This window comes from Panthera pardus, unplaced genomic scaffold (assembly GCF_024362965.1).
Source record: "Panthera pardus isolate Hobbes unplaced genomic scaffold, ASM2436296v1 HiC_scaffold_3, whole genome shotgun sequence".
In the NCBI taxonomy this organism is placed as follows: Eukaryota; Metazoa; Chordata; class Mammalia; order Carnivora; family Felidae; genus Panthera; species Panthera pardus.
The window spans coordinates 32,299,456-32,545,631 of record NW_026526876.1 but is presented as its reverse complement, the minus strand read 5'-3'; the positions used below and the strand labels follow the sequence as shown (position 1 = coordinate 32,545,631).

Sequence of the window (246,176 nt, the reverse complement as noted above, 5' to 3'; positions counted from 1 at the left end):
TTTCCTTTTCTTCTTCTTCTTTTTTTCTATTGTGCCAAAACATACATAACCTAAAATTTACAAATTGCCCAAATTTAAACATACAGTTCGGTGTCACTAAGTACATTCAGAAGCTTGCTGGGGCCTCCCCAGCTCCTCCTCTGCCCTTGGGCCTTGAATTTGAAGATGAGGCCTCTATGGACCACCTGTTCTTTCAAGTACCAGGGCAGGGTCCCCACTAGGCCCGTGTCCTAGAAGCCAGGAAGGCGCTTTTCCGTCGTCATGTTCCCTTGTTCTTGCACATTCCTTCTCCTCCCTTTGTTCCCCCTCTTCCTCCTTCCCCTCCTCTTGCTACTTCAGCTTCTACTCCCTGCTATTTCCCTCTTCTCACTATCAGAACAAAAATGCTCCTCCTGTCATCTGTCTACACTGCCAAATGTTCTTCTGAGCTCTTGCCATGTACGTAACCATGTGGAATGTGCTTTTGAGAGGGGGCAGGATGGTCAAGTGACAGCAGCAGTTCAGGAGGTTTTGTGGGTGGAATGGTGAAAGGCCATCTGTTCCCAGGGCCTATGAGTGACAGTGGCCTCTATTACTGTGCAGCAGCCAACATGAATGACCAAAATGTCACCAAAGGTAGGAACCAAAAAGCATCAGGAGCTTGGCCCCCAGGCCAGGAGCTGTCTGGTCAGGGGAGGGCATGCCAATGAGCCAGGGGTGCCCCAGTGAGGACTGGCCCGGCCTGGTCTGGCAGTAGCCTCCAGAACCTCCCATCCCCACCGGCCTTCCCGACGTGTGGACTATGGATGGGCATAAATAAGAACTGGAACATTTTCCAGAAAAGAGTATGGGGGCAGGAGTAAGGTGGGGAAGAGGTAGGGCTCAAAGACCAAGCTTTCTCAGGTGCTTCCAGACCAGAGAAACTATGTGTTATGTGGTGTCTACACCTCTGCTTCTACAGCTTGCCTACTTCTCTCAGTCTCTTTTCTAGAAAAGGGGGTTGTCGAGTCAGGAGGAGAGGGGGTTCCTTCCCCAGGAGGAAGCCCAAACCACTGACCCAGCCCTCAGGGAAGGCAGGCTGGGGCAAGAGGGCAACTGAGGGCACAGAAATTTGGGTCCTGCTCAGCTTGTGACCAGAGAGAAATGGCAAACCCAGAGCTCAGACACCACGGAAATCTTGTGGTTCCCTCAACAGCTGCCTACACTCTCAGGCTCAACCAGGTGAGCTGGAAAGGAACTAAGTTCTGGAAAAGGGGCCTCCATACAAAGACTAAAAGCCATGGGAGCCAATGAGGGGAACAACAGCAAGAGAAATGTAACATGAATTAGATCTGTCTCTCAGCCCACTGGTAGACACCTGAAACACGCAGAGCGTGACCTTGCTCAGGGAACTCATGGCTGCCTTACTGCCTTACTGCCTTAATGTTTTGGTTTTATTAAAGACTAAAAGTAACCTTATCTTAGCAGTAGCTAGCCCCTTAAGGTCCTGAAAGCCTTACTTTCAAATTCTTTAGAGACTTACGCTACCCCTAACCCTCACTAACTTAGAAGTATATAATCAGTCACTCCTCACAACCCCCATGCAGCTTTTTCTGCCCAAAGGTCCTGTCTCCATGCTTCAATAAAATCACCTTTTTGCACCAAAGATGTCTCCAGAATTTTCTTAGCCTCTTGCTCAAGAACCCCATTAAGAGCCACACTCTCAGTTCGAGAACAGCAACAGGGTATCGTGAAAAGTGCTCAGATGCGGAAGGGGTTAAGGCAGAGCTGGTTAAGGTAGTTGCCGATGCTTCCTTCCATTTGTTTCTAGGCTCAGTGATTTAGTGTCTCTTTATTCTTTCAGCCCAGATAATATCCTGTTTCGACTTTCTTGTGTTTTCTTATGTGAAGAAATTTGGACCAAGACGGGTATAGATGCTCTCATCTTCCCTTCCCTCATGGCCAAGCAAATGTGGTGGAGGGAGCCAGGGATGCTTCTCTTGGCTGTTCCACCTCTGCTTCTTCACATGCAGGGATGGGGGAGGGGACATGTGTTCCCCAGGCTGAAGTCTGTGTGAGGGGCCCTGCTACTGTGGCTCACCTGCTAACCGGTGAGTGTGTGATGGGGCTCCCCACTGGGGTCAGGGGGGACAATTGGAGCCACTACAAAAGAGTGTGTGCACAGGGAACTCTCAGGAAAAGCCTCGAGGCAGCCCCGTTGCATAGCCCTACTGGGAACACACCCTTCCAGCCACAAGAAAATAAAACAACCAGACACTGAGGAATGTAGCCCAGAGAGATCTAAAGGGCGAGAGTAGCAAAGGTATAGGAGGAACCCAGTGAGGGGAGAGAACTTTGGGAATGTGGGCCCTCTGGTGACCCTCCGGCCTACAGACCCCACTAAAAGGACCTCGACCACTGTCACACACACAAATACACATTATCCATGTGAGCTGACCTCTTAGTGGCACCTGCTTCATGTCCCCACTCCAACACTTGGCCTGTGGCCAATGGCTGGCCATGTGTGCTCCACTCAGGCTCTGCGGGTGGGTATCTGCAGGTTCAGTAGAATTCTTCCTCCCCACATCTAAATCGGTTATGAGGCTTATATTCTAGACACCTGTCCTTGGCATGTTTCTCATACTCTGCAACCTTATGTCTGTGGGCCAGAATATGATGGGGAAACTCCCCCTTTCTTAAGGACCCTCAAGGAAAGTGATATCTCAGTCTTTCCTGCTTCTCCCATTGAAATGAAGCCAGTATGGTGGAGACTACCACGGGTGAGCTTATTTCCATCTGTTGCCTCATAACAACCTTGAGAAGCAGATATTATTATTCCCATTTTACAGATGAGAAAACTAATATTCAAAGAGATTAGGTAACTTGCCCCCAAGTCATCTGGCTAGTAAGCTGTGGGGCTGGGATTGAACCCAGGTCTTCATGGAATTATACCTGGCTGTTTTCTCCTGCATCGCTGCTCTTCACTGGCAGGCAGGTGATGCTTGAGAATCATTGTTGAATTTGGCACCTGATGCATGGTAAATGACCCTCTAAGAGCAAGATCAACACTCAATGGACCAGAGCAGAAATATGCACAGTTGCCTTAAAAAGCAAAGTTTCTTGACCTTAACTGTGTATTAAATCATTGGCGGAACTTGTAAAACTCCACATACCCAGGCTGTACCTCAAACCAATAAAATCAGAATTTCTGAGAATGAGGCTCAGCTATTAGCAGCTTTTAAATCCCCCCTGGTGATTCTAACATATATCCAAAGTTGAGAAAACCCTGAGACAGTAGTTCAGTTCCAAGTCTGCCAGAGGAGCCTTGATATATAAAAATATAGAAAGAATGTATCTAAGATATATAAATAATGTGTTCATTGGAAGGCACAGAAGGCACAGAGTCTGTCCTGGCAGGACAATCCGACCATGTCTAGAACAGAGGACCCAGCCCAAGGCCAGTCCAACCCTGGAGGCACAGTAGCCACTTGGATGGAGGCGCAAGTCCCTGCAAACCCATCTCATGACCAACTGCTGATTCTGATTCACAGCTCCTCGGGCTAGCTTCCCACCACACCTTGGTCATGGGAAGAAAACAGGCAAGTCAATTATACCTCTTGTGTAAATGAACTAATTGGTATTCTGATAAAAATTGCTTTTGCCTTGACAGTTACTATAAATGAAGATTAGCCTGTAGGTGTTACTTTGGTAAAGTTAGATCTTCCCGGAAAGATGAACCGCACCCCTCTTGGTGATCTGGTGAATCCGGTTTCTGATTTAGTTTCCTCCCTTGAATTGTGGTGAATTCACCAAAGAACCAGGGTGTCCTGGAGACATCAGCCAGACTCTCTCAATACAACCCACCCAGCCTTGCCTGGACTTCACTTCTAACTTCCAGAGCAGAAATTCACTGTAAGCAAATCCCCACCTTCCTTCCCTTCTCCTCCTATAGTTTTCCTTCTGCCAACTGATGCTTATAAATCTTTGGAGCTCCTCACTCTCTGCCAGGTATATCAGTTTCAGCACCTCTTGCCATCATGGTGTCCTGCACTCCAGATGGCCCAACTGTGTGTGCTTCCCCACTCCATTCCCATCCATTCACACCTCTGCCCATGCACTCCCTCCTGCCTTCCTCTGGTTCCTCCCTCTTCTGCCTTCCTCCCTTCTTCCTCTGGTGATGCTTATTCATCCTCTAAAACCCAACTCAAATACCACCCCCTGAGCAAACCTAGTTGGTTTGTTGTCCCTGGTGTCTCAGTATGTTGGACAGAACCCTATAGAAGAGGTTCATGCACTGGATTCTAGTTCATTATCTACACATATCTTCCCTTCACTCCCCATCCAAGAGACTGAGCTCTCTGGGGCAAGAACCATGTCTTGTTGGCCCCGTTGGCCTGGTGCTCAGCATGGTGTCATGCCCATTATGGGTGCTTAAATACATCTTTGTTGCAATCTGAGCAAACAATAACTGTTGGTATATTCAAGTAATTCTTGGTCTTGTAAAAAGCCATTTCGTATCCAATTTTTCCTTTGACTAACTCAGAAAGAAAGGTCTAAGGAAGCCCAAAGATTCTGAGTCTTTGGAGAAAATCACCCTGGCTGTACAGGTTAAGCCAGGACATGGGTCCAAAGGGCGATACTGACACGCTGAACCTGAGCATTCCCTCGCCAGATGAGACCTCCACCACAGGAATCAACAACCTAACAAAGGTCGCAGGAACAGAGAAGATGGGACAGAAGGGTTTCTGCGTAGGTGTACATTGGCAGGTCTGGAAATCAATTCCCCACCCTGGGATTTCCCTGAAACACACAGGAGAGGCTCAGAGCCTGGAATAGACCCAAAGGAGCATGGGGTGAGAGGGTTAGAGGCAGACACTGAGCATTGGACCCCAAAATGCCATAGAATTTGGCATGCATGTGGGGAAGGGTGTTTCTGAGGCAGCAACTCCATGAGTTCATGTTTTCCTCATTCTGCAACACGGTATAATGGTTTTATAGGGGGCTTCTGGCGCCAGATTGCTGGGGTTTAGATCTGGTAATTTTTACACCTTGGGCAACTTATTTGACATCTCTGTACCTCAATTTCCTCACCTGTAAGATGGGGACAGTAATAAAATCTACCTCAGAATTCTTATGAGGAGTAAATGAATTAATCCATGTAATTTTCCAAAACTAGTTCTTGACGTATAGTAAATGCTCAATGAATACTAGCTAGTATTTAATAGTTTATTAACGAGCACCTGCTGGGTGTTTCTGTTACTGCATAACAAACCACCCTGAAACTTAATGGCTTAAAACAACAAACCATTTTATTTGTTCAGTTTTCCATAGGTCAGCCATCAGGGCTGGGCTCATTTGGGAAGTTCTTTTGCTGGAGTCACCAGGGATCACTCACAAGGCTGCAGATATCCAGCAGATGGACTGGTGCCAGATGGTCTAAGACGGCCTCACTCACATGTCTGATGGCTGGGGCTGGCTTTCAGGTCACTCACAGCAATGAGTCTCCACAGACCAGCCTTGACTTCTCCCCTCTGCGGTCCAGGGTTCCCACTGCAACCCAAAAAGGACAAATCCTAGTGAACGAATACTTTTCAAGCCTCTGCTTGCATTACATTTGCTAAGGTCCCATTGGCCAAGGCACAAGATCAAGCTCAGATTCAAAGGTTGGAGATAAAAAGTTCACATCTTGATAGGAAGAGAGGCAAAGTCACAACACAAAAAGGCATATGTCAATGATGGGAAAACCCATCACAGCCACCTACACAGGCTACCATACTGATATCAGATCTACAAGTAGAGCTCAGTTCTGAAAGCTGGAAGAGATGTTTTCTTGGTCCTCAGGGCTCAAGATAGCAGGAAAAATGTTGAGACATATGCGAAACAACGGTAATGCAAGGTTTGAACAAGATTAGTGCCCCAAGATAGAACAGTAAAGTGCTAAGGGAGTTCAGTCAGTGTGATCCTTTGTATCTGAGGAAGGGTGCACATCAGTGGGTTGAGAAGGCTTTATTAGCTTGGCCTTGAACATGGTTAGAATCTGGACACCTGGAGATGGGGAAAATTGTACTCCAGGTAGAGGGAAGTGCAAATTTAGGAAACCCAAGGTTCCTCTGGGGAATCCAAACCATTTGATATATAACTGGAACAAGGGATCCATGAAGGAGAGATTGGAGATATAAGGCTAGAAAGATAACCTGGTCTGATTGTGAGTCAGCTTGAATTTGAACTTCACTCTGGAGGCAATGGGGAGCCACTGGAGATTTTTCAGGTGACAGGTGAGAAGAATTGTGTTGTAAGAAGGCTCTTTTACCAGTAGTGTATCAGATGGCTTGGGCTGGGAGTGGGAAAGGGAGTAGATCATTAGGTAAGGGAGGGGCTAACAGGTCTAGGCAGGGAGATTGACAAGGAGCAGCAAGAGTGGAAAATATATGGTCAGAACCCAATGAGGCAGCCTCAAGGATGACCCAAAGGTCGCCAGGCTCAGTGCCTGGAGGATGGCAGGAGAAGAGGAGGTACACAAGCAAAGCAAGAAAGTCTGGAGGAGGAACAGGTCTGGAAGGAACCCGTGGATTTGGGGAATGTATGGGACATCCAGGTGGTGTCCAAGAAGGGCCCAACATCATGCTATGGCAGGAGGAAGAGGAGAAAGGAAAGAAGAGCTTGCTGGAGTCGCACTGAACACAGAGCGGGTGAATGTTTCAAGGTGGCCGTCAGAAGTGTCAGTGAGACGGTCATGGTGACTTCCCAGTAGAGCAGAGGAGACTGACATTGCACGGGGTTGAGGAGTGAGCAACAGGCTTCCTGCTCTCCGGAATTCAAGGTTGGAGAGATCCCCTGGACTTACGTGACCCCAGTGCCACCCTCCTTCAAACCTTCTAAAGTGAAGGAAATCTTTAAAATCCTAAAAATAAAACAAACACTGTCTTTCCCTTTCATCCTAGAGGAGGGAGGCACGCAAGAGTCTTCCTGCCTTTCTCCCTGTCTCCTGCCTGCTGGCCAGAGATCGGGTGCTGTCAGGACTCGTGTCCAAGGAGACAGGCGTTGGCGGGACAGACGGCTGTTTATTTCCTAGCAGAGCCCTGCTGTGTTTTCATAGCTCAGAATAGTTCCTTGTCCCTCTCCAGGCCTGGGGGGCGGGGAAACCTCACTGTTTGTTTTCAGGACAATTCTGGGCCTCACCTCTTCCTCTTTCTCTGCACTGTGGTCCTCATTTGGGAATTCTCAGAGGGGGGTAAGGTGTGGGTTAAGAAGGTCCAAGACTACTGATTTCCTAATTATCTCCCCCCGGCTAGGCTCCGGAAGAGGGAAGGCCTAATAACTGACTTACAACATGGTGTTTCTGTTGGGATAAAAATTCTGCAGCCATTAAGAAAGAGTTGATTAGAGGACTACCGGGTGGAGCTGGGAGAGAAAAAGAAGGGGGGGGGAGGGAACAGGGGGAGGGGATGGCCCCCTCCTCCAACCTACATCTGGGCTGGATGCCAGCATCCGTGCAGGGAGCTTGCTGCCACTGGAGATCCCCTGGGGTTTCTCAGTGCTCATCAGGTCTCGGCTGGGCTCCGGCAGCCCTGGTGTCTGGAAGGTGCCCAGAGGTGGGTGTAAGAACTGCCTTCACTGAATACTCCTTTGAACTCTGAAATTCTAAAAACTATGTGACTACATTACTTTTTTTTTTTTTTAAGTCATCTCTACACCCAGTGTGGGACTTGAACTCACTACCCTGAGATCAAGAGTCACACGCTCCATCGACCAAGCGTGCCAGGCGCCCCGTGACTACATTACTTTTGAAAATATTTTAATTAAAAAGATATGAATACATTTATCTTTTCCTTCTGGCAGTAATCAATCATTTACTTCTGTTAGATTATTAAAAGTCAGGCACCGCCTCACTGGAGTCACTTTCAAAGGAGCACCTAAGACTCAGAATGTTAACGCTGAGTGTTATTACTTAATTGTTGACAAAAGTAAAACCCAGACAACTCTAGCGACTCAGTCAAGGTCACACAGCTCTTTAATCTTCCTTTGTAATCTTTTCTTTTCCTTTTAAATCTTAGTGGTAGCAGGGCGGGGGGTGGGGGGGGGTGGGGGGGTGGGGGGGGTGGGGGGGGGTGGGGGGGGGGGGCAGTCTCCTGGGCTGCCTGCTGGAGGCCTGAGGGTGTTTCTGAAAATCTTCTAAGGAAAACCAAGACCCTCCTTCTGCCCCGCACCCCCTCACCTCACTCCACTTCCCACCAGGCTGAGCCCTGGCTGCGACCTGACTTGGTTTCCCTCCCCTCCTTCTTTCCTTGGTCCCCTGGATTCTTTTAAAGAATCCAGTGAGTGGAAGCAAGGAGGGACAGCTGTTTGAGGCTGGATTCTCAGCTTGAGTCACATTTCCCGTCTCTCCTCAGACAGCCCCTCTTTGCTTCTGAGCTACGGACCAGAACAAAGGGGAAGATGAGCTTTTTGCAAAAAGTTCTGACCAGTGTTTTGGAGGCTTACTTCCCTTGCCTCTGGTGTGCACCATCAAAAAAGTTTAACCCCTGGTGGGGGAGGATTGCATTTGACAGCAGGAACTGTCCTGAACGTTCATGTGATCTGGCAGGGCCAAAGGGTTGAAGAAGAGTGAGAGAAATGTCTACCACCCGGCGGTGAGGGGGCTGGTTGACCATTTGTGGAAACAGGATATTCTCTGGAAGAAGCAACAGCTCCTTTGGGGAGGACGGTTAAGCAAGATGGGGGCAGGCAAAAGATAGGAATCTGTGATTCCTGCAAAAGTTCTGATGATTCATCATATGTTAGTAGAAGACAGACCTTGGGGTGGCAGGAGAAAGGTAGTGAGAGGGGAGTTCTTAACTGTTTACAAAGAAGCAAATGCCCTCCGGTGTTTTTCTGTGGACAAAATGTCCAGCCCATCCTGAGACATGAACCATGCTCCCCCAGCCTGGTCAATCAATGCACAGTTCAAGGTCCTGAAGCTGAACTTTCTCACCAAGCCAGAGATAAGTCAGCCATTTTCACTGGTTGACAATGATTAATCCATATCTCCCTTTACCTGTTTTTCCCAACATGTTTTTGTAAAAAATGAACTGGGTCACTCGCTTAAAAGGTGACAGCAGTCAATCCAGCCAGTGTCTACTGTCTACCCATAAACACCTACCCCCAGTGATCACTTGGTAGGAGGGGGGGGGAACCCACCCAAAAAACAAATAAAGAAATTAGAAAAAAATAATAAAGCTCTATCTTGTACAGTTTGGCCCATTACCCTTCAGAGAAGTCTACCCCGCTCAAAGCTGCAGATCAAAGCTGGGTTTTGCATCCCTGCTACAGTGTGTAGACAAGACCCTCGCTAGTGATACAAGGTAAAGGCATCTCCTTCCTCAACAGAGCCCGGAGCCCCGACCAGAATACAGGACTTGGCTGGAAGTGAAGTCAGAATTTCTTTTTGGTAAGAAATGCAGTTTTTGGATGAGGTGTGTGGTGAATTCTGGCTCCTTTTCCTCTTTACTTTCCTGTCGGCTAATAAACTTGTTTGAGTGAATGAGTCAACCTTGTTCTTGGAGAAGAAGGTGCCAGGACACTGGAAGCAGCTGTGCTTTTTTAGTAGCAAACCAGACTGTACTTTCTGGCCCCTTTCCTTCATGTTCTTCCCAAACCAAGATCTCCAAGCCTCTGAGTTTCTGTTTGTGGAGAAAGTGCCTGAGGAGTGCCCGGCTAGTATACCTGTCAAAAAAGGGCCTCTATAATTTTCCATTTTCATTGCTTCCCAGACTCAGCTGGTCATTTCCCCAGAAGGCTTAGTAAGTCTTGAGTCATCTCCACTGAAGACAAAATAATAAGGACTCTGAATCCACTGAGGACTCAGCTTTGGTTTAAGGATCCCCCAACTGACATAGCTGTTGAATACCTGACCTCTCTGCCCCACTACATTGTCAAGGTCCCCCGAGAACACAGGGGATTTGACTCTGGATCCTCAGAGAGCCAGGCAAGGTGCTTTACTCAGGAAATGTTTGTTTAGTTAAACTGGGAAGCTTCTTGAAGAAGCTGACAGGAGGTAGGGGAAATGATGGAACCCTGCCTCTGGGAGACAGGTCTTCAAATGAGTGGATCCTCACCCAAATCTCTAGCAACTCAAATGCTTTCTCCACAATATTCACCTCAAATATCCACAAGTCCTTTGAGGATCTGAGAACTCTACAATGTCTCTCTTCAGTCAGCTTTCTAGCTGACAGATTTCTAGCTCAGGTCTTTTGGGGCCTCATTTTTTCCTGCACATGATACAAATTTGCCAGAGGCAGCAGGAAGGAGCTGGAGGGTGGAAAGATAAACACTAGCAAATGGTCTTATGATGTACACAATTGCTCTGACCAAGAGGGTCCCCCTCCCTGGCAGGCAGCCTGCCAGAAGGCTGCCCCGTGTGCCCAGAAGGGGGTACCAGCTCCATCTTGACTCTTTATCAGCACGAACATTCTCTCTGTGGTTCCTCCAGAAGGTAAGGCTGTCCACTGGCTCCCCATCTGCTGAACACATGATGGAACTCCACTCGACTCAGAGTCTCTGGCTCTTAGCAACCCTGTGTAGACCCAGACAGTGGCCTTTGAGTGTTTGGTCAGAGGAGCTGCCCTATTCACCCTCGAATCACCTCAGATCATAAAAACTCCAGGGATCATCACAATAGTTACTCAATACTTTTGAGGAAGGCTTATCTGAGTAGAAGGAAGGGGCCATCTCTTCTGATGGGGCCTACTGTCTGTGGCCTCACAGTCCTGACAATGCATAATGCTCTCCTCCACAATACTTCCAAGTACATGCCCAACTGCATTGCCCCCACAGTCACCACGACCACCATCACCAGCTCTCTAGGCTGGAGGTGGCAGGGTAGGGTTGCTTGGACCAGCAAATACAATGTGGTCAAGGGCAGTTGGAGTTGGCTTGAGCTGGGTGGGAGACCAGGGGAGGTGGGGATGAAACTCCAGATCATACCTCCTGGATGATGTTTTAATCATTTCCAGTATGGAATGTTGTCAACCTTTGCTACAGACTCATTGGCTCTGAGTTTCTTTTCCTTGTCCCCGACCCACCCCTTACAAGGCTTGTACTTGCTGAAGGGAAATCCAAGCAAGTTTTGAAAAGCTTTATTCCCAGTAGCTCTAATCCTTGAAAATGTCAGTCTGTCACCTGATTCAGCCCCTGCTCCATTCAGAGTTTTAGGTGACCCAAGTGTGTGAGGTTTTGATCTGTGCATTGCTACACAATGATTTCTGCTCATGCAGGTGAGCAGGTAGCATTGTTTCTCATAACTTGGTACTTGTTACTTTTATTTATTCTTTGTCTATATCCAGGACTATAACAAAATTGTATTGACTTCCTGGTGACTATTTTATGCATATATAATATAAATAAAATAAATATATAATATATATAATATATAGATATTTATAATCTCCAACTACAAATGAAAGAAAGCTCAAAATACAGAATCCCCTAAGGAAGATGCAGATTAAAACCATAATAAAATATCACTTTACAGGGGGGCCTGGCTGGCTCAGTCAGAGGAGCATCTGACTCTTGATATTGGGGTTGTGAGTTCAAGCCCCACACTGGGTGTAGAGATTACTTAATAAGTAAATACTTTAAAAAAGATATCAGTGTGGCCAACTAATCTTTGACAAAGCAGGAAAGAAGATCCAATGGATTAAAGACAGTCTCTTCAGCAAATGGCGTTGGGAAAACTGGACAGCAACAGGCAGAAGAATGAACCTGGACCACTTTCTTACAGGATACATAAAAATAAACTCAAAAGGGATAAGATCTAAATGTAAGCCATCAAAATCCTAGAGGGGAAAGCAGACAAAAACCTCTTTGACCTTGCCCGCAGCAACTTACTACTAAACTTGTCTCCAGAGGCAAGGGAAACAAAAGCAAAAATGAACTCGTCAAGATAAAAACTTCTGCACAGCAAAGGAAACAATCAGCAAAACTAAAAGGCAACCGACAGGATGGGAGAAGATATTTGCAAACGACATATCAGATAAAGGGCTAGTATCCAAAATCTATAAAGAACTTATCAAACTCAACACCCAAAAAACAAATAATCCGGTGAAGAGATGGGCAAAAGACATGAATAGACACTTTCCCAAAGAAGACATCCAGATGGCCAACTGACACATGAGAAAATGCTCAACATCACTCATCATCAGAGAAATACAAATCAAAACCACAATGAGATACCACTTCACATCAGTCAGAATGGCTGAAATTTACAATTCAGGCAATGACAGATGCTGGTGAGGATGTGGAAAAAGAGGAACCCTTTTGCACTGCTGGTGGGAATGCAAACTGGTGCAGCCACTCTGAAAAACAGGATGGAGGTTCCTTAAAAAAATTAAAAGTAGAACTACCCTACGATCCAACAATTGCACTACTAGATATTTATCCAAAGGATACACATGTGCTGTTTCAAAGGGGCAAATATCATGACTTCACTCATATGTGGAATTTAAGATACAAAACAAATGAACAGAAGGGAAAGGAAGCAAAAATAATATAAAAACAGGGAGGCGTACAAAACGTAAGAGACTCTTAAATATAGAGAAAAAACTGAGGGTTGCTGGAGGGGTTGTGGCTGGGGGGTGGGCTAAATGGGCAAGGGGTATTAAGGAGGCTACTTGTTGGGATGAGCACTGGGTGTTATATGTAGGGGATGAATCACTGGATTCTACTCCTGAAATCATTATTGCACTATATGCTAATTTGGGCGTAAATTTTAAAATATAATAATTAATTAATTAATTAAAAAAATCACCTTGCACCTGTCAGAATGGCTAAAACAACAACAACAACAACAACATCAACAAGAAATAACAAGTTTTGGCAAGGATGTGATGAAGAAGGAATTCTCATGCACTGTCGATGAGAATAAATGCAGCCACTGTGGAAAACAGTATGGAGGTTCCTCAAAAAATTAAAAATAGAAATACCATATGACCCAATAATTCCACTACTGAGCATTTACCCAAAGAAAGCAAAAACACTGGTTCAAAAAAGACATACACATCCGTATGCTTTTTGCAGCATTATTTACAATAGCCAAGATATGGAAGCAAACCAACTATCTATCAATAGATAAATGGATAAAGAAGACACACATGCACACATACACACTCACACACACACACACACACACACACACACACACAGAAATATTACTCAGCCATAAAAAAGGATGAGATCTTGTCATTGATGACAATGCAGATGGACCTAGAGGGTGTTAGGCTAAGTGAAATAAGTCAGACTGTGAAAGACAAATCTCATATATTTCACTCATACATGGTGGAATCTAAAACACAAAACAAATGAATAAACGGACACAAAAAGCAGAATCAGGCAGAAAAATACAGACAACAAATTGATGGTTGCCAGAGGGGACGGTAGGGAGGGACATGGGTAAACTGATTGAAGAGGAATAGAAGATACAGACTTCCAGTTATGGAATGAATAAGCTACAGGGATGAAAGGTACAACATAAGGAATATAGTCATTGACATTGTAATAGCATTGCGTGGAGACAGATAACAGCCACACTTGTGAGCACACTGTAACGTCTAGAGATGTTGAATCACCACATCGTACACCTGAAACTAATGTAACATTGCATGTCAACTATATCCAAATACATTTTTTCAAAAAATAAGCCCTTTCCCTAGTCCCCATTGACCAATTTGCTGGTGGTTTTATTTAGAACCATATATTCATGGGGCGCCTGGGTGGCGCAGTCGGTTAAGCGTCCGACTTCAGCCAGGTCACGATCTCGCGGTCCGTGAGTTCGAGCCCCGCGTCAGGCTCTGGGCTGATGGCTCGGAGCCTGGAGCCTGTTTCCGATTCTGTGTCTCCCTCTCTCTCTGCCCCTCCCCCGTTCATGCTCTGTCTCTCTCTGTCCCAAAAATAAATAAAAAACGTTGAAAAAAAAAAAATTTATAGAACCATATATTCATCACATTGTTTTTGCAGGAGCACACATTCATTCTATTGTTTAAATTTATGTGTTAAAACCCCAAAGGTCCTAACTTGAAGGACATTAAATGAATTAATCAGTGCATTCAAAGATGATTCTTTTCCTGCCCTAAGAGATACAGAGCCAATACTGGGAAGAGGGTTTGATCTCCCAAATCAGAGGCACTTCATAGACTCTATGCCATTAAGAAAGGCCCAGCAAGGTGAGGGCTCCCAGTACAATAGAATTTACTGTATTTTAAAAGTGATACTCTTAAAACATGATAGCTAGAGTACCAAGACTTTTCTTTGTCCTCAGATAAGTGCACTTGCAGACAGGGAATCAGGATCTTTGCAAGAACCATGGCAGATTTAGACTCTGTCCTGTGTCTCTGGCTGGGTTTCGGAGCCAGGAAGGCAGCCCCTGAACTATCAAGCAGCATGCCAAAGTTAATCATTGGCCCTGCCGAGTACATGGCAAATCAGGCTGTTTTTGTGTGCCCGTTTTTCTATTTTACGTAAATCACCCTGAACATGTTTGCATCAACCTACTGGTGATGCACCTTTGATCAATAGATTTTAGACAAAAGTGGTTTTTGAGTCCAAAGAGCAGGGCTGGGTTGACCTGCAGACTGGATACAGGGTGTATAAAAACAGGGGCAAGGCACAGGCTGATAGCAGAGCAATCACCACCAAGACTGTAATAACTGCAAAGGCTCAGCTGAAGGGTGCCCGAGGGGCCACGGAGTAAGGATGGAGAAAGGAATGAATGTTCTTCATGACTTTGGGATCCAGTCAACGCACTACCTCCAGGTGAATTACCAGGACTCCCAGGATTGGTTCATCTTGGTGTCCGTGATTGCAGACCTCAGGAATGCCTTCTATGTCCTCTTCCCCATCTGGTTCCATCTTCGCGAAGCTGTGGGCATTAAACTCCTCTGGGTAGCTGTGATTGGAGACTGGCTCAACCTCGTCTTTAAGTGGTGAGTAAGAGCCAGACAGAGAGGAGATCGGCAAGGGAAGAGGCTGGCATTCTCTCTGGAAATGTCTGTCCATTGGAAGTTGCCTTCTCCATGCTATTCGGGGAGCTACAGGTTACTCCCCTCCTGACTTTGGATCATCTACATAAAGAGGGAAGACAGAGAAAACCCTGTCAATGAGTTGAAGATACAGGCAAGGCTATTTCGTATGGATGGAAGGCCAGCTGGACTTAGTGAAAAGTCTGAAATTCTAGCTTATAAGCAAAGAAGTACAGTTTTATTACTTTGAAGCAGAATAGGCAATGTAAAGATAGATGCAGGAAAGAAGAAAGATGATGCATGAAATCAGGAAGCATGTAGATAATTCAAAAACCTATTGCATGGACAAATGAGAAGTAACCCAGAGAACTGGGCTCCAACCCTTGTTCAGCCACCTACCAACTCTATGTCCTGGGCAAGTCAAAGCAACTCTCTGAGTTTCTGTTTTATAATCTGTAAACTTAGGTTATCTCTGGGACCTTAATAATAATTCTAGTTAACATTTATTGAACATTTAGTAGGTACTAGGTCATGTGCCAAGTGCTTTTATATGGGATGGTTACTACTATATTACAGATGAAGAGACAGAGGCACTGAGTTAAGTGACCACAACTAGATCAACATAGACAGTCAATGTCAGAGGCAGCATTTAAGCCCAGACAAGCTGGTTTCAGAGGTCAGGCTCTTAAGAACTACGTTGTGTTCAGTGCTGATGAATTGACTCTCTTGGGGAGCAGGAGGAAGCCCTAATTTTAGCGTTTGTCAATTTCTGCTGTATATATATGTGTGTGTGCGTGTGTGTGTGTGTATACACACACACAATACACACACACACACACACACACACATATATATATATATATATATATATATATATATTCCCATTGGGGCCACTTTCAATCTACTCATCAGTCAAGCTTGCAAAAATCCTAAATATTTCTCAATTGTTAGCCAGTACCATCGGACTCTAGAACATCACTGGTTTGGCTTCTATTTCCTCATCTAGACAATAAAGAGATTGGGCCATCTAAGACCTTTAACATCCTTAAAACTGTCTATGTCTACTGTCAGGTAATTCTGAGACCTTTTTAGCTCTAATATTCTTTAGTCATAAACAATAAAAGTCCTTTAAAAGTAGGGTAAAAAGTTGTCATGGGGCTCAGAGGCCCAAGGCATATTGATGTGGTTTTGAAACTTCTGTTGAAAAATCGACTAAGTTTTGTCTGTAATGTCCCCTTATTCAATAGCATGATCCTAAAAAGTAAACAGCTAAAGAGTTACTTCAAATATCTGATCTCGGTTGAAGAACCATAGATTTTCTCTGAGGTCAGAGTTAGTGACTGTCTTTGATTTCGGTGAAAAATCACTATTCCACCTCTGGAGTGGCTGACCTTTGACACCTGTTTCCACAAAGAAAAACGTGTCTAGTACTTTTAAAGGCAAAGTGGTTTGTGTGAGATGCCCTGTTCCAAAGCAGAGAGGATACAAAGCAAGCACTTGAAGCTATATATGTCTTTACAGACAACAATTCTTATAACAAGGAGGCCAAGTCTCCTGAGGGTGCTTCTCCCTAGAATGCTAAGGCACATTCTCTGATGTCAGAGGAAACCCAAGACTCCCGGAGGCCTGACGAAAGAGAATAGGGACCTAGAAAGATATGCAAGTCCAAGCTGCAAACTGTAATGTATGCATCCTTCCAGACAGATTCTTGCTGGGGTTTTTAAAAAGTCACATAGCTGGGGCACCTGGGTGGCTCAGTCGGTTGGGCGTCTGACTTTGGCTCAGGTCATGATGTCACAAGTCTGTGAGTTCGAGCCCCACGTCGGGCTCTGTGCTGACAGCTCAGAGCCTGGAGCCTGCTTTGGATTCTGTGTCTCCCTCTCTCTCTGCTCCTCCCCTGCTCAGGCTCTGTCTCTCTGTCTCAAAAATAAATAAAAACATTAAAAAAAATTTTTTTTAAGTCACATAGCTTCCATTACTATGGATTTTTAGGATCTTGGGTTTATTTATTTCTGTTTGAATAAATAATACATTCAAATATTCAAAATTCAAAAGTTGTATAAAGAATGTACCAGAAAAAGTCTCCCTCCACTACCGCTCTCCAGCCACTTGGTTCTCCTTCTTGGAGGCAACCAAAGCTAACAGGGTTTTGTTTAGGATCGCATGAATCTTCTCCCCAAGCTACTCTCTCTTCTCAAAGGTGTGGGCTTTGAGAAAAAAAAGGGTTCTTTCAGTCACTCCAGACGCCAGGTCTGCTTTTTTACAGGATTCTCTTTGGACAGCGTCCATACTGGTGGGTCATGGACACCGACTACTACGGCAACACCTCCGTGCCACTGATAAAGCAGTTCCCAGTCACCTGCGAGACTGGACCAGGTGAGAGTCCCAGCCCCTGTAGAGACAGAAGCTGGGTGCATCTTGCTCACTGTGGACACCTATCAGTATTCATTATAGATGAAGCTGTCTTTGAGGGGACATGAGGAGAGCCACTCCTTCAAGCTTTTGTCATGGTCTTCAATTGGGTACAACTCCATTCTAATTCAATTCAAGAAGACCTTCTGAATAACATATTGCTGCTACATTAGAAAACACCTAAGAGGGGTGCCTGGGTGGCTCAGTCAGTTAAGTGGCTGACTTTGGCTCCAGTCATGATCTCACGGTTCATGGGTTCAAGCCCTGTGTCGGGCTCTGTGCTGACAGCTCAGAGCCTGGAGCCTGCTTCAGATTCTCTGTCTTTCTCTCTCTGCCCCTCCCCTGCTCGTGCTCTGTCTCTGTCTCCCAAAAATAAATAAACATTAAAAAAATTAAAAAAAAAAAAAAAGAAATCACCTAATATTTCCAGAACATAAATTGTTAGTCCGGAGAGGCAAGGGGACTCTCCAAGCACTCTCATGAGAGTAACTGCATGATGGTCCTTGGCCCAGGGAAGGGAAAGCAGTAGAAGCCTATGCCCCTGGCTATCCTTCCCCAAGGCCTGGTCAAGTAGATCTATCTTCCTGAGCTGACTGTACAACCCCCCACTGTGCTTGTACTTTACTAGTGACAACCAGACAGTTATTGTAAAATCGAATGATAGATTTCCTTTTTCAGTAGGTGGTGGAATATCCAACCCCTTTGCTCACCCTTAAGTCTTGGCTCTAGCCTCCCTTCCTCAGGGACCCTATCCCTGACTCCCAAACTAGAGCATGGACCTTAGTTATTTGTTCTCATAAGCCCTTTGTTCACTTCAGAGCATATTCATTCATTCAGATGTTATTCATTGAGCACCTCCTCTGTGCCAGACACTGTTCCAGAAAGTTGGAGTACCTCAGTGAATACAGCAGACAAAGATTCCGGCCCTGGTGTAACTAAAATTCGAGTGGTGTGCCATGGGTGTAGGCATGCAAGTACAATATACAAAATCATCATACATAAGTAAAATATATAGGATGTTAGAAGATGATAATGAAGAAGAAGGAGGAGAAGGAGGAGAAGGGTGGGTGGATGAGATAGACGACATCCCCTAGCAGTCTCCCAGATGGAGACTTTTCACCTTTAGTTCATCCATTCATCTCTTCCCTATCCTTTAGGAAGTCCCTCTGGTCATGCCATGGGTACAGCAGGTGTATACTATGTGATGGTCACATCCACCCTCTCTATGTTTCGGGGAAAGAAAAAGCCAACCTACAGATTTCGGTAAGAACCCCCAGCACTGGGGTGTGGGTGGTGGAGGGCAGGAGGTGACTCTGTAACTGACACACCCCTTGCTCTTCCTCACATTCCCCACCCCTAGCCCACCCTGTCTTGGGTTGGTCCTGAGCAGAGTTGTGGTCTTTCTGCGGAGAGCAAACATTAGAGTCACAGAATGTCAGGGTTGGAAGGGACCGATGAGAGCAACCCTGAATTTTACAGATAAGGAAACAAAGCCTAATATGGTAAAGGAGCTTCTCAGGGTCAGGTAGTGCAGTAGTGGCAGGTTTAAAACAAAAAACAAAACAAAAACAAACAAAAAAACCATTTCTGTACCAACCAAAGAGTCACCTTGTTCAGGTTAAAATAGAAAGAGAAACATAAGACACTCCTGTTACAGGGAATTCCGAGAATACAGCCACTGTGCAAACGCTTAATTAGCAAACATAAAATATTTAACATTCACACATGTAAGGGTTCACCACGTGACACCAGTATCTCTGAGCTTTTGAGTACGGGCTTCAATTTACAAAAATTCCACTGACTGTACCTAAGTCTGCCAAGCGTCAGCATTCCTGCCAGAGCTGTTCTTTTTGCTGAAGGATCTGTATCTGGGTTCTGTTATGACTGCCTCTTCCGTTGCAGGTGCTTGAACGTCATTTTGTGGTTGGGATTCTGGGCAGTGCAGCTGAACGTCTGTTTGTCCCGAATCTACCTTGCTGCTCATTTTCCCCATCAGGTTGTCGCTGGAGTCCTATCAGGTATCAGCTGCTCTGGCTGTCTCCCTTCCTCCCCTCCTGTACCGTGTCTCCCAAACCAGGACAAAATCCCAGCATTCCATCCATGTTCTGGGCATAACCAATGCTGTTAGCATTTCAGTGGGTTGAAAGTCAAGGGTGGGCAACTTGAAACTATTCATTTCTATAGGAGTGCCCAGATCTACATAATTAAATATGCTTCAGAAACGTTGCAATACATCAAGTTAACTTACCCACTTGAATTAACATGAAATTTTCTTACTTAAAAAAAAAAAAGGTTTTCATGTGTATTTATTCCTGAGAGAGAGGAACAGGGAGGGGCAGAGAGAGGGGGAGACACATAATCCGAAGCAGGCTCCAGGCTCTGAGCTGTCAGCACAGAGCCCCACATGGGGCTCGAACACACAAACCATGAGATCATGACTTGAGCTGAAGTCGGACGCTTAACCTACTGAGCCACCCAGGTGCCTCTAAATTTCCTTACTTTGTATATTCTTTATTTCTTACTGGTCTTTGAATGGAAATGGCCCCTAGTTTAGTTTTAAGGGAGTCTACCAAATTAGCAGTGTCCTAGAAAAGCTCTTTATTTGGGTAAATTAATTTTCAAACCCACTGTTGGTTTTTCTTATAAGGTTAGAGTTCTTAATACAGTTGATACTTGAATGATGCAGGCATTAGGGGCATTCACTCACACACACACAGACACACACACACACACACACACACACACACATACACACATCGAAAATCCATATATAACTTTGACTCCCCCAAATTTAACTACTAATAGCCTATTGTTGACTGAAAGCCCTACCGATAACATAAATGGTCGACTAACACATATTTTGTATGTTATATGTATTATATCCACATTCTTACAATAAAGTAAGCTAGAGAAAAGAAAATGTTACTAAGAAAATCAGCAGGAAAAGAAAATACATTTATATTACTATACTGTATTTATTTTTAAAAATCTGCATATGGGGGTGCCTGGGTGGCTCAGTCAGTTAAGCATCCGACTTAGCTCAAGTCATGATCTCATGGTTTGTGGGTTCGAGCCCTGTGTCAGGCTATGTGCTGACAGCTCAGAGCCTGCTTCAGATTCTGTGTCTCCCTCTCTCTCTCTTCTCCTCCGCTCACGCTCTGTCTCTCTCTCTCAAAAATAAATAAACATTTTTTTGAATCTGCATATAAGTGGACCCACCTAGATCAAACCCAAGGTCAACTATACTTCTGTTTTCTTAGATCCCATTAATAAGGGGCAGAAAAGACTTAGGTTAAGTGTAAGAAAGAATTTCTTTACTTTGTGGGAGGTACTGGAATATAAGACCTTAGGGAAATTGTAGAATTTCCCTCCTGGAGATGGGTAAGAGCAGAATACAGTAACATTACAAGAAGAGTGTTGAGTACAAGGGAGATAACAATTTCATGACAGCCATAACTGTAATGTAGCATTGAGCACTGGGTGCCATATTTGAGGAAGAGCCCAGAAGCCATGTTATATGAAAGACCTGAGAATGTTTAGGTTAGAGAGGAGAAGAACTGTCTTCACATGTGTTAACAAGGCTCTAGATTTACTTAACTCCTATGGAAAGAACTGAGATCAACAGATGGCATTAGAGGGGGCCACATTTCAGTTTAGCACAAGGAAGAACTTTTAAAATAATCAAATCCATTCAGGGTTACCTGGGTGGCTCAGTTGGTTGAGCTCTGGCTTTTGACTTCGGCTCAGGTCATGATCTCATGGTTCCTGGGATCGAGCCCCAAGTCAGGCTCTGCGTTGTTAGTGCAGAACCTGCTTTGGATTCTCTCCCTCCTCTCTCTCTGCTCCTCCTCCACTCATGCTGTCTCTCTCTCTCTCTCTCTCTCTCTCTCTGTCTCAAGATAAACATTTTTTAAAAATTGAATCCATTCAAAGATGAAATGGGCTGCCCAAATGGGAGTGAGCTCTCCATACCTGTGGACATTCAAGTAGAAATATGAGAACTCCCGACAGGAAAGATGCATGAAGTAGGAGAATGTATGTGACATGACTCTTCCATTTGAAAGAGTCTATGGCTGAGGACAGACTGGAGTTACATACGGGAATAAACCAGGTGACCCTCTGTTCTAGCGTCTGTGATTTAATGCCACAATGGCAGGATGGATGATATGTCACCCATTGCTCCAAACCCACCCATAGCTGAAGGTTCAGAGTCTTCCCCAATTTTTCACTGTCATTCTTTCTTCCACTCAGGCATTGCTGTTGCTGAAACTTTCCGCCACATCCAGAGCATCTACAATGCCAGCCTCAAGAAATATTTTCTCATTACCTTCTTCCTGCTCAGCTTTGCCATTGGATTTTACCTGCTGCTAAAGGGGTTGGGTGTAGACCTCCTGTGGACACTAGAAAAAGCCAGGAGATGGTGTGAGCGGCCAGAATGGGTCCACATTGACACCACGCCCTTTGCCAGCCTCCTCAAGAATGTGGGCACCCTCTTCGGCTTGGGGCTGGCTCTCAACTCCAGCATGTATCGGGAGAGCTGCAAGGGCACACTTAGCAAGTGGTTCCCATTCCGCCTCAGCTGTATTGTGGTCTCTCTCATCCTCCTGCACCTCTTTGACTCTTTGAAACCCCCATCCCAAATTGAGCTGATCTTCTACATCCTGTCCTTCTGCAAGAGTGCAGCGGTGCCCCTGGCATCTGTCAGCCTCATACCCTACTGTCTTGCCCGGGTCCTGGGCCAGCCAGACAAGAAGTCTTTATAAAGGATGTGGAGTCTTCAGTATTCAAAGTCAAATGACTGTGCCAACGATTGAGGATGGCTAGGATCTTCTGCCAGCCTGTTTTGGGCCAGAGGTGCTAGAGTCAGCTGAGAAAGCCTTGTCTGTTAAAAGTTCGGTCATTCTGGATTTTTCCCTGAAGACTTGCTTGTTCTTTTAGACATACAAAAGCAAGACTTCCAGGAAGGGTCAGTTCATCATCCCAGGTGGGAGATCCCCACTGAAAATTTTCTACCTGTCCCCATCCTTACCCAGACAAGGGAAAGGAGCAGTGAATTTGATAGGGAAAGCAGGACCATTAAGGAAGACTTTTTAGGATCTTGTGTATCATGCAATTTATGTTAAACAATACCTAAATGGCTTTGTTCATATTTGAATCTTTAGGTAAGGGACTCTCAATAGTGGGGGACCAACTTAAAGTCTAATTATAAGTAGTTAGTGGGGTAATTCTGCTTCTTGTATTTTTCTATTATATATCTATGGTCATTGTATTTACGAGGCTTTCTGAATGGCCACAGAGACCTAGATTTGTACTAGGTCGGAGCATTCAGGTATAGTCAGCTTCTCTTCTATCACACTAGATCTTCCTCCTTGTTAGCTCAGCTCTGCTTTCCCTAGAATTTTCCACTAGCCCCACATCCTGTCGGATGCTCAGATGCCCAAAGGCAACTCTGGGTAGTGCTTTGTATGGTCTAGTTAAGTTCTGAAATCTTGGGCAAAAAGGCGAGGAGAGGGCAGGGAGAGACAAGGATTCCTCTCTCCAAAAGGTCACTCCAATGTTACTTTTGATTCCTAGAGGGTAAATATGACTCCTTTCTCTATCCCAAGCCAACCAAGAGCACATTCTTGGAGGAAAAGTCAGCTCTTCCTTGTCTGTTCTTCAGTCTCAGTTGATTTGTAGAATATGCCTTAAAAAAATGTTAAAGTCTATTTATTTGAGAGTCCTTGTTTTTGCTACTAATTATACAGTTCGCCATGTATTACCATTCACACCAATCATCCTGGTCATGACATCTTTGAAAAGAAAACTATATATGTGCAGTATTTTATTAAAACAACATTTTATTTAAGAATGAAGTCTTACTGATTACTATATTTTAGATGCCATGTGATCTGAAGGTTCTAATTCTGGCTCAGCTAAATTTCTAGCTCTTTCTCTATTTCCCTAAACAAATAATTTAGTTTCTGTGTACCTATGTTTTCCCTTTGGAGAAAGAAAATCTTGGGCTGGCCAGGAGTCCCAGTAGAGCTGGGGGACATACAAGGTGTCCACGGGGGCACAGATAGGGTTGAGTATATCAACATAGGCACAATATCATAGGCCAAGATTGAGCATTAGTTGCCAGACCACAGGTCAGCATGAGCTGCTCTAAGGGATCAAATTGCAACTTAAAGGCAAACAGACAGGATCATTACCAAGCGAAGCAATCAGGGAATGTAAGTCATAGCAACAGAAAAAGACTAGGTAGACTCTGGAATCCAGTAACCCAGCATCAGCAAGCAGCAAGGTTGGGGGTTATAGTTAAAGAAAGTCTAAACAGAGCAAGTCAAAGCAGCAGAGAATGCTCACGGGAGCTACTTCAGTTTCCCCTCCTATTCCCTACGATCCCCTATGATCAATTTCATCCTAGGTACAGGGTGCCTCTTCCAAAGGCCTGGACTCATCAGCATAACCCTGGATCTACTGAGGATGAAATGCTCACTCACTTCGGAACTTTGGAATGTGTATGTTTAGGAAAGTTTAGTCTTCCTACTGGATTTGGTTTCTTCAAGGGCACGAGGCCCCTCAGAGACTCTGTCTTACCAAGGGAGACTCTGTCTTACCAAATGGTCTTGTTCTCTCTAAATTGAACCCCAGTGCTCAAGCATGACCCCGATCCTTGATGATTTACTCATTCCCAGGGACCAAGTCCAGATCCCTTGCAATAGGATTCTGGCAGAGAGTAAATAATGTCCCTGCCCCTGGAGGTTGGTGAGGTTGATAAGGACACATAACAGGTAAAATTTATTTTATCTGTTTACTTACTATTTGCCAGGCTCTGTTCTATGCATTTTATTTATTTCTACAATTAATTCACTTAATTCTCCCAACATCTCTGTGAGGTGGGTGCTATAATTTACCCCCACATTACGTGTGAATAGCGCAGAGATAGTAGGTATCTTGCCCAGAATAAGGAAGCAAACCAAGTCGTCTCAGGACACCTGGGTGGTTCAGTTGGTTAAGCATCTGACTTCGGCTCAGGTCATGATCTTGTGGTTCACAAGTTTGAGCCCTGCATTGAGCTCTGTGCTGACAACTCAGAGCCTGGAGCCTGCTTCGGATTCTGTGTCTCCCTCTCTCTCTCTCTCTGCCCCTTCCCCACTTGCACCCTGTCTCTCTCTTTCAAAAATAAACAACAAAAACATTAAAAGAAAAAAGACCTTGGACCAAGGACCAAGCCGTCTCACTACAGAGTCCACGCTCCATCCTGTAGCCCCCTCACACTCGTGGATGCCAGTAAGCCTGGCAGCTGTTTCAAGCCATCCTTCGGATGCCAGGTACAACTTTTAATTCAGACCAAGGAGTATTTGTTTTCTTATGGTCAAAGGAATTCTAAAACTTAGAGTGATCCTCCCAGTGAGTTAGAATTAGTTTTCAAGTATGCAGATACCAATGTCAAAGGCAACTTCATAAAATAACTATTGAAATAGGCATAACCATATTAGTTTAACTAGCTCTTTCTTTCAAAAAAAAAAAGACTTGGGGCGCCTGGTGGCTCAGTCGGTTAAGCGGCCGACTTCGGCTCAGGTCATGTTCTCGGAGTTTGTGGACTTAAGCCCCACATCGGGCTCTGTGCTGACAACTCAGAGCCTGGAACCTGCTTCGGATTCTGTGTCTCTCCCTCTCTCTCTGCCCCTCCCCCACTCCTGCTCTGACTCTCTCTTTCAAAAGTAAAACATTTTTAAAAATAACAATAATAAAAGAGTTTAAAAGTCACGCTCAGACTATCTGGGTCAGACAGTAAGTGACTTACTATTTCTACAACTGAGATAGAACAAGAAGACAATTACCACAAAGAACTTTCGGTATAGAGCCCTGTACAAGGGTAGAAAACAAAGAGATGTTGTGAGGACCATTTAGGTCAGAGAATCCCCAGATATGTGATTGCTACCTTTCTTTGGGATGGGCAAAGTCTGAATTTGTGATGGGTGAGCAGAAAGATTGTCCATGATCAATTCATAACAGCCAATAGCCAATGTGTTAGCACATTCTGATCACGGACCGCCTGCCCAAGTTACAGAGGTATGTTTGCTTTAGAAATGACTTTGTGAAGGGATGCCTGGGTGGCTCAGTTAAGCGTCCGACTTCAGCTCAGATCACGATCTCATGGTTCATGAGTTCAAGACCCGCATCGGGCTCTGTGCTGACAGCTCAGAGCCTGGAGCCTGCTTCAGCTTCTGTGTCTCCCTCTTTCTCTGCCCTTCTCCCACTCCCACTCTGTCTCTCTCTCAAAAAATAAACATTAAAAAAATAAGAAAGAAAGAAATGACTTGTGAGTCCTCAGGATGGAAGTCAATGTAAGTGATCAATGACAGATTTGAACCAAGATCTATGTCATGTTATAGCATAATTTGATAGATTGTTCTAGCAGTCTATCAGTTTTGAAGAGGTACATTTAAGGATCACACACACACACACACACACACACACACACAGAGACTATACGATTGTATTATTGGCCTAGGAAAATAGACCCATTAAGAAAGTGCAGCTTCTGCTGCTGTGGTCAGTGCTGCTGCACCACAGAGAGATTACAGGCTGAGGGCTTTGGTTTTTAATAAAATTTATTAAAATAGTAGTTTTTTAAAAATTTATAACATCTTTATTGAGATATAATTCACATATCATACAATCCCTCCCCTTTTTTTAGAGACAGTGCCTGAGAGAGCAAGGGAGGGGCAGAGAGAGAGGGAGAGAAAGAATCCCAAACAATCTTCATGCTGTTATCGCAGAGCTCGATGTGGGGCCCCATCCCATGAACTGTGAGATCATAACCTAAGCTGAAGTCAAGAGTCAGACCCCACCACCCAGCCCCCCTAATTCACCCATTTGAAGCATACAATTCAATGGGTTTTAGCATCTTCAGAGAATCGTACAACCCTCACCACAAATCAATTTTAGAACATTCTTGGTCACTCTGTAGAGAAACCTCGTACCCATTAGGAGTCACTTCCATTTACCCCCACTCAGCCAGCCCTACGCTACCACTGATCCACTTCCTGTTTCACAGATTTGCCTGTTGCAGACGTTCGATATCAAAGGAATCATACAATATGTGACCTTTGTGTCTGACTTCTTCCACTGAACATGATGTTTTCAGGCTTCATCGGTGTTATAACACGTATTAGTACTACATTGTACAGATATACTAAATTTTGTTGGTATGTTCATTACTTGATGATATTTGGGTGGCTTCCACTTTGAGGCTATTACGAATGATACTGCTGTGAGCATTTGGGCACAAATTTCTGTGTGGATGCATGATTTCTTTTCTCTTGGGTACATACCCAGGCGTGGAATTGCTGGACCATACGGTAACTCTGTTTAACCTTTCAAGGAACTGCCAGACTGTTTTCTCAAAAGGCTTAGCAAAGGAAAGTTTTACAGTGTTTTTGTTTCTGCCATCTCTTTGGATTTATGACTCTGAGAAGCATACCTTGTATGATAGCTTTGTCTAATTCTTTGCTCTAGAAGAGTTTCACAGAAGGATTGATGAGGGGCTCAGATTTTACATGATGAAATGTCCGTGGGCTCTTGCTGTTTTTGTTGGCAATGCCTTTATTGTGCCAGCGTGCATTCCAGGATCATTTCATTCGAAGGCATGTCTGGATATTTGAAGTTCCAATCGATTGGTTGGTTGGTTGCAACTGGTTGTTTGTCAAAGTTTGCCGACTTGTTTCCTGAACACCGTGACTTTAGCTGCTGAATTATTAATATCTATTGATTGCATTCTATAGTAATCACTGAACTAGGACAGATGACTTTAAGGCCTCTATGTAAATAAAACAGGACAACATCATGTGTAACCAAGGGTTTTTCAAGAGCCTCTTGAGAATGGAAAGCACTCTGGCCAAATAGCCTTCAGATAATGTTGTTAAGGAAAGAATTGACTAGAAATGGTAAGAAGGAGCAGCCGACAGAAGTCACTTCCATTAGCGAACCAAGAACCTAATTAATCTGGAAGAGAAACTAGCAATTGCCTAGTCTGGTGACGGGCAGCCCAAAACCCAAAATCTAACTTCAGAGTGAAAGATTAAAAAGCTGCCCCTGGAGCAAACAGAAAAAGCAGAAACCCATAAATACAGAGAACAAGCTGGTGGTTGGCAGAGGGGAGGCCGTGGAGGGGTGAGTAAATGGGTGAAGGGGAGGTGGGAGGTACACTCTTCCAGTTATAGACCGAATAAGTCAGGGGATGAAAGGTATAGCATAAGAAATATCGTCAGTGTTATTATAATAGTGTTCCATGGTGGGGCGCCTGGGTGGCTCAGTCAGTTAAGCAGCCGACTGTTGATTTCAGCTCAGGTCATGACCTCACAGTCATGGGATCGAGCCCAGGGTGGGGCTGGGCTCTGTGCTGACAGTGCAGAGCCTGTTTGAGATTCTCCCTCTCCCTCTGCCCTTCTGCCCCCTCAAAATAAATAAATAAACTTAAAAAAAATAGTGTTATATGTTGACAGATGGCAGCTACACTTGTGGTGAGCATAGCATAACATAGAGACTTGTGGACTCACTCTGCTGTGTCAACTATACCTCAATAAAAAATTGAGGTGCCTGAGTGGCTCAGTGGGTTAAACATCCAACTTCCGTTCAGATCATGATCTCGTGGTTGGTGAGTCTGAGCCCCGTGTCAGGCTCTGTGCTGACAGCTCAGAGCCTGGAGCCTGCTTCAGATTCTGTCTCTCTCTCGCTCACTCTCTCTCTCTCTCTCTCTCTCTCTGCCCCTCCCCCAAACTGTCTCTCTCTCTCTAAAAAACATAAATATTAAAATAATAATAATATAGATTAAAAAAATAAAAGAAAGAAAGAAAAAGAAAAGAAAAAGCTGCCTCTGGGCTGCTGCTTCTTCATAAAAAAGAAAAATGTCTAGGGGCACCTGGGTGGCTCAGTCAGTTAAGTGTCCGACTTCAGTTCAGGTCACGATCTCACTGTTCGTAAGTTCAAGTCCCACATCTGGCTGCCCTACTGTCAGCCCAGAGCCTGCTCTGGATCCTCTGTCCCCCCCTCTCTCTGCCCCATCCCCATTCTTTCTTTTTACCTCTCTCTCTCTCTCTCAAAAATAAACATTAAAAATTAAAAACAAAAAAAAAGAAAATAGTCTATAAATATTTTTATTTTTCCTGAATGGGGCCTTTTTTTTTAATTGCTCACTATTAATCCTTTTCAAAATTTTTTTTCATTTCCTAGATCCAGAAATGAAGGCCTAGAGAGGTAAAATAGCTCCTCTAAGTTATATAAGTAACCTGTCCTCAGGTCTCCTGATTCCTAGCAGACAGCAGTCTCCCCTTCGCCTGCCTCCTGCCTTTCCTTGGGCTGCTGTGTCAAATGCAGCTGTTGAAACAGAAGTGAACAGCATAAATAAACAGCAGAGCCAGCTCACTGGAACCTGAACCAGGGTTGTCAAGCAAATGAAAGCCACAGCTACAATAACTGTGCTCAACGTGGCCTGTTCTTAATTACGTTATGCACGCCTCTCTGCCTTTGCTCTCAAACATCTTTCCAGGGCAGAAGTGTAACTATGGCAAGAACTATGAAGATTTACGTTTTTGTTTTGTTTTGTCTCATCTTGTTTTGTTTTGTTTTTTGTAGCAGGAGGGTGGTTTTCCAGCCAGCACATTTTTGATATTTTTCTTTCTTCTCGCCTCCATCTTTTGCTTTCCACATCGCACGGTCATTGCCTTCAGACCAGCTGGTAGGACTCCTCTGGTTTCGGCTCCAACACAGGACTGGGAATTCAAATCCTTTGTTAGCTGCGTTACTTTCTACCCAGAAGCAAAAAGAAGAAAATCTAACTCCTTCCCCTCCATGCTGCACTGCTTGGACTCCTTGACTGGGGCATGCTGTCAGAATTCCATCTTCCCCACTAACCTCCTCCTTAACCTCAGCCTATTGGCAATGCTGTCACTGACCCCTGCCTGATTCCTCTTGTGACAAACGCAAATGAGCCTTTTGAGAGAGGTAATTTGGCCTGATTGATTTACTAGCCCAAGTAGCATAAATCAATTTTCTTTATTTTGGTTATGTCTTTAGATTGCCAGGGCTCCCCTTACCCATCCATATCCCCCTCTCCCCCAATACAATGACTGCAAGGGAACGACAATGGCATCATCACTCCCTAAAAACTGCAGCGAAACCACCATGGACACCAAACCTCCAAAGGGTTTCCTCGTCTTGGGAGCTTTGGGTGAGGCTCCCTCTCTCCTGACAGGTATCAGCGTTGATTCAGAAAAAGCTGACGCGAGCGGCCCATCTTTGATCTCGGTCTCCAAGCTTTGCCAACGGACCCACTCTGTACAGTGGCCGCCAGACTATTATCTCCAGAACTATGCTCTCTCTCCTTTTCTACCTACAGTGCCCTGCACAGGCACAAAATATGCTTCCAAGAACTTCCAAAGGGTAAATGACCCCAAACATTATGATTGTCAGACTGGTGAGTTAATTCCTCAAGTTGGGGGATGGCTGAACTTAACCCATTTTAAGAAAAATGAAAGACCTTGGGGCACCTGGGTGGCTCAGTTGGTTGAGCATCCAACTTCAGCTCAGGGTATGATCTCACAGTTTGTGGGTTCGAGCCCCGCATGGGCTCTGTGCTGACAGCTCGGAGCCTGGAGCCTGCCTTGGATTCTGTGTCTCCTCTCTCTCTGCCCCATCCCCACTCATGCTCTGTCTCTCTCTGTCTTAGAAATAAATAAAACATGTAAAAATTCTTTTAAAAAAAGAAAGAAGGTGCTGGAGAAGAGTTCAACGAGGGGAAGAGCCTCCCTCAAATTTTACTTGGAGCTAAGCCTCCTGGGAAATGACGGGCAGAGAACATGAAGCTGGAATATTCTATTGCTTCACAAATAGTTGATAATCCTGTGCTATTGCCCCAATACCATTATTTCCACACAAAATATCTCATAAACCAAAACCGATGGTTCTCAGCTAGGAGTGATTTTGCCTCCCAGATGATATTTGGCCATATCTGGAGACATTTTTTGGTCGTCATAATTGGAAGAATTGCTAGTGATGTCTAGCAGGCAGAGCCCAGGCAGGATGCTAATCATCCTACAAGACACAGCCCCCCACAACAAAGAATTATTCTCCCCCAAATGTTCACAGTGCCAGCACTGAGAATCCCTATAACAGACCAAAGAGAGGAGGAGAATCAATCACGGTTTACTTGAAAGAATTTTCTCCAGCGAATGGTTTTCAACTCAGCACCAGAGTACTGCTTTGCAAAGGGGCTGTTGTGCCAAGCAGCCCCTCCTCCAGTCCTGTCTCAAGTGGGAGATTTCTCGTGCTCAATTCTTTTTTTTTTTTTAACATTTATTTATTTTTGAAAGAGGGAGAGAGAGAAGACAGAGTGCAAGCAGGGGAGGGTCAGACAGAGAGGGAGAGACAGAATCCGAAGCAGGCTCCAGGCTCGGAGCTGTCAGCACAGAGCCGGATGTGGGGGCCGACGTGGGGCCGATGTGAGTTTACTCACATGACATGAGACCGTGACCTGAGCTGAAGTCGGATGCTTAACCCAGTGAGCCACCCAGGCGCCCCTATCGTACTCAATTCTAACATCTTTTCCTCCAACAAGGTCAACTTGTTAAAGATAAACTGGAGTCGTTGTATCTGGGTGCCTGGAAGTAAAACCATTCTTGACTCCAGGCTTTTTGCAGAGACCCTGAAGCTGAACGTGTTCTATGTATCCACAAATGTGGCCATCATTAAATACAGGATAAAGGTATAGATGGATTGGGAGTTTTAGCCAAAGAGGGTGAGATGAGTGAGGTCTGACAGGGAGCCACCTAATATAAGACTTTAGTAGACAAACCGCACTCACCCAAAAAGGCTCTGGATGTATTTAACATTGTTGTCAAATCACCAGGGAGAGGAGTGAGTAAAACAAAACACATTCTTAGATGGGCAAAGAACGTAGTTAAGACAAACTGCATAACTCTGGTGCTTAATTCCTCAGAGTTTGGGCTTGATTTATTTAAAGAAGGCAGAAGAGATGCTTCTTTGATGTCTCATTGCTACAACACTCAGTGTCTGTTACTATTGCTACAACCTCCTGTTGTGTTTTTTTTTTTAATTTAAAAAAATTGTTTAATGTTTGTTTAGTTTTGAGAGAGAGAGAGAGAGACAGAGCACAAGCAGCGGAGGGGCAGAGAGAGAGGGAGACGCAGAATCCGAAGCAGGCTCCAGGCTCTGAGCTGTCAGCACAGAGCCCGATGCAGGGCTTGAACTCACAAGCTGTGAGATCATGACCTGAGCCGAAGTCGGATGCTTCACCCAGGCTCCCCTTAAGTTTTGTTAATTGCTAATGAAAGCAATCCTAATTGGATTGTGTCTCGCTGCACAAATTCAGACTGAGAAAGGAAAAAATTCAATCCCAGGCCAAATAGCCTTCTGAGGATGATGTTAAGAATCCACTAGAAAAACTGATTTTAAATGATATGTAAACTTTAAGAATAGTCCATTCCAGTGAATATGCTTCCTTGCTTTCTAGTGGTTAAATATTAACTCATACTCAAGATAAATTATTTGAAAAAAAAAAATACACTGAACTTGCCACAAATACTTATTCATCTCCTTCCTGTTTTGTACAGATCCTTGATTTCATGTCCTCTTAGCTTCTTGATGTGATTGTCCAGTTTCCTACTCTGAATTCTCTGCATTCCCAGGTTTTTTTAAAAAGAAGTGTCAGAGACACCAGGTGGCTCAGTCGGTTAAGCGTCTGACTTCAGCTCAGGTCACATGACCTCACTGTTCGCGAGTTTGAACCCCCCATGTGGGCTCTCTGCTGTGTGCGCACAGCCTGCTTCAGATCCTCTGTCTCCCTCTCTCTCCGCCCCTCCCCCTCACACTCTCTCTCTCAAAATGAATAAACATTTAAAAAAAAAAAAAGCGCTAGTCTGCTGTAGACCTGACACTGTAATAGGAACTAAAGAATCGGTGTTATTTTTTTGTAAATGTTCCTTTGGCCTCTCTGATTTATTCTGGCTTCTGAAATCGAATTTCTTCCCCTCTCCCCACGAAAAAATCGGTCCTTGCCACTGGCTGCTTGCTGGTGAGCCCTCGGCATGATCTGAGGACTGATCTACCAGGGGAGAGTGGACAGATTCCAAACAGGTTTTTATACCCAGCATGTCTTTTTCATACGCACAGCTCTCCAGGCCTTCTTAGGTGTCTCTAGATTGTAGAGCAAAGAGCTGTGATGCCAGAGCGTGGCATGCCTTTGCCCATAACGATGCAGACTTTTTGCTACCAGACAAAACCTATTGCCTGATTTATATTATAACCGTCTACTCCACATGCTCACATAACTGTTGTAGGCTCAAAACGGTCAGCCCCCAGCATGTCCCGCAATAGATATTGTGATTCACACGCAACTTTACAGAAGAGGTATCCAACTCACCTCCAAACTACATTCTTCCTTCCTCAAAACTCACGTCCGGATTTTTTTGGCACAACACTCATTTTACACAGTTATAAACTTTCCATTTGGTGTTCTTTGTCACTGAAAATAATTAAATCTACACATTCCCTAGAGCCAGCAGAGACCGCATTCCTGTCATTTAAAATCATTCACTGGCGTCCCCTTATGTCACTATACCATACTTTGCTCAGCCATTTCCTTATTTGGCATTTGGGTTATTTGGATTATAAATAGCAGCACAGGAACATCTTTGCACAAATTGCATTTTTTCCCTTTTGGGTTATTTCCTTGGGGTATATTCCCAAAACTGGTATTACTGGGTCAAAGGTTTGAAAAGTTTCGTAGCTCTTGTTACCCACTGCCAGAATATTCTCTAGACAGACTGTGGTATATTGGAGCACCTCAACTGTTTCACCGGGTTTCCCACGATATACGATAAGAGTAACTCGCATTGAACTTCTCATAATCTTCAGTGAAGGAGGGAGTTCTAAATTCCAAAACTAAACAGCCAAGACAGCAGCACTCTTTCTGTAGCCAGACATGAGCTCTTTTAGGCTAACTTGGTAAAATGCACGCCACGAGGGCTGGGCGACATATCTGTATTCCAGGCAGAATAGAAAAGGAGCCCCAGGTTCTTCTGTGAAGTCCCGTCAGCTCCTATCTGAAACTGAGTAGTTTTCCGGAGAATTTAAAGCCGGCATATGACAGGTGATGAAGAAGATTTGGTGAGGAGGGTGGGGAGAGAGGTAGAAAATAAAAAGAAGGGACGTGCTCTCCTGTCATCATTGCCTTTGTGGTGATGGCACCAGCACTGAGAGAAATAAGCTGGTTCTGAGCCTTGGAAACTCAGATTATTTACCCACTGAAAGTGACTTCTAAGAATTGTGATGCTTTGGGACCGTGGTAGCCTCCGTTTTAGAATCAAAACCAAACAAACAAAAAATAACCCACTGAGTCATTCTTGCCATCTGGTTCCTTGAGCTAATAATAGCGACGATAATGATGGTGACCATGCACCAAGTACTTACTACGTGCCTATCACTTTTCTAAAGGCTTTGCATATATCACCCATTTCATCCCAACTGCCACTACTATTCCCCCTTTACAGATGAGAAAACGGAATCAGAAAGCTAAGAAACTTCCCCGAAGTCACAGAGCTAGTGAATGTCTGAGCCAGACTCAAACCCCGACAATTGACCACCATACCTTGTGCTCTGACCACTGCACCGCACTGCCTCCGGTGTGGCAATAGAAAGATCGCTCAGAGATGATTAAATGATGCACTAGGAGGGGCGCCTGGGTGGCTCAGTCAGTTGGGCATCCAACTCTAGGTTTCGGCTCAGGTCATGATCTGGCGGGTTTGTGAGTTCGAGCCCCGCATCAGGCTCATGCTGGCAGTGCAGCATCTGCTTGGGATTCTCTCTCTCTCCCTCCCCTTCAAAATAAATAAATAAACTTAAAAAAATTTTTAGGGGAGCCTGAGTGGCTCAGTCGATTAAGCATCCGACTTTGGCTCAGGTCATGATCTCTTGGTTTGTGGGTTTGAGCCTCGTGTCAGGCCCCATGCTGAGAGCTCAGAACCTGGAGCCTGCTCCAGATTCTGTCTCTCTCTCTCTCTCTCTCTCTCTTTCTCTCTCTCTCTCAACTCCTCCCCAGCTCATGCTGTCTCTCTCTCAAAAATAAGAAAACATTAATAAAAAAAAATTTTTTTTAATTTAATGATGAACTAGGATATTCAATTTTATGTTCTTTTGAAAACCTCTGAATACGTAGGGGCACCTGGCTAGCTCAGTCAGTAGAACATGTGACTCTTAATTTCAGGGTTGTGAGTTCAAGCCCCACGTTGGGCTTAGAGTCTGCTTTAAAAAAATAAAGTAATAATTAAAAAACTCTTCTGAATATTTAAAATTATTTCTGCTTCCTGTCTACTCATCTAAATTGAAACAATTCAAACATGTCTTCTTTCAATTTAAACTATTTGTGTCTATACTGATCAAATATGATTTTTAAATGCCTAAGAAAGACTGAATGGAAATGTTCCCAAATGTCTACAGTGACTATCTTTAGGTGGTGGAATCCTGGGTATTTTTTTCTTCCTTCCACATTTCTATTTTTTCTTAATTTTTCTATAATAAGCATGTGGTATCTTTTTTCTTATTCTGTATTTTTTTAAAAATTCAAATCAAAATGAAGTGCAATGAACCTCTATATACTTCATCTGAATCATCAACTATTCACATTTTGCCATATTTGCCTTATCACTCTTTCTCACTGCATATATGTACATATTCTTATTTTTTGATCAGTCATTTAAAGATAATTTGCAAACATTGTGACTCCTTTACTGCTACGTGCTTCATGTATATCCCAAGAACAAGGCCATTCTCTTACATAACAGAACACGTGTTGTTTTTTTATTTTTTATTTATTTATTTATTTTTTTTAACGTTTATTTATTTTTGGGACAGAGAGAGACAGAGCATGAACAGGGGAGGGGCAGAGAGAGAGGGAGACACAGAATCGGAAGCAGGCTCCAGGCTCCGAGCCGTCAGCCCAGAGCCCGACGCGGGGCTCGAACTCACGAACCGCGAGATCGTGACCTGAGCTGAAGTCAGACGCTTAACCGACTGAGCCACCCAGGCGCCCCTATTTATTTTTTTTTAAAAGGAAACTCTCTTGGGATGCCTGGGTGGCTCAGCAAAGCCTCGCTACTTTATTTATTTTTAATTTTTTTTTTTTAACACTTATTTATTTTTGAGACAGACAGAGACAGAGCATGAACAGGGGAGGGCCAGAGAGGGAGGGAGACACAGAATCCGAAACAGGCTCCAGGCTCTGAGCTGTCAGCACAGAGCCCGATGCGGGGCTTGAACTCACGGACCGAGAGATCATGACCTGAGCTGAAGTCGGACGCTTAACCGACTGAGCCACCCAGGCGCCCCTACGTGTTGTTTTTTTTAATCAAAAAAAACCCTCAGTTTAAGAAAAACAAATAATTAACAGTAAATTAAGGCAAACTAAATATTTTCTGTTTCATTACCATGCACTGCAGATTAAATGGCCTTTACTTGCTCACTGAAGCTCCCTTGCCCTGTCTAATCCTTGTCCACATGCCCAGCTATACCCAATCTCTGCTAGGGAACTTTCCAGAACACTCTTGACTCCTTGACATTGTTGAGCCTCAGTTTCCTGTCACTGTTATGAGTGTCTTACTATCAATGGATGTACTTCCTTCCTTCTCTGAAAGCCTACAAGTTGTTTATTTATCATAACACTTAGATTAGTTTCAAGTTAATACATTTATTACTATAATGGAAATTTTTTTAAGTTTATTTATTTTGAGATGATGAGGGACAGAGGGAGAGAGAGAGAAAGTCCCAAGCAGTCTCTCTTCTGTCTGCACAGAGCCCGACACAGAGCGCATCCCATGACCATAAGATTATGACCTGAGCCGAAATCAAGAGCCAGGTACTCAACTGACCGAGCCACTCGGACACCCCACTGTAATGGAAATTTTAGAACCCTAAAGGTTTTTAATTATTTTTTTTTTATAAAATCTCTTATAATTACCAGTTAGGTAAGGAGGGTCCCTCTTTCAATTTAATAATTTCTCAACTAAAATAATGTATTCATTTAACTAGTATTTATTGAGGATCTACTATATCCTAGGCATTGATGGAATTAAAGTAGCTAGCACTTTTGAGCAATTAATATGTCCCAAGGACTTCACCTGGATACCTGAGTTAATCCTCACCACTAACTCCATTCCCATTTTCCAGATGGGCAAACTGAGAAGTTAAGTAATTTGCCCAAGGTTGCGCAGCTAGCCAGAATTCCGACCCAAGCAATCTGCCTCTGTCCAGAACCCATGCTCACAGGCGCCAGGTAATACTGTTGGGGGTGTCTTAGGGGAGGCTCATTTGTGGGGTCAGCAAGAACACCGGCACTTGTAAGATAGCAGGGATGCCTTAGATGGGATTGGTTGCATTCGAGGGAGAAACCCAAAAGGCAGTTCCATTTTCCCTGCTTCTGGTCTCGAGCAGTCAAAATAGAGAACAGCAAGGAAAGTATGCCTCTGTGTGGGTTGTTATTTCCATAAAAACTGACAATGGAGACTTGGCCTCTTTTAACTTGGCTTCCAGGATATTCTTGGTGTTTCTACTCCTTCTAGCCACTCCTCCCGTCTCCTTTGCCGGCTTGTTCATCCTCCTTCACCTTGGCTTTCAACAACGTCTCAAGGACTCAGGCTCTGTGTCAAGTCTCTTTTCCCTCACATCCTATCCAAGCTTTAAACTACTGTCTGCTCTGTGTATTTCTGTTTGCCCTTTTGCCTCCTGCTCTGGGCTCTGAAGGCAGCCCTGGATGGACTGCATCAGGCTCCCCTTCCCTAGGCTTCCGTTTGGGTTTCGTATGAGAGATACAAACAAGGGACCAGATGGAGAGTGAGGCCAGGGTGTTGATTCCTGAGGGGTCACTGAGCTATGACGGCGTCCCTTATGGAAGTCCACAGCTACTGTCAGGGCACCATGTAGCTCTCATTCTGGTTTCCAGTAAAACCTCAGGCCTGGGGAGTAGTGGGAATGCCCCCCCACCCTGTCTGCTGGCCCCAGAATGCTGCACCCTTTTTAATCGATCTCCTTCCACCTTACCCACACTTTTATTAACAACACCCTTCTTACACTCTCCTCAAAGTATCCAGCTAGATGGCCTCTGTTTCCTGCACGGCCCTCTGCCTAACCCCCAGTCACTGCCAAACTAATATCCCCGATCCAGACCAATCTCCACTGTTTTCCAGAGCTGTGGATCCAACTACTCATTCGACCCCTCTACTTGGGTTTCTCACAGGTGCCTCAAACTCAAAACATACAAACCTGGTGTGGCATAATAAGAAATACATATGGTCTTTGTCCCCCATTTGTGGCACCAAGCTCCTAAAACCCTTGGAATTTCTAAGTAATAAGAGTGATAAAGGTGTCTCATTCGTAACAAATCCCTTTGAACCACACCTGAGTTCAGGTTAATGAGGTGACTTTTGGAAAGCACCTAAGGATAGGTTGCCCGGGGAACGAACCACGTGATCAGCGGGTTGGAACCTGCCACTACCCCTGTGACCTCCGGGAAGGGAAGAGGAACTGGAGGTTGAATCACCTGCCAGTGGCCAATGATTTAATAAATCGTGCCCGCGTCATGAATTCTCCATAAAACCTCAAAAGGACGGGGTTTGGGAGCTTCTGGGCTGGTGAACCCGTGGAGATGTGGGGAGATGTGGTCACCCAGAGGAGGCAGGAAGCTCCCCACCCTTCCCCCATACCATGCCCCCTGTGTCTCTTCCATCCGGCTGCTCCTGAATTATATCTTTTTTATAATCAACCAGTAATTTAGTAAGTGAAATATTTCTCTGAGCTCTGTGAGCCGCTCTAGCAGATTAGTCCAACCCAAGGAGGGAGTCGTTGGAACCTCTGACCTATAGAACCATAGCCAGTCTCTCAGAAGCACAAGTGACAAGGACACCTGGGTGGCTTAGTCGGCTGAGCGTCCAGCTCTCCATTTTGGCTCAGGCGGTGATCCCAGGGCCGTGGGATGAACTCCATCACAGAGCCTGCTTGGGATTCTCTCTTTCTCCCTCTGCCCCCTGCTTGCACTCTCTTTCTCACACTCTCTCTCTCCCTCTAAAAATTAAAAAAGAAAAAAAAAGAAAGAGAGAAAGAAAGGAACACAGGTTACAACCTGGGCTTGCAAATGGCATCTGAAGGGATGAGGTGGGGGTGGGTCTTGTATGACTGAACCCTCACTCTGTGGCTCTGACACCACCTCCAGGTAGACAGTGTCAGAATTGAATTGAGTTGTAGGACACCCAGCCTGTGTTAGGGAATTGCTTGTAGGATGTGTGGACCCTCTCTCCACACACTGGAACTATGTCCACAACCCAAATAGCGAGGAGTAGGGACAACTATTAAAGGGTGTGCGAATTCTATGAGGGGGTGCGATAAAAATGTTCTAAAATTGATCATAGTGATTATTCAACTCTGTGGATATACTAAAAAATCAACGAATAGTACCCTTTATTTATTTTTGTAATGTTTATTTCTTTATCTTGTGAGAGAGAGTGAGAGCAGGGGAGGAGCAGAGAGGGAGGGAGAGAGAGAATCCCACAAGCAGGCTCCGGTCAGCACAGAGCCCAACGTCGGGCTCAAATTCACAAACCCTGAGATCCTAACCTGAGCCAAAATCAAGAGTCAGATGCTTAACCGACTGAGCCACCCAGGCACTCCCAAATAGTACACATTTTTTAATATAAGTTTTTATTTATTTATTTTGAGAGAGACAGAGAGAGACTGTGAGCTGGGGAGGGGCAGAGAGAGTGGGAGAGAGGGGATCCCAAGCAGGCTCCATGCTGTCAGTGCAGAACCCAATGCGGGGATCGAACTCACAAACCTTGAGATCACGACCTGAGCTGAAGTCAGATGCCCAACTGACTGAGCCACCCAGTCACCCCCAAATAGTATATTTTAAATGGATGAATTTTGGGGCACCTGGGTGGCTCTGTCAGTTAAACATCCAGCTTCGACTCAGTTCATGATCTCGCGGTTCGTGAGTTCTAGCCCCACGTTGGGCTCTGTGCTGACAGCTCGGAGCCTGGGCCCTGCTTCGGATTCTGTGTCTCCCTCACTCTCTGCTCCTGCCCCACTCACGTGTTGTCTGTCTGTCTGTCTCTCTCTCAAAAAATAAACAAACATTAAAAAAATTTAATGGATGAATTTTATGGCATGTGAATTATATCTCAATAAAGCTCTAACAAAAAAAATAAATAAATAACAAAAATCTTTGTATGACCTCCATGAGTCGGCTTGATCTGCCACCTCACCTGGCTCCTTGTACGACAGCCTAGCTTCTCCATGTGCCACCTTGGCCTCCTCTGGACTTCTGCTCAGACCCCTTCTCAGAACTCTCTCCCCACGTCACTTGGTAGATCCCTCGGCACTCCATATCACTTTCTCGAGGAAGCCTCCTTGCCTGCCCACCCCCGGCCCAGATCGAGAGTCCTTGCTGGGTCCAGTGACAGCTCCCCGTTCACCTTGCTCTCCAGCAAGTGTCAGTGATTATCTGAGCCATGTCTGTCTTCCCCACTAGACTCTAAGCCCCACCAAGGCAGCTCCGCACCTGCTTTGATCACCGCTGTGCGTGACCTTAGGGTCTAAGGCAGAAGGAGACCTCAGTAAGTCTTTGCTGAATAACATTGAAAAATATACAGCTATTTGCTGAAGAGTTGGAAAACCAGCTAACAAATTATAGATGCAAGTAGCTTAGTGTTCCACAAATGACTCAATAAAAAGATTCTTAGGCACTCCCAACGCAAAATTAGAAAGAGGTTGAAAACCCAAAGGACAAGGCAGACTTATGCAGAATAGAAACACTGGCCTCTTCCCAGAAGTTGACTCCCGTAGGCAGGGAATAAGCTCTCTCAGCCACTGATTCTAGGAAGACATGACTAAGACTTGGTTCTGTTTTGCAAGATAGAGACTGACCCTCCAAGGTTCTAGGATAAGAGAGATAGTGGGAACTGAATCTTACTTCAACCCCACGGGCTTTCAACGTAAGATATGTGCTTTTAGTCGGTGGTCACAGACCTCGTGGTGGCTCGACCAGCTATTATCACGTTGCCTCAGCCCCCATGACTCCGGTTCCCTGTCACCTCTACAATGCTCTGGACATCATGAAAGCAGAGAAAACACACACAAAACACCGCAGTGATAACAGAACTCATTATCATACAAGTAAATATTAATACCATGATGTCAACTTTCATATGCACCATCGCTAAATATACTTTTACTTTCCTGAATTCCCTTTCCAGGGTTGTTTGACACTCTCCCAGGTAAGAGCGATTTTTTATTCTTATATCTCTGCAGAGTTACAGTAATCTTCAGAACCAAGAGAAAAAATACTAATGTCTCTGAGAAGCCAAGGTTCAGTTTCTGCATTGTAAACCACTTGATTTTGGACCAGTGTATGGACATAGTCATACTTTCCAAACCGAGCTCCTGTTTTCCATTTAAGATTGACTAGATACATCAATAAGATTTTAAAAATTCATTCCTTGGGGGGGCGCCTGGGTGGCTCAATGGGTTGAGTGTCTGTCTGACTCTTGATTTTGGCTCAGGTCATGATCTCATGGTTTGTGAGTTCTAGCCCTGAGTCAGACTCTGCACTGAGAGCACAGAGCCTGCTTGGGATCCTCTCTCTCCCTCTCTTTTTCTCTCTCTCAAAATAAATAAATAAAGTTAAAAAAAAAATTTTAGGGGCGCCTGGGTGGCTCAGTCGGTTAAGCATCCGACTTTGGCTCAGGTCACGATCTCGCGGTATGTGAGTTCGAGCCCCGCATCAAGCTCTGTGCTGACTGCTCAGAGCCTGGAGCCTGTTTCAGATTCTGTGTCTCCCTCTCTCTCTGACCCTCCCCCGTTCATGCTCTGTCTCTCTCTGTCTCAAAAATAAATAAACGTTAAAAAAAAATTTTTTTTAAATTTTTTTTAACTTAAAAATTCATCCCTTGGAAGTTGGTATCGCTCACCAAAATAGTGCTTTCTACTAATCTTGTTTGCTTAGCCAAATCCCACTGTCTTATCATTCAGATATGTAATATTGACTGGGTCTGCAACAATTATTAAAAATAGACCTTATGAGGGGTGCTTGGGTGGCTCAGTCATTTAAGTGTCGGACTTCAGCTCAGGTCATGATCTCATAGTTCGTGAGCTCGAGCCCCGTGTTGGGCTGTGTGCTGACGGCTCAGAGCCTGGAGCCTACTTCGGATTCCGTGTCTCTCTCTTTCTCTGCTCTTCCCCCACTCGCACTCTGTCACTCTCTCTCTCAAAAATAAATAAACATGAAAAAAAATTGTTAATGGACCTTATCATATATCATTATGATAAACAGTGAGCTCCGGGGATTTTGTCATTTCTCTTTAGAATATTTGGGTAATTCTTCATCTTGGAAAAATTTGGGGTTGATCGGCTGTGAGGTGCCTCCCCACATATTTTCTGTCTGTTTATTGTGTGTGACCACCAGTCTTGATCAATCTTTGCAGTTCTTGTACAATTTCTACCTTTTTCTAGAACTGGTTGTCTCACAATTTGTTTTTTTTTTAATTTTTTTTTAACATTTATTTATTTTTGAGACAGAGAGAGAGCATGAACGGGGGAGGGTCAGAGAGAGGGAGACACAGAATCAGAAACAGGCTCCAGGCTCTGAGCGGTCAGCACAGAGCCCGACGTGGGGCTCGAACTCACGGACCTCGAGATCACGACCTGAGCCGAAGTCGGCCGCTTAACCGACTGAGCCACCCAGGCGCCCCTCACAATAATTTGTTTTACACTTTCCTAATTGCACAGCAAAAAACATATAAACTCCTTATATTTTTTAATCCATATTTATTGAGCCTCCTTTATTGATGAAAATTAACATATCTTGGTATATTTACTCTTTTCATAAATCATATATCAACTTTTTTGCTTTGAGGTCTTTCACACACTTATTTTAGTTAATTTAGTAATTTCATAATTACTTTTCTGGTTTTTTAAGTCTGTTTATCTATTTTGAGAGAAAGAGAGTGTAGGGGAGGGGGGAGAGGGACCAAGAGAGAGGGAGAGAGAGAATCCCAAGCAGGCTCCACACTGTCAGCACAGAGCCCAACTCAGGGCTTGAACTCACGAACAGTGAGATCATCATTACCTGAGTGGAAATCAAGAGTCAGATGCTCAATCGACTGAGCCACCCAGGCACTCCAATTCCTTTTCCCTTTTTAGCGTCAAAATTGTGGCAGTTTGGTCAGTGGCTTCCATACACTTCCACCGTGACTGGTCTGCAATCCTTGTTTCACAGTCCCATTCTCAAGTCTCCTTGCTCCAGGAGCAGAATCATCCTCTGATGAGTCAGTTCCTTGTAGTGAGAGTCAGGAGTTAGCACAAGTGTCGCTGTTGATGGGCTACGGTCAGGGTCAGAACCAGAAAAACAAAAACAAAACGAATAAAACAAACCAACAAAAAGAGCCAGAAAAACACAGTTTTGTTAAAGGTCATGAGGTCACAGTGGTGTCTCCCATCAGGTGTACCTTTTTTCCCCCAATATAAAATCTTAACTTATCGTCGCCACAATACTTCTGCTTCACGTTTTAGTCCTTCACCAATAATGCCATCACATTGCCTTCTCCTGTATTACTCACATGCCCTGCCAGCCGCCATGATCGAGCCGCCTTTGTTGACTCTAATATCTGTTGATTTGGTCTCCTTGTTGCTGTGGACCAACCCGTCCTCGCTCCATAAACATCAGAAAACACAAACTTCCAAGTGTGCACGCACACATGCTGACCAGAGCCAGAATTCCTATGTGTATTGTTCCAGGCAGCCTTCTGACTAGGCACCCTTTAAGACAATGACTCTGGAGTCAAATCATAACTGAGAGAGCTTCAGGGAACGTTCAGTTTTTGTTGTTACGGTTTGGCTAAGCTGTCCCTTGGGAAGCTGGCATTTATTCTCACCAGATATTTCAATTTGATTTTTTAACATTCTTGTTTTTTCTTTTCTTTATTTCTTTTTTGTTTGTTTAATGTTTCTTTCTGAGAGAGACACACAGAGTGTGACTGGGGGAGGGGCCGAGAGAGAGGGAGACACAGAATCCGAAGCAGGCCCCAGGCTCCGAGCTGTCAGCACAGAGCCCGACGTGGGGCTCAAACTCACGTACAGTGAGCTCATGACCTGAGCCAAAGTCAGACGCTTCACCAATGAGCCACCCAGAGGCCCCCCAACTTTCTTGCTTTTTCTGATTTGAAAAGGATCACACAAAGGCATGATAAAGAAGACTGTTTCCTTTCAGAAGTGCTGGGAATCGCTGAAATGTATAAAGATGAAAATGACCATCACTCCAATCACTACCCAGAAATAACTCCTGCTAACATGCTGAAATAGGAAGTGTTGACTGTAAGGAAAGGAACCCACATGTACCGGAAAGAGCTGTAGAACCTCAGGCAAATATTTCATCTGAGATTTCTTACGGTTTCTCTAAAAGGTTCAAAAAAGGGAAGAAATATTAAGAGATATAGTTGGGCCACCCAGCTCTTTTTTTTTATCCCCGACCTTAAGAGTAGTAATGAAAAGTCTTCAATGATGGTATAATTCTGACTTAAAAGTATGCATTTATGGGGCGCCTGTCTGGCTCAGCTGGCATAGCAGGAGACTCTTGATCTCTGGGTTGTCAGTTCCAGCAATATGTTGGGTGCAGAGATTACTTAAAAATAAAATCTTCCGGGTGCCTGGTTGGCTCACTTTGTTAAGGGTCCGACTCTTGGTTTTGGCCCGGGTCACAATCTCATGAGTTGTGGGATAGAGCTCCGCGATGGGCCTCACAATGGTCTCCTCGCCTGACAACTGGGAACTTACTTGGGGTTCTCTCTCTCTCTCTCAAAATAAAGAAATAAACATTTAAAAATAATAAATAGACAGATAGATAGATAAATAAATAAATAAAAGAGTTATAATGAAAAGTCATCAATGATGGTGTAATTCTAAATTTTTTTAATTTTATTTATTTTATTTTTTTTTAATATTTATTTATTTTTGAGACAGAGAGAGACAGAGCATGAACAGGGGAGGGTCAGAGAGAGGGAGACACAGAATCTGAAACAGGCTCCAGGCTCTGAGCTGTCAGCACAGAGCCCGACGCGGGGCTAGAACTCACAGCCCTCACGGACCGTGAGATCATGACCTGAGCTGAAGTCGGCCGCTTAACCGACTGAGCCACCCAGGCGCCCCATTAATTTTATTTTTTTAGTTTACACCCAAATTAGCTAGCATATAGTGCAACAATTCTAAATTTTTTTAATGTTTATTCTAGAGAGAGAGAGAGACAGAGTGTGAGTGGAGGAAAGGCAGACAGAGGGAGACACAGAATCCAAAGCAGGCTCCAGGCTCCAAGCTGTCAGCACAGAGGCCAACGTGGGGCTCGAACCCATGAACTGCGAGATCATGACCTGGGCCGAAGTCAGACGCTTAACCGACTGAACCACCCGGGTGTCCCATAGTTTTACATTAGAATTATACCATCATTGCGGCACCTGGGTGGCTCAGTCAGGTAAGCGTCCGACTTCAGTTCAGGTCATGATCTCTCAGTTCATGGGTTCGAGCCCCACGTCGGACTCTGTGCTGACAGCTCAGAACATGGAGCCCGCTTCGCATTCTGTGTCTCCCTCTCTCTGCCCCTAACCCACTTGCATTCTGTCTCTGTCTCTCTCAAAAATAAATAAACATTTTTTTAAAAAGTATGTGTTTATGAGAAAATGTCATCCTTTACAGTCAAATGGTAGGATAAAAACTGTGGGGTCCAAAGGTCTCAGGCTTTCCCTAATTTTTTTCTCTTTTGTTTACCATACTTTGGGTTTTTATGAACACAATTAACTAATGAGAAACATTTCTTTCAAGGTAAACTTAGTCAACTGTCCCATAAAAATCAGAAGAAAGACTTCTCTGATCTCTAACTGGATAATCAAAACCTATTTTTTAATTAAAAAAAAAAGTTTAAGATCCACACCTACTTTTAGGTTCGTTTGCTGAGAGAAAAGACTAGAGGAATGCAGGGCTGTCAGCAGGTAAATAGACAGGGGGCTGTGCAGAGCTCCCCAGGCACCCACTCAACTACCGTTGCCTCCCCCCGCCACCCCCCCACCCCACCCCCAGACCGCCCCCCAGCAGCACCATAGCTGTAGCCGCCAGTGGGCACCACCCTCCAGCCCTGGTCTCTCTCTCCCTCACCCCCACATCCAGTGGGTCAGGAAATCCCTATGGCTCCACCTTCAAGTTTATCCAGAACCCATTTGTATTCTAGCCTTAGCCTCCTTCCAGACTCCCCTGCTTCCCACCAGGCCTCCTACAGTCTTCTTTCAACACAACAGTCCCAGTGTCCCAGTTTCTTTTAAAAAAGAAAGTCAGACCCCCGCCATTGGGCTTTCAACACTACGGGGGCTGGGGTGTCTCTCAGAGTAGGAGCTGCACTCCTCTCAGGAGACACACAGGCCCTTATCTCTCTGAGCCCCTCTCCTTCCACTCCCGCCCCTCCCCCGGCCATCCCAGCTCCTGCTCCCTGGAGCAGGCCACACATGCAGCAGACTCAGGGCTAGGCACCAGGGGCTCCCCCTGCCCACCCCTCGAGCTAGGCCCTCCAATACCTGCTTACCAGACGCCCTCACCTCTGTCAAGTCTTTGCCTGACTCTCATCTTCTCAACGAGGCCCTCATGACCACCCTATTTAAAACATCCTCTCTCCCTATGACCCTCTGCATTCCCAGTCCTCCTTCTCTCCTACCTTCTCTTTTGCTTTCCCGTGTTGATCAGATTTATGGTTTGTTGTGTGTCTGCATCACTAAAATATAAGCTGTACCAGGGCAGGAATTTTTCCGTTCACTGATGTGTTCCAGGCGCCTAGAATTGTGCCTGGCACATGGTAGGAACTTGGTAAAAAATCATTGAAATTGATCAGTTCTCATGCCATAGCAATGGGTAAATGATTTGAATTCGTCAGCTAAAAATACCCTACAGGGGCGCCTGGGTGGCTCAGTCGGTTGAGCATCTGACTCTCCATTTCGGCTCAGGTCATGACCTCGCGGTTTGGGAGTTCAAGCCCCGCATCCTCTGCACTGACAGTACAGAACCTTCTTGCGATTCTCTCTCTCCCTCTCTCTCTCCCCTCCCCTGCTTGTGCTCTTTCTCTCTCAAAATAAATAAATAAACTTAAAAAAATTGTTTTTTCATGTTTATTTTTGAGAGAGACAGAGCGCAAGCGGGGGAGGGGCAGAGAGAGAGAGGGAGACACAGAATCCAAAACAGGCTCCAGGCTCTAAGCTGTCAGCACAGAGCCTACCGCAGGGCTTGAACCCACAAACCGTGAGATTATGACCTGAGCTAAAGTCGGTGGCTTAACCGACTGAGCCACCCAGGCGCCCCAGAAACTTTAAAAAAAACACCCTATAAAACTATCTTTTACAAGGCAGCCAAAAAAAATAACAAAGCACATCATGGGGAATCGATTATGGCTGGCAACTATTATAAATCCAAAATGACTGTATGCATAATTAGAGTACCGGTCATCCCTCTGCCCTGCCACCCACGCCCTGAATTACCTGACCAAAGGCGGCCTGGCCTTGTCCGCATGGAAAACGCTCCTCCTTCCGCTTTGTCAGGTCTCAAGTTCATTTTAGAGTTAACAGCCTGCTTTATTTCAGATAGTGGCTTTCTTGAACAGTGCGTCTTTTTATTTTTTGCCAGTTTCTAATCAGCTCTTGGAGGATTTCAATGTTCGTTGTCTTGTGACCCAGCTGTTACTCGAAATTTCTGTACCTGAAGCTCTTGGTCAGTTTCAGCTTCTCACACCCTCGGTTTTCCTCTCTCTTGAATTCTTCTGCTTTGCTGGAGTTTCTCCAACATGTCAAAGCAACTCAAATGTTATTTGTTTGTTCCAGAAAGGGAGCACAGGCAGTAACCTTTCTGCGTCCTTCTCTGTCTGCCCGTGTCCCTCTTTGGTTCATGTCTAGAGTGTTGTCAAGTTTACATTCCAGGTGACTGCTGATGCCACAGAGGCCAGTCTTGGCCGCCACAACTTCCTTCATCGCTTGCTCAAGCTCCCTGTGCATCCCCCTCTCCCTGGCCCTCCCAGTGGCTGTGAAACTGGATAGAAACAGCTAAAGCCAGCTTTCTGAGATAGATGTTCTTTATGCTTGGAGGAAGTAGTGAGCAAATTCAGTGTGTGTCCATCCGATTATATTATGAACTCATCGGTATGTCTTGCCATCAAAGCCTACTGTGAAGAATTTTATAAAAACAAATCACCTACTGACTTGTCACTGGAGAACATCTAGGTTCTTATAAAGCAAGTTTGCCTAGAGCAAAAGATAAGTGAAATAGCCAGAAATATGGAGCATTGCTGCTTTCTATCAACGATCCAGAGGTAAAGGGGCTGTAGGAAGTCAAGAAGTGGGAAAAACTGATGCAGAGTTTCAGGAAAAGGGAGAAAAATTGAGAGACAACCTGGAGGTACCATTCAAGCCTCAGCTTAAAAGGAAATGAAAAAAGAGGGGCGCATGGGTGGCTCAGTCTGCTAAGCATCCAACTCTGGATTTCAGCTCAGGTCATGATCTCATGGTTCATGGGTTCAAGCCGCCCCCCCACTGCCCCGTCGAACTCCATGCTGATGGTGTGGAGCCTGCTTGGGATTCTCTCTGTTCCCCCTCCCCCTTTCCCTGCCCCTCCCATGTGCTCACTTGCTCTCTCAGTCTCAAAAATAAAATAATCTTTCATTTAAAAAAATGAAATGAAAAAAGAAAAGAAAAAGTCATCTGTTGTCTTGTAGCCGTTGATAGAATCGATACAAGGAATTCCGTGGGAGTCTTGGAAAATGGAAATAATGAATACCGTTTTCTGAATTAAGTTAGGACTCAGCACTATTCAAAATCTCTGGTCTTGGGGACGTACATGCATAAAATACCAAGCATTTATTTAATCATAGAAGGGTTAAAACTCTCAAAAACACAAACAACAAATCATTTCCGGAAGGTCACACCTCATCTCTTGATTCCTTGTTTGCATTTGGGGAAACGTCCGATAACCCCACATTCCATGGACAAGGTCTTCAGAGCAACAGGGGAACAAGATGATTAGAAACCCTCTTTCAGGGGGCACCTGGGTGACTCAGTTAAGCATCGACTTCGGCTCAGGTCATGATATCACGGTTTGTGGGTTTGAGCCCCGTGTCAGGCTCTGTGCTGACAGCTCAGAGCCTGGACCCTGCTTCGGATTCTGTGTCTCCCTCTCTATCTGCTCCTCCCCCACTCATGCTCTGTCTCTCCCTCTCAAAAATAAATAAACATTTAAAAAATTATTAAAAAAGAAAGAAAGAAAGAAAGAAAGAAAGAAAGAAAGAAAGAAAGAAAGAAACCCTCTTTCAGGCTGGCTGAACAAGGAGGAGTTCTTTAACCCTTTTTTTTTTCTTTCCTGGCAGAGTCCTGGGCAGCCACAGGCCCACAGCACCCTCTGCTGTTGAGTTGCAAAGGACGGTGCCTGGGTGTTAGGATGAAGACAGCTAACGGATTCTGGTCCTGGGCAAGAAGCAAATTACGAGAGCAGAAAAAATTCAAAATTAGTTTCCATGCAAAACCTCAGGATGAGTTCATCTTGCTGGTAACAGAGCAAAGGCTAAGCAAAATAAAACCGGGCAGCTGAACTTTTCCAGCGAGGCAGCTTTTCAGCCTTTTCCAAGCGGAGTGGAAAGCCCCAATTCACCCACACCAAGGCTCCAAAACAGGAAAAATACACCTTTTCTAGTGTCGTTTGCGAAGCGCATGTAACACTGTCTCCATAGAGATTGAGCCCAGAGTAACAGGGAGGGGGAGACCAACAGGCTTAGAATTGCATGTAGGGATTTAGGAGCTTATCTTCTGGACCCCAAAAGAATAACGACCTAGTTTTTCAGTTCTGGCACTATAATGTACGTGCAGGCCCTAACAGAGGTAAGATTAGAGGCTACGTGGCAACGTTATAATGAAAGGTTTTCACTTCTATTTGTAGATTGCTTAATTGATCCTTTTTCCTTGCCAAAGGCACCAGACAGCCTTCAGATCCTTAAATGCTCCCATCTTAAAATCATTTATTTAACCATGAGAGAGATACTAGTTTGTAAGCAAAAAGATATTCATCATATACATAAAGCTGTGTCTTTTAAAGTATATTCGTAGACTCAGAGAGGCCAAGCAGCATGGTGGTTAGGCAGGCTGCCGGTTCAAAATGCGCCCTGTCCTTTACTACCTGGGTGACCTCAGGCAAGCTCCTTACCTCTCTGCGTCTCTGTATCCTCACCTGTAAAATGGGGATGACAATAGGATCTATCTCCTGGAGTTGTTATGAGACTTGAGTGAGTTATTTACAAACTGCTTCGCACCGTGTCTGGCAGAACTAGGTAAGTACAGGTTTAATACCAATCAATAAGTAAACAATACCAAACAATAGAAAATAAAAAGTGCGTGGTGGCACTGAAGACTGCTTTTCAATACCTGTAATTGCAATCAACAGAGTTTTTTTTATCAAGCGAGCCTTCCCTGTGCTCATGAGGCCTTCAATGGTGATGTCTTTGTCACCCTCTTTCTGCTTAGGGTGCAACACAGGGTTTAGCTTCCGCTAGTGGGGAGAAAGGTGGCCTCTTGGGGTCAGAAAAAATGGCCCAGCAGTGATGGGGAGAGGTCCATTTGGATGCAGAAGGAAAACGAGCTTCATGTCTGTCTTATTTTTTGCCTCCTTATAACGGTCAGGTGAAAGGCATCCAAAATACAGAGGGCTCAGCAATGAATCCAGCAGCCTCTTCAAGACCCTGGTCACCTTCTGGGGCTAGGGGACAATTTGCAGCTCCAGAATTTCTTTTCAATTTATTTTTATTTTTTAGAAGTTAATTATTTATTTATTTATTTATTTATTTAGAGAGAGAGAGAGAGAGAGAGAGAGAACGCATATGTGAGCAGGGGAGAAGGGCAGAGGGAAAGGGAGAGAGAATCTTAGGCTCCCTGTTCAGTGTGCAGCCAGACATGGGATGGGGCTCAGTCATGACCTGAGCCGAAATCAGGAGTCTGACACTCAACCGACTGAGCCAGCACCAGAATTTCTATCAAGGGGCTCGACGATGGCCATCTGGTGGGAAGGGAAACCAGCAGAGTTGTCAAAACAAACTGGTTTTGTTTGCCTATTCAGCACACCGCTTTATTTGCGGTGCCATGGATGCTGGCGATCATGGGGGCCTACCTTCTCCCCGGGCCTCCCCTGTCACTGCCATGACCCTTCCCTGCTCCCCTCGCCCACATTACCCTGTTTTACTTTGCCCTGTTCTTTTCCTTGGTGACTTAACAGAGTGTATAATTTTACATTTATTTGCTCGTCTCTTTCCTGTCTGTCTCCTCCATGGCAGTAAATGCCGTAAGCACAGTGACCACATCTGTTATTTACCAGTGTGGCCCAGTTCTTACATCCAGTTTCCAGTTTCTGGCACACATTACCTTCTCAGTAAGTATCTGTGGAATACATGGACAAATGAATTCTGTGGTTGTTTATCATATGCACCAGTTAACAACAACAAAAACAAGTTAGATGACATGAAAGGAAAAGGGAGGGAACGTTCACAGAAGAAAATGTTGATTCCTCCCTTATTTCTGAAAACCTTGGCTTTGAGGTTGGTATCTGAGGACTAGCAGGGATATTGACCAGCAAGCCTTGATTGCAGGTTGCTTCTGCAGGGAGTTTATGAAAGGGCAAAAGAGAGAGAAGTCTGTCCTTACGAGAGCCTCTTTGCTCTGGACATGGGCCCCGCTCTTGTTCCCTAAAGTTTAGAGTCTGGCTCTCTGCCGGCGGTAGTCTGCACAGAAGGTGCAGACCTTTCTGGAAAAAGAGGGAAATTTCTCCGTCACTCTTTCCCGAATAGCCTTGGTTGCCCTCCACCTAAGGTGCTTTAGTCATAGTTTGGATCTAATTCAGGAAAGGAACCAGAGATGCAAGCTTTATGCAAAAGAGTTTTTCATTAGGGCCTGTAGAGCCGTCTGTTTTCCCTGTGAGGCCCAGGACTTTAAGTTCTTAAGGAAAAGACCTGGCATTCTAGCATAGCTTAGCTGACTCACTGGTTTCCACTCAGGACATGTAGGCACGCTGCCTTCTTAAATTCAGTCTGCCTCCTGCTCTCTGTCCATCTCTTATCTGACATCTTTTGTTTCCCATACTAACATCAGACCCAATACCTATACATGCACCTGCAGGCACACGGGAGACCCTCGCCTTGGTGCGAGCCACAGTATCAAATGTCTTCAGCAATTCATGGGCACTTAAGTCATAAAACTTAAGAGGAAGGAGCCCCTTCTCACGATTTCTATGCTGTAAAAGTGGGTTACAACAATGTTCCTGAATATATAATCTATGTGTGTGTGTGTACATTAAACTCTATCACATTTTGTGCGGATTAATAAAATACCTGTTGTTCTGCTTGTGCTCATTTAATGTTACTCTAATAAATGATTAAACTCATTCTGCTTCATTTTTGGGTGAACCTCACAAATGACAATCGACCCTGTATTTTTCATATTTCAGGAAGTCCCTTCTTTCTTAGGTGCTGTGTTCACATCCCTATTTTGAAGTCAAGAAACTAAAGCTCAGGGAAGAGTCTCAGCAGGGAGACCATCCTGGTTTGCGACTGTGGTTCTAGTGTCATGTGTGGAGCACCCCCTTCACCCTTTGAGGTATCTGAGTTTGGGTAATAAATGATATGGTTATCCTAGGTCTTTGTGAGCAGAACGCACATGAGCGATGGCAATCAAGGGTGGCCTCCAGTCCACTGCTCTCGTATCACACCCTGATGAAGCAGAAACAGAGGACAAAGGGAGATCTCACACACACATGAGAAAATAAATTCCAGTGGGTCTCTGTTGGGGCACCTGGGTGCTTAGTCAGTTAAGTGTCCGACTTTGGCTCAGGTCATGATCTCGAATTCTGCGGATTCAAGCCCTGTGTAGGTCTCTGTGCTGACAGCTCAGAGCCTGGAGCCTGCTTTGGATTCTGTCTCCCTCTCTGTGTTCTTCCCTCACTTGCACTCTCTCCCTCAAAAATAAAAAATATTAAAAAAAAAAAAATGGGTCTCTGGGGCGCCTGGGTGGCTCAGTCGGTTGAGTGTCTGACTTTGGCTCAGGTCATGATCCTACAGCTCGTGGGTTTGAGCCCCCCATCGTCAGGCTCTGTGCTGACAGCTCGGAGCCTGGAGCCTGCTTCAGATTCTGTGTCTCCCTCTCTCTCTGCCCCTCCCCTGCTCACACTGTGTCCCTCTCCTTCAAAAATAAACAAACATTAAGTTTAAAAATAAATAAAATAATCACTTTCTTTTTTTCTGGTTTTACCACCCATGGGTGCACAAAGCCAGGACTTCTACTCGGGTCTATGAAACTCCAATGTCTTTGTTCTTAACTTCGAGATACTTCCTCTTGTCCTAACAGTTGCTGAAAGATTGGTTTAAATCCTCCACCAAGCATGGATTTGTTTCTTCTTTTAGCTGTCAACTTCTGCTTTACATATTTTGAGGCTGTTATTAGATGCAAATTTAGAATACTTTGTCTTCCTTTTATCATTACGTATGCCTCTTGATCTCTAACAGTGATTCTGAAAGTCTCAATAATATGACACCAGGGGTGCCTGGATGGCTCAGTCAGTTAAGTGTCTGACTCTTGATTTCAGCTCAGGTCCTGATCTCACAGTTAGTGGGATTGAGCCCCACGACGGGCTTTGTGCTGACAGTGAGGAACCTGCTTGGGATCTCTCTCAAAATCCATAAACATTAAAATAATAATGTGACACAAGCTCTCTTTGGGTTAGTCTTCCGGGATACCTTTTTCCATCTCTTTTCTGTCTCAGTAACACACTTAGAGCATCTTTCTACTATATTTGTGTGGCCTCTTGACCTATTTGCAAAGTCATTGATACTTTTTAGTTCTAAAACACTAGAAATAAGGGAACACTTATTTCTAAACACTTATTTCTAAAACACTAGGAAAATAAGGGGAAAAAAAAGAAAACGAGATATGATTGAATCTAAGCCCGAGGTTGAACCTCCAGACTGACTCGCCCTCCCCTAGACAGTCACATTTCCACAGGAAGAAAGGTTGCAGCTGCTCTTTAGAGAAATTAGTACACTTCCTCAACATAATGCTCCCTTGTGGAGGTTATGACTAACAGGGGCCAAATTAGAAAGCTGTTTATTCACAGATACTCATCGTATAAACACACCAGAGAATACTGAATAAATCAGTCATATGCATGTGGTACCATAACCATTTCAAGTCAAGCTATTTTATTGTCCAAGAGACTCTGTGGTCACAGGAGGCCCGTTCTCAACAGCAGGAGCCCCAGGGAAGTGTCCAGATCCTCACTCCTCAGCACTCTGAGTGCTGATGTAGTCCTGGAGAAGCGCCTGCACCTCTGCCCGCCGGCTCATCTTGGTGGCCTTGCCCTGGAAGCGGCCTTTCTTCCCGGCTCCTTTGCCTTCCAGGACCTCAGCCACCCTAGGGAGCAGAGAGACATTCAGGTAGGAAGTCTTCAAGGGAAAGGCCACAGAAAAACCAAGGGCAGCTCAGAGTCCTTCCCCACAGCCAGAGCCGAGGGGAAAGAAAGATGGCTTCTAGAAACCCTTCTTAAAAATACTTGCACATATGCAGAGATATATGGACCATGTTTATTGTAAGAGTGAAGAACTTGGGGAACAAAAAATGAACTAGTATTTGTTGTTCTACATATTTTTTTAAAAAAGCGTGAATAACTGGATACAACAGAAGAGTCTAGAAATGGGAGGCTAGATAAATTATGGCAACACTCCTGGGAGTGTCCACTAGGGGTAAGGAGCTGCGGACACAAAAGCCTGTGGGGAGCAGCAGTGAAGCAAGCTGGGGGGGGGGGGGGGGGGTGAGTGAGAAGGGAGGGGAATGTGGACAGAGGGACAAGCCTGTCCTGTCTGAAGCAGGCAGTCACCACCCAGTTCCTCACAGCTATTGTCATGTGGGCCCAGTGTTGCCAGAGCATGCCTTTCTTTTCCTTTTTTGAGAAATGCTAGAACTCCACATTTTTATGTATAAATCTCCTAGTTTTAAAATGTAACAACTAACTTTGAAATTTTAAAATCAGGGTGCCTGAGTGGCTCAGTCGGTTAAGCGTCTGACTCTTGATCTCAGCTCAGGTCTGGACCTCAGGGTCCCGAGCTCCTGGCCTGTGCTGGGCTCCATGCTGAGCATGGAGCCTACTTAAAAAAAATAAAATAAAAAATTTAAAATAGTAAACAGCCCAAACTAATCTGTAGGCCACATCTGGCTGCCTGTCAGGAACCTCCACTTTAATTTCTTATGTTTTCCTTTGAAAACTCACCAGAGCCAATCAGGACTTTGAAAACCCTAAACACCAGAAAGAACAGGGGACACTACACTCTGTATCTAATTTAAAGTGAGAAAATATAGGGGCACCTGGGTGGCTCAGTTGGTTAAGTGTCCTAGACTCTTGATTTTGGCTAAGGTCATGATCTCACAGTTGGTGAGATCGAGCCCCAAGTCGGGCTCTGCACTCACTGCACAGAGCCTGCTTGGGATTCTCTCTCTCCCTCTCCCTGCCCCTCCCCCGCTCAAGTGCGCATGCTTGCTCTCTCTGAAAATAAGTAATGTGTTTTTTTTAAACATTAAAAAATAAAGTAAGAAAATATAAGCAATGAGGGTAAAGAAATTCAACAAAGTCCTAATTTTCCCATGACAATTACATCAATGCTGATTTTTACTTAGTCTTAAAATCCTAATCTCTTCTCCAGAATAGTTGGTCTGTGTCTCTGCTTTGCTGGTGCCTTAGTCACCTGTTTTATTGGCCTAGTGATAATACAGCACCTGAATTCGTGCGTCATTTATGTTATCTCAATTTCTAAAAGAAAAAACAGAAAAGCATAGGAGATTTGGAGCAAAAAAGACCTAGGTTTGAGTCTCAGTTCTACCAACTGTGAGATCTCAGGCACATGATATGTAGTCCCTCGTCTGTAAAATTAGGAATGACTGCGGTGATAATTGTTCCTGCTCAGCCCACCTCATATGCCTGTGATGTGAATCAAAATGAGATCACAGATGTGGTGGCCCTCTTTGTGGGTCAAGGGCTCTACTAGCAGGTTAGTGCAGATAGTCCACAGATTACCTGGGGCCCAGGGTTTCCACGGCTTCAGCTGGCCCTGCCAGTAAGAAGAGCCCAGCACCTTTCTCATCACCCACAGTTAAGAACAGGAGGGTCTCCTAGGAGGTAAGATAAAGAGAAGTCCTGATACTTGAGAAGTAGGGTCAATCCCCCTAAATGCTGCCCTCTCCTCACTCTCAAGATCAGACTTTTGCCCTTAAACCATGAGTGATGTTCCTGATGAGAGATAATGCAGCCCCTATGCTCTGGCCCACCAGGGCCAAGAAACTTTTTTGAGAATGACTATAGGAACTTAGGTTAAACATTAAGAAGAAGGCAGAAGGCTGCTGACCATGGCCAGGCACTAAATGCCTTTTGTGACCTGACTCCCATCGACTTTTGCAGCCTGCCCACCGCTTTCCCTCACACAGCCTGCGCCTGCCACTGCCTAAAGCTGCCTGTCTCCCTCTGCCTGGCTACCTTTGCTTCCTCATCTGATGACCACTAGCAGTTCTGCAGGCCACTCCCCTGGGGGCTCCCCACTCTTTCAGGTAACATGTTGTTCCACTTCCAGCATTCACCGCCCGAAATTAGAAATGTCACCATACGGTACATTTGCCTCCCACACTGGAGAGTGAGCTCCTTGAGAATCAGTATGCTTTACACAGGACTATAAAAAGAGACATGTACACTGTTTGGCCCGGGGCAGGTACCCCAAAGAGTGTTTTTTGGAGTAAATGCAAAAGAGAGACCTGGAAATCATGAAGTTGCAGACTACCAGGATGGCACCAGAAGCCAGAGGAGAAGGAAAATGGAAAGGATGGCCTTCAAAGGGCCTAGCCAGCCCCATCACTTCTAAAACCAGGCCCTTGGCACATATAAATGTGGGTGGCTTGGAAGAGTTTCGGCTCTGATAAAAGGAACTCAGAAGCTGGTAAATATTGCAGCCCCAGAGAGGTCACTATCACAGATCTCACAGCTACTGCTAAAAAAAAAAAAAACCAGTACTGAATGAATTTCAATTCCCTACTCTTCATGCATTCACGGGAGGGACTTCAGCTAAACTAATGCCCCTCACTTAGGTCTCTACCCAGGAGAGATCAAGAATCTCATGCTCCTCTTACCTCTGACCCAATCTCATTGGCAATGATATTCATGAACTCAGAATCCCCCTCCTTCCTACAACAAAGGACACAGACGTCAGATCCAGCTTGGAGCAGGAGATGGGAAACTGCAGGAAGCCCCTCTCCTCCTCATAAGGCTGGCCTTGTGGCAGGCTGTCTGTGCGAAGCCCCAGACTCTCTCAGCAAAGACAGAGAGTGCTGGCTGAGAGCCAGCAACATGTCCTTCTCGGCAGTTTATAGCATGCTTTGTATTTATTTCTGCCTCCCTTCAACAAGATCGGTCAGGTAAGGAGACATCTGTTAGATGGTGAAGGAGGTGAGGGAAGGTGGTAATGAAAGTTACAGTGTTACTATGAAGATGCTCTTATAGAACCCAGGAAATCTGGAAGGTAACACATCCCCTCAGGTCTGCTCAGCCTTGAGAAAGCAGTGAGTGACCCACCCCCTCCCACTCTCCCCTGGTGCAGTGCCTCCCACTAGGCACTGCACCAGGGGAGAGGCTGAGCCCCAAGCCCAGCAGCCCCGTACCCTGTGTCTCACCTATGTAACGTGACCACACCTCCCCAGTCCGGGCTGTTCCGCAGGCTGTGGGCAATGTGCACGGCCAGGTCTCTGAGTAGATTCAGGTTGTTCTGCAACAGATGCCGGAACTCAACAGACAGAAGGAGTAACAGGGGAGCTCACCATCTTCGCCCCACTTCATTCCCCCTCACTCCGGCTCTGATGAACTGGTTAGGACCTCTCCAACCTCGATGGAATAAATCACCTTCTGCAAGAGCTTGGAAGAGTTCTGTAGCTTCTTCACTGCTTCCACGTGATCCTCTGCTCCACACCTGCAAGAGAAAGGTGTGTGGTCACCTGCCCGGCTTCCCAAACTGCTTTTGGGATGAGGTGTATATCCATGATGCCCTTCTTTCTTAAAAAAAAAAAAAAATTTTTTTAACGTTTATTTATTTTTGAGAGAGAGACAGAGACAGAGAATGTGAGCAGGGGAGGGGCAGACAGAAAGGGAGACACAGAATCTGAAGCAGGCTCCAAGCTCTGAGCTGTCAGCACAGAGCCTGACGCGGGGCTCGAACTCACAGTCCATGAGATCATGACCTGAGCTGACGTCGGACACCTAACCGACTGAGCCACCCAGGTGCCCCACCATGATGCCCTTCTTGATAGTCTCCCTCCAGATGGGGACCTGGGGACCTTCCAAGGAGGCTGCCTAAGCAACTGACGAGGAAGATATAAAGGAATAAACCATTTTACATGGGTCTGACTTGCCATCCAAAGTGCTTCATCACTTATGATTGCATCTTACCCCCCACCCCGTCCGCCCCGAGATAAAGAGAGAACTGTCTACCCCACAGGTAGGAGAGCTGAACTTGGGGTGGCCAGGACCTGAGACATGGGGGCAGCAGGGGGCATACTTAAGCAGCGTGGTCAGTGCTTTTTCAGTTCCGTGGCTTCTCTCCATCCACTTCAGCACCCGGTTCCCAGCCAGAAATGCCAGGTTGGTTTTGTTCTTTTTCCCCTTCTCGGTGCCCAGAATTTTAATGACCTACATGAGGCAAGGGAGTAACACAAGCACAGGTATAAACTGAAGTGGGTGCCAGAGCCGAGGGAGGAGATCCCTAGACCTGTGCCCCAGCTGGGAAGCACTGAAGGAGTGACTTCAGCCGGGCCTCCTCAGCTGTCCCCCTCGATCACGCTCAGCCCTCTCGTGATCCCCACTTCCCTAACACCCTCTCTCCCAACCACTCAAGAGCCCTTCTTTACCCACCTGAAGGTCACTGAGATTGCTCACATGGGTCCCACAGCACATGTTGGAATCAATGCTCTCGATGGTAACAACTCGAACGGGCCCAGCATGATCGTCGGGCAAACCCCGGCCCCTCACCTAGAACACAGCAGAGGGAGAAGGGCTGTCTGAATTTTGATGACGGGCCCTTGGAGGGCCATTCTACAGACGCTGCCGCACTGGCTCTCTCTCACCTGCTCCACCTCAGGGTCATCCAGGCTCAGCTCTCGCACATTCACAGGCAGGCGGTCTCTGATTTTTTCATTGACGCTCTGCTCAATGGCAGCCACCTGCTCTGCAGTCACAGAGGGGCTGTCCAGCTCAATCACACTCCGGAGCCGCCCTAACTCCCTGCCAGAAGAAGTGCAGCAGTCACAGGATGCTGATGATGACAGTAAGAATATAACAAAGTCTACAAAGAATGTTCACATAAATTCTCTTATTTAATCCTCACAAAAACCCTCCAAGGTAGAGACTGCCAGTCATTTCCTTTTTTATGGGTGAGGAGTAGGAAGGAATGTGATCAAGATCATGCAGCCAGAATTCACCCTCTGGCTCTCTGGGCTCCAAACTCCATGTTCTTTCCTTCTCACATCCTCATGCTTCCCCTGAGACACACAAGGTCACCCACCACCCCCACCCTAAGGGGAACAGGAGAACACAGCAGATTTTGAACCCTATCCTTTCTTTTATCCTCCTACCCCGACCCATTACTGGGAGAGGAGCTGGCAGTCTGGGACCTGCGACCTATGGTTAGTCTTAGGTCCCCTGCTCACCAGGATGTGGTCTTCAACCCAAACAGATGGTCAGCAACTGCTGTGATGAGATGCTGCCCTGAGCGGAGAGAGCAAGAGACAGGGTAGAATGAGAAGTGCAGCCAGCCACATGCTCCCTGATATCATCACAGAGATTCTCCCCGTGGAAGACCTGCCGGGTACTGGCTAATAATACTCTTATCAGATATTTTACTGAAAATCCTCACGAGAACCCTACAAAAAGCTTTACGATGCCGTTTCACAAATGACCTCTATCAGGCGTCTGGGGGAAAGACAATGAGAGCTGGGACCAGGATGACTGTGCTAACAGTGGAAGGAAGTGGAGAGATGTTCAGAAGATAAACTGCCAGGACTCAGTGGTTGGCTCTCCCCAAAGAGGTGTCTGCACTGACTTTCAGGATTTGAGCAACCAGGTGGATGTTCACGAACACCTGGTCTGGGGGAGGAAATGCCTATTTAAGTCCATTTTGAACACGTTGAATTTAAAGAGCCTAGGAGATATCCAGGTAAAGCCAAAAAGTGGGAGGTTGGTAAAACTCAAATCCAGAGGTTATTCTAATACTTTTACTTTAATTGTTCACATTGTTATAACATTTATCACCTACTGTCTGAAACGGAGCTGATTCTGATTACGTCTGTCCTTTCCAAAAGGTTAACCCCCAGAGAACCCAAAGACGTCCCAATCATTATGGCATTCCCATCCATGGCAACAGCCCCTCCTGCAGATCCCCCAGGCCGCCCCGCCTACCTGAATGCTGCTGCATGTGGTCAAACCTTCGCTCCCAGTCCACCCGGACCTGGACCTCAGTCCCTGGGGCCAGGGCTGTCTGTGTGAAATGATCAGCCTGAGCCCCGCGGCGGGTCACTCGCAACACAGAGATGTCATTGATCGTACCGTGGTCATCAGGCTGGGGAAAGAAGTAAAACTAATCAGCGGTGGGAGACAGAGCTCACCTTAACTCCTGGATACAAAGACCCTCTAGGGAACGTATGTAAGAAACACACCCAGAATCTGAGATTCCCTAAGGGACAAGAAGCACTGTCCAGTGAGGTGGTCCACTTTGTTCTGTGAGGGGATTCTATTCTCTTCACTCTGAACACCCATATATTTTGTTCTTGAGAACAAAACAGCAGACTTAAAACAGAGATTATAACTACAAAAAACAAAGATTTTAGTAAAACCCAAAGAAACGTAATCGTCACTCTCACTGCCTTTAGATTCTTATCTTCCAAGAGTTTCTAAAATGGTTTGATTTTCCTTCCATCCTCCGCACTACTACTAGAATTAGATACAAAAATATTCACTCATTTTAAGGACGCCTGGCTGGCTCAGTCAGTGGAGCATGCGACTCTTGATCTCCAGGTCATGAGTTCGAGCTCCATGTTGGGTGTAGAGATTACTTTAAAAAAAATAAAGAACAAAAACATTCATTCGCTTAAAAAAATATCTAGTGCCACCTGCTTACAAGATCTGGCCATGACCCCAGAATACAATATAAACAAGACAAAGCCCCTCATGGATCTTAAGCGTCTGGAAAAAAAATACACACACACAGGTCACTGCAATATGATCTACAACACGCTATAATGTAAAAAAGTACACTGTTCTAGAGGAGTTCACAGGAAAAAGACCTAATAGTCTCAAGGAATTAGGGAAGAAACGTATACAATGAGTCTTTCTATAGTTGCCTGAGGTTACAGGTTTTCCATCAGCAGAAAACCCCTGTAATAATGACGCTGATATGAAATTGGAACTTTCTCGCTATCAAGTTTACTGACCATGTTCTCTCGTTTCACTTCTTTGCCTAAGTACTTCATGGTTCACCACAGCTTCTTGAATGAAGTCCACACACCTTAACACATCCTTCAAGTTCCTCTGAACTGACCTTTCCAAGGTCACCTCCAGCCTGTCATCAACACACACCATAGGCTCCAACTATATTAGACTACTTGCCTTTAACTAGACCTGTCGGATTCCTTCAGCCTTCCCTGCCTTTGTCTGTGCTATTATCCCTGCTGGAAAAAGCCTCTCCCATAACGCCCACCTTTTTGCTGTTATTACCCTCCTTTCTCCAGTTCATGTTGGACCTTGTCCCTATCCCATCACAGCACAAATAAGCCTGTCCTCTGTTGTGCTCCCTCAGGGGGAGCGTTTCCAGTCCCTGTCAAACACCCTAAGCTAATTCCTAATTCCTTTGCACTTGTTTTCTCGCTGCCTGGAATACTTGCTCCTTTCCCCCAAACACCATTAGGTAACTGCAATGGTTTACCCACTCCCTTCACTTAGGTCTGTACTGAAATAACTTCCCCCCTACTTAGGAGAACATCCCATGACTGTCTTTCCCTCAAGCTTTAATTTTCTTTAGAGCACTTACCAAACCAAGCACTCTATTTTATCTATTCACCATTTTGTCTGTCTTCTCCGATAAATATTCTCTGTATGTAGAGATACTGTCTTGTTCACCCCTTATCCTCAGAACCTGGAGTAAGTACCCAGGATATGTTATGGCCCAGTAAGTATGCGTTGGTAAGTATCTGTTGAATGAACAAACGAGCCGAATTGAACTAACTTCCATCTGTATTCATCACGGCTGGGGCAGAGGGGCAAGAGGGCATTTCCTGAGCAGAAAGGAATGAGGGGCTTCCTGGGAGCGGGTCGGGGTGAGGCGCGGGCCTGGTACCTGTCCCCCGCCCTCGGGGAAAAGCAGCGTGTCTTCCAGCACCACTTGGAAGCCACTCAGCACTTCCTTCTTGCCGTTGCTTCCTTCGGTCTGTAGCTCCGCGGGACGGCAGGAGACCACGGTGGTGGTGAACTGCACAGAGAGGGACACAGAATAAGGCGGACCCCAGCCCTCAAGACACCGGGACTGAGTCTCTCCCCGCAGCCCCTGCACGCGGCTCCATCTTCCCGCACCGCCCCATCCGCCCGGCAGCTGCAGGTGCCTCGCCCAGCCGGCCGCACCTCGCGGGCATAGCTGTCCCGCTGACACCGGAACGCCATCGCCGCTGTCTCCCGGGACGCGGAGAGACGCGGGAACCCTCGCACACTGGACGGCCCGCGGGCGGACGGAGAGCCGTGCGGGACAATCTTCAGAGAGCGCGTCTCCGCGCAGAAGCACGAGGACAAGGGACGGGGTGTGGCTTGGACAAATTTACCGAAAACGCGATTTGTAGACGTTCCGGGGCGCCTAGCACCTGTTTGAAGACTTTGGCAAGGACCTGAAAACAAAATAAAACTGCGCTCGGCCGGGATTTGTCAAGGCACTTAGGTCAGCCTCCCGCAGTCTCAGCTGGGGAAAGAGGAGGTTGGGGCGGGGGGTTACGGACATGGATCCAGGGCACTGCTGCTCAATAGAAATTAGTGCAAGCCATATACGCTAATGTTTCATTGAAACCAACAGATCCAGAATATTATGTCATTTAATAAGTGTAAAATTAAGTGAGATTTTTTTTTTCTGCACAAAATTTTCAAAAGCTGATGTGTATTTATGCTTATAGCACATCTCAGCTTGCACTAGCCACATCTCGGTACTCAATAATCACATGCACTCAATAACCACATGTGACTAGTGTTACCTAACTGGACAGTGTAGAAAAGAAAGGCTAACAGAAATTAACAAACTGTAATCAGCGCCTTAAAACGTTAAACAGATTAAATGTTAGAATTAACTTCCTGCTTTCTTAAATCAAATAATAAAAAGCTTGAAGACGCCAGGTGTATCAGAATTTAGGATTTTTTCAGATTTTAGGCAGTAATGCAGAGCATACCCACCATGTGTTTTGTATGTGAATGTATGTATGTGTTTATGAACCCCATGTGTTCCATTTGGAATTCTGGAGCAACATCATGTCATCCAAAGCATTACTATTTATGCTGAGAAATAAATGCACTAAATAGAATAAACGAATACTATAAATAGCTTCACATCATTTTAGGGCAGGTTTTGCTGTCAAATGAGTTTTGCTGTCAATTTTTTTAAGTGGGTTTTCAGATTTTTTCTCGGTTTTCAGAATTGTGGATAAGGGAGGGACATATGCTATACAAGTTCAAGTCCCAACTCTGCCACGTATTGTTACCCGTTCAATCACCTATAAAGAAAACCTAATTATAAAGTTGATATGAGGTTCAAAATTTTTATTAAGATAATATATAAAGACTTAGTAAATTGTACAGCATGATACAAGTACAACTTTGTATTACCAGACTTTTTAAAAAGCTTAAGAAGTAATGTCAATAGCAAAATGGGCAAAAGGTATGGACAGAGCACCTTAAAAGAAATACCAATCACTAATAAAAATAAACAACGAACAATCTTATAATTAAAAGTAAATTAAGTCGAGTACAATTTTTTATCTTTGTGAGTATCTAAAAGGTTTTGAAGAATGGGCCACTCTGTTGGTGGGAGCAGGAATGGGTCCAGTTTAGCTAAGAGCAACTTGGGCAACAGCTATCAAAACGTTTAAATGTATCTACTACTCTTTGACCTAGCAATTCCACTTCTAGGAATTTACCCTACAGATATTCTTGCCAAACATATAAAGATCTATTTTTGAATCCTTGTTGCAGCATTGTTTGAAAACTGAAAAAGACTAACAACAACCTAAATGTCCCTCAGTGAGGAATCGGTTACATTGTGGAAAGTATATTTAGCTGAATACCATGTAGCCATGAAAAAGAGATCTATATACACCAACTTGGAAACAGCCCCAATATATATTAAGTTTAAACAAGCAGGGTTTAAATGTACATAGTATGATTTCAAATGTGTACACACACTGCATTTGCTTATAGGTCTATTAAGTTTACAAAAATTTTTTATATTTTATTTATTTTTGAGAGAGAGAGAGAGAGAGAGAGAGAGAGACAGAGCACAAGTGGGGGAGGGGCAGAGAGAGAGGGAGACGCAGAATCCAAAGCAGGCTCCAGGCTCTGAGCTGTCGGCACAGAGCCCGATGTGGGGCTCGAACCCAGGAACCGTGAGATCGTGACCTGAGCGGAAGTCAGTTGCTTAACCAACTGAGCCACCCAGGCGCCCCAAGATTTAATATATATTATCCTATATGTAAGTAACTGTATGTTTGTTTCATATGTATTGTTTTATATATCAGCTAACTATATAATACAATATGATTACATAAGCTACAAGTATTAATGCAAGTTATGTGTACAGTGTATATACATATATAGATATATCAATTTATCAGAGAAACTATTAACAGTAGTTACCTCTCTTAAAGGAGTACAAATTCAACTTTAAATTTTATACCCTTCTATACTATTTTAATTTTTAAACTGTATCTATATATGATTGACATAAACTTTTGAAGTTTAATTTTTTAAACAAATCTCAGTACTTTACCATGAGTTCAAGGGCAAAGAGTGGGTACGGCATTTTGTCTAAGTCACAGTTTAAGTACACATTAGGCACTCAAAAAAATGTTTGTGGATGAATGGGGTAGATAATGGATGGAAGAGCAAACAGATATAGGCATTAACTAATGTAACAATTAGCTATTAAAGTGCAAAGAAATTTCTGGATTATGCAGGAAGCTGAGGTGGGTTTCTGGCTAGTTCTAGGGGTATAGAGAAAGGCTGGTGTCTGGTCTGAGAAATAAGCATTGATCTAGGCATGGGGAAGTCCCATGTAGGTTACAAGCCTACTCCCAAGATCTTTCTGTTTCCAATCTCAACAGTGAGGACCAGGATCTGCAACACCCACCCCACCCCTTGAGAGGAACAATAAAGGTAGAAGAGGTTTGCCTCCAGGAGGAAGAAGTACAAGAGGAAAGGAGACAGAGAATTGTTCTTACAGATTTATTATAATCTATACGCTGCTTCTTTGGCTTTTGCTCTACCACACACACATGCTCAAATACTCAAGAGAGCCCTGATGAGTGGCCCAAGCACAAAGATTACAGCCAATTGGTAGGAAGTCAGGAGCCCCACCAGTCTACTCTCCTATCCTGCCATCTGATGGAGCCATACTCAAGTGCCTAGGAAAAAAGAAATAAAACATAAAAGGACATGTAAAAAGAGTTTCTAGGAAAGTTCAGAGATCCTGGAGACCCCACAGCTAAGAGCTGGCAAAGACCCCGGCCCTAGCTTTTCAGAGCGACTGGAAGATGCCCCAGCTTCCGCCCCAGCTTCCTCCCCAGCTCTGCCGTCACAGAAGTTAATTACTTGTTGCATCAGCACTGTCAGAATCATCCTAGGGAAAGAAAAAAAGACAAAAGCGCCTGTAGAATCTGCAAAGAGTGAACATTTGTGTTCACAAACTCTACTCACTCCCTCCCGCTCACCAAGTTTTCTTTTGTGATTTTCTAAATCATACCACTTCCTGGTAGGCTAACAGAAGGATTTATACTTTCAAAAATAAAATAAACCACTGGCACTCAATTAACAACACTGTGTCAACCATCACATGGTTTCAGAATTTCAATTCAGGCCACTGCTCCTTACAACTGTGAATGCAGTCAACAGGGCCAGGTCTGCTCTAGGATAGAGAAGTAGAGGGGAGATGGGAGGGAGGAGGGTCTTGCTGGGGTTTTCTACAGCCTGGAGAAGAATATTCAACCTCCTGTGTCAAATCCAAATTTGGCTGACATGCACTGAGAAAAGTATGGTGTGCCAAGGACCATAACAAGAGCTTTCTAGTATCTTATTTTTTAGGGCTAAAAGGAAACCAAAGGGTTGAAAGGCAGGCTTTACTCACATCCAGGTCATCCATGCCAGGGGGAGGTCTCTTGATGCTGACCTTCTTCAAAAGCTAGTAGGAAGAGAAAAATGATTACAAAAGAAAAGAAGGGCAAGGGAAGAGCAACCTGTATGTTGATGGACCACAGGAGAATGGTCCCAGCCAGGCAACTGCCTTATCTGTACAGCCCCTAACACATCACTGGAATGAACTGGAGAAAAGTAAATCGATCCCCTTTTTAAAAGGATGTTGAAACACACACACAGCATCCTTCTTACTAATGCAGGTTACAGTCTGTTAGTATTTTGGCAACTTGAATAAATAGTAGCCGAAATTCTAAAACCAAATAATATATGGCAGGGCACAATTTATTTGTTTTATGATGTAAATTTTTATACTGCTTAGTTTGAGCTTCCCATGAAGTTGTCTGGCTCAGGAAACACACACACACACACACACACACACACACACACACACACACACACGCACACACACACACACACAGAAAATAGAAGAGAGAACAAGAATGACAGAAAAGTTGGTAAAGGTTTTGCCAAACTTTTTCAGAATTCTGTGACTAATGCATGAATCCAAGTGTACAGTTTCACTAATATTCATTTCTCCCATCCCTCCTAAAGAAACATCACACAAAATATGTAAACAATATGAGCACGAATGAGACAAGCTCATCTATCTCTGTCTAGCCCTGATGACAGTCCTCCGTATGAGCAGAGACACAGAGAATGATCAAGATGGGCAGAAAATGGCATTACCTCTGCATAGTGTTCCACCTGAGCCAGCTCCACCTCTTCATCCCCCTCCCAGTCTCTCCAGTTATCAAAGTCCACAGACAACCACACCGGCTGCAAGAGGAAAGTATAGAGCATCACAAGTGCACAGAAGAACATGGCCGTGTGCACAGGAGCATGCTTAGGGGCAAAGAAGGCCATTGGGGGTACAGTCTTCCTTCCCCACAGCACCTCTTTGACTAGCCCCTTTCCAGGATGCCATCATCATCATCCGCAAAGATTTGCCAGGAATCTACTAAGTGTGAAGCACAATGCCAGGCATTATAGGAGATGGAAAAGCATAGAAATTTGGCCCTCCAGAAGCTGACTGAATAGAGGTATAATACCTCTAGAAAGATAAGTGTGTCATAAAATACTATAGGAATCAACCAAGCAAGACAGACAAGCTGCATCCCCTGGAGTTGGAGATAACCCTTGGAGGCCTGTGTTCTAAGTTCTTATAAACAAGAAAAGAAGTTACTCACTCATTGATTTTAACAGCTATTTATTGAACACATACTATGGGCCAGACTCTGAGCTTGGCATTGTGATTCTAAAAGGTTTAACAGAGGGGCACCTGGGTGGCTCAGTTGGCTGAGCGTCCGACGTCAGCTCAGGTCATGATCTCACAGTTTGTGGGTTTGAGCCCCATGTTGGACTTTGCGATGACAACGCAGAGCCTGCTTTGGATTCTCTGTCTTCCTCTCTCTCTGCCCCTCCCCTACTCTTTCTCTCTCTTTCTCTCCCTCTCAAAAATAAATAAATGTTAACAAAATTAATTCAAGAAAATGTTTAATATATATAGTCCCAGCCATCACAAACCAAGTGGGGAAGGGAAATTTAAATAAATCATTATAATAATAACAGCGTGGAAAGGGTGGTGGTGGCTTACGCAGGGGATATTATGGAAACACAGAAAGGAACTATAGGAGCCCAGGCTTCTTAGAGTAGCAGAGACTTAAAGGATGTGCAAGGGTTAGGTGGGCACAGGTAGTGATGATGGCTTTCCAGGAAGAAGGCACAGCATGAGCAAAGGTAAAGTAATGACAAATAGCCTGGTGTGTGCAAAAGAGTTGCAAGACATTTGCTATGGCTAGAATGTAAAGTTTAGGGCAGAGACTAATGGGATATGATGCTCCAGAAGGGAGGAATAGCTTATATGTCACGCTGTGGTGCTTGGATTTCAACCCAAAGAGCAGAAGTGACAAGTTCAAATGCCTGAAAGAGGGTGCTAATGAAAAGGAGTAAAGTGCAGTGCACATCCTCCATTTAAAGCTCCATTTGGGAATTTATTTATTTATAAAGTAATTCTCTACATCCAGTATGGGGCTTGAATTCACAGCCCCAAGATCAACAGTCGCATGCTCTGCCAACTGGACCGGTCAGGTGCCCCTGGCATTTGGGAATTTAGGCCAGTGTGATCAGAATCTCCATTTTCTTCTTCTTCTTTTTTTTTTTTTTCCAAAGATTTTACTTTTAAGTAATCTCTATACCCAACATGGGCCTCAAACTCACAACCCTGAGATCAAGAGACGCATGCTGGGCCGACTGAGCCAGCCAGGTACCGTTCAAATGTGTGTTTTAGATAGGCCATGCTGGGAGCAGTGCAAAGGATGGATTGAGGGTAGGACTGAAAATATGCAATAAACCTCACCCACTGATGGATGAGGCCTGAATTAGAAGAGATGAAGTAACAGACTCAAGAATATTTAGGAAGTCAAGTAGGACCTCGTGAGTGACTGAATGTTGGTGGGAAAGGAGCCAAGGGTGATTCCCAGATCTATGTCCCCAGGTACACAAAGAGCAGAGGAGAAAGAGCAGGCCATTCCCCACACACCTACTTTGATATCCTCTTTGGTGAGTCGAGGCCAGGCCACCTTCTCCTTCCATTTCCTCACAAAACAAGTAATGGAACGACCGGAGCGTTTATCCTGGGAGTCCTGCCAGATAGACAGCCTCATTGTTAGGATCTGAGGTGTAGAATGAATCTCCAATTTCCCAAGCAGCCTTTCCATCCAGACCTTACTGTCCTGTCCCACCCTTACCTTGGAGTTCACCTTAGCATAGAACTCAATCTCATTGTACAACTCCACTCCATCCGCATTCTTGCAGCTGAGGAGACAATGCAGCTGAGGAAATGCGGCAGGCTGAGCATGGGCGCATTAGGAGAAAGGAAAGGTTCCTGGAAACCAGGCCCTCCAGAGAGGAGGGCCATTACCTGAACACAATGCGGTGGTCTTCGATGAGCACGTGGACATCGGTGCTATCCTCAACACAAAACTCCATGAACACATATTTGGGCCTGTCATACCACAGCGTCCTGGCATGCTGCCTGAAGAGGAGTTGCGGTGGGGCTTCATAGGAGTGGCAGAGGGAAGACAGGGGGCATTGGGGAAAGGAGGGGGGGGGAATTTTAGGGACGTTTTATGCCATGGCCCTGTCAAAGTGGAGCTAAGTGAGACAGAAGGAAGTGAAAGGGGCGTGATGGGAGTGGGGAGGAAGGGGGAGGGTGAACCTGGGGAGAATCGAGAGTGCAAAAGTTGAGAGGTAGGGAGTTATGGAGAACATTCAGGTCACTTCCCTCACCACCCGAAAGTTATAGAGACCCGGAGTCTGGGGTTTCCATGGGACCTCGCAGGGCCCAGAGCGACCAGAAAATGGTGGGACAAGGAATCTCCAGGGAAAAGGGCGACTGGAAACACTCACCTTGCCATGGCGGCTCCTGCTACCCGGTGGCGTTTGGAGTCCGAAGCAGAGACCGCTATCTTTAGATACTGGGGACGCCCCCAGCAGCTGCCTCTCCTTATATGGTCGGGGAAGGCCTTAGAGGAAGGGGGGATGTGGCCACACAGCCAAGGGATCTGCACTCCAGAGAGACTCTGGGAGAGCATAATCCCGGCAGTCCTTCACATCTCTGGGTCTCCAGAAATGTTCAGGTTAGGAATAGACCACCCACCCACGGGGACCAGGGCAAGAGCCACACTAGATAACGTGCACACCGAATAACTTGCTCCTGGCTTCATTCACTCGTTTCTCCAACTCTCAGGGCACTCAGTGTCTGATTCACGATAGGCGCTCAATAAAAAATTATCAGCCCCAGTTAAATCCCCTGGGAAGGCCCGCCCCAGGTGACCATAAACTGTCTGACGTATGTGCCCCGCCCACCCGCTCCTGCGGGTTTCCCAGACAGCTCGCCGTTGCCATGGCAGTGAGGGGGCGCGGCTGACGTGCGGCGGCGTTTCCGGGAAGATGGCGGCTGTCGAAGCGTCTGCGGAGCCGGTAACGGTGGTAGCTGCCGTTGGTCCAAAGGCGAAGGACGAAGAAGAAGAGGAAGAGGAGTCGCCGCCACCTTGCGAGGCGGTGCGCTGGGCCCCGGTGGGGGCAGTGGCGGAGGCCGGGCCTGGGACAGCTGCGTTCTCGGAAGAGGCGGCAGCCGAGGAGCCAGGCGCGGCCCCGGGCTCCCCTCCCGACTCTCCCGGCCGGACGCTGCGGCGGCTGCGGGCTGAGCGGCGGCGGCTGGACTCGGCGCTGCTTGCGCTGTCCTCGCACTTCGCGCAAGTGCAGTTCCGCCTGCGCCAGGTGGTGCGCGGTGCGCCCGCGGAGCAGCAGCGCCTCCTGCGCGAGCTCGAGGACTTCGCTTTCCGCGGTTGCCCGCACGTCCTGGGTTATGGGGGGTCCGAGGACCCCGCCAGCGACGATGGCGATGGGTTGCCAGGGGACCGGCCACGATTGCGGGGCGAGAACCAGGTGAGCATCTGGGCCAGACCCCTAGGGACAGGGGCATAGGGGGTTGGGTGGGTGGCGATGCTGACGCGGACCAAGGTAGCAGCGGTGAGAAGCCGGCTGGTCTCTGTGAGTACTTCGCGCGTTGGAGACGAGGAGATAAGACAGGTGTGCGAGGTTTGCTGAAGGGCAGGAGGACCCCGAGGCCTGGGAACCTCATTGTGAGGGGTGTCCACCTAGGGTGTGGAAAGAGATGCAGGTGTGGTGACGTGCGGGACAGAAGAGTGGTGAGCAAAGAGTATTCAAAGGGCAACAGGGCAACCAACCAAAGCAGTGCGGCTCCCCCTCACCTTGCCGTGGCCTCATAAAGTACCCAACGCCCGAGCACATTTGTTGATAGAGTACCCCGACCTGGGGCTGAGAACATTGGCTAATGAAGGGTAAGTGAATTGGAATCCATGGAAATTTAGACCTCTTGCCTGTTCCTACTTTCCTGGAATCTAGAAAACGTCTTTAATCTTTAGGCTTTTGTGGGGGCAGAAGCTTTGTTGAACAGCAGGATCACTTAGTAAATGAAAAAAAACACAACTCCTGATTATAGCCTTTCCTACAGCTGGAATTTTAAACCTCCTTGCCCATCCTGCCTAATAACTAGGTATTAGATAGGAAGCCCCTTTGGTAACTGTGACAAGATCTGTTCAGTTAGCCTCCACTGAGTAATGGGAGTCTGTATGCCAATGCCATTTCCTTAACAGTCTTTGAATCTCTGGAAGTGCACAGTTGCAGATAGCTTATTGGAGGTGTTGAAGAGACTTGGCCGTCTTCTCCACATTTTCATTCTTCAAGTTACTACCTATACGTGGCTTTCTTCCCACTTAAATTGGGTTTAACCATGGCTTATCAGTAGCAGATACTGACTTGCTTATTTTAACCTGAAATGTTTCCAGTGCAATCCTGTGTTTGCTGTTCCACCCTCCTCTCCATATACCCGCAGCTCCTGGCACAAGGAGGAGCCACCTCAAATTGCCAGACTTTTAAGGAGTAGAAAGGAGTAGAAAGGATTACTGTAACCAGGCCCTTGTTCAGGAGCAAGAAGCATCAGAGTTTCTGTGTGGATGTGGTGCTCTTTTGGTTGTTCATTTTCTCTTTCAGAAGCAGAGTACAACTTTAAAAAAAAAAAAAAAAAGTGCTCACCGGGCGCCTGTGTGGCTCAGTCGGTTAAGTGTCTGACTCTTGATTTCTGCTCAGGTCATGATGCCATGGTTGGTGAGATCAAACCCCATGTCAGGCTCTGCACTGACAGCACAGAGCATGCTTGGGATTCTCTCTCTCTCTCTCTCTCTCTCTGCCCCTCCCCTGCACATGCCCTCTCTCAAAATAAATAAGTAAAAATTAGGAAAAAAAGCAGTGCTCAAAATACCACTTTGGTACCACCTGTTTATGCGTTAATGAATGCACAGAAGATTACATAAAATATCTAAGTGGGGGGACATGTTTGAACCAGATGATATACTTCTTGTTAGTTCCAGATTTTTTTAAACCAGTATTTCCTCTCACTTCATACTGGAAATCATTTCCACTATTTTCTGCCTTGAACCAGAGCTCGTTTTTCTCTATTACACTTGTTTGCCCACATTCCAATAAATAACACGCTGTAACTGCCATGGTGCCATGGCAGGAAACAGAGTTCAGCAGACATACTCGTGAAAACAGAATCAGGATTCATGGCTGTTTTTTTTCTTCTTCTTCTTCTTCTTCCTTGGCTTAATGAAGTTAGGATACAGTGAAAACAAAAACAGAGCTTCCCTGTACTTTCTCCTTGGGCTGGCTAGACAGCTTCCTCCAGTCAGAGCTCATTATTTGGAGTGTGTCGTTCTGTACCTGTTTTAGTTCAGTAACATACAGCAAATGTGTGTTGAGAGTTTATCCTGTGCCAAACACCATGCTAGGCAACAGGGGTACAAAGTCAAGGCCTTTGCCCTTAAGGAGTTCATAGACTGGGGGAGACAGAATCCTCAACAAAGATTATAATGTGACATGAGCTAGAGAAGTGTGTACAGCATAGAGTGAGAAATGATCAGCTCTGCCCCGGGAGATCCAGGAAACCAGAAGGATAGCTAGGCCCTCACTCAGCAGGGGATGGGAACAAGGTTCTAAGAAATGCCAATACTCAGAAAGGTTTGGAGAGGGAGTGTCCTGAGAAAAGGCTTGCTGTCATGTTGAGTAAAGCAAAAGGATTGCTTTTTAAAGAGCTTGAATAAAAAGTTAATTCATTGTTTTTCATTTGTCCTGTCTCATATCTTTTGGAGGGCTTGGTAAGTTCCATTTGAAGGTTAAATTTAATGTCCTATAGACTGCTGGTTGAAAATGCAGCCTTATACCTGCACCTGACTTGCTAGTTTTGGTTTGTTTTGTTTTTGATAATCAAGAAAGTTAAGGAAGAACTAGTATTTGAGAATACATTGGCAAGACTTCACCACCCTGAAGGATTTTTCATCATTTAAATGCAGAATCTGCCTGGTGGCCAACAATGGAGAAAGGAGTCACTGGTCAGGGAAACTTACCAAACTCTTTTTTTTTTTTTTTCTTTCTTTTTTAACATGGTTACCTTCCCACCCCTGTTGCTTGGCTTTTGGATTTTATTTTTCACTGCCCCAGGCACCTGCTTTAATTCTTTTGATTGTGCGAAGATCTGTAATACATTGGAGGGGCTTTGAATCTTAAGAAAACTGGTTATGAGGGGTACTTGGCTGGTTCAGTCGATAGAGTATGCAACTCTTGATCTCAGGGTTGTGAGTTTGAGCCCCTTTGGATGTAGAGATTATTGAAAAATGAAATCTTTAAAAAATAAGAAGAATAAAGAAAACTGATTATGAATTATAAATCTTTTCTCTTACACCCTTATCTCTAGATTCTCTTGCAAAATGTGGCCACAGAAAGTATTCAGGAGTTGATCTGTGTTAATTGGCTGTGGAGGATGGCATGTTTAATTCCTGGGGGGCTGTCTTGTCTAAGATAAATTGTCTCTATCCTAACTAGGCCTTTGTGGAGGGGCTGGGAATGCTGTCTTAACAAAAGGCCTCATTGTATTCATATTCTGTTTCCAATGAGGGACAAATACCTTTTTAAAGAAAACACACTTAATAAATTACTCTGGATGAAATCGTTATTCTCATTTTTGAACCTATGTATGAATTCTGTATTTCCTTAGGATTATATGGAAACACTTTGTTTCAGTAGTCATGGTTAGCTTGCGAGGATTCTTAATGTGCCCTTGTGCCCTGATTTTTCCTTTTCCTATGAAATAGACCTAAGTATTTTCTTGTCTTAGAGTGAGCAGGAGAAACGGGAACGTCTGGAAACCCAAAGGGAGAAGCAGAAAGAACTTATACTGCAGCTCAAAACCCAGCTGGATGACCTGGAAACATTTGCCTATCAAGAGGGCAGTTACGACTCCCTGCCACAGTCCGTGGTCTTGGAAAGACAGCAGGTGAGCAGACACCAGAGAGGCGCCCACCACTACCTAAGGCTACCTTGTCCCTTCCTGTGTTCACAGGACATTCTTTCCTAGCTCGTTCACCCTTGGTCTTACTGAGAATCCCTTTGCTGGCCCAAATCAAAGGGAAATGGGACAAGTCTTCATTCACACATGGAAACACAAATTCCAAAGCTTTATAATATGTTAACTGAGCTCTTTTTGGTGGTTATACTAATAGTAGTGATATATAATAATAAGAATCGTTTTGGGGCGCCTGGGTGGCTCAGTCGGTTGAGCGTCCGACTTCGGCTCAGATCAGGATCTCACAGTTTGTGAGTTCGAGCCCCGCCTCGGGCTCTGTGCTGACAGCTCAGAGCCTGGACCCTGTTTCAGATTCTGTGTCTCCCTCTCTCTGCCCCTTCCCTGCTCATGCTCTGTCTCTCAAAAATGAATAAACGTTAAAAAAAAAAATTTTTTTTTTTTTAATAATAGTTTTTCATTTGATCATTAAAACAGTTCTACTTGGGCACCTCCTCCAGTGTAAGTTAGCTTTTCCCCACTACCAGTTGATAAGTATTCCAGGAATCCAGACTGGTTTTAATGCCATATTTATTTAAGCAACACCTGGGTAGGCAGGTAAATCTCTGGCAGAAATACAGCTACAGCCTCCCCTACAAACATGTTTGTCTCTCACCGTGATGTGGCTGTTTCTCTGGCTTGGCTGGAGTTACATTAACTGGATTTCAAACTGTTCCAAATATTGTCACTAGGGCATTTTGGCTCTAATGCACTTTGATATTTAGTAGAGATTTTTTTTTTTTCTTTTAGTTGCCTTGAGTAGGGCAAGAAGGGATGAGGAGAACTAGAAACTAAAGGAAATCCATATGTATTCTCTTGGAGGCTTTGGGGAAAGCTAACTATGAGGCTTTTTGGACTATCAACCACTTTGGATTACTCACACTGTTATTCTCCTGCAAGTTGCCTGGCCTGGTAGAGAATGTGCAATGAGAGGAGCCATTTCTGTCTGAGAGGAACCAAGGGTCCTTGTTACTGTAGGAGAAGGAGCTCTGTGCTCTCACCTTGATCAGCAGTCGCATCGTGTCCTCTCCCAGGTTTGGGAGTTCTGTCTGTCGTTGATTTCCATTTAAAGGTAGGAAGCACTCTAGCAAATAACTCCCTTTTCAAGCCCTCTCCTTGAAAATTCTAAAGGGTGTGCCCATTGTTTGTGGTCTTGATAGGTGATCATAGATGAACTAATAAAGAAACTGGACATGAATCTGAATGAGGACATCAGTTCACTGTCCACTGAGGAGCTGCGGCAGCGTGTGGATGCAGCTGTGGCTCAGATTGTCAACCCGGCCCGAGTGAAAGAACAGTTGGTTGAGCAGCTGAAGACTCAGATCCGAGACCTCGAGATGTTCATCAACTTCATCCAAGGTCAGAGGAAGGGATGGGGAAGAGCAGGGAGGACAGATGTCCTAATAATTATATGTAATCCAAGTACTGGTTCCTAAAGGTACCCATTCTTCATGTACTGTGTAGGAGGTTTGATCACTCAGTGAGGGAGCCAGCACGGTAGAATAGAAAGAACGTGGATTTTTTTTTTTTTTTTAAGATTTTATCTTTAAGTAATCTCTACACCCAGTGTAGGGCTCGAACTCACACCCCTAAGATCAAGAGTCACATGCTCCTCCGACTGAGCCAGCCAGATGCCCCAAGAAGATGGATTTTAGAACCAGATAGTTCAGATCCCAGTTCTGCCACTTCCTAGCCTTGGGTCCTTGGGGAGGTTCCTAACCTGTTTAGTCCCACTCTCCTCACCCCTGAAATGATGATTCACGCTTCCTTCATTCAGCAAATATTTATTGAGCCAGTCACTGTGCCACACAAATCAGATGTTATTTGTAAAAGTCTTACATGTGGTAGGCACTAGTAAATATTCATTTTCCTCCTCTTTGTAACTCCTGCTTACAGATGAAGTGGGAAGCCCACTGCAGGCAGACAGTGCACACTGTGAGTGCAAGGCCAGTGGGAAGACAGGAAGTGGCTCCACCAGAACTGACAGCGGCAGACTGCCTCCAGGAAACAGCAAGAGTAAGTACAGCTTCCAGAATAGGCGAATCCAGAAAGGTAGGAAGTAGATTAGCAGTTACCTAGGGCTTAAGGGGCTGGGGAGAAGTGGGAATGGGAAATGCTAACGGTACAGGGATTCTTTTGGGGATGATGGGTGCACAGCTCTGTAAATATACAAAAAATCACTGAATTATACACTTTAAGTGAGCGGGTTATTTGGTGTGGGAATCACAGTAACAGCTATTATTAACCCAAAACAGTTAGGTCCAGCAACATGCTAGGTGGCTCTTGGCTTCCTGTGGGACGTGTACTGTAGCTCAGAAGCAGGACCGGATCCCAGCCCGTGACCTGTTGAATGTACCTCTGTGCCAGCATGGCCCTAACTGATGAGTCGTTGCATTTTCTGAACAGCAAAGGCAGAAGACGTGAAGAAGGTTCAGGAGACGGGGCTGCACCTCATGCGGCGTGCACTCGCAGTGCTCCAGATCTTTGCCGTTAGCCAGTTTGGTTGCGCCACGGGCCAGATCCCACAAACCCTGTGGCAGAGAAGCCAGGCTGACAGGGACTACTCCCCCTTACTGAAGAGGCTGGAGGTATCAGTAGACAGAGTGAAGCAGCTCGCCCTGAGGCACCAGCCGCACGACCACGTCATCACCTCCGCCAACCTCCAGGACCTCTCTCTGGGAGGCAAGGACGAGCTGACCACGGCCGTGCGGAAGGAGCTGACAGTGGCTGTAAGGGACCTGCTGGCCCATGGACTCTACGCCTCCTCACCGGGGATGAGCCTTGTCATGGCCCCCATTGCTTGTTTGCTGCCAGCCTTCTCCTCAGCCCCCGAGGCCATGCACCCGTGGGAGCTCTTTGTAAAGTACTACCATGCTAAGAACGGCCGTGCTTATGTGGAATCCCCTGCACGGAAGCTCTCCCAGTCCTTTGCCCTGCCGGTTATGGGAGGCACTGTGGTGACCCCCAAGCAGAGCTTACTGACCGCCATCCACATGGTGTTGACGGAGCACGACCCTTTTAAGCGCAGCGCAGACTCAGAGCTCAAGGCCTTGGTGTGCATGGCACTCAATGAGCAGCGGCTCGTGTCCTGGGTGAACCTGATCTGCAAGTCGGGGTCACTCATCGAGCCCCACTACCAGCCCTGGAGCTACATGGCGCACACAGGCTTTGAGAGCGCCCTCAACCTGCTCAGTCGCCTCAGCAGCCTCAAGTTCAGCCTCCCTGTAGACCTGGCCGTGCGCCAGCTCAAGAACATCAAAGATGCCTTTTGAGGAGAGTGCCCTGGCCCTACACCAGTACCTTCCTCAGTAGGGTAGGAACAGATGGTTAGTCTTCTAGGATAGAAACAAAGAGCAAGAGGAGGGGTTTAAAGACAGTTTCCCTTGCCAAATGACTGCAAAGTCTGTTTTCCAACTTAGCATATCAGAAAGAAATGCTGGAAACCCTCCCGCTAAAAGGTTCTGCCCCGGCATGTAACGTCTGGGCACATATGTTAGAGCCTATGTAAAAGAAATCAGCTGCGGCACACAGTGAATGTACCACCGCGTCGTGCCACGTCTGAGTGTTACAAAACCCAGGTCCCTCTAACCATTCTCTTTATGGTGGTGAGTGACAACATGAGTGAATTATCGGTCCTGGAAGACATTCCACTTGAGGCTCTTGCCATCCAAGCTGGGAGCCGTATTCCTTCACTTGGAGCAGGTTCGAGAGAGTCCTAAGGCCGGAATTTAAATTCCCTTTATGAATACAAACACCCCTTTTCTTCCTGACCCCAATGTCAGGGAAGGCCTTGTATTCCTTAGTTGCCTCTAAAACTGGGAATGGGGATATCTGATAACAGCATTTCTAAGGGAGTTAGTTAACCACTGTTAGGCTCAGTGTGAGCCCCTTTTTGGGGGTAAGAACTGAAATCTGTTCCCGACAAGGTGGCGGCACAGATGATGCTCTTTTGATTCTGGAGCTGGTTATTTATGAGGAATGACCACCATTGGCTGGTACCATGTCCTCTGGCAAATAACCTTTCCCGTACACAACTCCCAACAAGATGCAGACACAATCTTTTTAGAAGTAAATATGTTAGAGCTGTACTCCTCAAGAGAATCCTTGCCCCTAAGTCAAGTGTGAATGGGAACACACTTCAGTGACCAGCAGCAGCTCCCCGCAGGATTGTGAGCCCACTTGTCCCGGAGGCTGGATGATGGAGGCAGTCTGACCATATGTAGGTACTGCAGCGGAGGTAGGGACTACAGATCCCTGTTGACAGACAAGGGACTGAGCATTTCCTTGTAAAATGGACTCTAGAGTGATCCTATTTGGTCTTCAGTATTTTAGCCTTTTTAGTTCGTATTTATCATTCAGCTTGCATACTGCTTCAGGACTGACCAAAGATGGGCAAGGTCTATTCCTTTCTGGAAAACCAAATGGGATCTCAACCCTACGGAGTCAGCATTGTTTCGTGTATTAAATTGCCAGCTGCACTTTGTGTCTGCACTATTACATAGTGCATTTTAACTTAATTGTTTTTCAACAACATGTTATTTAAGATGTATTATTGATAATTCATTAGAATTAGTCATCCTGTGTGAAGCAGGATAATTGCAAAATGTGGAAAATGATAGATCTGTGGTTGCTAATAAAATCATAGTATTTTATGTAGCTTCTCTGAAAGACCGTAGAGACTCTTGGCTTTGGTTTAGAAGTCTGTGTGTTATTAGCCCATCCGATCCAGATCAGTATTTTCTTGAGCAGCCTCTGGCTCTTGGCCTTTCTGCCTCTTCTTGGCCCTCTATCCTGGACCAGGTCAACTTTGGTGGTGGTTTCTTTCTCCCAAATGTTATCATCCCATCTCGCCCAGGCATGCAGTCTGTTCCCTCGGCAAATCTCACCTTGCCTGCCACTTTTGGAGCTGGCACTTTTAAGTCCATTTATCTAGATATCATCCAGGGTGGATGATAAGTGCCGTGACTATGTGGCACATCCCTGAACCACCCCAGTATTTTTCTAATCCTCACAAAGACTAATTTGTATCAAGGTTTTGATTCTAATCTGTATCAAGCATCATGGGAAGCTGTTTCAGGCCATCCTAACTGAATCCTCACTACTTCTAAGACAAGACCATATTATCTCCATTTTATAGCCGAGTACACTGAGGTTAAACATTTTGTCCAGGTGTATGTGATGGAAGAGCTGAGATTTGTACTCAAGTTGCCCGAATCCAAATCTTATGGTCTTTATATTCTATCATGTGACCTCATTGTATCATGCTGCTTCTAGATCTTTTCTTCCTCTCTCTCCTTTATCCACCCCCTCGCTCCACCGTCACTTTGGGGAAGAGAAGGTATTTCCCACATACCTACCAGAAATTTCAGCTGCCAAGGGACTAGGCCACAAGGAGATGGACAGACAGCCACCGTTCTGTCGAGTTCTTCCTGAAACAAAAAGACAATATGTAGAGACGGAGACAATGCTGCCAGCATCCCAGCAGTCAGATATCTGCTAGTCACTGATATCATCTGCATTATTACTTAGGACAGAACTCTGTCCTTGGCTTGGGGTGAGGCACACAGGACAAGGGAGGAGAGAAGGGAACAGTCAGCCTAGGTCTAAGCATATGCAAGAACAGGATGAAAAAGAATCATGGATATGTATCCATGAAAGTGCAGGCTGCACTGTTATAAAAGTATGATCTGCAAAGCATTTTTTTTTTTAATTTCTTAAGTTTATTTATTTTGAGAGACAGAGCGAGCGGAGAAAGACAATTCCAAGCAGGCCCTGCGCTGTCAGCACAGAGCCTGACGCGGCGCTTGAACTCCTGAACCATGAGATCTCCACCTGAGCCGAAACCAAGAGTTGGATGCTTAACTGACCAAGCTACCCAGGCGCCCTTGCAAAGCATTCTTAAAGGTAGAGGCAACTGCCTGGCTCAGTTGCTAGAGCATGCAATTCTTTATCTCAGGGTAATAGGTTGAAGCCCCATGTGGGCTGTAGAGGTACTTAAAATCTTAGAAAAAAAGATTTCTAAGGTGTTCTGCATTCATTCATCCTTGAATGCCTGCCAACTGCCTGGGCCAGGCTAGATACTGAGGAAAGAGAGAAAACATACTCCCTGCCCTCAACAAAGACACGATCTAAGGACATTGGGGATTTGGGTAGCTTGTTAAAAATTGCTGGGTCCCATCCTACAGATTTTTATTCCGTTGTTCTGGGGTGTGGCCTGAAAATTCACAGTTCTAAGGTTCTAAGCATCCCAGACTGATGCAGCCGCTTTAGGGACAACACTTTGAGAACCATTGATCCAAACCAAATAAGATGTTCTCTAATAAAGATAAGTATGGATTGGATTGCTCAGGGAGCACAGAAGGAAGAGATTGATTCTGCCTGGGAGAACTCTGGAGTGGCCTTGAAGGATGGATTTGGACAGGGTTTTGCCTAGCTACAGTGGAGGAGAATAAAGACACATGGACCCACCTGAGTAAAGACCCTAGGAATCAAAAAGGTTGGATATTTCAGTAGTTGGGGTGGGGAGTGGGGAGGGAGTGGTTATGTGAAGATGTGGAAAAATAAGGAATTTAGGCTGCAAGAAAAGAAAGGTGAGTTTAAACTTCGGTACACAGAGCCAAGGAAGGATTTCAAGCACAAAAATGGGGAATTTAAGAGTTATGTTGAGGGAAGCTCCCCAAAATAAGCTCTATAGATCATATATGGCTCCACTCCGGACTGAAATTGTTATCTCCTAAGTTAGAAATCCATCTTTCATAAGCATAGCAAGCAATTCAGATCCACATAAAAGTTTGAGGAAGAGGGACACTTGGGTGGCTCAGTCAGTTAAAGCATCTGACTTCAGCTCAGGTCATGATCTGGCGGTTTGTGAGTTCGAGCCCCGCGTCTGGCCTGTGCTGACAGCCCAGAGCCTGCTTCGGGTTCTGTGTCTCCCTTTCTCTCTGCCCCTCCCCTGCTCGTGCTCTGTTTCTCTGTCTCAAAAATAAACATTAAAAAAAAAAAAAAAAAAAAAAGGTTTGAGGAGGAGAAGAAAAAAATCTGAGGCTGGATCATTTAGGGACATTTTCCTTTTCTGGAAAAGGACAGAAAAGATTTAAAAGACAAGGAAAAATTCAGAAGATTTAGTACTAATTTGGGAGAGTGTTTGTGAGAAGAGTCCAAGGCAATTATGAGATTTCCGGCTGTGGTTTCTATTTTCCAAAAGATATACAGCAGAAGAGGCAGCAGCAGGCTGGGAGCAGACCATGAAGGTGGAAATGGACAGGGTGATGTAGTGTTATTAATAAGAGCACCAGGTCAGGAATGAGAACTTGCTCTTGCACCACGATCTCTGTGACTTTGCTGCTCTAGAGCTGTCCTCTTAGAGGCCAGAGTAGATGATCTCTGTAGGTCCCTTCCAATTCTAAAATGTCATCTTCCGATTTAAAACAAAAGATCTTTTTTTATTTAAAAAAAATTGTTTATGTTTATTTTTGAGAGAGAGAACAAGTGGGGGGCGGGGGGAGCGCGGAGAGAGAGATACAGAATCCAACGTAGGGTCCAGGCTTTGAGCTGTCTGAGCAGAGCCCGATGGGGAGCTGAACCCACCAACTGCGAGATCATGACCTGAGAGGAAGCCGGATGCTCAACCGACTGAGCCACCCAGGTGCTCCGAAACAAAATACTGTAATTGAATATAGATATGTAAGTACATAATTATTGTGATAAACCACTGGCATGGGGTGTTGGCTGCAGGGAAAACTGGTCCCTGGAGAGGCTAAGAAGAGAATTGATGAAACCCTGATTTTTCTCATATCTTGCCCAAGACCAATTCTAGATTCTTTCATGTTCAGAAAAGGAAAAACTGTAAGATGGTTTCCCTTTCTCTTGAACTCCGAAGACAAGTAAAGAACCATCTAAAAACAGTCTTCCAGGGTCACCTCCTGTATCATTTGGTAAAGCTAGGCTACCTAAAAAGCCTAGCACAGAGTAGGTGCTCAGGAATTATCACCATCATCCTTCACCTTCTTCACTGCTTATTCTAGTCGGGAATGCCTGTGACATCACTAGATTCTAAATATTGGGGGTAAGCACCTTTGCCTAACTGATCTTCGTCTCTCCCCGCTTACGCCAAAAATGCACACTAATACAATTCCTATTTTTGCTCTCTGACTCAAGTCATAAAAATCTATTTCAAACTGTGTCCCCTTCTAGCGCCAGAAAAAGGAACTGCAACCAAGGGGTGCGGCAGAGCAGTGGAGCCAAAGGTCTGCGCGCTTTAGAGCCTTCCTTGCTCTTCCCACCCACGCGGGAGGAAAGACTTTGCTTCTAGTGGAAGCTACTGATAAAGTTTGATTTGAATAAATGAACGCCCAAGTACTGCTCTCCCCGCCAGAGCTTCTTCCGCCCGTAAAGGATTTCAAGAGGTGGGGCGAAACTTGCGGGGCGGGACCGGATGTGAGGTCATACTCCCCGAGGTGAAAGGTTAGCGGAAGTGGGCTTTCTTCCTTTCTGCCGTAGGCTCGAGTAGCTGGTGTCGGTGAGTAGAACCTTGGGCGGGATGTTCCAATCCGCTGCCATCCGCGGCCTGGGGGTCGAGATCCGGGGTGGCGCCGGGCGCTTTCCTTTGCCCGGTCTCCGGAGGCTTCGTAGCGGTCCTATCCTGCGATCGGGGGCCTGCGGGCGGCCTGGGCCAAGACGGCAGTGAGCGCAGCCTTGGCTTCTGGGCCCACATCCCCGGCTTGGCAGGTTTCTGAACGGCCCCTTCTCCTTCCCCTGCAGAGATGGGCAAATTCATGAAACCCGGGAAGGTGGTGCTGGTCCTGGCCGGACGCTACTCTGGACGCAAGGCGGTCATCGTGAAGGTACCCTCCTCGCGAGCCTCTGCGCGCCTACATCCCAGGAACGGGGCTGGTTTCGGAAGGCCTGCAAGCGTGGAAGTCAAGAGCTAGCTTGGGGGCATTGGTCACTGAGCATTGCGGGTGGGAGTGAGTGATCGGGGCTCTTGAGAGAGAAAAATGCAAAATACAAACAGATGTGAGTTGAATTGGGCGCCCAACATATAATGGGTTCTCTACTAAAGAGGCTTTAAAAAATAATAACGCCCGGCGTTTATCGAGCGCTTGCTTGGTATCTGGCACTGCTTTCCAGGTGGTGTCATGCCCAGTCCTTGAGGTAACCGTAGGGGATTCTTTTCTACTGCTGATGTCTGGAGACGTTAAGTAACTCAACTGAAGTAAAACATTAAGTGCTGCAGGTGGGATTCTGTAAAAAGAGGAGAAATTGTTTCTAGACAAAGCGATCACTTAGCATATTCTAGCCCTCCGTTCTTTGCCTTCTGCCTACATTTTGTGGCCTCTTGTGAGATTTTGCTAAGCTCTGGCCAAGCACTTGCTTTTGGTTGTTGTGGGACCACTGGGACACCCTTTGTTTCCCTTCCCTCATCTGTCTGAGACTGGTTTCTGGAGTTAGACCACCAACTAGCCATGTAATTGTAGAAGTTAAGAGATGTTAAGTCCTAAGAACCAGTGCTTGATAGAAAGCAAACACTCCATACATGCTAATTATTGTTAGTTTTAAATCACTTAGCTCCCACAAGCCTTTCCAGATTCTTGGTGGGAATGAATACGACCCAATACTGTTTGGGCATCTAGCCTAGCACTCAGAATGTCTGCTTTGCGCAGTTTTTCCAGTAGCAGGTCTCAGATTGGGAGTGGGGGTATTCTTTTTATACATGGCCTGCATTTAGCACAGTGCCTCAGTAGGCCCTCGGTTACTAACATGTGATTCTTGCTTGTTCAGAACATCGATGATGGCACCTCAGACCGTCCCTACAGCCACGCTCTGGTGGCTGGAATTGACCGCTATCCCCGCAAAGTGACGGCTGCCATGGGCAAGAAGAAAATCGCCAAGAGGTCAAAGATCAAGTCTTTTGTGAAAGTTTATAACTACAATCACCTCATGCCCACAAGGTGAGCATATCAAGAATGGTTATGAAAGTGACTTTCTTTTCTCCCCTCTGGCCTGCTGAATAAAGAGACAACTTTCAACTTTGCAGCCATTCCAGTGTGGGGAAGAGACATTTTCATGTGTGACTTACAAAGTGGTCATGGTTTCAAGTGCTGCCTCTTGTTTTTTTTTTTTTAAATGTTATTTTTGAGAGAGCACAAGTGGGAGAGAGGCAGAGAGAGACAGAATCTGAAGCAGGCTCCAGGCTCTGAGCTGTCAGCACAAAGCCCGACGTGGGGCTCGAACCCACAAACTGTGAGATCCTGACCTGAGCGGATGTCGGACACTCGGCCGACTGAGCCACCCAAGCGCCCCCCTCCCCCCCCCCAGTGTTGCCTCTTTAATTCAATGTGGAGCTGTGTTCTGTCATTTTCTGTGGTGACTTCCCTTACTGGGCCAAGCAGGATTGAAAAATCTTTTCCAAGCTTGCTCTTGATCTGTCTCCTCACCTGAAAATTCTAGAAGTGTTAGGTAAAGATTGCTGCATTTGTTTGCAATCACGATAAATACAGGCACGGGATCTGGCCTGCTGTCTTCCACTATTCCACTTTCAAGGATAGTTTTTATAGGCTTTCAAAAATTGTTGATAAATAAAGGAAAGCAAACCTCTCCCCAACTGATTCCACTTGGCTCTCAAGCCCTTGAGTTCCTGGCCGTTCACAGTATTGTGTGCCATTCACGCTATCTTGGTGTATAGGTTATAAGGAAATAAAAACATTTGAGAGAGTCCTGAACGATAATTGCCAAAACCCAGCAGTGTGTGCCTTACAGTTTGGTACCGGTGGCTGCATGTTTACTCTTAATTGGCTGTCTTAAAAGGGCATTGCTGTTTCTCAGGTGCTGGGAAACAGACCTCGGTAACTAGTCACCCAGCTTTTGCATTCTCATAATGAGGCTAACCCTTCCCCGGGCACAACTTGAACACCACTAAATAAAATGGCTCCAAATAGGAAGCTGGCCAACCACCATGATTAAAGTGACAATCCTTAGCCAGAAAAATAGTCACTGTGGAAAGTTGAGAATGAAACGTGAAGTATTTTCATGGCTTGAGTCTTTTTAAATTGGCAGTTTCCAAAAAATATCATCAGGACTTTGGCACAGCTTTTGCGGATTGCTCCTGTGGAGACAGACCCTGCCATCCCAATGTCCCAGACTGTGTGAAGGCCCTGGCCGCATGTGGGCTGATCTTCCCTCCCCACTGTTGTCCCCAGGTACTCTGTGGATATCCCCTTGGACAAAACTGTTGTCAACAAGGATGTCTTCAGAGACCCTGCTCTTAAACGCAAGGCCCGACGAGAGGCCAAGGTCAAGTTCGAGGAGAGGTAAATAGCTTTGGTAGTGGATGTTGGGAATATGGTATCCATATCCTCCATGAAGGGAATTGAGTTTCACTGTTCTCATTGGTGTCCTTTTCTTTCTGTCTAGGTACAAGACCGGCAAGAACAAATGGTTCTTCCAGAAGCTGCGGTTTTAAGTTTGTTTTGTTTCAGTCATTAAAAATACCAAAAAAAAAAAAAAAAAAATCACTGTCTGCTTGTAGCATGTATTATTAGACTGTTGAAGAACATTCATATGATAAGACGTTGGGTGGTGGGTGAGAGGAGAGGTTGTGGGAAAGTATATAAAATAGCGCTTTTGTGAGATTTGGACTACTTATGTCCTCCTCCTGATAATCCTTTAATCATCTGACCGCCCTCGGTGGGTAAGGCGTGAGCTACTGAATGATTTCCCAAAAAAAAGACTACTACTGATGTGTAGGTGCAGAGTTGTTTAGCATCCCTGGCTTCAACCTGTTACCTACATAGAGAACCTGGGCCACTCTCCTCCCTCCACCCTCCATTGTGAACACCTACAGGCCCCTCTCAGCAGGCACTGATTACTTTGGATTGAGAGCCACTAATCTGAGGTTCTCTGAACAATGACAAGGTGCTGAAGTCCCACTCTTGAGGTTTAGTAGGTCAGAATTTCAAGCAGGTTGTCCAGTGATCCCTGTGCTGCTGTGATGAGGCCCACACTGGAGAACTGCTCTAGATAGCAGTGGGGACTAATGAAGGCCTGACCCCTAGAGCACCCATTGTTAGTGAGATTAGAAGAGGTCCTCAAATGGCCTGGCTAGCAGAACAAGAAAAGGTGTGGTTCAAGGGTCTTGGGCATGGGTATGTCCCCACAGTTGCAGGAAAGATAATTTGGTCCTTTTATTTGGCATTTTACCTTTCATTGGACCCTAAGTGTTGACTCTGTTTTACTGGCAAAATAGGCTCTCCATTTGAATTGGTTCTGTCACTAGATGAAAGGATTCAAACAGGCACATTTGCCAAGCCTTACACTTGGCACACATACCCCTGGGATGTAGGGAAAGAGATTGAGAAGGGCTGAGTATAAATTACTCTGGAAATATCATGGACTAGATAATAGGAAACATTGTGCACTGTGTCCTGTGTAGTTTCATTTGATTCTTCGCCTTTAAGTATCGAACATCTCTCTTGAGACAGACCCCTCTAAGTAGCTTGCCTGCTCAGTCACAAATGGAACTGAATTTAAGCCTTCTGCCTAAAACTTCCAAGTTCCTTCCACTCAACCTCAAGGCTCAAGTTCAAGTATTGTTCTAACCAGGTTTAGATACATGTTTCCTAGCAATAGGACCTCTAAGCAAGTTTCTGCACTTCTTTGCCTCTGAAGTTTACAAGCTCATCTGTGAAATGGCAAAAATGGAACCAACTTTGTGGGGTTGTTTTAAAGATTAAGTTAATTCATGTAAAGCAGATCCAGTATTGGGCACAGAACAGCTCCCAACAAATGCTGGCTATTAGTACAGCTCTTGTGAATTTGGTGGAAAGGCTTTAACCATCCTGGTTGCCTTTCTCATTCAATTAATCTTAATTTGTGTGTGCCTGGCATCTTTCTAGGTTCCAGGGAAATAACAAAGACACTATTCTACCAAAAGGCTTGTGTTAGAATGAGGGGTAGGTTGGAGCCCACATTCTGTTTGCCTATGTTTATGGGTAGACTCCCCTGAGACCTTCTATCTGGGTGAAGTCAACTTCCGAGACCAGAAAGGCTCCTCCCTGGGGTGGGGAAACCAGCTGGGGGCGTGTGAACACCGAAGGGCAGGGATTTTGGTGAAATGAAAGTGGAAGCAAAGAGCCTGCCGGTTCTACATCAGAAGTGTATTTCAGGTCCGGCTTAGAGGAGACTAAAGCCCATCAGAAGGTACAAGCAAGAGTTCTGTCGCTGTGGACACTGCCACTTTGTGCCTGGCTCCGAAGCCACAACTCTTGCCAGCCGGACCCCAGGCCCATGTCAGTGACCCATGATGCCGTAAGTGAGGAGAGTGTTGGGGGGAGGGGCGAGAAGCAGAGGAGCATTTCGCTCGGCTGGAAATCTACAGGTATCTCCGGGTCTGGTGGCCAAGCCCCTCTCTGCTCATCTCTTAGACTTGCTGAAGGACTGGGGAGAAATGTGGCGGGGATTACCTCTCCCCTAACCCACTGCCTCAAAGATAGTTCTATAACCTACACCTCAGGAGCTCAAGCATTTCTTGTGTGAATGTGCATTTTTCTGAAAGAGAATCCGTAGTTCTTGTTAGATACTCAAAGGGTTTTATGACCCAAAAAGTGTAAGACTTGTTCACACCCTTATCTCCTGAGATCTTGCCCAACAAACTTGCTTCCTTATATTTCATCTTAGAGTTGAAATAGTTCCTCACCTTATTGTTGATGTCAGCTGAATCTTAGGCCCTCTTCCAGGTCACAGGGAGACATGTCTCTCCTCTGAGAGCTCACCTTCCCACTGTGTGCTGTGCTCCTCCCTTTCCTGACCTGTGAATGATCCTACTCCTGCTAGACTAAGACTGGTCCCCCGTCCAGCCTGTTCACCATGCCAGCACTGTGCCTGGCATGCACGCAGCCCTCAATAAACAGCTGTTAAATGAATGCATCTCCTCCCCTTTCCAGTTTCTTCCTTTTCCCCCCTCCCTGATACTACCCCATCTGTTATAAATACACAGATGTCTTTCTTGCTTGGGAATTTTTCACTTGCCCCTCAAATGTAGTAAGAAAGATCACAGGCTCAGGGCCGGCTGAGCCGGTGGAGCATGAAACTCTTAATCTCAGGGTTGTAAATTCGAGCCCCACGTTGGGTTTAGAGATTACTTTAAAAAAATCTTTGGGGCGCCTGGGTGGCTCAGTCGGTTAAGCTCCCAACTTTGGCTCAGGTCATGATCTTGCGCTCCGTGAGTTCTAGCCCCGCGTCGGGCTCTGTGATGATGGCTCAGAGCCTGGAGCCTGCTTCGGATTCTGTGTCTCCTTCTCTCTCTGCCCCTCCCCCACTGTGCTCTATCTCCCTCATGGCACAAAAATAAATGTAAAAAAAATTTTTTTTTAATTTAAGCAGATAATCTATAAGTCAATATAGTAAAAACTTAGCACACTGGTTGGCACCTCCTAAACGTACAATACGTGTTTGTTATTCTTAATATTATTGCCAACCTTTCAGAACCCCTATTCCCCAAGATTATCTTGATTCACCTCCATTTCACTCCTACCTCTAAAATGGGTGCAGGAGACTTTTTTATTATGACTTTTTTTTTATTGTTTATTTTTATTTATTTTGAGAGAGAGAGTACGAGTGGGGGAGGAGGGCAAACAGGGAGAGAGAGAATCCCAAGCAGCCTCCACACTTTCAGAGCAGAGCCCAACCTGGGGCTCGATCTCACAACCATGACCGAAGCCAAAAAGAAGAGTCGGACACTTAACCAGCTGAACCACCCAGGCACCCCTATGACTTTTTTTTAATGTCCATTTATTTTTGAGAGAAGGGTGTGAGGGTCAGAGAGACAGGGGGACAGAGGATCTGAAGCAGGCTCCAGGCTCTGAGCTGTCAGCACAGAGCCCATGTGGGGCTCAAACTCACAGACCTGCAAGATCATGACCTGAGCTGAAGTCGGACACTTAGCCAACTGAGCCACCCAGGAGCCCTTCAGGAAACTTTTTTTTTTTTTTAATGTTTATTTATTTATTTTGAGAAAGAGAGAACAGGGAAGGAACAGAGAGAGGGAGAGAGAATCCCAAACAGGCTTTGTACTGTCAGCACAAACCCTGACGTGGGGTTTGAACTAAAAAACCATGAGATCATGACCTGAGGCGAAATCGAGAGTCAGATGCTTAACTGACTGAGCCACCCAGGTGCCTCTGAAATGAAACTTTTTAAATCAACAGAATAGAGATCACACTCTGTACAGTTTTATTTTGTATTTTGCTTTTTTAGCTTAGTGTATTTCTTCATATTGTTAAATGTTCTTTAATGTCTTCTAATTGCTACGTAATATATTTATTAGGCTATTCCTCTATAGTTGGACATGTAGATTTATTTTTGACTTTTTTCGTGTGGGCTTTTTTTTGTTTTTTGGCTTTTTTTTTTTTTTTTTTTTTTTAATGTAAGCTCTACCCAACCTGGGTCTCAAACTCAGACCCTGAGATCAAGAGTTGCATGCTCTACTGACTAAGCCAGCTGGACACCTCTCTTTTGGGCTGTTTTTGTTTTTTTCTTTTTTTTTACCCTTTTTTTTTTTTTTTAATGTGTATTTATTTTTGAGAGATAGAGAGTGTGAATGGGGAGGGGCAGAGAGGATCCAAAGCAGGCTCTGTGCTGACAGCAGAGAGCCCAGGGCTGGGGCTTGAACTCACAGTGAGATCAAGACCTAAGTCAAAGTTGGACGCTCAACCGACTGAGCCACTCAGGTGCCCCAAAGATTACAGTTTTAAAGCTCTGTCCCTCACAGAGCCCTTCCTTCCTTTTGACTTCTTCCAATACACATGCTGCTCCAACCCAGAGTTATTTCCACCAAGTCCTGTCCCTGACCATATGTGTCTTCAATGGCCTCGAGTTTGACTTACTTTGGCTCATTAATTAACCCTGACAAACCTCAGGTTCCTCATATAAAATGAGGATTCATAAAATAGGAAACATTCAACATAGCACTCATCATGTGCCAGGCACCATTGTTCCCAACAAAATTATAGGTGGAAATTGCTATTATGTCCATTTTGCAGATAAGGAAACCAAGGCACAGAGAGTTAAATAACTTGTTCATTGTCTTGCAGTACTAAAAGGAGCTGGATGTAAGCGTTGGAGGTTTGTCTCCAGAGTTTGTGTTCTTAACTGTGATGCCGAACAGCCTCCCAATACCCTATGATGAACATAGACAGCAGGAGATTTTATCTTATGGGGTGATTAGGTTGTAAATTTCGCAAGTAAGGCAGAAGAATGTAGGTAGTCAAAATTAACCTTAAATCATTAACTCACCCCTACAGTATCCAGAATTTACAGTCACTCAGTGAGCTCCATGTAGAATGGATTGCAGTTTTTTTCGGTTAAGCACCAGATGTACATTGGCTTACATTTAGGAGACCATGTTATCATGTCACGCAAATAATAGCATGTATAGTTGAATTCATGTAAGTGACTACAGTCAGCTTGTGTTGTCCTTAAGAGGGTCCTATAAGAGAGAAGTTCCAGTTGGAACTTGGAGACAGGAGGCAGTTCTGTGATACTTAAAATGAGACGGAGTCCAACTGTGCCCAGCACCTGGCAGGCCCCCAATAACCACTTGCCCTCTTCCCTTGCCTGCTGGGTCAGTGGATTCTACCAAATTCTTGACCCCCAAGTCTACAACCTTGGCATTGTCTCTCCAGTTTGTCCTCTCCGTCTCCTTAATATAAACATCCACAGAGTCTGGAGGCCTGCTTCCTGAAATGTGCTCACCCGTGCATGCCCATTGCCAGAGGTCCAGCTCAGCTTCTGTCGTGTCAGGAGGAATTAGAACCTCAGAGTGTCCCTCCCCAGTTCCCGCTGCTCCAGCTCATCGTGCCATGGCTGCCAAGTTGCTCTCTTAAACACCATGTCCACCACCTCACCCCCCTCAGAAATCTTCACTAGTTCTCCATCCCCTACTTATATTAGATCTGAACTCCCCTGCTCCAATGGTTCTTTTAAAAACTCTATATTTAGGGGCGTGTGGATGGCTCAGTCAGTTAAGTGTCTGACTCTTGATTTCAGCTCAAGTCATGGTCTCACAGTTCATGGGATCAAGCCCCAAGTGGGCCTCTGCACGGACAGCATGGAGCCTGCTTGGGATTCTCTCCCTCTCTCTCTCTGCCCCTCCCCTGCTCATGCACCCACACTCTCTCTCGCTCGCTTGCTCAAAATAAACATTAAAAAAAACTCTATAGTGGGGCACCTGGGTGGCTCAGTAAGTTAAGCACCTGACTTCATGGCTCATGGGTTCGAGCCCCACATCACACTCTGTGCTCACAGCTCAGATTCAGATTCTGTGTCACATCAGAGCAAAGCCTGATGTGAGGCTCAAACTTATAAACCGCAAGATCATGACCTGAGCCAAGATCAAGAGTTGGATGCTTAAATGACTGATCCACCCTGGTGCCCTTTTTTAAAGCTATTTTATTTTATTTTATCTTTATTTTTAAATTTTGTTTGTTTATTTTATTTAGAGAGTGAGAGATAGCAGAAGTGGGGGAGGGGCAGAGGGAGAGAGAGAGAGAGGAAGAGAGAGAATCCCAAGCAGGCTCTATATTGTCAGTGCGGAGACCAATGTGGAGCTTCAATCCACAAAACCGTGAGGTCATAACTTGAGCCAAAACCCAGAGTTGAACAACTGAGCCACCCAGGTGCCACTAAAAGTTATTTTATTAAATAGCATTGCTAATTACTAGGTTTTCAAACAATTATGTATATTTAGATCAAGATTTAAAGCAGAAGTAAAAAGAGAATAAACTTAGGACTGAATCTAGTTCAAAACATCTTAAAATGAATTTCATTTTTTTAAATTTACTTTTTCATATATTTTTAAATTGAATTATCTCTTTCAAATAAAAATTCAGATTTTTATTTCCCTTAAAAATGGGAAGATATGGGGAGGGGCACCTTGGTGGTTCAGTCAGTTGAGTGTCCGACTTCGGCTCAGGTCATGATCTGGTGTTCGTAAGTTCCAGTCCCACATTGGGCTCACTGCACAGAGCCTGCTTCAGATTCTCTGTCCCCCTCTCTCTGCCGCTCCTCTGCTTGTACTCTCCCCCCAAATAAATATATATATATTTTTAAACGGGAATATATGGGGCACCTGGCAGCTCAGTTGGTACAGCACATGACTCTTGATCTTGGGGTTATGAGTTCAAGCCCCATGTTGGGCATAGAGCTTACTTTAAAAAAAAAAAAAAGAAAGAAAAGAAAAAGAAGAAATGGGATACAGGAACCACATTCCCATGTGAGAAAATCTTGGTTGGATGAGGTGCCTGGGTGGTTCAGTTGGTTAAGTGTCTGACTCTTGGTTTCAGCTCAGGTCATGATCTCATGGTTTGTGGGTTTGAGCCCCACATTGGGCTCCACACTGCTTTTGCAGAGCCTGCTTCGGATTTTCTCTCTCTCTTTCTCTCTGCCCTTCCCCCTTCCTGCACATGCTCTTGCTCTCAAAATAAATAAATAACTTAGAAAAGAAAAGAAAATCTTGGTTGGAGCTGAGAAGAAGTTGCCACTTTAGCGGGGACATGCTCTCTCCAGTTTGTGAGTCCCTAGCACTCCCTATGGTCTACACTGGCTCCCTAGACTCACCGATGTCATCTAACTGGCCCTTAAAGACACCTTGTTTGTAGGCATATAAAGAACTAGGTACCTTTCTCACTACTCATAAACCAGCATTATTTGGTCAAGCCCTTGTTTTTGTCTGTTTAAAATAGAGTGAACTCACACTGAATAATTCAATGCCCTCTGTAATATACTCCCATTCTGTCATTAATTCACTTCATTCATTCATTCATTCATTCAACACACATTTACTGAATGCCTGTTTTGTGCCAGGAACTCTGCTGAACACTGGGGATACAGAGATGACTAGGACAGAGTCCCGCCTTCCCCAGTGAGCTCACACTTCTCTGAGCTGACCTTATTTATCAGGCTTCCCAACCACAGAGTGAACTCTGCCAGCTAACATCTACTTCATCCCACAAACAAAGGTGCATTTATTCGTATCCCTGGTGTCATTCCCCTGCCCATGTTGTCACTCTCTGTCTCTGGACTTGCTCCAAATCACACCCAGCCTGAAAGGCTGCTTGCTGCAGTGGAAAGAATGGCAGTCAAGGGACAAGCTAGGAGATGTGGGGTAAATTGTTCCCCCACCCTGGGCTTGATTTCTTCACTGTAAAGCACAGATTAGCAGTCTGGAGTCAGACTGCATAGGGCTGAATGACTTCAAGCAAGTCACTTAACCTCTCTGAGCTTCAGTTTCCTCATCTATAAAATAAGGATAAGAGGGAATTTATTTCACAGGGTTGTTTCAAGAATTGAGCCATATAAAAGCCGTAAAACGCTTAGCACAGGGCGCCTGCATGGCTCAATTGGTTGAGCATCTGACTCTTGATTTCGGCTCAGGTCATGATCCCAGGGTCATAGGATCGAGCCCCGCATTGGGCTCTATGCTGAGCATGGAGCCTGCTTGAGATTTCTCTCTCTCTTCCCACTCCTGCGTGCTCTCAAAAAAAATTTTTTTAATTAAAGCTTAGCATAGTGCCTGACATATAGTAAGTGCTCAATAAACATCAGCTGGGGCACCTAGGGTGGCTCAGTCAGTTGAGCATCCAACTCCAGCTCCAGTAATGATCTCACAGTTTGTGGGCTCGAGCCTCATGTCAGACTTTGCACTGACAGTGTGGAGCCTGCTTTGGATTCTCTCTCTCTGTCTCTCTCTCTCTCTCTCTCTCTCTCTCCCCCTCCCCCGTTCATGTGTGCATGCATGTGCATGCAAGCTCTCTCTCTCAAAAACAAATGAACATTAAAAAAAAAAGTTAGTGAATACTATGACATTTTGCCACTCTAAGCCCCCACTCCTCCCAGAGGCCTCCCTAGTTATGTTAAGCCCTATGGGACTGTCCCTCCTCCATACTCCTGATGTCCTCCACAGTCTGTCATGTGAGGGTACACTGTCTTGGGTGGTGTTTTGTACAGACCCGAGGGCTAGCCTCTTCTCCCCCCTTGCCCTGTGTCAGTGCCCAGCACCGCACAGCAGGAGCTCGGTGTCTGTTAAATGCAAGCTGTCCTGTAACAACGCAGCTGTGGCTGCTGCAAGGGCTCTTCCGCTTGTCCCCCTCCCCCACCTGAGATGAGGCCAACCAAATCCTGAGGAGAGTGGGCCAGGGCCAACCCCGGGACAGGGGAAAGGGGTTGGGCTGTTCCGGAGCTGAGCTCTGCTGTGGGAGAGTCCAGGATCGGGTCCCTTTCCCCTGGGCTCATTCTCTGGGAAGGCAGATGGAAGTCTGGTCGTCTCCCCCACCCCAATAGGCTCTCCATGCCCTTCGGGAGGAGCAGGCCAGACTAAAGAGGAGGCTGCAGCAGCTGCAGCAGCGGAGGAGGGAATTTGGGGACTTCCCTCACCACGACCAGGTAAGCTGGGAGAGGGGCGTGGTGTGGTAGAAAGAACCAGTTTCTCTCCTGGCTCTGCCACTTCCTCACTGCATGACCTCCAGTATGGCACTTGAACTCTCTGGATCTGTTTTCTCATCTGTGACGCTGAGCTACCAAACTTGCAGGCTTGTGAGGACAAAGCAACATCTTGTGTGGAAAGTGCTCCTACGGGCTTGACCTACCTTCATCCACCCGTTTATCCAGCTCTCCTTTCAATAAGTGTGCTCATCCCCGGCCTCAGTTCCATGGAACGCTTTCCTTCTAGGGGTGGTGGGGCCTCTCCCACCCTTGAAGGCTGCATCAGCCTCCCCTCCCCCACCTCCAGGTCCCATTCCCGGTGCCCTTGGTCCCGCTGGTGTTCCGAGGACACACTCAGCAGGGCACAGAAGGGTCCAAGCCTTTGGTTTCCAAACTACGGATCTGCTACCCTCTGCCTGGAGGCTCTGCTCTGGTCACCTTCGACGATCCCAAGGGTGAGCTCTCACAGAGGCCCTGGGAGGGAGGCTGGGAGGCTTCCCAGTACTGACCCTGCTCCCCCGACCCAGTGGCCAAGAGGGTGCTGCAACAAAAGGAGCATAAGATCGACATCGATGAGTGCCGGCTGCGGGTGCAAGTCCAGTCCTTGGAGCTGCCCATGGTGACCACCATCCAGGTGACAGGACTGCAGCGTCCTGGGACATGCAGGGGGTGCCATGCACTTGGGCACAGGGGATGAGTGGGGCTGTACCTCTCCCTCCTGTCTGTCCCTAGGTGTCCACACAGATAAGCAGGAGGAGTGTGCTGGTCAGTGGGTTTCCTGCAGGGCTCAGGCTGAGTGAGGAGGAGCTGCTGGACAAGCTGGAGATCTTCTTTGGCAAGTCCAGGAATGGGGGTGGCGATGTGGAGAGTCGGAAGCTGCTGCAAAGTGGTGTCGTGCTGAGTTTCACTAAGGATGCAGGTAAGGGTCTTGCCGACAAGACTGGGGCTGATGCATCCGGCCACAGGGGAGAAAAGCCCTGATGCTAGAGGTCCGTCCCTCTCTGTCCCCACAGTGGCCCAGCACCTGTGCCAGGCTGGCCAGTTTACAGTGCCACTGGGCACGAAAAGCTTCCCTTTGAGAATCTCTCCCTTCCTAAGTGGGGAGATCCAGAAGGCTGAGGTAAGTGGGAAGGTGAAATGGTGGCTGGGCCAGGAACCTGTCTGCCTGGCAGACACTTGCCCAAGAAAGGATCAGAGTCCCCTGACTCCACTGCCCTCCCCATTGCCAGCCAGCCTCTCAGGCCTCCCGGCCCTTCCCAGACCCCCAGGGGCACTGCCTGCCCCCAGTCCCTGACTCTCATGAACCAGGCCCATCTCCTGGCTCCTTTTCCAGATCGTGTTCCGGCCAGTGCCCCAGTCAGTGCTGGTGCTCAACATTCCTGACGTCCTGGATGGCCCGGAGCTTCAGGACATCCTGGAGATCCACTTCCAGAAGCCCTCCCGTGGAGGTGGGGAGGTGGAGGCCCTAACAGTCGTGCCCCCAGGACAGCGGGGCCTGGCGGTCTTCACCACCACGTCAGGCTAAGAGCCTGCCCTTCTCATCCCCTCACCCGCACCCCTGCCAAGCCTCTCAAACCAGGCTGGATTTGGGCGCACAGGTGCAAGAGATCGTGCTGGTCAACAGCGGCAGGGATTATGGCTTATGAAATGCTGCCCAAGAACAATAAAAGTGGCGTGACCCTCTTCTCATTTCATTTCCTGAAAGGAAACTTGATGTGAGCACAGAAGGAGGAAACCTCACCTTCCAGGAGCCCACCTTCCCCTCCACTCTCGGAGGCAACATCCAGGACCCAGGGTTTGGCTTTTTATTGACACAAACACAAAGGCAGCTTCGGTAACAGTAACGGGGTGGGGTACACAAAAGCAGAAATCGCCCTTCACACATTTAGGCCTCATTTAGACACTGAAGAGGCTGAGCCCCTCCCCCCACCTCCCATTGGCAATAGCTGGGCAGTAACCCTCCCTAATTCCGTATCAGAGAGCAGAGGGAGTTGTACCCCTGCGCCAGGAAGTCCCCACTTTGGTTCCGGTGGCCCAGGTCCTTATTCCCCTGTTCCATCTCCCCACCCATGTAAACAAAGTTTGGGGCTGAGTTTGAAAAGCTGCCCTCCTGCTCTGAGAAGGCAGTGGGCCTCCCTCGACTACACAAGAAATGTGCTTCGATTTTAACTTTGGTCCCAGAACAAGAAACAGATGGCATTGCCTCTCAGAGCTCTGGCTGGTAAATGCCACACTTATCTGCAAGGCTGAGAACGCCACCCTGCCTTTTTCCCCTCAACCACCCAGAGAGAAATGACAGCCCCAGAGACGGGACACGGCACAGACCCCAGGAGGCTAGGGGCTGCCCCCCGCCCCCACTGGCACACACACAGATTTTTGGCAGTGTTGTGGGACAGCAAAAGCCCACCTCCACCAGAACGAGGAAGGCACTGGGGAGTTCAGGGGTGGAGGAGGAGGTGTGAGACAGGGACCCCCCCACCCACCCACACACGCAAGCACAGGTTTTCCGTTGCTAAGGCACTGAGAACAAATCCACTAGAACTCAGTGAAGGATGGGGCGGAGGGGGGGGCTCTGTGTCCCTCCCACAGAGTCGTGACCTAGGGAAGCAGGTCAGATTCCCACCCTTGTTGTAAGAGGCAACCTTGGTTAAGAGTGGCAGAAAACCAGCAGGTGGAAGAAACCCAGCTGTGCTCAAGGAGACGGGGACCAGAGGACAAGGCCATGCAACGAGGCAACAGAGTTCAGAGGTGGGCGCCAGTTGGCCTGGGCTGAAGGGACAGGAGGGCGAGACAGGGACATGCTGGATTCACACAAATTGGCCCCATATCCTGAGCTGACATTTCGATTCTTTGGGGAGGGGAGTGTGGGGCAGGGGCAGGAGGGGAGATGAGGCAGAGGTGGAAGCACACAGAACTGGACGGAAAAGGACTGGCTAACCTTGGCACAAAAGCAGCACAGCAGGCCCAGGGAAAGGGTGGGGGCAGGAAGCAGCCGGCCTCCCTCTGACCCTCCCTGTCCCCTTGGCAGGGCCCAGACATCCAAGTGGTCACTTCCCAACCTCTTCGGAGGGCAGGAAGGGGGGAGGGGGCCCTGCCTAAGGAGAAAGAACAGGGCAGGGGAGAGGTCATCACCACGGAGACCTTTGGGGGCAAGTGGGCAGAGCATTATGAGGAGGATGAAATGTAAGAGAGTCTGGTGACCAACACAACGTGGCTCCCTAGCTTCTCTCTTCCCAGGTCCCGAGGGTCTGCCAGCCCCGGCCCTAGTTCTCCTTCTCTGGTCCAGGCACCAGGAGGACTTTGCCCACATTCTTCTTCTCCTGCATCTGCCTCATGGCATCCGCCACCTGGAGAGGAAGACAAGACCCGGTGCCATCCGGCCCCTCTAGAGAGCCAGCCTAAAGGGGTGAGCCCTCCTCTTCCCAGGAATCCTACCCCTGGGAGCCCAGCCTGCGGGGACCCTCCTCCGGCCCTCCCTGCACAGCCATCACACTCACCTTCTCAAAGGGCCACACGGAGTCAATGTGGGGTTTGATGCGGCCCTGGTTGTACAGAGCCAGGAGGCGGGCCACCACACCACTGACTAGCTCCACCTCACCCTCCAGGTAGCCCAAGTGGAAGCCACACACAGCGCGGTTGGTCGGCAGCAGCTGCAGCGCAGTCACACTGAACTGGTTCCACCATGTGCGCGCCAGGGCCATCAGGTTCCGCTTGGGGCCCGTCAGCAGGTTGGCCATTCCTGAGGGATGAGGAGACGCGGCCCGTGAATCCAGGTGCTGGGCACATCCCTGTCCAAATCCATGCTCATCCACCCCCTCTGGGCCTCTTACAATCATCCACAGCAGTGCCAGGGAGTGACAGGATAATCCCCCACCTGCTGGCTGCCAGGCCCAAATGGACTCCAGCTGACTCAAAAATTGCCTGAATCTTTATTCACTTGCTGATTGTGTGCGTGTGAAATAGTTTTTCTTTCTTTCTTTTTTTAATCTATTTTTGAGAAAGACAAAAAGAGTGTGAGCGGGGGAGGGGCAGAAAGAGAGGGAGACACAGAATCCGAAGCAGGCTCCGGGCTCTGAGCTGTCAGCACAGAGCCTAATGGGGGGCTCGAACTCATGAGCTGTGAGATCATGACCTGAGCCGAAGTCAGATGCTTAACCGACTAAGCCACCCAGGTGCCCCATGTGTGAAATCGTTTTGCAAATGAAAATGCAGCCTGACCAAGAAACCCAGGAAGGTAGGACAAAGGAAGGCAGGCTGATTGATTTTGCATCTGGAAAAATCCCCAAACAGGAGCACAGAGAGAACACAGAATGCACTGTGACTCACAGGAACAGTAGTGAAAGAGAATGAGAGTAGCTGCCCCCCACCAGAGGTAGCAATCTGAATGCATCACCCAGGCCAGTCTTAACCCGATGCTCCCTCGAGCACTGGAGTCCCTGGGCCCCTGCATCCTACCCTTCAGACCCACCCTGCTTCCCACCTCCATGCCCAGCCTACTAACTCACCATAGATGACCACTTTGCCCATGGGTTTGAGGAGGTTGTAGCCTTTGGCAGTATCTGACCCACCCAGAGGGTCCATGACGATATCCACTCCTGTCACAGAGTAGGGGGGCCCAGAGGCAGCATTAGGATCCACAGATCTGGAGTGTCCCATCCCTGTCCTGTGCCATCCTGCCCCTGCCCATACCCATACCCCGATCCCACCTTTGGGGGAGACCTTCTTGATCTCATCCACATAGTCAGTCGTATGATAGTCGATGGGGTGTGTGACCCCATTCTCCTTCAGCACCTCGTGCTTGCTGGCCGAAGCCGTTCCGAACACCGTCACATTCTCCACTGTGCGACACAGCTGCACGGCGGCCATACCCACACCCCCTGCAGCAAGACACTTTCATAAGGAGGGGATGTGGAGTCACCCCGCCACCGCTCTCCATTCTTGCCTCTCAAGGACTCCGTTCATCACCTTCATTTTGCCTGGGCCCATTTTGAGGCTTTCTCTCCTCATAACCATGTCCAATTTCCATGATTGAGAATTGGGGGGAAGGGTAGCTGGCAAAGGAGGGGGTGCCGGGTGAGGGCACGTTGCTATGGATAGCACACCAGGCTGGACCTGGTGCCTGAATGTTACCACGGCAACAATACTGCAGAGGCCTCTGGGAGCCATAGGCCGAGGCAGCCTGGTGTTGCCATGACAACCGTCCAGACAGGCTGCAGGGAAGGGGCCCGAAGGAAATCAGGGTGGGGTAAGGAGGGGGGCATAAAGGGAGGGGGCTTGTCACCTGCAGCCATGTGTACCAAGACGCTGTGGCCAGGCCGTAGGTTGCCGAAGTCAAAGAGGACCATGTAGGCTGTGATGTAATTGACCAGCAAGGCAGCGGCTTCCTCAAAGGTCATGGCCTCAGGCATCTGGAAGGTCTGGGCTGAGGGCACAGTCACCTCCTCCTGCCACATGCCTGACCGGATCAACACCATCACCCGGTCCCCCACCTTGAAGAATGGAAGAAGAGCAGCATTAAGTCCCTTGCTCATTCACCCATTGGTGATTTATCACCTGCTATGTACAAGGGCCTCTTCCTGGCAATGAAGTAGAGATAGAAGCAGTCACAGTAGTCATGGTAATAGTAATAATAATAATACCATCAAAAACAATACTAACTTACCTTTACTGAGTGCTTACTAAGGGCCAGGTCCTATTATAAGTGCTGTAGGTCTATTATAATTTTTTTAATGTTTATTTTAGAGAGAGAAATAGAATGTGAGTGGGGGAGGGGCACTGAGAGAGGGAGACATAAAATATGAAGCAGGCTCCAGGCTCTGAGCTGTCAGCACAGAGCCTGATGTGAGGCTCGAACTCGTGAACCGTGAGATCATGACCTGAGCCAAAGTTGGACGCTTAATGGACTGAGCCACCCAGGTGCCCCTAAGTGCTATAAGTCTATTATATATAAACGCTCAATTAATCCTTACCTGCTCTTTGAGGTAGAGACTGTCCTTATCTCTACTTTACAGATCTTATACTTCACTATTGTGTAAGATCCCTGAATGCCACAAGCTTAACAGTTATGGCAGCATGAAGTATTGTTAAAGAGATCAAACTGTTTTGGTTAAAGAAAGATGGGCTCTGCTGTTTACCGAACAGTGTGACCTTGGGCAAATAAGAACTATTTAACCTTTTTGAGCCCCAGTTTTCCTGTCTGTCAAATAGGGTAGTTATGATGAGTAAGTGGCAAAAAAATCATTTGGTAATTTTTAGCCCAAGTGTCTGTGTCTGGAAGCAGTTCGTAGTATTAAATAATAAGAATGATAAAGTGCCACTAAAGATCTCTGAGCAGCTAGGGCTGGGTGCAATCACCTCCTGAGCCAGTACTGGGGGCCCAGAAAACACCTTCACCCAGAGTCAGGGGGAGAGGTGATGGGCAAGGACAGCTACACAACCCTATCCACCAGGAAGAAGCATTTTTCCCCCACTCTCTCAGCCACCTGCACAAGAGCCTCATTACAGGAGGGAAAGGGGGCAAAGAAAGCAGAATCTTTCCCTTCAGCTTAGCATCTGGAGTCAAGAGGAGAGCAGAGGAAAGGTGGCAATCTCAGGAGAAAGGAAGGCCTCTCCTCACTCTCTGAAGCCCATGGAGAGGGAAGTGTGAGTGCTATTCCAGGACAATCCGAGTCTGTCTTTGTCCCTGCCAGGAATGATGGAAATTCTGTATATTAAGGAGACTTGGGATGCATGGGAAGAGGGGATGGGACTCCCACACACACCCCTTTTCATGTCCCCACACTCCATTGACAAAGAGGATGCAGGTTGGGATCTTGCCTTGCAAGCGCTGGCCTGAGATGAGGTCTGGGGAATGGAAACATCCCACCCTAGGACCTCAGGACCAATAGACTCAGAAATGGCCCAGGAGTGCTGGAAAGTGCAGTGTGGTCAGCCTGGGTCGTGACCAGTCTGGACCCGTCATGATCTGGCTCAGGACAAGGCTCACTTATCCAGGCTAATACCCACCCCTCGCCCATCACAGGGCAGAGCCATGAACCTCTCCCCAGTCCAGACATCAGGAGGGAGGGAGGGCTCTCCCCACAGAATCCAGCCTCTTACATCAGGTTCTTGCCCTGGACAGGATATCCTGTATTTACTAAGCGGAAAGTGTGGGGAGGGAGGTTAGGTGGGTGGCCTTCAAACATGAACTACAACTCCCCCCCCCCCCAACACACACACAAAATTCCTTAGTATCTTCTCAAGAATTACTAAGAAGTCAGTGGAAAGGGTGGGGCCAGAGCTGAATTGAGGGAGAAGTCCTTTAAGGAGGAGATGTTTGCATACACAATAAATCCAAGAATTCCAGCTCTGGGATCTGGGACTAGCAGGTCGAAGAGGATGGCTGCATCTGAGGGGCCTGTCTTGCAGGGGGCTGATTTAAAATGAAACCCCCAAACAAACGACGTGCAAAAGCTTCACCCCAAGTCTCTCAAAAAGTTGCTCATTTGGAACTCTCTCTCTGGTGTCCGGGTTTATGGCCAAGATTAATGATAAACAAAAAGAGAAACAGACCGGCAGAGCTGGGCCAACCTGCTCCCGGTACCACAGCCCCCCCCCCCCCCCCCAGTCCAAATGGACACCGCTGGGGTTTCCGAGGTGAGGGTCCTCCTCGAGGAAGGCGGAGGGGTGTTCTCTGTCCTCCCTCCGACGTTCCCAAGGGTAGCCTAGGGTCGTGACCCTCTGGCTGAGTCACTGGAGGAGGAGATATTGAAGTCACGGGATACAGAGAGCCTAAGACAATGATCCAGAGACCGAATCTCGTCCCGCCAACCCCAAGAGCAGAGGGGCAGCGTGAGGCCGGCGGGAGGGCGAGTGGCAAGCTCCCTCTCCTCCATGATGGGCGTGCCTCATCTCTTTGGCCGTGCTCTGGGAGGGGCCTCCTCACACCCCCACAGACCACGGGGCTGCATGTGACTGGGGCTCTGGCAGGGTCATGCGTCCCCGCCCAACCCTGACAACATAGCTCCTTAAGCTCCCTCAGGGAAAGAGGCGCTAATCGGTACTCAGGGTCACAGACCACAATTACCCAGGCAGTGTTTGGTGGGCCAGGGTACAGGTGTGGTTTTAAGCGGGGGGAGGGGGGCGAAGAGGGGGTGGTGGCAAGGTGATTGTGCGCATGCGCGTGGGTGCCTTATTGTGTTCCCCCCCCACCCCAATACACAGCCACGGCCGCCGCTTCTGGGCGGCGGCCGCAATTGAAATGGTTGAGGAGGGGGCGATAACTCCATCTTCACTCCCTACCCCCCAATATCCACCCAGTTCTCCAGGGCCTTCGGAACACAGGCTCCCTTCCTAAGCCTTCCATGCCCTTCTATCTGAATCAGTGCCAGTTTCCCCCGCCCTGCCACACCCCCGGCCCCCGCCCACTCGAGCTCCACTGCCCCAAGGCCTGGGCAGCCTCTCCCTGCCCTGCCGTGGCCCGCTCACCTTGCGGTCGTTGACTCCCTCTCCCACTGCGACCACGACGCCGGCGCCCTCCATGCCCGGAGTGAGGGGCAGCGGCGGCAGCCTGTCGTACAGCCCCTGCCGGGCCATAAGGTCGGCAAAGTTGAGCCCGCAAGCCCGGACGCGCAGCGTCACCTGGCCGGGGCCGGGGGCCGGGGGCACGGCCGGCCGGCTCTGCAGCTTCACCTTGTCGTAGCCGCCGAAACCCGTGAGCACCAGGCAGCGGAGCTGCGGCGGCGACGCGGCGGCGGCCCCCTCGGAAGCCGCGGGTGGCTGGGCGTCGCCAGCTGCCTCAGCTTTTGGGGGCTGAGAAGAGGCGTCTTCTCCGGCCCCTGCTTCGGCCGCCGCCACCACGGTGGCCGCCTCGGCTACCTCTCTCTCCGCGGACATGTCTGGGACTCCCGACGTGCGCGCAGCTGGACCGAGGGTGCACAGCTGGGGAGGGCGGGGCGCGCGTCGGGAGAAGCTGCGGCGGTGGACTCCGAGCGGGAGGGGAGGGGCGCCGGGCCGGGGGCGGGGCCTCGCGCTCCGACTTAAAGGGCCACAGCGCGGGCGTTGCAGGAGCGCGAAAAGTGAAGACCTGGAACATCTGGAGACAGACACTGGAGAGGGCATTCTTAAGGTCATTCAGACTGCTGCTTAATTTGCTTATTTATTCATCATAAACCTTACGCAAGTTAAACAATATGTAAAAGGACAATCTGAAGAACGATCCCCAAACCTCAGCTTACATTAGATTTGGGGAGCCAGCCACCTGTGGACTAGAACCCAACTAAGTTGCTCCTCAGGCTCTGACTCTACCCATATGTAACCCATTCGTGTGGTCTTGCAGTGGCAACTTGGAGCAGGGAGACCGAGTCTTTAAAACTTTCCATCCGACTGTTAAAGCTCTGTGCCTCAACTTTCCCTTCTGTAAAATGGTGATATTGCTCGCTCTAAAAGATAAAATTAAATCGAGTATAACCGATGTAAAACAAAGCGCCTTTAAAAGGTAAAAGATGCCATGCAAATGCAAAAACAGTTGTGTAGTAATCATTAGACTCTGGATCAAGCCTTAAATGACTTTAGGGCTTGTCTCTCGCTCCAGCAGGGCTGTCATTCTGGGCAGTTTTATTTTCCTCTTCCTCCCCATCTCTGTCTCCCCGAAGTATCCACCAGAGGACGCAGCTACCCCAAAACTTTCCACCCTGAGCCAGGCTGGAGAAACTCAGTCCACACTTGCCTGCTAGTCCAAGCCCTCCGTTAAGCCACCCCAGCCCCAGACTAGGCCGGTCGTTGCCATGGGGACTGGAAGCCATGATGTCACCACTGTCCGGGTGGGTGTGTTGGAGTCCAAACCCTCCTATCCCCAAGACTCCCTGCCGGGACGTGAGAGTGGAGGGGTGGGGGGCGAGACCAAACCAAAAAGACTCCCTCCTTCTCCTACCATCTCGCGCCCCCCTCCTGTTCAGGAAGTGGATGGCTGCCCCCGCGCGTGTCCGCACTAGCACACCGGCGTGCACGCGTGGGCACGCAGAAGGCCCGAGCCTCGCGCGTTTGCAGCTTTCACCCTACCCCTCAGAACTTCGCTCAAACTCTGCCCCGCGCCCATCCCCAAAGCAGTCAAAACAGTCAAATAAGCCCGACTCGCCCTGCCCCAAACCCACAGGGGGTCCCTCATATCACACCCGAGCGCTGGAACCCGGCTCCCAGCCCTGGCATTCCCCGGGCCCCGCCCGGCTCCTCTGGGCCCCGCCCCCTCCGGCTGCGCTGGCGGGAGGCGGGGCCGGAGGCGCGGCCGTCGGGCTGGGGGCGGGGCAGAGGGGGGGGCCGCGGCCCCGGGCGGGGGCTCGGCGCGGGCCCGCGAGATGCCGGTGTCGGCGGCCCGAGCGGCTGCAGCTGCAGCGGCGGGGGAGGCGGCAGCGGGGCCCCGGAGGGGGGCTGCGCAGGGGGCCGGCGCGTAGCCGGGACTATGGAGGGGCAGAGCGGCCGCTGCAAGATCGTGGTGGTGGGGGACGCGGAGTGCGGCAAGACGGCGCTGCTGCAGGTGTTCGCCAAGGACGCCTACCCCGGGGTGAGGGACCCGCGTCTAGGGAGGAGGGCGCTGAGGCCGCGGGGGTGGGTGACTAGGGCCCTAGGGACGGACGGAAATGGGTGCCAGGGTAACCAGGGTCGAGAGAGAGGGACTCGGAGGACCGCGGACCAAGGGAGGCGCTGGGGACTCTGGAAGGACTGCAGAGGATTGGGGTGGGAGGAACTGGGGAGCAGGGAGAGATGAATGGGGCTTCGGAGAACCAGAGGATCCAGGAGGGGACGCTAGGGGAATGTCGGGGGTCCTGGGCATTGGAGAGAGGAAGAACTCGGGGCCGAAGGGACCGGGAGAGGGTCTGGGAGCCTAGCACACATTCCGCTGAGGCAGCCGCTCCCGGGATCTCCCCTTTGCCCAACACCAGACCAACTTGTGTCCAGGGGCCGGGCTGGACGGTGTGTGGGAGTGAGGAGGGCATTTGTCTGGGATGAAGACTGGAGGATCTCATCTTGACCCATCCCTGTCTGCAGAGTTATGTCCCCACCGTGTTTGAGAACTACACCGCGAGCTTTGAGATCGACAAGCGCCGCATTGAGCTCAACATGTGGGACACTTCAGGTAGCCAAGTCCCTGGGGTCACCCTGACTTCCAAGGCCCCTACCCTCACCCATCCCTTGGCTAGACCCTTAGGCTCCAGGTATGCCCAGCCCATCCATCCAATTTTAGAAGGAAGGAAAATCAATTTCCTACTTAAAGCAAGAGAAACTGAGGTAGAGTTTGCAGAGACACATAGAAACCTTGTCCTGAGGGAGGGAGAAAGCCCCGTATCTGATCTTCTCAGCTGGATTCTGCCTACCTGGGAAAGTTGTGAGGAATGGATTTATTTTGGAACATGTTCCTTAGGAGGAAGGGCTGGGTTTAGGAAAGGCATTTAGGATTTCTTCGGGGAGTGAGGAGCTGCTTCTATAGACAGAAGTATAGAAATCTGAGCTGTCCCAAGCCTGCGCGAGAGCTCTGCCCCTGCCCCTCCCCCTCCTCCAAAAAAGGAGGAGGTTTTTATTTTTACTCAGCTCCCCCGGGGAGGGCTGTAGAAGACGTCAGTCAAAGCTCAGAAAGCACATGCAAAATTTTGAGAATGTGGAGAGATTTCATGAGCTTCTCAAAGACTCAGAAAAGATTAAGAATGATTACTTTTAAAGAAACCCCTAGGGAAGTGGAGAGCTGTTCTCTGCCATCTAACCTCCCTCTGCCAACGCCCCTCCTTGAAGAAACCCAGACTCCTTGATGGGTACCAATACCTGCTCTCTTCCATCCTCTGCCTCTAGCGTCCCCTGGTCAGGATTGGTAAGGTCTCCCATTCCCTTCCAGGCCTCCCACCCACACAGGACCCTGTCTGTCCCCTCCCTCCCTGTCTTCTCTCAGGTTCTTCTTACTATGATAACGTCCGGCCTCTGGCCTATCCTGATTCAGATGCTGTGCTCATCTGCTTCGACATTAGCCGACCAGAAACATTGGACAGTGTCCTCAAGAAGGTGGGAGCCTGGGGAAACAGGATGGCTACACTGAGGGGGACCAGAAACCAAGGTTCTGACACAACATGGCCTGGAGGAGGGAGTGATGGCTGGGGCATGGTCATCAGCTAGAGAGTGTGTGAAGCTCTCCTCTTTCCCCATCCTCCTCACCCATCCACCGCTCACCCCCCACCCTTTCTTCCTGGAAGTCAGTCCTCAGAGCTGGATCCAGCATCTAGGGGGAGATAGAGGAGAACAAGGAGAAGTACTCAAGGGATTCCTTATCCATCCTTCCCATCTCCTTGGGTGTGGGAGCCCCAGATGGAGGGGATGGGAATGCTGCTCCGGGAGCTCAGAAGAGCCCTGTGGTCTCCTCTCGAGGCCTCTGTTTCCAGGAGAAAAGCCCACGTTGAATGGACAGAAGTCAGTTAAAGCAGCCCTAGTTTCCAGGTGGAGGAAGGGCAGATTGGTCTGTTCCCAGGAACAAATTTGGGACAGGGGGCGGGGATGGGAAGGTTTCAGACTGCTAGACCCTTCATGGCCACTGAGGTAGAAGCAGGGCCCCTGACCCTAGACCCCTCCCCAGCCCTTTCCTCCCTCCCCTTCTCCTACACTGCATCCTACTTTCAGCCAAAGGCCACCATACCTACCTCCTTGCTCATGCGGGGTGTCCAGATGGAGGGGTGCATGGTTTCTGCATGATGTGAGGAAGGGTGTTCTCCTGGCATGGAGTAGGGTTCACTGTGTGCCTCTACCTACCCTTCCATAACTGTTTTCTTCCCCCAAATAGTGGCAAGGGGAGACTCAGGAGTTTTGTCCCAATGCCAAGGTTGTGCTGGTTGGCTGTAAACTGGACATGCGCACGGACCTGGCCACACTGAGGGAGCTGTCCAAGCAGAGGCTTATCCCCGTTACACATGAACAGGTGGGACACTTGACCTCTGACCTAGTCCCCGCCTAGACCTCTCACCTCTGCCCCTATCTCTGATTTGAAAACACCCTGCTTGGCCCATCCCTTGTACTGGCTTCTGACCTATGACCTGATCCCTTGACCTCCCACCCCCCCCTCCCGCCACGCCACCCCGCACTGCCCTCAGCCTCCCTTGTCCCTTGCTGAGCTGCAGGCTAAGCCCCATAACTTCCTCCATGCACTCCATCCTTCCAGGGCACCGTGTTGGCCAAGCAGGTAGGGGCTGTGTCCTATGTGGAGTGCTCCTCCCGGTCCTCTGAGCGCAGCGTCAGGGACGTCTTCCACGTGGCCACAGTGGCCTCCCTTGGCCGTGGCCATAGGCAGCTTCGTCGTACTGACTCACGCCGTGGACTGCAGAGATCCGCTCAGCTGGCAGGCCGGCCGGACCGGGGGACCGGGACCGAGAGCGAGATACACAAGGATAGAGCGAAGAGCTGCAATCTCATGTGAGGGGCTGGGGCGGGGCCGAGTGTAAGGAGCAGTGGCGAAGGGCTCAATTGTTCCCCTCTGCACCTGGTTCCTGACCTCCTGACTCTGGCAGGGACTTCAGGACAGGCCGAGTGAGGGATTCTCCTGGTCAGGAGAGCTGAAGGCAGAAGGGGCCACCATCCCCACATCCTCATCCCCCTCCTCTCCACAGGAAGCTGAGGAAGCTAGCAGGACAGGGAGCTGGGCTGGGAGCTGGGGGGCAGGGGTGGAGGAAGCTGGCATCAAGTAGTGACTTTGGTTTGAGTCTTAGTATATGAAGGGTGCTTTCCCTCCACACCCCCAGTACCCATATCCTGGCCTTGGCTTCCTTCCCTAAGGAAAGTGTCCATTCTGTGACCTTCCCTTTTCCTCTCCTTTCCCTTCCACAGCTGTTCTCACTCATCCTAACCTCCAGGCAACATGCACTAAATTAAAAAGCAAGTTGAGTCCTTCCCCCTTCTACCCACAGTCCTAGCTCCCTCAATCCCTTCCTGCAACTGTCCCCAAATAAAGCCCATGTCCATGGAAAACAGCTGTGGCTTTAGTTTTGTTGCTTTCTAAAAACCCAATCTATCAATCTCTAGCAGCAGGAGGGAAAGTTAGACTTCAGGAAGAACTTTCTTATCTATGCCCATAGTTGGAGCAGAGGAAAAAGCCTTGGGTCAGATTAGCAGTGTCCTTTTAGGAGCCAGAGGTGGGGGAGTGAGAGGTCTTGGGAATATTCATCTCAGTTAATGAGCCAGACAATCCTAAGGCCATTAGGGGTTTTTAAGTGGACTGATGTGCAATTCATTCCTCAGCCCAGCTGGGGCCACCTGCTTGTGTGGGAGCAGTCCTGCTGAAGTGGTCCAGGCCCCTTGCACACCATCTCCATCCCCCAGCTTGGAATCTGCTGGTGTCCTGGGAGTTGTGGGGGTAGGGAGAGTATCAAAAGCCTCCACAGCACAGAAGCTGACCCTTCTGTGCAATGAAATTACTCAAGGAGACAATGGTTTGATTCTGGGGTCCCTTGGAGGTGAGGGCAGGGGCTCTCACCTTCTTTCCATCCTGAGCTCCTTGATGATTTTGGAGGGAACATCAGCCGTGAGTTAGGGTCACTGCCCCCCCCCCCCCCCAGAGGGGGAAAGCCAGTGGAGGGGCTGGCCAGAGCTCTTGTTGTCAGGAAAGACAGTACTGGTCTGTTTTCTTGGGAGTCTGGTTTCACATTGTCCTGTATTCCCTCCCTGGCTCTGGTCCCACTGGCCTCTTTTCGGTGACATTCTCCCCCAGGAACCATCCCTGGCCATCCCCTCCCCCCCAGCCCCAGCCAGTCCTTCCAGACACACTCTGGGAGGGCACACAAACCTTATCCTCCCATCTGCTGGGATCCCCCCTAATTCACAGCCCATCCTTCCCTCGTTCATTCAGTAAGTATGTACTGAATACCAACTGTGTGCCAGACACTGGCTTGGATTCTGAAAGGACCAGTTTCTGTGCTCTGGAGGCCAGCCCAACGAGAGGTATCCCAGGTGTGACAGTACCTTGTCTGCGGGAGCTCCGTACAGCTTCAGGAGCCAGTCCTCTGAGCCAGGTCCTGAGGGTTGAAGAGCAGTTTGCCAGGCAGGGAAGGGGTAGGAAAGGCACTCTGGGCGGAGAGGGTACAGCATGTGCAGACACATGGAGATGAGAAGGAATGTGGCACGGTTGGGGCTGCCATGGCGAGGAGGGCAGAAGACAAGGCTGGGAAGGTAGATCAAGGCCACTTCAGGGCCCACAAAGGAGCCAGAACTTCATTCTGAGGATGTGAGGAGGCACCAGGGATTTCAAGCAGAGAATGAAGTGACCAGATTTGGTTTTGGAATGGATGCGTATCTGGATGAGGTGATGGGGGCTGGGGGATTTGGCTCTGAGATGTGTCATTTAAAACAGATTCTCCTTCCCTATGCCAGGGCCCAGTCTTGAGAGGAAAGGAAATCCCACCTACTGCTGGCTCATCAGACACCCCTTTCCCTCCCTGTCCTACAGGACCCTGTCCCAGTCCATCTCAGCTAATCTCAAGGATTCTGGGACAGCTTCATGGGTACTGGGCACCCAAACTGAGGTTAGGGGCTGACTCCAGGACCCTCCTCCAGCACCCTGAGGCGTGGATTGGGGCTGCTGGAGAGGGCTGGGGCCCAGCTAGGTGGCTCTCAGTCTGGTCCCAGAGGACTGACCCCTCCCCCACAGGGACCTGCCACACCATCAACTTGGGATTTTGGCCATGGCTTCTTTTCTCCTTTTCGGTTTGATACAAAGCAGACTCAAGCCTATAGCCACCAATGCGCAGAGTGTTTGGGCCTCTCTCTTCTCCCAACTGCCCTCTCCTGCCATGCTCAGGGAATGCAAATGCATTTCAATATCCGCCTAAAGCAAACATAATTAGGAAAATAAATCATTGGGGGGAACCCCCAAAGTTTAATACACTTCCAATACCGCCGGGAACAGATTGTGGTCTCTTCTGCAGGTCTGAGTTGCCAGACGTTTTATTTCCTGGGAGGAGGCTATACCACTGGGCTGAGGAGCCCAATGGGTGGGAGAAGGGAATGGGGCTGTTTCTAGATCCTCAAAGGCCCCTGAAAGCTGGAGGGAGGGAACTTTACCCCCACCCCCACCCCAGATGCAGGAGTCAGACCCAGCTTCCTCCTCTGCAGCTGTTTCCCCCACAAATTAGACACCCGTTTGGGAAACAATGTAGCCTCGTTAATCATTTAATGAAATAAACAACTAATCACGCTGAGATGCTGCCAGTGTTTCTTAACCTCGCAATCAGCCTGCTCTGGAGGGAGGAGGGAGGAGGGAGAAGGAAGGGGTGGGGGGTAGGAGCAGGGACTGGGTCTAACCCCTGAAATGCTTCAGCTGACTGAGGGTCCTCCCTCTGGGACTCCAGCCTTCCCAGAAGGGACAGTCCCGGAAAGAGCTTGAGATTTGGAGGCAGAGGGCCTGGGTCTCAGCTCTGCCACTTCTTCCCTGGGGAGCCTTTGGTGAGGTTCTGCACCTGTCTGACCTCAGTTTGCACACCTGGAAAAGAGCCGATCACCGCATCTGTCTCATTGTGTTGAGGAAGATTCGGAGAGGAGAACGGATGCAGAAAAGCTGTTCGACCCTTTATAAGTGAACCTTTATTCCTTACAGCTTAGACATCCAGGCCTGACTGCTTCTGATCCGGGCCCAAGGGAATCAGGAAAGGCCTCTTGAAGGGGGTTTCTTATGCTCTGGATTCAAAGGCTGGAGGAAGGCCAAAAGACAGGAAGGGGGAGGTCTCGGTAGATGCTCCCACATCTACCCTGAGGGCAAGAGAGAGCTTTAATGACTCCAAAGGCTGAAGTCCTTTGGCCCCCATTTTTCTGAACTCCCCCATAAACTGAAGTCTCTGGGTGAGAACCCCACGTTGCCATGGTGACCTCACCCCAGATACACTCAGACTGAGTGTACATTGCAGGCTGAGGGAGGTTGGGGGAAAAGGGTCATGTCCCTGAGGCTCTCAGGGGACATCAGGACCCTGGCTGGCAATCCTGGTACAGCTGTCTCCACCTACTCCACACTTGGCTCCCCAAGAAAGGGGTTCAGCTCTTCTGCACTATTTCCCACTTCCCTCTCTGCCAACAAAAGAGTTCCTTCTACACAGTGCAGCCCTTCTCCCCGCTTCCCCCCCTCCAGCTGAGTTCCCAGGTCTGCCTTCATCTCTAGTAAATCCCCCACTCCCTCTCCTCGTGGGTGGGGGTGAGGGTCAGAGGGAGGAGAGGCTCCAGGTCCAGGCGGGTGTGGTGATTCCCAAGCAGCTACCCACCCCAGCAGCCGAAGAAACAAGGGGCACGTACATAAGTGCTCCTCCCCCCAAGAAAATGCTTCTGCTGTTGACTCCTAAATAACAGATGTCTGTCTGCATATTAATGAGATTGGACGAATAATTGGTGAGTTTTTCATTCAGTGTCAGAATGAACCCGGAGGCCTTATGTTCATGCACACAGACACCCACTCACCCCCCGACTCTCCCCTTCCCCCAGAGCACAATGAGACAGACGCAGATGCTGGCAAGTTTGACCCACAAAGGGGAGGGACAAACAGGGAACTGGGAGGGGGTGTCAGCAGGAGGGAGACCTCCAGGGTCTGGCTAGGTTTGTGGGTTTTCTCCCTCTTGATCTGCTGCCTCCCCAGACCCCCAGGGGCCTAAGCTTGCATTTGTGAGACTTCACCACCATGCAGAAGGGGCGCAGAGGAAGGTGGGAGCCAGAAGGTAGAGATGGTTGTGGGGAAAGGCAGGTGCAGCCTAGGGGGAGCAAAAAAGCAGTGGCCTCTTTCAGAGAGGTTGTGCCTCCCATGAGCCCAGAATCAGTGGGCCCTGTACCCCACTTTAGCTCCTATGCCACGGTGTGGGGTGGAAGAACCGGGATATGGGAGTTAGACAGCTACCATCTGCTAGCTGGGTGTTCCCAACCTCTCCGAGCCTCTCTTACTCTGTCTCTAAGAACATCTACCTTGCAAGATTGAACAGATGAAATAAGATAAACTATGTCAAGTGTCTGTCATAGTGCCTGGCTTACAATAGGCCCAACACAGGGCACCCGGGTGGCTCAGTAGGTTGAATGTCTGATTCTTGATTTCAGCTCAGGTCATGATTCCAGGTTGTTGGATTGAGTCCCGTGTCAGGCTCCGTGCTGAGTGTAGAGCCTGCTTGAGATTCTCTCTCTCACTGCCTCTGCCCCTCTCCCCCACTCGTGCTCTCTCTTAAAAAAAACAAACAAAAAAAAAGGCCCAACACATATCAGTTCTCCCCCCACCTATCTCCCAAACACAGACACACCAAGGTAGTTTCAAAATTGCTGCCTCTACTGCCAGACCCACCCTTGTTAGGGCAGGGGTTAATTAGAAGTTTAGTCATTATCCTGGCTGCCTGGAAATCGGAAGGAAAAGATAGGGGGAAGGAACGAGATGAAATAGACACACGAGAGAAACTGAGGGAAACCAAGGCCTAGAACAGGAGGAAAGAGACTGCAGCGACACAGAACCACAGGCCAGGAATGGAGAAGGTACTGCAGACAGGTGGAGCGAACCCTGAAATGAGAGGCTGGAATTTAGATCGTACATTTCAAACCCCCCAGTTCTGCCTGGAACTCGACCTCAGAAGTCTCATCCCCTCTTACCGCTTCAGTCTCCTCATCTGTAAGATGAGGGAGTTGCCTTGTTTTCTAAGGTCCCTGCTCAATGTGTAAGAACATGAGATTCCCAGAGGCCTGAGGGAGCAGGGGAGGGGAGGCGGCTACCTCCACACCTACCCCCTCTCTATGGCCCATCAGTCACTCTTGCTCTGTCTCCTCTCTCCCTGGGTAAATGGATCTGCTGCACCAGCAAACAACTGTCCATTGTGTCCTAATGAGGGACGAGCAGGGAAAAGCAATCACTTATGATGCAAATGAGCGGCGGCTGCAGCCTCCCGGCTTTCACTGAGCGCCTCTCTTCTGCCCAGACCCCTGCGCTGCCCCAGTTGGACCTTTCTCCCCAGCCCCAGTTTCCATCTGGTCCTGGAGAAGGAGGGGGAGGCCCAGACTGGCCTTCCCATTGTGCTCACTGCCACTCCCTGCAAGGAGCTTCAACCCTCACAGCGGCCAGGCTTCTCTCCCCATCCCAAAGAGCATCTAGCGCGGCTCAGTTTGTGTTAACTGGGGTGAGATTCATAGGACATACAATGAACCATTTGAAGGTGTACAGTTCCATGGTATTTACTGCACTCACAAGGTTGCACAGCCACTGCCTCTCAGGGCTCGGGGGTCACGCCCCTCGGCCTGGCGCTGCGCCCCTAGCCTCCAGCGACACAGGAAAGCTGTTGAGAAGTCAGCAGAGTCTAGGAGGAATAGAGGCTGGTGCTGGGCTAAAGGCTGGGAAAAGCCCAGAGCCGGCCTGGGAGTGAAGGGGACAAGCCCTGGGCTTTAGGATGGAGCCAGCAGAGAAGATGGAGATTTTGGTGGTGATAGGTAAGATCATCACCGCTTTCCCCAGCACAGCCCTGCAGCCTTATCTTTAGGAAATGGTCTCTTGAATTTTTTTTTTTCTTCTTCTTAATTCCTCCAGCATCTGGTTAGGAACCGGAGGAGGTCCAGCACAGATCCTGGTTTCCATGGCTTTCATAGCCCCCGTGGGCTTGGGAATGATCCCACAGCAGGTTTCTTACCTCGGCAGCTACACAGGGGCCCTGAGACAGCCCCCAGGGACTCTGCCACTAAGAGAGGCCGCCCCTCCACAGGCTCCAGGGACAGGCTTCACCAAGGAAAGATTTTCTACTTATCTGGCATTTGGTTTATCGCACAGACCTATAGCCTAACAGCTGGGAAGATTCCCATAAGTTGTAGTTTGAGTTTCCCTTGCTAATATGCACTACATTTTAGCTTTATGTCATTTTCAAGAGAAGATGGCAAACATCTGCTTACCTGTGTGTCTGTGTTACCTTCAGCTTCACTCTCCCCCTACCCCCCCACCCGCCGCTTCCCTAATCTAGGACATGTGGTAATGTTTTTAAAAAAACAAAACAAAACTCTTCTGGAATCAACCAGTGCCAACTGCTGCAGCATTGCAGAGAAAAAAAACCTTTACAGGGTCACAAACTTTCTTTCATCTTCTCTGGCCCTCGTCCCCACTCAACAGAAGTCCACACTTCCTTTCTCCCAGACAAACACAGCCCAGACAACATAATGAGGGCATTTTCGTCTGTGTTCTAATGAATAGGGAGTCCCAGGCTAGTAAGTTTCAGCTCTGCCACCAACTCACTGGGTGACCTTTGACAAGGACCTCAGTTTTATCACCTATAAAGTGGGAATAACAATTTTTGTCCTAGCCATCTCCCAGGGAACTAGTGAGGAGGAAGAAATACTAGTTGTGCCAGTGCTTTGAAGTCGCAAAGAGATTATCATGAACATCATAATTACTTCTCTGGGGATGGCGGCAGCAGTTTGTGTCTGGAGCATCCAGCCTGGAGGAGGCTTTGCTGGAGGACACATGGAGAGGGGAAACTGATGTCCTCCGTCTGTGTGGGTGTTGGCTTGATTAATCACAAAGGAGTAGGCTTCATGGCAGGCAAAAGAGAATCAAGGAGGGAATCCATAGGTGTGGGCTGAGACGAGGAAGTAATTCTCGGACACTTAGATCTCTTACAGCTTTTGGAATAAATTGGGGTGCTGGCAAAGCGGGTGGGAAGGACTGAAGGAATTCGCACTCCCAGTGGCAGAATGTGACTAGTTTTCCAGGGACTCAAGTGGGGAGGGGGGGGAGTGGGGGACCAGCAGTTAGATAAGACCTTCACTCGATGGATCCCTTCATTCATCCGCTAACTCGTTCATTCAGCATATACTTTTTGGGTGCCTAACAAGTATCTGCCACGTACTGGGGGCTGGGTTCCAAATAAAGATAATCTTCTAAGGACCTTCTAGTCAGATGGACAAAATAGAATATACACACAAATAACTTACTGATGGAAGAAAGTGTCATAAATAAAGCAAACTTCTGAGGTATTCTGTAGGAGGAGAGATTCTGGGCTGGAAGGCTGGTGAAGGTTCTGTGGAAAAGCTGGGATGGACAGGATTGGGCCTGTGGAGATGGAAGAACAGAACTCACCGAGGTCAAGTTACAACGTGGGTGGAACCTGTGGGTCCCCATGTTTGGTGGCCAGGGTGCCTGAGAGGGAGCAGCAGGTGAGGTTCTGGAGAGGTTGGGTTTCAGCTTGGGGTGGATGGTGTAGGAAGACCACCTGGGTCAGGGAAATGTATCCTCAGAAGACTTTCCCAACTCCTCTTTGTGGATCGTGTGCTCCTTTCCCCTAGTCCTAGTTCTGCCGGCTGGGGGGTGGGGGTGGGTGGGGGTGGTTCTTATCCAGGCCTTCTGCAATCTCCTGGCTTCTTTTTCACCAGGCCAAATCCTACCCAAGCTCCAGGGGTCAGCTTGAGATGCTTCAACCGGAGGTCCTGCCACACAGCCCCCAGGGGGCTTCTGAACCAGAAGGCCAATTCTGCAAGGGTTTTCTGTGGCTTTCTTGCGTCACCCATTGAATAGTAAGCAATATGAAGGCCAGAAATGGATCTCTTCTCCCCTCCCTTCCACAACCACACATATAGAAGCTATCACAGAACTGGGCTCATAGTCTCCCCTCAATCATTAACCTTATTGTCACTCACCAACTCCTAAGGCTGGTTCCCTGCACAGTTTAGCCTTACACAAATCTATGTCTGCATCAAGGCTTTGCCACCTCCTTTTGTGGGCAAAGTTGCTTGACCTCTCAAAGTGTCATTTTCCTCATTTGTATGTTGGAAATAGCGCATGGCACTTTGTAGGAATGTGGCAAATGATAGTCATTAATGATTATTATTGCCGTTGCCCCCGAGACCTGGCAAGATCAGATGGTCCCCAGAAGCCAGGGCTGGGTTTCCATTTTTCTTCCCTTTCAATTTAATCATTTTCTCCCATCTGCCTCCTTCTGCTTTGTCCTCTTTGGGTCTTTCCTATCCCCCTTGACTGGTCTTGCCTGCTTTCTCCCTCCAGGCCAGCTGTCTCTTCTCCCCTCCGAGAGCGAGAGCACACTGGTGGCTGGCTCTCACTAGGTAAGGGTTGTCTGTTCACCTTGCTCTCCATCAGTCAATAAAGATAAATTACAAAATCATTTGTTTTATTTGTTCTTGTTACCTTGAGGGCTGTCTGAAATTGCCTTTCTTTAGAAAGCCCCATTTGCATATCTCCACACTGGAGTCAAAGGCTGCAGCTGTGGTTTCACTGCAATTTAAATATTAATAAAATCTCTAGCTGGTTTTTTTAAAGCAGTCTGGCCCTTCTGCTCCTAGGCTGCTAATATAATTTAATCTTTGTCCTTTGCTTTGTATTTATTTAAAGGGCCATTTTGGAGTCAACTGAAGCCAGCTGCTGCAACCTTGTAGTTAAGAACCACTAACTAGCCCATAAACCTTCGTTTTCCTTAAGAGGTATGAGAGCTACCTCTCCCGGAGACAAAATAGACCTCAGGTGACATTTTATACCAATCGGCAGCCCCTTACACTAAGCCAGTGGTTCTCAAACATGAGCTTCCTTCGGATCGGATTGGCTGGGCCCCACTCCCCAGTTTCTGATTCAGTATGTTGGGAATAAGGCCCTGGAATCTGCATAGCTAACAAATTCCTAGTTGTGGTTTTACTCCCCACCCTCCTTCCCCATCAGGGGATCATGGTTTGAGAATCCCTGCACTGAGCTGCTGGTGAAACTGCCTTATCATTCTGGGTCCCTGAAACAAGATCTCCAAAGTTCATCTGTGCCAGTCCTCGTAACTTGTGGGGAGACTTTCCAGTTGTCCGTTCCTTCCAGACCCTCCAACCATTGCTTAGGTTTTCCTGATCATTCGGACTCATTTCAGGATCAGCACCCCCTGCATCTCCCCAGGGCTGGTCTCTATAGGAGCTGGCTGTCTCCAGTTCTCCTTAATTTTCTATTTGCCCAGATTCATTTCTCTAATTTTCCCCTTGTTATGGGCAGATTTACAGGCTGTGTGAGGGAGCCAAACCAAGCATCACTGAAGTACGGTGGTAACAGGGCCTCTGGCTCAGCCATTCCACAGACTTTGACAAGCAAGCTCCCTCTGTCTCTGGCTAGCAAGCCCTCCTCTTGGGTTTCTGTGGGTAGATCTGTAGCTCCCCTCACGCTGCCCTTCTTCCTGTGCCGCCTGCCTCTGGGGCCCTGCTTATCTGCTCTTCGCAGCCTTCACAGGAGACATTCTGGGCAGCTTGGCTCCTTCCGCTCCAACCATCCCAACACTGATTCCTTTCTTTTTCTTCTGCATGTTTTTGAGTCGATACTTTGTTGATGATTCGGGTTGCATTTTTTTTTTGGGGGGGGGGGATAATCTATGGAGCTCTTCTTTAGGTCCCCTCCCTGCACCTGCATGATAATCCCTCCTCTTCTCCTGCCTTTCCAGCTCCTTTGCAGAAGTTCATTTCTGAGATGAGATAACAGCAGCACAGGAACTAGTTCCCCAAATGCTTCTGTGCCCAGAGAGGGTTAAATTGTGGGATGGAGAAGGGAGAGGCCATCTTAAAGCCAGAGGTTAAAGGAGCAAGTGGATTTGCTCCATCATCAGATAAGTTTTTTTTTTTTTAACTTTAATGTTTATTCATTTTTGAGAGAGAAAGACAGAGTGCGAGTGGGGAAGGGGCAGAGAGAGAGGGAGACACAGAATCCAAAGCAGGCTCCAAGCTCTGACCTGTCAGCACAGAGCCTGATGTGAGGCTCGAACTCGTGAACCATGAGATCATGAGCCTAAGTGGGACGCTTAACTAAGCCACCCAGGTGGCCACACAGATAAGACTCTTAAGCCCAGCTAGGCATCATGAGGCCAGGGCCAGAAGCTGACTTCCGGAAAAGGTTACGCAGAGCTGAAAAACCGGATGGGTGTGTGTGTGGATATCTGTTAGGAGATCTCGAGAGATCATTACAGAAAACTTTGTATGCGTCTCAGTCATCCCTACTTTTTCCCAAGATTCCTGGGAAGGCATACTATATTACATGGATGTGGCTTTTCTACCAACCTGTCAGTGACTGGACACCCCCAAGGTGTCACTGGAAATGAGACATCCATGACTGAAGACTGGGCCAGGAGCACTTGCTTCCCACCTGCCCTCAGGTTATCTAGACCCAGGGACTCCCTGGTGGGCTGCCATGAGCCCTGGAGAGGTGGTGCCATACGTGAGGCTGGACTGGAAGTTTTTCTGTTTTTGTTTTTTTGGGCTTTTTTTAAATTTGATTTGATTTGATTTTGATTTTTTAAAAGAAAATTTTTTTAATGTTTATTCATTTTCGAGAGAGAGACAGAGAGAGCAGGGGAGGAGCAGAGAGAGAGGGAGACACAAAATCTGAAGCAGGCTCCAGGCTCTGAGCTGTCAGCACAGAGCCTGACGCGGGGCTCGGACCCACGAACTGTGAGATCATGACCTGAGCTAAAAGTCAGATGCTTAACCAACTGAGCCACCCAGGAGCCCCATTTTATGATTTTATTTTTAAGTAACCTCCACACCCAATGTGGAGCTCAAACTCACAACCCAGAGATCAAGAGTCGAATGCTTCACCGACTGAGCCAGCCGGGCGCCCCTGAACTGGAAGGCTTTAGTCACTGAAAGATAAGCAGTCATAAGACACAGGATGGATGGAGGTGGAAACAGGTAGCCATGAGCCAATCCTGTCAGTCCCTTTGCCAAGGGCTGCTTTCCCAGGGAGAGCTGCCACTGGGAAGCAGGAACATTCTATTGCGTCCCACCATGGCCCCAAAGAGAGTCTAGAGAGTGCTAATTCCTCTCACAAAACCCTCTTCTCCCCAAATTCCCTTGAGGCTTGAGCCAGTGACTCTGACCCAGGACAGCGACTGATGTGGGTGGGCAGGGTTCAGATTCTCAGGTCATCACTTACTAGCTGTGCAAACTCTGAGCAAAATCTTCTATTTCCCATTGTCATTCTTCAAGCGAGGTGACAAATACTTCCTAGGGCTGTGATGAAGACTCCATGAGATAAACATGTCATAATGCCAGTTTGTTCCATTTTCTTCACTCTCCCCTCACCCACCCACCCTGTTTACAAATGTGGCAGTGCTGAATCATGTGAGGATTTAATTCTCTTTGCTTCAAAGAGGATCCTACTCTCTGAACATGTGAAGACCAAAAAATGATGATACAGATTCTTATCTGTGGATTAAGTATGTTAAATAGGAGTCGTTGTCAGGAATCTCAAGATACCCTCCCCAGATTCTTGTCCCCTGGTTATTCAATCAAACACTAATCTAGGTCCCGAGGTGAAGGGGCTCTGCAGCTGTGATTAAGGTTATGGACCTTAAGATATGGAGAGCACCCTGGATTACCTAGTGGGCATGATCTAATCACCTGAGCCCTTAAAAACAGAAACTTCTCAGGGTGCCTGGGTGGCTCAGTCAGTTAAGCAACCAACTCGATTTTGGCTCAGGTCATGATCTCATGGTTCATGGGATTGAGCCCTGCATCGGGCTCTGTGCTGGCAGCGTGGAGCCTGCTTGGGCTTTTCTCTCTCCCATTCTCTCTGCCCCTCCCCTGCTTGTACTCTTTCTCTCTCAAAATTAATAAACATTAAGAAAAAAACCCAGAGGGGTGCCTGGGTGGTTCAGTCAGTTAAGCGTCCGACTTGGCTCAGGTCATGATCTCACGGCTCATGGATTCAAGCCCTGAGTTGGTCTCTGTGCTGACAGCTCAGAGCCTGGAGCCTGCTTCGGATCTGCGTCTCCCTCTCTCTCTGCCCCTCCTCCACTCGCTCTCTGTCTCTGTCTCTCTCTCTCTCTCAAAAATAGATAAACATTAAAAATTCTCTGGCAGGAGTTAGATCTGGCAGTCAGAGAGATGAGGAAGGGGAAGTCAGAGAGACTCTAAACATCAGAGAGCTTTGACCATGGTTGCTGGCTTTGAAGATGGAGGTAGGGGCTGATGAGCCTAGGAATGTGGAAGAAGCTAAGGATGACCTCTGGTCAACAGCCAGTCATTAAACAGGGATCTTAGTCCCACAACTGCAAGGAACATTCTGGCCAACAACATGAAATGAGCTTGGAAGCTGATTCATCCCCAGAGCCTCTAGAAAGGAACACAGCCTTGTTGCCTTGATTTTGGTCTTGTGAAACTAATCAGTTGAGCCAACTCGGCTTTCTGACCTACAGAACTGTGAGACAATAAATGGCTGTTATTTTAAGCCACTAGATTTGTGACAATTTGCAATGGCAGAAATAGAAAATATGATAGGTACCAAAGCCCCCTTGATAACGCTAGGAGTTGGTACTAGGGTCTGAGCAAGTCTGTAGCTGTAAGCTTCAAGAAGTCATGCTTGGTGAAAGTGAAAGCAAATTTATTTGCAGGTGAACAGCAACAACGTTTACAAAATGTATTTTGTACAGTCAAGTCTGCACTGCCCTCACACACTAGGGGGCTAAGGAAGACCTAGTCCTTCCAACAGCTATAAACAGGCCTGGATAATGAGTTTATGAAAAACACTTTCTCTTCCTTCAGCACACAAAATTATTTATGAAGCTGTACAGTTCGGCAATAGGAAGCAAAAAGAAGAAAATTACCTCAAGGAAAGCAACAGCTCCTTTCCTGGTGGGAGCCGTCATTTTATAGACATGAAATATCCCTGTCAGAGATCTTGTATTTCAAGAAGAATGGGTGACATATCAGAGCTACAACAATAAACATTGTATTTATTTCTAATGGGGAATTAGAAGACCCTCTTTGGACATCAGTTCTTGAAAAGATTCTGCTATTTCAGAGCATATCAGTGCTAAGAAATCTTTTAGAAATCTGGATTTCTTTTTTTTTTTTTTTTTAATTTTTTTTTTTTTTCAACGTTTTTTATTTATTTTTGGGACAGAGAGAGACAGAGCATGAACGGGGGAGGGGCAGAGAGAGAGGGAGACACAGAATCGGAAACAGGCTCCAGGCTCCGAGCCATCAGCCCGGAGCCTGACGCGGGGCTCGAACTCACGGACCGCGAGATCGTGACCTGGCTGAAGTCGGACGCTTAACCGACTGCGCCACCCAGGCGCCCCTAGAAATCTGGATTTCTAAAGGGCAGGATGACTCCCTTTTCCTCAAACCCTCAAGGTTCATATTTATATCCATTACCTGCCTCTGAATCCCTCCAGGCCCCCACCCAAGCTCCATCCACTCCAACATTTGAGAGCCGCCCAAGGGCTGTTCTGATTTTAAGTCACATCACAGATTTCCCCAAGTACTTGCTTCCCACTGAAGGGTCTAACTCTTGGCCTTTATGAACACAGGATTTTAGGGAAGCAAACTTAGGGAGACCAGCTATTCTCCTGAGGCCAGCCATTCTGTGCCTCCAGCTCTAAGCCAACATCCCCAGTACGAAGAATAGGGCTGATAAATAATGAATCAGCATCTTGCTCAATTGGCGGCGTTTAAATGGTTTTAAATTCTTTTCAGGTGAAAAATTACCACAATTTTGTGCTCATGGTAGATTTCAAAGGGAGACTTGAAGCAGAAAATCTTTAAGGGCCCCTTGCATACCAGAATTTCTTCTCAGGCTGATGTATATAAAATATTCAGTAACCGGGACTGTGGAAAGACTGAAGAGGAGCTCCCAGGGCCTGGAAAACGACTGCTTCTTACGATCATTCTTGGGGTCCTGTGGTGACAGGCCCTATACGCTACACACATGGCTGGCTGAGGTCAGCAGTAGCTCTGGGAATCTGGGGGATCAGGTAGGTGTCCAGCTCCTGGCACTGGTAGAGGGCTACACTGTCCAATACCCACTCTCGGGTCACCACAGGTGCCTCACACATCTGCCCAATCGCTGGGGACAAAGAATGCAAACAGAAATTAGTCAATTCACATTTTCCCAGGCCAGACTCTTGTCAATCTACTCCTGGGGAACTGGTTGTATGAGTTCACAGCGTTACTCAGGTAGGTGCAAAACGGTTGATCTTAAGTAATGCTTCAGGACATAGGACCTTATTTAGAAGCCTGAGGAGTGACTGCTGGTGAAAGCCTACAGCCTCTGGCAACTTTAGTAACATGAGCTCCAATCTGTTAAAGGAAGTCACCAGAGAGCAAAACAGCATTGCAGTTTAATGGTTTTGCAACATCTTAGAAGAGAAAGCAAAACAGATGATGAGCACGATCACATCTGTGTGAAATACATGTGTGTACATATATACACACGCATGCCACGTAGAATTTTACCATCACCATCTTCAAGTGGTGAGATTACTGGGATTATTTTGTTGTGTTAGTTTTCATTTATATTTTATGTGATGAACATTAATTAATATTTAACCTCCACCAATGGAAATAGTTCATGCCTTACTTTTATAACACAAAAGACATCACAAAAACTTTTAAAAAGCCATTTTAGGCATGCATGCATGCATGCATTCATTCATTCAAATATTCATTGAGCACCTAGAAGATGCTGAGAACTGTGTTAATCAAACAATGGGTGACCTGTGGTGACCCAAACTCATCACACAGATCCCATATCTCATAGGCACATTCCTATGGCCTTCTAAAGCCCCACACAGGTGCACCATCTACTCCGGTTGATCAAATCAGGACATTTAGACCTAAAATGACCATAGTCTTCATACTTAACCTGGGCCCTGCAACCCATACTCCTCTGGACAAAGGCTTATAGCAAGACTTACCATGGAAGCCACTGTCCTCTGTCCAGGCATCCGGTTGCACGACCACAACTGGGTGAGTAGCCTGTATCCCCGGGAAGGAAACAGCATTGAGGGTATCAGAGCAGGGCTTTTATTTTTTTTTTTTTTTTTATTTTTTTATTTATTTATTTATTTTTTTTTTTTTTAATTTTTTTTTCAACGTTTTTTATTTATTTTTGGGACAGAGAGAGACAGAGCATGAACGGGGGAGGAGCAGAAAGAGAGGGACACAGAATCGGAAACACAGAATCGGAAACAGGCTCCAGGCTCCGAGCCATCAGCCCAGAGCCTGACGCGGGGCTCGAACTCACGGACCGGGAGATCGTGACCTGGCTGAAGTCGGACGCTTAACCGACTGCGCCACCCAGGCGCCCCAGAGCAGGGCTTTTAGAACAGTCACTTCACCATTTCTTTCTTTTTTTTTTTTTTAATTTTTTTTAACGTTTATTTATTTTTGAGACAGAGAGAGACAGAGCATGAACGGGGGAGGGTCAGAGAGAGGGAGACACAGAATCTGAAACAGGCTCCAGGCTCTGAGCTGTCAGCACAGAGCCCGACGCGGGGCTCGAACTCACGGACCGTGAGATCATGACCTGAGCCGAAGTCGGACGCTTAACCGACTGAGCCACCCAGGGGCCCCATCACTTCACCATTTCTTGACGGTTTGCTGAAGCAGACTAGTTTAGGTGCAACCACAGAAAGGAGGGGGATGGGCACACGGCAAAAAGGAAGGGTTGGAGGGAGAGTCTTCCCTCAATAAATTAAATACTTGGAGAACTCAAGCCCTTACTCATCCTCCACAGATGGCATCTTCTGGCAGTGGTACATGGTCAGAGAAGACTCAGAGCAGAGAGGCTTCTGAGGTCCACTGGCAGGGTTCGTAGGGATGGATGGGTACCAACCAGCCTTGTTCAATCATAGGACAGATATTTGGCAGGGCATCACTTACCTTGCTGAGAGTGAATAACGAAGGCCTCTTCACCACAGAAGCCCCACAGAGGCGCACCATCCACTCTAGTTGATCTAAATAGCACATACAGACCTAAAATCACCACAGTACTCTACACACTTAACCTGTGCCCTCTACCCCATGCTCCTCTGGATGAAGGCTTACAGCAAGACTTCTCAGTGGGAGAGTCTCCACCTCTCTGCTCCAAAAGGACAGAGAGGCCTTGACCTAGAATCTATACCAGGTATGGATTCTAAGTCAATTTGCCACCAATATGCTACCTACTCTGGTTATTGGTCCCCAAAAGGCCACTTGGCAGATAAGGTTTGACAGTCTCTCAAATAAAACACTTTGGAAGAAAAGAATCCAAGATCTAATTTCCCTTAAATTGCTAAATTGCTGGCTAAGATACTGTGAAAAAATGCTCACTTGCCTTTCCTCCCTCCCTGCCTAATTCTGTGTTGGTAATTGATAATCACGGCCACCAAGAGCACCATACTTGGTGGTAATTACTGTAAATGTCAAGAGACAGGAAGATAATTCATTCAGTCAAAAAAAAATACACATCATCCTGGACAGAGACTCAGCACATCAGTGGGGAAGGGCTACATGCTGAGCTGGAATCAACACATTCGGGGGAACAGAAACCAAAAGGGATTATACAGATGTTCCCCTTGCACCTGGAAAATCAGCAGAACCGACCAATGAATGGCTTCTGGGCCTCTCTGGGGATTGCTGAGGTGCTCCTATTTGTCTGAATAAACCGAGGTCAACAGACTCATCTCTAAAATGATACCTGCTAGAGACCTGGTTTTCATTACACCAAAGAACAAAAACACTGAGAAATCCTCAAGTGGCACTTGGAAATTTCATAAAAATCCAATCAATAACCAATAAAGAAGACAGAAGCAAAATTACTTTGCCAGGCCCTCTTGGGGCTGCTCATCTGTCCCTGACTAGATGCCAAGGCCATCTTCTGAGGAGCAAGAGAACCTGATCCCTGGGGTGGAAGGGGGCACAGAAGCAAAGGTGGGCGGACTTTGTTTTGAAGAGAACAAACCAAACCTATACACATACCAGGGCCTCAGTGCTACACAACTGCAGAGTTGAGCCCCACAGCACTCCTAAACATAACATCACATTCAATGTCAAAGTTAATTAGAAAATGTTCATGCAGAGTCTTCCCCTGCCTGCTCTGGGCCTGTGTGGGGCCCCAGGCCCACAGGGCTTATGCAGCCGCTGTGTTTGCTTCTTAGTATCAAATGAAGATGGTTTAGGAAGAGCAGAATTCCTTCTTAACATTTACAAATCTGAAAGGTATCTTCTCCCTAACTTATGACTTCCCTCCTTTCTTAAAGCAAAGGGCAAGAAGGGCAGCTCTACCCCACTTGAGCATAGAACACTGCATCCTAGAACCTAACTTTTCACTGACTTCTAGCTCTCAGGAAGGGGCACAGGGCTGTTTTTTTGCCACAGGGTAACGTTTAAGCGCAGTTTTGCCTGACGGGTGGTAGAGAAATAGAAAAACCTCTAGAACACCTCACCAACCTGAGGAACCCCCTTAAAAGGGATGGCCTCTCCTGTAACACTTTACCATGTAAGGGGAAAGGCTGGTGCTGGACTTGCCACTTCTCCCGGTCTCTTACCTGTGGGCATGTTGGTAAAGGGCCCATAGCAACAGATTTCTAGGCCCCCGAAGATCTGGGAGAAGAGTGGCACAGAAGGAGGAAGGGAAAGAAACACCAATTATAAAAGAGTATGCATTTTATAAAAAACAGCATAAAGAGACTCTCGAAAATGAAGGACTTTCTTTTTTCTTTACCACCTGATAACTTCTGCTATGTCCCGGAGACAATCAGTGTAATGTCAGAACATGGATGGATTTTAGAGGACTTTTTTTTTTTTAATGTTTATTTTTGAGACAGAGAGAGACAGAGCATGAACGGGGGAGGGTCAGAGAGAGAGAGGGAGACACAGAATCTGAAACAGGCTCCAGGCTCTGAGCTGTCAGCACAGAGCCTGAAGCGAGGCTTGAACTCAGGAACCGCAAGATCATGACCTGAGCCTAAGTTGGACGCTTAACCGACTGAGCCACCCAGGCGCCCCTTAGAGGACTTTTTAAAAGTGTGTGAGTAATTGGTCCACACTAGGGTCACTCTCTGTTATTCAGAGGCTGAGCTTTCCACTTCGCCACCAATCAGGCCCGGGCTCCTTCCTGGTGACTTCATTTCTTGTTAGAGACCCAAAAAACCTGGGCCTTCTTTATATTTAATAAAAGTCTTGGATGGCTAGATATTCAAGCTTTTAGCTGCAGTTTGGTGTTTTTATGCAGACTTGGTACATTAATACTAACCATAATTCTAACTGTCAGAGAGGTCTATGTTGATTTTACATGCTCTTTTTCTCCTCTTTCTCCGGTCTCTGAACATCTGTTCCTGCCTTCACACTGCTTTAAGAACAGCCATTGTTCCTTTAGGCAACCTAAACCATTTTTAATCTAGAAGTTAATCTAATCTAGAAGTGAAGCCTGGTTCTGCCTCTCCTCATTGAGCTGACCTGACTGCCTGGTTTCCAGGAGACACAGATTATACTGTGCCTCCAAGGTGCCTCTTCCACTTACATACAGTGCTGGCTGGCACTGCCCAAAAGAACTTTCTGTGATGATGGAAATGTTCTCTGTTTGTGTTAATAAGGTGCCCAAGTCACATGTAGCTACCAAGGTCTTGAAATGTGGTCACGGTGGGTGAGGACCTACACTTCCTATTTTATTTAGTTTTAGTTATCTAAATTTCAAAACGGCGGCATGTGGCTGGTGGCTATGGTGTTGGACAGGCAAATTCTTACACACAAATTGGCACAGGTTCTTAGGCAAGCACTAGCATATCATTTAAAAGAAATCTCAAGTTGTGTCAGTTGGCTGGATAGATACCATTTGGGTAAACATCATTCTCTTGACCCTCTTTCTCCCCATTCCACTAAAAAGACTGCCTAGGCCTGGAACTCACCTTGTTTAAATAAGAGAGATGGGGCTACAGAAAACTCAGGAGCTAAAAACTCATCATGGCCTTTTAGGAAATGAGCCTCCCCACCCCCATTTTAACTACAGCCAAAGGAATAAGAAGAGCAGCAGGACAAGTCTGTTTCTGTTTTAAGTGACAGCCTCCATATATGCCATTCTCAGTATCTGTATGAATAAACTGCATCCCCAACCTGTTGACAGGATCTAGATGCTCATAATGCTAAAAGCTGCCCCCAAGCAGCCGTCTGGAGCCCAACATTGCTGTGAAAAGTACAAAAGATTAGGAATTTTTGTATCCAAGCTGACACTCACTGATGAGGATGGCTAGTTAGGAGATGAGTTTAGAAATCTGAAGTTTCACTTCTACAACTACAAATACATTTCTCTTCCACGGGAAAATATTACAGTGACATTTAGTATTTTCAGAACATCATCACTTTGACCAGGCACCTTCCATCACTGCCATCCCAAATTTAGGGAAAACCCTCAAACGCTGGAATTTCCTTTGAAGGAGGAAGAATCTGGTGCTAATTCGGCCTTGCGTACAGTGGAATAAAACAAATGGCTGGCTCACACAGAACTCCCCTGGAGTGAAGGCAGAAGCAGAAACAGGGCCAATAGCTTTCCTTGGCATCTGGAAGTTACTCGATAGGTTCAGAGGGTGGGGATGGGCTCAAGGGTTCAGAGCTCTCCCAAAGCAGTTTTCTCTAGAAAATCTCCTCCACTGGTTCTTTCTCAACTTTTATAAAGGGACAGACAGTGTTCTGTATGGGGATGTTCTAAAATGCCCATTTAAAAAAGGAAGAAAAAAAGGCAAACTTTTAAAAACGAAGAAATGCAGACTAGGCATGGAAGTGCTCAGTCAGTGACCTGAGAAAGCAGCAGGTTCAGGCCTGACAGGCAGATGCAAAACCATGCTTAGACTTCTCCCTGACAGAGAGACAATGCTTTGCTTCCATAATCTGCTACAGTGTGATCTGGGAAAAATCATGGAGTCTTCCTGGGCCTCTAGGCCTTCATTTGTAAAATTGTTAGAATAACCTATTTTTTTCCTCTGTGAAATCTATGACTTTCCAAGAAACTATGGTATTGTACATTTAAGATTTTTTAAAAGTATGTATGTATGTATATATGTATGTATTTAATCTCTGACCCAACATGGGGCTTGAACTCATGACCCCAAGTTCAAGAGCTGCATGCTCTTCCAAATGAGTCAGCCAGGCACCCCTAGTATTGTTTCTTATTTTAAGATTTAAAAAAAAGTTTATTATTTATTTTTGAGAGAGACAGTGTAAATGGGGTAGGGGCAGAGAGAGAGGGAGACAGAGAATCCCAAGCAGGCTTCACACTGTCACCACAGAGCTCGATACTGGGCCCGAACTCATGAAACTGTGAGATCATGACTGAGCTGAAACCAAGAGTCAGACCCTCAACTGACTGAGCCACCCAGGTGCTCCTCTTTTTAAGACTTCATTTCATTTCATTTCATTTCATTTCATTTATTTATATTTGAGAGAGAGAGGGAAAGAGAGAGAGAGAGAGAGAGAAAGAGAGTGTGCATGTGTGTCTGAGCGAGGTAGAGGGGCAGAGAGAGAGAGAGAGAGAGAGAGAGAGACAGAGAGAGAGAGAATCTTAAGCAGGCTCCATGCTCAGTGCAGAGCCTGACACAGGGCTCAATCCCACAACCCTGGGATCATGACCTGAGCTGAAATCAAGAGTTGGATGTTCAACCAACTGAGCCACCAGGTGCCTCAAGATTTTATTTTTTGTTTATTTTTGAGAGAGAGTGCACATGCACAGGGGGTCAGGGTGGTGGTGGTGGGGGGGCAGACAGAGGGAGACAGAGGATCTGGGTCCAAAGCGGGCTCCACAGTGAGACAGCAGAGAGCCCAATGTGGGGCATAAACTCATGAACTGTGAGATCATGACCTAACCGACGTCAGATGCTTAACTGACTAAGCTACCCAGGAGTCCTAAGAGTTTACTTTTTTAAGTAATCTCTACACCCAATGTGGGGCTCAAACCTATAACCCTGAGATCAAGAGTCGCATGCTCCACGGACTGAGCCAGCCACATGTCCCAAGAAACTATGGTATTGTTTTTTTTTTTTTTTTTTTTTTTTTTCAACGTTTTTTATTTATTTTTGGGACAGAGAGAGAGACAGAGCATGAACGGGGGAGGGGCAGAGAGAGAGGGAGACACAGAATCGGAAACAGGCTCCAGGCTCCGAGCCATCAGCCCAGAGCCTGACGCGGGGCTCGAACTCACGGACCGCGAGATCGTGACCTGGCTGAAGTCGGACGCTTAACCGACTGCGCCACCCAGGCGCCCCGAAACTATGGTATTGTTAAGAGCTCAGATTCTGGAGCTTGACTGCATGAGTTCAACTAGTCATGGGTTCCCAACTAGCTCTGTGAGCTTGGGCAATCTACTCAATCTCTCTGAGCTTTTAATTTTCTCATCTATAAAATAGGTATAATTATAGTATACACCTCATAGGGCTACTGTAAAATTGTTAATTAGTTAAAATATGATCGAGTGTTTAGAGCAGACCCTAGCATACGGTGTAGGTTATAAAGATGTTAGCTACTGATTAACAAACACTTTCTCTTCTGTGCTTCCACAGACAGCACTGTACATCCCCCTCACAGCAGTGACCACATTACCTTAGAGGAAGACACCACAGTGAAGTGGAAAGAGCAACAGCCTTAGATTCACATCTGTTTCAAATTCCAGCTCTGCCCCTTATCAGCTGAGTTTTGAATCCTAGACTGGGGTCCAAAGTACATAGCTTCTCTACACGTCTAAGCTCCTTCATTCATAAAATGGAGAGAATACTTATTTACCTTATTACAGGGCTAGGGCAACTAAAAAAGAGCCTACATGGAAGCACCTAGTTAGAACTCCAGCAAGTGAGTATCCAGTGCCCCTCACAGATGAATGAGACCATCTCTACCAAGGGGACTGGAATGCAGGGGTATGGGTGGGGTTTTTGACAACAAGGCAGAGGGGGACTTTACCTTTCTGTCCCGGGATTCTCTTGCTCGCTTCGGACCCTGGTGGTTTCTTCCATTGACAACATCTCCTCTGACTTCAAAATCATGCTGGAAAAAAACCAACGCACACCACAGGGATCAGAGAAAGAGAAACCTCCTTCAATGGAAGTGGAGTGGATAAGTCGTATTAAGGAATTCAGTACTGTCAAATTTTGACAACCCTACTCCCACCCCCCAAAATCATTCTTTTTGGTGGACTGAATGAAATGACCAGCATCTCAGCTGCTGAAATCAATTCACTGAAGTAAATCTTTGTGGGCAGAAATTAACAATTGGCTTTTCACCTCATTGGGACTTAACGTATTTTAATTTTTAACATCTATCTCTTCTCAAAACATTCACTTAGCATTTAGATTAAACTGCTAATACTGTGCTGTTATAAAGATAACTGGAGAATTCCTGATCTCTTAAATCAACTGTGTATTACCATCTAAAGAAATAAGGGCTTCTCAGATTTCCATTGAGAGATTTACAGTTAATGAGAACAAAATGATAAAATATAGATTTAACCCAGTAAAGAAAGTTAGAGGCTTTTCATAATCACTATTTTGACTGGTCAAGGACAAGGAAGTAAAGAATAATGTGACTGGGGAGGTTAGAGCTTTTGGGAGAATTTTGGGGAAGAATGCTCGGGAACAATTCTGACTGACACTTGATTGTAGGGAAGACAAAGTCATGAGTGTAACTACAGGCTGTTATTAGAGGAAAGAACACTTAACATTTCGTAGTCACTTGAGTGAGAAGAGTCTAGTGCTAAAAATGTCATCTATTTGAAGCTGACCCTCAAATTCCTTGTCCTGATTGCACCCCTGTGCCTACTTAAGCTCTCTACCTGGAAGTCTAATATACATCCCCAAATTCACAGTCTAAAACAGAGCTCTTGATTCTACTTCTTCCCCCTCAAGGTGCTCCTTCTCCATATCTTCCTGATCTGATTTACTATTACTGGCACCCATTCTTGTTTAGGCCCAAACCCTAAGTGTTAGCCCCTGAATGCCTCCCTTTACCTCATCCTCCAAATTTAACCCTTCAGTAGGTCCTATCCCCAAACGTAAATCAACCTCTTCTTCCCACCTCCATGCCTCCAATTACCCTACAAATAAAAGTCAAATTCCTTACCATGACTTCCACCAAATCCTATGTGATCTGGCCCTTGTCCATGATCTTCTCCAACCCCTGGTCCAACCTCTGCTCTCTACATAGAATTTGGCAATTACTACTCTCCAGCTACACGGGCCTATTTTTCTTTAATAAACCAAACTCATTCCTACCTCAAGACATTTATGTTTGCAGTTCTTCTGCCTGTTAACATTTGTTTCCTACATTTTTCCAGGCCAATTCTTTTTATTTAGGTCTCGGCTCAAGCTTTCAGAAAGCTTTCGCTGGTCTCCTTAAGTAGTCAACCTCTGTCCCTAGTCAGCTGCTAGTCTGTTGTTCTATATTATTTCTCCATTGTATGTATGTATGTATGTATGTATTTTTTATTATTTGGCTACTATCATTTTTTGAAGTTTTTATTCCATAGTATTTATTGGTATTTTAAATGTATCTTTATTTATTGTATGTCTCCCCTCAATAGAACATGAATCCCACCAGAGCAGGGACCCAGCAGTCTTATCTACTGCTCTATTCCTGGTGTCCAGGACATAGTAGGCTCCCAACCATATTAGGTCACTGAATCAAAATTAAAACCAACAAAATGCCATTTAATTAATTATAAATATGCTAAATAGTGCATAATAGCTTAAAACTGCTTTTGCTAATTTTATTTTGCCTTGTCTGTTGTCACCAGCAGTTCTTAGATGGCTCTGTTCTAAAATGATTCTTCCTCCTACACCCTGTCTTATTTACCTCTCACTGTTCTTAGGATCATAAAGAGTAACATCCCTTTGAAGGAATCTGATTTTTAAGTAGATACATCTGCATGTTAATATGAAGGGTTTCTCTTCAACAACAGTTTTCTACCAAGGTATATGAATGTAAGATTTAGGTGGGCCTGTTTCTTAAGCTTACGGGTCTTCCTTTCTGCTTTATAAATTCCTTTTCCTGGGGTGCCTGGGTGGCTCAGTCGGTTGAGTGTCTGACTTCAGCTCAGGTCATGATCTCACAGCTTGTGAGTTAGAGCCCTGCGTCAGGCTCTGTGCTGACAGCTCGGAGCCTGAAGCCTGCTTCAGATTCTGTGCCTCCCTCTCTCTCTGCCCCAGCCCACTTGCATTCTGTGTCTGTCTCTCTCAAAAATAAATAAACAGTAAAAAAATAAAAAATAAATAAAATCTTCATGTTTAAAAAAAAATAAATTCCTTTTCCTTCCTCTAAGAAAAGGATTGTTTCCATTGACACTTAATTTTTTTTTTAATGTTTATTTATTTTTGAGACAGAGAGAGACAGAGCATGAACGGGGGAGGGTCAGAGAGAGAGGGAGACACAGAATCTGAAGCAGGCTCCAGGCTCTGAGCTGTCAGCACAGAGCCCAAAGCGAGGCTTGAACTCATGGACCGCGAGATCATGACCCAAGCCGAAGTCGGACGCTTAACCAACAGAGCCACCCAGGCGCCCCTCTATTGACACTTAAACAAATGAGTGAGAATGCAGAATTTCCTGGTTTGCTCTGCGTAATTCTTGATGGTCCACATTGTCAAAGAAAGTCTTTGGAAAGCAGTATAAAAAAAGGAAACAGAGGGGCGCCTGGGTGGCTCAGTCGGTTAAGCGGCCGACTTCGGCTCAGGTCATGATCTCGCGGTCCGTGAGTTCAAGCCCCGCGTCGGGCTCTGTGCTGACAGCTCAGAGCCTGGAGCCTGTTTCAGATTCTGTGTCTCCCTCTCTCTGACCCTCCCCCGTTCATGCTCTGTCTCTCTCTGTCTCAAAAATAAATAAATGTTAAAAAAAAAAAAAATTAAAAAGGAAACAGAGAAGTATTCAATGATTTTGTGACTCAGTGGCACCAAGTCTTTCTGACTAGTTTGTAAGATCAAGTACCTACCTCATCTAGCATCTTTCTTTCTTTAATGGACTGGGTCACCCCTAAAGAGAGGACAGAAAACACAGGTCACACAAAGGCAGAAGAACATGCTCTTTTCACGGAGGTGGATGGTGAAGCGATACCGTACAGCACAGAGGGCAACACTGAGTAAAGGTCCTCTCTCTAAAGCAATAGCCCCTTAATAGATTTCCTTCTGGAGACACAGTGGTGGCTTAATTTAAACATTATAAAACTGCCTGCTGCACATGGATTTCTGCCTGCTATTAAATAAATCCTTAGTTCCTATGCTAACATTGCTAGGAGCAGATTAGGTCGTATTAGTTATAAAAAGAAATCCATTTTCCCCAACATCACCAGCTTTATCCGAACAAAGAGATATGCATTCAAGATAAAGCTAGTTTTGTGTTACCATTAAAGACCTTTTGGTAATTCAGATTCAGCATCAGCAAAAACCTTAGGTGTTAAAATGTTAGGTGTAAAAATGCAATTCTGAGGTGTTAAAGGGAGGAGGGGGGACATTATATTGTACTTACAGAAATAGCTAACTACCCATTTTCCTCCTGCAATACCCAGAAAATATTTCAGTGTCCGTTCACACACAAACTCAGCATCTGCAGGATGAAAAACATCCAAAGGATTAGCAGTTGAAAACAAAAATCAGCAAGTTCTGCTTTAAGAAGCTAAAGTGTCCCTAGCAACTTATGCTACTTGAGATCAATCCGGATTGATGATTCTGACAGCCCAGGTGATAGGCTCAGAGGCCAGAAGCACCCTAATTATAAGCAGCAAGTGTGCATCTTTGGAGGCCTGGGAAAGGCTGATAGGAGGTTGAGACCACAGGAAAGGTCTGCTCTATCTTCCAGGTGCCAACGTTGGCTAAAGACGACTGTCATTGTGTTGAAGAAATCACCCTTATCAGTAGTATTGATACACTTGGCTAGGGAAGATCTATTTTACTGGATGGAAAAATGTGAAAGGAGACAAAAGCAGCATTATTGAAATCCTGAATCTGAATGTCCATGTAAGTGACAAGGTTTCACCACCCAGAACTTCTACCTGGGGAATCCTAACCCCTTAATTTCTAAGTCCCCTGAGAGGCACAGGAAAAATAGACTATTTTCACAGCTTTTCTCTTTTCTATGTACTTCAGAAGGTAGTAGCTGAAGAATCAGTTCTGTTTTTCTTAGCATTTCAAAGGCCTCCTTTGAAGAACTAAGCAAACTGAGGAAAGAACACTTAGTTTTAAACAGGAGAAATGTATTTAACTAAATCCTAAACACAGTAGGCCATCTGCCAGTAGAAGCAATAGCCATTCTCTCTCCCAGAATTCTTCACAGATTTTTAAAAGCCCTTTTTTTTTCTTCAAATTTTAGAGCTTTTTACCTGTTGTACAAGTTGATTTAGTAATATGCTTTAAACCCAGAAATTTTAGCTCCTTTTTAGTTTAAAAGTAGCAAATGTTGTATTGTCTTTGAGTTTAAAGACTGAACTACTTTAGATTTAATTTACATTTTAAAGTTTTCTTCTCACCTTTCAGCAGCTTTGATCCACAACTATAGCTAGCTTAAGCTATATTAAACGTTACTGACATCCATCTCTAAAATGTTACTTCGCTCAAAGTAGCTTGTTGTGGCACTTGATTCCTGTGAGCATTATCCTCTTACCCTGTGGTATGGTCTTTGTACAGTAGAAACCTAAGATCTCAGAGGTTTTAGGGCAATGTGTCCCTGCCAAGGAGTCTGGACCCTATGCTCAAGTGCCTGCAGCTACATGACAGAAACATCCTGGAGAGGACCACTGTATTTCCAGAGAGTCAGTTTTGCGAGAAAGGCTTTAAGAATTGAACTCCAATCTGCATCTTTTTGGAGCCCAACAAGTGAGTCCACCTCCTCTTCCAGAAATCAGCTGTTCAAATATTGGAAGACAGCTGTCTTGTTCCCTTAAGTCTTTCCATTCCTTCACCTGTTCTTCAAATGACACTGCTTTGAATTCCTTTCCCCCATCCTCATCATCTACCTCTGGGTAAACACTCTAGTCTGTCAGTGACCAGCTTCAAAAGGAAGTATGGTGCTCAAAGCAGAGCACACACCTTCCAGGCAGCCCCTCCAGCAGAGAATGCAGTGGGGGGGGGGGGGGGGGTCAGGATCTTCACTTTGCTTGTTCTGGACACTAGGCTTCTATTAATAAGGCCCAATTTCAAATGAGCTTTTTCAGCAGCCCTGAAATGTTTACTTAGATTTAGTTCAAAGCCTCTGAGGTCTCCGTTATCACAAAAGCCATAATTAAGACTGGAAAAGGGGAAGGTGTAGGAAAAATGAATTTCCCCTTCTCTTTTTCCTGTTTCCTATGCTAGGCTACCTCAGAACTGACAGTGGACTTGGATCCTGAAAAACTCCCAACCGCACTCAAACTGGGTGTGCGGAGTAGAGCTAGGAGACAGAGTGGACAGGGGGCTAGCGTTTCCAACTGCCTGGATTTTGAGCGCAGGCTCACTTCATTCTCCTCTTTGCCCCATTTGTTCCTCCAGGACTTCGGCTGTGCTTTATCAGAAAGCCCTTCACACAGTGTGGTCCAGGCAGGGTGGACTAGAAGTGGTTCATCGTTTGGGCTCCTGATTCTCCAAATCTTAACCCAAACAAAAGGGGGCCAGGAAGTAGCAAAACTTTTATTTTTCTCTCATAAATAATTGGCTGACAACTGGAAGACTGCCAGCCATGCTATGCTGAACAAATATTCCCATTTCTTCATGTGGTTTTATGCAACAGATGCAACATGCTCTGGAAAGGCTCTTGGTATACCTGTTTTCATAATGACATGAGTAGTCTCTTCAGAAATTACATTAGTTAAGGTGATTTGGTGTCTTCTGGCAAACTTCTGCACAAGCACCTGAAATCAAATCAAATATTACATCATAATAAATTACCTCTTGTACAGAGCTCAGACTATTAGTTACCCTAGCTTTGAGTCTTCATTTTCCTCACAAAAGGTACACCCCTTTTATTCTAACATGCCTGAAGTCCCAAAATAAATAGCAATTTAATAAAAATTATGTATAAATCAAAGGGAAAAATTCTAAAATAGTCTGTGCTAGTAGCCATGGAAATACAAACCAGGATTCAAAATAATAATTTTTCCCTTTAATAGCAGCTATCATTTGATACCCTAAGACAGTTTCTTTGCAGAGCGATACGCTACTATAATTTAGATTTATCAGCCTACATTTCGTAAGCCAAGAGGTAACCAGCCTGTTCAGAAAGTTACGCTACAGATATGCGGCTTAAAAACCTGATTCAACCCTCTGATAGTTACAAAACATTCAAGGCAAGATGCTTCTAAAGGTCAGTGTAAAAACCATCAATTTCTCTTAAGGATAAGGATTGGAAGAGATTCATATGCTTCCTGAAAGAAAGCTAAAGCCTTCTAGCTATTATCTATCAACCAAATAAAAATCAATAGGCAGTAAAAGGAATTAACCAGATCCGTTATGGACACGGTTGACACAATCAGTAGCTAATGTGTAGTAAACCACTTTGTTTACCAAGGGCCATCATTTACAAGCATCACCATCCATGTCAATATTTATGTGCTGCACAACCCTGCAACGGAGATCAGGCCATCTTTCTTTCAAGCTGCCTCACTCCATACTGCCACAGGGCACCGAAAAAGGGAGGCTAGAGAAGCTAATGACATCCTCCCCCTTTTGCCACTGCCCTCTGCCAGGATCATTAGCAATTCTGAACTGATTAATTGTTGAAATCCCAGCCTTGAAAGAGTGTTTAGTTAGAAGAGCAACTGCTGAAAAGATCATCTTAATATGGGCTCCAGAATTAATCATGTGTACTACAGTCAGCAGCTTTCATAATAAATTTACCACACTTCAGCAAGTCTGAATAGAGCTGAAAAGTTTTCTTCTTTGCTTGTTTAAAGACAAGACGTACCTGAGTCCCTTACAGTCTAATGTGCAGCTCCGAATTGTCCATGGCAAGAAAAGATTAGATCATTTTAGCCTTCTCTGAAAAGCTGAACTGACAAAACAAGGGAGGATGGAATGCTAATTTTCAATGAATAATGGGAATTCTAGATGCATAAGCAAATGATCAAGAACAATATAAACAGGCGCAGGTATGAATTTTCAGGGCAAATAGCTGATCTGGGCATGTGCTTGTGAGATCGAAACCCTAGCATTATTGATGAGAATTTATTCGTCATATCTACTAGGGCAGACACAGCTTATTTTACCTTTTGGTGGTGAGATACATTTGGCCACACAGAATATTATGCTGAGCCACTACCAATAGAGAAGTTAGGATGAGAAATGGTTCTTAGCCTAGGAAGGATATATTAAGAAAGATACTTAAGAATGACTCAGTCGTTTCTCAGTGTACAATAAATGGCACCCACTATTGCATCCATCTGATATGCTGGTGTGTTATCTTATGATTTTAAAGAAATATTCACTCAATTATTTTTTTTTTCACTCAATTATTTTATTATGAAAGGATACCAAAGGTGATTAACTACAAGGAGGTCAATGTCCTAGGATGTTTGAAATCTACACTCAGCCCAAGGAGCAACAAGATTTCAGTGGTATTTTAATAGGTATTTTTCTACAATGTGAAACAATTCCTATTTGTAGCACCACGAGCCCAAGGACATGTCAAATTAGAGGGAAGGGTGCTACAGGGTAGAAACGACAGAGCAGACTATTGAATAATTGTTACAAGCCAAGATAGAGACAAACCCTGGAGAAAAGCCACTATCTGGCAGTTTGCTTGCAACCACTTTGGATTTAGTTCATTATGCTCATAAGTTCACTCAGATGTAAACCAAGGTGTTTCCTCTGGGGAATAAAACTATACTATATAAGGGCGCCTGGGTGGCTCAGTCGGCTAAGCGACCGACTTGGTTTCCGCTCAGATCATGATCTCACGGTTCGTGAGTTCAAGCCCCACATTAGGCTCTGTGCTGACAGTGTGGAGCCTGCTTAGGATTCTCTTTCTCCCTCTCTCTCTGTCCTTCCCTTGCTCGCTCTGTCTCTCAAAATAATAAACTTCAAAAAAAATTTTTTAAAAACCCCACTATACTATACCTACTTGCTTTTTTAGATAAAAAAAATTAAAATTAAAAAGTTCTATGTTATATCCCAAACTACAACATGCTGCTAATATTAATGATTATTTACTTAAGTAAATATACACAAAATAATCTATGTTATAGCTTTATCTAGGTCCAATGATCAGAAATCAGTAATGGAAATTAAATTACATTGAATTGTTCTTGGTACCTAGATTTTTCCTCATAGGTTATTCACTGCTAGTACCTATTTAAAACTATTTGTACTACATTAAGAAGTCTCAGTTGTTAGGGAGATACATATGGATACACTCACCAATTCTTTTGGAGTCAAGCCTGATGCCACCATAGATATTCTTTTGTTGACTCTTTTTGTTGAAGACATCGTTTCTGGCTTCTCCTTGCCCTCAATGTCTTCCCTCTTATTATACCCAGCAGTATTAGTAATATGAACAGCAGCTGTACTCTTGGCTGATTCTTCAACTTGAAATTGGGGTAATTTCAAGGCAGAGGTTGAAGTTGGCATGCTGCTAACATGAACCGGTTCTGGGGCTCTGTCCACAGAGAGATCAGACTCAGGGTCATCAGAGAAGAGGCTGATTCCAGATTCGAAGTAAGGGGTTCCCTCTGAAAGGCATGAGGAAAGAAGTTTAACCCACACGACAATGAATTTGAATTATAAATAGTATTCATCATAATTCTATATTTTAAAAATGAAAGTTTAAGTCAACAGACTAAAGAAATATAACAGCATTTCATTGCCAGTAACGGGAATACAAGTAATTTTAAATATTCCTTTCGAGTTTTTATTACCTACATTCTCCAACTGTTTAACAATGAACATAAAGAACATATACTTTTGTAAGGGAGAATAATTTTGAAAAAGGAAACTAATACTTGATTTTTGTTTCTTTATCCACAACATCATTGTCTTCTTGACTTAATAAATCATCAGATACCCTTACCAAATTAAAAATAGGAGACCATTCCTGAAACATTTCAGAAAATGTCACTCCATAAGGAAGTAAGCATAGCTACATAGAATTCATGAGATTCCTAAAATGACCTTAATGAACATGGCCAAATACTACATTTAGGTACCAAAGTGTACCTTTCATGATAATGTGTTTTTGAGGACTAATTTAAAACTTTCTTTACTGATTAAAAAACTTTGATTTATAAGCCATAAAACACACCATTCAGTTATAGTGATTTATAAGGCATAAAATACCTAGTCATTTATATTCATTAACTCATAAAATAAGAGCTTACTTTGTGGAGATTTGACTCATTTTTCAAAAAAGGGCAGACTGAAAACTTTATCCTAGGGCCCTAGAATTCTTTTCTTTTACCTTTTTTTTTCTTTTTCTTTTTTTTCTTTTTTTTAAGTAATCTCTGTGTCCACCATATCTGAGTTCCGGGTTGAACTCACAACCCTGAGATCCAGAGTCACATGCTCTACTGACTGAGCCAGCCAGGTACCCTAGGACCCTAGAATTCTTATTTAACAGTTGAAATAAAATATTTACAGTACACAAGACTCTCCCATTCTCAAAACTGTTAGAGCTAAACCTATACAGATATATTAACAGCTGCAATAATTTTCATGTAAATTTGGATTAACATTGAAGCAATTTTTCTAAAATGGGTTTAAGTATAACAGAAACCCTCATGATAGACTACACATGCTAGACATCTGAAAAGTTGATTAACTGAAATATCTTTAGGTCAGATTCAGAGTAAAACAGAAGTGTTTTCTCCACTAGAACAGATAAAATATTACCCAGATCTTGTCTTGGCATATAAGACTGCTCCATGAAATCTCGGGGCTCTGACTTAGTCAGTTGTAGCTCCTCCCCATCGACAACCTTAATTAGCTCCTTCTGAGACAGGCAGTTTGTGCTCTGAAGACTGCTTGAGTGGCTGTGCACACACTGCCTAGTATCTAACAGCCGTGATTGAGAAGGAGAAGACCTAGAAGAAGGATGAAAGGAGAAAGGTGCCAGCACAGCTTATGAAAGGGCTCATCATACTTCCGGGGCAGCTAAAGCACAAGTCGAACAGCTTACTGCCAGAGAGACGGGGAATGACTAGTGAAAAAGAACCCGAGTGACTGCCCAGAAGTCTGGATCCACGATGCCTGCCAACATGTCAGGGCTGACAGACAACATCTCCTCTTAGGGTCTGGGCCAAGGCAGTATATCTCTTAGCTGTTTTTTTTTTTTTTTTCTTTTTTTTTTTTTTTAATTTTTTTTTTTTTCAACGTTTTTAATTTATTTTTGGGACAGAGAGAGACAGAGCATGAACGGGGGAGGGGCAGAGAGAGAGGGAGACACAGACTCGGAAACAGGCTCCAGGCTCTGAGCCATCAGCCCAGAGCCTGACGCGGGGCTCGAACTCACGGACCGCGAGATCGTGACCTGGCTGAAGTCGGACGCTTAACCGACTGCGCCACCCAGGCGCCCCTCTCTTAGCTGTTTAAAAGCATGTCAGCAAATTTCTGTGTCCCTCACTCAAATTCTATCCACTATTCCATTTGAGTCCAAATGGATGTTTCAGAATCAATCAGATCTCTCACAAAAATACAAAGCTGATTAATTTTGACATTTCTACACTCATTCTTTCTACCCAGTTTTAGCAGAATTCATAGAATCATCCCTACCTCCTGCCTTTTCAATGTCCAAAGCCATTCTAAAACCAAAGCCAGCTATAAAGTATTGTCAGAAGAGTATATGCACCCAGTGGTTTATTCCTCTGCTCTTTCAGGTGTTTAGGACTTTGCAGAATAAGACACTTATCAACAGATTTAAAGGACACTTAACAGATTTGAAGAATTAATACTCAAATGCATCATTTATACTTGTCTTTAAATAATAAACAATGATTAATAATTAAAATAATCATCAAATTATAATTATAATGGGTTATATAATTAAAATAATATAATCGATTATGACATAATATAATAATATAAATTAACAATGGACATACATTAAATAATTGTCAATTAAATAATTATTGGGTGGAGTTTACTACAAGTCAGGCAATAAAACTAGGCCCTGTGGATTAAAGATGAGCAAAACCTGAGTTGTAAAGGGAGGATGCTCAATCAATGTCTAGGTTCTTTAATACAAGACTCTGGAGGGTACACTGGGGAAGAGGGGAAGGAGGTATAGAAATATTTAGTCTAAAATATATATATTTTTAAGTCTACTTATTTAGTTTTTTTTTTTTTAATTTTTGTTTTTCAACGTTTTTTATTTATTTTTGGGACAGAGAGAGACAGAGCATGAACGGGGGAGGGGCAGAGAGAGAGGGAGACACAGAATCGGAAGCAGGCTCCAGGCTCCGAGCCGTCAGCCCAGAGCCTGACGCGGGGCTCGAACTCACGGACCGCGAGATTGTGACCTGGCTGAAGTCGGACGCTTAACCGACTGCGCCACCCAGGCGCCCCTCTACTTATTTAGTTTTGAGAAAGAGAGCATGAGCAGGAGAGGGACGGAGAGAGAGGGACAGATTATCCCAAGCAGGCTCCATGCTATCAGCACGGAGCCTTATACAGGGCTTGAACTCATGAACCATGAGATCATGACCTGAACTGAAATCAAGAGTTAGACACTTGATTTAACCAACCAAGCCACCCAAGTGCCCCTTAGTCTAAATATTAAATGGATGGTTAGCTCAATTGATTAAATGTGGCAATGAGGTCATTACCTCTAAACATGAGTTAGTGCCTATAGAGGCCAGACCTTTGTCTCCTCTGTAAAAGCCACAATGTCAGTCTCCCAGCCTCAAAAATATATCCTCAGTTCAAGAGGCTTGAAAGATAGTGTGATTAGATTATTGACAGCTATCACTATTTTCAGAAAGATAAATAAAAAATAAAAATATATGTATACACAGTAGGAACCCAATAAATATGATTCCTGGGGTACTTTGGTGGCAAAGTTGGTTAACCATCTGACTTCAGCTCAGGTCACGATCTCACGGTTTATGAGTTCGAACCCTGTGTTGGGCTCTCTGCTGACAGTGCAGAGCCTACTTTGGATCCTCTATCTCCTTCTGTCTCTCCTACTGTCTCACTCACACACTCTCTCTCTCTCTCAAAAATAAACATTAAAAAAAATATATGATTTCTTTTCCTTCCTAGAGTGGTGAGGTGCAGGACTCTAATGGGTCTGAGATTCTGTCCTGAACTATCAAGGAGGAACAACAGTCCAAACTTGTCCTTCTCCCCCTGTAGTATTGTAAAGATCCAACCAGAAGGTAGATAAAGTGCTATACAGTCTTATCTCAATAATGATTTGAACAGACATCCCTTTAAAGATATTCTGAATTTTCCTGGGTAAATCAATAGCTAAACTTTTTCTAGAGAGACAAAAACTTTGATTAGGGCAAGGGCTGCCTTGGAGAAGAATACCATCAGCCCTCAGGCTTGTTTAGCTTTCAGTTCTGAATTTTATTCCGACCTTCAGGAGGGACAGATCGTGCATTTCTTATCTCGTAGCTCATGCCTTGTATAGACCCAGAAAACCTACATACAATTAAACAAGAGTGTCCTGGAACAATGAGACGTCAGAAATGGCTCTTTACAAAAAACTAAAGCAGTATGGTGAAAAAACTTAATAAGAGCTCAATATAAGTAAAGATGTTACTTAGAAACCACAAATTGACATTTATTACTGCTTACCTTCTCATTCCCGGTTCTTTAGTTTTACTGGTGGAACTATCCAGAGATACTTGAAATTTGTCAGCAGAGAGGCTTTCGGGATTCTGGCTTATAAGGCAGTCACTACTTTTCTCTGAAGTTAATACTGCTTTAAATGGAATGAGAAAACAAAGAAATCTACTTTACTGCTCTGTCTTAAGGGTGGTAATTCAGGTGAGGATATCTATTCTTTCAAAAGCAGCAATCTGTAACAGTCAAATTAGTTTTAAAACAAGTGTATCAGACAGAATTTTATAAACATAAATGATGCAGCACCAAATGAAACAAAATGACTAAAAAATAGTAATGACAATAAAGGACACACTTCAAGACAGGAGTAAATTAAGATATCCAGCTGAGACGAGGCTGCAAAAAACATATATTTTTTGGCCCTGGATGATAAGGAAACAAGAATAGGAAATGAATTTTTATCTGTGCAGCAAAATAAATTATTCTGAAATCGCCTCAGATAACAAGGAAGAGAAAGTACTGGAAAGCACAAAGCACATTCCCTACTGGCTCCACATCAAAGACTAGAGGATGGGGGTTTGAGCTTTTTGTATGTATGGGGAATTAAGACGGGAATGGTCAGATGAGAAAGAAAAACCAGGTGACAGTTTGCTCTCCATTTGCAATGACTAACAAAAAAACAAACAAACAAAACTAATATAAACACAAAAACCAAGGTGCTGACTGATAAGGAACCTTGAAGTAATCTATGGAACTAATGATGAAATGGCACCAGAAAGGAAAAAACATACAACAGACCCAAGGCAAAGTTCTGGCATGTTAGTGATTTTTTTTTATTTATTAATTCCTCCAAATGTATTCTTGTAGCACTGCTTTCTAGGAAATGCCTTAAAGGCAGAAATCTTTAAAAAGCAAAAGCAAATACTTAAAATTACAAATCTCTTCTACCCACTAAAAAGTCACTGACAATTGTAATTTATTTTGAGCCTTTATTAGAAAAGCTACAATGCATAAATCAAGGCAGAAAAACTTAAACAAAAGGCTGAATTAATTAACCTGTGTTTTAAGTCACTGGGTAGCCTGGAGGGAAATCTAATCCTCAATGTACTATTTATAGTTTCCTTCATGTGCATCTTTTCTGGACCTGTACATTTCTAGGAACCCAAGAACTCCCAACTGCTGAAAGGAAGCAGAGTCTGACCATGAACCAGCAGGTTTTTCTTCCAACTGTGTATGTAAAGCTTTTTAATTCAGGTATCATTCCCTCCCAAGTCCAGGGTGATAATTGAGAAAAGGTAGTGTGTGGTTTCAAAAAAAGTGAAAGGGTACAGAGCAGGGTGGGAGAGCTTCAGACACAAACAGAGATGTTAAAGTCATTCCACTGCCTGAACGTTTGGCATATGAGTTGCTCTTCTCAATACAATATGGCTCAAGCTACAAAGAAATGAAGCTAACCTGAGTTAGGATTCAATAACTCAAAAGTACATAAAAAACACGGGGCAAAACTCTTCTGCTCTTCTTCCTTTATCCGTATTTCATAAACACAGGATCCAGAGCCCAAGTCCTGGAACAGTCCCTCTTAAATCACCCCCTCCTCTGGGGGGGCTTAACATGTTATATTCTTCATGGCTAGGGAATATGGGCTAGACCAAACATTTAATAAACTTATTGACTATTATGTGCTAAGCATTATGCAAAGTATTGGGAGGGGAAATCAAAGGAAAAGACATTGGGGAGAAAGGAAAGATATTAAGAAATGATAAACTACAAAATACAGAACCTACAATGAAATTCAGTTTTAAAAAGTACATAACCCATCCATGCCAACTGATTCAGAATTTCTGGGGCAGGGACCTAAGAATTTTGAACAAGTGCTTCCGGAAATGAACGCACTGCCAGACGGAAAAGCTCAGATATGTCTGAAAATCACTTCCGCTATAACAGGTTATAATCTTACAAATGCTAATGTTTGCTTTATGAATGACAGGTAATTGGAAAAAAAAAAAAAGTACCTGATAGGAAATAGCTTTACTTGTAGAGGGAAAGTACACATAATTTATAATGGGTAAGGATACACATTTGCACAAAAATATGCAGACTTGGGAATGACCCCTAGATAAACCATAGGGCAGATCTATGCTGAGGGCAGGACATTTGATGTAAAGATCCTACAAAAGGAGCTTTCTTCATCTTTAAGGATATTGGATCTTAAAAATAAAAACTGGTGAAATCCAAATAAGTCTAGAGTTCCATTTGTTATTAGCAATGTACCAATGTTGGCTTCTTAGGTCTGATAAAAGCACCATATAATGTAGGATGACAACATTAGGGGAAACGGAAACTAGATAAGGGGCAGAATTCCTGCAGGAACTCTCTGTACTATCATTGCTATTTTTCTGTAAGCCTAAAACTATTCAAAAATAAAAAGTCTATTAAAAAAGATGTCAGTACAGCTAAAGGTAAACAAAATACCCTTCCCAGGATCAAGAAGATCGCTTGAATTTCAGTTCACCTCACACCAATTTAAGAAAGGAAAAGGCACAAAACTTGAATTGATATTAAGTTGATACTCATACTCTTTCAGAAATAAAGCCACAAAATTCCAGAAATCATATCCAGAAATCTCCTTTCAGTAAGTCTGGGGTGTGTTTCAGGGTTTTAATTATGCAAATTAAAACATTTACAGAGTGACTACTATGTTCTAAGAGTTCTCTGCCCTGTGGAATCTACACTCTAGTGGGAGGTGAGGAGGAACTCTACACAGTAAGCAAAACAAATTGTGTATAATTAAAAGCTAATAAGGGTTATGAAAAAATAACAGTATAACAGGGGAAAGTGGGGCTGGAAATGTCAGAGAGGTAAAAGTTACAATAAAAAACATGGTGGTTTATGGTAGATCTTACTGAGCATTGCTCAGTAATTTAAGATCAAATAAGTAGCATTTGAGCAATTTGTACAACATATTCCAGTTATGCCAAAGAGATCATGGAGGACACTTTCTGCGGAGCTGGGAGAAAGGACTTTTTTCTTTTTCTTTTCGTAGTAATCTCTACATCCAATATGGGGCTTGAACTCCGAACTCTGAGATCAAGAGTGGCATGCTCTGCTGACTGAGCCAGCAAGGTGCCCAAGGAATTTTTTCTTTTAAGCCAGGAAATTTTCTTTAAACTCTTTAAAAAAATTAATTGAGAGAGAGAGAGAGAGAGAGAGAGAGAGAGAGAGAGAGAGAGAGAGAGAATCTCAAGCAGGCTCCACACGGAGCACAGAGCCCAATGTTGGGCCCGACCCCACAACCATGAGACCATGACTTGAGCCAAAAGCAAGAGTTGGATGCTCAACAGACTGAGCCCCCCAGGTGTCCCAAGCCAGGAAATTTTCATAAGCCTCTCCTCCATCCTATCCTCTCAACATTTACCCATCCACCTGATTAAGCGCCTGACTTTGGCTCAGGTCACGATGTCACGGTGTGTGAGTTCAAGTCCCACATGGGGCTCTGCTGTCAGTGCAGAGCCTCCTTCAGATCCTCTGTCTGTCTCTCTCAAAAATAAATATTTTTTAAAAAAGGTTTTCAAATCCATAGTAAACTAGAATGTATAAAAATATAGCATTTATGAAATTTTAAAATGAAAGAAAGCAAGCCACAAGAAACATGTCATCTGCAGATCTTCAGGAAAAAATAAATGCACAACCCCACCTCCTGTCAAAGAGGAGACAGTAGATTTACACACATATTCAAAGCCAGACAATAACATTTTCTGCATTGTGCATTAACATGGAAAGTCTAGTCTGTTTTTAGACTGAAGATAGTGAAAGCACCCCAAAGAAGAGAACCGTGCTGGGGACGAGACTTTGGGCTTCGTTATCTGGGAGATGAACTAAATGAAGGTACAGTTACAAAGAAAGCATTTAAGGAAATACATTTTGAACCACTGCCATAGCAACAGAGTTCCCAGCTTCTCATGCATGAGCTACTGTTTCTCCCTGAACATGAACATACTGCAAGGCGCATTCTGGGATCGGAGCCACAGTATTCTGGAGAATTAAGACTTGATTTCCTAGAAAGATGAAAAGGAAGGCCCTAAGGCCCCCAGCCAGACTGGGGAAGGAAGCGACAAAGAAGGGACCTGCACACTAAATTAGCTGGGTGGGTATCATGGAGACAGTGGGGAAGACCAGTTTGGGAGGGCTCACCACACCTGCCAGTCCGGAAGCAGCAACACCCTCTGTGGCACCCGTGCCTGCGCATAGCCTCTCATCTCTGTGTCTGCAGATCTGCCCCTATTTAAAACCTGCCCGATGTGCTGTCTTCCACAAGGCTCTCTCCAATCAAAAACTCAAATTTTCATCTCACTTTCCTTCATTTACACCACATTATTCCTCAGCTCTGTGCTCACTTCTTACAGGAAGTCAGCTCTGATCAATCCCAACCTGCTTTGTTATTCTAAATGCCTTCTCTCAGAGGTCTTGTGGTCTTGTTGATCACTAGAACACTGTTAAGTTCTGACTCTCCCACATAACTAGGCTTTCTGTGGATCATGGTGCAATTCCTGACACCTAGGACATCTGTCTCTCAAAATTGGAAAGCACATTAAATAGGGCTTTGGGATCTGACACCACTGTTATAAGGGATGAGTGTTGTTTTTTATGTTTTCTAGAATGATGGAGTTTCCTATTTCCAATCTCCCCCAACTCACTCAGCTTCCTATGGGCTCCCCATAGCCTCTCCTCATTGTGGGTACTCAGACAGTGACACTTCATGACTGTCCTGGTTACCTTGTAAGGCAAATTAGTTGTGAGCAGGGACTAGAACCAAGGCTCAAAATAAAATTACCCATGGAGTGACTCAGCAAACCTATGCTGAGCAAAGAACATAAAATGTTGGAGTTAGGCCCACACTTTGGGAGGGGAAAAACTTTGCTTTGGCCAATATTACAAACCTTTCTCTGATGTGTTTTGTTCCGGATTGAACAGGTCCTCAGGGGCATAAGAATCTGTTATGAGGGCAGGGGAGCTGTTAGAAGGCTGGCTCTCGTGCTGCTCTAACACGGCTTCCAGTTCGGCCATTTCCTGCTGGAGCTTGATCAGGTTGTCTTGCATGGTATCCCTCTGCTACAAACATTAAGAAATGACACCAAGAAAGTCACACTCTTTTAGCAACTTGCCAGACAGCAGGAATATGTCACACCAATTAATTTTAGCATGGAAACCGAAACCATCTTGAATGGAATTATGAGTTCTGGTTGAACACCTTTTCATCCAACCATATTCCTGCAATTAAGGCCCATGAAGTTATTTCAGAATGATGTCAGAGCAGGGAAAAAATGCCTCAAACTCTCCCAAACAGACTTGTTTTATTGTGATGCCCTTTCAACGTTGGTTATTTTCTCTTAAAGCTAGGGAGCAAATGGGGCGCCTGGGTGGCTCAGTCAGTTGAGCGGCCGACTTGGGCTCAGGTCATGATCTCACAATTTGTGAGTTCGAGCCCGGCGTCGGGCTCTGTGCTGACAGCTCAGAGCCTGGAGCCTGCTTCGGATGCTGTCTCCGTCTCTCTCTGCCCCTCCCCCACTCATGCTCTGTTTCAGAAATAAACAAACGTCAAAAAAAATAAAAAAATAAATAAAGCTAGGGAGCAAAAAACCAAAATATTCAAATGCTTTCAATATTTAAAATTAGCAAGATTCTGTAACATTTTACCCAGGCCATGTTTCACAGACTTGGTGCTGTGGGACTTACAAGAGATTTGAGTTAGTCCATATAATAATGTCTGCCTTCTGGCTTATGAGGACTCTTCCTTTTCTGGGATTCTTTGAACATTTAGTTTCCAAAAGAGCGAGCAAAGAGTTAATTCACTGGTTTATCTATTCATTCAACAACCATTTGCTGACCATCTATTATATGCAAGGCACTGTTCTAGGGGCTTACAGCCCTCGAGGTGTTGCCATTCTGGATCCAGAGAGGGTACCAAGAGATCACATCAGACAAGGACCCGCTAGAGGGAAGGATTTAGCAGAAAGAACCTTAGGAAATCCTATAAGGACTGTTACTGTTTTTAATTCAAAATAATGGCTCTTCTTGCTTATGGGACTTCTGATGTTTATTTCTCCATTTTAAGAAGGTATCTGCTAAGTCTAAGGTTTTTGATAAGCAAAGTATTTGGTTAAGTAAGGAGCCTTCCAAAAAATACATGTCTTCATTACTATTTGAAGGAACATCTATGGTTGCCAGCAAACCCCAGGGAAACACAGATTCTTTGACCCTCCCTTTCTTCTGATCCTTGAAAATGACTTTGCCCTCTACTAAAAACAAGCCATCTACTTTCTCCTGCTACACTGTGTTCATAGTTTTCAGATGTTTATGACCAGAAAATGTGCTCCCAGCGTCACAAAGGCTTCCGCGGCTGCCCCGAGATGCCTTGCTGCCAAAGTCTGCAGCAGCGCCATTGCCACCACGTGGTGCTTGTGGGTAGTTCTGTCAAACCCTGGCCATGGGAACTGCCTCAGTAAATCTGGAATGAAACCACACACAGGTATCTGACAAGCTTCAGAAGCTGTATTAGTCACTTCTGCCATGACGACCACATCTAATTTCTCTGTTGCCATTAAATACGTTAGAAAATCAGGAAAAATAGTAATGGGAGAATTGTAATTAGAGAGCTTGCCTTTGGGTTTTCCCAAAGGAATTACTTTATAACCTAAATTCCCTTGTAGGTAATTGCCCAGACACATTTGGGAGACCAAGACCAAATTGGTTACTGAGGGTTTTTGTTGTTTTTTTTTTAATTCTAATTCTTAAATGTTTCTGGAATTACCCCTATTCTTCTTTTCTACTCCCAATATGCTACTCTGATCTCTTTTAATACAGCTGCATTACTGTGGAAGTTCTTTAAAACTCATTATTGCCCTCAGGATAAAGCCCAAATTCCTAAGCATAGCATTCAAAAGGCCTTTCACACTCTGATTTTTTATTACTTCCCCAAACCACCCATATGCCCTGTTTTCCAGTTACACAGGACAACTTTGTGCTTTCTGGACATATCGTGCCTCTGTGTCTTTGCCTTGATTGCTGCCTCCCTTCACTTTCTACATGGAATAATTCTTCTCATCTTTCAAGGCCCAGCTCAGATGGCCCCTTCAGAAGTCCCCACCAAGAATACATCTACTACCAGGAACAGATGATCCCTCACTACTTCACTGGCTAACACACTAGTATACAAAAGTGGAATACTGAACCCTTCTTAAATTTTATTTTATTTAATTTTTTAAATGTTTATGTATTCTTTAGGGAGAGAGAGCGTGCATAAGCACAGGGGAGGGGCAGAGAGAGAGGAAGGCAGAATCCCAAGCAGACTCTGTGCTGACAGCCTCAAACTCACAAACGGTGAGATCATGACCTGAGCCGAAATCAAGAGTCGACGCTTAACCGATTTGAGCCACCCAGGCACCCCAGGACCCTTCTTGATAGGTGGAATCCTTCTTAACCATTTTTGTATTCCTAATGCCTAGCAAGTAGTAAGTACTCAGTAAATGTTTAATGCAGAAATGAACTAATGAATGAGTATAGTTAATCAGTCTTTAATTAAAAAAACACAAAAAACAAAAAAAACAGGGCACCTAGGTGGCTTAGTCACTTAAGTGTTTGACTTTGGCTCAGGTCATGATCTCACAGTTCGTGGGTTTGAGCCCTGCGTCGGGCTCTGTGCTGACAGCTCAGAGCCTGGAACCTGCTTCAGATTCTGAATCTCCCTCTCTCTCTACCTCTCCCCTGCTTGTGCTCTCTGTCTCTCAAAAATAAATAAAATGTTAAAAAAAAATTAAATGGTACCAAATTACGTTTCTCTATCTCCTATATATTTCTTCTTAGTTCTGTTAAACAGCTGGAGGGAAAAGATCCTGCTCCCATCATTTTGCCTGTCTGTTACTTTAAATTTCAGTTAGCCGTGAAAACTGACTAGCTCTGTTTTGAGAAGATTCTTGATAAAAACATTTTGCAAAATGAATCTTGAACAAGTAGACACATCTCTAGGAAGAAGATCGGGAATATGAAAAACAAAGGGGTAGTTTATTGAATGTCAAATCTAATGCACTATAGCTAAGCCCAAGAGAATTAGAAGCTGGAACCTACAACCTTAAAACACAAGGGACAAAAAGGTGAAAGGCACTGGTGAAAGTTTGACAGGGCCCCAAATCCACCTAGGAGTTGCAGAGAAAAGGCCTCCTTAGTCTTTTCATTCATTTTGTCACCATGGCAATCCTGTAGGGCGGGAAGAATATTGGTGACAACTCAGGTACGAACAGACTGAACAGGCCACTGTCTCAAAGATTTCTTCCTGACTCCAGCAGGTTTCAGTCCTAGAGGGATCTGCTCTGTACAGAAAACGGGCAGAAGACCAGCCCTTTCTTTCTATAGCCCTCACAGCAATGCCAAGAATTAGAAGATTTTAAAACTGGATACCACCTGGTGTTAGCAAAGGTGCAGGGAAGTGAGAACCATCAAGTACTACAGGGGCTGCAAAAGTATGGATTTGTTCAATCTTTCTGAAGAACAATTTAACAATATGTATCAAAGATGAAAATTTTCAGTTGTAGGAATTTATATTAAGGAAATCATTGGGGATGCGGGCAAATCTTTAGCTACTATCAAGATACTACTATAGTGCTGTACATAACAGCAAACTGGGTCTCTTACTTTGAAACCCTCATATTCATTAATAGGCCAAATAAATCACGGCTTACCCAAAGGACAGAATACTATATAGTAATCAAAAATGAGTCATTGAGGGGCACCTGGGTGGCTCAGTTGGTTAAGCCTCTGACTTTGGTTCAGGTCATGATATCATAGTTTGTGGGTTCAAACCCCACGTCAGGCTCTGTGCTGACAGTTCAGAGCCTGGAGTCTGCTTCAGATTCTGTGCCTCCCTCTCTTTCTGCCCCTCCCCCATCACACTCTGTCTCTGTCTCTCTCAAAAACAAATAAACATTAAAAAAAAAAAAAGAATCACTGAGGAAAACTGAATGACATCGAAAGAAAAAAACATTACAGTGGAGTATTATGTATTTTTAAAATTTTTTAAATATTTTTATTTATTTTTAAGACAGAGAGAGACAGAGCATGAATGGGGATGCGGCAGAGAGGGAGACACAGAATCCGAAGCAGGCTCCAGGCTCTGAGCTGTCAGCACAGAGCCCGACGCGGGGCTCGAACTCACGAACCGTGAGATCATGACCTGAGTTGAAGTTGGACGCCCAACCGACTGAGCCACCTGGGCGCCCCATGGAGTATTATGTATTTTTTAAAGATAAGGAGTACACCTATCTTTGTGCATACACAGGAAAATGGAAGAATATGCATGAATAGTTAATAGTAATTATTCCTGGGTAACCCATAGAATTTAATCTTTTAAATAATTAATGTGAGCATATGGCATAAAATTCAAGGCACGAAAGGACATTCAGAGAATAAGGCTTCCTCCTCCTTCTCCCAGTCTGTTTCCCCACTCCAAGGGCAACTACTATTAGCTGTTCAGTGAAGATGGTGGTGTTAATCTTTATTTATTTATTTATTTATTTATTTATTTATTTATTTATGATGGGTGTTAATCTTTAAATACTGTGATAGAGAGTACTTTTTCGAGGAGACTGTTCTGCCTGTAGTACTGAAACATTCATGTTACTAAATGTTATAGATAGGACAACGTTCCTATCCCCTTCATAAGTAACCACAATATTGGTCTTGGCCACGAGATACAGGAAGTAAAATTGTGTTACTTTCTTTTTCAAAGAAAAAAGAGGACTTACAGGCACCAAAGAACAACTAGCAGATTTAAAAAGAAAGAACAAAAAGAAATCTCCACAAAACAACAAAAGGCTAGATCATCTCTAACAGAACAAGAACTCTGTGGGCTCCAATTTGGAAACAAGAACAAACCCCTCTCTTTAATACAGTAGTGTCTTCATAGATATTTTTGCTATAGGGAAAATTGCTTTTTTTAAAAAATATTTTTAAAAAATATTTATTTTCGACAGAGAGAGAGAGAGAGAGAGAGAGAGAGAGAGAGACAGTGTGAGTAGGGGAGAGGTAGAGAGAGAGACACAGAATCTGAAGCAGGCTCCAGGCTCTGAGCTGTCAGCACACAGCCTGACATGGGGCTCAAACTCACGAACTGTGAGATCATAACCTGAACCAAGGTCAGTCACTTAACCGACTGAGCCACCCAGGCGCCCCTAGGGAAAATTGCTTTTGAAGGTTTAGCTTATTCATTAAATTCAGGATGTATTTTTCGCAGTCAACTAGATGGTGTGTGTGTGTGTGTGTGTGTGTGTGTGTGTGTGTGTGTGTGTGAAATAAAAGGCAGCCTGAGTTCCGTTCAGGTGCTTACCACCTACTCTGAGGAGACAAGGTACCACATACAACTGTTATACCATTAATTCTAAAGCATGATAAAGCAAATGTCAGAACGTGGGGTGCCTGGGTGCATGCTACTGAACACAGAGGACACAACACACACACATCCACATAGGCTTTTTACCTGAGTGGTTAAAATATCACTCTGAGAGGACACCCCTGAACAGTCTTCAGAGAGGCTTGTTTCACTCTCGTACCCAGATGCCGCTTCACCTTAAATGATGATAAAAATAGCTTCAGATGTGAAAACAGCACATACTGCAACTCGTATCCTTCTCTTCCCATTGGTGGGAAAAATTTCACTTTCATGTCATGCAAAATGATTACATTCCTTGTTTTGGGACACCTGAATTTCCTATTGGAAATCATAACAATGAAAACTAGAAACAAGTCCCCCAACAATTATATCTCATTCAAACAGAGAAGATGTTCTAGCTGGGTAAAGGACTTTTAAGGAAAGGCACCTTAGGAGGAACATGTATAAAGTTTAAGAAGCAGTTACTTTAGTTGCACTTGTAAACTTGTAAACTATACTCTCCCAAAAGGCATCAACATGTAGCTCATTTCTATACTACAGATGGTGGCAAACACAAAAACCTGGTTCCAATACCTAAGTTTGAATCCACACTCTGCTCTTCTTCGTGATTATCCTCTTCCAGGCCAGGTTCCCTTTCATCATCATATGAAACCAATTCCTCATCACTCAGAACGTCCACATTTTTGGACTGATGCCTCACTTGTTTGGAAGGAGGATCAAACATCAAGAAAGGATCCTGGGTATTTGTATTAACAGCCGAGTCTTCCGATGCACTGCACTGTGAAGAAAATAAGCTACCGGAACACCTCGCTTCCTCACTAAGGTGATGTTCCTGGGACTCCTTTGCTGATGTTACCTGGTTACTGCAGTCATGTAAGCTATCCTTCAATGATTCTAGGTTCGCCCCTGTTTTCTTAGACAGACCCTCCGTGGCAATGGCATTATGGCTGGTAGACTGAGAAGGTATACTGGTTGCTTTACCAAATAGTAAGTGTTGGAAGCAGGGAAGCTCTTCCTCCTCACTAGACACGTTCTCTTCTGAGGACTGTAACTTCCTGGTCTCTGTTTGGTGACCCTGAGCCAGATGTGTATGGTCTAAAGGGCTAGGGCTCCTTCTGAATTCTCCTTTCTGGACACTCTTGCCAAAAACAGCAGATCTTTCCTTAGCACTTTCAGCAAAGCTGATTTTTCCCTTTATTTCAGCACCATTTAATAGATCATTGGGTGTCTCAGAACAAACCTGAGAAGCACGGCTACTTTCCATAGGTTGTTCTACATTATCGGAAATTAGACATGGAGAAAAATCTGCATTAACAGACTGAACTACTCCTTCATTTTCTCCTTGCCTTTTCATTTCTGGACATTTACAATTACTTATAGGAAGACTTTGCTCATAGACTTCAGGTTGCATAAGACCTAACCTGAGCATAGCACTTAACTTAGGTCCTCGGTTTCTACCCAGTTCTGTTTGAATGTTTTCACCACTGGAACCTACTTCATTAATGCTAGAGCCTACTTCATTAGCACTGGAACCTACTTCATTAACACTGCTTGAGCTAACTTCTTTAAAAGTGTTTTCTCTAATGTTATTTTGGCTAATTGTGCTCACTGTACTTTGAATGACGCTCTCATTTCCCACTGCTCTTTCAGGTGACATTGAACGCTGCTCAAACTTTTCCTCTGACAGGTTTTTCTTACATACAGCATTAACAGATGATCTGATGGGAGAAAGTGGTGGTATATGATAAGGATTTTTTGAAATGTCATGGTTATTTGCAATAAAGAGTTCAGTTTCATTGCCTCTGAACTGAGATGACTGACAGAGCCCAGGGACTCCTTTTATGCTACATTTGGCATAATCACCTGGCTTCTCCACTTTCTGACTGACTGCAGAAAAGCCTGCAGTTGCACGGACTGCCTGCACGTGCTTGATTTCAGACTGTTTCTTTCCCTGATTTTCTTCTTTTTGTTCATATTCAAGAGCAACTTTTGGACTTTGTTTCCTTAAGGACGTGGAACGGGCCCAGACTGTAGCACATTCCTTTTCTGGATTTCCTGGATTTGAAAACAGAGCAAATGACTGACGTTTTGAAACCTTGAACGTATTGTATAAATACTGCGTATCAAGTTCATTCTCTTCCATTTCTATACTTGTCTCCTGAGTATGGTTATCTTCACGTCTCAGAGGATCTGTAAAACCCTCTGTGCCATTTCTAGTATCTTTGGAACAACCATGGGTAGCTTCCTTGGGGTTTTCAATTACTGCACACAGACTCACATGTTGATTTGGTGCTGTTTTTGCCTTCCCTAGGGTGTCAGCTTCCAGTAATGAGATACTATCCTGAGTGCCATAATCGGTATCAGGTACCAATGAAATACTGGTACTCTCTATAGATCTTTCAGTTTGCAAACTTCTTCCTCCACTCGATACCAGCTCTTTGGGATCTCTGGTCCTATCAGACACGTGAATCGTTCCTCGGCTCTCTTCTAGTTCTTCTCTTTGAATGCCAGGGTTGACAAACTCTTGAAGTGTATTAGAACTTGAACAGTTAGTAAAAACCCCAGGTATATTTGTTAAATTTAGCTCTGGAAAAGTGTTACTGGCAAGTCTTTTATTTATTTGTTCATTTGGCTTGTTACGCTTCTTGGCTCCAGGTGCAGGTTCTTTATTTTCCACGAGTTGAAGTGTTTTGCTGTGTCTGACTAGCATTTGTTCCGAACTTTTTCTTTTCACCATCTCTTCACTGCTAGAACAGCTATCAATCTGTAGTTCGGTATGATCAGGTGGGCTTGGATTTCTATTGACTACTAATTCCAGCGCACGCATGTGCCTGGTAGAGGACTTCCTCCTCAGCCTGTTCTCCTTAGGTGCCCTTGAACTGTGGCTATTTAATTCTGATTCCATATTACTTATACTGCTGCTTATTGGTTCAGCTTTGGTTCTAAAAGCAGATTCTTTTTCCAATGATTCTGTTGGCTTAGCATTTTTCTCTTTCTGAACATAATCACCTTTTGTCCCATTCTCAGGACCATTATTTGTTATATTCATCACATGACCATTTTGCCCTATTCGATCAGTTCCCTCAATTAGCTTTTCAGGAGTCTTTTGAACAATGGCCAAATCTACTTTCTTGATAAAATCCTCAGGATGAAGGCCTGCTGTAGATCTCCTTTTACGCTTTGTTTTATTTGTGAGGGGATGGGCTTGTGTTATCTGAGGTTCTATAGCACATGCTCCTATAATGAGATCTTCACTTGTGTGGCTCAAATTAGGAAGGCTTGCCTTCCTCCGATAGGTTTTCCCAAATATTTTATCTTCAATATTACTCTCTACTGGTTTGGTGTGGACTCTTTCACTTTCACATATCAAAGCATCATGAGGATCACTGGCCATTAAGTCTATTTTCTCAGAAGAACCAGAATATCCATCCACTTCATTTGGAACTTCTACTGCACCAGCTACTCCAGGATTCGATTCAGATCCCCCATCATGTGAGTCATCAGAAGTTAACATTTCATCACTTCTGGAAAACCACTCGTTAACTTTCTGTATGCTACTATTCAGTGTTATCCAAGGTACATCTTGGGAATCTCTAGGACTGTCAGAGCATGGAGATTTCTGCTTACTCAGTTTTCTCCTACACAGGGGATCAGCATTCAGAACTACTTTTTTCTCTGTGCTGGGAGTCTGCCTATCATTACGTGTTTCCTTACTTTCAGCCCATCTGCTCTGTTGGCTCCTTGCTACGCCAGGCTGTTTGCTTTCATTACAGAATTCAGCCTTTTCTACATTCATTCTGTCTTTAGTGAGTAATAAACTGCTGTTCTCATGCTGTAATGAGCTGGCATGAGTATTTGTGGCACATGGCTCCACATGCAAGTTTGAAACAGAAATACCCTGATACTTTTCTGGATGCTTTTCAGTTGCATGCTTCTCAGTGGTGGTCAAATCTTTATTACTGGGTTGACGATGTTCAATATTTGTTATCTCCTCAGAAAATTCACAAGAGGCTGAAAGGATACAAAAACAAGGTGCTTAAAAACTGAATTATCATGAAAAATAATGTCCTTCATACAACTTGCAGGATAGAAATAAAGCAACTGGCTATTTTTAGAGAAACTAACCTCATAAACCACCAAATATACTGAAGATGTAGCTCATGCCCTTTCCCAGAATTTCTATTTATCTAGATTCTCCTTATTTCCACTCAAGATACTTAAAATTTTAATTTCAGAATTCCCCTTATTCATAAAACATACCTCCTACTTCTGTAACCTCTGACAATGAACTTAAAGCAGACTGGGCATCAGACATACAGTGCTCTATCTTCAGATTCATACTCTATTTAAATACCAGTATACAAAAGATGAAATATAAACATATCAATTAAAAGTAAAAGGCAACAATCAGTTACACAGGCTACTATTATAATCACATCAGTCTAGTGCCATTGAAATAGATCAGGCTGTACCATGACATTTGAAAAAGAAAGATATTCTAACTCTGCCAAGAGATGTTGTGAATTATAAATGTCCCAAATGGTCTTCAGAATAATCTAATTACAGTACTGAATCCACCCATTCTCTCTTCATTGCCCATTAAGTTGGGAAGACTTGTCATTACCCTTTTTTGCAGGATTCAAACTGGCTTCAGCTCTGGCTCCTTGAGGGGTGATTCCTAACAATTCTTCATCTCCCACACTATAGAGAAGAGATAGAAGCCTTAATGCGAAATGCTAGTTACATGCTCACAGAGTTGTCAAATGAGCAAGATCAAGTATTTTAGCTCCTCTAGGTACTATTGCAATAAGCTGATCAATTTAATTCACTTTCTGAAATTTGCTCTTTCCTTTAGTAACTTCCAGTTATAGTGAAATGGTCAAAGACTAAAGAAGGAAACACATTCACAAAAATCAGAGTAGTGTGGATACATTGCTTTACGGATGTGCAAAAGAGAACCAAAATTTAAATGGTAGCCGAACAACAGCCAAAAGATGGTAGAGAAAAATACCCAATGAAATTTAAGTGTATGTTAATGAGGGGCACCTGGGTGGCTCAGTTGGTTAAGTGTCCGACTTTGGCTCAGGTCATGATCTCACGGTTCACAAGTTCAAGCCCTGTGTCGGGCTCTGTGCTGACAGCTCAGAGCCTGGAGCCTGCTACAGATTCTGTGTCTCCATCTCTTTCTGCCCCTCCCTTGCTCGTGCTCTGTCTCTCAAAGAAAATGAATAGGGGCGCCTGGGTGGCTCAGTCGGTTAAGCGTCCGACTTCAACTCAGGTCACGATCTCGCGGTCCATGAGTTCGAGCCCAGCGTTGGGCTCTGGGCTGATGGCTCGGAGCCTGGAGCCTGCTTCGGATTCTGTGTCTCCCTCTCTCTCTGCCCCTCCCCCCGTTCATGCTCTGTCTCTCTCTGTCTCAAAAATAAATGTTAAAAAAAAAAAACTAAAAAAAAAAAAAAAAAAAAGAATAAATGTTAAAAAAAATATTTTTTTAAGTGTATCTTATTGAGAACGCAAGAGCAAAGATATTTAAACAAAGAGAGCACTGGGATGGAGTAGACACTCCAATAGAATGCAACACTGCCTCTGTGCTTCTTTTCCAACTAAAAATCATTTCCTCCCAATTGAGAGATTAGGAAAAAGTCATTCGTAAACAAGATCTGATTAGCAATGACAATCACCATAGATCACCAAAGCCACCACAGATCTTAGAGTCAGGCAATAATTCCTAAGGAAAGTAATTTGACAGGTAACCCAATTGGGGTGGCTTGTAGATTACTGTAGAACTGATGTAGACAAAGCTTGAGGGATAGATGGAATTAAGGAAGAGAAAAAGAATTGAAAATTAAGTCCTTTAGTATTTTCATGAGCCAAAATTACCACTGTGTCAATACTACTGTTCAAGGAACTAAGTTAGACATGACCATGGGCTGGAAGCAAGTTTGATTGGAGTTCTGTTATTTTAAACTCTACTAAGATAGGCTTTCTCAGCTATAAAAACAAACAACCATCAAGGTCTATTCCAATGCTATGATCCTAATCGAAACACCAATCCTTAATACTAATTAAACAAACACAAAAATGCCGGCTTCATAGACAAAGGCTCTCTTCAACTCACCTGAAATAACTTGCCTTATTCACTGTATCTTCAGAAGAATCAGATCCTAAAAAATTCCCCAGATGACCAATCAATAAAAGGATTTTTATTAAAAGGGCTAAACTCAATAAATGTACTTGTTGCAAAACAGATATTCAAGAAATATTACTGCACAGTCACTATACACAAAATTTGCAGGCACAATGATACATATGGCAGCCAACACAGAGACGTAGTTACAAACACAGGATCTGACACCAGAATTCCTAAGGTTGAATCACAGCTCTGCCCCTTGCTAGTTTTGTTATCTTGGCAAAATGTCTTCACTTCTGTGTGCCTTTATTTCCTCATGTGTAAAATAAGTATAATAATATTAACAACCTCAGAAGTTTGTCATGCATTTTAAATGAGTTATACAAACAAAGCCCAACAGGGCCTAGACCACATAAGTGGTCCTAAATATTCACTATTATAGTTATTTTGTTTATTTTTATGACACAACATCTGTTGTCTTGGAACTTATGATCCTAAGACGGGAAAAGATTTACAAGTAATTTCAAGAGAATCTGGTAAGTGTGATGGTAAACATACAGTGGTGTTTGGGAGCCCAAAGACGACCGGTCATTCTTTCCAATTATAAAAACGTTCTAAAAGATAAGACAATCAGAGACCTGTTTGAACTGAGCTTGGCTTCTTAAAAGTCTTCCTAACCTAGTATAATGTATCTTGGATCCCTCTAAATGCTGTGGCCATCCCATTAGGTTATTTCTTATCCCTACTCTCCATCCTTCCAAAGCATATTTACACATGCTAGACAGCCTTCCTTTTGCTCTTTTTATAAAATAAGAGTCTTCAAGGTGAGAGCTGCATCTTTTACATTATTTAGAACACACCATAAGGCTGGAAAAATAATATTTTATTTTCACTTTCCAAAGCTCCCTGCCATTGTACAAATTATGAGGATTTGGTATAACTATAAGACATATAATCCAGCAACTATTACTCTAAATTTACAAAATCTGTGTCTCTTACCCAATTCAATGTAGACAGACTTATTCTGTGGTTGTATCTGCTGCTTTGTCCTCAGAGATCTCACAATTCCAAAGTTAGAGAGTTGGACACTAAGACTGGTTTCCTGCTAAGCAGTAAAGAATGATCAACTATTTGTTGGCCAGTCCTGTGTTTCTTTTCTTAAAGAGAAACTCCAGGCCATGGACAAAATAGACGATCATAATTAGCTAACATATGACACCTGGAAAAAAACACTTGGCAAATTGCACATCAAAATGTACGAGTTATGTGTGGTTTGAGTATTTTTTCCTCTCTCTGTTGTTTTAAACTTCTCTAAACTGAATGTTTTATCTATGTGATTTTTTGAAGTAAAGAAAAACAGATTTTGAATCTAATACTTTATATTATAGCATAGAAAGGGAATGAACTTCATTTAGTACACATCCCCAATCATATCTGATAACAGGTTTATGAATAAAAACCCAGCAATCCTAAGAACATTCAGAACGGGTAAGAATATTTAAAACTCCAACATTATTCTGATGAAGGTTTCCTTCTTTTTGAGTCCTTAAACATCTACTGAAAAATGAATGCTGGGGGGCGCCTGGGTGGCGCAGTCGGTTAAGCGTCCGACTTCAGCCAGGTCACGATCTCGCGGTCCGTGAGTTCGAGCCCCGCGTCAGGCTCTGGGCTGATGGCTCGGAGCCTGGAGCCTGTTTCCGATTCTGTGTCTCCCTCTCTCTCTGCCCCTCCCCCGTTCATGCTCTGTCTCTCTCTGTCCCAAAAATAAATAAAAAACGTTGAAAAAAAAAAATAAATAAAAAATAAAAAAAATAAATAAAAAAATAAATGAATGCTGGTACCATGAGAACTATTACTTTAAGATCTACATTATTCATTCATATACAAGCAACAACAGAGCAAATCACTGCATTTTCTCTGACAATTGCATCTTTTAAATTGAAGTAATTTTCAAATGGTAAAAACTGATTTTTTTTCCAGGCAACTTTTCAAAGGAAACAAATTAGGACATACTTCCTCATGCCTGGAGAATTACTGTAAGATGGTTATTTTAAAAACTAGCGAGTAGGGTGCCTGGGTAGTTCAGTCGGTTAAGCGTCTGACTCAGTTTTGGCTCAGGTCATGATCTCCTGATTTGTGAGATTAAGCCCCGCGTAGGCTCTGCACTGTTAGAGCACAGTCTGCTTGGGATTCCCTCTCTCCCTCTCCCTCTGCCCCATTCTCTTTCTCTCTCTCAAAATAAATAAATAAATATTAGAAAAAAAAAAAAAAAACTAGCAAGCTTAAAACTTAAAACCATCAGTGACCTTGCGGCTAATTTAGACAAGCATCAGAATGGATAAAGCACTAAAGCAGGGGAAGGGCCCAGAAGGTCTCTCTTGCCCACACTAGGTATAAAGACCTTCTCTTGGCTCTTCTAACTCTTGACCAACCACTTAATTTACCATCTTACCTTGTTTACTGACTTTTTATGTAAATCCACAAGCATCTAGCACCTTCACTAATTCACAACGCTCAATAAACAGATGTTACTAGAATAAATGAAAATGGCTTTACCAAGCTAGGGTTTTCAGGTTCACTCTGTCGAAGTCTTTTAGCACGGTTTCGATAGCCCATACTTTGGATAATAGAAACCTCCTCCTTCAGATGCTCAGGAGAGTTATTTTCCTTTTTTGAAAAGTTATAGCTGTTTGCAACTGTGAATTAGAAAGGAAAATGTTATTTTTGTAGTTAGAAAAAATATAGTAATTGTATCAAAGAACAAAGAGAAATTCTGTATATACTGTTTTGTTAAGACAATGCATTCAAGACTACCTATCATTTTTTTAATCAACTTTGGAAATTCTACTCCTAGGAAACACACAGACTGTCAAAGTTATTTCTAATCTTTTTTCCCTACCTCAATACTAACAAATTTACCTATTAATACCATATTTCCCTAAATCTAAGATGCCAACAATGCAATATGCACCATTATTTTCTGTACCACTTAGAAAACACATTACATTAAACACTAACACACCACAGGTGGTAAATTGCTCCCAATTTGGGAGATGTGAAATGTGAAAAATGCACATCTCAGAACCTATAAAATAAGGGGTGAGACCAGTGGGAATAATTTAAAAAATAAATCAACAGATAAAGATTTAAAGTTAACCTAGACCAAAAGATCTTATTGCTTATTCACAGAAAATAATTGTGAAAACTTCCCGAGTTTTAATGGACAACCACTTGAGAACTGGCCCCTAGGGCTATGCAACACTTACACTGCAATCCTGTGTCAAGCTCAAAAGCATGAATGATGTTCAACAGCTCTTCAACAAGTTGACTAAATCTTGTACTTTCCTGTAGGCTTCTGAAATTAAATTGATTGAGAAACATACTCAACAAAGGATGATCAACTTTTAAAGGACACTAAAATAAGGAAAGACATGTAAACAAATAAAGTAAATGTAGCAACAGTAGAAAAATTATATTCAGAGAATACAGCTATTAGTGACATTACAGTATAATCAAACATCACCCACATCAGAAGGTACGTAGCAGTATCGGTTGTTCTTTTCTCTCTCTCTCTCTCTCTCTCTCTCTCTCTCTCTCTCTCTTTTTTGGCCATTCAAGCCTATCAAAAGCCTATAGCTATCTAAAATAATAGTACTCTGAATCCATAGTAGATATAAGTCTACTGCATAGAGAACTTCCCATTCTTAACACTTGAACCTCATCCACTCAACCTCCTAATTTGAGCTTTCAAGGATTTCTGTGAAATGATGATGACGTTATTTCAAAAGCACAGATGATAATGTCCGAAGAGAGATTTTGGTTTAGGAAAGTTGTAGGGCAATATAATTCATTTATTTAAATATCTCTGTGACTACTATGTGCCAAACACTGAAAAAACAGTGTTGACTGAGACAGAAAAAGCCAGTGCCCCAAAAGAACTTACATTCTGACCAGAGGGACCCACAATATGTAAACACACTGTGTGTGCGTAAATAATTAAGTGGAAACAAATGCAAGAAAAATAAAAGCAGGACCAGGAGACAATGAGGGCAAAATGATATAGTCCCACTTTAGATAAGACTACAAGTTCTTGTGCCATTCAGAAGCATTAGAAAGAGGCAATGAATTCCTAATACCTTTATAAGACAGATATACAATAAAACTTTCAAGAAAATGACTTTAGAAATAATTTATTCTGTCAGCTGAATATCCATTTGTACATTTTTCTAGTGATGAATAGTTTGACAGGAACACCAATATATTATTAAGGAATTTCTACTTTTCCCTACTGTTGTTGCATCCAACCTCCCATCACTACCCAAATCAGATACCTTTTGGTTATATCATTCTTACACAAAGGACACTGTGAAGGCCCTTTCCTCTGGTTGAGAAGTTTCAGCATACAAAATCTATAAATTATAAGGAATGAAAAGAACACTTCAAGTTACTTTTTTTTTTGTACAGAGAGTACTCAAAAGGCAAACAGCCATGAAAAGATAATCTCACCACTGCCCTTAAGAGCCATTTTCAAGGTAATGGCAGGTGAATTACAACCAATGGCTTTCTTTAATTGTTTTTAGATGCTGCATAAGCAGAAAACCAAACTACACAAGCAACGATCTATGAAAACTGAACTTACATGCATATGGCTTGCTGTTATGATCAAATAAAACATATTAAAAAGTTAATATGGCATATTTAGTGATATATTCATAATTACATCATGCTGCATAATTAGATATAAGTGGTAAATAGTTTAAAACAATTGTAATTAGTTTAAAAACTCAGCACATCGCTACAAAGCTATAGTAAATCAAGACAGTGTGATATTGGCATAAGGACAGACATATATCGATGAAACAGAATTGAGAGTACAGAAAAACCCATGTAGCTAAGGTCAATTGATTTTCAACAATGATTTTCACCAAGACAATTAAATAGAAAAAAAAAAAAAAACAGTCAACAAATACCAACAAATAGTGCTAGGAAAACTAAATATTAACATGCAAAAAGAAGAAGCTAAACTCCTAATATATAATACAAAAAAATTAATTCAAATGGATCACAGAATTAAATGTGAGAACTAAAACTATAAATCTTTATGACCTTGGGTTAAGCAATGATTTCTTTCTTTTTTTGAGAGAAAGAGCACGAGAGCAAGCTTGTGCATGTGAGCAGGGGAGGGGCTGAGGGGGAGAGAGGGTGAAAGAGAGAGAGAGAGAGAGAGAGAGAGAGAATCTTAAGCAGGCTCCACACTGGGTGTGAAGCCTGACACAGGACTCGATCTCACAACCATGAGATCTAAGCCACCCAGGCGACTGAGCCACCCGCACGTCCCAGCAATGATTTCTTAAATACACAAATAAACAAAGAAAATGTCCAGATACACTGGACTGTATGAAACTTAAAAACTTTTGTGCTACAAATACCATGAAGAAAGTGAAAGGCCAATTCACAAAATGGGAGAAAATATTTGCAAATCTTTTATCTGTTAAGAGACTTGTATTCAGGATATACAAAGAACTCTTACAACTCAATAATAAACACAGAAATAACCCAACTGAAAAATTGGCAAAGGATTTGAATAGACATTATCTCCAAAGGAGATATACAAACAGTCAATAAGCACATGAAAAGATGTTCAATATTATTAGCCATTAGGAGAATGCAAATCAAAGCCACAATGAGATGCTACTTTACGTCCACTAGGATGACTATACTCAAAAATAAGTACTACAGAAGATGTGGAGAAACTCAAATCCTCATTCATTGCTGGTGGGAATAGAAAACAAGGCAGCCACTTTGGAAAAGTTTGGCAATTCCTTAAAATATTAAAGAGTTACCACAGGACTCTGCAACTCTACTCGTAGGTTTCTTCCCTGGGGAAATGAAAACATAAGTCCACACAAAACCTGTACACAAATGTTCAGAGCAGCATTATTCATAATAGCCAAGAAGCAGAAACAATCCAAATGTCCATAACTGATGAATAAATAGATAAAACGTGGTATATCCACTCAATGGAATATTATTCAGCCATAAAAAAGAACAAAGTACTAGGGTGCCTGCTTGGGTAAGCATGTGACTCTTAATCTCAGGGTTTTGAGTTTGAGCCCCACATTGGGTATAGAGATTACTTAAAGATAAAATCTTTATAATTTTTTAAAAATATTTATTTGAAAGAGTGAGAGCAAGCAAGAGCAGGAGAGAGACAGACAGAGGGGGGGACAAAGAATCCAAAGCAGGGTCTGGGCTGACAGCAGAGAACCTGATATGGGGCTGGAACTCACAAACCATGAGATTATGACCTGAGCCGAAGTCAGATGCTTAATCGACTGAGCCACCCAGGTGACCCTAAAATCTTTATTTTTTTACTTTTTTTAAAAAAAGTAGCTGCCATGCTTAATGTGGGGCTTGAACTCATGATCCTGAGATCAAGTCACATGCTCTACTGACTGAGCCAGCCAGGCATCCTGAAAATTAAATCTTTTTTATTTTTATTTTTTAAATTTATATATTTTTGAGAAACAGTGAGACAAAGTGTGAGAAGGAGAAACAGAATCTGAAGCAGGCTCCAGGCTCTGAGCAAGCGGTCAGCACAGAGCCTGATGCGGGGCTCGAACCTACGAACTGTGAGATCATGACCTGAGCCGAAGTTGGACGCTCAACCGACTGAGCCACCCAGGTGCCCCGAAAATTAAATCTTAAAAAAAAAAAAAGGGAATGCAAACTAGTGCAGTCGCTCTGGAAAACAGTATGGAGGTTCCTCAAAAAACTAAAAATAGAACTACCCTACAACCCAGCAATTGCACTACTAGGTATTTAGCCAAGGGATATAGGAATGCTGTTTCAAAGGGGCACATGCACCCCAATGTTTACAGCAGCACTATCAACAATAGCCAAAGTATGGAAAGAGCCCAAATGTCCATCAACAGATGAATGGATAGAGAAGATGCGGGATATATATACAATGGAGTATTACTTAGCAATCGAAAAGAATGAAATCTTGCCATTTGCAACTATGTGGATGGAATTAGAGGGTATTATGCTAAGCGAAATTAGTGGGAGAAAGACAAATATCATATGACTTCACTCATATGAGGACTTTAAGATACAAACCACATGAACATAAAGGAAGGGAAGCAAAAATAATATAAAAACAGGGAGGGGGACAAAATATAAGAGACTCTTAAATATAGAGAACAAACAAAGGGTTTCTGGAGGGGTTGTGGGAGGGGGAATGGGCTAAATGGGTAAGGGGCATTAAGGAATCTACTCCTGAAATCATTGTTGCACTATATGCTAACAAACTTTAATTAAAAAACAAAAAAGAACAAAAGTACTGATACAGGCTACAATACAGATGAACCTTGAAAACATGTTAATTGAAAAGAAGTCAGACACAAAAGACCAAATATTGTATGATTTCATTTATGTGAAATATCCGGAACAGACAAATCTGTAAAAGACAAAAGGTAAATTTGTGGTTTCCTAAGAGGAGGTGGGAGGCGGGAATGGGTTAGCTGCTAATGGGTACAGAATGTCTTTCTGGGGTGATTAAAATGTTCTAACTTAGACTGTGGTGATGGTTGCACAACTGTGAATATACTAAAACAACACCCTGAACTGTACACTTAAAATGGGTGAATTTTATAGCATGTAAACTATATTTCAATAAATATGTTAAAAAAAAAAAAAAACTCAAGGCAGGGAGAAAATATGCTCATATTTTATATTCACAGATGTGGTATCTGGCATAACCAAGTGGCTCACTAGCAGTCTAAGGAATGAAGAAGGTGCCAGCCTTCTGGGACAGTTGGGTTGTTAGACCGGCTCTGGAGAACAATTTTGTTGGTTATCTCAGACAATGAATATGGCTAAGAAGACATGAACACATGCACCATATTCTAATACGTTTGCTTCCTTAAAAACAAAGAAACAACAACAACAACAAAAAAACAACTCTTGCCATTGACTGGTGGTGTCTGTAAAGATCTAACGTTCCCTTAGGACTAAGACAAAAGACTCAGAGGAAAAAGAGGTAGAAAGGAAATAAAGGAAAAAGAGCAGTAGAAATTGCTGTGGGGATGATAGTTAAAAGTACGGGTTCACTCATACCACTGATATTTACTAAATGTCCAGTACTGTGTTAGATGCAAGGGATTCAGTGGAAAAGCAAAATAAAATCCTTGCAATCATGAAAAACAGAATATTCCGGTGAGGGAGGTGACTGGGGGAGGGAGCAGACATTGGCAGTGAAAAGAACCACAAAAGAAGAGATTAAGGGAGCTGAAAAAGCAGTAGGAATGGTGAACCAGCAGACACAGACAGCACTGCTTACTGGCCGTGTCCTTGAATGTGCAGTGCCCTCTCTTAATCTACACAACAACCGTGATGTATTATCTCCATTTTACAGTACAGATTTGCCCCAGAACACACAGTAATCAAGTGGTGAAGGTGATACTGGATCAGGACTGAATTGCAGCAAGGTCCACAGTCTTTCTACCAGAGAAAGTGAATGTAGTAGGTATGGTCAAGGACACCAGGGCCTTTCTTCACCTATACAGATGCTTAACGACAACTCTATAGTACAGGGGACAGGGGTGTCAAAAACCTTCCGGTATTGTATATAAATCCCCTTTAAAGAGCCACAGACTAGGCTACCACTCCTCGAGAAGATGCAAATCCTACCTATACTCTACCATAATGGCCCTAGGAGGCATCAGTGAATTACACTGGCAAATGGTACAATTAAACAATTCATAGTAGGGATAGGGAGGGAATTTCCTGAACAGAGTACTGCAGAATACAGTAGCTAAGCCATAGTGACCAGCTAAGTTACAGAGTGTTGTAGTCTGTACAATAATTACATAAATAACGCAGGGGAAGTAGTTAAGTAGAAATCAACTAAGATACAGGTTCCGATTTTTCCTTACGCTAGAAAAAGAACAGATTCTTCATGGTTGTTAACTAAAAAGAGAAAATGAGCTTGTATATGACTTGAAAAGACTCAGTTAAGGAAAGAACCAACAGGCCAACAGAACACTGGCATATCTTTGAGGGCTGAGAAGAATTTGTTAAATTGTTTTAGAGCTTTGGGGAATCTATGTGATACACCAATTGAATGAGAACACATACAAAAGTTCTGCATGAGGGGTGCCTGGGTGGCGCAGTCGGTTAAGCGTCCGACTTCAGCCAGGTCACGATCTCGCGGTCCGTGAGTTCGAGCCCCGCGTCAGGCTCTGGGCTGATGGCTCGGAGCCTGGAGCCTGTTTCCGATTCTGTGTCTCCCTCTCTCTCTGACCCTCCCCCGTTCATGCTCTGTCTCTCTCTGTCCCAAAAATAAAATTAAAAAAAAAAAAAAAAAAAAAAAAAAAAAGTTCTGCATGAGGTTCTCAATAAAAATGTCTGAGACAAGTATGGGGCTTTTTTTTTTTTTTTTTAGGATTTTAAGTAATCTTCACATCCAACAGGAGGCTTGAACTCACAACCTTGAGACCAACAGTCATGTGCTCCACCGAATAAGCCAACCAGGCACCCCAAGTTTCTGGCTTCTTGAATTTCTAAAGCCCGATGCTTAAGGAAAGACAATACATTAAAATTTTTTTTTCTTTAATGTTTACTCATTTTTGAGAGAGAGATAGAGTGTGAGCGGGGGACAGGCAGAGAGAGAGGGAGACACAGAATCCGAAGCAGGCTCCAGGCTCTGAGCTGTCTGCACAGCTTGATGCGGGGCTCAAACTCACAACCCATGAGATCATGACCTGAGCTGAAGTTGGACGCTTAATCAACTGAGCCATCCAGGTGCCCCAAGACAATATATTTTTTAAGCAAATGTAGTATGTTTTCTGAAGGGTGGCTTCAGATTTTTAAAGCTGATAAAAACCAGTAAAATCACAGTGGCACAAACTAATTTGGGGGACTTTCAGAGTATTCATTTCTTTTCCTTTTTTCATTATTTTATTTTATTTTTTATTTTTTAAAATTTACATCCAAATTAGTTAGCATAGTGAAACAATGATTTCAGGAGTAGATTCCTTAATGCCCCTTGCCCAGTTAGCCCATTCTCCCTCCCACAACCCCTCCAGTAACCCTCAGTTCGTTCTCCATATTTATGAGTCTCTTCTGTTTTGTCCCCCTCCCTGTTTTTACATTATTTTTGCTTCCCTTCCCTTATGTTCATCTGTTTTGTCTCTTAAAGTCCTCATATGAGTGAAGTCATATGATTTTTGTCTTTCCCTGACTAATTTCACTTAGCATAATACCCTCCAGTTCCATCCACATAGTTGCAAATGGCAAGATTTCATTCTTTTTGATACTCCATTGTATATATATATATATCTTCTTTATCCATTCATCCGTCGATGGACATTTGGGCTCTTTCCATGCTTCGGCTATTGTTGATAGTGCTGCTATAAACATGGGGGTGCATGTGTCCCTTCGAAACAGCACCTGTATCCCGTGGATAAATGCCTAGTAGTGCAATTGCTGGGTTGTAGGGTAGTTCTATTTTTAGTTTTTTGAGGAACCTCCATACTGTTTTCCAGAGTGGCTGCACCAGCTTGCATTCCCATTTCTTTTTTTTTTTTTTAATGTTTATTTTTGAGACAGAGAGACAGAGCATGAGTGGGGGAGAGGCAGAGAGAAAAGGAGACACAGAATTTGAAGCAGGCTCCAGGCTCCGAGCTGTCAGCACAGAGACCAACACGGGGCTCGAACTCATGAACCATGAGATCATGACCTGAGCCGAAGTCCGACACTCAACCAACTGAGCTACCCAGGTGCCCCAAATACTGGGACTTTTAAATTTTGTTTTATGAAAGTATCAATCTACAAAGAAACCAGTTTTATACCACGATAGTTTGATAAGCTTCTCTCTAAGGGGCCACAAAACTAAAAATCCTCAAAGCAGAGTGATAAAGCTGTGCTGCCTTGGCACCTGACAGGGAGAAGGGCCTGGGGAATCAGAAGGAAACTCACGGGAGCAGACCAGTGGGGTGGTGTGTGAAAGGGGTGAAGGGCAATAGGAATGGGCTCTGGATCCCAGCTGGGACAGATGAATGGGAAGAATAAGGCAGAATTCAGAGGAAGGAAGGGGCCTGCCAGACTTGAGTTTGCATATCCCTCCAGGGGAACAGGTTTCCTTCAGCTTCAGCCAGCCCTCCTTATCTTTATCTCAGAAGCACTTCACATTTTTTAGGTTATGGAAACATTCTAAGAATCTGATTAAAATTATGGACTATCTTTCCTAGGAAACTGCACATGTCTATAGCTTTTAATATAATTAAACTTAAAACTGAATATAATTCTAGGAAATTCATGAAAACCATTCATGAATCCCAAGTTAAGAAGTCCTGAATTAAAAAATTCCTGAGGAGACACCTGGCTGGCTCAGTTGGTAGAGCATATGACTCGATCTTAGGGTTTAAGTTTGAGCCCCACGATGGGTAAAGAGATGGAGGAAAGGAGGAAGCAGGGGTTTGCGGGTAGGAGGGAAATACACATCATATAACCATTTGTGCTAGTAAACTCATTACCATGGACATGCCTTGCTTTTCCGATCAAAAAGGAAAAAAATATCCAAAAACAAATTAGTTGGCATTCAGGGCAAGTCTCAATCACAGCTTAACAACAGGGAGAGGAGAGAACCCCTCGTTTTACCAAATTGCCTACCAAACGTTTCCCCAAATTCTTTCATCAAAAAACATTTTAGGGGTGCCTGGGTGGCTGTTAGTTAAGCGTCCGACTCTTGATTTAGGCTCAGGTTATGATCTCACAACTGTGAGATCATCCCCTGTGTCGGGTTCCACACTGGGCCTGGAGCCTATTTAAGGTTCTCACGCTCCCTCTCCCTCTGCCCCCTCCCCCCCCAACGCCCACGCTCAAGCTCAAATAAACAAACATTTTCAAAAGGCAAGGTCCTTAAAAATGTAAATATAATTCCAATCATTGGTATGCATGAATTTCAGCCTAAAAATAAACTGGTATCAGATCCTTTCCTATCTTCACAAGGATTATGAAGCAGGCAAACATAGCACCTTAGAAGGGAGAAAGCAGAGGGACAAACAGAAAGAAATAACAGAAAGGAGAAACAGGGAAAGCTGGAACACAATTTGCTTATTGCACAATCGCTTGCAATCTGCCTCCACCCATGGACACAAAAACAAACAGCTGTTCAAAATGATTTCACATCCCACCAGATAAATGTGCCAATATTTTCCTAAGAACTATGGTTACAACCAACTTCCAGTGACTTTCTAAGTACTCTGAGGCAGAATGAAGCAGTTAGATTTTTCTTTTTCACTTAACTGGAGTAGCAAAAGCTTGTACAAAGTTAGGTATTTCCTATGTTGTGAATAAGCGCAAAAGCTAATAATGGAGCCACATAAAACATTCGAACTTACTTGCAAAATATGTGATCACACTTTGTGGAAACAGGCTCTTTGATCAACTCCAGACTAGAAGGATACAAAAAATAAGAAATGAGGCTCAATAATTCATTTCAAAGTAAATATAATCTTGGTAAAGAAGTTCAACTTTAAGTTGCTATAACTAAGTCAAAGTAAGGCTTTAAGTTCATTTCATAAATATTTATTAAATGTCTGCTGTGCTAGGAGCCAAAAATACAGCAGAAAACAGGATCCTTCCCTCCTGAGCTTCCAGATACCAAAACAGAATATATTACTCTAGTCAACACTCTATATTATATTATCTTATTATTATTATTACTATTATTATCTTTAGCGTTTAAAAGATTAGCTGACATTGCTCCATTATTAATAAGTTTTCACCGATACACTTTTTTGAGCTATCTTTGTGAGGAAACATCCTATATATATATCTTACCTAAACTTTAAGCTCTACAAAGACAAAAACTTCTTGTATTTCTTTTGGATTCCCTCACAGCACTTTTTTCACATGTGACTACCTTTTTATTTTAAATTTATTATTTTCTTTTAATTTAAAGTAATCTCTACATCCAACATGGAACTCAAACTCAGGACCCAGAGATCAAGAGTTGCATGCTCTACTGACTGAGCCAGACAGGCGCCGCTTAAATTTCTTAGTATGGAAAATTTCAAGCATTTACACAAATAAAATAGTAAAATGAACTCCATGTACCATCACTCAGTTACAACAATTTTTGACTCAAAGCCAGTCTTATATACACACCAGTACCCACTCAAGGCCCAGATTATTTTTTTTTAAGTTTATTTATTTATTCTGAGAGAAAGAGAGAGTGGGGAGGGGCAGAGAGAGAAAGGAAGAGAGAGAGAATCCCAAGCAGGCTCCACACTGAAAGTGTGGAGCCCAATGAGGGGCTTGAACTCACAAACCTATGAGATCTTGACCTGAGCCAAAATCAGGAATCGCTCACTTAACCCACTGAGCCACCCAAGCACACATGAGCTCAGATTACTTTAAAATAAATTCCAAGAGGGGTGCATGGGTGGCTCAGTCGGTTAAGCACCAACTTCGGCTCAGGTCATGATCTCACAGTTTGTGAGTTTGAGCCCCATGTCGGGTTCTCTGCTGTCAGCATAGAGCCCGTTTCAAATTCTCTGTTTCCCTCTCTCTGCCCTTCCCCTGCTCACGCACGTGCACTCACACGCGTGTGTGCTCTCTCTCTCCCCAAAATAAACATTAAAAATATTTATAAATTAATTCCAGGAATCATTCATTTCAATTATAAATATTTCAAAACAAAGTTTTTAAAAAATAAAGATCTTTTCAAGATGACCATGAAACCATTACTCTTAAAAAAATAATTTCCTTTATACCATCTAATATGTAATACTCCAATTTCCCTCATTATCTCTTAAAATTTAATAATTAAATCTGTTTAGATCAGGATTCAAATAAGATCCATGCATTGCATTTGGCTGGTATATCTTGTCTTTTTTTTTTTTTTTTTTTTAATGTTTTTTATATTGAGAAAGAGAGAGAGAAAGAGAGATCATAAGTGGGGGAGGGGCAGAGAGAGAGAGGGGCAAAGAGACAGGATCTGAAGCAGACTCCAGGTTCCAAGCTGTCAGCTCACAGCACAACTCGGGGCTCGAACTCACAAACTGGGAGATCATGACATGAACCAAAGTTGGATGATTAATCGACTGAGCCACCCGGGCACCCCTCAAATGTCTTTTAATCTATAGATTTTCCCTTCCTTTTTTCCCCTTGTCATTTATTTTAAGAAGTATGTCAGCTGAGGGTGCCTGGGTGGCTCAGTTGGTTGAGTGTCTGACTCTTGGTTTCAGCTCAGGTCATGATCTCACAGTTCATGAGTTCAAGCCCCGCGTAGGGCTCCACACTGACAGTGTGGAGCCAGTGTGGAGCCGGCTTGGAATTCTCTCTCTCCTTCTCTCTCTCTCTCCCTCTCTCTCCCCTGCTCATTCTCTCTATCAAAATAAATAAATAAAAAGAAAAAAATTTTAAAAAGTACATCAATAAGTCATTTGATCTACATTATTTCCCTCACTCTGGATTTTACTGATTGTAACCCTATGATATGGTTTAGCATGTTCCTCTTGCCTCTATTTCCTATAAACTAGACTTACAGGCTCGATCAATTCAGGTTTGGTTTTTTTGGCAAGAACACTTTACAGGTGGCACTGTGTGCTAGGACTTTTATTATGTCACTTCAGGAGGTACATGATGCTTGGCTTGTGATCACTTTGTAAAAAGAATGTAACAAACACTGAAGAAAATTTAGAAAATAAAAAACAAGCTTAGAAAACGATTAAAATTTTGAGAAAAGAAAATTGGTCACCCAAATTCCCATCCTTGTGGGTCCATTCACAAAATCTTTCTTATTTTCTAGAAAATCTTAAGATCTTCTTGAGACTCTTTCATTTATTAACAGAACAAATGTTCATTGGGCACCTACCGTATACAAGTACAGTTCCTGGGGATGTGACATACAGCAGTGGACAAAACAAAGCCTGTCCTCATAGAACTTTCATTTTAGCTGTGGTAGATAGTTAATTGAGAATTAAACAAGAACATAGGAGAATAAGGGCTAGAAATAAAAATAAAGCTCAGTAACAGGAATAGGGAGTGCTGGGGTGGGAGATGTATACGGAATGATCAGGAAAGGCCTGATTGAGGTGACATTGGCAGACAGTTGCATGTGAGGAAACAAGCTGTGCAACAATTGGGAGAAGAACATTCCAGCAGAGGGAGCAGAGAAGGCCGACTCTGAGCAGGACCATGCCTGGTGTTTTTGAAGGACAGTGAGCAGGCCAGCAGGGGAAGCACTAGAAGAGCTCGGAGAGGCAGCCAGGAGCCTGAGCAGGTAGAAACCTACAGGCAATTTTAAGTTTTTATCTTTTATTCTGAACGAGAGCTTTAGCAATGGATTTCTGGTACAGTTCAGCCAGGACATCAAAAAACAGGTAACCTGTGTGTGACAAGAATGTGGGTCTTTTCATTAAATGTTAACTTTTTAGAAAAGGATCACAAGAAAAGCTGGGGGACAATAGCCTCGTTGTGAAAGGTTTGGTAACACAACTCTTGTGATCATGGGGCTTCTGACGCAACACAGGGTAACAGAGAAAAGAATATCAGAGTAAGTCAGAAGGCCAGGTTTCTACTATCAGTTCCCTTTTTTATTAGCAGAGTGACCTCAGGCCAAGCCCTCGACCTGAACATCAGGTTCCTTCTCTGTCACCCACTCTACCAGTCTCTTTAGGTTATTGTCAGAATAAAATTAAACGCTACTTGGGAAAATGTTCACAACCTGAGATGACTTCTATCAATGTGAGAATTATTATCCAGACCTAATGTGATTTTAAAAAGAAAACCACCCAACAAAGAGAACTCGATTTGCTACTAAATCACTATTCCTCAGATAAGCTACATATCAAAGAAATTCTCGGCAAAGGCGAAATTGGATTTAGCTATGATGCCAGATGGCTTTCATTCTCACCACTGCCTCAATTCTGAAATAATTATGTTTCAGCATGGTAATTATGAGCCAAGCTATACAAACATACTGTAAACACAAACTTTAAACGGATGAAAACTCCAATATGTAAAAAGGTAATGACTGTTGAAAAAAACCTTGAAAAGGGAATGGGAATAAAAAGAAAAAAGTCAGTCCTCTTTTAGATCCTGATGAAAGTGAACGTTCACTATAAAGATGATTCAAATATTTTATTATTTTTTTAAGTTTATTTTGAGAGAGTGTGTGCATGGGAGGGGCAGAGAGAGACAGAGAGAGAGAGAGGAGAGAGTCAAAAGAATCCCAAGCAGGTTCTCAACTGTCAGCGTGGGGCTCAGTTTCACCAACAATGAGATCATGACCTGAGCCAAAATCCAGAGTTGGACCACTTAAGTGATTGAGCCACCCAGGTGCCCCTCAGATATTGTAAACACTTTTCGATTCAGGCAATTTAGACCTCCTGCATATTTGCCTTTGGGCTTCTGACATGGGTAAGTGATTGGAAAAAGAAGCTAGGTTAGGGTTGAAAAACCACCACCACCCAGCAGGATACATATTTTAGCAAACTCTTCTGAAAGTCAAAAATTTTATATGGTCATGTGCAAAAGGTTAGAAAGAACTACTAATTATCAGAAGTAAATATCAATAACTTAGAGGTCAGCAGAAGTGGTTTTAGCTCAAAAGGCCTCAAAGAAGCTGGAAACCTATCCTCTAGCTACCCTCAATAATACTTTGCAGTCACTATCAGGAATCATTTATTAAGACATAATGGCAAATTCTACTGTTCTAGCTAGGCACTGGTTAAACAAACAACAGGGGCGCCTGAGTGGCTCAGTCAGTTAAGCATCGACTATTGATTTCAGCTCAGGTCATGATCTCACGGTTCATGACTTCAAGCCCCATGTAGGGCTCTGCACTGCAGCTTAGAGCCTGCTTGGGATTCTTTCTCTCCCTCTCTCTATGCCTCTTCCCCACTCATGCACATGTGTGTGTGTGTGTGTACTCTCTTCCTCTCAAAATAAATTTTAAAAACTTTAAAACAAACAAAAAGTGGAGTAGGTAGGATTCCCATCCTAGAACTTCCCCCGTGAATGAGTTTAAGGTTTAACAATGACCAGAATGAAAAGCTTTAGTTTAAAAACTTAAGTCCATTGCTAGTAGAAAATAGATAAAATAACAAGGAGCCAGAAATAACAGGACGGCTAACTGAAAATGAAAATTTAGCACTAACTTTCATTCTTGTGTCTTTACTTTTTATGTATTTGAGTTTTTTAATTGATAGTTTAATTTGCCAGAGTGAGAAAGAACATTACATTTCTATAACTGAGTCCCATGGAAATGTAAAATAAATGGACCCAGATGCCACACTATTGAGGACTTTTTTGATCACTCTTTGTAATTATCATGAATAAGTTTTGCTTTTTCAAAAGCAATTTTTTTCTAGTTGTCATTTCCTGCTTCTCTGGCTCTGATGATTCATAAAGTAGGCTATAAATCTCATTTAGCTCTTGTTTTTATTTAGATGAAATGTTGAGGGGCAAGGGAGAGGAGGGTTACTTATAAATCTTGTATCTCTCTGGAAACACAACTTGCATGTTCTTTAATTTTATTTACTTGACTCCAAATATGAAAAACAACTTTATGAAGCACAAATGAAAATTTACTTGAATTTACTCTCCTTTATTGAAGGTAAGGGGCAATAGGTGCAGCTTTCCAATTTATTTTTTGAATGTTTACCCACCACTAACCATCACCATATTAAAACCCATTAAACTAACAAAGAACCAATTTAATTAACGTTAATTAATATTTAATACCTTCAGCAAACGTTTACTGAGTGGCTGTTATGTCCCAGGTATATAACTACTAAGGATATGGAAGTAAATAAAACAAAAATTCCTGCCTTCGTGGAGTTTAAACTCTGTAAGGGTAGAGAAAAAGGATAAATTGTAAGGAATGTTAGATAGTAATAAGAACTATGGAGAAAAAAAAAACAGGAAAGGGAAATAAAGAGTGTGTTGGGGGTAAGGGTGTTTATTTTTTTTTGAGAGAGAGAGAGAGAGAGAGAAAGAGAGAGAGAGAAAGAGAGAGAGAGAGAGAGAGAGAGGAAGCAGGGCTCAAGCTCACCTGATATGGGACCCGAACTCAACAGCCGTGAGATCACGACCTGAGCCAAAGTCAGATGCTTAAGGACTGAGCCACCCAGGTGCCACCATTTTAAATAGGGTTGTCTATGGGGCGCCTGGGTGGCGCAGTCGGTTGGGCGTCCGACTTCAGCCAGGTCACGATCTCGCAGTCCGTGAGTTCGAGCCCCGCGTCAGGCTCTGGGCTGATGGCTCAGAGCCTGGAGCCTGTTTCCGATTCTGTGTCTCCCTCTCTCTCTGCCCCTCCCCCGTTCATGCTCTGTCTCTCTCTGTCCCAAAAATAAATAAATGTTGAAAAAAAAAAATTAAAAAAAAAAAAAAATAGGGTTGTCTGGAAATGCCTCTGTGAAAAGGTGGTATTTCAGTCAAGATTTGTAAGCCATTCAATTATCAAGGGTAGAAAATTCCAGGCAGAGGGAAGAGCAAGCATAAAAGCTCAGAAGCAGGAGAGTATGTTCTAGTCTGAAGAAGAGTTAAGAGGCCAGAATGACCAGAGTAAAGAGAAGAAGAAAGATTCTAAATTTCCTTTCTGGCTTTTCACCAAGACATTCTGAGGTATTGTTTTTAAGCAGATTTAGTGACTACCATAGATATCACCTAGTGACCGCCTGGGGCTCATAACCTCTGGCAGCCAGTGAAGCGCATGAACGCCCTTCCAGAGTAATGCTTTTAAATGCATAAAATAAAAAATATAAAATTATACAAGAAACTAATTATATTGAAATATAGTTCTAGCCATAGGCCTCCAAATGTCATGAAGGGTCAGCAAGTTAAGAGCTCCTGAACTTTCTGGGGTGATGGAAATGTTACACAGATATATACAATGGTTAAAACTCATCGACTTGCACACTTAAGATCTCTACATTTCACTGTATGTAAATTATGCCTCGACTTAAAAAAAAAAACCTTGAATATTCCTTGTTGTTGTTGTTAATGTTTATTTATTTTGAGAGAGTGCATGGGGGTAAGCACAGGAGGGGCAGAGAAGGGGAGACAGAATTCCAAGCAGGCTCCATGCTGTCAGCCAGAGCCCAATGTGGGTTCAATCCCACAAACCACAAGATCACGCATGACCTGAGCTGAAATCAAGAGTCAGAGGCTTAACCGTGAGCGCCCCAGGCATCCCAAAACCTTGAATATTCTAGTCCCCTCTTTATTTTATAGATGAAGAAAAACAAGCTCACTCAAAAAGTCAGAGACTTACCAAAGACTTTGATGATTCGCAGTATTCTTTTTTTTCTTTAAAGATTTTATTTTTAAGTAATCTCTACACCTAATGTGGGGCTTGAACTCAACCCCAAGATGAAGAATGGAGATCAAGTGGGGCGCCTGGGTGGCTCAGTTGGTTGAGCATTTGACTTCGGCTCAGGTCATGATCTCACAGTTTCTGAGTTTGAGCTCCGTATCAGTTTCGCTGCTGTCAGCACAGAGCCCGCTTGGGATCCTCCATACCCCTCTCTCTCTGCCCTCCCCTGCTCATGTTCTCTATCCCTCAAAAATAAATAAACATTAAAAAAAAAAAAAGTGGAAATCAAGAGTCGCATGCTCTGTGGACTTCTTATTTAAATATACAAGACTAGTTCCAACTGGAGACCTACCCATTCACAAGCACCAATCATTGGTGATTTTATTTTGCCACTATTAACTATGCCCATTCCAAGTGATCTAGCTGTTTTTAGAGCCTGGATGAAAAGGCCACTTACTCCAAACCAGATCCCTACCCCAAAGTAGAACCAATCAAGACAGTCTGTGGGCTAGGAAAGATAGGGAGCTGAATGTGTTAAGGCAGTAAAAAGGGAAGGGGAGAAGCAGAGTGGAGAAAAAGGAGTAACTTCCTATATTCCCAAAGCTCTTGAGTTAAGAAAAGCAGCAACTTTTATAATTTAATTTTAATAGGTAGTATAATTTTCTTCTCCTTAATATGTAAGGTGAATTTTACTTATTTGCATAGGATATAGTCAAGAAAGGAAGAATCTCAAATTAAGAAACCCTTCTGTTGACTTACCAGATTGGACACTCTAAGATTTTCTGCATAGCATTAAGGACACTTTGTACTTCTTCAACACGATCTGCAGATAAATCCATTTCTCCCTGTTCCAATGAATTTTAAGGCATCAACTTAAATATATATGGATATACACACACACAAGTCACTTTAAAAGATTTATAAGAACAGACTAGTTTCATTATATGTCATTTTTAAATAAGAGAAACTTAAGACTGGAGTGCTTCAGGATCATACCAACCATAGAATTAATGACAAAAGCTTTATTTTTTAGATTCAAAATATTGTTTTTTATAATTAAAGACCATTATTTTCTCTATTTTTTTCCCACATACAGCCGCCAACCACTTCCTTTTGGTGTTTTCCTCTCCCCAAGAAAAAGAAAGCCACAGTGGGGTGACTGAGTGAGTGATGGTAGCCTCATATTTCTCCAAACACCTGGCTCCTTTGTCTTGTGTTTAAAACCAAACTCAAAAAACAAAACCAACACCAACCAACGCTCCCCACCCCTGCCCTTCCCCAGTGTTTCTCACTGGTCTGCATTCATCTCAGGATCCTCTTTAGGCACGTTCATACCAGCAATATATGCGTGACTGCTGACGCCCCTCTACTTTCTTCTTGTCCCTTCTCAGAAACACGTATGAAGCCAGTTCTTTCTTCTGGGCTCCCCCTCCCTCACAATCCACCCTCCTCCTATTCTCCGACACATTCCTGCTCCCTTTCCTCCTTCCTCAGGATACCCTTCTCACACACCCTAGCCCGTCTTTTTACACTATATATTCCCCTCAGGACACATTCTAGTTCCTGTCATCAGGATTCCCCCTCGGACACACCCTGCTCCCTCCCTTGTCCTCAGTGCCTCCCCTACCCCGGGACCCACAAGGCGCCCCCTCCCCAACTTCCCCAGACTTAACTTCTTAGGCTTCTCAGGTTCCATCCTCCGCCCGCCCCTGCCAGCCAGGTAATGCCCATCTTGTTCTTCCCCACTCTCTCCATACCTGTTTCCTGCCTGTCCCTCGGAGCACCCCTTGGGCCCTATCCCTTCCCGCGAGCTCTCTCACCTTTACCCAGAGCAAAGCGTCGGGGCTTCCCGGGCCCAGGGCCCCACTTACATAAAAACCTCCCGGGCCGTCCTCAGTTCAGAAAAACCTCAGCGAGCTCTCGCCGCACAGTCGCACTTTCAATTTATCTGTAATTCCCGCGCTTTCCTGTTGCCACGGAAACCGTCCGCGGCCGCTGAGCGAGAACCTCTCAGAATACGAGATCAAAACACGTTACGGAAGGGAGGAGCAGAAAGAGCCGAGAGTCTTTCCGGGCTCCCGATTGGTCATCCATTCTTCCCCGCGTTACGTAATTAGAAAGAGACGGAAGAGAAAGAATTCTGCCCCCACTTTTCTGTGAGGCCCCTGCCCCCTCATCTGTACGCTTTCAGTTGCGGCTTATTACGTCACAGAGACTGCGGGACTAGGGTCGAAATCAATACCTGAGGCCTGAATAGGAGCACAAGATAGTGCCTGAAACATTCGCAAGAAGAGGCCCCGTTCCCTCCCCATTTCCGCCGCAATGAGAGTCTCCAGTTTAGGTAAATAAAAGGATTGTGTGGGGGGAAAAACTACTATTTCCAGCATGCATTGCGGATCGAAAGGCCTTCGACACAGTGTTCCTTGGAAACTGTAGTCTTATGGAGAGGGGCTTCCGACACCGGAAGCGGGCAAGAGTCTCACGGCATCCAGTTGACAGATTGAAGAGCTCTGTGCGCTTACGCACGTCAACAGATATGGATTGGAGTGTTAGGTTTTCACATCTTGAGAGCGGAGAATAGGCTAAAGAACCTACAAGTCCCAGGAAGACTACAATTCCCATCCAGCCCCGCAAGTCTCGGGCAAGGAGTCCACTAAGGTCAGTGACCTAAGGGAATGCAGTGGACGCCGAATTTACCTGGGAAGGGGAAATGGGCCGCGGCCCTCGACTGCGCACTTGTAGTTCCGCCCCTCTGCCCCAGTGTTTGTTGTTGTTGTGCTGTTATGGCTGCTGTTGCCCAGCCCCTGCCACGCATGCTCGGCCAATCAAGGGGTGTGGTAGTTTTGAGAGACAACTGTTAAGAGCCAATCATCTTGTCGGAAACTCAAACTGAGGACTAGGTCCTATTTCTATCCGCCATGTTAGATTCACGCCGCGGGGAGAGCAGCAAGAGCTGGCAGCGAACGGTTTTTGCACTGGCCTCCGGCAGGCGCCCCCCGGGGGCGGGGAGCTGGTAAGGAAGTAGCGGCGGTTACAGAGGGGTGGGAGCACATCGCCACTGAGAGGGCTAGGGGAAGTTTGCGGAAGGGATCCTGCAAAAGAGAAGGCGACTTTTTCCGTGTCTGGGGGCAGCCAGTCTTTTCAGTGACTGGATGAGAGAGCCGTTTGGGCCAGGGGGCCGAGGCGGCGGATACTGCCAGAGAGATGGGGGGGTCCGTGGCTCAGAACGCTCGGCATCTACTGATGGGAGGCTAAGACTCTCCAGCAGAAAGAGGGCCTAGGCAAAGAAAGCGAGATTCCTCAGGGGGTGGTAACACGATCTTGGGGGCATGGAGGGCTAGGGAAACGATAACTGGAAGACAAGGATAAAGTCTGCAGGGAAAAAAAAAATGACAGTGCCCACACAGCCTCCCATCCCCATCCCCCTCCGCTTGTTGAGAACCTTGTAAAGATGTCTCTTTGGTCAGGGACCTCTGGTTTTGAAAAGGCACCGTTTTTCCTTTTTGTCAAAACACCCAGCTATAGGTCACATGTTTTAACCCCCGGATTAACATGTCAGGCCTTTGGTGGAGACGGTAATCAAAGCTCAAGTTCCCAGGTCTGCTTCATTAAAGGGATTTTTGGTATCCTGAAAAATTTGACGTAGAGGAAAAGCTGACTTGTGCCAAGCAAAAGTGAGCCAGTGGCATGAACGTATAATAATGCCAGTTTTGAAAACTGAAGGCCTAGGACCCAGCCGTCTGACTTTACTGGCTTTAAAGCTACAAGGACAGATGGTGCTAACCATAGCTTTGGTATTTCAAGTTCAAGATTAATGCTCTTGCTGAAAGAATTTTCACATAAAAGCCAAACAGAAATAGGCAGTTCTTTATGAAGACCTGGGTATGGTCCAGCTAAACTAGAATCCCCCACTTCCTGTTTTCTCTCATCAGCCTACCAGCTGGATGAGCTCCAAAGTATCTAAACTAATTTTAATCGTGTATGTAATTTGGAACAAGGGAGTTAGATTAGTTTCCTTCTGGACTCTCAAAAGTGTGGAAAGCATTTCTGGGAAGTTGAAAAGTAAGAAGGTGATTCAGAATATCCACTTTTTGGCTGACTGAATCAGTTACTTCATTTCCCAGATTTTTTTTTCTCCCCAAGAATCTGGGAAGTTGACCTGGGGAGGCATTCTGTCCAAATGTTAAGGACTCCAAGAATTGCATTCCATAAGAATGAATACTAGATGTCAGCAGATTGGTGCTAGAAACTGGGTTTGGTTTTTTTTTTTTTTTTTTTTTTTTTTGGTTGTGAACTTGACTGTAGGTAGAGACAAAAAATGGAAAAAATTGGAGGATGATTGGTTTTGAATTTAAAAAAAAAACCCAGATTCTCAGAAAGTTCAAAGTCCTCTTTTTAAAATGTTTATTTATGTTTGTTTTTTTGGAGAAAGAAAGAGAGAGAGAGAGAACATGCAAGCAAGGGAGGGCAGAGAGAGAGGAGGGAGAGGGAGAATCCCAAGCAGGCTCCACGCTGTCAGCACAGAGCCTGATGTGGAGCTTGACCCCGTGAACTGTGAGATCATGATCTGACTCGAAATCAAGAGTCAGATTCTTAACCGACTGAGCCACCCTGGCACTCCCAAAGTCCTTTTTAATGACACTCTCAATGTATTGTGGAAAAACAGGTCTATTTTGGCTTCTAAAGACTGATTTATTATAATAATTTTTGTGTTTGAGTAATGTTCTCAGAGAACTTGGACACACATTTTTATTTGACCTATCTTACAGATTAAGGAACTGAAGCTCAGGTCAAATGACTTACTGTTTTGTACATGGCTAGTTATGTGTCAGAGCTGTGTCTGGAGCCCAGCTCTTCTCAGCCCTTTTGCTCCCTCACCATTACACTGCAAATTCCTGAGACATAGTTGTTCATATCCTTTCTCCATTTGCCTAGAGCAGAATCTGGTTCTTTGAAGAGATTTCTTAAAAGATTTGCTGATAAATATGTTTAAAAGATGACCTTTTTCATTACAACTTAGGTTCAGATTTTAGTAAACTGTTTTTTCACAGAGTCATAAGAACAAAATCTAGAGGTCCCCGGGTGGCTCAGTCAATTGAGTGTCCGACTCTTGATTTTGGCTCAGCTCATGATTTCATTGTTCGTGGGTTCGAATCCCACATCAGTTTCCGTGCTGATGGTGCAAAGCCTGCTTGGGATTCTCTCTCCTCCTCTCTCTGCCCCTCCCCCACATGTGCATGTGTGCAGGCTCTCTCTCTCCAAAATAAATAAATAAACTTAAATAATAATCTAACAACTCATCAGTAAATAAAATCCTTAATTAAAAACAACTGACCATAATAGACATTAAATTATAGAATTGTTAACTTCTTAGGCATGATAATGGTATCGTGGTTATCTTTTCAAAAAGTCTTATTTTTTTAAGGGTTACATACTCAGTTATTTTATGGATGAAATAATGGCTGTCAAAATAATTCTATTGCTGTAACAAGATTAGTCCTGGGTTGATGATAATTATGGAAAATATCTGATGGGTCCTTAGGAGTTCATTGTATATTAATCTTTATTCATTTGTATATGTTTAAATTTTCTCTTAATAGTTTTTTTTTAATTATGGTACTATAGTTTGGTTAAAACATTAGTTAACTATGGTCAATCTATATTGGGGGATTTGGGGACAATACAGAATTATAGACAAAATGACGATAGCCTTGAATTGTTTACTATAGTTATATGTCCGTGACTCTCCACTTTTATGCATGAAATTTTCTATAAAAGAAAAAAAAAAGTAAAACTACAAAAACAAACAAACAAAAAACACCACATGAACTTGGATGAAAGGTGTTGACTGCTACCCCTGTGTAGTTTCTTGGCTAGTGTCTTGGCCTCTAAATTGTTAAAACTGATCTTAACAAAGAACCTGGGTTGCTCAATTTAGGAAAAGGCTGTTTTTCTAAGAAAAATGTAGAATGTTGCTTTCAAGCTATGAGAATGTAAATTCCCTGAGGGTAGAGACCTGTGGGTGTTCATCTTCATTGGTATCCTGCCACTAGTGGATATTCAGTAGTATCTATTGAATTAACTAATCATATAAAGTTCCATAAAATCCAAAAGAATTTTATAGCTGTTAGAGGATTTCTGCGGATGTGGCCAAAATTTATACTGTTTCAGCAAACGTTTAACAGGGAAATTTGTTTTAAGCTACCCACCAGGTTGTAAATAGCATAAGAGCAGAGACATTGTGTTCTCATTCACTTCGGTGTCTTCCTAGCCTAACCCATATTAGGCCTTCACAAGTATTTGCTGAATGAATGCTTATGCAGTTTTATAGAACCCTTTCCACTGTTTTCTCTCTCACCCATCCTCTCAACTCTAGCCCCACAGCATGGAACCACAGGTTACTCTAAATGTGACTTTCAAAAATGAAACTCAAAGCTTTCTGGTTTCTGATCCAGAAAATACAACTTGGGCTGATGTTGAAGCTATGGTGAGTGTTACTTTGTTTCTCCATCTTTTAAGCCTAATTTTTCCAAAGATAGCAATTTTTAGCAATGTTGTTTCATAGCTGTCATATTTACCTTTTCTAGGACTTTTGGAAAATTACTTTTGACAGGGGTTCAATATTCATGTAGGCGATGTTCTCCCCACCCCCAAGAGAATAAACAAATTCCTTAATTTGCAGCTAGACTTGGAAAACCTGTTAATTTTAGAAACAGTCTAAGGAATGAATTGGTGTGGCTTCCACCCTAACCAGGCCCCAGGGAAATGTTCTCCTGCCTGAGAGCAGATATGTTACTGTAGTTTGTGAACCAGCAAGGATATAACCTAAGTTTTGCAAGAGCTAATTGTTGTTATTGCTAGCTCAGAGGTCAAGTATCTAAAAGTTTAGCAAAGGGGCCCCAGGCTGGCTCAGTCAGCAGAATGTGTGACTCTGGATCTTGAGGTTGTGTTTTCAGGTGCCTGGTGGGGTGTAGAGATTGCTTAAAATTTTTTAAAAATCTTAAAAAAAAAAGTTGAGCATGGGGCACCTGGGTGGCTCAGTCTGTTGAGCGTCCAACTTCGGCTCAGGTCGTGATCTCAGGGTTCGTGGGTTCGAGCCCCATGTCAGGCTCTGTGCTGACAGCTTGGAGCCTGGAACCTGTTTCAGATTCTGTGTCTCCCTCTCTCCCTGCCCCTCCCTTGCTTGTGCTCTATCTCTATCTCTCAAAAATAAATAAAATATTAAAAAAAAAAAAAAGTTGAGCAGAAAAAACTCCCACAGGTACTTAGCAGTTCATCTGTTCTTTTGTTGTTGTCAATGCCCTCCCTCCTCTTGGTTTGCCCTTTGTACTCTTCTGGGTTTTGTTTCGTTTGCAGTAGTGAATGTTTTACTTCCTGTGTAACTGTTTATCCAGCAAAACCCTTTGGTAAAAACCTGCTTTTATTTGGTTATGTGCTATGAAAACTAAAAAGAAAAAGAAATGGTGGAAAGATTTCAAAAGATGATGTGAACTAGTCCTCTGTCTTCCAGCAAATATTTCTTTATTCTGGCCTAAACAGATGGTTATCCAGAAAGTTGGGGTGTTTGTCAAATGATCTGAAAATCAAACATAGTTATTTTTCTTTTTCTAGTAGTTAAATGAGTTGACAGCTTGCCTTTTTTCCTTACTGTAAATTTTAAATTATAAAAGTATAATATACATGCCTATTATAAGAAGTAAAACAATCCAAACACATACTAAGAAAAAGTTAATATCCCTCTATTCATTACTCTTCCATCCACTGTTCCCACCTCTGGGATGGGAATTATGTTTCCCAGCAGGATGTTATAGACAGTTCTCAATGAATAGATAAGGATCCAGGGTCATCCTTTTTAAATCTATAGATTGTCCACAGTATTTTGGTGTTGTCATACCATAATTTAACCATTTCTAATTGAAAAATTGTTTCTAGTTTTGTTTTTAATTGAGATATAATTGCCATATAACATTATATTAGTTCCAGGTATATACCATAATGACTCTAAATTTGTATATATTGCAAAATGATCACAATAAGTCTAGCTAACATCTGTCACCACGTGTAGTTAAAAAATTTTTTCTTGGGGCTTCTGGGTGGCTCAGTCGGCTAAGTGTCCGACTTCAGCTCAGGCCATGATCTCGCGGTTTGTGAGTTCGAGCCCCGCGTCGGGCTCTGTGCTGACAGCTCAGAGCCTGGAGCCTCCTTCGGATTCTGTGTCTCCCTCTCTCTGCCCCTCCCCAGCTCATGCTCTGTCTCTTTCTGTCTGTCAAAAATAAATAAACATTAAAAAAAAAATTTATAAAAAAAAAATTTCTTATGACGAGAACTTCCTTAGCAACTTTCAAATATACGGCACATTATTAACAACTATATTCAGTATGCTGTACATTACATTCCCAGGACTTATTTATTTTATAACTGATAGTTTGTACCTTTTCACCACCTTCACCCATTTTACTCACCTCCCACCCCCTGCCTCTGGCAACCACCAGTGTGCTATCTGTATCTGTGAGTTCATTGTTGTTATTTCACTTACTCAGTACCCTCAAGGTCAAAAGGGTTTGTTATTGTTGTTTTTCTTTTCACCATTATAAAATAAACTACAGGAGAGATCTCTTTGTGTATAACACTTAAGCACTGTTTTGTAGGATAAAGTTTTCCAAAGAAAGATTAATGAGTCACAAGGCATGTGATTTTAATTTTTGATAGATACTGCCAGGTGCTTTGCAGAACAGTTGTAGCCAGTGCAGAAATATATGACAGTGCCCTGAATTTTTGACAACACTGGATGTTATGGCTTTAAAATTTTTTTCACCATTCTATTGAGATGACATCTCATTGCTTTAATTTGCATTGTTGTGACTAGCATTAAGGTTGAACATCTTTTCCTATACTTGTTAGTCACATTTGATCTCTCTTGAAAGAAATCTCCATACCTTTTTGCCTACGTTTACCTGGATTGTTTATCATAATGATTAGCAGTTTTGCAGATGATTTTTGTGTATTGCTGATAATAACCCTTGGTTATGAGTTGCAAATATTTCCCGTCTATTCTTTGTCTTTTGACATGGTTTTCTTCTTTTATGCCATTTAAATGTTTAATTTTTTAAAGTTTTTTAAAATTTATTTTGGGAGAGAGCATAAGTGCACATGCGTGTGCCAACTGGGGAGGGACAGAGTGTCCTCAAAGAGAGAGAGAATCCCAGGCAGGCTCCGCACTGTCAGCATGGAGCCCAGTGCAGGGCTTGAACCCACGAACCATGAGATCACAACCTGAGCTGAAGTCAAGAGTCAGACGCTTAACTGGCTGAGCTACCCAGGCGCCCCTAAATGTTAAATTTTTATGTAGTGAAATATGCTCACCCTTTCTTTTAGGACTTCTGGGTTTCTGTTACAATCTGCCTTTTTGATATGTATATACATTTCATTTGCAGGTAAAAGTTTCATTTGATCTGAACACTATTCAGATAAAATACCTGGATGAGGAAAATGAGGAGGTAAAGTATATGATGGTACCCATGGCCAGGTATCCCGGATAGGGATCTTATTTCTCAAGAATGATAGGGGATTGAAAAGTTCTAACTAATGTTTTCTCATTTGTGTAGCGGTTTAAATGTACTTGATAACTGCATGTTCTTAGCTTACTGTGGAATCTGAGATGGAGTTGAGAGATAAGGAGTAAACATTGAAGAAGGAAATTTGGGAGATAACTTTTAAAACTATATAGTCATATAGTTCAAATATATCATAACTTGCCATTTAGCTTATAATATAAAAATAATGACAAACCTTTATTGAGTGACTGCAATGTGTCAGACTAACAACACTACTATGTATTGGGTATTACATTATTATCTCTTTTTTTACCCATGAGGAAACTGAAGCCCAGAGAAGCCAAGTAACTTGCCCACAGGCACAAAATCTTGGAAATAGTAGAGTAGGGGTTCCTTCCATATACTCTGACTCCAGAGCCCAAGCTCTTAACCTCTATATTATGCTGCCTCTTAATGTACCTGAAATAAAGGAGGATACAGGAGTTAAGCAATAAAAGTCCTTAATTATTATTCACCGTTAGTTCATGATACTGGAAAAGCTGAATCCCTAACCTGAGATTGTTCATCTTATCTGTGAGGCTGGTCCTAGTAACAGAAATGTTACAATGACAGGAGGTTTATAATTCCCTGTTGCTTTTGTCCTTTTACAGGTATCCATCAATAGTCAAGGTGAGTTCCTAAGAGAACCTGCTTAACTTTACTTAAAAGCCTTAATCTGGGGGTGCCTGGGTAGCTCAGTCAGTTGTGGAACCAACTCTTGATTTTGGCTCAGGTCTAGATCTCAGAGTTGTGGGATCAAACCCCTGACCTCTCCCTCTCTCCCTCTCTCTCTCTCTCCCTCTCCCTGACCCACACATGCATGCACATTCTCTTTCTCTCTCTCAGAAAAGAAATTTTCAAGCCTTAATCTGTTGATGGGTGTATGCATTTCCATTTACACTAAGATCTTGCTGCACTATTTATTTTAGACTCGAATTTAACATACAGTAAATTGACATCACACTCACTTGTCCATGGGCATTAGTTACATAGCAGATTTTTATTTTGTAGCAGTTTTTTGTATACACATCAGTGCCTTTGATTGGACCCTAAGGACAGCTTTAATGGAAGGTTCTCTTATGTTTAAGATGTTAATCTTTTGAAAATATGCCTCCCAGTTCAACACATACAACTCCATTCTCCCTATGTTGCCTTTGTCCCTGACTTGGTATATATGTTAATGTCAACTTATAAACAAGTGGTATCCCAGAGTGTATTTCTAAGATGGTTTGGTTGTTCAGAGCTTGGAGTTCATTTTCCTATAGGAACAATGTTGCGTTTAAAGGCTAGGTCCTGGGGCGCCTGGGTGGCTCAGTCGGTTAAGCGGCTGACTTCGGCTCAGGTCATGATCTCTCGGTCCGTGAGTTCGAGCCCCGCGTCGGGCTCTGTGCTGACAGCTCAGAGCCTGGAGCCTGTTTCAGATTCTCTGTCTCCTCTCTCTGACCCTCCCCTGTTCGTGCTCTGTCTCTCCCTGTCTCAAAAACAAATAAAAAACGTTAAAAAAAAAAAATTACAAAAAAAAAATAAAGGCTAGTTCCCTAGGCTAGCCCCCAAAAGCTTATTTTAACCGGCTGTAATGATAGAACAGGCATATATCATTTTATTGCATTTCGCTTTATTGTGCTTTGAAGATACTGCATCTTTTTTGTTTTTAACAAACTGAAGATTTGTGACAACCCTGAGTCACTTTTCCCAGCAGCATTTGGTCACTTTGTGTCTGTGTCACATTTTGGTAATTCTCGCAGTATTTGAAACATTTTCATTATTATTATATATAACGTGACAATCTGTGATCAGTGTTTATGACTTGGCTAAACTCTCAGATGATGGTTAGCATTTTTTAGCAATAAAGTATTTTTTAATTAAGGTATGTACTTTTTTTTTTTTTTTTTTTTTAGATATAATGCTATTACACACTTAATAGATTGCAGATAGTGGAAACATAACTTTTATATGCACTGGGAAACCAAAAAATTGATTTGACTTACAATTTCCTGGTATTCGCTTTATTGCAGGAGTCTGGAACCAAACCTGCAATACATTTGAGGTCTGCCTGGGTTAACACTATCCATGAAGTCCCTTGTATCCCTAGTGGGAGGCAGCTGGGTTGAGGTTTTACAGCTGGAAGTCTCCAGTAGCAGAGAGAGGGAGAGAGATTTAAGAGGCAGAACTAATCTACATGTGGCTTTTATTTGCAATGGGACAGGAAGGGAGTTTGTCAGCAAAAAGGCAGTAGCTGTTCATGTATAAGGATTGTAAGCAAAAAATTCTTAAAAGAAAGGATTGGCTGTACTTAAATAGAATCTTTTGGGGTGGTGAAGAAATAACACAGTATATTTATTCTTTGTCTTTTTAGGAGAATATGAAGAAGCACTTAAGGTAATGGTTATTTCATCTTATTTGCAAATAATATTTGTTAACTAAAACTTGAACCTGAATGCCATTAGCCATGAGGGGAAACTAACAAAACACAACAAAAACAGATTTTCAGGGAGATTATGATTAGTAGGGCATATCACTCAGCAAAAGGCAGTTCCTGATATAAAGATATTTTTCCCTCTCATTGTTGATCTTGGTGTCACCATTGTAGGATTCAAAAATACAAGGAACTGTGTAGAATTATGCTTTCTGGGTCACATTTTTCATCTCCTTCCTTCACCTTTTTTGTTTTTGTTTTTTTAAGTAGGCTTCATGCCCAGCTTGGGGCTTGAACTCATGACCATGAGATCGAGTCAGATGCTCTACTGACTGAGCCAGCCAGGTGCCCCACCTTGTTTCCTATAGAATGTTATATATAAAGTGGGAGCATTTAAGGCATAAACTATCCAGTTAACGATCTCTTGCTTGTCAATAATGAAATAGAGTGTTCCTCAAAGTCATATCTTTAAGGTGTGCCCAGCTGTCCTTTCATTACCACCTTTGTAATTAAGATTTTTCTTTAAAGTTTGACTATCCTTTGGACATCTGGGTGGCTCAGTTGGTTGAGCGTCCCAAATTTGGCTCAGGTCATGATCTCGCAGTCTGTGAGTTCAAGCCCCACATCGGGCTCTGTGCTGACAGCTCAGAGCCTGGAGGGTGCTTCAGGATCTGTATCTCTCTCTCTCTCTCTCTCTCTCTCTCTCTCTCTCTCCCCCTCTCCCTCTCCCTCTCTCCCTCTCTCTGCTCCTCCCCTGCTTGCTCGCTTGCTCTCTCTCAAAAATAAACTTTAAAAAAAATTAAAGTTTACTATCCTTTATGAACTTCTAGTCCACAACAAAACTCTTTTCTATAATCACTTTTGGTCTAGGGAGGAAAGGGCAAGATTTTTTAAATTGGGAGCTGGATTTACCCTTTCTGTTGCCTGGTTAAAATTGCCATTGTGGGTGCAACCTGATTCAACAGTTCAGCCAGTCTTCTTGGTTTTTACTCAGAAATCCTTATTTACCAGCCAGTCTCTTGGTTTTGGACATTCAGGCCCTTCCCTGGTTTCTCTTAGTTGAGCTGCTCATCTCTTAGTTATTTCATGCTTCATCATTTCCTTCTTCCCTAGTTTTCACGTGCTCTTCCTATTTCATCTTTGCTTTTAAGCTGTTGTAACGTGCTTTTCCCCACATTCTTTCACCCTTGTCCCACTGGCTTTTCTCTTTCCCTATTCTCAGAAGCTACAGTAGTTTCACTAAAAAAAAAAAAAGTCTTCTACAGGCTTCAAAACTTTTCTCTTTCCCACGATCACTGTTTACCTATGCAGTCAGAAATCTCAGACCTCAGGAGTCTAGATGTTGTATAAGCCTGCCCTGTCTCAGGAAGCAAGAGTTTTTATACATTTTTGCATGGTACTATGTGATAGTTAAGATCCCATGTTTATATTTTGACACATTTCATTATACTAACTTTTTGAACAATTTTGTCCACAGACTTTGCCATACGTTTTATCAAATGTCTCTTGGTTTATAGTCTAGAAGAAAGGCTGGCAGACCAGCCAGTGGGCCAGCCATATGTTTTTATAAATAAAGTTTTATTGGAACCCAGCCATGCCTATTACGTATTGTCTGTGGCTGCTTTTGTGCAGACTTGAGCAGAAACTGTATGGCCTGCAAGCCTCAAATATTTATTATGTGGCCTTTTAAGAAGATTTGCTGATTCCTGATCTTAAAATAATACCTGTCAAACTTTTTGGCCATAGAATGCTATTTTTATATGGAAGCTTGGGGCACCTGAGTGGCTCAGTCTGTTAAGCATCTGACTCTGGATTTTGGCTCAGGAGATGATCTCATGGTTCGTGAGTTTGAGCCCTGTGAGTTCGGGCTCTGTGCTGGCAGTGAGGAACCTACTTGTGATTCCCACCCACCCCTGCCCCTCCCCTGCCCACTCTCTTAAAATAAATCAGCTTTTAAAAAGTAAAATAAATGGAAGCTTAAGATTGTTGTATAAAAATAGATAAAAGAACAGTTCATCAGGGGTGCCTGGGTGGCTCATTTGGTTGAGTGATCAATTCTTGGTTTTGGCTTGGGTCATGGTCTCACGCTTTGTGGGATTGAGCCCCGCGTCAGGCTCTATGCTAACAGTGCAGAACCAGCTTGGGATTCCCTCTCTCTGTGTCCTTCCCCTGTTTGTGTGCATGCACATGCTCGCTCGCTCTCTCTCTCTCTTAAATAAACATTAAAAAAAAAAAAGAAAAGTAGTTCTTCTTGTCACTGGGTGACAAGTGGGGAGAGCTACAAACTCATAGACTTAGCCCCTGATCTCTTCATGGACACTGGAGTACCTTCATAGGACCTCAAATGCTCCTTGAAGTAGTTTTCAAAATAGCATTTTTAAGAAGATGCTCTTCAAAAAGAGGTGACCACTCAAGTATGCTTTCCACAGTACTATTCTTAATGGAAAAGTAAGTGCTTAATTATAGCATTTGGCTTTAAGTTTCTTGGGTTCTGGTAGTCTGGGATTGACTTTTTTGAAAAATTGAGATTAAAATCCATAAGTGGAATCCTACATGAAAACCAGTTATATAGAAAAGTTGTAACCCATTAATGAGAACATTTCACCTCACAAAGTGCTACATTAAATGTACTTTTGTGTTTTAGATAATAAAACCATTCCTAGGTAACATTTTGATTAGAGAAACAGCAGGCTGACTAATAACATAGTATATGCCATTTGATTTAAGAAAATAAAGGTAAATGCTAATATTTTCAGCATAATTCACCCTACCTCTTCTGATTAGATGTCTTTGGAATTTCATTTGGGAAAGGAGAATCACACATTAACGTGTTTATTCCTAACATATGCTCTCAGATGGCGGTTAAGCAGGGAAACCTACTGCAGATGCAAGTCCATGAAAGCTCCCGGCTTGTCGAGGAAGCCCCACTCCCAGCCGTAGCAGAAAAACGACCAGTTGTGAGGGCAGGGAAGAAGCCACTGGCCCATTATTCTTCACTGGTGAGAGTCTTAGGATCAGACATGAAGACCCCAGAGGAGCCTACAGCCCAGGTATGAAGGGAATGGACCCGTCTCTACGGTTTTTCTAGCCTGAATGTCTTGTCCATAGTCTAACATTTGAGTTGTCCATCAACAATTTGGGAGTTGTGACAATCTCTGCCTGACTTTTTGAAACTGGTAACTGGTTACTTCTGGAGAAGGGGCAATAGGATGATATACTTTGTTTTCCTTTTATACTTCTTCATACTTTTTTTTTAACCATTTATATTGTTTGACAAAAGAAGCCTCAGATTACTACATTTCAGGAAAATTGTTATTTTTTTTTAAGTAGGTTCCATGCCCAATGTGTGGCTTAAACTCATGACCCCAAGATCAAGAGTCCCATGGTCTACCGACTGAGTCATCCAGGCACCCCAGGAAAATTATTTTAAACAGGGGCACCTGGCTGGGTCAGTCAGTAGACCATGTGGCTCTTGATGTCAGGGTTGTGAGTTCAAGCCCCATTCCATGTTGGGTATAGAGATTACTTAAAAAAATGAGAATCTTTTTTAAAAAACAAAAAACAGTCTCCAAGATCTTGGGTTGTGTTTCCTTGCAGCGGCTCCCACTTGCTCCCCATAACACAGACCAGCCTCAAGACAAGCCCCCAGACTGGTTCACGAGCTACCTGGAGACAGTGAGTGTTCTCTCTGGGTTGGGTTTTAGCAGCAGTGTTGGCACAGGTGGAGTACGGGAGAAATAGCAAACCGAACCCAAATGGCTGCTGCCTCTGGTGCAGGCGAATGAAGAGTGATAATGGTTCTGGTCAAGAAAGCTCCTCACTTCTACCGTGATTGACTGGGAAAAGAGGGAGCCTACTTCTAAGGATGTAAGGGAAAGGAACTAGTCTCTGTGCTTGAGAAGGAAGAGGTTAGAAACTTACTCAGCAAAACAATTTCTTGGTGTCTTCTTTGAACCTGGTTAGCTGTGGAAGAGAATAGACCTTCTTTTGCTACATTTCTATTTGTTCAGTAGCTACTAGGTGTTTTATTATGTTCTTGTGCTATACCAGAGACAGTGAGGTGTGTGGTATAACTAAGGTTTTCCCCTCTTCTGCTCTGTATTCTAGTTCAGAGAACAGGTGGTCAAAGAAACAGTTGAGAAACTGGAACAGAAATTACATGAGAAGCTTGTCCTCCAGAACCCATCGTTGGGTTCCTGTCCCTCAGAGGTCTCCATGCCTATTTCAGAGGAAACACTGTTTCTGCCGGAAAACCAGTTCAACTGGCATATTGCTTGCAGCAGCTGCCAAAGGAGGATCTTTGGTGTGCGCTACCAGTGCAGGTAAACAGTAACTTGGCTATTAGAAGACCTTTGAGCAGGCCTTTCTGGCATCCTGGATAAGTAAAAGCAAATTGCACGTACTCTGTCTCTGAGCATCATGCATAGATAGCAGCTCTGGATTGGAAATAAGCTATTCTCCACCCACAAGAAATACAATAACTATTTGAAGGGTAACTATTCAGATTGTTGTGTTCAGATGTACATTGAACTAACAAAACCAAAAACGATTAAAAAAAAAAAAAATGACAGAGCCAGACAAACTTACATTCCCCAAAGCAAAATTATATCACCACGGATTATCTCCCTGTTGTTCCAGGTGCTTTCATATCTTGCTTCCTCTCATGGATTGTCTTTTGAAATGCATACATGTTAAGTCTCTTAATTCTCATTTTGTTAATAAGGAAACGTGAGACATGGCATGGCCAGGTGACATGCTCAGGTTACTGCCTAGCTGGTAATACAGTCAGTATAGAAGTCTAGCTAGTCTCCTATCTCACCACCTCTGGTACTTCCCACTCGCCATGCTTTTCCCCACAGCCTATGCCCGTCCTACAATATCTGTGAAGATTGTGAATCAGGGCCATATGCCCATGACTCCAACCACATCCTGCTGAAGCTACGGAGACCTGTTGTGGGTTCTTCTGAAGCATTCTCTCACCCAAGGTTCTCTGCCCCTCGTCTTCCTGCTGCTCTGGAACAAGCCAGGTAAAACCATAAGGAAAGGAGGCTTGTTCTTTGATGGGAGTCTTGGTTCTGGTGATGGGACGTGAATCACAAAAGTGCACAGTCTCCTTAGTTCCTATTCATTTCCAGTTGATGTGTGATGATGAGGATGATTACCCAAAGCTAATGAGACAAATGAAAACTATAGAAAGAAGTTAAACTAGAGGCTGGCACTGATGGAGGCTACAAATGGCTCAGAATAGCTTCAGGATTTGTGAGGATTTGACACTTTTCATTTGTTACCTCACAGGCTCCAGAAACAGGTTGACAAGAACTTTCTTAAAGCAGAAAAGCAAAGGTTGCGAGCCGAGAAGAAACAGCGAAAGGCAGAGGTCAAGGAACTCAAAAAGCAGCTTAAGCTCCACAGGAAGATTCACCTGTGGAGTTCCATCCACGGACTCCAGAGCCCCAGGTCCCCTTTGGGCCGACCCGAGAGCCTGCTGCAGTCAAACACCCTGATGTAAGCCCAGGGCCTGGGTGGGCACCAAGGTGGAGATCCAGCCTTCCAAAACCAGAACTTCAGCCAGGTTTTCTCTTATTTTTTGGCAGCCCCTAATAACACCCAAACTCTTAGAGCTTCCCATTCTCTAATCCTAGCATTCTTTTTTTTTTTTTTTAAGTTTTATTTATTTTGAGATAGAGGGTGCAGGTTAGGGAAGGGCAGAGAGAAGGAGAGAGAATCCCAAGCAGGCTCCACACTGTCAGCACAGAGTCAGATACATGGCTTGAACACACCAACTGTGAGACCATGACCTGAGCCGAAGTCACACACTTAACCTACTGAGCCACCCAGGCGCCCCTGATCCTAGTATTCTTACAGGGTGGTTTGGTAGTCATTGTTGACACTTGCTTTGTTGCGTTCTTCAGAAGGACAGCAACCAACAAGGTTCCAAACTGGCTGGTGTGACTTCTCCTCACTGGAGGCAGTTGGGATTTAAAGGACCTGACTCTCTAGTTCTTTTATTTATGGACCTTTATCCTCACCATAGTTTTTCAGCTCAGGAGTCGCATCTGTCTTGTTTTTCAAATATTTTTAGAGGCACCTGATTGGTTGGGCATCCAACTCTTGACTTCCGCTCAGGTTGTGATCTCACTGCTTTGGAATCGAGCCCCAAGTCAGGCTCTGTGCTGACAGCACTGAGCTTGCTCGGGATTCTCTCTCTCCCTGTCTCTCTTCCTCTTCTCCGCTCATGCACACATGTGCGTGCTCACTCCCTCTCTCAGATAAATAAACTTTTTTAAAAATTATAGTTTTTTTAAAGATTTTTTTCAAGTAACATCTGTACCCAGCGTAAGGCTCAAACTCACGATCCCAAGATCAAGGGTCGCATGCTCTTCCAACTGAGCCAGCCAGGTGCCTGTAAAGGTCTTATTTTTAAGTAGTCTGTGTACCCAGTGTGGGGCTCGAACCTACAACCCTGGGATCAAGAGTGTCCCACATTCCACCAGCTGAGCCAGCTGGGCGCCCCCTATTATTTTTAAGGCAAACGAAGAGTGTCAGCCTCTTGAATCACGGTGCTAGATATTCAGAAGCCATCATACCCAACACAAGTGACTGCTATCTGAATTTCTGTTCAGGCTCCCTTTGCAGCCCTGTGCCCCAGTTATGCCAACCCTCAGTGCAGCGTTTGTGGATGAGAATTTGCCTGATGGGACTCACCTTCAGCCAGGAACCAAGTTTATCAAACACTGGAGGATGAAAAATACAGGAAACGTCAAGTGGAATGGAGACACAAAGGTATTTTTTTTTTCCCCACCCAGAATGTGAAGATGTGATTAGAAGTGACAGTGCTCAGTTTACAAGCTTGCTTTCTCTTGTCACTGCTCTTTTCAGCTCAAGTTCATGTGGGGAAACCTAACTTTGGCTTCTACAGAAAAGAAAGATGTTCTGGTTCCCTGCCTAAAGGCCGGCCATGTGGGTGTTGTGTCCGTGGAGTTCATCGCCCCAGCCTTGGAGGGAACGTACACTTCCCATTGGCGTCTTTCTCACAAAGGCCAGCAGTTTGGGCCTCGGGTCTGGTGCAGTATCATAGTGGATCCTTTCCCCTCCACAGAGAGCCCTGAGAACATTGAAAAGGGCATGATTAACTCAAGCAAAGCTGATGAGCTCACTTGCCAGCAAGAGGTGAGTATTGGAAGGGTAAACTAAAGCTAAAACAGCCCACACACAGCTGGTTGTTCCTCCAGACATCTGGAAAACATAGCTCCTCCCCCTCCCCCCAGTACATTAGTAAGCTTTTATTAGGCCTAGTCCTCAGGGGCTTTCTTTGCATGTCCTTAGGATCTTGGTGCAGGCATCCCTCAGTGCTTTTGTATCTCTTTGTAATGATGTTTGGCCAGCCTCTTTGCTGCAGGAGGGAAGGTAGGGCTGGCTGGCCTGTTGAACTGCTGGACTGATGGCTTTGCTCCTTAACCCTTACCTCTCCTGAATATCCACGTGTGTGTTCTGTAAATACTAATGAAGTCTTGCCCTTTTTTTAGTTGGTGCAGTTTTTTTAAGCAACTTCCATTTTTATTAGTGTGTTACTAGTTTTTAGAGTATTTTACTGCTTAGATTTAGTTAACCAAGTTAATTTCCTGCTTTTGACTGTCGTCAACTATGGTTAACCTGACTTGTCGTTAAAGGAAGTTAGGTGAAGGGGATTATTATTTTTACAACTTTTCTGTAAGTCTAAAATTACATCAGAACAAGTTTTAAAACATGTAGAGGTGCAGCAGTGTTTCGGTTTTTAGGGAGGCAGCTGCCACCTTACCTTTTGAGGTCAGTTGAGGGCCTGACATTTGTCCCAATGGTTTTGTCTGTGTAGGAAGCTTTTCTTCTGGCTAAAGAAGACATTCAGCTTGATGAAGTAACTGAGCAGTCACAAGGGACAGGAACCTGCATCCCACAGAAGACAAAAAATGTTGCCAGTGAGAGGGAGCTTTACATCCCCTCCGTGGATCTACTGACTGCCCAGGTGGGAGACTGAACACTTTGGGGGGCAAAGGACAAGGCAGTGGAGAAAGAGGCCTTACCCCCTTGAGAAGGTGGTATAGCCACAGGCAGTGCCCAGCAAGTTAGCCAGATGCCCACTTCGATCCATTCAGATGCAGAGTGGGAAGGAGGTCACCTGTGGAAGGAGGCCTCTGAACTAAATGTTTCCTCTCTGAGTTGGTAACTCGCGTGCTTCCCCACAGCTTCCCTTCAGTTGTCTCTTCACTTCTGCTTCTCTAGTTCATTTTCACCCCCACTGCATTTTCTCTCTCTCCTGCCACTTGGTTATTTGAACACCTAGTTCCCATTTCGCTCTCCTTGATTTCACTTGACTGAGGTGAGGCATGAATTTGAACAGAATCCAGGAAGGTGTGATGCTCAGTGGCCTACACATCCCAGCAGGACAAAACATGACTCCAGCCTCCATGGCAAGTAGCCTAACATTGCCCTTTTTTCCTCCAGGACCTGCTGTCCTTTGAACTGTTGGATATAAACATTGTCCAAGAGTTGGAAAGAGTGCCCCACAATACTCCTGTGGGTAAGAATGTCATTCAACCCATATTGTTTATTTTATTAACGGACACAAAAGTGCTATACCCTAGACTCTGATAGGTAGTATCTTATTCTGAGAAAATAGATGACAAGGATTTCTCCCACCGTGTGACAGTAAAATTGCACCCATGCATCACGTCCCTTCTTTTTTCTGTTGTCTGTCAGAGTCAACAATACATGGTGGTGTAAGACTTCCCCACGATAAAGGGACCCTTGGGGCGCTTGGCTTCCCAGTTGGTGGAGCGTGAGGCTCTTGGTCTTGAGGTTGTGAGTTTGAGGCCCACACTGAGTGTAGAGATCACTTAAAAATGAAATCTTTAAGAAGTGGGGTGGGGGAGCCCTCTTCTCCATTTTTCTGTAAACACTATGTCCTTTTTTCCCTTTACATTCCTGGTTCTGTGTCTTGGCCGTGGTTTTTAAGGCCAGATGACTGATCTTTCCTGCATTCGTTGATCTGAGATACTTCCACACCTGATGGTCTGGAGAATTTTCTTTACAACAGGCCTTGAAGCATACTTAGGTTTGTTTTAGCCCTGCAGGAGGCAAGAAGCCTGTGAGCCGCTGCTTCTGAACCCTGTTTACGACGTGATGCTTTTTCTTGGTTGATGATTCTTCTGTCTTCATTCTGCAGATATGACTCCCTGCATGTCTCCTCTGCCGCATGACAATCCTTTAATAGAGAAGCCAGGCTTGGGGCAGATACAGGAAGAGAGCGAAGGGGCAGGATTTAAAGCACTTCCTGGTAGGGACTTCAATATCTGTAAAGTTTTTGCATTGTCCCCTTCCATATTATACCGTTTTCATACATACTCCTCCTAACCTTCATATGGCACAGATAGTCAAGGCTATTCCTTGGCATGGTATCAGCATGGGAACATGAATGGAAGAAGCTCCTCCACACCAAGTGCAGACAAGCTTTGTGTCTTTCAGATCCCACAGCATCAGTTAGGAGGAAGGCTGAGAACATTTCCTCAGTGGAGGAAGCAGAAGATGACCTGAGTGGGACCCAGTTCGTGTGTGAGACTGTAATCCGATCCCTTACCTTGGATGCTGCCCCGGATCACAAACCACCTTGCAGACAGAAATCCCCACACAGTGAGTGTCCCTGGGTTCCTCCACCTAGCAGGGTGGTGCTTGAATTGTGGCTGCCTGACCAGAGTAGAAAGAAGTGCTCTTCTTCACTGAGAGTGGAGGTTAGGTGATCTTTGTTAGACTTCAGGTCATGGTTGTTTCTTTAGACTCCACACACTCTACCTGACCATTTTAATTGTAGCCTCAAGAGCAAAGCAACCACCATAACACATTTTCACACTTTCTCGGGGGCAGAATTACAGCTGTACGATTCAGAGGAACAACAGCGACTTGTGCTGCCTGGATTCTGCTGTGAAGAGTCTTCCTGTAAGTTGACAGAGCTCTTCAGCAGAGACCTCCATTGGCAGCTGAGTTTTGTCATTTCTCCCAGGACACAGTCCAGGAAATAGCGTGCAGAAGCTGGGGTGCCAAACTAAGTTTCACGAGGTTATATTCTGTCGTAATCCACTTTCTTCACAACAGATACTTCTAGATCAGATATGTAGAGCCCGTACTGTGTATTTCAAGAACTATCCAAAAATTCAAATTCTAGTGCATCAAAATAATGTGGGAAAATCTCGTTTGTCATAATGAAATTTAACCTATACCTTTAAATATTTTTTGTCTCACTTTTGTTTAAAATACACACAGGCGCGCGAGTGCGCATGCACACATATGCGCGCACACACACACGGAGGTGGGCGGGGGATGTGGTAAGTAGGTGATGGGTATTGAGGGCACATGTTGTGTTGAGCATTGGGTGTTATATGTAAGTGATGATTCACTAAATTCTACTCCTGAAACCAATATTACACTGTAAGCTAACTAATAAAAGTAAAATAAAAGCTGAAACTAAATAAATGGAAATAAAATATGTAACACACTTATTTCACCCACATACACTTATATACGAATGCATAACAAAAACATCCGAAAGGACTTACACCAAAAGGTTCACAGTAGTTATCTCTGATAGGATTATAGGTGTCTTTTTTGCCCCTCATCCATGTTTTGCCAGTTTTCTACCATGACTACCCATTACTTTGCAAAGAAAAGGAGGAAAGTAGACATACAGTCCGGCAGCACTCACCACCTACCATTTGCTATTGTTCTAGCACTGTTAGCGAGTATATCAGTTTTGATATGTTTCTAAAATTCATGGTGCTTCTCGGAAGCTTTGGTGTTTCTACATACCTTGTTGTTATAAGCTTAAGTTCTTCCTGGCTTTGTACGGGCTTCAGACTTAGAATGTGGCCATAGCTGAGGTTCTAGCAGCAGCCCTTCCCTCTGGTTCGTCTCCATCCTCTGGCTTTCACGACTGTAGCTCATGACCCACAAAAGACTATCAGGTAAGGACAGCACCAGAGGCTGCTTTTAGCTGTAGCTGAAAATTGACTGCTTTCATCCTTTAGTGAAATTTCCCTCCCCTGAAGAGGGACCACTTGGAGTTGAGCAGGAGGAGGTTGTCCATATTGCTGAAGAAGCTGTTGTGGAGGAGGAAGCTATTGTGGAGGAGGAAGTGGAAGAGGAGGAGGAGGAAGAGGATGATGAGCTCAAAGATGAAGTTCAGAGTCAGTCCTCTACTTCTTCAGAGGATTACATCATCATCCTGCCTGAGTGCTTTGACACCAGCCGCCCCCTGGGGGACTCCATGTACAGCTCTGCACTCTCACAGCCAGGCCTAGAGCGCGGGGCTGAAGGTGAACCTGGGGTTGAGGCTGGGGAGAGAGTCGCTGGAGGGGAGAACCAGCCGCAGGGACAGAGCATCAACGACATCCTCATGACCTCACAGACTCTGGACACCGTGCCCCTAACCCCAGAGGTGGTGGGGCCTCCTCCACAGCTGCCCAGGTACCATCCACAACCCCCCTCAGCTCGGCTGTTCTTCACAGGCAGAGTAGAGAGGAAAGGACTCGATCTCAAAACCTATTTTTTTGTCAGCATGGGAAGAGACTATTTCCCATAAAAGTCTGAATTTAGATGAATAAAAGTTGTATTTCCCAGAATTTGTGGATTCTGGATTTAAAGAAACGCTTGTTTTAGTTCATCTTAATTATCGGAGTACAGTCTATTTATGTTTTGGTGTTGAGAGCCAGTTTTTAAACACAAACATCCCTGGATCTTCTTCGCCGTTCTGTTGACTCATGGGTAAAGGCACTCAAAACTTATTTTCATGTTAACCCAAACAAAGTAGTAGAAAGCTTAATCTGTTATGGAAAAAATACACTCCAAAATCAGAAAACAATTATTTTTAATTATTTACTGATCTATCTGTGTCCTTGCTCTGTCACAGTAATGGAAGATGGTGGAGCCTTGACTGTAATTTAAACCACTCTCTCAGGGAGCTAGACGTTTCCCCTTATCAGTACCAATTGATGTAGGGGGGAGTGACCTGACTGAAGCTGGTCTTTCTAGCTTGACTATGGCTAAAGAGGAAAACCAGAAGTAGAATGAGCCCTTTCTACCTGATCCCTAAATTCAGACATGAGATCTGGATCAGAAATGTGAAGCCTCTGTAGAGAATCGGTCACTTCTATGCCATGTTGACTGTTTCCACCGTTCCCATAGGTGCCTTTTCAACTGACTTTCAATATTGTGTCTTTCTGAAAGGAGCCCTTCTTGTGCACAGCATGATGGTTCCCCAGGAGTGGATTTACCAGTCACCATACCAGAAGCTTGTTCAGTCCCTGATCAGATCAGAGGAGGTAATGACCAGCCTAAGCTTTATATCCTTTTCTGTGCTCCTTTCTAATGAAACCAGGTATAAAGGGGCACTGTGTCTCCATGACTCTTGGCATTATTTGGAAACTTGCCCTTTCTTTCTCTCTGTGCCCCTCCCTCATACTGTTTTCTATTCTCTAGTAAATATTCTTAACATTTACGAAGTGAGACCTTACAGAGGTGGGCATTGTGCTGCAGTGGGAAGAACACAGGCTGTGGAACTAGACCAGTCTAGATTCCAGGCCCAGCTCCACCTTTCCTCACTGTGTGACCTTGCAGCAGGTCAGCACGTTCATACCACCTGCGAGGTTGTTTTCTTGTCTCCAAAATAAGGAGAATAGCATCTTGAAGTTGCTAGTAGACCTTCGAAGTCACATCCCACTCCACCTCAAAAAAACGAAACTTAAGGAACTGAAAAAGTAATAAATGGACGTGATAGGATTATAGAATTTTTCTGATTCAATAAACAATCACCTTGTATTACATTCTGGACAGTTCCCTGTTATCACTTAAAACCACCTGCAAAATTTCCCAAATAGTTAAAAAACAAACAAACAAATAAATAAATAAATAAATAAATAAATGCTGTGATCAGATTGCCGCCTGCCTCTCAAAAATAGCTTCACTATGAGTTAAGAAACACTAGGCACTTGTGGATGCTACATCTAACCAATAGCTCTTTTGCTTTTAGAGCCCAGAGGCTCATCAGGAATTGTAAACAGCAGACAGAAGAGCTATGACCACTCAAGGTAACTGGACCTTGTGCAGCCTCTTCTTCAGAAGCAGGTGGATATCCTAGTATTGCTTCTGCTTAAACAAGCCTCTCACAGCATGTGCCACCTCCAGAGAGCAGAGGAGAGCCGTCACTCCTTATTTCTCCTGAAGCTTGTGAGCAACATTGAACAGAGGGCTAAAGTTACATTTCAGAGTGTTCACATTTCAGACTAGTACCCTCAAGTTCAACTCATCCTTAGTACCAGAGAAGAAGGCAGAAAAATCAAGCCCACTGTGCATCTTAGTAACAGTTTCTTAGACCTACCTGCCTCTCTGCTCCCAATCGGCTCAGAGCAATGGCAAGCTGGGCTCCTCCCTACAGTACCCAGAAAAGCACGTTGCCTTTGGAGGTGTTTCCTCTGAAATGGTAATTGTGCAGACAGACTGCCAATACTCTTCTGTGCTCTTGACCATGTAATTTTCAGCTGGGACAGAAAGCTGGTATACTAACCAGAAGGGTGCATTTTCTGCACAGCCTTATCTTGCAGCAGTAGAACTAGGCTCTACAACATCAAACCAAGATTTTGTAGGTATAAAACTAATAGGAAAGTGATCACATCCTCTTTTTACATCTGACTTTTTTTCTCAAGGAAATCCATTTTCTTTCAAGGATTAGAGCCCAGATTATCTTGTAGGAAGATAATAGTTTGTGATTTTTTAGGGAGATGATTTGGTTTTCCTCTCCAGACACCACCACCATGGGAGCAGCATTGCTGGAGGATTGGTGAAGGGGGCTTTGTCTGTTGCTGCTTCTGCATACAAGGCCTTGTTTGCTGGGCCACCAGTCACTGCCCAGGTCAGTGTATGTTTTATTTTCCTGTAGCAAAGCCAAGTCCCCAGTGAAAATGATGCTGCCTGCCACTTTCAAGCTATATGACTTTAGCCAAGTTACTTAAGGGATGAAGGGGAAAAGGTCTAGTGTTTGTTGAGGACCTATCATGTGTGGGGAGCTCTTCCGAGTACCAGCACTACAAGGTGAAAAAGACACCAGTCCCTGCCCAAAGACAGGAAAACAAGCAAGGTACACAGACTTGTGCAGTGCAGTGTAAGATCCTATGCCCATGTTCTTGGATGGGACATCTCGGCCTGCTGTGGGCCCTTGCATGGGGCCAGAGAAGGCTTCCTGGTAGATGGTGCCTGAATTGAGTCCTTAAGGACAAAATAAGTATTTGCCAGGAAAGAAGAATAGAAAGAGCATTGCAGACAGAGCCTAGCCAGTAAGAAGACTTGTAAATGTGACTCTGAATTGTGAATTTGGTCTGGGAAGAGTAGGAAGAGACCAACTTATGTAGGTGAGGTGCTCTGTTAAGTGGTTTGGGTGTTACTTTAAGGCTAATGGGAGGAGCCAGTGAATGGGTTTTAGGGAAGTAATTAGCATCAGATTTGTACCTAGTGAGAGAACTCCAGTATTGTGTGGAGGTTGGGGGAGACCTAAAGAAATCGATTTGAGGGTCTTCTGGGTGGCTCAGTTGGTTAAATGTCCAACTGGATTTCAGTTCAGGTCATGATCTCATGGTCTGTAAGATTGATCCCCGTATAGGGCTGCAAGCTGACAGCACAGAACCTGCTTGGGATTCTCTCCCCCCTCCCCCCATTCCTCCCTTGCTCACGCTCTCTGTCAAAATAAATGAATAAACTTAAAAAAAAAAATCTATTTGAGATGGAAAAGGGGTAAAAGAAATGGCAGAACTTGGAGACCATGATTAAAAGGCTAGAAAGAAGTCAAAGAGGAATCCCATGTTTCTGGCTTCAGGCAATCAATAGAACCATTCATTAGGATGTGCAGGAATAAGGATATATTTGGGCAGGGGAAGAAGAAAATTAGGTACATTTTGGAAGGTGTGGAATTTGAGGCATGTCCAGGTAAAGTTACCCAGAGTGCAGTTGGGCCCGTGCATGTGGCTCACAGAGGAGAGATTTGGCCTGGAGGTAAAGTTATTCGTACAGGTTATAACAGAAGCCATGTGATTGGGTGAGAGTTTCCAGGAAAAAGGGGTGTAAAGCAGGAAGCAGCCTTTAAGGACCCTGGAAAGGAGTGCCCTGCAAAGAAGACAGAGAACTAGGAGGAAAATGAGAGTCTGTGCTGGGCCTCGGGGAAGGGAGCTTTAATGAGGACCTCGTGGTCAATGCTGCAGAGAACAGGGAGGGAGTGGAGAGGACTTGGAGAGTGCAAGTACACCTCATTTTCAAGTAGCTGGACCACAAAGCGGGAAAGAGCGAAAGTAAGGATGCATAAGGCAGAGGGAGAGGTTTCTACAGTTGGCTGAGCCAGTAGTAAAGGCGGTTAACAGTCAAGATGAGAGAGGATAAGAGGCACCTGGCTGGCTCAGTCAGTTGGATGTCTGGCTCTTGATTTCGGCTCAGGTCATGATTCCAGGGTCATGGGATCGAGCCCCGCGTCGGGCTCCTTGCTGAGTGTGGAGCCTGCTTGGGATTTTCTCTTGCTCCCTCTTCTCCGTGCACACTTTTTCTCTAAAGACAAAATAATAATGAAAAGATGAGAGAGGATAATTCATAGAGATTTCAGAGATGGTGAGAGGTGATGAGATAGCAAGCAAAGTACCTGTGGAAGGATTAACCTGAAAGGAGGTTGGATAATTTATTTTGAAATAAAAGGGAAGGAAGGGAACAGTTGAGTTAGGTATAGAGAGAAATGCCAGAGACTGTGCTCAACATGCTTATACACTCTCTTCTGAATCCTCTCAGCAACCCTGCAAAATAGGAGGTATTTTATATCTCCATTTTCATACATAATAGAATTAATTGGTAGTCAACACAGTTGGTAAGTAAATGATGAGTGATCCGAAGTGTTAGGATTTAAGAAGGTTATGTGTCCACCATAGAGCTTGACCTAAAGAGGGAGAGGTAAATGAATATTAGTTTCCTCTCTTCTGGATTGCTTCTGTTCTTTAAAAAGAAAAAGGAGAAAAATGCCAAGAAAGTCACCCAAAATGTAACTTCCCAAGCAGTTTTTTGTTCAGCTCCTTTGTATTTCTGACCAAACCCTCTTCCAATAGTGGTCTTGGCTCCTGCTTATACTTGCCCCATCACCACAGTTACCTTTTATCTTCACAGTGTTTCCAGTGTTTGCATCTCTTGCTTCATCAGGTCAAAGGATGCTTCCTTCGGGAAGCCCCCTCCGAAGCATCTTCCTCCTGGTTCTGAGGACAGTTCATTAGTTGCTTGGTTTTGGGTACAAACATACTGAATCTAGAGCAGGGCATTCCCAGTCCTCCCTCAGAAGGTCCATTAGTGTCAGGTGGACAGGAACACCATACCCTTGCATTGAATTTCCTAATATTTTAAACAAATCTGGAAAGATTCTTATGATTTACAAGATAATAACAATTTACAAGACCCATAAATGATACAGAAAATGTTCTGCTTTTCTTGACTCTACACAGCCAATAGTTTCTGAAGATCAGACAGCAGCCCTGATGGCCCATCTCTTTGAAATGGGATTCTGTGACAGGCAGCTGAACCTAAGGCTGCTGAAGAAACACAATTACAACATCCTGCAGGTTGTGACAGAACTGCTTCAGGTCAACAACAATGACTGGTACAGCCACCGCTACTGAGGAGTGACCCTGTATTAAATAACTGCCTGCTGCTCAGAGATAATCTTTATTCTGTCCTTGGGGCATGGGGGAGAAGCCCTTGCTTATTTTTTAATCCGATGAATCTATATAGACCCCATTATTGAGTTATCAAGACAGCACCTGCATTACAGTATTTTTTGGAGCAAATGAAAGACCAGGACTTAAACAGAGACATTGAGTTGTAGGAAAACGGTTTTTCAGTTGAGTTGGATAAAGCTCCTCTCTCCATTTTAGTGTATTGAAGAGTATAACTTGAACTTTCTATAGTACCGTTTTTCTTTCTGCTTGTATTGAAGTTGAGTATTTTTCTTTGGTTAAATGTGGGTGTTTCTATGGGGATATCTGTTGGCAGTTTTTAAAAGAAATTAACCTTGGAAGTTGTTTTCAAGAACTCTTAACAATTTTTCTAGCCTACCCCAAGCCTCATAGCTGTACGGGATTGAAATGACACCCAGAGCCCCAAAGGAATGTTGTTACTCTTCCTTTCTCCAGGACAAAGTCCTTTCCCTTGCAACATTGAGTAATGGACCGCTGTTGTCTAAAGACCCCACTGGTACATTCAAGATAATCCACCTTCAGGGTCTCTGCACTTCAGTGAAAGGAGGAGGGAGTGTGCTCATTAACCCACCAGCACCTGTTGAACAGTGTTTACTGTAGTAATTTTGCATACATTTTTCTTTATTTAAGGGAACAAATTTAAGTAGGTCGTGTGGAATATTTTGCTAATCCTATAAGGGAGGAGAAAACTTCTATTAAAGGGAAAATAAATGTAACGGTTACCTTTTTTCTTAATGTCAAGGCAGATGTTATTTACAGTCAAGTGAGGGGAGATAGAAACATGAAAGGCAGGGCCCTACATTAATCTGTAAAGTTAGTTCAGGGGCGGGCAAATGTGTGTGTGAGGCATTAGAGATCCTGACGACTTCCTGAATGTTTGAAATCTGCTCAAAGGTATCTAGAACGAGGCGGCTGTTTTGCAAAACTTGGATGGGGGCAAATTCTGAAAAAGTTTTGGTTTAACCCCAAAATGAATGAAAAAGCTTGCTGCCTGCGGCCCAGGTCCTCATTCTGTTTACAGAAAGGAGTCTTTGGTACAATCGGTGAAAAAAAAAGTTAACAGAAAACACTAAAAGCTAGTATTCATGAAAATGACTTCCAGAAAAAGACCCTCATCCAGGAGGAGGAAGGGTAGTAAACTAGTATTATTTAACCTGGTTGGTATTTATAATGAATGGTAATGTTAATTAATCATTAGCCATCACGATGTTTATTTACAGTATAATTCTTGACCTATTAAATAAACCAAAATTCAGACTGCAAGCCAGCCAGGCTGTTCATTATTTAAAACGTTTTTATCCGGGCTTCTGGGTAGAGGCTGAGCTGCAGGGTGCGTGTAATTAATTGGGTTGATATCGGGCGAGACCTGTTCTGACCTCCTGAGTCATACTGTAGGGGTGCAGGAGGACCTTGGAGTCCAGTCGTCCGTCCAGTTGTACATAACCGCTTAAAAAATGGTGGAATAAACGTTCTTTGAAAGGCCTACCTGGACTGACTGGTACTTGCGAAAGCAGCGTCCGAGATGCGTGGCGATCTTTGAAGAGCTGAGCGCCTCTCTGGCAGCTGAGTAGGGAGGGGGCGGGCCCCTGCGGGGTGGGGCGGGCCTGGAGGAGCTGGGGCGGAGCCTCCCCAAGCACGGAGTCAAAGCCTGGGGTTAGCCCCTGGGCTCCCGCACTTTCGATTCTGCTTGCATCGGTTGCTGACGTCCGGGGGTGGGGTAAGGCGCTCCTAGACCCTCCTTCTTTTCTATCCCTTTGGGAGGCAAGGGTCGAGGAACCTTGTGTGTCTCCTAGCCTCACGCAGGCACTCGCGGGTAACAGGCTCGACTAACGGCCTCGGTGTCTGGCGGGACTTGAAATTCTCCTTCAATGAAGTCCCAGCTTCTGCGCTCCCCAGCTCGGGCCCCTGGCTGAGCCCCGGAATAGGGCAGGAAGCGGCTTAGCCCTCTGAGGAGGCCGGTGTCGCTGCTCCGTCCTCCCTCCAACGTGGCCTGTTCGCTCCCCCAGGCCTCTGCTGAAGGGGGCCACTAGCCTGGCCAGACCCAGCCGTGGCCTCTCTGGTCACCCTACCCTACAAGCCCTTCTCTCCAAAGACCATTCCAGAAATCTCACTCTTGGCTGACAGGAGCCCTGGATCCCAGACCTGAACCAGGTGAGGCTCTCTTTGATTTTTAGCCCAGTAAGGTCTGTACGCAGCTCACCTTGCCCACTCATTCTGACACCACTCCTGAGCCTTTGGAGAAGAATCTGGATTGTTAGCCTGTACCATTCCTTAGTGAAGTATCCTTCACTATCAGCCCTGACCAGTGCTCCCACTCTTCCCCTGACATTCTTTCCTATCTCACAGAAAGCAGTGAGGAAGAGGTTTCTGTTCCCTTCCAGGCTATTTTAAGGTTCTTAGCCGCACCTGTGACCAGTCTAACCTTCTTTCTCTTATTTCAAAGAATCCCTGCCTTCCTATTAAGCCAGCACCTGCCACGGCTCAGGAATGGAAGCTTTCCTTCCACGCCCAGGCTGGGAGATCTCAGGCATTTCTTCCCGGGTGTTCTAGACAACTCTTGAGAGTCCTCTTGTTGCAGAGGGTGAAGGGACTCTGGACTGCTGCCTCCCTCCACCACACCCCCACCCCCAGCCCTGTCCACTTCCTTCTCTTGAAGAGAATGACAGCTCAGCAACTTTCCCAGAAAAACAATAAGTGCTCTGCCATTCACTTCTGGAAATCTCTTCTAGTGAAATAACTTCTGCTTTTCTCGTCCCTCTTGCAGGTAGATTGAGCTCCCCTGCAGTAATGAAAGGAAACACACTGCGATTTCTGATGGGAGAGTCCCATGTAACTGCTCAGTTTTCCATCTCCTAGTTTCCTTGGGCTGGAGCTTGCTGACATTGTGATGGCAGTCCTTGCCAATCCTGAGAACCCAAAACCAGAGTTACATCCAGTGTCCGTGCTAACAAGTTTAGCAGTGAATTCTGTTCTTTTCTTATTAGTGAAAACTCCCCCTGAATGATGGGTGAGACATTCTCCCAGTTGGGTTCTCGGGAGGATGAGAACAAATCGATCCTGCCCCCCAGCCCAGCCATTGGCAACAAAGCTGCCTGCTACTCCAGCATCCGAAGCAGCAAGTCTTTCTGTTCCTGCATGCCTCGTGAAGGAACTGCTGGTGCCAGCTTTGTGACTTGTCCCACCTGCCAGGGCAGTGGGGAGATCCCAAGAGGTGAGTGGCCCGAGGCTTTGGAAATCGCCTGGAATCCAGAAAAAAAGCTCTTAGCAGCCAGCTGGGCAGGCCCCCCTGAGCCTCCTTGAATGGGGTTGGGTCTCCCAGCTCTTGGTCCCCCAGTTGCAGCTGGGCCAACAAGGAGCTAACTCTCCCTGGGCTCACTGCAGAGACACCCCCCACCCCTCCTGACCTGGTTGTTCTCCCCAGCCCAGGGGTCTCTGGCCTCCCCACTCCCTGAGCAACACTGTGCCTTAGGATTCAGGAAGTTAACAAATGACCTCTCCAAAGAAGCTAGGCTTTTCTCATTTGCTGATGTCTTACAGAAATTCACACCTGCTAATGAAAAGCTCGCTTCTATTCTGAGCTACCCTCCCTGCCCTGTGTTCCCAGTTCTGTGGGGCAGAGGTGGCATGCTTCTGACCCTACTCTGTGGGGTGTAGGGGTGCATCCGGGAGGCAAGCACAGGAAACATTTGTCATGAATACTTCCTGGCCCTCTCTCTTCTTTCTCTCTACAGAGCTAGAGAAGCAGCTAGTGGCGCTCATCCCCTATGGGGACCAGAGGCTGAAGCCCAGGCACACGTAAGCCCCTCTTCTCCCCTCAGTTCCACAGGACGTCACCCCTGGGGGCTGTTCTCTTTGTCTCCTCCATTGTGTCTCCCCCTGCGATTTTTCTCCGTTGGTTCTCCCCAAGAAAGCCTCACTGGGTTCATACGTACTAGCTGCATTTCCAGAGATTTTCCTGGTTTAAGAAGACGGGCATAGCAGATGCCACCTGAGGGTGGCCCTGAAAGGAGTGGCCCTGGCTGCAATTTGGGGAAATTATTTTTCCTAAGAACCTCCCTTGCTGTGGCAGTTCAGAGCTGCTTGGTCTCTTCCTGGCTGAGATGGAAAACTAGCTGCTCCCTGTTCTGAGATGCTTCAGAACCTCAGAGGCAGCCCTGAGTTTCACTGGGGGTGTTATAACCCTGTTTGTCATCTGGGTCTATTTGGCAGGAGTCCCTGCAACCTCTTCCCAAGTTCCTCAGCTTCAGTCTGGGAGCCACCACCCTGCCCTCCCCAACCACTGTACCAGAATCTGAATCTAGCAGTGCCCCTCATAAGACACTAATAAGGTGCTGTCTCTTTAATGCATATCTCAGTTTTGAATCAGATGGACAGATGATATCCTGTTCTGAATTTTCATATTGAGATTCACATCCATGTGGATGTTTCTTCCAGTGATGATAGCTAGCATTTGTTGAGTTTTGTTAAGTGTCAGGACCTTGCATTAACAAATTCTGTGAGGTAGGTACACTTCTCTCCATTTTACAGACAAGGAAACTGAGGCTTCGGGAGGTTAAGTAGCTTGCTTAGAGTTACTGGGCCAGTGGGTACAGAGAGCTGGGAATGGAAGTCAGGTCACTTGCCTCCCAATCCTGTGCTCTGACTCACTTTGGGGCACATCCAAACCTGGGCTGGTCCTCCACATCTGGGTGGGGGGTAAATTTACGGTTATGAGGGGGCTAGTGCAGGGGAGAGCCTTGTATATGGAGAGGAGTGTCTGAACAGCTCCCTGCTCAAGTTTCCTTGGTGTTCAGACCACTCCACTCCTCTTTCCCGGATCCTGCCTTCCCACAGGAAGCTCTTCGTGTTCCTGGCAGTGCTCACCTGCCTTGTGACTTCCTCCCTCATCATCTTTTTCCTGTTTCCCCGGCCCATCTCCGTGCAGCCTGCAGGCCTCAACTCCTCCACAGTGGCCTTTGATGTGACTGATATCAACCTCAACATAACGGTGGGTGGGTGGATGCCTGCACCCCTGGGCTCAACCCCGCCTTGCCAGCAGCTCTTCTCTATAGCCCTTATCTGGGGTTACAATCTTGGGCACAGGTTGCCAGGAATTTTATGGCACCCAGGGGGTGTGGAGGGCTGGGGAGAAGCAGGGGCAACCATGAGCCCCATAACAGATTGTGTAGGATTGGGACTGTACACAGTGAGGGGTCAGAATCGGGACCAGAGGAAAAAAACACAGGGTGCAGTCAGGGGGCATACCTGAGACTCCCGGGGGGGGGGGGGGGGGGGGGGGGGCGGCAAAACTGAAGAGAAAAGCCTCGCAGGGTGAGACTAGATCCTGTGCCAGCTTAATGTCTTCCAGTGACCCTTTGCCAGTAAGAGCTCTTCCAAGGGGCTCCTGGCATGTGGTGGGAGTGAAGCTCAGCCAGGCCTGGTGGTTTTGGAAGCTATTTGACATCTCCTTTCTAAGGATGGTCTCCCTCTCACTTCCCTTTTCCTTCTCTTTCTCCTCAGAATATCTTAAACATCTCCAATAGTAACTACTACCCCATCACCGTGACCCAGCTGACCATCGAGGTTCTGCACCTGTCCCTCGTGGTGGGGCAGGTCTCCAACAGCCTCCTCCTACACATCGGCCCTTTGGCCAGTGAACAGGTGACTCCCTCCCCTTGGACAGCCCTGCCCACAGGTGTATGGACACTGGTGGTGGGAAGGGGCAGCTGGGATTGGGGCTTACCCTATGCCCATTTGGTTGACAGATGTTTTATGCAGTGGCCAACAAGATAGGGGATGAAAACACCTAGTAAGTATCCCTTGATCTCTTCTCCCTTAGCCTCTTTCCTGGTTGGAAACCCGGTTTTCATCCCTACCAGATTTCCTGATGGCTTAGCAAACCCTGCAGCCAGCACTTGGCCTTCACTCTCATGACCAAGACTGCAATGTGAGGGGGCTCAGGGTCCCCAGCCTCTGCCTGTTTAGACCTAGGTTGGAATGAAAACAGGCCAGAATTTGGTTAATTCTTACAATATGTGACCTTGAGTTTTTCCGCCTGAATCGCTGAGGAAGATGAATGTCCTTGTTTTCTGTTGGTGGAGGGGCTAGCACATACCTGGGCCAGGCCTGTGGGGCCTGGGGGAATGATATTGCAGCAAGGGTGACATTCTCACCTTAGGCTGAGGGAGGGAGAAAGAGTGGGAGTGGCATTTGGGACCCCTGATGGAAAAGAGCCCAGGAGGCAAGGATACTGGGACCTGCAGGTCTCCTCTGAGCCGACAGGCTGCTCAGTGTGAAATGTCCCTTGTTCTTTCTCTCTCAGCAAAATCTGTTCCTGGATGGAAATCAAAGTCCACCATGTACTTTTGCACATCCAGTAAGTAGGGCTTGGAGCCCTGGTGTCCCCTCTCCTACTTCCGACCCCAGTCTCCCCTCTGCTCCACCTTGTGGGACGAGTCATCCAAAGCTAACTCCCTGGATCTTTGTTGGCTCATGGGAATAGCCCCTTCCCTATATCCCACCTTGCTTATAAGCCATTGATGTGAAGCCACAGGGCTATCTGGACTACAGGTGGGACAACTATCCCAGGCGCCTTGGCAGAGTGGGGAACAGAAGGAAGAGGGTGGGGTGTCTGAGGGATCCTCACCTCCCGAGACGGCAGAGCAGGTCCAGAGCTTTCTTCCTCCCAGACACAGCCACAAAGCCTACTTCCTCTCTAGGGGCACCCTGACCTGCTCCTGCCTGAGCCATTCAGAGCAGCTAGTCTTCCAGAGCTATGAATATGTGGACTGCCGGGGAAACGCGTCGGTGCCCCACTTGCTGGTCCCTCACCCGACGTGACCTGTCTGCTGCCCCCAAACTCCAGGCCGCCGCCAGCCTGGGCTGGATCTCCCAGTGCCTAAGTGACTTTGCCAAAGGAAAAGCCCCGCTTTATTATACCTCCCCCGCCACACATACCCCCTCAGCACAGGAAGCTCTCTGTGGAAGTTAACTTTACAGACGTGCGCACACGCATCCCCTGATGTCCACAAAAAAAGAAGTTTGGTTCTTCTAGGGGTTTTCCCCTTGGTCTGTCTTGAGGAAAGTCTGACCTGATGTTCTTCAGAGCTGCTGTAGCGTCCCTGGAGTGGCACCTGCCCTTTCGGTGCTGAGCACCTTGGTTGCCTAACTTCTCTAGAGCTGGCCTTCCTCCTGCCTGAATGAGGAAAGCTTTAATTTTATCTGGGTCTTAAAACATGGATCTTTTTTCAAGTTCTCCACCCAGGGATGGGATTGGGACTTGAGGGACATCCGTGCTGTCTCATGCCTCCCTGCTTTGGTCATGTGACAAAGTGATGGTGATGGTCTGCTTCTCTCCTGGTAACTTGTCCCCTCACAGCAAGATTGGCTAAGGCCCTTTGACCCTGCATCCTCCCTGGTTAAAGACTGTTCCTGTTCCTAGGAAGACAGAGCCGTTCTCTGGCTAAAGCTCTTCCTGCCACAAAATAGTTTTATTATTCTCGCCACAGCCGGAGCCAAAGTAGTAGGGGAGGAGAGGGAGGCACCCCCTCTGCCTAAGAAAAATGGAGATGAAACCAGAATCATCTGATAAGTTGTTTATTGAAGGAAAGCTTCTGGCTGGTGGTGAGGCAACAATCCTGAGTCCATGTGGGGACACAGGTAGGTCAAATGGTGGTCCCAGCTGCTATCCCATGAAAGCCTGCAGAGGTGAAGCTGTCGCGATTCTCAAGATTCCGCAAGCTGCTGGGCTCTGCAGCATCCCTGGCTTAGTACCAGGTCCCGTCCTGCGCACCCAGAGTCCTCTGCTTTCCTTCAGGAATTGACAGTATGGAGCTGGATACCAGTAGGGACTGGTCTTGACCTCTCCTCTTTGCTGTCGCTCAGATGAAGCTAAGTCCCAGATAACCCAATTTCCCACTGGGCTCCAGGTGGAGGCGGTTTGTTTTGTAGCTGAGCCAGAATGGTAATTGCTCCCTAAAGGCGGCTGTGGTTTTCCTCAGGGAGATGAATTTAGGTGCTGGGGAAAGTGAATGTGAAGCTGGATGGCTGGAGAGGGGGAAGTGTCACAGCACCTGGCTAGTTGGCTGGGGGGGGGGGGGGAGTCAAGAAGGTGCCAGCAGGAGCACAGAAGTCCAGAAAGGCCAGGCCAGAGCTTCTGCTGTATGTACGTTGCCGAATGTGTAGAGTTTATATTGTATTCAATAAACTGTACTTGACAGTGTTAAAAAGTCTCCTGTAAGTGGGCAGGGAACTGGTGTACACTCCCAGCCTGTTTCTTAGTGTCCGGGTGGGCGTCGAGCTCTCTTCCCCAGGCCCTGAGCTCCTCTGATAACATGTACGGCTTTTCTGGCTTCTGAGAGATTGCTCCCAGGAGCTCGCTCTCTGCCTTTCTCTCATTGTTTGTCTATTAAGCTCCCTCCCTACTTTAAATTTTTTTTTTCTATGTTTATTTCTGAGACAGAGCATGCGTGGGGGAGGGGCAAAGAGAGCGTGAGACACAGAATCTGAAGCAGGCTCCAGGCTGTGAGCTGTTAGCACAGAGCCCGATGCGGGGCTCAAACTCACAAACCGTGGGATCATGACCTGAGCTGAAGTCAGTCGCTCAACCGACTGAGCCACCCAGGCGCCCCAACTCCCTCCCTACTTTAATATTCCTGTTCTGTGTCCCCTTCCCCCCTCCCCAGCTGCCCCCACTCAGGAAACACTGCACTGAGGGGCTCCTTCAGCCTGACCCACAGGCGATGCTGTGTGGGCTACAGTGAAGGGCTCCAGGCATCCCCTCACCAGTCCAAGGCGGAAAAGGGGGCAGCCTAGGGGGTCCCGGGTGCCAGCTTCAGGAAGTGGTAAGAGGGCTGCCTGAGGTCTTCAGAGCCTTTTGACTGCCTCTGCCACACACGGAAGGAAGAGGCCTATGGGGTTTTGTGGGTGAGTCCCGCCTCCCCTTCCCAAGGTCAGGTGTCCTGTGCTTGAGGCTACAGCCCCCCTTACTCTGAGCTCTTTTCCACCCCTGCCTCCCATCATGCAACCACTCAGTGCCCACTAAGGGCCCAGCACTGGGGGGGCCCTTCCTGACACCTCTAATGCTGCCCCAGGCTTGCTGTGGTGTGATGCAACCCCTCCTTCCCCAGCCGTATCTCAGTAAGCATTGGCCAGGGGGTAGGGGTGATGGCTCCCGCTAGCATCCTAAACCTAAAGCCCCCCCAAAGACCTATCCTTGCTAAACAAGGGTTAGCAGTGGAGCTATATAGACTTGAGAGGGCCAAGACCAAGTTCCCCCAATGGCTTTGCCTACAGAAGCATGGAATTGCCGCCTTTCTTCTCCCACCCAGTCCGTCCCCTTCATGGGTCCTCATGCCCCTGTCCCTTCATCCCAGTCTCACAGAGCTGACCAATCTCTTGATTCTTTTCAGGAGGCCATCACATTTTATTCCCAGCTAGCCTCCTCTTCTAGAGTGGATCAGGAGGAGCCTTCGGAGTGGAGATGCTGCCAGGGATGAAAAAGTGTGGGGCTCCTCATCTGGGTTATTTTTTTGCTGATGGCCGGTAGGGGTGGGGGTCTATCTCTGGATCACCATTGCTGTGTGTAATTCGTTGACTGGGAAGAGGGAGAGACAGGAGGCAAAGCAAGTTAGTTAACAGTTTCTGGGCCTGCTGATTCCTGAACATTGTATCAAGCCCTTTGAGGCCAGAGGATTCAAAGTAAAATGGAGCAGCCCAGTCCTCATCCTAAAAGGGCTAGAGCATCAGGGTCTCTCATCCTTTGCACCTGTGTCAGAAACTCACTTTCCAAAGCCTGTACTGTTTTGTGTCCTCATCAAGAGTGACCGCCCTGGGTTTGAAGGCCTGCACTGAGCCAGGTTCTAAAGTAAACGCTTTTGATGCCTTCTCTTTTAATTGCCACATTCAGTGGTCCTGATGCCTCTATTAAGGAAGTGGTATTATCATTCTCATTTTCTGGATGGGGCCGATGAGGGACTGGCGATCCTGAGACTCCCAGCCTCTGGCTTCATGTCTTGCCTTCCTCCTGCTCCAGCTGCCTCTGCCCGGATCAGCACTTAAAACAATAGATTGTCAATCCCTCCATTTATGTTTAGTGTTGAGCAACAGGCCTTCCTTGGACATTTTTGTGAAGGCAACAAATGGAGGAATGGACCATCCAGAAGTGACTATATAATTGCATATCAAGACTTTATATAATTGACTTTATAAAATATAAATAATTGCAGCCCCTTCCACCAAGGAAGCTTCTCTAGGATTCCATCCACACTTACACACATACACACTCTCAGACACACAGCCAGAGTCTACCTGTCTTTCACACTGTCTCACCGTGAATCGTGAGTGCTCAGTATATTTATCTGGATTAGATTGGAATGATTTCCTGAAACCTAATGATGAAACAAAGCACAAGTTACTCATCTGACAGTTTCTGCAAATGGATCATGGCAGAGCTGGGCCCTTTACTATGTGTCTGGCGGGGGTGGGGTGGGGGCAGGTGGCAGCCCTTACCTAGGGCAAGGCACCCACTGAGCCCACCCAGAAAATTCCCAACTGGGAGGCTGTGCTGGGATTCCCTGTTCCAGCCCTCTCAGGGCACACTATACTGCTGTTAAGCCTACAACTCAGATCCCACCCTCTGACCACCCTCACCCTGGAGGAGGGGTCCAACTTCTCAACCACCCTCTGCAAAAGACAGCAGCCTCCTTCGCAGCCCCAGAGTGATGCAACGGTACCCACAGGAAGAGATCCTCAAGTAAAGGCCAAAGGTACTGGGGAGAGTCTGACACAGTGGAGGACAGATGTGGATTCTGGACTATAGGGCACTCTCTCCTCACCACCTCCCTTCCCAGGCATCTCACCAGGGTTTTGAAGGAATTTGTTAAAGTTGGATTGCCCTGACAATTGATGGGCTCCCACTGAGCTAAGCTGGGGACCTGGCCTTTGGGAATCCTGCGGAATGTGCGCGGAGGTGCACTGAGTGAGAGAGTCTTGGGCATTCTGTGGCCTTGGCGACGGTGGTGGCTGTGGCGGCGGCGGCGGAGGCAGGATCTGGGACTGTTCTGCGAGCTGTGGCTGCCGGGGCAGCTGTGCTCCGACTGGGGTCCCCTGCGGCTGTGGCTGCGCTGGTGGAGGCCCCAATGGCCACTGCTGCTCTTGCTGAGACTCCACAGGTGGCTGGGTTTTTTCCTCAGACTGGCGTTCCTCCTGTTGGAGTTCCTTCAGTTCCTGGCAAGAACCACCCCCCCCCACCCCCCCCAGCTAGTGGCATCCTCCTCCCTCCTCATTCATTCATCACCCATCTGCCAGAGACACCGCGGAGAGCCAGGCAATGGAGGAAAGGAGAAACAGATGTGGCAGGAAGGTCTCTATTCCAGGGAGTGGGAAGCTAGTCTATCTCCCTTCACCCACCACAACACCGAGAACTATTTCTTTGGTGACTGTGTCCCCTGGCACAGCGCTGGCCCAGGAAACAGCAGCCTCTCAGCACCCACCTCCCAGCTCCGGAGCTATGCACTGAGAACAGTTTTCAGTGCAGGAGAACAAAGGATACTTTCTTGCAAACACTTTGAAACAGCACTGTCCAATTGAAATATAATGCATGCCACAAGTAATTTAAACTCTTCTAGTAACCACATAAAAAAGTAAGAAATAGGTGATGCTAATTTTAATATATTTTGGTTAACCCAGTACGTCCAAAACATGTAATCAGCATGAAAATATTAATATTAATGAGATTGCTTATATTCTTTGTTTCTGTACTAAGTCTGCAAAACCCACCATGTATTTTATATGTAATAGTACCTCTTAATTCAGACACTAGAGTTTGATCGAAACTAATTGCTTTATATTTAGATTTCATAAAATGTATAGTTGAAAAAGATTTATGGGGCACCTGGATGGCTCAGTCCATTAAGTGTCTGACTTCAACTCAGGTCATGATCTCATGGTTCCTGAGTTCCAGCCCTGCATGGGGCTCTCTGCTGGCAGCATAAAGCCTGATTGGGAATCTCTGTCTCCTCCTCTCTCTGCTCCTCCCCTGCTCTTACTCACATGTGTCCACACTCTCTCTCTCTAAGTAAACATTATAAAAATAATAAAGTTCTTAAAAAAAAAAAATTATCGGAACGCCTAGGTGGCTGGCTCAGTGGGTCAGTCAGTTAAGCAACCCACTTCAGCTCAGGTCATGATCTCATGGGTTGTGAGTTTCAGCCCCATGACAGGCTCTGTGCTGACGGTGCAGAGTCTCCTTCATATTCTGTCTCCCTCCTCTGCCTCTCTCCCCCAACCCAAAATAAATAAAAATAAAATAAAGCATTAAAAACAACAACAACAACAACAGGGGCACCTGGGTGGCTCAATCAGTTAAGTATCAGACTCTTGATTTTGGCTCAGGTCATAATCTCAAGGTTGGTAAGATCCAGCCCCCGAGTCAGGCTCCATGCTGACAGTGCTGAGCCTCCTTGGGATTCTCTTCCTCTCTTTCTGTCCCTTCCCCGATCATGTTCTCCCACTCATGCTCCCTCTCTCAAATAAACATTAAAAGAAAAAAAAAAAAAACAAAACACTTCAATAGGATCTCTAAAAAAAAAGATTTACGTATCCAAGTTGTTTTAAACATACTTAAAAGCTTTCCAATATATAAAAAGAGTATTTTTAAATTTATTTTTAAATTAATTAAATGTATATAACATTTAAAATTTAGTTCCTCAGTCTCACTAGCCACATTTAAAGGACTCAACAGCACACAGGCTAGTGGCCACCCTATTGGACAGCACAGTCAGGTCTGGGGCACCTGAGTGGCTCAGTTAAGTCTCCAACTCTTGATATCAGCTCAGGTCATGATCTCATGGTTCTTGAGGTCTAGCCCTGTGTCAGACTCTGCACTGACCGAGCGAGCTGAGCCTGCTTGGGATTCTCTCTCTCCCTCACTCTCTGCCATTCCCCTGTTGTGTACATGGGCACATTCTCTCTCTCTCTCTCTGTCTCTCTCTCTCTCTCTCTCTCTAACTTTAAAAAAATAAACATTAAAAAAGTTGTTTTTTTTTTAATGTCTATTTTTGAGAGAGACAGAGAGTGCAAGCAGGGGAAGGACAAAGAGAGGGAGACATAGAATCCCAAGCAGGATCCAGGCTCTGAGCTGTCAGCACAGAGCCTAACACGGGGCTCAAACTCACGAACTGCAAGATCATGACCTGAGCCAAAGTCTGATGCTTAACCGACTGAGCCACCCAGGTGCCCCAATAAATAAAAATTTTTAAAAATAAAATCTCTCAGACCTGACCCTCCCTGGATCCCCCACTAGCCCTCAGCCTAGTACAACAGCAAAGCTGAGTTACCCTAATACACACACATGCGCGCGAGCGCACACACACACACACACATTGCATCCCTGAGAACATCAAAGGACCTTACTTTCCTCCTAACCCCAGCAAAACATTGACCAAATACCTTCCTAGGGATCTGTCTTCCCTTCCCATTCCCTTCCTGCCCCAGGAAGCCCTGATGAAACTGGCCCCTCTCATGCACCTGCTCTTGCTCTTTCTGCTGCTGCTGCTGCTGCTGCTGCTGCTGCTGCTGCTGCTGCTGGGCCATCACCCACCTCCTCCTGTCCAAAGCCATCTGCCTGCGACGGGCCTCCCAATGGTAAGCGCTGCCCATGATGGTGGGGGCAGCAGAAGGGGGTGGGGGCAGGCAGAGCCCAGGTTGCTACCACTGCTCCCATCACCTGTGTTTCCTCTCCCACCCCACTGCCTGTAACCAGAACCACCTCACAATGTGGCCACTACCGGGGCAACTGGACAGGCCTCCTCTGCCCTGGGGAGGAGGGAAGCTGTCCTCCTGAGTTGCCTAGGAAATGCCTGTAAATTACCTTTCTCTCCAAGGTCCTGTGCAGGCAGAAACCTTTCCACCTTAGCTTTGAGTTTCCATGGGCCCCAGGGACAATTTCTGAGTCAGCTGGCTTTTCTCTCTGATTTCTTCCTCCCACCCTTCCTAGGATCCCTGGATCCTCATCTGGCCCTCTGCTGACCCCTCCCTCCCCACTCCCAAAGTTTTCAGGAGTTCCCTCAGTCTTCCATCTCCTCCGGCTGTGCTGAGTCAAGAGGGAAGAAAATGTAAAATCCATCTAACCTTCACTGGAGTCTGAGCCCTGTGAAAGCAAGGTGGCTAATTAGCAAGTGGCCTAGTCCTGGGGATTTATAATGCTGGGCTCAAGCCTAGTGTCTACCTCTTCCTCTGACCCTGGAGACCCTACATAACTTCTCTGGATCTTAGTTTCCTTACCCGTAGAACAAGAAGGATATTACTTATTACCTCCTTCATAGGACTGGTATCAGGACCAAGTGGATTAGTGGATGAGAAATGTTCAAGACAAAGTATAAACTTGTGTAGCTACAGGTTAATATGTATTATCCTTCTGATTTTCCTCCCGGGAGGTGGAATTGGCCAGAGGAAGGGATCATTTCCTGCAACCCAGGAAGGCTTGTGGAGGCAGGGACTGGATAGGCTATTGACCTACCTCCTGCCCTTACCCACAGAGAGCAGTCTTCCTCTAGAAGCAGCAGAAGCTGTGCCCAGCTTCTGGTCTAGAGGTAGGGGACGGGCATGAGTGAAAAAGGGCTTCAAACCCAGTCACAGCTTCAAACACTGTGCTAGTGGAAAGCAGGGTGGGGTGGGAAGGTGACAAGAGAGAGCAGCCCTAGAACCAGAGAACAGGTCCCTAGAGAACCTGCCAATTCAGGTGGCCACTGTAGTGGAGTCAAACAGGCTCAGGTTTAATTCTGCCTGTGCCACCTACTAGCTGCTGGTACCTAGGTAGGTCGCTCAACGTCTCTGAGCCTTTCCTGTGAAACTTAAAAAAATTTTTTTTCACATTTATTTTTGAGAGACAGAGAGACAGAGCATGGGGGGGGGGGGGGGCAGAGATACAGAATCCAAAGCAGCCTTGAGGCTCTGAGCTGTTTGTTAGCACAGAGCCCTACATGGGGCTCGAACTCACAAACCACGAGACCATGACCTGAGCTGAAGTCAGACGCTCAACTGACTGAGCCACCCAGGCACCCCAGTGTTTTTTTTTTTAAGTCTCTACACCCAATGTGGGGCTCAAACTCATAACCCTAAGATCAAGTGTTGCACACTCTACTGACTGAGCCAGCCAGGTGCGCCAGAGACAGTGCTTTGAGGGTTGTCTTTCTGTCTCCTTGCTTGTAATAAGTAATAAAAAATTCTTTACTTTCAACACTTCTGTGGGCTGTGTTCAATTTGATGCACCCCAAAGAGAAAACTGTTGAATTTGGTTACAAAAAACACTTCCATTAGTCTACAGTTGGGCAAAAATCATCTAACAAAAGCCTATTTTATAATAAAATGTTGAATATCTCATGTAACTTATTGAATACTGAAAGTGAAAAACAAGATGGTCATACAGGTCGACAGTTACAGTCAGTTGGGCTTCCAACTTCGGCTTAGGTCATGAGCAGGGGAGGGGCAGAGAGAGGGAGACACACAATCCGAAGCAGGCTCCAGGCTCTGAGCTGTCAGCACAGAGCCCAACGAGGGGCTTGAACACATGAACCATGATATCATGACCTGAGCTGAAGTCGGACGCCCAACCGACTGAGCCACCCAGGTGTCCTGAACGTCCAGCTCTTAGTTTCATCTCAGGTCATGATCTCACGGCTTCATGAGACAGTGCAGAGCCTGCTTGGGATTCTCTCTCTCTCTCTGCCCCTCCCCTACTCGCTGTCTCTGTCTCTCTCAAAATAAATAAATAAACTTAAAAAATAATAATAATGGGATTGTATAGTACTATCAGAAATATTTGTTATTTGTCCTGGCTGAAACATGACAAGATTTTTGAAAGGATTCAAAAACTATTGGTGAGGTTTTGGGGTGATGGTGGGGTTTGGAACTGATGGCCAAGAAAGAATTCTTGAAGACATCTATGGCACAAAAAGGTGATTTTATTAAAGCACTGGGTCAGGACCTGAGGGCAGAAAGAGCTGCACTGGCGTGGTGAAGAGTGGCTTCATTACATACTATGGAATCAGGGGAGGTGAAGACACAAGGGAGGCCTCCAGAGAGACTTTGATATGCTAAAGAGGACTCCTAAGATACCTGGGCCTTGCTATTGTCAAGCTAACAGTATTTTCCTCTAGTAAGGCGTTAACATTATGACAGTAGGGAGTCCCTGGAGAAGTATTATACTCTGTATTTGCCTCAAGTATTTGTCAATGGGTTGCAGGTTATAAGAAAATTTAATTTTACCTGCCATTTCCTTCTTGCCTTTGTTCCCCATATCACTATGGAGGGGAGGGTGATATTAGGGGCTCCAGGAAACTGAGTCTATAGGTTTCTGGAGATTAGGCTAATGATAAGATCGCCATTTTCTTATAATTTACTAAGATATTTGTAAACTGATGGAAATTCATGTCTTGCATGACTATGATCTCTATCAGTTAACCATTTGTTTTTCCCCTTTCCTTTGTTCTTGGGCAGCCAGGAGTGCCTGAGGAAGGTCACACATATCCCTCAGTGGGGGGGCCCTGGACAGGGTGTGCCAGCTTGTGCTTTGCCCTCAGCTTGCCTTATGGCCCCTCATCATCATAACCTCAAGATCATGACCTGAGCCAAAATCAAGAGTCAGATGCTTGGGGCACCTGTGTGGCTCAGTCGGTCGAGTGTCTGACTTCGGATCAGGTCATGATCAGTTTTGTGAGTTTGAGCCCTATGTTCGGCTCTGTGATGACAGCTCAGAGCCTGGAGCCTGCTTCAGATTCTGTGTCCCCTTCTCTCTCTGTTCCTCCCCCCGCTCACACTCTGTCTCTCTCTTCTCTCTCAAAAATAAAGATTTTTAAAAATTAAAAAAAAAGAGTCAGATGTATAACCAACTGAGTCATCCAGGTGCCCCATGATAGGAAATGTTTAAGGCCTCTCCCCTAAACCAAATGTACCCAGAGGGAAGAAAACCCTTCCAACAGTTAGTATCATTAAAGTGGCAACCCTATTCTTTAAGGAATTAAAAATAGCTGTCCTTGCTTTTCAAATCTATTTACAGGCTAGAAGATTGGATGGCTCCAGCTATTTCCAGAATAGTTATTCAAAGTCCATCTATCCTTTTTATCAATCCCCAAGTCTTTCCTATTTGTCTCAAAAGGTATGTAGGAACTTGCATTTTTTCTCTTGTACCTTTGAGATGTAAATATTCTAACAGTGTTCAGACCCTCTCTCTAATATGCAAACTTCAGGGAATTCTTTTTTTTTTTTTTAATGTTTATTTATTTTTGAGACAGAGAGAGACAGAGCATGAGTGGAGGAGGGGTACAGAGAGAGAGGGAGACACAGAATCCGAAGCAGGCTCCAGGCTCTCAGCTGTCAGCATACAGCCCAATGCTGGACTCGACCTCAACGAGCTGTGAGATCATGACCTGAGCCAAAGTCGGATGCTCAACTGACTGAGCCACCCAGGTGCCCCAAACTTCAGGGAATTCTTATCAAAAGATAAAACAAAAGGAGAAAAGGTCATTTGGAACTTGATTGGACAAATATAAATCTTCAATATCTTCTCCACAAATATTAATGGAAAAAGCCCTAGTCACCTGAGTAGGTAAACTTAACTTGTTACATTTACCAGAAGAACAACTTCGATCCAACTTTTATAAATTGTGAGTTTTGTATTATTATACCTAATACATGCCAGTATTTTTTTTTTTTTACTCTGCTCACCTCAGCATTTTTTTAAAAGTAAACTCTACCCCAAACGTGGCACCTGAACTCATGACCCCAAGATCAAGAGACATACTCTATCAACTGAGCCAGCCGGGTGCCCCAATGGCAGTAATTTTTTTTTAATTTGTTTTTAATGTTTATTTATTTTTGAGAAAAGGAGAGACAGAGCATGAGCAGAGGAGGGGTGGAGAGACAGAATCCAAAGTGGGCTCCAGGCTCTGAGTTGTCCGCACAGGGCCGAACAAGGAGCTCAAACCCACAAGCCGTGAGATCATGACCTGAGTATCAAGTCAGATACTTAACCCACTAAGCCACTCCGGCGCCCCAGTAATTTTTTTTTTAATGCTTACTTATTTTTGAGAGAGAAAGAGACACTGTGAGCAGGGAAGGGACAGAAAGAGAGGGAGACACAGAATCTGAAGCAGGCTCCAGGCTCCAAGTTGTCAGCAGAGCCTACGCAGGGGTGGAACTTGTGAACCTCCGAGATCATTACCTGGGAGGAAGTCAGCAGCTTAACCCACCCTGCCACCCAGGTGCCCTACCAATGGCAGTAATTTTTAAATGGAAGTTATAAGGTCTCTGTTTATATCTTTCTGTATATTTGTGTGTCTACCTGTGTGTGTATTGTAGATGTGTGGTATTTCCCATCTCCAGATGGTATTACCAAAATTAATTTGTAAAAGACCTCTATTTAATTGGCTTAAAGAAAATTAAGTTCTGGGGCATCTGGGGTGAGAAGTGATGAAGTTCTGAGGTGATAGTGGGGCTCGTGGGGTCCGGAGTCAATGGCCAAGAATTCTTGAAGATGTCTTTGGTGCCAAAGGTGATTTTATTTAAAAAACGGGGACAGGACCCGTGGGCAGGACCCTGTGGAGGGATTGGTTATATACTTGGGAATTGGGGGAGGGAGAGTTAAGAGGAAGTTTCCAATGGGATTTTCATATGCTAAAGAAGACTCCCAGGATGCTATTATCTAGCTATTGTCAAGCTAATGTTGTTTTTCCCTCTAGCAAAGCATTAGCATGAAGATAGCAGGGAGTTCCTGGAGAAATGTTTTACTCTGTCTCCCTCAAGTATTTGTCAATGGGCTGCAGATCATAAGGAAATTTAATTTTATCTGCCATTTCCTTTTGCCTTTGTTTCCCACATCAGGAAGTGAGATGATTCATTTTCAGAAATACCAAATAAAAGCTGTGTTGTCCAGTTAACAATAGGTTTACAATCTATTGGAAATGTGTATAAACAAACACCCCCCCCCCCCCACACACACACACCGCAGTGGAGTCCCAAACCCTTAGACACTTCAGTTCCTGGTTCTTCTTCCCCTCTCCATTTCCCCGGCTTATTTTTGCAGGCTTTGCAATGACCATGTGCCAAAGAACTGAAGTATCTGCCTCGTCTCAAGGAATATACATGTATTCCAGTCAGACTATTTTTTGCCTTACCTGGGCATAGGTGACTTCTGGGTAAGGCTGTAACCATAGTACTCAGCCAAGGAGGAATCAGGGGAGGGGCTTACCTCTGTAAAGCTCAGCCAATGAGGAACCAGGGGAGGGATTTGCACACTAGGAGATAAATTACCTGCTGTAACTGCCCCAAGTGTGCCTGTCCATCAGACACCCACTCTTACAAGAACTCTGATTAAAGCCTCACTTCACTGTGCTCCCAGTCTCCGTGTCCCTCCGTTGATTGGGTCAGTGGGCTTATTTCTCACACCTGGCTGGCTCAGTTGAAAAAGCATGCAGTAAAAAAAAAAAAAAAAAATGCAGTTCTTGGGGCGCCTGGGTGGCTCAGTCGGTTGGGAGACCGACTTCGGCTCAGGTCATGATCTCACAGTCCGTGAGTTCGAGCCCCGCATCGGGCTCTGTACTGACAGCTCGGAGCCTGGAGCCTGTTTCAAGATTACTTAAACTCAAAAAGGAAAAAGAAAAAAAAAAAAAGAAAGAAAGAAAATTAGGTTCTTATATAAATTGAGTTCTCATTAATATAGTAGACAGTAACCCAAATGAATTTCAGGTTCACCTGAACTAGGGAAATATTTGGTATTAAAGCTAGTTTAAGTTTGTTGGTTTGATTAAAATAAGCATGTCTTTAGTGTTATCAGCATTAAATATAATGCTTTTATTCTACCTAGTTTTACTAAAGGTTGGATGAGTTCATGTTAATCTCTTACAAAATTTGTCATCAAGAATAATAGGCTTGGGTTGATGGCCAATTTTCTCTAATATCTCATGTTTTGTGGGTAGTACAAACAAAATTGTTAAGAACAAGTAAACCAAATAGATATAAATAGGGAGCACCTGAGTGGCTCAGCCAGTCAAGCAGCTGACTCGGTTTCAGCTCAGGTTATGATCTCATGGTTCATGAGTTCCATCCCAAATAACACATCTTTTTCATAACTTTACATCTCAGAAACCAGGATGCATTTATTACATTCCAGAAGGCACTGCTACTATTTAGATATGTTAAAAAACAAAATTCAACTGAGTAAATGGGAGAATCTAATTGACTTTATTCAGGGATTCATGAACCAGGCAGCATCCTATTGGCCAAGTAGTAAGGAGCCCCAAAGAGCTATACACAATGGGAGAGTTTTATAGGCAGAAATGGGGCAAGACAAGGAAGTTACTAAGAAAAGGATAGTTTCAGGTAAGGTCACCTTCCTTTGGGCGGTAGGGGAGGGGTCTATCATGCAGATTACCTCACTGGTACTGATCAGGAAATACCAGATTGACAGTTTAAAGGTCATTTCCTGTAGTTAGGTTTCAATTTGAGCTTACTGTTTCTTTCTTTTTTTATTTTTAACCATTCCCTCCTTTTGATCAGACTCTCTGCCTGAGAGTTGTGATCAAAATTGAAGCCATCTGTGTCACTCTCAGCTACCACTATGTGGTTCTCACAACTTTTACTGATCCTTGATATGATAGTTACAGGTCCTGATGTTTTTTGCTTTATCCCTATGGTAGTAACACATCACAACTTCCCATTTGAAATTTTTTACTTTCATATTTTTTAAGGTTTTATTTTTTATTTTAATTTTTAAATTTTTACTTGTTTGTTTTGTAAGGGTTAAATTGTAGTGTAGGGCTAAACTGTAGCCTTAAGAAATAACAGCTTTGTTTTAACACTGTAGATTAAGAGATAACAGTCTTGTCTTATCAATCAAGGGAACAAAAGTTTAAGGAAAATCAACTGGTTTAGTGTTTGATTGGATTGGGGCAAGGGCATGTCTGAACTGTTTCCACCCCCATCTGGGAACTATTTCTTTGTTCTGTCCCCAGGTGATGATAAGACGATGTGGTCGGCTATAAAAACTCTATACCCCGGCTGTTCAAGACCACACTCTGGTCAAGAGTGTCGGTCCCGATCGGTTGGCCTTGCCTCTCATTGCAATAAATTTTGTTGTGACTGTCACTGGTTCCTGTAGCATTCTGTTTCAGGAGTTGTGTGGATGCAACAGTTTTGTTATTTTAGAACGAGCAGGGGAGATGGGCAGAGGAAGAGAATCTTAAGCAGGCTCTGTGCTCAGCACATAGCTAGACGCAGGGCTTGATCACATGACCATGGGATCATGACCTGAGCCCAATTCAAGAGTCAGAGGCCCAATGAACTGAGCCATGCAGACACCTCTCAAAATTTTTATTTTAAGTAGGCTCCATATGCAATGTGGGTCTTGAACTCACAACCCCAAGATCAAGGTCACATGTTCTACCAACTAGCCAGCTCCGCATCCCTTTAAGATTTTATCCTAAGGTAATCTCTACACCCAACATGGGGTTCAAACTCACACCCCCAAGATCTAGAGTTGCATGCTCTATCAACTGAGCCAGCCAGGCACCCCTGAAATTTTTGAACTGACCATTTTCTTCATTTCTAGGCATACCAGCCTTAGATTGTTGGCTAAAGGCTGCAAACATGCATGCCTTTAAAGACTGAGAGCATAAGATGCCAGGGAGATTACTATGATTGCTATAAACAAGATACTTCCCAATCTCTGGAGTATACTTTGGGGCAAGAGTTCCCAAGACAAAAACCAATCACAATCAAATAAGTCAGAGAGGGGTGCCTGGGTGGCTCGGTTGGTTAAACGTCCGACTTCCGCCCAGGTCATGATCTCACGGTCCGTGAGTTCGAGCCCCGCATCAGGCTCTGTGCTGACAGCTTAGAGCCTGGACCCTGTTTCAGATTCTGTGTCTCCCTCTTTCTCTGACCCTCCCCCATTCATGCTCTGTCTCTTTCTGTCTCAAAAATAAATAAACTTTAAAAAATTTTTTTTAAATAAGTCAGAGAAAGACCTTCAAAGGAGTCACTTTTGTTTATTTGTTTGTTTTTGAGAGAGAGCATGAGGGAGGGAGGCAGAGAGAGAGAGAGAATCCCAAGCAGGGTCCATGCTGTCAGTACAGAGCCTGATGAGGGGCTCAATCTCATAAACCATGATATCAAGACATGAGCCAAAATCCAGAGTCACATGTTTAACCAACTGAGCCACTCAGATGCCCCTGAAGGAGTCACCTTTTATTATTTTTTTAATGTTTAATTTTGAGAGAGAAAGAGAGTGTGTGTGTGTGAGTGGGAAAGAGGCAGACACAGAATCTGAAACAAGCTCCAGGTTCTGAGCTGTCAGCAGAGTCCGAAACAGGGCTGGAACTCACGGACCTCGAGATCTTGACCTAAGCCAAAGTCTGACGCTTAATTGACTGAGCTACTCAGGCGCCCCAGGGAGTCACCTTTTTAAGTGAAGTAGGTTGCTCAGTGATCTCTTATGTAACTGAATTTCAACTTCCCCAGAAATGTTAATCCAGGCACAGCAGGTGGTGTTGGCCTCAGCAAAGATACCTCCATGCTTAGCTAAAAGACAATCAGTTTTATTATCAAGAACAAGTTTGACTAGAGATTCCGGATATTTGTTGGGCAGCTATTGGTTTTGCAATGGATTCTGCAGTATTTTTTGAGAGCTAAAGAGAGATTCTTTGTCATAGCCTCATTGGCGCTCATTACTCCTGACCAGGCAAGTAGGGACCTGCCAAAGGAAGTGAATCCTGAATCATGAAAGCCTCCAGATAGGTCCTTTCTAACTTGACAATGTAAATTCAGAGGAGTTGACCAAACAGGTGTCTTAGCTTGTTTGTAAAAAGTTAGGGACACAGATAGACAACCTAAGAGGCATTGCCCAGCTATATGCCAAGCATCTAGGCATTCATACACCCAAGGAGAATGATAACCACTGCAGGAAAACAAAACAAAACAAAACAAAACAAAACAAAACAAAAAACCTTATTGGGCACAAACCATTTCCATGAAGGTGGTACTGTTAATAGATTCATTCACAGAGATTGTTTCATTTGCTAATCCAAGCAAGGGGTCAGTTAGGTTTTCTCCTAGCCTGAATGAAAGGAACAGCTTTGAATCCAAATGACAGCCCTGCCTTAGTTTAAAGCTAGGTTCTCTTTTCTGCTTATTATGGATCTTTGATAAGAAATACAATTGCTGAGAAGTCTGTTTTGCTTGCTGTTTGCTATGAGCATTGTGAGACCTTTCCTGATTGTAACCTGCTGTAGAATGGGCTGTAAAACTTCCTAAATGTAGTCTGATATGTAATGGAATGAGTGATTGTATACAAACTAACCGGCATTTCTCGCTTCTGTAAACCTGCTTGCTTAGCACATTCCTCACCTACCCCCTTCCCCCTTTCTTCCTCCTGCCACAAGTAAAAAAAAACCTCCCCTGTGCTATTTGTCTCTGTCTATAAAAACGCTATACCAACCCTATTCGTGGCCTCTTGTGTCACCGGTGACGAGTGCGCAGAGGACCAGGTTCGAACCTGCAATAAACGACCCTTGCCGCTTGGCTTTGACTTACGACTCTGGTGGTCTTTTGTGGGAGGTTTTGGAACTTCAGGCATTACATTTGGAGGTCCCACCGAGATCTCCCCCGAGCCCACCAGACTTCTGGTCAACGGGTCGTATTTGATTCCGATCGGTAAGTAAGCCGGCTCTAACGTTCTTCCTTTTCTCTCTGATCTGTGTTTCTTCTCTGGAGAACCGGTTCTGTCTGGAAGCTGGTGTGACCCTGGCGGACGCGCTATAGGGCACCCAGCCGGGCTCAGTTGGAGACGTCCACTGACATCTGGGGGCCTTCTTGGCCCATCTGGGGGCCTTCTTGGCCCATCTGGGGACCTTCTTGGCCCATCTGGGGGCCTTCTTGGTCCATCTGGGGACCTTCTTGGTCCATCTGGGGGCCTTCTTGGCCCATCTGGGGGCCTTCTTGGCCCATCTGGGGACCTTCTTGGTCCATCAGGGGACCTTCCTGGTCCATCGGGGGGCCTTTTTGGCCCATCAGGATTCTTTTCTGTGGGCTGCTTATGCCCAACGCGCCTGCGAACTAAATACTTTCATTTTCTCTATGAACTTCCAGAGTGCTAAGAAATATCTCTAGGCGTCTAAAAGAAAAAAAAAAACCATCTAGGCATGCCAATTGTTACCCGTATTTTGATGTGATGTGTGTCTGTGTGTCTGTCTGTTAAATCGACTGGAATGATTGTTGGGAGTCAGGGGCATGCGCCTGACTTACCCTATGTGTAGTCCCACGGCATAAGCTACGGGATTCGAGTGGGCTCTAACCCGATTTCCGCGGTGATCCTCATACGGCTTAAGGCGGTCAAAATTTATTTTGATCCAAGCAGGGGGTTTATACCTGCCCGCCCATGCTAAGAGGCACCTAAGTTCCCGCGAGGGACGCGGACGGGCGAGTACGCGAGTGCTTCTATGTCAGTCTAAATGTATTGTCACCCCTGGGCCCTTGTAATAACCGCCGTCCTAGCCATAACCCTTTCTGTTGGGCTGGCCGAGACGGCCCCAGAAAGTTGAAACCACTGTCAGAGATTCTTGTTGGCTCTTGTTTTTCTTTCGTGCGTCGGATGTTTTATTGGAATTAAGTGTTTTTTCGGCTGATCAGAATTAATTATTCCATCCTTTGTTCCTCTTTCCTCCTTCCTCAGCTGCCTGCGGCTTTCCCTCCCGCCCCTCCCCCCGGGGCCCAGCCAGGCTGCCAGGGGTCTCACCCTCGGAGGTCGCCTGTGCGAACTCCATCGCTGATTTCAGCCGCTTCAGGGCCCCCTCCGTGCCGCCCCCTTCTCTTCTCCTCTTCCTCAGAATCATAACATGGGCCAAACGCAGAGCACCCCTCTCTCCCTCCTTCTCGCCAACTTCAGGGACGTAAAAGCTAGAGGACACAACTTAAGCCTAGACATTCGCAAAAGGAAGTTGATCACCTATTGCCGCTCTGCATGGCCCACCTTTGGGGTCAATTGGCCTACAGAGGGAACCTTCTGCCTCCCTGTGGTCCTTAAAGTAAAATAAAAAATTTTCCTACCAGGGAAAGAAGGTCACTCGGATCAGATTCCCTATATTCTGGTGTGGCAAGATTTAGTAGAAAACCCACCTCCTTGGATGGCCACTTCCTTAATAGCAGAGTCATGCCAAATCCTAGCGGCTAAACCTATCAACCCTCCCAAGCCGCCAACTCCATCTGCACCCCCTGTTCTCCCCGACAACCAAGATTTACTTTCCCTTGACCCTCCCCCTTACCAGGTTCCTCCTCTTATTCCGCAAGCTGCCCCTATCCCTGCTGCGCCGGCAGAGCCTCCCGTAGCCCAGCCCATAGGAGAACTAGAGAATAGGGAGGCTCAACCCGCGCCCAAGCCTAGTGGGGGCAAAGTCCAAGGGCTGCCGGACATACCCGTAGGCGGGCCCCACATGAGCCAGGACTCCGCCTTCCTGACTCCACCGTAGCTTTACCCTTACGGGAAAAAGGGCCTCCCGATGAGACGGGGAACCCCCGACTTCAATACTGGCCCTTCTCTACCAGTGACCTATATAACTGGAAAACCCAGAATGCCCGATTTTCTGACAACCTAAAGATTTAATAAGTCTCTTAGACAGCGTTATGTTTACCCACCAACCCACCTGGGATGATTGTCAGCAGCTCCTCCGAATCCTGTTCACCACTGAGGAGCGAGAAAGAATTCAATTGGAAGCAAGAAAGCTGGTTCCTGGAGATGACGGCCAACCCACTGCTAACCTTGATCTCATTAATGCAGCTTTTCCCTTGACCCGACCCCCACAGGATGGCTGGGACTACAACACGGCAGAAGGTAGGGGACGGCTACGCATTTATCGCCAGACTCTAGTGGCGGGTCTCCGGGCTGCTGCACGCAAGCCCACTAATTTGGCAAAAGTGTATTCAGTGATACAAGGTAAGACAGAGAGCCCTGCCGCTTATTTAGAAAGATTAATGGAAACCTTCAGACAGTATACCCCCATGAACCCCGAGGCCCCCGAAAATCAAGCTGCTGTTGTAATGGCCTTTGTAAATCAGGCAGCCACTGATATTAAAAAGAAACTCCAGAAACTAGAGGACCTGGAGGGAAAACAGATTCAGGACTTACTCTGCATTGCCCAGCGCGTCCTTAATAATAGAGAGACTCCAGAGGACAGGCAACTTAAAGCCACCGAGAAAATGACCAAAGTCCTGGCCGCTGTTGTCCAAAAGCCCCTGGATAAACAAAAGCCCCTAGATAAAGACCAATGTGCCTATTGCAAAGAAAAAGGCCACTGGGCCCGAGAATGCCCTAGAAAGAAAAGCATGGATGAAAACCGGGGGTTGGCTAAACATCGCCCAGCTCTATTCATAGAACTGAAACCGGGGGCAGATCCAGTTCGGGTCCGACAATACCCAATGTCAATGGAGGCCAGAAATGGCATCACGCCACATATCCGTTGCCCCCTAGACTTAGGCATCTTGCGTCCCTGCCATTCAGCCTGGAACACCCCCCTGCTGCCTGTACGAAAACCTAACAGTGCGGACTATCGTCCGGTACAAGATCTGAGAGAAGTTAACCGCCGAGTCATGGACATACACCCAACAGTACCCAACCCCTATACCCTCCTAAGTGCCCTCAGCCCAGAAAGACAATGGTATACTGTCCTTGATTTAAAAGATGCTTTTTTCGGGGCGCCTGGGTGGCTCAGTCGGCTAAGCGTCTGACTTCGGCTCAGGTCATGATCTCGCGGTCTGTGAGTTCGAGCCCCGCGTCGGGCTCTGTGCTGACAGCTCAGAGCCTGGAGCCTGTTTCAGATTCTGTGTCTCCCTCTCTCTCTGACCCTCCCCCATTCATGCTCTCTCTCTGTCTCAAAAGTAAATAAACGTTAAAAAAAAAAAAATTGAAAAAAAAAAAAGATGCTTTTTTCAGCCTGCCTCTGGCCCCCAAAAGTCAAGAGCTCTTCGCCTTCGAGTGGTCCAATCCTGAGAGAGGCATAAATGGGCAACTCACCTGGACCCGGCTCCCCCAAGGATTTAAAACCTCACCCACCTTGTTCGATGAGGCATTTCATGAGGATCTGGGTGAGTACCAGAATCAAAACCCCAAAGTGACTCTCTTGCAGTACGTTGACGATCTTTTAATCGCCGCTGAGACTGCCGAAGCTTGCTTGCAAGGCACCAAAAATCTCCTCCGGACGCTTGGTGCCCTGGGGTACCGGGCTTCAGCAAAGGAAGCCCAAATTTGCAGATCCGAGGTAACCTACTTGGGGTAAAGAAGACCTAAACTGGATCCAAAAATTACCTTTAACTCACTGCCTTAACGGATGGTGGAGAGCAGCAGACTGTAGCATAATCAACCCAGAAGAAATGGGAAATAAAGTCTTATCCAAGATGCACCGAGCCACTCATATGGGCACAAGAAAAATGCAAGACTTAATAAGACATGCTAGGATCACCATTAAAGATTCCAGGACAAAAATTGAGCAGATAGTTACTAGCTGTAAAGCTTGTCAATTAACTAACACCACCAACCACGGGAAAAACCCTGGCTCCAGAACCCGCGGAACCAGGCCGGGAGCCTATTGGGAAGTAGACTTCACCGAGGTAAAGCCTAAAAAATATAAATATAAATATTTGTTAGTGTTTATAAATACCTTTTCAGGATGGATAGAGGCCTTCCCCACCAAGCATGAGACTGCGCAGGTAGTAGCAAAGAAAATGTTAGAAGACATCATGCCCAGGTACGGATTCCCTACCCTAATAGGATCAGACAACGGACCAGCATTCATTTCAAAGGTAATACAAGGGATAGCACAGTTTATTGGGGCTGATTGGAAACTATATTGTGCATATAGACCCCAAAGCTCAGGACAGGTAGAAAGAATAAATAGAACTCTAAAAGAGACCTTAACTAAATTGACCATAGAGACTGGCGCTAATTGGGTAGTCTTACTCCCCTATGTTCTGTTCAGGGTGCGGAACTCCCCTTACAAACTGGGATTAACCCCCTTTAAAATCATGTATGGAGTGCCCCCCCCCCTATAATTCCCAACCTACAGTCTAATGTGTTAACTGAATTTGATGATCATAAACTTCTTATTTCCCTGAGGGAACTCCAGCACACCTACCAGGAAGTTTGGCCCAGATTGAGAGCCATTTATGAAAACGGGCCCCCTCCTGAGCCGCGTCACTACCGACCCGGAGATTGGGTATACGTGCAGGGAACACAAGCAAGAGACCCTCCAACCACGGTGGAAGGGACCCTATATTGTGAGCCTAACCACACCCACTGCTCTCAAAGTCGATAGGATTGCTACCTGGATCCATTACACCCACGCCCGACCAGCTGATCCCTTTGCGGTTTGAGAAGACTTCGTGCCGGAAGCCAACACCGCCTGGACGGTTGACCAGAGTAAGACCCATCCTTTAAAATTGACTCTGCGTCGAAAACCTGACCCCGAAAACCAGCTGAGACCAAAGGCCTGGGTGTCCCATACCAAGACTGTTGCAGCAGCTCTGGACCCACAATAATCGGAGGAACACTCATTAGCGTGCTCCTGTTCACCTCCTACGGACTCATAAGTATTGCAGGCAACCCCCACATACCCTATACTTTAACTTGGGAGGTTTCTAATTTAAAAACCCAGAAAGTCTATAATACTATCCTGCTCTCCGCTTTACTCGGGCCTCTGGCCATTCTACTTCTCGCTCTCACGTTAGGCCTCTGCATCATAAACAAAATTATTAATTTTATCCAAGACAGGTTCAATGCTGTACAATTAATGGTCTTACGAACTCAGTACCAACCGCTCGAGACATTACAAATAAAAAACAAATAAAAATAAAAAAAAAAAAATACAATCCAAGATTGGCTCTTTAGGCACAAGGAAAAGGGGGGAATGAAAGGAACAGCTTTGAATCCAAATGACAGCCCTGCCTTAGTTTAAAGCTAGGTTCTCTTTTCTGCTTATTATGGATCTTTGATAAGAAATACAATTGCTGAGAAGTCTGTTTTGCTTGCTGTTTGCTATGAGCATTGTGAGACCTTTCCTGATTGTAACCTGCTGTAGAATGGGCTGTAAAACTTCCTAAATGTAGTCTGATATGTAATGGAATGAGTGATTGTATACAAACTAACCGGCATTTCTCGCTTCTGTAAACCTGCTTGCTTAGCACATTCCTCACCTACCCCCTTCCCCCTTTCTTCCTCCTGCCACAAGTAAAAAAAAAACCTCCCCTGTGCTATTTGTCTCTGTCTATAAAAACGCTATACCAACCCTATTCGTGGCCTCTTGTGTCACCGGTGACGAGTGCGCAGAGGACCAGGTTCGAACCTGCAATAAACGACCCTTGCCGCTTGGCTTTGACTTACGACTCTGGTGGTCTTTTGTGGGAGGTTTTGGAACTTCAGGCATTACACTGAAATGAAAAGTTGTTCTAAATTCCAGAGGTTATTCGTCTTAGCAGTGGCCTGGGAGATAATGGATGATGGTGTTATCTTCCCAGGCCAGTGCCAGAGTAAAGCAAAGAGAGGGAAGAAGAGATTCATGTTTAGTTAAAGTATGAAGTGTTGATCTAGCATCTTGGAAGAAAGTAGTCTACCTTGATGTCAGCTACTTCTCTTCCTAATTTGATTTGGAGATCTCCAACTTTTGTACAGGACCAGATCTCAGATGTAACCTTCTTCAGCTGTGAGACGGAGATTCAAGTTTTAAGTCCCTGATATTTGGCTGCCATCTGGGTTGTGACAAAGACCTGCTATATACTCCCATCCAAGGAGACTCAAAACAGTCTTTGTTCTTAGCGATTCCAAATCAGAAGGGTAGGAGGAAATTGGAAATGTAAATTTGGTGAGTCATACCCAGATATTTGAGGAAACTAGAGGAATTCAGGATCAAGTCTAATTTACAGATAGATAAAACCTCAAAAACAATTAACAGGATTTAAACCAATATAGACAGGGGTACTTGGGGTCTAAAGTTCAAGCCCCTCTTGGGTATAGAGATTACTTAAAATAAAATATATTAAAGGGCACCTGGGAAACTCAGTTGGTAAAGCCTCCGACTCTTGATTTCAGCTCAGGTCATGATCTCACAGTTTGTTAGCTCCAAGCCCCTAATCAGGCTCCACACTGACAGTGCAGAGGCTGCTTGGGATTCTCTCCTTCTCCCTCTCTTTGCCCCTCCCACACTGATCCTGCTCATGTGCTCTCACTCTGTCAAAATAAATAAAAAAACAAACAAAAAAACCCCCAAAGAACCACTTTTTGTTTTCTGTGAATTGTCTCCACCTGGCCTTTGCCCTTTTTTTAAAAAACTATATAGTTTGTCTGTTGTAATTATTTGCAGGAGCTCTTTATATTTTAGAAAAAAAGTACTTTTTCTGTGGTCTGAGTTGCATATATTTATTTTATTTTATTTTTAATTACATTAATTTTAATTTAATTTAATTTAATTATTCATTGTTTAACTACATCCAAGTTAGTAGCATATACTGCAAAATGATTTCACGAGTAGATTCCTTAATGCCCCTTACACATTTAGCCCATCCCCCCCCCACAACACATCCAGTAACCCTCTGTTTGTTCTGCATATTTATGAGTCTCTTATGCTTTGTCCCCCACCCTGTTTTTATATTATTTTTGCTTCCCTTCCCTTATGCTCATGTGGTTTGTATCTTAAAGTCCTCATATGAGTGAAGTCATACGATATTTGTCTTTCCTTGACAGACTAATTTTCCTTAGCACAATACCCTCTAGTTCTATCCACATACTTGCAAATGACAAGATTTCATTCTTTTTAATTGCCGAGTAATACTCTATTGTGTATATATATATATATATCATATATATATATATCATATATATATGTGTGTGTGTATATATATATCATATATATATACATATGAGATATATATATATATATATATACACCACATCTTCTTTATCCATCATCCATTGATGGACATTTGGGCTCTTTCCATACTGTGGCTGTTGTCGATCGCGTTGCTATAAACATTGGGGTGCATGTGCCCCTTCGAAACAACACACCTGCATCCCTTGGGTAAATACCTAGTAGTGCAATTGTCGGGTCATAGGGTATTTCTATCGTTAATATTTTGAGGAAACTCCATTCTGTTTTCCAGAGTGGCTGCACCAGTTTGCATTCCCAGTAGCAGTGCAAAAGAGATACTCTTTCTCCACATCCTCGCCGACATCTATCGTCGTCCGAGTTATTAACGTTAGCCATTCTGACAGGTGTGAGGTGGTAACTCGTGGTGGTTTTGATTTGTATTTCCCTGACGATGAATGTTGTTGAGCATGTTTTCACGTGTCGATTGGCCATCTGGATGTCTTCTTTGGAGAAGTGTCTATTCACGTCTTTTGCCCGTATCTTCCCTGGATTATTTGGTTTTGGGTGTGGAGTTTGATAAGTTCTTTATAGATTTTGGATACTAACCCTTTATCTGATATGTCATTTGGACATATCTTCTCCCATCCAATCAGTTGCTTTTAGTTTTGCTGATTGTTTCCTTTGCAGTACAGAAGGTCCCAGTAGTTCATTTTGCTTTTGTTTCCCTTGCCTCCGGAGACCTGTTGAGTAAGAAGCGCTACGGCCGAAGTCAAAGAGGTTTTTGCCTTTTTCTCCTCTAAGATTTTGATGGTTTTCTATCTGACATTAAGGTGTTTCATCCATTTTGAGTTTATTTTTGTGTGTGGTATAAGAAAGTGGTCCAAGTCCACTTTTTCTGCATGTTGCTGTCCAGTTTTCCCAGCACTATCTGCTGAAGAGACTGTCTTTATTCCATTGGATACTCTTTCCTGCTTTGTCAAAGATTAGCTGGCCATATGTTTGTGGATCCATTTCTGGGTTCTCTATTCCGTTCCATTGATCTCAGTGTCTGTTTTTGCAAGAGTACCATACTGTCCAGATGATTACAGCTTTGCAATACATCTTGAAGTCTGGGAGTGTGATGCCTCAGCTTCAATTTTCTTTTTCTTTTTTTTTTTTTCAACGTTTTTTATTTATTTTTGGGACAGAGAGAGACAGAGCATGAACGGGGGAGGGGCAGAGAGAGAGGGAGACACAGAATCGGAAACAGGCTCCAGGCTCCGAGCCATCAGCCCAGAGCCTGACGCGGGGCTCGAACTCACGGACCGCGAGATCGTGACCTGGCTGAAGTCGGACGCTTAACCGACTGCGCCACCCAGGCGCCCCTCAATTTTCTTTTTCAAGATTGCTTTGGCTATTTGGGGTCTTTTCTGGTTCCATACAAACTTTGGGATTGCTTCTTCTAGCTCTATTGAAGAATGCTGGTGTTATTTTGATAGGGATTGCACCAATATTCGTTGTTAACTGATTTGTCGTTAATCTCCTGTAACGTGATGTGACACACCTGGGCAGGTGCTGGGAGCAGAGACCGGACAGACCCCGTTCCTGCCCTGGGGGTGCATCCAGCTGCAGACGGGGACTGAGACACCTGCGCGGACGGCCAGAACACCAGGCAGAACAGGAAAGCCAAAGAGAGATGAACAATTGCTTGGGGCGTTCAGATGATAGCAACCCCCCTCTCAGCAAAACCCAATGAGCGAGTATAAGATGGTCTGTCTGATACAGGGGCCCCCGGATGGCTCAGTCGCTTGAGCGTCCAACATGGGCTCAGGTCTTGAACTCGCGGTTCCTGGGTTCAAGCCCCGCCTCAGGCTCTGTGCTGACTCACAGTCAGGAGCCTGCTTCAGATTCTGTGTCTCTGTCTCCCCGTCTCCCTCTGCCCGTCCCCTGTTCATTCTCTGTCTCTCAAAAATAAATAAACGTTAAAAAAAAAATTAAAAAAAAAAAAAAAAAGGATGGTCTGATACACTCATATCTGAACAGAGATCTGGGATTAGGAGGCGCAAAGAGTCCTATGTCCTCAGGTCAGATGCAAGCGAAGCCCATTATGTATCGTTTCATGTGCACTTCATTCATTCATTCACCAAATTTCTTTTTTTCTTAGTTTTTATTTAAGTTTATTTATTTATTTTGAGGGAGAGAGAGAGAGAGAGAGAGAGAGAGAGAGAGAGAATCCCAAGCAGGCTCTGTGCGGTCAGAGAAGAACCCGATGCGGGGCTCCATCTCACAAATCGTGAGGTCAAGACCTGAGCCAAAGTCAAGAGTCGGACCCTTAACCCACCGAGCCACCCAGGCGCCCGAAATTTCTTTTTTTCAACAAAGATTTCTCTGGTGCCACATGTGTGCTGAGCACTGTCCAGCAGCTAGGGGCTAAAAAAGCGATTGATAGGATTCATTCACAGAAAGAAGCAGGAATAGACGCAAGGGCTGGAGCTGGGAGGGATGGGGGGGGGGAGGGGGAATCCCTCCAGCGGCCCAGCCCCGCCTCCCGAGATGTGGCAGGCCCCCCTCCCTGCTCTACACTTTCTACCACCTGCCTTCCGCCTTGCAGGCAGGCTACCACCGGCTCCGGGAAGCCCCTCCCGCAGACCTGCCGCTCCCCTGACTCAGAATGAGCTGCTCGACCGACAGATACCAAGGTCGTCTTTGCGCCGGCGTGCGACCAACTTAACACGGTAAGGTCTCGGCGTTTCTAGGGAAAGGGTCTTGCGACTTTGCCTTTCCTCAAGAAGACCCTCCGCCAAGAGGTCCCTTCCACAGGCCCCTCTTGACGGCACCCCCAATCGTCTTTGGTCCTGTCTTTAGTCTCCGTTATGCACAAAAGCGGAGACCGACCGCCCGGCGCGGCTTCGACTCTCGGCGCGCGGAAGCGATCGCGGGGTCCGGTGGGCCCGCTTTAGCCACGCCTCCGCGGGCGGGAAAAGGCGGGGAATTCAAATTAGGAACGGCGTTGGGTGAGAGCGACGAAGCGTCGACAGAAACACAGTTTCTCTTTTAAAAGGTAGAGATTTAAAAATCTGCACAAGAGCCTGCTGCCTAGTGTGGCTCCCATACCAAAGTCCGAGAAGCGAGGGAAGTGAGACCTCGAAGGAGGGTGACCTGGCTCACCGTGAGTGCAATGTGGATGAGGGCAGGGCGGTGGCGGGGAGGCGGGCACGGGCGGTATCGCTTCTCGGCCTTTTGGCTAAGATCAAGTGTAGTATCTGTTCTTATCAGTTTAATATCTGATACGTCCTCTATCCGAGGACAATATATTAAGTGGGTTTTTGGAGCTGGGAGATGGAATAGGAGCTTGCTCCGTCCACTCCGCGCATCGACCTGGTATTGCAGTACTTCCAGGAACGGTGCACCCCCAGCTTGGGGGACAACTTCTGTGGTATCTAAAGTCAGTTCTTGCATGTTTTACATGTCATTCCTGTAAGTGCTTGCTTATGTTGTGTTCTTTCTCGGGAAACTTGGAACTTTTTCTCTACAGGCAGGTGTGATGTACTCTTTGCGGGAACTTACCTGCTCCCCTTGGTAGGTAGCTTGGGAGAAGACGCGCATGTGCTTCTGGTTGTTGGTTCTGGTTCTTGGTACCACGCAGTACGGGGGGAGGGGTGCTCACTCCCGTGACAAGTCTTACAGGTGGACCTATCTCTGCTACTCTTTGTCTTTCGTGCTTCTGTGTGGGGCGTGTGGAAATTTAACAGCTGACGTCTTTAAACGCTAGTTCTCTCTTCGATGGAAGGCTGCTACGAGATCCCTCGCGGGAAGCCCATACCCCCACGTGGCGTATCTCCTGAACCGCGCTTCTTTTTACCTTCTGCCCCGGTAAGACGTTTTCGTAACCTCATCATCGTTCGTGGTACGAGTCGGACGTCGCCACGTAGTTAAAAGTCGAGGCTTCACGGCCCCGGAAGGTCTGTGACATATCTTTCTTTTACAACCCCTTAAAAGTGTCCATTGTTGACGCACGCCTTCCAAGAGTGGACCGGGCCAAATGTGGGTGCGGGCTGTAGTCTGCCAACCCCTGGTATAAAACACCTTTCTGTCTTGTCATGGAGATGCCTCCCTTCAGGCTTCTTGACAGTCCGCTGCCACAACTAGAGAAAGGCCTTACATTTACAAGTGGCTGTGGCTCGTGACCAAAGTGGAAACGGAGAGTTCCTGCTCACTTGTGTCTCCCGGGTTTTCCATCCATGTTAATTAAGTACATTTGTTGAGCACGCACACTGTACACTCTCCATTAAATACCTTTGTGTTGGCGGACGTTTCCAGGGTTTCTTCCTTAAACGCGTGGTTCCTGCAGTTTCCCTCCACCTGTCATCACCAGGACTTTCGTATACTCTTACATGTTTTAGGGCAGATCAGGATTAAAATCTCTGCCAGCGCTCAAGAGGACTCATGATTATAACAACTGAATGAATCTAGGGGCGCCTGGGTGACTCAGTCAGTTAAGCATCCAACTCCTGGTCTCGGCTAGGTCATGAACCCTCAGTTGGTGAGTTTGAGCCCCACCTCGGGCTCTGGGCTGACAGCGCGGAGCCTGCCTGGGTTTCTCATTCTCCTCTTTCTCTGCCCCCTCCCCGACTCACGTTCTCTCTCTCTCTCTCTCTCTCTCTCTCTCTCTCTCTCAAAATAAACAAATAAGTAAATATTTTAAAAATTAGAAAAGAAAAGAAAGAAGAATGCTGAAAACTTTCCGAATTCTGGAGGGATCATGTAGGGAGAAAAAGTAAATGTTTCATATTTGTTTACAAAGGTATAATTTGCCAATTGTCGATAGCTTAAGAGAAAAGATAAAAAAAGGTTTCAAAAAAAAATCTGGAAACACAAAACATTAAAGAACAAGCAATGAAGTCATAAAAATGATCCTCCTCCTCAACTCATTCAGTCTCATGTAATTAATATTTATTCTACTTGAGTCCAGTTTTTCCATTAGTTGTGGAAATTTTTACCCAGTTCTGTTTTGTGATCTTAGACTTATCAAAAACTTGGACTTGCCGGGGCGCCTGGGTGGTTCAGTTGTTTAAGTGCCGGGCTCTAGAGTGCAGCTCGGGTCAGCATCTCATGGTTTGTGGGATCGAGCCCTGGGTGGGGCTCTGTGCTGACAGCACAGAGCCTGCTTGGGATTCTCCCTCCCCCCCGCTCCCCCCCCCCGGCCCTCCCACACTTTCTTTATCTCTCTCTCTCTCTCTCCCTCTCTCCCTCTCTCTCCCTCCCTCCCTCTCAAAATAAATAAACTTAAGGGAGAGAAAGAAAGAAAGAAAGAAAGAAAGAAAGAAAGAAAAAGAAATTGAACTTGTCAAAGTACAAGGGATGGATGAAATCGGTCCCCATCATGGAGTGTTACCATCTGAGGGGGTCTCAACAGGAAGCCTGGGCTTACACACCCTCTTGTGTCTGACACCTGGATGGCCTTGAACCTTCCGGTCTCAGGACCTTGGTTTTCTTGTCACCTAAGTTAAGCACAGGATGGATGACTCCCAAGGTGCTGGGAGGTCCTGACGCACAGGGGGCGGCGGGGGGCGGCGGGGGGCGGGGGGGGGGGTCCATCCCTTAGCTGCTCCCTGCTTCCCCCTGCTGCCCCCAAAGAGAAAAAGAAAATCGGTTCATGGGCTGAGATGATGACTCAGCCCTAGAGGTGGTTGGCGCAGTGCAGGTAAAGGAGCCGGCTGCCTGCCTGGCAACCCACTTTGGATCTTAAACACCTGGCCAGGCACCCAATGTTCTGCCCTCAGCAGCCAGGTGTCCAGCTCCTTGAATCAGCCCCCCACACATCTGAGTCTGTCTCCCAAGTCCAGTTAGCTTGAAATCTCTTTCTGAAAGTGTGCTTTTCTCATCCGTTAAGTGGGGATCGTGAACGCTGATTGATCCACTTTCCTCAGAACGTGGATGGGAACGAGAGGACCCGTCAGTCGCAAAGACGCAAAACCAACCAGCCAAGAGTAAGGGTTCCCTTAATTCTGTGGGAGGAAGCAGAGCAAGAAAGCTGAGGATGTTGGGAGGTGGGGCCTCGGCAGCCTGGATCTCTTTGGATGTAAAATACGATAAGTAACACCTTCTCTTTGGGATTGTTGGAAGACCAAAAGAACAATGTGGGGATTTGCCGGCCCGGCCCACGGTGGGTGCCCAAGGATGGCAGGCAAGTTTTGAAGCCCGGTTCTTGGGGGAGTCTAACTCGTTTTATGGATCCAGTCTAGCTGGGCATGAAACTTGCTGTCCAGCACACAAACCCTGATATTCTAGCCCCGGGATCCCGAACGCAGTCGGGGCGGGAGGTTGGGGGGCGGGGAGGGATGGGGGGGCAGGTACTCTGCTGGCCCTTGCAACTGCCTTGATCACGTGTAACTATCCAGGGTTTTAAGGCTGGCTTGGGGTAACACCGCCCGGCCCCATCAAAGAAATGCAGCGTGAACAGTCCCACACCTCTCGGCTCCTGTCTCTCAAGGAACATGCAAGTGAATCTAATTAATGACCTTCAGTATCTTCTGTGCTTTTTTATTATCCCATCCACAGTTCCTGGAGCCTTCCGGTCACTTACAATTCAAACAAAAGAAACACCAAAAAGTTAGCTCGTGTGTCATGGGCTCCTTTTCTCTGTCTCGGCACCAGAAGGTTCTAGAAACCGTTTGCAGACTCTCCTCAGGGACTCAGAAGGTCAGGGTGAGAGAAGGGTGGAGAGAAATTGGTTTGCATATATCGGTAGTGAGAGTGGAGATCCTGAGGAATATATCTGCTGCTTCTGCCGGTCTCTCTCCCTCAGTCATCAAGTGCCGTCGCCGAGCACTTCTCAAACGGTCCCGTGCGCGCGCGCGCACACACACACACACCACACGCGCACAGCGCGCGCGCCAGGAGAGTCTTGTTAAGAAGCCCGTGGTCCTGCGTTTCCAGCATGCTCACGGGACCCTAATGCTGCTGATCTGGAGACCTCGCTTTGAGCGGCGAGACTGCGGTAAAATGTCCCACCTCAGGTCTTTTGTATTTATTTTTTTTTAAGTTTATTTACTTATTTGTGTGTGTGGGTGTGTGTGTGAGAGAGGGAGAGGGAGAGGGAGAGGGAGAGAGAGAGAGAGAGAGAGAGAGAGAGAGAGAGAGAATGGGGGGGGGGGGGAGCAGAGAAAGAAGAGAAAGAAGTCCGAGCAGGCTGTGCGCTGTCAGCGCGAAGACCGCCATGGGGTTCAAACCCAAGAACCGTGAGATCACGATCTGAAGCTGAAATCAGGAGTCGGACGCTCACCTGACCGAGCCACCCAGACGCCCCTGGAGTCATTTTAAAAACAGGGTATATGTGACCCTAACGTGGCCAGCCGTTGCTAGAAAAAACAATCTCCCTTGCCCACTGCCAAGTCAGACAGACGGACCGGGTTCTGATGGGAGTCACAGAAGCAAAAGCTTTTGTGTGTAACTGGAGAAAAAGGAGAGGGGAGAAGAATTGAGAGCGGAGGGGAGGGGAGGGGAAGTCAGACAAAACAAAATGGCATGTCTCTCCGACCGGGTCTCTTCAACTAGTTGTGAAAGCTGAGGGGACAAAAAAGAACCCCATGGAGGGGCGCCTGGGTGGCTCAGTCGGTTGAGTGTCCGATTTTGGCTCAGGAGCAAGAGGACAGGGTAGACGTGGAGATGAAGGCAGGGCTGCCGCAGGGCCAGGTAAAAAAACACAGATGCGGTGGGGA

The 246,176-nt window shown here is 45.2% G+C and overlaps 11 protein-coding genes, 2 long non-coding RNA genes and 1 other non-coding gene across 30 annotated transcripts; 9 read left to right on the top strand and 5 right to left on the bottom strand.

Annotated features, from left to right (window-relative positions):
- The first annotated feature begins 14,444 nt into the window (after positions 1–14,444).
- On the top strand, positions 14,445–23,068 carry G6PC1 (glucose-6-phosphatase catalytic subunit 1). 2 transcript variants are annotated; one of them, XM_019435499.2, is made up of 5 exons: positions 14,445–14,742; positions 17,215–17,324; positions 18,518–18,623; positions 19,263–19,378; positions 21,612–23,068. In XM_019435499.2, the coding sequence occupies exons 1-5, from the start codon at positions 14,699–14,701 to the stop codon at positions 22,121–22,123; spliced, it is 888 nt and encodes a 295-aa protein (XP_019291044.1). In that variant the 5' UTR covers positions 14,445–14,698; the 3' UTR covers positions 22,124–23,068. The 2 variants fall into 2 exon arrangements, with proteins under 2 accessions (XP_019291044.1, XP_019291042.1); XM_019435497.2 differs by having other exon boundaries at positions 14,445–14,912.
- A 30,613-nt stretch (positions 23,069–53,681) lies between these two features.
- Positions 53,682–62,334, bottom strand: AARSD1 (alanyl-tRNA synthetase domain containing 1). The gene is made up of 12 exons (XM_019435444.2): positions 62,202–62,334; positions 61,921–62,052; positions 59,988–60,147; positions 59,240–59,297; positions 58,658–58,814; positions 58,446–58,562; positions 58,093–58,223; positions 57,441–57,507; positions 57,215–57,306; positions 56,675–56,729; positions 55,575–55,669; positions 53,682–53,920 (listed from the first exon to the last, which is right to left on the bottom strand). Exons 1-12 carry the CDS (start codon positions 62,238–62,240, stop codon positions 53,785–53,787), a joined length of 1,239 nt encoding a protein of 412 aa, XP_019290989.2. The 5' UTR covers positions 62,241–62,334; the 3' UTR covers positions 53,682–53,784.
- A 2,706-nt stretch (positions 62,335–65,040) lies between these two features.
- On the bottom strand, positions 65,041–69,613 carry PTGES3L (prostaglandin E synthase 3 like). Of its 3 annotated transcripts, XM_019435445.2 has the most exons (8): positions 69,429–69,613; positions 68,941–69,054; positions 68,768–68,834; positions 68,564–68,662; positions 66,708–66,797; positions 65,953–66,006; positions 65,421–65,448; positions 65,041–65,233 (listed from the first exon to the last, which is right to left on the bottom strand). In XM_019435445.2, exons 1-8 carry the CDS (start codon positions 69,611–69,613, stop codon positions 65,226–65,228), a joined length of 645 nt encoding a protein of 214 aa, XP_019290990.2. In that variant the 3' UTR covers positions 65,041–65,225. The 3 variants fall into 3 exon arrangements, with proteins under 3 accessions (XP_019290990.2, XP_019290993.2, XP_019290992.2); XM_019435448.2 differs by lacking the exon at positions 68,941–69,054; XM_019435447.2 differs by lacking the exon at positions 65,041–65,233 and having other exon boundaries at positions 65,413–65,448.
- Positions 69,614–69,872: 259 nt separating this feature from the next.
- Positions 69,873–78,657, top strand: RUNDC1 (RUN domain containing 1). Its single transcript, XM_019435443.2, has 5 exons — positions 69,873–70,469; positions 73,777–73,935; positions 75,162–75,360; positions 75,898–76,017; positions 76,408–78,657. Exons 1-5 carry the CDS (start codon positions 69,873–69,875, stop codon positions 77,271–77,273), a joined length of 1,941 nt encoding a protein of 646 aa, XP_019290988.1. The 3' UTR covers positions 77,274–78,657.
- Positions 78,658–82,406: 3,749 nt separating this feature from the next.
- Positions 82,407–85,511, top strand: RPL27 (ribosomal protein L27). Its single transcript, XM_019435354.2, has 5 exons — positions 82,407–82,519; positions 82,762–82,844; positions 83,782–83,951; positions 85,200–85,310; positions 85,414–85,511. The coding sequence occupies exons 2-5, from the start codon at positions 82,764–82,766 to the stop codon at positions 85,460–85,462; spliced, it is 411 nt and encodes a 136-aa protein (XP_019290899.1). The 5' UTR covers positions 82,407–82,519; positions 82,762–82,763; the 3' UTR covers positions 85,463–85,511.
- A 1,569-nt stretch (positions 85,512–87,080) lies between these two features.
- Positions 87,081–96,159, top strand: IFI35 (interferon induced protein 35). The gene is made up of 7 exons (XM_019435345.2): positions 87,081–87,306; positions 94,336–94,437; positions 94,784–94,931; positions 95,004–95,110; positions 95,209–95,395; positions 95,490–95,596; positions 95,810–96,159. Exons 1-7 carry the CDS (start codon positions 87,286–87,288, stop codon positions 95,999–96,001), a joined length of 864 nt encoding a protein of 287 aa, XP_019290890.2. The 5' UTR covers positions 87,081–87,285; the 3' UTR covers positions 96,002–96,159.
- Positions 96,160–96,267: 108 nt separating this feature from the next.
- Positions 96,268–103,431, bottom strand: VAT1 (vesicle amine transport 1). The gene is made up of 6 exons (XM_019435344.2): positions 102,943–103,431; positions 99,758–99,965; positions 99,183–99,353; positions 98,982–99,071; positions 97,974–98,215; positions 96,268–97,823 (listed from the first exon to the last, which is right to left on the bottom strand). Exons 1-6 carry the CDS (start codon positions 103,348–103,350, stop codon positions 97,740–97,742), a joined length of 1,203 nt encoding a protein of 400 aa, XP_019290889.1. The 5' UTR covers positions 103,351–103,431; the 3' UTR covers positions 96,268–97,739.
- Positions 103,432–104,786: 1,355 nt separating this feature from the next.
- Positions 104,787–108,449, top strand: RND2 (Rho family GTPase 2). Its single transcript, XM_019435348.2, has 5 exons — positions 104,787–105,013; positions 105,499–105,586; positions 106,391–106,500; positions 107,270–107,404; positions 107,645–108,449. Exons 1-5 carry the CDS (start codon positions 104,912–104,914, stop codon positions 107,897–107,899), a joined length of 690 nt encoding a protein of 229 aa, XP_019290893.1. The 5' UTR covers positions 104,787–104,911; the 3' UTR covers positions 107,900–108,449.
- A 13,426-nt stretch (positions 108,450–121,875) lies between these two features.
- BRCA1 (BRCA1 DNA repair associated) lies at positions 121,876–181,575 on the bottom strand. Of its 10 annotated transcripts, none has more exons than XM_019435329.2 (23): positions 181,494–181,575; positions 179,556–179,641; positions 171,871–171,924; positions 163,798–163,875; positions 162,733–162,821; positions 162,023–162,162; positions 160,466–160,571; positions 159,455–159,500; positions 157,961–158,037; positions 153,910–157,347; positions 153,424–153,512; positions 147,836–148,007; positions 142,911–143,037; positions 140,004–140,194; positions 138,537–138,847; positions 135,946–136,033; positions 133,681–133,758; positions 133,148–133,188; positions 130,132–130,215; positions 125,739–125,793; positions 124,093–124,166; positions 123,126–123,186; positions 121,876–122,275 (listed from the first exon to the last, which is right to left on the bottom strand). In XM_019435329.2, exons 2-23 carry the CDS (start codon positions 179,633–179,635, stop codon positions 122,130–122,132), a joined length of 5,625 nt encoding a protein of 1,874 aa, XP_019290874.2. In that variant the 5' UTR covers positions 179,636–179,641; positions 181,494–181,575; the 3' UTR covers positions 121,876–122,129. The 10 variants fall into 10 exon arrangements, with proteins under 10 accessions (XP_019290874.2, XP_019290873.2, XP_019290872.2 ...); XM_019435328.2 differs by lacking the exon at positions 181,494–181,575 and adding an exon at positions 180,554–180,921; XM_019435327.2 differs by lacking the exon at positions 181,494–181,575 and adding an exon at positions 180,617–180,921.
- Positions 181,277–208,861, top strand: NBR1 (NBR1 autophagy cargo receptor). Of its 4 annotated transcripts, none has more exons than XM_019435337.2 (21): positions 181,277–181,454; positions 185,173–185,283; positions 188,231–188,293; positions 189,001–189,019; positions 190,746–190,768; positions 193,661–193,855; positions 194,403–194,480; positions 194,913–195,127; positions 195,665–195,832; positions 196,101–196,310; positions 197,429–197,588; positions 197,685–197,975; positions 198,658–198,807; positions 199,287–199,362; positions 200,008–200,118; positions 200,307–200,471; positions 201,860–202,298; positions 203,058–203,152; positions 203,845–203,917; positions 204,630–204,738; positions 207,347–208,861. In XM_019435337.2, exons 2-21 carry the CDS (start codon positions 185,182–185,184, stop codon positions 207,518–207,520), a joined length of 2,916 nt encoding a protein of 971 aa, XP_019290882.1. In that variant the 5' UTR covers positions 181,277–181,454; positions 185,173–185,181; the 3' UTR covers positions 207,521–208,861. The 4 variants fall into 4 exon arrangements, with proteins under 4 accessions (XP_019290882.1, XP_019290884.1, XP_019290881.1 ...); XM_019435339.2 differs by lacking the exon at positions 181,277–181,454 and adding an exon at positions 181,677–181,809 and having other exon boundaries at positions 203,860–203,917; XM_019435336.2 differs by lacking the exon at positions 181,277–181,454 and adding an exon at positions 181,677–181,809.
- A 344-nt stretch (positions 208,862–209,205) lies between these two features.
- TMEM106A (transmembrane protein 106A) lies at positions 209,206–217,475 on the top strand. Of its 2 annotated transcripts, none has more exons than XM_019435347.2 (8): positions 209,206–209,749; positions 210,583–210,809; positions 211,330–211,393; positions 212,432–212,585; positions 213,098–213,238; positions 213,343–213,386; positions 213,900–213,953; positions 216,988–217,475. In XM_019435347.2, exons 2-8 carry the CDS (start codon positions 210,599–210,601, stop codon positions 217,013–217,015), a joined length of 696 nt encoding a protein of 231 aa, XP_019290892.2. In that variant the 5' UTR covers positions 209,206–209,749; positions 210,583–210,598; the 3' UTR covers positions 217,016–217,475. The 2 variants fall into 2 exon arrangements, with proteins under 2 accessions (XP_019290892.2, XP_019290891.2); XM_019435346.2 differs by lacking the exon at positions 216,988–217,475 and adding an exon at positions 214,297–215,805.
- LOC109258514 (uncharacterized) lies at positions 216,974–218,845 on the bottom strand. Its single transcript, XR_008418786.1, has 3 exons — positions 218,437–218,845; positions 217,907–217,965; positions 216,974–217,172 (listed from the first exon to the last, which is right to left on the bottom strand). It is a non-coding gene; the product is annotated as an uncharacterized LOC109258514 (long non-coding RNA).
- Positions 218,846–241,679: 22,834 nt separating this feature from the next.
- LOC128774385 (U2 spliceosomal RNA) lies at positions 241,680–241,870 on the top strand. The gene has a single exon (XR_008418963.1). It is a non-coding gene; the product is annotated as a U2 spliceosomal RNA (small nuclear RNA).
- A 217-nt stretch (positions 241,871–242,087) lies between these two features.
- Positions 242,088–245,330, top strand: LOC128774241 (uncharacterized). The gene is made up of 3 exons (XR_008418758.1): positions 242,088–242,328; positions 245,017–245,157; positions 245,264–245,330. It is a non-coding gene; the product is annotated as an uncharacterized LOC128774241 (long non-coding RNA).
- Positions 245,331–246,176: the final 846 nt, after the last annotated feature.

Bases quoted from the DNA above. Each gene is read 5' to 3' on its own strand.
- IFI35 (XM_019435345.2), top strand. From the start codon at position 87,286: ATGTCAGTGACCCATGATGCC. The intron at 95,396-95,489 runs GTAAGGGTCTTG...CTGTCCCCACAG, and splicing joins GAGTTTCACTAAGGATGCAG to TGGCCCAGCACCTGTGCCAG. The intron at 95,597-95,809 runs GTAAGTGGGAAG...CTCCTTTTCCAG, and splicing joins GGGAGATCCAGAAGGCTGAG to ATCGTGTTCCGGCCAGTGCC.
- TMEM106A (XM_019435346.2), top strand. From the start codon at position 210,599: ATGATGGGTGAGACATTCTCCCAGTTGGGTTCTCGGGAGGATGAGAAC. The intron at 211,394-212,431 runs GTAAGCCCCTCT...GCCTTCCCACAG, and splicing joins AGGCTGAAGCCCAGGCACAC to GAAGCTCTTCGTGTTCCTGG. The intron at 212,586-213,097 runs GTGGGTGGGTGG...CTTTCTCCTCAG, and splicing joins ATATCAACCTCAACATAACG to AATATCTTAAACATCTCCAA.
- NBR1 (XM_019435337.2), top strand. From the start codon at position 185,182: ATGGAACCACAGGTTACTCTAAATGTGACTTTCAAAAATGAAACTCAA. The intron at 195,128-195,664 runs GTAAACAGTAAC...TTTTCCCCACAG, and splicing joins GGTGTGCGCTACCAGTGCAG to CCTATGCCCGTCCTACAATA. The intron at 202,299-203,057 runs GTACCATCCACA...TCTTTCTGAAAG, and splicing joins CCTCCTCCACAGCTGCCCAG to GAGCCCTTCTTGTGCACAGC.
- RPL27 (XM_019435354.2), top strand. From the start codon at position 82,764: ATGGGCAAATTCATGAAACCCGGGAAGGTGGTGCTGGTCCTGGCCGGA. The intron at 82,845-83,781 runs GTACCCTCCTCG...TTGCTTGTTCAG, and splicing joins GCAAGGCGGTCATCGTGAAG to AACATCGATGATGGCACCTC. The intron at 85,311-85,413 runs GTAAATAGCTTT...CTTTCTGTCTAG, and splicing joins AAGGTCAAGTTCGAGGAGAG to GTACAAGACCGGCAAGAACA.
- BRCA1 (XM_019435329.2), bottom strand. From the start codon at position 179,635: ATGGATTTATCTGCAGATCGTGTTGAAGAAGTACAAAGTGTCCTTAAT. The intron at 140,195-142,910 runs GTAAGCAGTAAT...TCCTTCTTCTAG, and splicing joins AAAGAACCGGGAATGAGAAG to GTCTTCTCCTTCTCAATCAC. The intron at 136,034-138,536 runs GTGAGTGTATCC...ATTTGATTTCAG, and splicing joins GCTTGACTCCAAAAGAATTG to GTGCTTGTGCAGAAGTTTGC.
- PTGES3L (XM_019435445.2), bottom strand. From the start codon at position 69,613: ATGCTCTCCCAGAGTCTCTCTGGAGTGCAGATCCCTTGGCTGTGTGGC. The intron at 66,007-66,707 runs GTAATGCCATTT...TCTTCCTACTAG, and splicing joins AGGTGGAACACTATGCAGAG to CTTTTGAAGAAGGTCAGCAT. The intron at 65,449-65,952 runs GTGAGTAAAGCC...TTCTTTCCCTAG, and splicing joins CTGGCATGGATGACCTGGAT to GATGATTCTGACAGTGCTGA.
- AARSD1 (XM_019435444.2), bottom strand. From the start codon at position 62,240: ATGGCGTTCCGGTGTCAGCGGGACAGCTATGCCCGCGAG. The intron at 59,298-59,987 runs GTAGGCGGGGCG...CTCTCCGCTCAG, and splicing joins CCACATGCAGCAGCATTCAG to GGCAGCATCTCATCACAGCA. The intron at 56,730-57,214 runs GTGAGACACAGG...CCTTTGTTGTAG, and splicing joins GGTGTGGTCACGTTACATAG to GAAGGAGGGGGATTCTGAGT.
- RUNDC1 (XM_019435443.2), top strand. From the start codon at position 69,873: ATGTGCCCCGCCCACCCGCTCCTGCGGGTTTCCCAGACAGCTCGCCGT. The intron at 73,936-75,161 runs GTGAGCAGACAC...TGGTCTTGATAG, and splicing joins TGGTCTTGGAAAGACAGCAG to GTGATCATAGATGAACTAAT. The intron at 75,361-75,897 runs GTCAGAGGAAGG...TCCTGCTTACAG, and splicing joins GTTCATCAACTTCATCCAAG to ATGAAGTGGGAAGCCCACTG.
- G6PC1 (XM_019435497.2), top strand. From the start codon at position 14,683: ATGGAGAAAGGAATGAATGTTCTTCATGACTTTGGGATCCAGTCAACG. The intron at 18,624-19,262 runs GTAAGAACCCCC...CTTCCGTTGCAG, and splicing joins AAGCCAACCTACAGATTTCG to GTGCTTGAACGTCATTTTGT. The intron at 19,379-21,611 runs GTATCAGCTGCT...TCTTCCACTCAG, and splicing joins TGTCGCTGGAGTCCTATCAG to GCATTGCTGTTGCTGAAACT.
- VAT1 (XM_019435344.2), bottom strand. From the start codon at position 103,350: ATGTCCGCGGAGAGAGAGGTAGCCGAGGCGGCCACCGTGGTGGCGGCG. The intron at 98,216-98,981 runs GTGAGTTAGTAG...CTCATCCCTCAG, and splicing joins GGGCAAAGTGGTCATCTATG to GAATGGCCAACCTGCTGACG. The intron at 97,824-97,973 runs GTGAGTGTGATG...CTTCCTCTCCAG, and splicing joins CCGTGTGGCCCTTTGAGAAG to GTGGCGGATGCCATGAGGCA.
- RND2 (XM_019435348.2), top strand. From the start codon at position 104,912: ATGGAGGGGCAGAGCGGCCGCTGCAAGATCGTGGTGGTGGGGGACGCG. The intron at 105,587-106,390 runs GTAGCCAAGTCC...GTCTTCTCTCAG, and splicing joins CAACATGTGGGACACTTCAG to GTTCTTCTTACTATGATAAC. The intron at 107,405-107,644 runs GTGGGACACTTG...CCATCCTTCCAG, and splicing joins TCCCCGTTACACATGAACAG to GGCACCGTGTTGGCCAAGCA.